The sequence below is a fragment of the Mytilus edulis genome, chromosome 3, assembly GCF_963676685.1.
Source record: "Mytilus edulis chromosome 3, xbMytEdul2.2, whole genome shotgun sequence".
NCBI classification, from domain to species: domain Eukaryota; kingdom Metazoa; phylum Mollusca; class Bivalvia; order Mytilida; family Mytilidae; genus Mytilus; species Mytilus edulis.
Genome location: NC_092346.1, coordinates 102,670,076 through 102,943,604, shown reverse-complemented (window position 1 = coordinate 102,943,604; position 273,529 = coordinate 102,670,076). Strand labels below are relative to the sequence as shown.

The following is a 273,529-nucleotide window of genomic DNA, read 5'->3' as shown; positions in this document are numbered from 1 at the left end:
AAATGTCTATTGCAGTAAATTTTAGCAGTTAATTTTGAACATTGTCTTCAAAGCTTTAATAAAAAGAGACAAACATAGCAAACAAGCTCTAAATAACAAAAATCTTCATTCGACTCGTTTTGACTTTTCTCGTTTTTTTGTATTTTCGCTATTTTCTTGAAATCTGAAAGGCATAATACCAGGTCAAGAAGATATACTAAGAAATAAAAAAAATGTTGAGTATATACATTGTCAAAAATGACTAGTTTTGCGGTATTAATGTCTGTCATTATATAATTATAGTCAATTGAGAGAGAATATTAACGCATAACGAGTGCTGATTTCTGAGCTGATGATACGTATGAGGACTGATAGTGCACATGGTATCCGATAAGATCTACAAATAAGTTGAAAAAACGAAAATGTCATTCAAATCCCTTGTATGAATTATTTGCATATTTGGGTGAAGATTGCATGAAATGCAATCAAAACCCTATGGACTGACTTGCTATCTATATATCTTCCAAGGCTGATCACTACTTTTGAGATACACTATCTGTAGTGTATTGATTATAATATTCTAAACATCCTATCCATGGACATTTCCAGATATTTTATAAATGAAATATATGCTTATATAATCAAGTCATAAAATGATGCTAAACTTGTCATGAAAATTACATAACTTGTGCAAGGTGCATGAATCTGTTATCTGCTCTAAAAATATTATTGATGTCATTGTAAAAGTTATCTTTAAAATTAGAGTTATCTATCTTTGTTCATAATTCTAGTCAACTACAACAAAGTTTAATATAAAGAAAAGTTTGAGTTTACAAAAACTTTTAATTTTTTAACCAAGTACATGACCATTCCCCATGTGAAATTTTAATTTTTTCCTGTGTGACGTTTACATTTTCTGACGTCAAACACGCGAAGCAATGAATGTGGTTTTTAAATTTGATAGATGCTTTTTGTGCTTCTTTGTTAAATATTTGTTTGTTTTGAGATTGTGACACAGTGATTACTGCTGTACCCATATTTTGACAATTTTACCTATTATGTCTGTTTTGTTGTAAATATAATGGAATTTGATGCGACTCTCATACAAGTGAGAGGTTTCGTGCTATAAAACCAGGTTCAGTCCACCATTTTTACTACATTTGAAAGTGCCTGCACCAAGTCAGGAATTTTTCGCTACATTGAAGACCTGTTGGTGACCCTCTGCTGTTGTTTTTTTATTTGGTCGGGTTGTTGTCTCTTTGACAGATTCCCCATTTCCATTCTCAATTTTATTTGTCATTTGATTTTCAAGTTGCCATTTGATTATGGATTTTCCGTTTTGAATTTTCCTCGGAGTTCAGTATTTTTGTGATTTAATATTTTCCCACTGATAAATTAAAGCAATAGTTACCCTTCAGTGCTAACATGCGCTTCGATTATACATTTTTATTAGGGTGGGTTTTTTTTGCGATTTTCTTAAGAAATGTAATAAAAAGAGGGAAACTGTAATGATAAATGTTATGTCTGTTTGATTTGTTCACACTTTGTTGTCAATATAATGGAATTTCATGCGACTGCCTCATTTTAGAGCTTTAGCTAGCTATAAAATCAAAGGTTTAATCCACTACTTTTCTACATAAGGAAATGTCTGTACCAAGCCAGGAATATCAAAGTTGTTATCTATTCGTTTTATGTGTTTGAGCTTTTGATTTTGCCATTTTACAAACACTTTCTGATTTGAATTTTCCTTGGATTTCTGTATTTTTGTTATTTTACTTTTAATACTTTCAACTTCGTGAAATAAAATGTATGGAGATATCTTTTTTGTTCAATATTTAATTAACTGTCTAATAGTATCGGTTCAAATCTATCAATAACAACATGTCCTACTATAAAAAAAAAAGTTCAACTTTCTGTTCGTTTCAAGTTTATTTCCATTTGATTTTTGTTTGTTTATTTCAAAAAGAGTTGTTTTCTCCAGAAATGTATTTATATTTTTTAAGCTAATTACTTCATATAGCATAGATCAATAGTTTCTCTGAGAAAAAAGGATTTTACCATAGATCTGATTGAATCTTGACAAACATGACCAGTCTCACTAAGTGTTTAAAGGATAGCTGTCACCGTTGATAATGAAAGTGTCTAGTTTACTATTCAAAGTATTTACGACGACACTACAGTTTTAACCAAGAATTTCATTGTTAATTTTTGAGTTGTCTCTCCTGTATTATCTGTGCACACTCAGTACCATTCAACTGTTATCGAGTCATTCATAAAAACCCACCATTGCACTTATGTTTTTAGAATTTCTACATGTGCTCGCTGTCCTCCTTAGACCTGAGGATATCAATGCAGTCGTCTGATCTGTACCGATTGTGTTTATTTTCCGGATTGTGAAATTTAGATTGAATGCGAATTCACATGGCCGAGTGATGCATATAGTAGAAGACCTTACCGTTGTCACATAATGGAATTTTATGTGACTGTCATACAAGGGATAGGTTTAGCAAGCTATAGAACCAGGTTCAATTCACCATTTTCTACATAATAAAATGCCTGTACCAAGTCAGGAATATGACGATCCGTTTTGAATTTTCGTCGAAGTTCAGTTTTTTTTGTGTGATTTTAATCTTTATTTACCCTGTCGAAACTCCAGTATCTCTCCTTTTAGAGTTTCTGGTGTATAACGTCAGCAAACACGCTGAAATCAAGATATTTGTAAGTGCCGAAAATCATTCGACAACGACTAATGTTATAAAAGGTTATTGAAATCACATTCTTTTGGAAACATGTTTTCAAGGAGTTTCTAATTTTAAATAGAGCGTTTGATGAGTTTTTATACAACCACTTTGTCGATGCCAGTGCTGGTGGATGCGAACTCCCCGATCGACCATAATCGGATAGAACCAGCAGGATTGGTATAATGTTGCTGATCTATTTAATTGCTGAGTTACCTTAAGTGCAATAAGTTCTGTTAGCCAGCATCCACACATAGTTAGGCCTATAAAGAATGTCGTAGATTCGGGACCGCTAGAGGTAAACATTCTACAATAATATTGGAGCATAGACGTACTTCTACAGACTCTTGAAAAGAAATAACATGTGCCTATGCGGGAAATAGATATAAAATTGTATTACTTAAAAAACGGTATTTGTAGTTGCCAAAATTACATTTTAAAGTTCAATTGATTTACAGAGTCTCAGAATTGATGATGAATCAGTGACAATTAAAAAATAAAGGTATATAATAACTTCCGTCAGACATCACTCGGCAAAACAAATCACACAGATATAGATAATAACATTAACGGTACCAATTTCCCTGCACCAGATGCGCATTTCGACAATATATGTCTCCTCAGTGATGCTCGTGGCCAAAATATTTGAAATCCAAATCTTATATAAAAGATGAAGAGCTATAATCCAAAAGGTCCAAAAAGTATAGCCAAATCCGTGAAAGGAATCAGAGCTTTGCATGAGGGAGATACATTCCTTAATTTATGATAATTTCTAACATTTTGTATCAGCAAATTTTAATAACACAAAAACATCCGTATTACTTTACCCGTATTTTGTGTACCTTTCCGGAGCACCTGAGATCACCCCTAGTTTTTGGTGGGGTTCGTGTTGCTTATTTTTTCGTTTTCTATTTTGTATCATGTGAACTATTGTTTTTCTGTTTGTCTTTTTCATTTTTAGCCATTGCGTTGTCAGTTTATTTTCGATTTATGAGTTTGACTGTCCCTCTGGTATCTTTCGCCCCTCTTTTATACTTGTTTGGCTTTCTAACTATTTTGATCTGAGCATCACTGATGAGTCTTATGAAGACAAATCGCGCGTTTGGAGTATCAATTTATATACTTTTATGTTATTTTCGATGAGTGTAGAATTTAATTCCGGGTAGAAGTATTGTTTTACTGTATTTACTGTAAGAGAAGGAAATTAATCTACCGACTTTTTGTCTGAATTCAACACTGCCTTATAATAAAGGATATATTCTAATTACAAATATGTAATTTTCACTGCAAGGTATGATTAATATTATTAATATAATCAATCGTGATAAAAATGGAATGATTTGTTCCTAAATTGAGATTTTTAATTAAAGTGTTTTACCTTCCAGTGAGGTTTCTGACACCATCCTCACATTTAATTTTCTTTTTGATTATGAGTATTTGAAAGAGTACGTACACTACAAAATTATATCTGATTATATACCAATGTACCTGTATGTAAGACAAGTAAGGTTATAGTCATCTGAACTAGGGTATATTCTAGATCATCTTCAGGTCTGTGATGCAAACCATGTAACGCTAGTTATATTCTAATTACATAAACACATGTTCATATGGTAGGTAAAACATTAATATTAAAAATCTCAACTTGCCGTTCCAATAAAGTAGAAGACAAATGAAATTTGAACATGGGGACATAAAAAGTCAAAATCAACCTGCAATAACTAAGCAAGGAACAATATTTGAGACTGTTGATACGTAAAGAGAACAATATTTGAGACTGTTGATACGTAAAGAGAACAATATTTGAGACTGTTGATACGTAAAGAGAACAATCTTTGAGACTGTTGATACGTAAAGAGAACAATATTTGAGACTGTTGATACGTAAAGAGAACAATATTTGAGACTGTTGATACGTAAAGAGAACAATATTTGAGACTGTTGATACGTAAAGAGAACAATATTTGAGACTGTTGATACGTAAAGAGAACAATATTTGAGACTGTTGATACGTAAAGAGAACAATATTTGAGACTGTTGATACGTAAAGAGAACAATCTTTGAGACTGTTGATACGTAAAGAGAACAATCTTTGAGACTGTTGATACGTAAAGAGAACAATATTTGAGACTGTTGATACGTAAAGAGAACAATATTTGAGACTGTTGATACGTAAAGAGAACAATATTTGAGACTGTTGATACGTAAAGAGAAGCAGAAGACACCAAAGTGATAAGACAAACTGCATAGAGTCATGACAACAAACATGTCTAGAAAACACAGCAAAAAAACTACACACTTAGTAACACGAATCCCACAAACAACCGGGGAGATCTAAGGTGCTGCTAAGGATAAGCAGATCATGCTACACATTAAACATTATTTCGTATTGATAATGTAAGTATACCTTTTGATTAGTCTAATTCCGAAGGCCAAGAGGACGGCATACAGGTTACAACAATTAGAATACATCTGTCGTTATGTGAGCAACAGATATTAAAAAATGGTCAACCATATCTTGATGGCGACCGTAAAATTATCGAAGAGATGACTTAAGCTTCCACTCTTAATTTAATAGCTTAATAAGCGATCTTTTATTAAGGAAATCGTGATAGGAAAGGCAAGCTCTGGAATATCAAAATAACAGAGAGTTAATAATAATTACTGATTGATTAAGACTAGAAAGAGGTGGAGAGGTTCAACAAATTTCACGGTACCCTAACTCTAACAAGACAAATCCATTCAACTACTAAGTACTCGTATACAATAAGTATACACTATGTGAAATATATACAATACGGGAAATTTCCCATGTTGTATTTTTGGATAAACACATTTTATGACTTATACTATTGTATATTCACAATATGAGACCATAGTAACCGTTTTATTTTGTTTTTCTTGAAACTGTGCACCGGGGAATATCTTGACTCTGCTTCTATGTATTACAGTATAATTTAATTTTAACGCATCTTCGAAGGAATTGCTCAACCAATTCATTAATTTTCCATGACCCAAAAACAGGGAATGTGTATCTATATTTCCTACCCAAAACTCGAATTGAATATGGATGAAAATAAATCCAGTGAAATGACACAGCTACTTTTTTACCATCAGATTTGATAATATCTTGATATGAACGGGTGCGAATCGCATGTATTTTTTTTTTTTATCTTACTTTTATTCAGCATTGGCTTGTAATTCTTTTTATTGCATTAAAAAATCATTTTGATTTTGATCGGCTTATTAACATTTTTAAACAATATGTTCTATCAAAATAAATGAAAAAGCAGCTTACCATACTTTATTTACAGACATCAAACGTTCATTATCTCTTTATTCAGAAAAAACACATTGGTAACAAAGCATATAAATACTAGACTATAGCTATTGGTCAAATATAAAATCTATCTCTAGTCTGTGTATTTGCTTTGCTGTAAAGACAAACTTAAGAAGTATGATTGAAATGCATAATTATTTTCCAATTTAATTTTGTTTCACGTTTTAGTTGAACTTTCATGATGATGTCTAAATAATTCCTATATAAATATTTTGATTTTACGGAAAAGAGTTATCTGTCGTTGGTTACAGAATTAAATACTAAAAGTAACTTAGTCATAGAGTTCAAACGAATACTGCATATAATTTTCTTTTACAAAAAAAAAAACGTTTTTATTTTTTGCAGATAGCAGAAAACACACAATGTTACTTACCACAACATATATCTTTATAAGCAAATCATTGAAGTTTATTTAGAGGTATTAAGACGAAGCATCATGCTTTGTGAAATAGGCATTTTATTGTTATACACTTTTCAATATTTGATTTAAAAAATATCGTTGCAGCCAGATTGGGACAAATAGTGTTCATCATAACCTGTTCCAAATATTTAAAGATATATTTGTGTTTTTTTTATGTTTGTTTTTTTGCTGAAATGTGTTTTGGGTCAAATTTTTTAAATGCCATTTTTGAATGCCATCTTTAAAATTTCTGCTTATGGAATGTAATTTAGAGAATAAAATTAATGGGAGAAAAAGTTGTACACTTTGACTTAAGGTTATATGTATACAGTATGTTTATACACTGTCAATAATATATGAAATTTGAAATAAGTTTGGACAGTTTGCCTTTCATGTTAACCCTGCATTCTATGCCAATTAACTATTCATTCATTATCATGTATATCACATCACACATATTCATTATCAAGTGTGCAATGATCATGAATGATGAATACTATTCACCAACGATGTATTTTTTAACGCATGCAGCATCACATTGTTCAATGAACCTGTTGGTGAATTTGTGGTCTTGCTTGATAAACCACAAGAACTCTGCTCCAGACTGTATACAGTGACTGGTTCTACATCTTTCTACTGTTTCTGATCGGAATCCAGTATCACAGTCTTGTTGAGTTAATCCTACAGTTGCTCCCTAGGAAATAAACATTTTAGTTTATAAAGCAGCATTATACTTGTAATACATAGCATTCCAAATATCTTTTACATTTTGTCTTGCCTACCTTTTATAGCTATCTATATGGTATGAATTTTACTCAGCTAATTCTCGAAGGCCGTACGGTGATCATTGACATTTTACTTTGGACTCTATGGGTAGTTTTTAAATTGGCAATCGTGTCACATTTTATTCTTTTTTGTTTTATTATATTTTCTCAAGTCTTCATAATAAACTAGTCTTACCGACAAAAACTCAGAAAAAGGTAAGAACAAAACTATAAATTTGATGAAGTAATGTACATTTTATTATTTGATTAACATGATTTTGGTAGTCTTTCGAATCATACGCACGACTGTATCAAAAAAATCAAATCAAATCATATAAAATTAGATGTGCTACAAAACGATAACCTTAAACGTTCGGATCGTCAGTCAGAAATGCGTTCTTAATCGTTGTCGTCTTCCTTAGTTAAAAGCTTTCATTGTTGAGAACGCAAATTTTTTATGATAGCAATATCATGTGAACGATAATTTTCAATGACGATGTTTGTAGAAATGACTATAAGACTATCAAATGGGTTAACAATATAAAAAAAACCCACCAATACCATGAATATGACGAATCAAGTTCCACATTAAAAATGGCTTATAAACATTTTCGAAATCATTTCCTTATTTGCTAATGGTGAATTAAACCTGATTTTATAGCTAGGTAAACCCTCACTGTATGACAGTCGCATAAACATCCATTACATTAGCACCATATGTGAACAAAACAAACAGACATAATAAGTAACAATGTCAAAAATTTGGGTACAGCAGTCAACATTGTGTAAAAATCTTGATATGTATGAAAACGAACAACTACGTCACTAATAATAACAAAACGGCACACATACAGTCTAAAGACAAAGTGCATAAGCAAAAATGAATGAAAATAATCCAAGAGAATAAGGAGAAAAATACCAGAGGGACATTAAATTTGAAGTCGAAAATAGACCGACAACGCCATGGCTAAAAAAGAATAAGACGATCAGGTAAACATGAGTTACTCGAACCCCACCAGTAAAATGAACATAGCAAAATAATAAAATGACAGGATGTAAACTTAAAATAATGTAGAAAACCTTTTGGTGTTAATGTTTGTCAACTTGTTCAACAATTAATGTAAATAAAAACAATAAGACATTATTGCAGTTCTTTTCGAATAGCAAAAAGCATTAATAGATTTTCCGTGATCATCAAATGTATTGAAACTCAATTTATCGCATACTTCCTGAACGTAATAATGTGTTACACGATATGATAAAATAAGGTGAATCCTCTGATAAATACATCGCGTCATCCATAATCCTGTATCAGGAAGTTAGAAATTTACGATTATTCCATTTAATAACTGAACTAATGGAATCTTTAAAGGTCGAGTAGACAAAGATGTAAACTTTAAGTTTGTCGGAAGGTACACAACCTTGTTGTGAAATATTCCGTGTAAACTTTAATAAATAATACACTACTGTCTTGAAGACAAGTATAGATTCTGGGTATTGACGTTGTTTATCATCTTGATAACGTGATATAGTATTCTTTTATTTGTCTTTATGAATATTACTTTAACTGTTTAGTCTGTTTTTCGTGATATCCGTTTGACGTGACTTTGTACTTATACATCCTCTAATTGTGTTATTGTTCAATGTTTTTTTTTGTATTCTTGTCTTTCATTTTTGCGAATGTGCTATATGCATTTTTGTGCTTCTTTGTCACATATATGTTTGTCTTTATAGAATTTAAGATTATAACACAATGTTGTCTGCTGCACCCCTATTTTTGACATTTTTGACTATTATGTCTGTTTGTTTTATTCACACATTTTTGTCAATATAATGGACTTTACGACTCTCATACAAGTAAGAGGTTTAACTAGCTATAAAACCAGGTTTTATCCACTATTTTCAGAAAATGCCTGAAACACATCAAACGAATGGATAACAACTGTCATATTCCTGGCTTCGTATAGGCATTTTCTGAAAATAGTGGATAAAACCTGGTTTTATAGCTAGTTAAACTGACCTCCGAGGAAAATTCCCTCATCAAATGATTTTGTCGGAGGTCAGTTTTTTTGTAATTTTACTTTTCAACATATCACACCATGGAAAATATGAAAATATACAGCATTTTTATTTTCCTTGGAATCTATAAACATTGATTTTTTAAAGTCTCTGAAACTGATTTTAAATTTATTTCTATATAAAAGTCTTAAACCAGGAACAAAGTAAAACACAAAACAAAAACCAAAAAAACGAACTGCAAGGGAAATTCAAAACGGAAAGTCCTTTATAAAATGGCAAAAACAAAAGCTCAATGACATCTTACGAATGGAAAACAACTGCTATATTCCTGATTTGATAACAAGGGTGAGTTAAGCCTGGTTTTATAGCTAGCTAGATCTCTGATTTGAATTACAGTCGCATTAAATTCCATTATATTAACAAATATAAGTGAGCAAAAGCAAACAGACATATATAATAGGTAAACACGTCAAGAATTTGGGGTACAGAAGTCAACATTGTAATATAATCTTAATCGCTATAAAACAAATGACTGTTTCAAAAAAGTAACACAAAATGCCATATAAACAAAGAACAAAGCGAAAATGAAAGATGATTATTCAAAAGTGACCATAACACAATAACACCATGGCTGGATGTAAGTACCTAGCAACGTCTTATGTATATAATCAAAAATATTATGAGCCTATGTTGTCGTTGGTTAATGTCTGTCATTTTTGTTTTTATATTTGCTATTTTATGAACTTTTTTGTCTTTCTTTTTATACCATTGCTTTGTCTGTTTCTCGTCGATGAAGATCGTTACACACACGTTTACATACACCTATATTTTCATAGAACGAATTAGGTCGAAAGAAACTAATCTATGTATCAGCTGTAATGAAGAAGAGGACATAGAAACGATAGAACATTATTTTCGTTATTTTTATTCAACCTACATATTTTGGTTGTCATTTTTTAAAAAGAATATCAAACTATAAGATGATCAAATCAGCATCAGTAAGAAAGAGATTTTGTAAGGATAATAAATAAAAGATTTTTTTTTTTAAATTTGTCAATTTAAGAATATTGATTTTACGGTTTTAATCAGATGGAAACAAAAAAAGGTAAGTTTCTATTATTAAACTTATTATTTTGTTTTTTTTTAACTTTGGGAACCAGTCATTTGGATACCGTGCACAAGTAGCCATTAAGATAAAAATCTAGGGAATTTTGAACAATACTTGCCTTTCTGCAATACTATGTTATTAGTTTACTTACACAGATATAACAAACTTCATGTCTGTTACACAAATCTCTTGCCTCATCGTCAATATCAAGTAAAGAAGCAACCTCACAGTTTGAGGTTAAAAGGTCAAGCTGTGGACAGATATCTACAAAAATAATTCTTTGTTAAAATTTATCACAAACACAAAACAACGTGTAATATTTCCTAAGCCCCCCCCCCCCCCCAAAAAAAAAAAAAACCAACCCCAACAACATTAAAAGACACTATGATTTAACATAATAAATAAGAATTTATCATTTCTATCGATCATCCCGCTGGGAAGTCGTCAAGAACACAGTATTATTTTATTCTGGGGGATCACTCGATACACGCAAATTTTTTCAAACAACAATATTTCCTCAAAAAGTAAAGTTGATATAGTTGATTACTTCAAATAAGCTTTAACAGTTTCTTTTGATGAAAACAGTTGTGTGAAGTTGAAGTTATACACACAGAAACGAGTTATCGAATATCCCATAAAAGAGAGGCAAAGAATACTAAAAGGACATTCAAACTTATAAGTCGAAAATAAACTGACAACGCCATGGCCAAAAAGGAAAAGAGAACAAAAACACAAATAACAGTACACAATACAAAAAAGAAAACCAAACACTGAGCATTTTAAACCCCACCAAAACTGATCTCAGGTGCTTTGGAAGGGTCAACAGATCATGCTCCACATGTGACACCCGTCATGTTGCTCATGTAAGATGATATGTCTAAGTCGGTCAAAGATGGTAGTTACGACACAAGGAACAGATCTGCTATCATCTGTAAAACGGATATTCCAAAACAGTCAACCAACTCGTCCGTAAAGTATAAATATACGTCCCTCAAATTCATATTAACACTTTACACATATTGCATACAGACATGTTTCTTGTACTTGTTTAACAAATGATTCACTAACAAAACTGTTTGCCTTTGTAAATAAACAATTGCCGTATGAGATTGTCTTTTATTGGTAGAATTGGAGAAACTGATAATGGTCCCAAGACGCATGCGTTCTTTCTTCGATTTGTAAAATATATCTTACCCTCTGTAGTCGGGATGACTGGAACAGGCATGTTTTCGGGAACAATGTTTTCATCTTCAACATCTGAAATACAAACAGAATCGTGCATTTAGAAGATACAAAATATATAAGTTGTCATATAGGAAGGCTGAGATAAAGAGACATGGGCACACTAACATTTCCGTCACTAGTTTGCATGTGTCCAGACTGTTATGTTGGATCCACAAATACTCAACTAATTCCGAACGGTATATGGAAATTAATATAATATAAAAATTAGAGGCTCTAAAGAGTCTGTGTCGCTTACCTTGGTCTATGTGCATATTAAACAAAGGACACAGATGGATTCCTGACAAAATTGTGCTTTAATGATGTTGATGTGTTTGTAGATATTACTTTACTGAACACTCTTGCTTTTAACAATATATCTATCTATAATACACTTTCCCAGTAGTTACAGAGAAAAACATTTTGTAAAAATATACCCAAATTTACAAAATTTATGAAAATTATTAAAAATTGTCTATAACGGACAATAACTCCTTAAAGGGTCAATTGACCATTTTGCTCATCATAACTTATTTGTAGGTCTTACTTTGCTGTACATTGTTGTTGTTTACAGTTCATTTCTATCTATAATAATATTCAAGCTACTAACCAAAAGCGGCAACATTTCCTTAAAATTACCAATTCAGGGGCAGCAACTCAACAACCAGTTGTCCAATTCATTTGAAAATTGCAGGGCAGATAGATTTTAACTTTATTATCTATTTGGCCCCGTGTCAGATTTGCTCTAAATGCTTTGATTTCAGAGTTATAAGCCAAAATCTACATTTTACCCCTATGTTCTATTTTTAGCCATGGCGGTCATCTTGGTTGGCTGGCCGGGTCACCGGACAAATTTTTTTAAAACTATATACCCCAATGATGATTGTGGCCAAGTTTGGTTAAATTTGGCCTAGTAGTTTCAGAGATTTTTGTAAAAAAGTCAAGTGATGAGTCGCCAAGTGATGAGAAAAGCTCACTTGGCCCTTTGGGCCAGGTGAGCTAAAAAAGGAAGAATAATAATCCAATATTTTATTCTAGTTAAAGATTTTCAGAGCCTCTCTAATTCAAATCAAAGTATATTCTTGTATTTTCATTGTCAGAAGTTCTTAATTGTGACTAACCCACAATATTCAAGTTGATGAATTTTAAAAAGTACAATCATAAAAATATTGAACGCCGATAAAATTTCAAATCGGAAAGTCACTTATCAAATGGCCAAATCAAAAGCTGAAACACAGCAATGAAATGGATAACAACTGTCATATTCCTGACTTGGTACAGGCATTTTCTTGATTGGAAAATGGTCGATTAAACCTGATTTCATAGCTAGAAGAGGGGAGAAAGACACCAGAGGGACATTCGAACTCATGGATCGAAAATCAACTGACAACTTCATGGCTAAAAAAGAAAAAGACAATCAGACAAACAATGGTACACAAAAGACTACATAAAAAACACAAGACTAAGCAACACGAACTCCACCAAAAAGTGGGGCTGAACTTATTTGCTCCGGAAGGGTAAGCAGATCCTGCTCCACAATTGTCAACTGTCGTGTTGCTCATGTTATTACAAACCCTCAAATAGTCTAATTCGGTAGGTCTCATTCGAGAAGGGAACGGGATTGTAGTATCCGATATCATCTGTGAAATGGATATACCGTAACAGTCAACCAACTCGTGATGGCGTCCGTAAAATTTTCGAAGGGTTAATTTCACCATTCGGAACTCTTGGTTTAATAGTTTTCTTGTCAGCAGCAACCCTCTATCAAGAAAATCATGATAAGAAATACAAGCCCGAGAATATCGTTTCAATTAGGAGATTTATTCTTCGTAAGAGAGCGCTGCATAGAGTTGGAAAGTTCACAATTGGGAAGTTAAACCTCTCCCTTGAATGACACTCTTTTAAAATTCCATTATATTGACAACGATGTGTGAACAAAACAATCAGACATAATAGGCAACAATGTCAAAATAAGGGATACAGCAGTCAATATTGTGTTATCATCTTGACTGTCCCTTTGGTACTTTTCGTCCCTCTTTTAATCCCTATGAAAACAAAAAAATATGAAACAAAGAAGCACAAAATGCATATAGACAAAGCACATTAGCACAAATGACAAGAAAATAAAAAATACCATAGCACAGTAACGCAATAACGGGATAAGTAAGTACCGAGCCACGACATTTATCAAATAAACACAAAAGGAATATAGACAAACCACATCATCAACATGACAAATGAATATCATCAAAACAGAGTTAACAATGAAAATGTAATATTCAAAACATAAATCCCGACTTAAAGCAATTAAAGGATATGTGTATAGTGAATGTGCATGAACAATTAAAACATACAAGAAAACAAAAAAATTAAGTGCAGCTTTTAAAATATCCCGTGATTTTTTCGGAATTACCTTCAGCCCCAACGATCAACGACAAAAATTGTATAAAAAACTAAAAAAGTGGGGAGCTATATGACCAAAGGGTGCGTGAATAGATTAACGTTAGCAATCGAAGATATGCCATCAAATGACTGAGGCACTTAGATATTTTGAAACTTAGAAATAAAGTCTCAATTCTGTTACAGTTTCAATAGCCCACAATCCATGGACATTTTTTACCTATCGAATGATACATTCTATATAGCTTTAAACTACATTCAGTATAAAAACAAGTGGTACATATTGTTTCATGGTCTATTGGTTAAAGATAGCAAACTTCTCGCACACATTAACCGCCTGTTAAAAGGAATATATTGGTGTATAAACTGGGCCTAGTCACTCCTACTTGTCCAGTTTATACACCTTCAAATTCTTTAATAAAACCGTTTAATCATTAAATTTCTTAAAAATGTAGATAAGAAATTTTTATATTTCCCACTTCTTTCACACGTAATTTGTATATTTGTGTCATTGAATAGGCCTGTAGAATGAATATGTGTTTTTTTGTTAATGCAAAAAACAAGAGTGAAAACGCTGAAATGTCTCGCCTTCTTTACCAATTATTGATATTATGTTCATAATCCTTAATATTAAGCTTTATTACAACGGTCACTTAAACTTAACATTAACCAAGAATACTAAACACTGACCAATGAACCAAAACAAAATGAGGTCAAGGTCAGATAAACCATGCCAGGCAAACATGTACAGCTAACAATTCAACATACAACAAATATAGTAGACCTGTTGCTTATAGTTGTTTAAGAAAAACAGACCAAAACACAAAAACTTGTGGACTTGACCACCAAAACTTAACCTTGTTCACTGATCCATGAAATGAGATCGAGGTCAAGTAAAACTGTCTGACGGGGATGAGGACCTTGCACAGAAACCTCGTAACATAAGGCATCTATATAAAAAGTATGAAGCATGCAGGTCTTCCGACTTCTAAAATATAAAGCTTTTGAGAAGTTATCTTACGCCGCCGCCGACGCCGGATTACTATCCCTATGTCGAGCTTTCTGTGACAAAAGTTGCGGGCTCGACTTAAAACCGTACTCCATGAAATTTGCTTTAGTATCTTATTTTCATTCAAATGAATGTATTGTGTTTATTATTTAACTTAACGATGAACGCAAAATGAAAATTAATATTTTAACGTCGCCCCTGTTTTGTTATTTTGTCGCCATTCGTTTGAATTGGTTGTAGATAGTAGTTCGGTCAACGTCGTCTATCGAAATATAAATAACGTTAATAATTGAATCATTTAAAAAAATATTGAGGAATATTACGCGCATGTAAGAACCAAAAAAACATTTGCAGGAAAGTCGTGTCACAAATACAAATATCGTGGTTTACTTTTTAGAGTGTGTGTGCATGTAACTTCGCTCACTGTATTTTCGGGTCCAAAAACTATACAAAAATGACCAAATTATATTTTTCAAGAAAACGAGAAGAAGGGCATTTTTCCGGACAGTTATCGTTACTACAAAAAAAATGTTTTTAATTTTTTATTCACCTCATCTTTAAAAAAGATATATATAGAAGTCTTAAGTTAATCTTTTAAATTTCAGTAAAACGCAAGATCAAATACGGTTCGTTATCGCACCTTGTCCTTTATCTGAAATATGGATATATGTGCTGGCTAGTTAGTGCTACTGATACTACAGGAACTGACGGTACCGAACCAGCAGTTTTAATAAATTGACATCGATAAATAATGAAAACCTTCATTCGGTAAGCTTGGAACCCAAATGGGCGTCAAAATAAAATTGGCATAAATAGTTCAATCGAAATCATGTACTGTCAACAATGCTTAGGTTAGTTATGTATTTTCAAATTACTGAAAAAGTTTAATCCAACATTTTAATATATGATTCCTACCATTTTCATTTTCGTCTTCAACATCATATCTTTGTCTGTATTGCTTCACAAAGTCCTCTAACTTCTGCTGAGCATCTCCTGTGAACAATTCAATAATACAAGTCAACATCCTGTGAAAGTATTCATTAAAATGTCTCGGATTGTAATCGAATTGTCTTTTCCTTTATTTACGCTGGGATAAAACATATTGATACAGAGCAAGTTAAAGTTGTAAAATTAGGAATTCAATCGTTTTAGCGTTAATGAATGAAATGCTCTATAATCAAAATAAAATTATGCATTCTTGCTAGCCTACTTAATAAACATACGAAGATGCAATATAAATCAAATTGTGTATCAGGGCAGAGACAGACATATGACAATAGATTTTTTTTTAAAAGTGGGTTAGGCAACTCGAATCCTGAAGAAAATGCCCATAATAAACAGCCCTCAATCGACAAAAAATGAAGAAAAAAAAATCTTTGATTATGAAAGATATAAAAATTTCAAATCGTGTTCTTAAAGAACTACTCAGTATGGTTAATGACAATTAAACTGAGTCGTTTTCAGTATCGAGTTATCAACTAAGAAATAATGACCATATTATTGCTTCGACAATTCCAGCATATATATTTTGATACTAGTATTCAGTACGGCCAATTAAGTCCGTCAATTTAACCTGCTTGAATATTGATACAAAAAAAAATGTTTTTTTTAAAATGGTTAGTGTATGAAAATCAAATACACCACTTTCAAATGATTCTATCATTTGCAAGATAATATTTTAAAAAGCAATTCACATCTCTATATGAATAGTAAAATGAAATAAACCTTGCAATTAAGTACAAGACGATTGATTTTGTTAAGGATGTTCGCTGCTAAGTTTCAAAATAAATAACTTTTCATAAAACTAGTATGTATTGATAAGGAATAAATTCAGGAATCAAAAAAGCAAAAAGAATATAGGGGTCAATGTGCTTGTTTTCGAGATATTAGCTATTGGAATTTTGGCGGGAAAATGTTCTCTCTTGATTTTTCATAGCTTTATCATTGACCAGTTAAAGTTCTCAAATACTATTAAAAAATAAATAAAATTTTATAAGAATTTTACAAATGATTTATATTTATACATGTAAAAGATTTATAAAAAGAAAAATGGGGGTTCATGGGGAATTTTTTTTAGGCATTCTAATGGATAAAACCAGAGGATTACGAAAATCTGACAAAAATTCTAAAACATGACAAGCAGACATCCTTACGTCTAATCTCACAACAGCATAACTATTGTTTGAAGAAATATAAGAAATGATGTCTATATTATTTGGTATTGAGACATATGAATGTTTAGTCAGTTAAGTTGTATGTCTGTGATGTAAGTTTACATTGTTTAGAGAGCTTGATCAAAATAAATGTCACGTTAACCTATTATGTACATCGTGTAAATAAAACGCAACTATAAACAACTGTCATACAAATTGGAGCCTAAGCTACATTATAGCTGTAAATTAGGTCGTACCCAACATATTCTTCGAAAAATGTCAGTTATTTTCGATTGTTCTGATGGTTTATTGCGTTTGATTTTGTTAGTTTTACGGACTTCCCCTTTGACTTTGAGTCCGAGTTCTTCCCCTTTGACTTTGAGTCCGAGTTCAGTATTTCTATTTTGATATTTTACCATACATAATGTTATAACGATAGTTATCAAAGGTACCAGGATTATAATTTAGTACGCCAGACGCGCGTTTCGTCTACATAAGACTCATCAGTGACGCTCATATCAAAATATTTATAAAGCCAAACAAGTACAAAGTTGAAGAGCACTGAGGATCCAAAATACCAAAAAATTGTGCCAAATACGGCTAAGGTAATCTATTCCTGGGATAAGAAAATCCTTAGTTTTTCGAAAAATTCAAAGTTTTGTAAACAGTTAATTTATAAAAATGACCACATTATTGATATTCATGTTAACACCGAAGTGTTGACTACTGGGCTGGTGATACCCTCGGGGACGAAACGTCCACCAGCAGTGGTATCGACCCAGTAGTGTAAATAGTTATCAAAGGTACCAGGATTATAATTTAGTACGCCAGACGCGGGTTTCGTCTACATAAGACTCATCAGTGACGCTCATATCAAAATATTTATAAAGCCAAACAATTCCTTACAACCATTTCCAAGTTTACAATTTAGACCCTATTCATTTTAGCCATGTCTATATACTTATTTTAAATACCTTGTTCTTGGCCAGGAACAGGTTCATCATACCACACACCTAGGTTGTCTTCAAAAGGCGGCTGACTACGTTTTTCAGTAACTTCTTGAACTGGTTCCTCTTCGTCTTCCTCTGAGCCTTCAGTTGCTTCTTTAATAGCTTGAAGGGTCTCTTCTATGTCGAGAGCTTTCTGAATATCCCCGTATTCATCTTCAAGATATGGTTCAGCTTTTCCTAGTTGAGCTAGTGTAGCTGCTTTTAAAGCAGAAGCTAAATAATCATTCTCTTTGTCTTCAAGATATTCTACAAGCTGTAGTTTAGCAACCTTTCCACGTAGTTCTTGTACTTCCTGGACAAGATTTAAAAGCATTTCATCTTTTGTCTCTTCTTCTTTTTCTGAGTTGTTATCTCGCTTTGCCATACGTTTCTTCTTTTTTTGTAAAGAAATGCCTTGATTATTATTAACGTATTCTTGACTGATTGATCCGACGTTTGCGTTCCCCCGACCGTCTTGTTGTTCCTGAGTTTTTGTGTCTTTAAAGACATCTTTCAGCTCGTCAGGTGAAACTGGTTCTGGCGTATTTCCTTTGCTTTTGTCATCTACTGACGATTTTGTATTATCAGTGGGAACTTTTGCTGCTTCAGATAAGAGTTCATCCATTTGTTGTTGTGAAATTTTATCACTTTTCTTATCAGATTTTGAATCTGAGCGTTCAACTTTATCCTTTGCGTCATTTTTATCAATCTCATCAAACATCTCTTTAATTTCCTCAATTGTTGGTGTTTCCGTTTCACTTGACTGATCTTGTGTATTAGTATTATCGGTGTCATCTCTATATTGGTCTTGATATGAATTGAGGATTTTAGCAAGTTGATACTGATCTGCTAGATCTTCTTTTTCAACATCATCTTCGTTATATCCACCTGGAACATATTCATCATAAGGCAAATACTGACTTGCTAAATCTCCATACATTGTTCGTATATTAGAATCATCAATCCGTCTCCGTTTTCTTCTCAACACTTCTAAAGCATTATCTAAATCTGAATTTGACTTTGTGTGTCGTTTTTGAACAGAAAATGATTGACTCTGTCTAAATTGTAGGAATGTAAGAATAACCGGTAATAACAAAAATTCTCTCATTCTGGCAAATTACCTACAATTAGTAAAATAAAACCATTAGAAATGCAAACAAATACAAAATACAGATTTAATCTGATAAAATGCAAGGTGTAACCATATTGGTCATCATTTTTAATTTTGGATATTTTTGGTTTACCACCATTTTTCAGTTTTGTGTGCATGGAACGTGTTTGAAGCGTATTGAATCAAACAGATTTTTAAAACCATTGGGTCAATGCCACTGCTGATGGACGATTCGTCCCCGAGAGAATCACTAGCCTATTAGTAAGTGATCATGTCCTGACAATAAATATTAACGATGCAGTTTCTACAACCAAAGCTAGATTTGCACAACTTTTTGAAATTGTAATTATGTGCACTTCAACATTATAACGTATTTTGACCAACCAACTATTTAAATATGAACATCGCATATGGGTCTTTTGCAGTCAAAACACGCGTCTGACGTATTGAATTATAAGCCTGGTATCTTTGGCGAGTTTTAAAACTCTAAACATACGACATGTTCTTGCATATCTATTTCTCTTTCAGGTTTAACTGGATTAAATGTATCTAATTGATAAAAGGAGATGGGGAATATCCGTCGAAGAGACAATAGCAAAAGTACAAAAATAACTAAAAGATATTCATATATTTGTAATTTTGAAAACAGAATCATTTTTGTTTCACACAATCTATTTAGATATGAGAAGGTAATAATAAATATTACTGTGTAGTGAACTTTGTTTAAAATGTTAAACGTGGCGGTTCCTTTTTTGTTTTATCTTTACAACAAAAGAGGAAACCTGATTTGAAACTTGTCAAATTACTTAGAACGGAGAGTAACTATCAAATTCCATATTTTTACGTAATTAAAAAAGATTTGCACAAGCTTTTGCGAAGATGAGCTCCAAGAATAAAATTATCTTTCAAAAATATATATATATATATGTTCCAGACCATATGAGTATTTGGACCGTACGCGTACGGTCCGGACCGTATACGTATACTCGTACGGTCCGACCATACGCGTACGGTCGGACCGTATGAGTATACGCGTATGGTCCAGTACGAGATAACCATTTATCACAATCTTTATTTTAGTTTTATAAATTGTTATCATTACAATTAATTTTAGATGGATAAAATGAACAATTGAACAATTGACATTAAATATTTGTTTAATTGTATATCTGAATACTATTTTGGTACTCTCGCCCAAGGTGACACTTACTACCACAATTAATGATATATTTTTTACATTTACATGTTTGCGGTTCATTCATGTTCCTTTGCATTTGCATTTTTTTGTAAAGTTTCTAATATTCTAAAATTGTCGTCCCACATCATGTTAACTTCCGATATCGTAAATTTCTATGATCATAATTCAATTAATGTATTACTGATCGACATACTAAATACAAGATATTAATAGATTTAATAAGCGTGAATTTTTTTATTAGTTAACAAATAAAGCTTTTATTCCAATTACAATTGAACTTTTCCATATAAATTTGAGAGTTAAGTTATGTTGATCTGTACATGAACTTTACATGCATTTGTAACTTATAAACTTAAGCAACTTCTTAATGATATTAATCAGACCGTACGCGTACGGTCCGACCGTATGAGTATTTTTAAAAAGTACGCATACGGTCCAGACCGTACGCGTACGGTCCAAATACTCATACGGTCCGGAACATATATATTGCACAAATGTGTGAACTATGTATAAATTTGGTACATTGTCACATTTTGTATTTACAAGGTTTCAATTGAGTCCTACCTAGAGAAATTACACACACTGAAGTAGAGTCAATAGGTTTATCTCTACACTAAAAGCAGGTTATTGGTGGCACTGTTAAATATGGATTGAACATAGATTATATGCAACATAAAAATCTGACCATATCATTCTAAAACAAACTGTTGTCTCCTATTATTATTATTATTATAATAGTCGAAATATTGAATCAATCGAATATGCATATATTAACTGTCCTTCTTTTTGTATAATTATTTTCTATTGACTAGGGCTTATGTTGTGCAATTGACACGTTTGATTAATTGAATGATGTCTTGTCACAGTTCAGATTAATTACTAGGAACTACACGGACAAACACCGCAGTATGAAGATCAATCACAGGAACTTGGTACCGATCACAGCAGATGTTTTCAACAGAAATCCAAATAGCTTAGTGTGATATTGATTCTGGTAAAACTCTTAATTAAACACTGAATTCATTTCAGACTACAAGCTAATAGTATAAATCAATTTGTTATAGATAAGCTTTAATAGCAGACAATAAGCTTCCAAACAAGTATATTAATGTATATTTACTGAACATCTGTATAAAAGTTTGATGCATAATTTATATCTTTAACATTCATTCTGTACAATATAAACAAAACTATCCTTGTTTTGAAATTTCCATGCAATGCATGATATTTTAAGAATAACTCATAGACTTAGGTCAAATAGAACAGAAAATGTATTACAAATACAATGTTAAGAACAATCTTTTCAAATAAAGGAAACAGTAGTATAGGTGGCATAGTAGTATTTCTTTCCGGGATTTAGGTTGCTCTTTTGTTCACCCTTCTTATGTCAATGTATCTTAACAGTGTGATTGGACAAAAATATAGTATCAACTGAACATACCTTCCCAAACTGAGGGACTAATCAGGTGTAGAAAAATATGAATCATACAGATAAAAATATTTTTTTTGAAAATTGTTTAAAATTTGTTTATTCAACTTCATGATAAAAGACCTAAAAGCACTAGTGGCCTTAGATTTAAATGTTAAAAAGATGACAAGTAAAAGGTCATAATACATATCCAAATTCATTTTTGGCAGTGTTTTAAAGTGGTGTAAATCATAAAAATGCAACCATTATCTCTTATGGCTCAGGAAATACTACTATACCACCTGTTCAAAATTCATAATTTGTTTGAGAGAAAACAAATCCGGGTAACAAACTAAAACCGAGGGAAACACATCAACTATAAGAGGAAAACAACGAACAGATGTGCAACAAAAAATGAACGATAATGCATCATACATAGAAACGAACTATAAGATAATAACTGCCATATTCCTGACGAGGTACAGGACGTTTTAAGGAAAACATCGTGGATTGAACCTAGTTTTGTGGCTACCCAAACCTCGCGCAAAAAATATCTGAAACACTTAACCACTATTTTTTCCGAAATTCCGGCATTATAATACAAAAGAATGCCAGAGATATCACCGTATAGTTCTATTTAATAATAATGGAAGAGCGCAGGACTGTCTTATCAAGCATATTTATCTTTATATTTTTATTTAATGAGGACAATGACAGACTTATACGACGATAAAGTGTCTTTTAAAATTTGTGCTTTGGATCTTTGTACCATTGTTGTATACCAAATCACCTCCTTTTATTCAAACATGGATGATATTTTGTTTTATATCAAACCGACTTTGTTAAATCAATGACTGCCTGGGATGATGGAAATGAAAGATGAATTGGTTCATGAAACAAATTCCCTTAATACACTAGACGAGACTAAAAGTAAATAAACTCCAGCTTTGCTCTTAATATCAAATTGTTGTTTACTGACTTTAGTAACAATGTATTAGTTTGAATTTTTGTCCTTCAATCGGGGATGTTCATGATTTTATTGATTACAGAATAAGTTCGGCATCTTATATGTTTTGTTTTAAAATCAAAATTTCATTTTTTATTAAATGCATGTGAAGGTTAAGTTTAAAGCACCCTTTTTCCATCAACTTTGCTAGGTTAACACGGTATTCTAAAAAAGTGAAATGTATTAACATAGCCTACTGTTTTTGAAAAAGTGATTGCAAAACTTGATATATTTGTATGGTAAATTGAGTAAAATAAGGATTTGATATAATCAATCACGTAATTGTTTTGCACAAACTTCTCTTCATTCTTAACCATGTTAATATCCTATAATCATTAAAACCAAGAAATGCGACACATTTTAAACTAATTTCCGCTATTATTGTGTTTTGAAAATTGAAAATCTTTATAGACAACAGAATAAATTAATCTTGTATTATTTAATACACTATAGCATATTGATTAAGTCCGGATTTCTAATAGATGTAAAGATACCTTTTAACAAATATATGCGAGGAAAAAAGACAATAAAACTGGAAGGGATACCGGCTCCGTCAAATGAACATATTTGTGATAAGCTGTGAAACAAATATTCCATAACAGTCGAACAAATACTGATTGCATCCGTAAAACTTATAATGAATACTAAAACTAAGGTTGAATGGTCGAAGCAAAAGATTCTGCACTTTTTTGCAATTACCACAACAACCTGCCCACAATTTGGTATTTCTGTCTCTTTATGTCAAATAAATGTCGATAACAGTGAAGTTATAAGGTAGGCCATCATATAGATGGGATTGGTCGTCAAATCAGTGGGTTTTATTATTCATGATGGATGCATTTGATTTTTTTGTGCAAACATAAAAATCGCCATTGTACCAAACATGGAATTGGCAAAACAATAGAAATCAATAGTTAAATCATCAAACATGGTCATAATAAAACAATACCATAGTATTGATATGAAAAGAAATGGGATTAATAAGAAACGATATAACATGCGTCCTACGTCATGACCACGTCATTACAACAAAGGTCAAAGTTCATTTGATCAATAGGATTGATAATCTCATAATCCCATCATGTATATCTTAGATAATGAAGAGCAAATAATAATCTAAATTAGTTTTTCAATGTTTTCACTTTCAGGTATGAAACATGAGATATTTGATAATATTACGTACTTCGTCGTATGAATAACATGTAATGAAAAATTTCATATAAGACAAAACAAACAACACAAGTAAGAAAAACTTGAAGACTATTATTGCTATATTTTCTACGGTATTTGATGGAAGAAACAATTTTTTTAAGAAATCATCCCCAAAATTTTCAAATAACAATACAATCAGATGATGGATATCTGTATATATTACTCTTGGCCAGTGATATAGTCAAAACATAACCGTTAAAATAAACAATTACAAAATTTGCGCTGATTTTGAAGAAAGAAAAACTGTATCATCAAGGTATTTCTATGGAAAACGATAACTGTAACATGCGTGGAAGTTTCTCATTTGAAACGCGCGTCTGGCGTATATACAAAATTTAGTCCTGGTATCTATGATGAGTTTATTTATACAAACGGTGCTCTAAAGAATGTACTCGCATTTAATGTATAAAATGACCATTGGTTATAAGAATGAAAATATAATTTCATAAGTTGCATATGTCCGAAGAGTTTTCTCAGTTTATAGTTAACCTTCATCAAAGCCGAATATTTTAAAGCCAAAAAGGTATAAGAACCGAAAGAGTTGACGAGCTGTATGAACAAAAATTACATAAAATGATAACCAAATTCATACAATGTCAACATTGAATGATAGTTGTTCAATAATTTATAAATTTATAAGCAGACAATTTAAGAAAGGTTTATAATAAATCATGTCAGTACTGAAGTGATGACTACCGAGCTGAAATTACATTTTATATACATCTGCAACCGAGTTAAACAAGTTATATTGAAAAGTAAACACTAGAGGCCGAACAATTCCTCTCGCCTTAAAGTTAGTTATACGCATACATTAGTTTTTGATTTCTGGGTGTCGCTGAGATGAAAATGGTTAAAAAGCCAAACAAGTTTAAAAGTTGATTCCAATATAGGTCTTGTTAGACTTTTACGAAAAGAAGAAAAAAAATTTTTGAGAAAACAGAAAATACCCGTATGAAACCCTGAACCTATCCAACGAAGAAAGGTGTCACCTTACTAACAGAAGTTATGCTTTCATAGAACCTAGTTGATCGAGTTTCAGGAGTCGTAGTATTCAATCGTTGTTGATGGTTATGGCTTCGGTTCAAATCCAACTAAGAGAACTATATAAATTTGCAAGTACAAAACATTTTACACTCAATCCTAATGGATGTATAGGACATTCATTCCCTGTCAGTATAATGTAACACTATTTCCACCATAACACCATCGATAACACAAAGACATACATTTAAAGATGGGCGAGGTAAATATATAATTGTATCAATATATATAATACAGCTTTGTTGTTCAGTTTAGAACTTATTCCCAATTATATGGATAAAATGTGTTTGGATGTGACTTCATCACCTGGGATACTATCCAGTTAGAGATATCTTAAACAGTAAATGGGATATGTAAATAACTTTTGATACATTTTTGGCTCGTGGAAATCTAAAGATTTCTTGTTTGGAATATTATTAAGTGGACGTTAGCTGTATTTGGAAAAACATTTAGGATTTTTTGGTCCCCAATGCTTTTCAAATCGTTCTTTAATTGGCATTTTTAAATTTTTTTTATTCGGGAGTCATTGATGAGTCTATTGAAGACGAAACTCGCGTCTGGCGCAATATAAAATTTCAATCCTGTTAAATCTAAGATGAGTTTATTTCTATCAAATATAAAAAAGAAGATGTGGTATGATTGACAATGAGACAACTCTCCAAAAGAGACAAAAATGACACAGAAATTAACAACTTTAGGTCACCGTACGGCCTTCAACAACGAGCAAAACCCAAAGCAGGTTTGCACTTGAATAGAAAGTAAACAAAATCCATGAAAAGCGTTTTAAAATTTGTAATAAAATAATAAAATCTTTAAAACCAATGCATAGATTTCTTTTAAATTAATATGTTGTCGATAAATGAATTTCCGCTTTAATCAAGTAAAATAATTGTTTCTGTTAATGGTGAAGTCCCATCCAAGCACTTTAATTCATCTCTTCATATAATTGGAAATAACGTCTAAACTGAACAGCATAACTGTAAGGGGATATGACGTTTCATTAGTTTTTCAAAAAATAAAAAAATTAACGCATTTATGTTTTCGATTAATCGTTCGAAGTTGAATATACCGCAGCCTTAATCCAAATTTAGTAAATAAATCTTTGATATATGACCCTTTACTGTACTATAACTTTAACCAAAGGTTTAAGGCGTGACATCACAACCTGCAGAACATGCACTTAAGCTGTATGAATTATAACCGGGCTTTGAATAATGTCACATGCCATCCATACCACACACACATGCTCTTAAGAAGTAAGGAAGTTATGTAATTCAGGAAATATTCGGCTAATTGTATCGTAAATCTTCTTACTTAAATGGAAAGCCAAGAAAAATCAACACGTTTGAGTATTAAATTGATCTCTACCAGACCAGACACCGTCTATCTTCGTGCATACATAACACCATCACTATTTTCTTTGCTTTGATCAAAGCATTAACACCTACTGAATCTATTTAGCATTGTCTCACGGGAAATTTGTTCACCGCAACATTACATCAATGTGGGACGTGTCTGTTTAATTATTGCATTTTCAAAGAATTTCTATTTTAACTTATTCTATTAATATTTTCACTCTAAAACATCTTTTTTGCCTGTCCTCTGTTTTTAACTGTTTATCACGTTTTAGGGTAATGAAAGTCCTGGTAGAAGTGAGATATTTAAAAGGAGTTCCTTTACTTTTTGTAGCTATTTCTTGCATTAATATGAATGAATTTACAAACATAATGGTCAACATCATCATAAACATGTTGAATGTGAGCAGTATATGGAGGGAATTAAAGAAATTTAAATCTGCATGCACTTTATCATAAACAAACATAAAGTATCATTATAAATCATTCGGAGCGGAAAATTCAAAACGGAAAGTCCCTATTCAAATGGCAAAATCAAAGGATAAAACACATCAAACAAATTGATAACAACTGTCTTATTCCTAATAATAATTCCATAATAACACATTGTTTCAGTAAAAAAAATCCAAATTAGAAAAAAAAACCAAAAAACAACTTAAAGTATTCGCCAAACGCCTATGGTTTTTGTCAGGTTATTTTGGTAAGTTAAAAAGCGTAACGCGCATTAACTGCCAGATTTAATCCATCATTTTCTACATAAGGAAATGCATGTACAGAGTCAGAAATATGATAGTTGTTTTCCTTTCGTTTGAGCTTTTGTGTTTGTCATTTGATACCGTTATGAATTTTCCTTGTATGTATAAACCTGGAGTAAATAGAAACTTCTCAATATGCCAAATTCTCAATGATCTGGGTATTATTCTTCAACTACACAAAAACAATAGAATGGGTTACCAATTGATCAGGTAAGAGTACCCAGGGTATTTTCTCACGATACCTAGGTCGACAATGAACTGTTAACTATGCTCTATAATAACCCACCAAACTTTCCTTCGTCAGAGCGTTTCACGGGTAGAATACACCACATATTATGTTTGCGGTGGACACAGAAAGTTTTCAACAAAGCTTTTGTATCATTTAGCTTATTTAGATTTGAATTAAGATGAAATATTTTCAAAAAGATCCATAGTTCAATAATTTCGAAGTAAGAATTTTATGCATGGCTAATATTCTTTAAAATGATTATAAAGAAGATAAACACAATGACATAATCTGCTTGTTAAATTCAAACAGATTATTTTTGAAATTTGAAAGTTTTATGTCTCGTGCATACAATAAAGTCATGAAGAAACATGTGCCGTGCGCACACATTACGTTACGAAAGAGAAAAAAAAAATTTTACGTAATCTTCAATAGTTATCATTGGAACTCCATCATCTCTCTGTGTCATATCATTCCGTAATTTTCTATTCCTTAATCATAAATAAATGGGGATTTAACATGCAATTCTGTCATATATATCAAATATTGATGTTTTATTGTGTCGAAGTGCTAAATAGCATTACTCCCATGAGAATTATGCGCTAACATCATTAAAGGTCAATCAAATTGATTTTTCTAATCTTTGGATTCAGCATGTCCTTATGAGTAAATAAAGGCAACAGTAGTATACCGCTGTTCAAAACTCATAAATCCATGGACAAAAAACAAAATCGGGGTAACAAACTAAAACCGAGGGAAACGCATTAAATATAAGAGGAGAACAACGACACAACACCGAAACGCAACACACACAGAAACGGACCAAGCAACAGACAAAACACCACGAGAATAACAAATATAACATCAAAACCAAATACATGAATTTGGGATAGACAAGTACCGTGCCACGTCTTATCTCAAAAATAAGAGAAAACACAAACGACTCAACGTTAAAATGCAACACACACAGAAACGAACAAACTTTTGAGTAAACTTTTGTAAACACGCCTGTCAAAGAAAGAAAACCTTCATTTTGCGTTGCTGAATTTTTAAGTCATCAATTTCTCCAATGACAATTGTTTAATTCAGATAGGAAACTTTTCTACTAATACTTAAGAAGGTGGACTCATTCTACGACAAAGTCGGAATCGTCTTTTTTCAGGAAGCAGGAAGCGACTACATCTTTAAACAAAAATCCATAGTTGTGCATCTCATAAAGTGACAATAAAAAGCAATGTTTATTTAGTTATTCTTTAATCGATACGATTGTTTCACATTTATTACAGTCATAATAAAACTATTGTCATAAGACTTGATAAAATGTTACTTGTATACGCAATAACGCATAAAAGATAGGGACAAGTAAGTAACATAAAAGAGTGCTCATGGTTATAATTTATTATGGGCTTTCAGTTTTACTTTAATAACAGAAATAATGGAAAATTCGCTGAACACATCAACTGAACAGTAAAGACAAGTTTTAGATTTTTTTTTTCACATTTCCTGTGCGAACTACTTAAAAAGAGATTTGCAGAAAGAAAGTCGAAAAATTACAAGTTGGAAATTTGACATTCGTGACCAAGAATGTCGTGAAGAAAGGCGGTTTTGAGTTTGTTTCCTTTTGTTTTGTTTTTTTTTGCTCCTGTTTTATCTTTCATCATCCAAGTTTAATAAGACTGACAAGCAGAAAGCAATAATTGATTTCACGTTCATTACTTATTACTGGTTGTTTGCCTGAGACCATTGAGTCGAACGATTAAATCTTGTCTGAATGTTAATCAGAACTGAGTATCAATACTAAAATGTAAATGTCAAATGCATTTATTCCTCGGAACGTCAAGATGTAATATAAAAAAAAAAAACAAATGTGTTCTGAATTTTCAATATTGACCTCATTGTGGTAATAGCAAGAAAATGATTTACCTAAACCAATTTCCAGAATATTTTTATTTCATGTATGAACCATATGTATCTTGATTAAGCCAAAGTAATAAAAGACTTTGCTGTATCTTAAACTTTTTTATTTGTAGAATTTCAACGACAGAATCTTACTGAAAGGAAACTGCATTTGTTAACGTCATATGAAACGAGATTCTCGTAATTGTAATGTTCAGAAAATAATTTGACCCGTATAATAACAAAAAAACAAAAACAATAAAAAGAAAACCTTTCACTTGAACCGGTAGCTTTATTGAATGGTTGACGTTTCAGTAGGTCTCACCAGACTATTTCCTTTTTATATATAAAATGCATATGAGTTACTCAAAACGCATTAATCTCAAAACATTTCGGGTTCGTGATTTGTACTTTCTTTCCTTTTTCCATCGATGCTTGAAACGAAAGTAAACTGAAGTAACTGTTATCTCCACCAATTTTATAATTATACCCACAGTAATAAAACACTAGCTTAAATGTGCTTAAAAAACTCAGTTTAAATGATATTGACGTCATTGTCAAAATATAAATATGAAGACAGCAATTAATGTCGAACCAAAACGACTTTAATAGTTTCCATTCGAAATCCGTAAAAATTTTTAAACGACAGCAATGAATGTTGTTCCGAATTCGCTTTTACTATCAAAATCAAATTGGTAAAGAATCAAAGAAAGTTGTCATAACGTGTTCACCGTGTAATCAGATTAGTAGAACAATACATATTGCAATTTATTGCTCTCGAAATTGAATTAAACACTTTCCACATGTAGACAGGGAGTACATTATGAGTAATATGGAACAGAGTACTTTATTTTATAAACGTTATGTGTAGAGTAAAAAGTAAAATCACAACAATACTGAACATCGAGTTAAAATCAAAATGGAAAGTTCCTAATCAAATGGAAAGTTCCTAATCAAATGGCAAAATCAAACATTATTTTCACGATTAAAAAAAAGAAGTCAAACACATATACTCAATTATTGAGATACTGAAAATAAACCTCAATAAAACAGATTTTCTGCGTAGCTTTAATTCATTGTCATTGATCATTGTTTTTCGTTCACACCTACGTCCTGTCAGATTGTCTACAAAATTGGTATACCACAAAAAGTTCTAAGAGTTATATTTAACATTCAACATACACTTTCAAAAATATAAAACAACACGTTTAATCAAGCCAGCATAAGACTTAACCAACATTAGGCCTTAAAACTCCGTTTGATGACAGTGCACAAACACTTGTCTTTTATTGGAGTCTTGATACGAACTGACACTTGTCTTTTATTGGAGTCTTGTTACGTACTGATACTTGTCTTTCAAAGTTGAAGAGCATTGAGGATCCAAAATTCCAAAAAGTTGTGCCAAATACGGCTAAGGTAATCTATGCCTCGGATAAGAAAATCCGTAGTTTTTCAATTCAAAGATTTGTAACAGGAAATTTATTAAAATGACCACATTATTGATATTCATGTCAACACCGAAGTGTTGGCTACTGTGCTGGTGATACCCTCGGGGACGAAACGTCCACCAGCAGTGGCATCGACCCAGTGATGTAAATAGTTATCAAAGGTACAAGGATTATAATTTAGTACGCCAGACGCGCGTTTCGTCTTCATAAGACTCATCAGTGACCCTCATATCAAAATATTTATAAAGCCAAACAAATACAAAGTTGAAGAGCATTGAGGATCCAAAATTCCAAAAAGTTGTGCCAAATACGGCTAAGGTAATCAATGCCTCGGATAAGAAAATCCTTAGTTTTTCAATTCAAAGATTTGTAACAGGAAATTTATTAAAATGACCACATTATTGATATTCATGTCAACACCGAAGTGTTGACGACTGGGGTGGTGATACCCTCGGGGACGAAACGTTCACCAAAAGTGGCATCGACCCAGTGGTGTAAATGGTTATCAAAGGTACAAGGATTATAATTTAGTACGCCAGACGCGCGTTTCGTCTTCATAAGACTCATCGAAATAGACAACGCGATTTATATTTATATATGGTAATGTTGAAATACACCACTCTTCTTTTTTCTAGTTAAACTTAGCTTTTCAGCAAATAAGAAACTGCTTTTTATTTAATACAAGGTTACTATCAGTGTTGTATTGGAAATCAATACGTCTCTTAGTCAACTCAAAAACTAATTCTTATAAGAGTGAATAAAATGAGACGTGATTTATACTCCAGTAGGACAGAAACATAACGACACAAAACATATCGATAGTTGCATATTTTTACGTTCATATTAGAATAAGTATTTTATAAGGAAGACACCAAATTCAAGTCTAGAAATTAAAAGTTTCTAATAAATATTCAATCTTCCAGAGACTACATTTACGAATGTGTTTCTGATTTCCAGTTGAAATAATAAAATGAAACGTTTCTCTAATTTGGGATTCTTGTACTTTTAAATATATAAAGAAAACGAATGTTTACATTCAAATAAAACTAATCATGGTATAAAAAAAACTTGCTTTAAAACGAAGCAATTTCACCGCTTCATTTGAAGCATATGTATTCCCATTATGCTTTCCTTTAATTAACTTTAAATATCAGACAAAATTCTTGACACATATTATTTGTGAACATATTGCCTAAGTCCACACAATGTATGTCTGTTTTGTTCACTCGTCATAGTCAATATAATTGAATTTGAAGCGACTGTCATACAAGAGAGAGGTAAAGCTAGCTTTACAATCAGGTTTAATCAATCATTTACTACATAAGAAAATGTCTATACCAAGTCAGGAATATAATAATTGTTATTCATTAGTTTGATGTGATTGAATATTTAATTTTGCCATTTGATTACATAGTTTGCGCTTTGAATTTTCCTCGCAGATCAGTAATTTAAGTGATTTTACTTTTCCATTAATTTTCTTAGGTCCTAAAAAGATCATTTTTAAAAGTAAAAGTTGTTGATATTTTGAAAGGTTCTGCATATCATGCTAAGGGGAGTTAGAAATATCCTATATTATACTGATGGCAGCAAGATATCAGAACTGGAAACAAAGATAAAGACAACACCCTTCACCTGACTTAGGAATTGGAGATTAGGTAAGATCTTGATTAAATAGTTATCAAAGGTACCAGGATAATAATTTAATACGCCAGACGCGCGTTTCGTCTACATGAGACTCATCAGTGACGCTCAGATCAAAATAGTTGTAAAGCCAAAGAATTACAAAGTTGAAGACTTCAAAAACTTCAAAAACATCACAGTAAAACTTAGAGATTGGAGATGACGTAAGATCTTGACTAAAACATCACAGTAAAGAGTGATAAAAAGTCACGGGAAATATTACAAAGGTATTCTTATTACATTATTTGTTAATTACTTATATAGCTACTTTGAAAATTTCGTGTTTTTTGCAGATTTTACAGTGTTTTTGTTTTAAAAATATATTCACTGTCTCTCGACGAGGAAGATTTAGAGCTAAAAAGACGAAATATACCAGAAGGACAGTCAAACTCATAAACCGAAAATAAACTGACAACGCCATGGCTAAAAATGAAAAGGACTAACAGACAAACAATAGTACACATGATACAACATAGAACACTAAAGAATAAACAACACGAATCCCACCAAAAACTAGGGGTGATCTCAGATGCTCCGGAAGGGTGAGCAGATCCTGCTCCACATGTGGCTTCTGTCGTGTTGCCTTAGTTATAACAAATCCGATAAATAGCCTAATTCGGTAGGTCACATTCATGAAAGGGAAGGGGATTGTAGCTACGACGTAAGGAACATATCCGATATCATTTGTGAAACGGTTATTCCATAACGGTCAACCAACCAGTGATGGCGTCCGTAAAATTTACGAAGAGATGATTTCAACTTCATCATTTGGAACTCTTGACTTTATAGCTTCCTTGTGAGCTAAATATAGTGTACAGACACATAACCATTGTTGATTAAGTGTTAAACTTACCCCCAGATGACTATCAATTATTTGCGTTGTTTGCTTGCTGTCAATTATTAACCTTACATCCAAAATGTGTAAATTAAGATTGATTTCAAAACGAAGATATAATAAACAGACATAACAAAATGGAGGGAAAATAACGTCAAAGATTGATACGATTTCAGGATATAAACGAGTATTGTGAATAGTCGACTCATTATTTTCCTGACAGACTTCACTACAGGCACTTGTCTCACTAAAAAAACCCACCTATATACCTTTATATAACCCAAGGTACCTAACTCTATGTGTTTGAGAGAAAGTACACTCGATCGCAAACGTTCCTTATATTTCGATTCCGCGATTATCATCTTCGCCACTGAAACTTATTATGTCATAAAATTAATCGACATTAAATTATCGGTCTCTCAAAAATCCGATTTTGGTACCTTTCGTTATATAGGGTTATTTTTCACAGACAGGTTCTTGTTGACTTCACTTTTATACATTTATTTTTACATTTCATGTTTCCCTAGTTTTAATCGATTTCTTCTTGACAATTTTATGACTTTAATGATTCTGATTATCACATTTATTACATTTCGCTTTCTATCGACACAAAACCTCCAATTACGATTATACCATACTTCAATAAACACTAGCTGTTTGTGTAAACATGAGTCTTCATATCAAAGACCCTATAAAAAACAACATATGCAGTATGGTGGGAGTGTAATTTTCGCACACTCCTCTTTCTTGTAATTTGGTTAATAATTGAACTATAATTTACTTAGAAACTTGTAAACAACTTGATGAATACCACAATTTTTCACACTTGTTTGATTATTTTGGGTTAATTGGTTCTATTGATTGGATCACGTAACGGCAATCCTACATAATAATGACTAGACAATGTTGTCTGTGATTGATCTGTTCGATGGATTAACAAAAAATAACCAATAACAGATAAAAAAAACTATTGAAAATCTTACAGACGTCACTGAGTTATTTTAAGTGTGGATACTTACTTCAATGGCTTTAACGCCTATACTTTCTGTTATATTTTATTGCGACAGTTTAGTATAAATAAATTCGCTTCCCATTTTAAAGCACATTCATATAGTCATATATTCGAGCAAATAAAATACAGTTAAAGTTGAAAATATTCTATATTTATAGATCATTTATGTATCGTCTAAATATACTACCGAAATTTACCAAAGTCTGTTTTGTTGATATACATTTGACGTGACTCTGTACTTATACTTCCCTTCATTGTGTTATTGTGTTATGGTAAAATATTTGTACTCCAGTCTTACATTTTTGTCAATGTGTTTTGTCTATCATTTGTTTATTAGACTTTTTGTGTTTTTTTTTGTGTTACATATGAAAGAGGGACGAAAGATACCAAAGGGACAGTCAAACTCATAAATCTAAAACAAACTGACAACTCCATGGCTAAAAATGAAAAAGACAAACAGAAAAACAATAGTACACACGACACAACATAGAAAACTAAAGAATAAACAACACGAACCCCACCAAAAACTAGGGGTGATCTCAGGTGCTCCGGAAGGGTAAGCAGATCCTGCTCCACATGTGGCACCCGTCGTGTTGCTTATGTGATTACAAATCCGGTAAATAGTCTATGCTCTGTACTTGTACATCTTGTCATTTATGTTGTTGTGTTGTGGTGGGGTTTTGTATTCGTGTCTTTCGTTTTTGCTAATGTGCTTTGTCCATATGTCTTTTGTGTTTCTTTTTTTACATATGACGTTGCTCTGTACTTGTACATCCCGTCATTATGTTATTTATGCTGTGTTGGTTGGTTTTTTTTTTGTATTCTTGTCGTTCATTTTTGCTACTGTACTCTGTCTGCATGTCTCTTTGTGTTTCTTTGTTTATTATTTTTTTTTAGTGATTAAGATTATAGCACAATGTTGACTGTGGTACCCCTAATATTGACATTTTACCGATTATTTTGTTTGTTTTGTTCACAGATGTTGTCAATATAATAGAATTTATGCGACTGTCATACAAGTGAGAGGTTTAGCTAGCTATACAACCAGGTCTAATCCACCATTTTCTACATACGAAAATGCCTGTACCAAGTGAGGAATATGAAAATTGTTATCCATTCGTTTGATGTGTTCGAACTTTTGATTTGGCCATTTGCCTATGGACTTTCCGTTTTGAATTTTCCTCGGAGTTTAGTTTTTTTGTAATTTTATTTTTATGTGTTTATGCGCCATTTATAGTCATTATGTTTTTCGGTCTGTGCGTCTGTTCGTTCTTTCGTTCTTTCGTTCGTCCGTCCATCTGACCTGCTTCATGTTATAGTTTTTGGTTATCGTTTTTGGTCAAGGTAGTTTTTGATAAAGTTGAAGTCCAATCATCTTGAAACTTAGTACACATATTCCCTATGATATTCTTTCTAATATTAATGCCAAATAAGTGTTTTCACCCAAATTTTACAGTCCACTGAACAAAATACAATGATGACTGTTGTACCCCTACATGTATTTTGACATTTTCACCTCTTATTTGTTTGTTTTGTTCACACTTTGTTGTCAATATAATGGACTTTTATGCCACTGTCATACGGGTGAGAGGTTTGGCTAGCTATGAAACCAGGTTTAAGCTAGGTACCTTTGATAACTAATTAATCCCCCATTTTCTACATAAGAAATTGGCTGTACCAAGTCAGGAATATAGCAGTTGTTATTAATTTGTTTGATGTGTTTGAGCTTATCACATTTAAAGTCTAAAAAGACAATAATACATAAAAATGGCGATAGTTTTTTTCTTCAAAAGCAGCCAGTGTGTGTATAAAAAGAATGAGAAGTGGTATGATTTCCAATGAGAAAAATATCTACAATCCAAAATAAAGTTTGACTCGTTAGACCTACAATATGCACAAAAATGATTAACATACGATAGAAAGTATTAGCTAATCCAAAAAGCTAGTTCAACTGATACTTTAGTGTTGACTGCATGCTGATCCAGAAAGCTAGTCCAACTGATACTTTAGTGGTGACTGCATTTGGTTTATTCAAATTTGTGTTTCTATTAATTTTGTTCCTTATGTGACCTCCATCAAGCTACACATATGTGTAGGAAAACGTCAATGAAAGAGAATCTGTCCAGACTCCATAAATTGCACAAATCCGTAGCATTAATCGTAAATCCACATACTAACTATTATATATATCTGCATATGTGTCCACATACTAACTATTATATATATCTTCATATGTGGTCAGTTTAAAAAGAGGGAGAATATACCAACGGCGTAATCCATTTTTTTCAGTACTGAATGACATTTGCTTTTTAATTTTGTAGAGCAGATTTTGAATTTGTGTTTTGAGCTAGCAATTTTTACAGATATTCTTTCTGCAATGCTTAATATTTAAAACTGATTATCTTTTGTTTATGTCATACAAAATAACTGCAGGATAAAAATAGCAGTATGTATTACAATGATTTTTATTCTTTGACAGTAGCCGAAGAAAATGTCTAATTATTTATTCTAGCTTCACAAAGTGACCTTTGACATTTATAAATATCTTTTTTTTATCACGTATGAAGTAATCAGAAACCTTCCCATCACCAGAATTATGTTTGATAAGGTCAAATTCATCTGTATTTCACAGATATGGTATATGTGGTTCGTACAAAGACCACTAATAGGAAATACGACTCGAGGGAGCAGCGACAAACTGTAATTTAAATACAAATTAGGTCTATTGGATCTGAATAATTTTACACAAATAATCTTCTTACATATACCAAACAGAATATACCAGGATATTCATTATTTGGTGTTGTGTAAGTTAATACATAGGTGATTATAATCAATCCTAATAGTTACTTCAGTATAAACATCAATAATGATAATTACACTCCAATAACGACATAGGTTCTATAATTAACAATGTAATGCCATCCTGATCCTAAACGGGATTCGTTATTCCAGAAAGTCGCACTCGTTAATATTATTTTTCGAAAAAAGACTTACTGAAACCAGGAAGTTCCTTGTAATATATACTTATACAATATTAGATATCCCCTTGTATTCAAAATTCAAGGAGGCTAGTTTTAAAAAATATATGAGAAACTCTTTCATTAGACAGCAATCCATTCAAACAATAAAACCAGGAATACATTCAGATATAAGCACTAAGTCCTCAATAACACATTAAATTCAAATATACTTCAATTGAGATAAAAAAAAATCCTTCTTAAATTTTTTAAATGGGCCATTATTTTAGAAAACTAATTAGACCTTAACGCCGTTGTGTTTTTTTTTTTTTTTCAATCTATAATTATTTTAATGGAAAAGAAAGGATGTGGTTTATAATCTTATGACACAAAGTCCGCACACGTACAACAAAGCATTAATTGCTTCTATTCATCGGAGAATCAAAACGAGGCATTCAACACAGAGTAAAGGAACACTGCCAGGTCTAGAGTTCCATAGCCAAGCAGCACCTTGACTGGAATTCCTAGTTTTTCAAAGTTAGACATTGAAGCACACAGATGCGGCGTGATATCGACTCGTTACACTAGACAATAACTGGCACAGAAATATAATACTGCCATTCACAATCTCATTGAAAAGCAGACACAATACAAATATTTTAACAACCCAGTTGCACATTAAGATAATTGTTAAAAATAACTTAGCAGTAAATGATATGTGACATGGGTAGATAATAACGGAGGACTGCATTACAAACTTATTAACCCCAACGAAACCGTAGTTCTAAAATCGATATAAATATATAAATATGTAAGGACTAAAGATTAAGTCTGCTTGGATTAACTAATGATTTCCATGTTTGTAACATTATATGTATAATGTCTTATTGATTGACCAAATTGAAAGTAATATAAGATAGCTAAATCGTCATTATATAGTTCAAATATGTCTTCTAACAAAAGGACTTTTTTAGGCAGTTTCTATTTGTCCGGCTAGCCGGACGAATAGTACCAGGACTATTTGTTCGTGCAATACAATGCGCATGTCACTATTTGTGTATGCGTGTAATCAGGTAATATTATCTTCAGCAGCACCAGGGGATAGCACATTTTTGTAATCTTTATACACCTTATCGCTATTTTTCCGCCATTACTGGATATCACACAGGTTCCCGTAAAATTTTGACGTCACAATACAAAATATCTGACGCCACAATGGAAAAATGATTGTTGTATGTGTCAAAAGTTCAAGCGGCAGGGTCAGCCGGGATTAGCGATAAGGTGTATTGTAAGGGCCTAATCTTGTTACTGGTAATTGAAATTGTTAATTGTTGTTTTGTTCATACTAGTATCTAATAATCAGAAAACAATCATATATATCCGGGTTCGACGACTTTCAGAAAAGAGCGACGATTTACAGAAAAGAACCGAAAAGGACCGAAAAGGACCAAAAAGAACCGAAAAGGACCGAAAAGAACCGAAAAGGATATCGATTTTTTTTTGTAATCGAAGGTAATAAAGCGACCCCTAGATAATCCAGAGTTTATTGTGGCTTTGTTTGTAACGCAATTTGTTCTGTCCTACTTGAATTGTTTAACGAAATATCTTCAAAATAAAGATTGTGATATGGTTCTTGCATATGACGATGCAGCTAATAAATACATTAAAGACCTTAAGACAGTTGAAGTTTATTCCCCAGATCTGCCAGATGTAAATACATGGGAACAAGAAGTGACAAAGTGACGATTATCGTGATTAAATCACATGCAACAAATGTATATTTGACATTTAACATCCCAGAGGAAATGGTGATGCTGACATGTATATTTTTTATATTACCATACCCAATGCCACCGGGCAATATGCTGACATCTTAAATATAAACAAATGAAATATATTTTTTTTAAATGTAAGGAAAAACTTTTGTAGTACGATAATATTTGCTTTTCATTTTTTTTTACTGCGTATTATTAAAAACATGTAATATGCTAATTAAAACGTTTAAACCTGCTGCATTTATATTTGCACCTGTCCTAATTTAGGAACCTGATGTTTAGTGCATGGTTGTCGTTTGTTGAAGTGGTTTGTGTTTCTTGTTTCTCGTTTTCATTTTTATTTTGACCTATAATTGTTTACTTGTACAAATTATGACTTTGATTGTGAGTTGTCACACCTTCTTATATCTATAAAAACAAATATTTAAATAATAAGATTAAAATCCTTGATGAATAATAAATGATAATTAAATACATATATTAAAAAAATATTACTAAAAAAAACCAAGTTATATTGTTTCTCTTTTGTTAATTCACATACCCCTATAAATGCACAATCTAAATTTTGAATTATGCATTCCATTTTATTATTACGAAGAATTGTTAACAATATAAAAAAAAATTTAACTTTAATAAATATATGCATTTTTTTCGGTCCTTTTCGGTTCTTTTTGGTCCTTTTCGGTTCTTTTCGGTTCTTTTCTGTAAATCGTCGCTCTTTCAGTCTGTAAATCGTTGGACCGATATATCCGGCCATATTTTTTACATAAAAAGAGAGAAGAAATTATTTGTAAAACAAACTTGGGTAGTGTATGACTCGTGCATTTTAAGTTAACGTAGAGGATTTTGTCTACCTGAAAAAGTTACAAAATTATTATGTCTGTAGCTGTCAAAGAGAAGTATAGACCCCTTGACCTAAAGTTATCCATATTTTGAGCGAGAAAGAGGTGGAAGATTTTTCTATAATGTCCCCCACCCAACCCCCAAAAAAGTTAACATGACTGTTAAAATCTTATTCAGAAATTCTAGGGGGGATTTGATTTTATTTGCGCGAGGGGTTCAGGGTGACACGGTGTGCTCCTTTGCCCAAATTCCTCTTTCCTTTTTTTCTCCTGATCATGATCCCATCTTTGATGTCCCGTGTATTATATTACCCCACTTTTCATAATCCTATATCAAACATCCCCACTTCAAGTTTGGAACCTCTATCCCCGCCTATATACCACTTTAAGGGCTACTTGCAAGATTCATTTTCGGAATATAACTAAGCTAATTTTTATTCAGTTAGACATGCAATTGTAAAAGCCTTTCTATAGTTCTCCGATCAATTATCTTTATTTCCTATTTTCTTTGTGATTTAAATTTTTTTAGTGCCTTTTATAAGATTATATCATTCTTTGAAGTACATACATTGTACTATCGTGTTCCATTGTCAAATTCCGAAAACTGCAAAATTTATCACAAATATTGATATCGCCGTTTCAAGCAATGATCTTAACATTGGAAATCAGTGATCGGATTACACGCGATCCCCTGGTGCTACTGACGATAATATAACACGCACTTCCGAACACACATTATATGACATGCGTATTGCACTGGCCGGATACATATCCCTGGCACTGTTCGTCCGGCTAGCCGGACAAATAGCCACTCCGTTTTTTATAACCTTGAATGAAAAGTGAATAACTTACAACAATTATTCTCACCGGCAACTCAAGATGTAAAAGTAACATGTCCGAAAGGACTGATCCGAATGTCTAACAGGGAATAATCTGAAAGGACTGACAGGGTATAATCCGAATGGCATGACAGGGTATAATCCGAAAGGACTGACAGGGTAAAATAATGACAGGACATAATCCGTAAAGACTGACAGAGTATGATCCGAAAGGACTGACAGGGTAAAATCCGAAAGGACTGATAGGGTATAATCCACTAGGACTGACATGTGTTCAAAATGTGTTCAGAAGGACTGATCCGAATGTCTGACAGAGTATTATCCGATATGACTGACAGGATATTATTCAATAGGACTAACATGGTATTATTCGAAAGGACTGACAAGGTAAAATTCAAAAGGAATGGCAAGGTATAATCCGACAGGACTTACATGGTATAATCTGATATGACTGACAGGATTTAATCCAATAATCAGAAAGGACAAACAGATAAAATCAAAAATGACTGAGAGAGTATAATTTGAAAGGATTGGCAGAGTATAATCCAAAAGTACTGAAATGGTAAAATTCAAAAGGACTGACTATGAACAATCCGAAAGGACTGACCGGGTATAAACCGAAGTATTGACGATGTGTAATCAATCATTTTGCTATTTTAACTCAATCCAAAGTGTTAACATAGCAATTCTTGGAAAAATAAAATTTGGGAACATAAGATTGTGTTTAATCAGAATATTCACAAATTCAAAAAAAACAAACCCACTCAAGTTATCTGTTCTAAAATTTTTGAATTAGTGGTAGAAGAATATACTGATAGATGCTGCTATACAAATTATTGCGAGGCCGATACATAAGCTAAAAAATAACATGTTTAGGCTTCACTGACAACATTTAGCATTTCAAAATGTATATTATGTATCGTATATTATAAAGGATTTTTTTTATAAGGTTTAACTTCTCTTTTAGTTTATGTTTTTGATCCAAGCAGTGGATGATTCTTTATACGACGAGAAAATGTCATCACTGCTCAGGTTTTCCATGTACATTAGTGACGGATCAATAGTGTGATCGATAAAACTATGTCTAAATCAGTTAGTGGTAAATTTATGTCGTAACGGTACCATGTAATACATACTAAATATATCTCTTGCTATAATTAATATCGTTTTCCGATTCAGAATGAATATGTAGTTATCAATTCTAAATTGCAATGGCACTTCACTTTTGTTCATGGTGAAAATAAATTACCCTATCTGCCAGTTCTTTGAAGCTTCATAGATCGAAATGACGATATCTTTCAAAATGAAGCTATTTGATATTAGCTATAAATGTTTCAGTATTTGCATCATAAGTGGTCTGTTCTTCGTATTATTGACCATGTATTATTCATACACGAAATATATTTTTGTTTTTGTGATATTGATGTCACCTGATGTTTTCCATCAATAGAAAAGAAAGAGAATTTAAATAGATAAAATATAGAACTTATTGTTAACTGTTATTGGAAATGTTAAAAGCCAATAACAATCCTATGCTATATAGAAAAGACATAGTGGCTTTCAGAACTTTCATGGTTTAAAGGCATGCTAATGTGAAGCTAGTATGAATAATGTATAAGATTTGTTGTGGTTTTTGCCGATTCATCGACTGAAACTGTACAGCAAAATCCTACTGTGTAACTTCACTGGCTTCTATGAACACAAAGAAGTACTGAGGAAAATGTTCATAAAATCATTTCTTTATTAGGTTTTAAAATTTGTTATGAATTTTTTTAGACACTTGATTTTGAATTGGAACTCACGAACTCAAATCGAGACCAAGCGGTTACCAGATAAATAGACTTCAATTGGCTTAAAATTTTAAAACAAAGGACTAGTTTGAATTGGTATACATATAGAAACTCGTGTATTTGATTACCCAAAGGCAATGAAAATTTGCCAAAAAAGGAAAATTCTTTAATCCTGAAATAAGCAATTTTAATCTTACATACTCTCCACACAATATCAGCTACTTCCCAATTCAGGAGCCCTTGGCTAATGTTTATTTATATGTTTCTGAGTTAAGTGCGACGTTCATTTTCGATGAACTAGTACAAACAGGGGCCAGTGGTATAGCCCGCGTCCGGGTGCGGGATTTCCTCTTCATGTTGAAGACCCAATGGTGGCCTTCAGCTGTTTTCTGCTATTTGGCCGGGTTGTGGTCTCTTTGATACATTCCCCGTTTTCATTCTCATTTTTTATGTTTCACTAAAAACAAATTGAGTCAAATTCATGCTCAATTAAAGAAATCAAATGTACTCTTTGACTCTATGAAGAAACAACTATCGAAAGCGGGCATAACAATAAGTGAATTCAGCCAACAAATACCTGTACTCATAGCTTTTAAAAAAACTCTCATCTACGAATTAAAATAAACTCTAATAGACCTGCTATCATGCTAAAACATGCTAAAACATAATACACTTGTGTAAATCAAATACAAAAAAGATCCTATGGGTTTGGACTCAGATTACTACTTTGTTCTAAAAATATAGTTAAAATTATAAATTGCATTTAGCATCGAATACATGCTACGTAAAACTGTAGTTCATGTTATTGGTTTGACGTCAAGCACACCAGCAGAGCAGAGGAACAGTGTTTAGAAAAACGAATAAGCAATTTAAAGTACAATGACATTTTCTAAATCATACTTTAGTTTTTTTTAATTTAGCTATAAAACGAATATCAACTTTAATAGAACATACGGTTATTTATTTAATTCACTGATTTTGGTGTCTCATATTAATGTTTTTTTGCTAAAATTGGCATTCTTTCCAACACAAAAGACTTGCGCTATCCAATCTTTTACATTATGTAAATTTCTTCAGTTAATGGCAGATATATTCAGCACACACACAATCACCATGAATAATGATGTAGATGTGATGTACAGGTACAGGTACTCAACGTTCTGACCAAGAACAGTTGCAACATGCAAAGAAAGAGATAATAAGAACATACTCCATACATAGGTAATTGATACTAACATGGTAATATATTTCAAATAGAATTGAGAATGGAAATGGGGAATATGTCAAAGACTCAATAACCCTACCAAAGAGCAAACAACAGTCGAATACCACCAATGAGTTTTCATCGCAGTAAGAAAATCCCGCACCCGGAGGTGGGCCTCAGCTGGCCCCTAGATATATATTAGTTCAGTGAAAATAAAGAATTTCAAACATTGTATATGTGTTTGTTCCCCCATACTTTGTGCTTTTGATTTGGAAGTGTCCACGCGTGCATGTTTCACCTTTGTTTGTCATTAAAGTAGTATAATGCGAAATATCTTGCTTAACTATGAAGTTGAACCGCGAATACAGGACAAGTTTTTGAAGGAAATTGTGAAGAAAAATAAAAAAATAGTTTTACATTTTACTCAGTCATACTTAATAAAGACATCATATATCACACAATAAATAATGATTTTAATTACTCTTAAACCGAACTGTACATCCTTTTCTAGACTTACAACAAACATGTAAGAACAGTTACAAAATCTCTGGACTAACTACCCCTATCCTACAAATTTACTTTTAGTTCCAATATTTTTATATTTTTTCAATTTTTTTTTATATTCACTTTAAAGTCCCATTTGGTATATTAATACGAAAACAAATACATTAATTATATATCTATTAAATCATACATCTAAAAAATAAATTGTTGTATGGTTGTAAAAACCATTAAAAATTTTGTGTAAAAATTTAGACGTAATAAGTCGAATAAATATATACAATGGAAACCATATTGAAACAACACAAAAGACAACACTTTGATTTAGGCATAACAAAACGACTTACCTTTTAGTAAATATCCACTCTGAAGAAAATAAACTAAAACCTTAAATGTTCTGTCTATCTGCCAATCGCGACAGAAAGTACAGAATAGTACGTCCGTTGTTTACAAGGACACATGAATCAAAGATAATTCAAAAACCCCATCTACAATTCCATTTTTCTGCAAACCCTCGCAGACGATCGATCTGATTTTAACCAATCACATTTGAGCTTTTCATCAGTATTGATTGATGTGAAAATAATTGTCTGTATCGAGAGAGTACAGAGACCATATAGCGAAGATTTCCTATTGATCAGGTCCTTAATGCGTTGCAGGTACGAACAGTTAATTAAGAGAATACATCGATTTCAATAACACCTAAGCGCAATTAATATTTGAAATATATACTTGGGTTTTGGAAAGCAACAATAAATCTAATGTGCCATGAGTCTAAGGGCCTTATTCCCAACAAGACAATGGGGTTCAAACTTCCTTTAGTGGAATTAACTAAGAGTTTCTGTATCGGAACATTTGCCTTTAAAAATGAAGTATAATCTGACAGACATGTTTTTGTGTTCGTTTTTAAGAATGACTTCTTTTACATTGGGGTTTGATACTTGATTATATTTAAGAATGAGAACAAGTTATGATATGAAAGTAGAAAATACAGAAACGTATCTATAATAGGGTATGCATTAGTATAACTTTCACTGAGAATAAATGTGTATCAGATACTCTCATAAATAGTATTGCAAAACATATCAGTGCAGGGAGATCCGTTTTAGTTGGTTCATAACATGCATTTCATTTTCCCAAAAAATACTTTCTCCCCATGCACAATTATCTTACGTCCGGATTCTGAAAGTCACATTACCAGCCATAGATAACTAAGATATCATTGAGGTTAAAAAATATAGGCATCTTGAGCATCGTCATCGTACACCAGGTCCGCTATATTCATTATTTTACTTTGCAGAACATATCTGATGTTAACGTTTGACGCCGAAAGCGACACTTTGACGTAAACCGGTCAAAATTAGAGAGAAGATACCAAGGAACAATAAAACCTTTCATTAGGGAACAATGATGTAAATATAAAAAAAGAAGATGTGATATGATTGCCAATGACACAACTGTCCACAAGAGACCAAAATGAGAAAACTAACGGCCTAATTTATGTACAAAAAATGAACGAAAAACAAACATGTAACACATAAACAAACGACAACCACTGAATTACAGGTTCCTGACTTGGGACAGGCACATACATACAGAATGTGGTCGGGTTAAACATGTTAGCGGGATCCCAATCCTCCCCTAACCTGGGACAGTACAACATTAGAACGAACTATAAAAATCAGTTGTAAAAAGGCTTTACTCATCAGTTCGTTGCCAACACAGTTTAAAACCATACTTTGTATCACATGCGTTCACTCGTGCATATAACACAGTTGTAATAGCACATCTAAATTTGTATGTTGTCCCAAAAGATTAAAACAGTGTAATGCTATATCGTTTTTCAGTCAAAATATAAGTTCACACGTATAACAGTATTTGTTGTGTCATCATAGACTGTTCCCTCGAATTGACAAACGTGGCGACCATGAATTAAAGTATTTTTCTAAAATTAAAACACAGTATTAGTGTTATAAAAAAGAAGATGTGGTATGATTGCCAATGAGACAACTATCCACAAAAGACCAAAATGACACAGACATTAAACAACTATAGGTCACCGTACGGCCTTCAACAATGATCAAAGCCCATACCACATAGTCAGCTATAAAAGGCCCCGATAAGACAATGTAAAACAATTCAAACGAGAAAACTAACGGCCTTATTTATGTAAAAAAAAGAGAAGTTTTTATTGATTTTTTTAGTATTTGTAAAAACTCTTCTGTTCCCTACTATTTTTTGCTAATATATAGTCACTTATATTAGGTATTGATAATTCAATTGGAAACTCAACATTTACTCTCACGACACTTACCAAAGAGGAAATCCTGGATAATCATAGGTCTGTTCTATGTTCCTTTGGAATTTCAACCAAAGATGAAGAATATTGGATACCTAAACTACATAAGTGTCCTTACAAATAACGGTATATTGCTGGGTCTTCCAAGTGCTCCACGAAACCTCTTTCTAAATTATTAACATCTATTTTATCAGCAATAAAAGACGGGCTTATTGCGAAACTGCCTATTCTAGAGGTGGCGTGAATCACATGTTGATACTTCAAAATTCCAAAGATCTTTTAGAGTATATACTATCTAACTTTCTTTGAGTGTGAATTCACATTACTATAAGACGTGTCACGGTACTTATCTATCCCAAATTCATGTATTTGGCTTTGATATTATATTTGTTATTCTCATAGGGTTTTGTCTAATGCTAAGTCCGTTTCTGTGTGTGTGTGTGTTACATTTTAATATTGTGTCGTTGTTCTCCTCTTATATTTAATGCGTTTCTCTCAGTTTTAGTTTGTTACCCCGATTTTGTTTTTTTTGTCCATGGATTTATGAGTTTTGAACAGCGGTATACTACTGTTGCCTTTATTCATCTTGTAATAGTATTAAAACATTTGACTTGTCTACACTTTACACGAGTATTCCCCATTCCAAACTAAAAGACAAATTGAAAGAGTTGGTATTGCTTTGTTTCATAAAAAAGAATGGCCAACGTAGAAACAAGTATCTTGTATTATGGAGGGATAAATCCTACTTTGTAAAGGATCACTCTGATTCTAACAAAATTCTCTAAAACTGACATTATCAAGATGCTTGATTTCTTGATTGACAGCATATTTGTAACGTTCGGAGGACGTGTTTTTCAATAGACTGTCGACATTCCAATGGGAACAAATTGTGCCCTTCTTCTTGCCGACTTGTTTCTTTATTATTATGAGGCTGACTTCATACAGGAAATCCTTAGGGAGAAAGATAAGAAGTTAGCGATATCCTTTAACTCTACTTTCCGCTATATAGATGATGTTCTTTCACTAAATAATTCAAAATTTGGTAACTATGTGGAACGCATCTATCCCATCGAACTAGAGATAAGGGATACTACAGATACAGTTCAGTCGGCCTCCTATCTTGACTTACATATAGAAATTGACAATGAGGGTCGGTTGAAAACAAATCTTTACGACAAAAGAGATGATTTCAGCTTTCCAATTGTGAACTTTCCATTTCTAAGTAGCAACATTCCAGCAGCACCTGCATACGGGGTAAATATCTCCCAATTGATACGATATTCCCGTGCTTGCATTTCCTATTATGATTTTCTTTATAGAGGAGGTTTGCTACTCACAAGGAAGCTATTAAACCAAGAGTTCCAAATGGTGAAGTTGAAATCATCCCTTCGTAAATTTTACGGACGTCATCACGAGTTGGTTGACCGTTATGTAATAACCGTTTCACAAATGATATCGGATATGTTCCTTACGTCGTAACTACAATCCCCTTCCCTTTCATGAATGTGACCTACCATATTAGACTATTTACCGGATTTGGTATAACTTAAGCAACACGACGGGTGCCACATGTGGGGCAGGATCTGCTTTCCCTTCCGGAGCACTTGATATCACCCCTAGTTTTTGATGGGGTTCGTGTTGCTTATTCTTTAGTTTTCTATGTTGTGTCGAGTGTACTTATATGCGTCTGTTTGTCTTTTTTTTTAGCCATGGCGTTGTCAGTTTATTTTCGATCTATGAGTTGGAAAGTCCCTCTGGTATCTCTCGCCCCCTATTTATTAAATGCGAAAGCCGGCAGGACCATAATACGAATGATCCTCTAATTCGGTTTCAATGATTTATCCGAAATAGCTTCAGTGAAGCAAGCTATGTTTCATCTTTAAAAGGTTTTGTCATTATATAAAAAATTGACATTTAAAAAGTTGTTTTATATTTGGGATTGTAAGGAAATGTAACTACTGTAAATTCAGAAAATAGTGCGATGTATTTATTATTGCAAAAATGCGACGGTGTTATTATAATGGCATACCGGGAAATCCAAACTAGCATTTCAATTTTTTTTTTAAATGAATTAAACAGGATTTTTCTCAATACCGCAAAGATTAAAATGGAATGTTAGTCCAAATGACAAAATGACAATAATTAGTGCACGAGAAGTTAAATAAAGGCAACAATAATATACAGGTGTTTAAAAGTCATAAACCGATTGAGAGAAAACAATTCTGGGTTACAAACTAAAACCGAGAAAACAAATCAACTATAAGAGGAAAACAAACGAACAACAGGAACAGCGTAGTGAGAAAAAAAACCACTTGAATATAAACAAACATTTTGAAAAGAACTGCCATATTTCTGACTTGGTACATAACATTTCAATAAATAGGGGGTTCGAACCTGGTTTGATGGCTAGTCAAACCTCCCGTGTTATGACAATGTTAAAAAAAAATCGCTCAAATGACAACACTACGTGACAGAAATACAACACACGCAAATAATATAATGTTCGACACAACATGCAAACTTCAGAACATTAACGAACATATTCCATCAATGAAGAAACCTCACAGGCTTTAAAAAACTGAGACTTACGTAATTAATATGCAATCTCGAAAAAAACCAATAATGCTATGGAAAGGCAATTTTATAATTATTTGGACCACAAACGATAAGACATAACAGAAACATCAAACACGAACGTTGGACGTACAAAATACCGAGACCTGTTGTATAACAATGAAAATTCACACTCGGTATGACATTCATATTCGGGAATAGGTCACGATTGGTAATAAGCAGTCATACGACATAGATGTTAAACCACAATCTAAGACGTGGTAAAATGTCATAGGTTAGTTAAGACATATCGTATATATCAACTAATTCGTGATGGTGTCCATAACAGTTACGGAGTGTCATTTTAAATCGTATTAAATAATAATCCTGGTACCTTTAATAACTATTTCCTTCTCATAACTTCTGCTTAAGGAGCACACTCCTGAATATGGAGTGAGTATAGTATGAATGTGCATAACGTATCAATTGAGATATGTAAATACAATACGACAGAGTAGAGGGTATGTTATTGCTGAGAAATAGGAAGTTGAAATCATCCCATGTGTCATAGATTTTAGTGTGAAGTCGTCCATCTGTGTCAATATTGAGGAAAAGATCAAAGTATGAAGCATTCCTTCTTGTATCAGTAGTATCCTTGAATTCGAATTCACTGGGATATATGAGATGCAAGTACTGCCTGAAATATGGGGTTTTCAGTAATAGAAGATCATCAATATATCTGATAGTAAAATTGAAGAATTTTGCAAGCGACTTTTTCTTTTTGTCTTTAAGGATTTGAATGCATTATGCCCTCGTACGAGTTCAAAAACAAGTCGGCCAAAAGTGGTGCACAATTAGAAGCCATTGGAATATCGACTGTCTGTTGAAATATTAATCCTCCAACCTCAACAAACATATTGTCGATTAAAAAGTCAAGCATTTTGGTAATAACATCTTTACTGTATTTTCTGATAGAATCTGTGTGGTTTTTTTTTCACAATATAAGAATTATTGTAACACAAAACGAGAAATTTATATCTACGATTCCCATTTTTATAGAAAATGCATTGTTTAATGAGATGGTGAAGTCGATCTTTCAATTGAGCATGGGAAAAAGTAGTGTAAAGAGTAGAAAAAAGGTCTAAATGTTGCTTCAAAATTGCAGAGATTTTGATCTGAGAATAAACAGTAGACCTGTAGAATTTTGAGAATCCACATCTGATTGACACTGCTGGTTGAATATATATCATCACATTTTTGTTGAAGGCCATATTTTTCTATAGAAAGAACAGTAGTCAACACTTTAGAAAGATGTTTAGTCGACATCTTTGAGGTTAAGGGCTCTAAAACTCTGTTATTTTTGAAAATCTTAGATAGTTTTTTTACAAAAGACTTGGTGTATGTATATGAAATTACAAGTGTAGCTTTATTTTTTTAAGTAATCAGCTATAGCTTTTTGTACAGATTTCTGGTGGAAATATTGCTAATATTGATAGCATCTAAACCTATATTGGCGAATTCTACATGAACAAATTAATTTTTTCCCCTCATTTTTGTCTATGTTTAGCAATGTCCATGATGATAGAAACTAATCTATTCAAAACAAAATTAGAATCAATGATGGAAGTGTTTTGGGCCTCTTGAGATAATAAATAAAGTTTAGATAATGGAACGGAGTATAATTTAGTTCTGAAATGATGAATGCCTAAAGGTATTTGAACAGACGATAACAGACTATCAATTGTCACAGTGTGAACAGCAGGTGGTGTACTATTTCTGTGACCATGACTTCTATTTCGCCGAGCAGAAGTGTTAAATGATTGTAATTTATTGCAAGTACTACACCTGGGACTAGACAAAATACCTACACCACCAATTTTGTCAATTCCTCCATAGGGAATGGTTGTTCTTAACTCTTTTATCCAAAAGTCTTCTCTTTATATAGAGAACACAATATGGAGGCATTTTTACATTGTCGTTTGGTTTTTTGTTGCACTTTAGTGTCTGTTGTTTAGTTGTTTTCCCCTCATAGTTAATGTGTTTCCCTCTTTTTTAGTTTGAAACCCGGATTTGTTTTCTCTCAATCGATTTAGGACTTTAGAACAGCGGCATACCCCTGTTGCTTAATTTATTTGAATGATATACTTTGTCTTAATCCTAACTTTTATTAAAACATTAGATTGATCTGGCTGATTAAAATGTTTATAGAGAAGTTTGTTGTAAATGGGATCATTAACATAAGACCGATGTTCATTCTTCTAAAATTAACCTTACTCGATCAACATGTCTGATCTTTGTTGACCATTCAGCAGAATTAGAGGGAGAGGTTTAGCGCTATAAAACCAGGTTTAATCCACCACTTTCTACATTTGCCAAATTGGAAATGCCTGTACCAAGTCAGGAATATGACAGTTCTTGTCCATTCGTTTTTAATGTATTTGTCATTTGATTTTGCCATGTGATTATGGACTTTCCGATTGGATTTTCCTCTGAGTTCAGTATTTTTGTGATTTTACTTTTTAGAGCTTTAATATAGAAACTTTATTTATTGGTCTAATATTAATGAAATATTTACTTTTTTCTCCCATGTTATGTTAAAGTAAAAATAAAAGTGGCGAGATTTGAGCTGATCATAACATTTTAATAAATTCAAATAAATAATGATGGCAGATAATAAAGTTTAGAACATGATTATGAATTTATTGAAAAATACTTGAAGTAAAATGTCTGATACAAAACAACACGGAATAAAACCAAATACTGGAAAAACTTGTGTATAATTTCTTGACGTATAATGTTAATACTAGCATGACATGATTTAAAATGCTACATAATCGTACCGATGTTCAAAAACAAATACGAAAAAAACATTCTAAAAATATACACATTACCGATCTAACTAAGAGTCTTCGTAGTTACTGAAACCTAGCCCAATTTCAACTAATGTATAAAGGGGTCTATCGACCATGTTATTCCAGTGGCGGATCCAGAACTTTTCCTAAAGGGGGGGGGGGGGGGGCTGACTGACCTAAGGGGGGGGGGGGCGCTCCAGTCATGCTTCAATGATTCCCTATATAATCAACCAAATTTTTCCTACGAAAGGGGGGGCCAGGCCTCCCAGCCCCCCCCCCTGGATCCGCCTATGTATTCTATATCTAAATGTACATAAAAATATTATCTTTTATGGGATATACATTCCTAAAATCATTCGGTATTCAAGAGCTTGCAGCTGGTACTCAGACTTAATAAAACGTTACTAGTGTCTAGGCAGAAAGTTGATTAACCAAGGTTATGTCAAAGAACGTCTAGTCCTTTTTCATAAAACCGTTCATCGGATGAACCAAGACCTTGTAGATAAATATTCTTAATCATGTTTTTTCGTGTTCATTTGTTTGTCTTTGTATATTATTAACCTTTACTGTTTTGTCCAATTTCGTGAATATCCTTTTGGCATTGCTCGGTATTTATACATCTACTAATATGTTATTGACTTTTATTTTTTGCTTTCGTCCTTTGTCTTTAGAAAAAAGTAAAATCACAAAAATACTGAACTCCGAGGAAAATTCAATCAGAAAGTCCCTAATCACATTGCAAATTCAAATCATTATGCTATTTTGATTTTTCTTACTTTTTATTTAGATTACAATTATAATACAATGTTGACTGCTGTAACCTAATTTTGACATTTTATCTATTTTGTCTGTTTGTTTTGTTTACGCATTGTTGCCAATATAATGGAAGTTTACTCGACTGTCACACAGCTATAATACCAGGTTTAATAAACTATTTTCTACACGAGGAAATGCCTGTTACAAGTCAGTTGTTATCCATTCGTTTAATGTGTTTGACCTTTTAATTTTTCCATATGTTAGGGACTTTCTGTTTTGAATTTTCCTTGAAGTTCGGTATTTTTGTTATTTTCTTTTTGACACATTTATTGACCACCTTAATTTTTTGGTATGATATGTATTTTATTCTTTATGTGCCTGTAGTTCAGATGTTGTCATTGGTTCATATTTGTTATATTTGCTATTCGTAATTGATTAGTTTTAAATAAGGCAGTGAGTGTTCTCAATTGAATTGTTGCATATTTTTTTATGTCAAGACTTTTTATTGCCAACTATAAGGTATAGGTTTTCTCATTATTGAAGGCCGACTGTATTTAACTGTCCTGAGTGTTCTGCGTTTATTTGTACTGAATATCTGTCATGTAATGTAGTCATTTTAGCGGCATTTTGAACATTGCCATATAAGCGGTAGGTTTGGATAGCAATAAAACAAGGTTTAACACACCTTTTTTATTTTTAAAATGTCCAATACAAAGTCAGGATTATGTCCGTTTCTATGTATGTTAGAGTTTGTCTTTTTTTTTTTTTTATCATTTCAGTGTTTCTGTTTCCTGTTGATTTCCTCTTATAGTTGACGTGTTTCTGTCGGTTTTGGTTTGTGACCTGGATTTATTTTCGCTTAATCAATTTATAACTATTGAACAACAGAATACTACTGTTGCCTATATATACCACATTTTTACATTAGTAACAAAATCAAGGTCAATGAGTCTCGGCTGAAGGTGCAGGGCCGAATAATGCCAATGAAAATAAGAATTAAATCCGCCAATTTTAACGAAACTTAGTACCTGTAGTCGGTTTCATAGAAAGTCTGTTTATGAAAAATTCGGTACATTTACGGTTAACTTTAAATGTAAGTATTTTTATGAAATCGACTCTATAATCATAGGGTCTTAGCAATATTAATTCTCCATAAACTAATTGTTGACGTCGAAGTCACCAGCTCCTTAATTTTGATGAGGCAGACACAAACGTTGTTTCATAATTTACCTGATAATGCGAGGTTGACACAACGAGAAATCTGAAAAATTACTATAAATCAACAACAAAATAATTTTCTACAAAAAATATTTATTATGCAAAACTGGCACTTCATCATTTAAAAATGTACATAAAGTAATGAAATATAACACTAAAATAAATAGAAATATTGTATATGCAATATCTTTAAACAACTAAAATTTATGATACATAAAACTTTACAAATATATATCATTCATACAGTTGATGTATATGTTACTGCCATAAAAATAGGTCCAAAGATATCTATAAAAATATTTATAAATATATCCTTAAGTTTTGTAGATGTCATATTTCTAAAGATGCTGTACACTGATAATATCAATGAATGTTCCACGAACCCTGGATCCACTCTTGACAGATAACATCATATTGGTTTGATGACATTAAAGATGTCTTTTCAATGTCATATAAGTTTCCCGTTTTTTTAATAATCAATTACAAAACAAACATGATAAATATGAACATTATTTGAAATTTTGGCTATTGTGAATTGTATCGTCCATCTTCGCACCTTTAATTTGTTATAAACTATAGTGTAATTGACTGATAACCATATCTGTAATTGATATATGTTAATGAGGTGCCAATTGATGATCCTTATTGGAAAATAATAAATGATAAAAACGGACCCCTGCTCAAAAAAATATAAAATATTCTCCGTGTATATTTTATAAAAAAAAAACCCATTTGGACTAACTATTGAATAAATAAAAGCAAGGTTTTACTTCAATTGACAAACACTGGTTTAGAAAGAATTCATCACAGTTGTAGACGTACTTTAGATAGACACTACAGTGGTATATTATCATTTCTAGCACAGTATAGTACTGAAATGCAAATCTTATCACGTGCACTTTAGAGTACTATAATGCTATAGTTTTGTTTCTAGCACTGTATAGTTCCATCGTTTATATCACATGCATTCTTCAGTGCATAGAAAACCGTTGTACCAGCACATCTAAATTTGTATGTTGTCCCAAAAGAACATACATAGAAACTATTACAATCTCCAGGAACAGCAAAATACTCGTTGTGTTTATCAGGCTTGCAAGGATCCGTAGGCGCTGACGTTGTTGTAGTGACTGGCTCTGTTGGAAAGGCTATAAAACGAAAAAATAGAAGGTTAGAAAAAAGCATCGTTTAAAAGGTAGTATGTTATTTTTATTACATTTGTTGATGTTAATGTTCAGGTACTACGGGTATTTATTCTCTATTTTAAAAAGCTGGACAGATAAGTTAAACATTTTTGAGAGCACTCGACCCTCCCTGTAAGTTGTAAGCTGTTTACTTTCTTTTCTTGATTTAATTTTACGCAAAACAGTGTCTGCTGTATCAACCCTCTATGTTATGTATCAGTTAAATTTATAGGAAGCAAAACGCTATCAACGATAACAGGCTTATAATTGGGTGTGCTGGACGCACGTTTTGTCTACAAAAGACTCATCGCTGAGGACCAATAAAATACGAAGTTGGGGAGCATTATAAACCGACAATTCCACAACTTGTTACACCTAGAGGTAGAAACACCGCAGTATTTCAAATAATAGGTACTGACCACCGGGTTGATTATATCCTCGGGGACGAAAGGATCACCCACTGTTGCCTCAATCCAGTGGTTGTATACTTCATGTAAATGTTAATAAATGAGCTCATCTTATATCAACTACCTAAACAAAAACCTATAACACAGGCTGGAGTACTAAATAATTCGTTTGAAAAACTTGTGGCTCTAAAGAGTCTGTGTCGCTCACCTTGGTCTATGTGCATATTAAACAAAGGACACAGATGGATTCATGACAAAATTATGTTTTGGGGATGTTGATGTGTTTGAAGATCATACTATACTAAACATGTCAACAAACAGTTGTCCAATTCATCTGAAAATTTCAGGGCAGATAGATATTGACTTGATAAACAATTCAACCTCTTGTCAGATTTGCTTTAAATGCTTTGGTTTCAGAGTTATAAGCCAAAATCTACATTTTACCCCTATGTTCTATTTTTAGCCATGGCGGCCATCTTGCTTGGTTTGCTGGGTCACTGCACACATTTGTTTATACTAGTTACCCTTATAATGATTGTGGCTAAGTTTGGTTAAATTTGGCCCAATAGTTTCAGGAGAAGATTTTTGTAAAACATTACAAAAATTTACGAAAAATTGGTAAAAAATGACTATAAAGGGCAATTACTCCTTAAGGGGTCAACTGACCATTTTGGTCATGTTGAATTATTTGTAGATCTTACTTTGCTGAACATTATTGCTGTTTACAGTTTATCTCTATCTATAATAATATTCAAGATAATAACCAAAACCGGCAAAATTTTCTTAAAATGACTAGTTCAGGGGCAGCAACCCAACAACCGGTTGTCCGATTCATTTGAAAATTCCAGGGCAGATAAATCTTGACCTGATAAACAATTTCATGCCTGTCAGATTTGCTCTAAATGCTTTGGTTTCAGAGTCATAATCCAAAATCTACATTTTATCCCTATGTTCTATTTTTAGCCATGGCGGCCATCTTGGTTGGTTGGCCGGGTCACCGGACACATTTTTTAAACTAGATACCCTAGTAATGATTGTGGCCAAGTTTGGTTAAATTTGGTCCAGTAGTTTCAGAGGAGAAGATTTTTGTAAAAGTTAACGACGACGGGCGATGGACGCCAAGTGATGGAAAAAGCTCACTTGAACCTGTGGGCCAGGTGAGTAAAAAACTGGTTTTTAACTGAAAGTCTAAATTTTCCCGTAACATAAGTCGCTTTTACTGATAAATACAAACTGTTTACGACCTAAAATTAAGAACATTAAATTCAAATACTTGATGAAAAAAGCCAATGTATCAATAAGATCCATTTTAGTTTAGTACACTTATCACCCCGGTTTTTGCATAAAATTATAATCCTGGTACTTTTGATAACTATTTGCACTTATTTGGCACAAAGTTTTGGATTTTGGGTCCTCAATGCTCTTCAACTTTGTACTTGCTTGGCTTTATAAATATTTTGATGTAAGCGTCAGTGATGAGTCTTATGTAGTCGAAACGAGCGTCTGGCGTATTTAATTGTTATAGCCTGGTACCTTTGATAACTAATTGACATTTTTACCTAACATGTTTGTTTGTTTTGTTCACGCATCGTTGTCAATAAAATGGAATTTGATGCGACTGTCATACAAGTGAGAGGTTTAACTAGCTATAAAACCAGGTTCAATCCATCATTTTCTACATAAGACTGTACCAAGTCAGGAATATGAGAGTTGTTATCAAACTAATGGACAACAAAAGAGGGACGAAAGATATCAGAGGGACAGTCAAACTCATAAATCGAAAATAAATTGACAACGCCATGGCTAAAAATGAAAAAGACAAACAGACAAACAATAGTACACATGACACAACATAGAAAACTAAAGAATAAACAACACGAACCCCACCAAAACATAGTGGTGATCTCATGTGCTCCGGAAGGGTGGGCAAATCTTGCTCAACATGTGGCACCCGTCGTGTTGCTTATGTGAATACAAATCCGGTTAATAGTCTAATTCGGAAGGTCACATTCATGAAAGGAAAGGAGATTGTTGTTACGACGTAAGGAACATATCCGATATCATTTGTGAAACGGTTATTCCATAACGGTCTACCTACTCGTGATGGTGTCCGTAAAATTTACGAAGTGATGATTTCAACTTCACCATTTGGAACTCTTGGTTTAATAGCTTCCTTGTGAGCAGCAGCCCTCTATTAATAAATCATGATAGAAAATGCAAGCCCGGGAATATTGTATCAATTGGGAGATACATACACCGTATGCAGGTGCTGCTGGAATGTTGCTACTTGGAAATGGAAAGTTCACAATTGGAAAGCTGAATTCATCTCTTTTGTCGTAAAGTTTTGTTTTCAACCGACCCTCATTGTTAATTTCTAGATGTAAGATGTAGAACATCATCTATATAGCGGAAAGTAGAGTTAAAGGATATCGCTAACTTCTTTTCTTTCTTCCTAAGAAGTTCCTGTATGAAGTCAACCTCATAATAATAGAGAAACAAGTTGGCAAGAAGAGGGGCACAATTTGTTCCCAATTGGAATGCCGAGTCTGTTGAAAAACACGTCCTCCGAACGTAACAAATATGTTGTCAATCAAGAAATCAAGCATCTTGATAATGTCAGTTTCAGAGAATTTTTTGTTAGAATCAGAGTGATCCTTTACAAAGTAGGATTTATCCCTCCCTAAGACAAGATATCTACGTTGGCCATTCTTTTTTATGAAACAAAGCAATACCAACTCATTCAATTTGTCTTTTAGTTTGGAATGTGGAATACTTGTGTAAAGAGTAGAAAAGTCAAATGTTTTAATACTATTACAAGATGAAAGAGAGTCAGATTGTATGTACTCTAAAAGATCGTAGGAATTATTAAGTATCCACATCTTATTCACGCCACCTCTAGAATAGGCAGTTTCGCAATAACTTTGAAGCCCTTCTTTTATTGCTGATAAAATAGATGTTAACAATTAAGAAAGAGGTTTCGTGGAACACTTGGAAGACCCAGCAATATACCGTTGTTTGTAAGGACACTTATGAAGTTTAGGTATCCAATAAAGTGATTGAAGATCCAGTTCTTCATCTTTGGTTGAAACTCCAAAGGAACATAGAACAGACCTATGATTATCCAGGATTTCCTCTTTGGTAAGTGTCGTGTGGGTATATGTTGAGTTTCCAAGTGAATTGTCAGTACCTAATTCGTTTATCAAGCAGTTAATGTAATGAGTTTTACACACAAAAACGATGTTGTTTGGGGCTTTATCTGCGGGGACAACAACATATTTGTCATGAAGGTAGGATAAGTGTTTTGCAACATTTGGGTCTTTAAAGATTTACAAAGCATAGGCATTGATAGATCCATTTAGTTTCTTAATTCTGATTTGTATCAACAGGTACCTCACTGCCTTAATCCATTCGTAAATAGTGTCTACGTCTTAGCTTAGCCCATTGCCTGGCATAATCCTCGACTGAATCCATCAAAATATTAAAGTTGTATTTCCAATTGATGGATTTAGGCTCACGATATTTCGGACCACTCGAGAACACATCTCGTAGGGAAGTGTTATTAACAATGTTGAGGTCACCGGTAATAACGTGGCCAGCCGAATTATATGTGAATTGGAAACTAGCACAAGTGCAATCAGGAGGTTTAGACTTGAAGTCGTCAATACTGAGATCCTGGAAAACGTGTTTGTAATTGAAAATTTTAGTTGCAATAGGTTTGGTATAGGTATAAGAAATGATTGGTACAGACTGGTCTTTGAAATAAGGAGGTATTTTTGATTGAACAATTTATGATGAAGGATATTGCCTAAGTTGACGCCATCGAGATCTTTGTTGGCAAATTAAATATTAAGGAAATATCTTTCCCCTTTTTCATCTTTTCCAATGCGGACTTGCTTGAAAAGTCTGTGACTTGCAATATCCGAAATTATAGCTGCCATATTCAACACTTGTAACAGGCATTTTATTATGTAGAAAATGGTGGATTAAACCTGGTTTTTTAGACAGCTGAACCTCTCACTTGTAAGACAGTCTCATTCAATCTCATTGTATTGACAACGAACGCGTTTCAACTTCTTACTTTATTAGGCCCATCAACTTTTTTTTATTTGAGCGTTACTGAAGAGTAATTGTAAACGAAACGTGAGCCTGATGTACACAATTGTTAGTCTGGTATCATTGACGAGTAGTTTCTATCTATTATAATCACTATAACACATTATATAATATTATTCATAGTTCATAATGAAGACATAATGTGCAACAAGCAAACAAGAATAAGTTATAGATCGTACGGCCGTAGTGTATGCCTGCTAGAAGCTTATTATGTCACAATTCCTGATCATATAGGCATCGTATACCATGGCATTATTTATTCCAGGCTTAACTCAAACCTTATAGTATTATGTAGCTATAACTGTGAATGGGACACAAATATGTCATTCGGTTCAACTGTTGCTTTTGGAGTTTATGCAACTCAATTGTGGACTTTTGATTGTCTGTTCTTTCCCTTTTTGTCAAGACATTGTCCGTCTTAAGCCGACTTGTGGGTTTTGATTGTGGTCTTAGGAATTAATTTTTTCAATTTGTTGAATGTATATTGTTAAACTAAGTAATTTGAGTTGTTTGTATGAGTGTATAACAAACTATGTGACGTGTTATTGCTCTATGGAACAGTACTTGCCTCCAACAAGTTATGTGTTTTGTAGTGATTAATTGCTCATTAATTGCTAACAATCAGTACTGTTGAATAGTTTTGTCTTTAATTCAATTTTCAAATACTTTCTTTGTCGTAATAACCATTTACTATTTTTCAATTTCTTTGTTCAAACTATTTTCTGAATGCAAATGCACTCGTCATAATTACCAGCTTTACTGTGTGACGTCATCAGATGACAATGCGAATACTTTAACTGTAATAATATTGACGTTCTATTTCAAATCAGTCACGGACCGGCGATGTTGTAGAAGTGTTTTACTTTCAACATACATGCGTATGCTTTACAATTGCAAATTTGAAGACAATTCTTTATCGTGAAATCTTCGGATTACATTATGTAAGAATAATATCGTTTCAAAAGAATCCATATACCAAAAAGTCATAGTCATGTCGTACAAACTAAATAAATTTTTAAACCAGGATCACAGAAGTATAAAAAATGGTCAAGGTTAGACGAACATTCTGGATATGCCTTAAAATAAACAGCATTAAAATTGAGTTTCAATTATAAATGCTGTTTATCACAAGAACATCTATATTGGAGCATACTGATTAAAATATATTGGTTTCTGTCAACACTGACTATTATTAACATTGTACTACATGTCACAAGTCATTTTTCTCCCAGATTTGTTTTCCTGTTATTTAATATATGACACTTTGTAGTGAAATGATTTTGCCATTTGATTAGGGACTTTCCGTTTTGAAATTTCCTCGGGAGTTTTTTGTGATCTTACTTTTTTGTATTTCGCCTTTTTGAATATCTTTCTTGATATACCCGATATGATTACATGCAAATATATATGTTAGTGTTTGCATTTCTGTTTATTTGGCTTTATTCTAAAATACTATTTAGGTGAGAATGGTGTTATATTGTATCATTATGAACACGTCTTGAAGAATTAAATCCTTCCTTTAACAATTATGTATAGTGTGTAAACTACGGACCTTAAAGGCCTACAATATGTTTCATTTTTTGTTACCTACTAAAAACTCTTTTGCAATACGAATTTTACAGACTTAACAATTATGTATACTGCGTTCATCATACCTATGTCCTACGCTCTCGTTCTCATTAATGTTGAATATTGTTTGATCAACATACATACGTAAATAAATACAGCTTCTGCCCATCTTTCATAGTTAAATGTTTTCGGCTTCTGCCCATCTTTCATAGTTAAATGTTTTCGGAGGTCTAAGATCTTTAGTTAACAGTAAAAAAATGTGATCTGCAATTTAACTAACTTTGTCCTATTTTGATTGTGCCATAGTAAATTTACATTACCAGTGATAAACAAAGAAAACGCCTATACCCTGTCTCTCGACACACCCGACCTCTGTTTTTTTTGTTTAATAATTGGTTCCTTGGTTGTCTCTTTTTACTCGAACTATGAGATTGAACACCAGTAAACTACTGTTCCCTTAATTTTATATATAGTAAAAAGAGATAGTAAAATAACGAAAATACTGAACTAAGGAAAATTCAAAACGGAAATTTCTGTATCAAATGGATAACTCTAAAGCTTGACAATTTGAAGTAAGAAAACATCATCTATTTTAACCTAGATTTTAACGGGACGGTTTATCCTTCTCTGCTTTGCCTTCAAATATTTAAAAGACCAGCCTTCCGTAGTTTACAATACTTCCATGTTTAGTCCTCTTCTGGTTAATTAATTTGGTCCCTAAGTAAAATTTCATTGTTTATGAAGAAGCCTAATTTATTCTCTTTCTACATCAGTCCACGGTGTACTTATCTGGTCTCACTCATCCCGCCTTACGTATGTTATCTTCATTTTATCAGAGGGCATCAGTACTATACGACGGTCATTTGCATATCTTTCAAATAAAAGAAAATTCTGCATTTCTGATAACAATACAGCATGGTTCGAGCTTTGACACATTCAGTGGGATATTTCCAACGGCATGCCACATTATTTAATTGAGTTATTTTCTTATTATCAAGGTGACATTGTCAATAGTATGCGGTTTGAAAATGAACGTGGGTTGCATGATGTACGAGAGGTACATTATATCAAATAAAATTCTTGTTAAAATGGTAAAACATATTGCTTATGCACCACATTTTAAATCGATTTGTGACAATATTTTTCAACAGGATATAAGATTACATAACTTGATTTATAGGAAGTACCACGTCATGTTAAAAGATAAATTTATCCCCCATGGAATGGAAGTAATTTTCCTAACCTAATATCACCCAAATGTATCAAGATTACATAATTTCTTGTATTTTATTCAGAATAAACCTAACAACAAGAGCTTCTGGGTTAATCAGCTTTCCTTTCAATATCAGTGGACCCTACATTTCGTTTCCGAGTCTTATTTTCATTTATTAATGAAGTATTGAATTTTTCTTTTCTCACTCATTAGGTAATTCAACAATCACATACACCACTAACAAACAGCGCAGTGTAGCAATATACTGATACTATTTTGATAATCTTAAAAATAGTTACTCGTAGAAAGATTTAATAATAATAATTGCAAACTATTAGTTCAAGCATTTTTATTTAATCTGCGTTAATAATTTTAAATTATTTGTTTCCAAGCAGTTCACTGGGTTCATAATTTGATACGCCAGACGTTTGTTTATATAAAATCCACCAGTGGCGCTCAAATCAAACCAGCTGGAAAGCAACAGAAGAGTGTTACAACTGGAAATTAATCCTACTGTTTCAAATAAATCACTGAACAAAAAAATAATTTACGAAAAGAGCAAATCAAGACATTTCACGTCACCCTATACTAGCTAACAATTTGGCTTGTGATACTTTCGAGGCGTACAGAAGAAGTGTCAATAAACTGATAAATCACCAAAAGAAATAGTTGTACTTCTGAAAGTTTTGAAGAACTTACACGATGAAAGCAATGTTACAGAACTTTCCCTGATAAGATCAAATATTACCGTTATACACTAATATCTATCTAAAAAATAATAGTGGTACAATTATTACCTGAAACGATTGAATAGAATATCTATTCAGAATAAATTTAATCAATTTAGTCATAAACATATCATTATAACTACGATTGCATATTTTGAAAAGAGCCTCTGATAAATAATTATTTAACTAATATATTTTCCGACTATCTTCTTTTTAAAAGCAAACTGGTAGACACAAATATATGCATACTAGTGTAGTGGTAAATATATGTCATTAAGATTTCTAGACAAGTATAACTAGCCAATTATTTCTAAGGCAAATACATTTATCTTTACATTATAGATAAGTATACAAAGAATTATCTCAGCTGATATCCAAGAATTCATTATAGTATATGGTATAGGAGTCTTTCTAAAAATAATCTTATGATATAGCACTTCATTTCAAAACCAATGGAAATATTGTAAAGGGATGGATACTCTGAAGTGTTACGCAAATGATACCAAAGGTTGAGATACTCTGAAATTGACGTCATGACAAAATGAAACCTTCTCATATTCTTACAATAATCTCATATCACAAATATTGTCAAACCATCTGTATATACTTTTCAGATATTTATAGATTATCGTTTATCATCTCAACGAGATTGATTTTCTCGCTTGAGCCGGTACGGAGAAAACGAAAAAAAAAACCAATCGAGTAGAGATGACCAAAGACAATCTGTTTATCGCTATTTTACCTATGACGACGTTGTCAATTTCATGTCAATTTCATTAGAAACGCCTTAGATTCTAGCGATAATTTTCCATCTCAATCGAGTAGCATGATATAAAAAATTATCACAAAAAAAGATCAAAGGAAAAATGCACAAAATAGCAATAAACTGCCCTATTTAAAAGCTAAATCATGAATACATGAGTTCGAAAAGTATGTCTAGATAAGATGTTTAGAATAGGTGTCAACCGACAATATAGTTTTGAAAGAACAGTGTGGTTAATAAGACAGAACTATAACATACGTTCCAAAGAGGAAAACAAATTCTGTAAAATGTCAACTGGTACAACATTTACAGTTTTTTGTTCTTTACAGAATGAAGAGTATAGAATATGTTTTCCATCAGTTATAGATACTACGGCATTGTTTATAAGAAAATGTCCAAGTGATCTTTTGTTGGGTACAATAAATATATATTGACAAGATAAAAGAGGGGTGAAAGATACCAGAGGACATTCAAACTCAAAGATCGAAAATAAACTGACAACACCATGGCTAAAAATGAAAAAGACAAACAGACAAATAATAGTTCAAATGACACAACATAAAAAACTAAAGACTAAGCAACACGAACCCCACCAAAAACTGAGGGTGATCTCACTAATAATGATAATACTACTACTAATATACTTTGACAGGGTAACAATCCTGCACAGTCAAACAGATGCCCCTTTACAGCAAGGGCTTTACTGCAGGATAGATGATCATATTTCTATACCCCCTGTCAACTCCCAGTATATGTTGTTAAGAACTGGTGTAAGGTTGGAAATACATTTGTAACAACAAATCAGAGTATTAATTAATGCTGATCTATCACAGAAAGTAGTTCAGGAACAGACCTTATTTAAAACAAACTGCATCTGATGACTGATCGTAAAAAGGGAATGGTTAAATAACATATGTTCCAATGCATATATGATTATAATAAGAAATGCACACATTGAATAGTGTATTTACAATAAGCAGTTTTTGAGTAATAAAATTTTTAATTTTGTTTCAAATCAAGTCCATCCCATCAGCTTAAACGTTAAGAAAATGAGTGAGGGGTACAAGAAATGATTTTACTAAAAACATGTCCTGCCATATCATTTTTTCTTCTTTTCAAATTCTATCATGCATAACAGAAAAGTTGAAATAATATGCTTTTTGTTCTAAAAAAAAAAATTGACACAATTGACAGCATGGTTATTTGACATGAAAAAGCAACTTTCTTATATAAACACTTAACTATAGTTTTATTCAAGTTAAACTTATTAAGATTGGTTTATTCCATCTTTGTTGAAAGTATGAAAAAAGTTTAATTGTGAAACTATGATTATTTATATGAAAATAGCCCAAAATTGGTAAAAAATTATTAAAAATAAGAAAATCTTCAAATTGAGTACTTTCAAATGGCTGTAGCAAAAAAGATTTTTTTTTACAGTCATATAAATCCAAAAATCTGGTTAATTCTATAAATTTTTGGCTCCTCAAAAGTGTACATCCTTTATAAATTTGGCAGTTTCCGAAATTTGCCTGAATAAGAGTACTTTTAATAGCTTCAAATTTTAAAAACAAAGGATACATAAATATCTGAATACAACTGATGCTATTTCACTATAAAAGACCAAATAGAACAGTGCAGAACAATTGAAGACAACTTTTCCTGAGAATAAATAGTCCGTCAGAAGCAATTTCATCAGGAATGTTCTAATCCAAAACATGAATGCCAAGATTGTATAAATACTTGTCTTTGTGAGAAGATATGTGACCAAAAGCAACCTTTATGTCAACGTTGCCTGTGAGAGTTGAAATCTTAGTTCACTGACTTATGAGCTGATGATACCATTTGTAATATGAGCAAGTGGAATAATCTCTTCAAAAATTTCAATGGAGTTTGCAACCATAATTACCCATTAAAATACATCATCAAAGTCTTAGATAGATAATTTAAAAGCAGTGTACACTGCTTTTAAATTGTCTATTAACGAGGAAACCCCTGTTTTCCCCTCAAAATGTTGCGGTCGTATAAAAATTTGTTATAATTATAAATGTTGTTGTCATAAACACCTGTCAGTTGTTTCTATGCTATGTATCATGTGAGTTCATCATTGTAGATCATGTGTTGAGATTTAGTTGAAGGTTTTAATTAAATATAATGGGATATTGCCTCCAACACATGTACTGTTTCTACATTCTGTCATGTGTCAAAGTGGGTTTCTTGCCAACTATTTGACTCAATAATTCTAGACAAAAAAAATCTGTATATGAGTTGACAAAATATGTATTGCCTTCTAAGTTCATTTGCAAGTGGTAACAGCAGGTACAGTGAGTAGAGTTGACAATAATGTATTACTAGCAAATACAGAAAGAGAAGATAAAATACAAATTATTCTATGTGCACTACAAGACATTAAAATAAATAAAGTCACAACTGGTTTGTATATAATTAACTTTATTTGCATTGTATTTAGAAAATGCTGAAATGGATAATTAGTTAAACAACAGTATTCAGCAATATTAAATTCTCCTAAAAGTCAAAAGAAGTCCTTTTTTAAGTTTCTTTAACTGCTTGACCTTCAAATGGTAATTTAAGAATCTGAGAATAAGTACAAATCTCTAAGGCATGAAACATCCTTTTCTATGTCCCATGTTTCTTTTGTTGTTTTTGTTTGTTTTCTTACTGCTAATTCTCTGTCAACAAACATTTTCAAAACTCTTTTATTTTTGCAAAAAGTATATGAGCTGCATCGGACAGTAATCGACCGTATGCAAATGAAAATCAATACCTCTGTTAACCTATTTTGTGTTGAAATAACTTCTATGGAAAGTCTGTTATTGTTCCAAAAGTATGTTTTCATAAGAAGACAACCCTTCAAAACGGACCCAAATGCATCTTTTATATCTTAATTATTCCAAAATTGAACAAAGCCTCATACATGTATCTGTGTACATGAACTTGCATAAGGTCGATTTCTATCAAACGCAGCTCATATTATAGTGTCTTTTCATTGAAGTTGCATTATGAAAATAATCAATTGACCTGTTTCTATCTTCGACATTTATTTGACAATTTCTATAATTTAGTGGTGTCCAGATGGTCCATATAATCTGAGAATATGCATAAAACAATAATATACGCCGTCATTATCCTCTGGCAAGCCTATGGCACAGTATTTCGTCATTGTTTTCACTATTTACAACTTGCATCAGGAACGCAATTCTTTTTTGTTTGATCAAATTTGTATGCTGCTGGGCATGAGTAACTCATTGGCGTCTCTTGTGAACAAAATATAAATGCTCGACAATTATTTGGATCCGAAAAGTAAACTTCCCCAACAGTTTTTACTCCTTTGCATGATGCTGCTGGAAGTGTAAAAAACATCTTTCCATTAATAAGTCACACATTCGATTAGAGTTATCCATGCAACTGTCATCAGCTTACTGAGTACCATGCAGTCGCCATCAGCTTATCTAGAGTTATCCATGCAACTGTCAACATTTAACATGTACTCAACTGTCCATGCCTTGGTATCTGCTTCATGCTTGCATCATTTTCATGCAATGTTGAATTTTAGACACAAGCAATCACTGTTTTCATTGATTTTGTGTCTGCATCAAACAAACAAAACACATGCTGCTGTTTACAAGCTTATCTGACAAAAAATTAAACATGCATTTCTTCTTGTTTTGTTTTTGTCATTCTCCATTAAAATCAGACATACATGCAGACATCTCCTTTGTATGGAAAGCCATTTATTTATTTTTCGTTAGTACTGACGGCAATGTCTGTTGGTTTTCTCATAGCATTACATGCAAACATCAATAACAATAATGCACATACACTTGTTCTATCATGCCTCATCAAATTAAGGTTAGTTACATACATGCTTTATGTCATTTCGATTCTATATTCAAACATTTAACGAGGTTTTACTTTCAAGACATGACTCAGGTGTCACATTTGTTTTTGTTAAATGACACAACTTTAAAAACAATTTATAAATCTGCAAGTAAAGAAGACCCCCAACTATAAATGACTCAAATAGTGTCATTGATTTTACAGATACAGGTTTTTTAAATTTAATATGCTTTAAGTTACATATAACTATTTCAGACAATCAATTTAAATCATAATCATTCTTTTGATATTTTGGGAGCCTCTATAACTAATATCCAAGTAAATAATTCAAAGCAACATAGTAAAACTCCAAGTGAATAAATTGTAAAATATAGGTCAAAGTGAGCTACTTTTCATGGGAGATTGTCACCAAAGGCATCATTACACAAAGTATCTTTTTATTAATTGTCTTGCAATCAAAAGTATGAAAAAGCTGTAACAAACAAGTGAAAAAGTCTACATAGCAAACCTTAAATGACCATATATAACATAAAAGCACTGCCCGTATTTTTTCTCTGTTAATATATCTATTGTGAACAGACAGAAAAATCCAACATCAAGATAAACTTTTCACACAGAAACCTGAGACAGTATCATATACATGTATTATTATACTTATACAACTGTTAACCTTGTATGGTTGTATAACTAGGGACCAAATGAGAGGTCTAAGTTCAATGGTAAAATATATAAACCATTTCCTATCATTGGCTTCTACCATACTGTAAGTAGTATGTGTAACAAACCTTTAAAACAAATTCAATGAGCATAAAAAAAATATGCAATAAAATTGGTGGAAGAAATTTTAATAAATATTCATAAATCTGTACACATGCATAAAATATAAAACTGAAATTAAAAGCTACTAACTATGGCCATTTTTGAGATTTTTCCCTAATATGCTTTGGATTTCATCATAAAAGAGGGACTCACATTAGGGAAAGAAATGTCAAGCATTTGTTTTGTCTCATTTAAAAATGTATTCATTAAATTTTGCATGAAATAGTTTAAAAGGAAAGTCCTTGGTAAATTTTGTTTAAAACAGTATTAACACATAAAGTCCAAAAAATATTAAAATTAATCACAGCGTTATCAGTAGAGAAGTATAAATCTTTATAAACTGATAAAATACTTATATAGTATGTTTCATTTATAAAATGAGTTTTTATTTGATATGATTTTGAAGATATTTTTTCACTATTAATCAATAAGTTGACATTTTTCTTGATCCAAAAAAAAAATTTATCTTGAATTTGCAATGTAGCAAACAATAACATTTTAAACAATCCATATAAAAATATGTTTTTCAAGAATTTCAATAGCAGTATGTTTATGGACAAGTTACATCAAATTTGCAAGATGAAGTTCCTAAGTCAAATGAATAATCAGGTGAGCAGGTGAGTTTGTACGGTGGCATTCCAGGATAACATATCAGGTAAGCTCTACAATCAGTCGGATCATTGAAGTAAGCCACACCAGAAACACCTTCACACGGATCTGTAATCACAAAATACCTGCTCAGTATTTGACTTTAGTGTGCAAAGTGCTGAGAGACATATAGGTCCGGTGAGGTGTGATAATAGTCTGTACACCTAATCCTATGTAGTATTGCTTAAATCTTTATAAAGTGAAATAGGTATTTACTAGTTTGATATATTAAGTGCTTCTTAATCAAAATGTTTACAAGCATGTGATAGATATATTATATATATTCTGTGCAGGTCAATACTCATTTATCAGCCCTTGAAAGATTATTTTATAATAAGGTTATATTTCCCAATTTCAGGACACACATACAGTGAGACATATTCTACACTTAACAAGTTGATTGCAATGGCTTTAAACTAAAATTTTCACATCAAATATCAAACATTTATAGTATAAAAAAAAGTATATCCTCCATTTAAAATTTCCTAGTATTAAAAATTAAAGATCTCAACAAGTCAACATAAAAAATAAATAATGAGCACAAAGTCTGTAAAACATCCCTGATACTTCAAGTACAAGAAGAATCAACTTGACATCCTTTTGTTGCTATGTTGAATGATGTGCCAGAGGGACAAGTTCCAGTTATTGGATCCAGTCCAGGATAACAGTATATGTAACCACGGCAATTGTTTGGATCTATGTAATATGCTTCAGTAGTAAGTCCATAACAGGGATCTGGAAAATCACAATCCATCGTTACCATGGTAACTGATTGTTGTTAGTCCAGTTTGATTAAATGCAGAAGATTTTGAAAATTTGAAGAATCTAACTAAGGAAATATTACTGAAGATTTTGAAGTATCCAAATATATAAAATTTACATTGGTAAAGTATGGCAGTAAAGATTGGAAGCATTATTAAGTCTGATAAAGTAAAGAGAAATCTAACTAGGTCAAATGTTAAGAAGAGAAGTAAATATTTTCTACTCTAGACAAGAAAATAAATATGCTGAGAAGTTTAAGAAAGTATTATATTATCAAAATGGGATAACTATGACATAAATTATTCAGTTTATGGGACAGATAATTTATATCAACTTGAACAGAGAAGCTTTCCTACTACTTTCTTTAAAAAAGTCATTTAAGGTAGCACAATGCAAAGATTTTTTCACTCCCAATCAGACAACTTTAAACTGATGTAATTCATTTCATCCTTCTTTATATTTTATAAATGAGGTACCAAAAGAAAGAAGAAAGATTAGTCTTTCAAATTGTGATAATTTCATTATGACATAATTATTACATAATTAATTATTATGTAATTAGTCGCTATATTGTGATGTCCACACTTGAATGAATTTAGCGTCTTTGTTTTTCATAGCATCTCAAAATATTTTATAGATTCTTGTACAACACAGCTTGACCTCCAAAACTGTGTCTCAGATTTCCAAAAACATCAATAGAACAAATTTTATACCCAATTGAACTTAGTGGTCTCTAATGAATTGATGTTGCAAACTTCATTGAAGATTTATAAGAGAATGAAATACAATAGGAAAAATCTGAGACACAGTTTTGGAGATCAAACTGTGTTGTGCAAGAATCTATAAGTATTTTGGGATGCTATGAAGAACAAAGAAGCTAAATTCATTCAAGTATGGACATCACAGAATGGCAACTAATTACATTACAATTAATTATGTAATAATTATGTCATAATTAAATTATCACAATTTGAAAGATTAATCCTTCTCCTTTCTTTTGGTACCTCATTTATAAAATTTGAAGAAAGATGAGTGGAATTACATCAGTTTAAAGATGTCTGATTGGGGATGAAAAATCTTTGTATTGTGCTACCTTAAATAAGCAAAATAATCTTTTTCTCAGAAGTAAACTTTTTCCTGATATACTTAATACCATTTCAAACAAATTCAATGCATATTTTACAGATTTACTCAATTTTCTTATTCCAATCAGTGTCAAATAAACAGGGACAAAAGTGCTTTATATAAGTTCTTTTCTTGTAAAGAATTGTTGACATATCATAAATTTTTGCTATAACAACTAACTAGGGTTTAAGATGTTGATCTCCACTCAAGGTATAAGCCTCAGATCATTCCTCATTATGATTTTTTTAATCTCTCAATTATTTCAACATTTGCAGAAAATTACTGCCACCAAAAGATGTAATTTCTACAATCATCTTTTATCCATTTAGTTTTCAAAGAGTTTGTCCTTAGAAATAAGAGAAGCTGTCAAGTATTATACAATCCCATCAATAAGATGCATTTCAGTGCAATTAACATAGAAAAACACTGCGTCAAAGTCAACACTAATCTTCTTACTATTTTGTATCAATAATTCAGTTAAATGGGATTAACAGGATTGGGATTTTGTAATCAATGTTCCAACTGGAGTCAACCAATAATGGGAACAGCTTATTTATAGATGGTTTCCAATATTAATTGGTGCAAAACAGCAGTGTGCTGGTATCAAACGCCTCTATTACTGTAAATTCAGAAATTATTGCAAGGTTTTTATAAATGTGAAATAACGCCTCTAGGTGAGTTTGGCATAATAGAAACCCACATTCTGATAACTGATACATATATCTGTATGCAGCTTCTTCTTCAGAACAATTTTGTTCATTCTTCAAAAACCGCATAAATAAATGTATGCAACAATTTCTCAATTTACAGCAATAAGAGGATGATAAGGTCATGCCTTTCAAATAATTCAGATAATTATAAACATCAGTTGATACATGATTGTCCATGCAGAATTATTTTGTTTTCCATTCCCAAGTTTTCATATAGAATACACATTATATATTCATTCCACAGATTTTGAATATGACATGCTATTTATATTTGCAGTATGAACAGTAAGTGTATAAAGCAGTGTTTTAGTAACAAATAATCACAAAACAAAAATACAAAACAAATAAAAACGGCATAACTAAAAGCAAATTAAATCAATAATTTAGAACTAAAATCTATACTTTGTAAAAATGTTTTTCTCATTTCTTTATTTTATTCTATTGATTTTACTTCATTTGATTCCTTTATTATTTAATCTTATATTTAAAAAAAAAAACCAAAAAACATTGAATGAAACATCAGTTTATATAAATATTGGTGAAAATCTCAGATGTCTTGGAAATCTAACTCTTCACTTTCAAATAGATTTCATGTCTTTACTACGAATATTTTCCACTATGTATATAAAATGCTGACTTACTTTGTGGAACTGTAGCAGTGGGACCGGTTGAACCTGAACCTGGACTTGTGGCAGACACAGTAGCCTGTTCAATAGCTAAGTCACTCTCAAACACATACAGTCCACCAACATGCAGTGTGATTTGACCATTGACTGTTTCTCTGGGAGCATTCTCTATCAACAATCCCTTTATCAAGGTCACTAAGGTTGAATCTTGTTCACCACTGAAGGTCAGGATGAAATTGACCTTGTCAACTCCAGATGAATCTCTCCTGCAGATGAATATCATACATAAAGTTATCTCCCTTTACTTCAAGCTGTTCTTTAAAAATGAATTAGGTATTTATCTTTTAGTACATTGTTGATGAACTCCAAATAAGAAAGAAAACTTACATTAATTAAACTTAATTTTTTGTCAAACAATATTTTTTCACCTTTTACCTTGAATGTTTCACATGACTTTTATAACCCTTTACAAAAGACAAAACATTAATCAATTAACAGCTCTTGCACTTCTAATATCTTTGCTTACGTAAATGCTTTGACTTCACAGTTTTCATAATCTTTAAAAGATTCTCTAGGAACCAGTCTCCCTGATGCATCAGTTACTGGCCCATATGTTTCATTTAACTGAAAAAGATAAAATCATATTTGACATATCTATCCTATCTTCACGAGACAACTTAACCTGATATTAATAAAAGACACAGTCTATTTTCAAAAGATAAAATATATGAATAAGTCAGTTATATTTTTGAACCTTACCAAATTGTACTATAATAAGCTCCTTAAAATTTATTAATTAATAAAAGAGGATATGAGCTAAGCTTGATTTTTTTTGTCAAAATGTGGATCAAAATTATATCTAAATCCCTTGAGTACAAAAACTTACTGCTTTACAGAATCTGTTTGCCAGCATTTGGAATTGAGCTGAGTTAGGATTGGCCAGCTGAGAGTTGTAATCAAAGTTCAGCAACACAAAAGACATGTTATAAACTGTCTTCACTGAAATCAAAATATAATTCGGTTATTAAAACACAACACAAAAAGTCTCTGGTCATTTGTGTTTCAATCAAAAACTTTCTGGCACATCTTTATTATCTAATACTTAAACCTTAATATTTTCTGTTTGTCAATAGTCTGAAATTCAATAAAACTCAAAATTATTGAAGCTATAATATTATTTGAGAATTTGCATCCATTTTAGCTATTACTCACCTGGACTAGGTGTGGGTCCTACAGGTCCAAGGAGATAATCCGATATATTGATGGCAATGTTATCAAATCCACCTCCAGAGTAGACGAGGTTGTTTCCAATAAACATCATGTCTCTGTTCTGTATGGGGTAAGTGTCTGCCTGACTGGTTATTGCATTGGTAACCAGTTCTTGTTGGATTTCATCTGTACCATTGAATACCAGACTGAAGGTCAGTGTATAGTCTGGGCTGCCTGGACTAAATACGGATAAAAAATGAATTAATTAAGGTTCAGTTATTACACAAAAGACTATGGTTAAACTCAATTCATTATGATATTATTTCCAAGTAATCAATATACAAATTTGAATTATTAGATATGAAATATATTAAAATGAAAATAATTAAACAAATACATTTTTTCTTTCTTTCTAGAACTAGAAAGATGATGATATTAATTGCTTGAGACAGTTACCAATGCCCTCTATAAGAAAATTTAATTGTTAGCCTAATGAATGCATTGAAAGAACCCCATAGATATTGTATTACACTGCATTTTACACCAAATTATGAACCAACAAGCAACAAATGTCTTTTAACAAGTAAAAAGTTTGCAAACTATAAATCTTAAAAAAACCCAATGAATCTGTGAAAGCTTCATCTTAAATTACCTCCTTCCAAATATTCAAACAGTAATAAAAAAGATGAAACTTTTATACACACTACACATGTAACATACTAGATAAATCATGGCATGATCATTTACACAATGTATTAACAAGGACTAGTATCATACTCACGCTATGTGATCAAAGAAACATCGGTAATATCTCTGTTGCAACACACTGTTTTTGAAAAAGTTATTAATCTAAAAAATAAAACATCCAATCAAAATGCAATCTATAGTCAATAATATTCTTTTGGATTTGAATTTTTTACCAGTTCATTTTTTTCAGATTTGCAACTTTCAGAAAATAGATGGGACATGAAAATATTAGTTATACAAACTAAAGTTTTTATCTTTTATTAGATGTCACCAACGTATTCAAATTCCATAACATTTTGTTACCATAACAGTGAAAACCAGATGTCCATAACCACTACACTATTTCTGAGTCGTAGAAGGTAAAATAAATGTTGGTTTTGGAGATTAAATCTTTTGACAGTCACAATGCATATGCCACACATTCACATGAGAATACAACTATAGGACTTACATCATTACAGAAATTTGTCTCAAATTCTTTGAATTCTGAGGAGTCCTTGTTGAGATGTTGTTCAGCCTGTGGGAGACTGTATACATAGTAGGTGATGTTGGACAACCAGGCATCTAAAAAAATAAAACCATAATGTTTATATATTTCCAGAATTATTTTCTTTCTGCAATATATTCTTTCATGCAGCAATTGAATGCTACTTTTTATATGATCACAGCCAGGAACATTTCTATTATTAGGGCTTTTCCACTAAAATGTATGTGGGAGGGTAGGAAGGAAAGTTGAATTATTGAATGTGGGTCGCAGGTCTTTTTTCATCATGCGTCTATAATGTCTATTACCAATATGCAAAATTATTAAAAAAAATGGTTCTTGGTTATAGGAATATTTGAAAGTCCCTTCCTACCCACCCACATATATTTTTAATGGAAAAGCCCTTAAATGCAACTTCAATTTTTCACTTTAAATATGTTGAACTTTCTTGATATTTTTCCCACTAGTTTAATGATACTTCAACTGTTGTAAAATTAAGTACATAAAACATTTAGAACTTGGTCATATATCTTACCATGCAGGATATACTCCCATGTATCATAGAAGACAATTAGATCTCCTACAAGATGACCAATACTGTTCATGTAGCGATATCGAGGGAAGTCTTCAAACATCATGCCAGCAACATTCTGTTGTAACTGTTGTACGTTCTTATTGGAACCACCAAACTGTAGTTCCATGGTTATGGTTACTGGGTTATTGCTAAAAAAAACAAATTACCTGTGTTATAATGGACTCATCTAGATGTAGTGAAAAAATATGTGAATTGCTGTGAAAGTCTACAAAGTAGTTAAACTGATTAATTATCCCATACTATTGTTAACAACTAAATTCTATGACAAACAAGTCTTACGAAATCTCCTAATAAAGAATGAACTGAAGTGAAAAGGGTTTTACTCACCCAAACTCTTTTATTGAGCAGCTTTCGTAGTCAGGGAATAGTGATGGATGTCTCTTCAATAAATTGTCAACCTGCAAAATAATATTTAACATAAGTCTTGTCAAATCTAGTCATTCTAAGTATTTCTTAAGTATATTTGTAAAACCGGTAGCAGTTTTATATGCCAGCCGATATGAAGAGAATTAGTTTAGTAATTTATATTTGAAAAAAAAGAGTAAAATTCTGCAATCTTTTCAAAATTCTTTTTTTTAAATTAACTGAATGATAAAATCTGGATATTTCAGAGCAGACATGTCAGTTTTAATAACACAATGATAAAGATGTGGAAATTAACAAATATTTAACCTAATAGGGTAATTCTACACATAGTCTCAGTTTTACTAAATAGACATATATTATCAGATATACAAGACTCTTCGTGCCTCCATTGGCAATACATAATCCCCTGTGCAAAGGCACTCTAAAACAAAATCTTAAAAAACAAGAATGTGTCCATAGTACACAGATGCCCCACTCGCACTATCATTTTCTATGTTCAGTGGACCGTGAAATTGGGGTCAAACTTATAATTTGGAATTATAATTACAAAGATCATATCATAGGGAACATGTGTACTAAGTTTCAAGTTGATGTAACTTTAACTTTATCAAAAACTACCTTGACCAAAAACATTAACCTGAACTTTGCACTTTCATTTTCTATGTTCAGTGGACCATGAAATTGGGGTCAAAACTATAATTTGGCATTTAAATTAGAAAGATCATATCATGGGGAACATGTGTACAAAGTTTCAAGTTGATTGGACTTCAATTTCTTCAAAAACTACCTTGACAAAAAACTTTAACCTGAAGAGAACGGACGCACAGACGGATGCACAGAAGGACGGACGAACGAAGGAACAAACGAACGGAGGCACAGACCAGAAAACATAATGCCCCTCTACTATCGTAGGTGGGGCATAAGGGGAACATGTGTACTAAGTTTCAAGTTGATTGGACTTCAACTTCTTCAAAAACTACCTTGACCAAAAACTTTAACCTGAAGCGAACGGACGCACAGACGTACGAACGAACGAACGGAGGCACAGACCAGAAAACATAATGCCCCTCTACTATCATAGGTGGGGCATAAGAGGAACATGTGTACTAAGTTTCAAGTTGATTGGACTTCAACTTCTTCAAAAACTACCTTGACCAAAAACTTTAACCTGAAGCCAACGGACGGACGAACGAACGAACGAATGAACGGAGGCACAGACCAGAAAACATAATGCCCCTCTACTATCGTAGGTGGGGCATAAAAATTGATCGTAAATTAAGCTGAAAAGTTCATGACTTAATTAGTATTTTACTAAGTTTTTTTTCATGAAATTGATTGTGCAGGCACATTGATAGCGTACTATTGATAGGAAGGTATTCTATAACCCCATAATTGATTTCATAAGAAACTGCACAACTCACATCTGCACAGAACAGTTTGGCATGACCTTGGAACATTCCAGAATTTTTGTTTAGAAGTTGTTGGTCCCATGTTAAGTTGAGTACTCTGAAGGTCAAGGGCACTGCAGTAAAATCTGTGAAGAAGTCTTTGAAGAACAATAGATTTCCAAGGACGTATCCAAGGAAATTCTGGTAACGAACTTCAGGAAGTTGAGTTTTAAACAAGTTCATAATTCTGTCTTGAAGGTTGAAATGTTGACCTTCAAACGTCAGATCAATCGATGCTGTAGTTGGATTATTTCTGTGGAATACAAATGGTTTATAGATAACAACTAACCCTTTTTGATATAGGAAATTACAGAAATACAAGAAATATTGGAATGTATCATTACATGAACATTAAAGTAATGATAGAAAAACTAGAGATTTGGAATTTATAATTACATGAAAATCATTTTAACAATAATTTCCTTTAATTTTTTTATCCTAAAAGATTTTAACATGGAATTTGGATGAGGTTTAATTTCAAAAATGCATATTTTTGGTATGGAAATTTTCCTAATGAAATCATTTTATTCATCCCTCGAAATGTAAAATAAATATAAACAAACCCAAATGCTGTGACTCTGCATCCAGTGTAACCTGGAAACTGGCCTTTGAATTGCTGCATGAGTCGATCAATCTGTAAAATATCAGGAAAGATGTTAACTATAAAAGCATTGTTAAAAAGACATCCTATTCAAGGCTCCATAATAAAGATCATACAAAATGGTTCATATTGAATAGCTTTGAAGTTGCTTCATGTTTCAAATTTACAAGGAAGTAAAAACAGTCACAAAGGTTCTGATAAGTAACTGTGTATTCTTTAAAGTATTACATCTTCATTTATTGAATCATAAGGTATGACATTGTCAAACAGAAGCTGATACCATGCTACATGACCTGAACATATTTTTCACACAACCCCTCCCTTGTTGTCCCATCTCTAAATTCAAATTCAAATTAAAAGTTTTATTTAGAGTCGATATTCAATAAACTACATAAACACAAGCTCTAGCGAGTTTTTCTAATCAACCACTCTATTGACAAGCTGATAATTAAAATTATTTTATGATTTGGCATGTCAAAGCAGGATATTTTCATGTCAGTCATATATGTCCAAATTAATTTCAGGCCCTCTAAAACACATAACATTTTGTTCGAAATGCTTCAATAAACCATAATATACAAATAGTATATTATCACTTACAGAACTTAATATTTTCAGGAAGATAAAAAAATGCAGTTTTATGACACAATATCATAAATTGGAAATGCACTTTAACTGTTTAGCATAACAACAATAGGTGGCCTTTCAAGATAAACAAATGGTCTTGCAGTTATAATCCAGTGAGGTGGCCTTTCCAGATAAACAAATGATCTACAAGTTATAACCCAGCAGGTTGGCCACCTATTCCTATGTGATTTATACTACTTACATCAGCACAAATAGCTTGTGAGTAGGACTTGAAATAAAATGAGTTTGGATTCAACAAATCATTCATCCAAGTCAAGTTTAATGCCTGTAGGTCAAGTTGTGCTCTAGTTGTCTCATAGTCCATAAGGTAAATCAACATGTTTCCTATTCTTATAGCTTTAGAATTGCCCCATATTTCTTGAGGTAGTTCACTAAACAGGGTGTCCTTGAGTGTTTGTGATAGTCCTTGATTCTGGTCTCCTGTGAAAACGGCCTCCCAGTTTACACTACCAACGTTCCCAGTCTGAACATCTCGTCTAAAAATATAACAAATCAGTAGAATATTGATGTGTGCTTGATAATACCATGTTTTACATTCTTTAAAATAAAATTACTGTCTAAAATTTAAACAAATTTTAATTTCTAAAAAATAATCTAAATAAGTATAATTGTAAAAATGACATGTCTATTCAATGCAAGATGTAAATTTAAGTAACTGTAAATGCAGAAATTTTTGTGGGTTTTAAAAAATAATGTGAATAATGTGACTGAGTAAGTATCGCAATAATAAGAACTTGCATTCTTATATCTAATACATACATCTGTATGAAGATTTTCCTGACATTGCAATTATTTTGCCTATTTTTCAAAAATCGCAATAACAAATGCATGAAATTATTTCTGAATTAACAGTGTTATCTTTTAACTTTATCCTACTAAAAAATAAGCATTTGCCATAAATGGTGGTAAGGATATACTGTATGTTTCTTAAATGACTGATGCAAAGACTATATGTAATACAATAAGTATATGAGGTTTACTTACATGAACTCAGTTACTTTGCACTCTTTGAAATTAGGGAACAAATTGGGATACTGACGAATAATTCTGTTAACCTAAAAAAAACAAAGAAACTTTGCACATGATTTTTGAATCACGTTTTAAGATGCAGCAATTTAAATCACTGTACAGTAATTTGGTTTGAAGTTCCTTGTGTTCTGATATTTTAAATTTTAAGAGTTTATCTTACTAAATATAAGCAACATTAACTGTTTGGTATCTTTTTCTTTATGATTTTATAAGCTAGCACAGTGAGATGTACATCTATACTTAATTGAATATTTCAATGTAATTTTATACAATAAAACAATCTGAAATGATCTATAAATCTATTCTTACATCTGCACAGAAAGCTCCAGCTTGCATGATATACTCTGAACTTCTGTTGTTCATCAATTGTGGGGTCCATGACGTATTTAAAACCTTGAAGTTGTATTGGAAACCTGTCAATATATCTGAAAAAGAATTCAACAATGTTTCAAAAAGGACTGAAATAAAATAAATTTGTAAATTGTAAATCTTTGTTTTGTTTAAAATTTTGCCATATGTTTTCAAATTGTAATAAATAAACAAGAAATCAAAAAATATTGTTTTAAATGATGTATTTGATTATTAGTTATGGTGAATGTATGCTGTGGATTCATGCTCTGCATTATAAAGAATTACAAGTAAACATTATCTAATTAGAAAATGCTTGTACCAAATCAGGAATATGACAGTTGTTATCCATACATTTGATGTGTTTTAGCTATTGATTTTGCCATTTAGTTAGGGACTTTCCGTTTTGAATTTTCCTCAGAGTTCAGTATTTTTGAGAATTTACTTCTTTCTAATAAGATACACTGTACACTCATAAAGATTCTAACAGCTATAATCATTCCTTTATAAACATCCCTCAATACTTACTGATTTCACAGTTAGGTCCAGTGTAGTCTGGTGGACATATACACTGATAAGATCCTAAGTTGTTTACACAAGTACCTCCATTCAAGCAGGGGTTGTTAAAACACTCATTTATATCTACAAATATTAATAAATATCTTAGTTGAAATTACAACATAATGGAGAAACCTATCAAATCTTTTTTCTTTTGTTTATTGAAACCTCATTAGAATACCAAATACATTAAGAGGAGTATAAATCAATAACAATTCTCTGAAAGTCTCAAATGAAAAGAGTCACTAGTTCTAAGGAATTTAAGACACCACAAACTGTTAATTAACAATACTTTTCCATTCTTCTCTGTGCAGGAGGTCTGAGGAGTTTTAGATACAAAGTGCAAACTAGAAATCACAATCTTTCCAAGCTTCACTATGTCATAGGTATATTGTTAGTACAGTGTAACCTGTCTAATCCGACACCTGAGTATTCCAACATCCTGCTTTAACTGACAAATTTTCATGGTCCCAAAATATGCCTATCTTTGCAGGAAAAACCTGAGTATTCCGACACTCTGCTTAATCCAACATTTTTTTCTGGTCCCCCAGTGTGGATAAGAATCTTACCTATATCACAGTTTGGACCAGTCCATCCTGCTGGACAAGAACATGTGTATGACCCAAGTGTGTTGGTACACTGAGCTCCGTTCTGACATGGACTGAACCTTATACATTCATCTATATCTGAAAATCAAAAGAAAATGTCAAAGAAAATGGCAAGAATTATCGTCTTCATATTCTTAAACTAATTCTGACAAGTAACGTATTTAATAAACTATTCTCTATTCATTTTTACCAATGTTATATTATGATCTTTCTAAGTTAGAACTCTCATCGTTAATATAATGACAAACGATCCTTTAAACTAACTTACCAACTGTGCACTCTGGACCTTCCCAGCCTGGAGCGCAGATACATGAAAAGGATCCTACATTATCAAAACAGGTTCCACCATTTTTACAAGGGAAGGTTAAACATTCATTCACATCTGGAAAAAAGTGATAAAAAAGGAATATACAAACATAAATGAAATCTATTTCAATTTCATGAATTAAAACTATTCATTAAATAAATTAAAAAAAGAGGCTCCAAGGTGTCCAAAATGGCTCATTTGGGACCTATGTATAGGAAATATGACAACTAAGTTCTGTTTACAATGTCACATATCTATCTTTATTCAAAATTTATCCAATATAACCCTATGAATACTTATTGCATTCACACCTGGTTCCAGTAAAGCCTAGAAGACAGATACATTTATAATCAGTATTGAACAACTACCAACAAACCAGCTGTGTAACATCTATACAAAAAATCTACAGTGGCAACCACTAGCCGAGAGGAAGGCCAAAGTTCTGCAAAGCAGTCATGATGTACAGAATAGTGCATGGCCTCGTAGCAATACCAACGCTAGAGCTACATACTACATCAGCCGTAGCTAGAGGACACACAACACCATTTCATGTACCGTATGCCAGAACTTCAACATGCAGGCATTACTTCTTTCCAGACAGCATACGGATATAGCCTTCCACAACCTTTGGTGGACAGTACCTCACTAAATGCTTTCAAGCAGGGGGTACTGAGCTGCAGTATCCCTTAATCACACCATCAGACTGTTTTTAACTTGCACTATGTAAATATTTTCTTGCACCTTTGTTGTCACACCCAGCATGGGCAATAGTGCGATAATACTTAACTAAAGGACTGCAATGTATTGGAAGAAGGAGAAGTTGACATCTGTACCATCTAAAGGTCTGACCTATAACCCAATGTTTACTTACTTCCTTCACATCTGGTTCCAGTATAACCTTTAGGACAGATACATCTGTATGATCCTTCCAAGTTCTCACAGGTTCCTCCATTGAAACATGGGTTAGATACACACTCATCAGTATCTACAATACACACAATATCAAAACAACATATAACTATCATAGGTGTATGTTTTTGCATGTATGAAGTAAAGTATATACAAATGGAATTTGAAACTATAAAATTTAATCATACTTAATGTAAAGCAGACATGAGACCTTTGTGAACAAAGATTAACGCTGATATGAATAATCAATTCAAATTCATTTGTATAATTACATATTCTCTTATAAACATCAAGTCTACCTTGTGCAAGTTTGTTCCTGATTAAAAGAGAATAAGAAGATTTGTTTACTCTAAAAATGGCACATTTCCCTCAGTATTTCATTTCCCTGTGTGAACAATCTTCACATCTACCTGTGTGAACAATCTTCACATCTACCAAAGTCAAGCGAAATAAATGTATGGCATACATACATTAAACCCAGCATTACTTGAACTGATTTGATTTGATTGAATTTCTGTTTTTTAAATCCACTTTTAAGCACCACAGCGGCTATTCCGTGGAGGTCAGATTTTATTGATGGAGGAAGCCAGAGTGCCCAGAGAAAACCACTGACCATAGATAGGAAAACTGACAATCCTAGTCAATAAAGATTAATGTCAAGTGCATCCACATGAGAGGGGTTCCAACTCACAACCTCAGTGTTGATTGGCTAGCGAATACAGTAGTTACTACTTAGACCAATCTTACTTGAACTGTATAACATACCATTTTTACAGTTGAGGCCTCCTCTGCCAGGTGGACACTGACAAACATAGGATCCAATAGTATCTATACAGGTACCTCCAAACAAACAGGGGTTAAGCAGGCATTCGTTGATGTCTGAAATGTCAACATAATTGTTACAAGCATGTGGTCCAATTTATATCACATATCTTCATTTTCATGTTTTATTCAAAATGCTTACCAAACATATATTTTTATTGTAAATAATAAAGAAAACTTTGCTGAGGTCTTAAAATGTTTTACAAGATCTTTATCGAGAATGACATAACTTAAATTAAATTTATGGACAAAATGTATTGTCTGATAATACCAATTTCATGTTTATTTAAATAAAGAAAGGAAACAATATAGATTGATAGTTTGATTAATGTCAACTGCCAAATATTGCAATGCTTATTCTAGCTAGAAATGTAAAATTGATTGATTGATTGATTACTGTTTGCACCATAGTCCAGTTTGACATATTCAGATCAATTGAAATGTAAGAAAAAACTTACTTATTCCGCAATTAGGTCCTGTGAACCCTGGAGGGCATTGGCATTGGTATGACCCTGGTGTATTGGTACAGATAGCCAGATTCAGACATGGCGTCTGTAAACACTCATCAATATCTAAAATAAACAAACATTAAACTTATCATAAAACAGAGTTCATATGGTCAAGTGTCATTCCACAATAATAAGCAAATATATATTATACTTAAAAACATTTAGGCTGGATGAAATTTTAAATACCAATGATTTTATTGAAATTTTTCTTATAAATTTGTTATAAGCATGAGGCTAGTGCTATAAGAAAAAGAAATTATGTTAAACAAATGTATATATGGTTTCTCAAAACAACTGATCTATGTTTAAGGAACTGGTTGACCTTGACACATGGTTACACCCTTTTTTTATTGTTGAAATTCATATTGACAGAGCTTCTGTTCTCAAAGTTATTTGATTGTAAACATTTGTTCCTGCAATAGACCTTTCAGGAAAAGTTACATCAATATTTGTAAGTCTAACATCACAGTCTAAGATATACTTACCGATTGAACAGGTAGGGCCTGTCCATCCGGGAGCACATTGACACTGGTAGGATCCCTGTGTGTTCATACAGAAACCACCATTCAAACAAATATTGGTATCTATACACTCATTTATATCTGAAGAGGGAAAAAAATGAAAATGATTTTTTTTATTTTCAAAGAGACATTGCTTTTCATATTATGATACAACCTTTCAGTAATGAGCCTAAAACCTTAACTCTTGTTTTTACCTCACAAAATAATAACGAAACTTTAACATGATTAAAACATTATTATTAAAATATCAAACAAATAGAACAAAGGAATGGTTAATATCTTCCTAAAAAATATTTGTATTGAAATCCTTACCCAGTTGACACTTTTGACCTGTCCATCCCGGTGCACATAGACATTCGTACAGCCCTGGTGTATTACTACAAGTAGCTCCATTTAGACAAGGGTTGGCAATCAAACATTCATCAATATCTAAAAAGATATGTTATACATATATATCTAATAAACTAACAGTATTGATAATAATAACATGACACAGTAAAACAATACAATCAGACATAACTATTGAAAGAAAAATTTGAATGTCATGAAACTTATCTCAAAAGCTTTCAATTGCATGTAAATTTAACTTACCCACTGTACAGTTAGTTCCTTGGCAGCCTAGAGGACATTGACATCTATAACTTACCCACTGTACAGTTAGTTCCTTGCCAGCCTAGAGGACATTGACATCTATAACTTACCCACTGTACAGTTAGTTCCTTGCCAGCCTAGAGGACATTGACATCTATAACTTACCCACTGTACAGTTAGTTCCTCGCCAGCCTAGAGGACATTGATATCTTTAACTTACCCACTGTACAGTTAGTTCCTTGCCAGCCTAGAGGACATTGACATCTATAACTTACCCACTGTACAGTTAGTTCCTTGCCAGCCTAGAGGACATTGACATCTATAACTTACCCACTGTACAGTTAGTTCCTTGCCAGCCTAGAGGACATTGACATCTATAACTTACCCACTGTACAGTTAGTTCCTTGCCAGCCTAGAGGACATTGACATCTTTAACTTACCCACTGTACAGTTAGTTCCTTGCCAGCCTAGAGGACATTGACATCTATAACTTACCCACTGTACAGTTAGTTCCTTGCCAGCCTAGAGGACATTGACATCTATAACTTCCAATTGTGTTGACACACTGTCCACCATTTTGACAAATTCCAATAAACTCATTGCATTCATTGACATCTAATAAAAAAAAATAATCACAAATTACAAACCTTAAATATATTGTGTACAATAAAAGATGGTTAATTTACAGGAAATCAAACTACAGTCATAAAAACGTTCATTTCAACTCTGTCACCTAATTAGAAATATTTCATTACTATGAATGTAGCATATACTAAAATAAAAGAAGAATGTGTCAATGGGACACAGATACTACAGCTAAAGCAGCAATTATCCATACAGTAAATAAAGGGACATAACTTAAGTACAATGAAAGTGATTCCACTTAAATTCAAGTTTGATCTGTATTTGGTAGTTAGTAATGTGTATAAGTTTCATAACATTTGGAGGAGACATAGTAAAGTTAGATTGAGGACATGGCAAATTTAATAATTTTTCCATTTATAAAGGGACATAACTCGAGACAAGTAAATGACACAACCAATGAGATCTGAATTTGGTGATAATAAGCATTGTGAATAATTTTCATAGCAATTGGCTGTGGCACACAAAAGTTGGTGAACGGAAACTAATTTTGTGACATACAGGTGTATGGATAGACAGTTTGTGACATACACGTGTATGGATAGACAGAAGTACAAATGGATAAGGGTAAAACTATATTCTCCCTGTGCTGCAACAGGGCACAAAAAGGCTTACAGTCAAATTGCTTACTTATGTGTTCTACTCATTAATTACAAATCATTCAATTGCAAGTTAAAAATAAAATTAAGAGTACAGTTGATTACATTGAAACTTATGTGTAATACAATATTTTATGAAACTTATGTGTAACACAATATTTTACCAAATGTACAATCGGATTTATAGCATGGGTGATAATATTGAACTTACCAAATGTACATCCTGTTCCAGTAAAACCAGGTGGGCAAACACATTCATAACCTCCTGGTTTGTTCACACATGTGGCACCATTCATACAAACATTCTGTAGACACTCGTCAAGATCTGAATACAAAATTGACAATAGTATTCTCAGGTATGCATAACATTAAATAGAATATTTCAATTCAATATATTAAAGATATGTTGATATTTCAAAACAAGAGGCTCCCAAGAGCCTGAATCGCTCACCTGGTAAACAATGCCTTTGGCCATGTTTTTTGACGAAATAGAAAATAAAACACAAACTTTATTTTATACACCCTACTGATCATTCAGTTGAAGTTTGGTTGAATTTGGTTGAGTAGTTTTAGAGGAGAAGATTTTTTAAAGTTAGCAAATATGATGAACAAATTGTGAAAAAATTGTCATTAAAGGACATTTACCACTTAAGGGGTCAATTGACAATTTTGGTCATATTTAACTTATTTGTAGATCTTACTTTGCTGATCATTTTTGCTGTTTACAGTTTATCTTTATCTATAATGATATTTAAGATAATGACCAAAAACTGAAAAATTTCCTTAAAATTACCAATTAAGTGGCAGCAACCCAACAATGGTTTGTTTGATTCGTCTGAAATTTCAGTGCTGATAGATCTTAACCTAATGAACATTTTCACCCCAAGTCAGATTTGCTCTAAATGCTTCCGTTTTTGAGATATAAGCCAAAAACTGCATTTGACCCCTATGTTCTATTTAAAGTAAGGGCGGCCATGTTTTTTGACGGATCAAAAATCGAAGCACACACTTTGTGCAGGATAATCTAAGGAACTATCATGCTAAGTTTCACCCAAATCCATTCAGTAGTTTCAGAGGAGAAGATTTTTTAAAGTTAGCAAATATGATGAACAAATTGTGAAAAATGTCATTCAAGGACATTTACCCCTAAAGGGGTCAATTGACAATTTTGGTCATATTAACCTATTTGTAGATCTTACTTTGCTGATCATTTTTGCTGTTTACAGTTTATCTTCATCTATAATAATATTCAAGATAATGACCAAAAACTGCAAAATTTCCTTAAAATTACCAATTAAGTGGCAGCAACCAAACAATGGTTTGTTTGATTCATCTGAAAATTTCTGGGCTGATAGATCTTGACCTAATGAACATTTTTACCCCATGTCAGATTTGCTCTAAATGCTTCCGTTTTTGAGATATAAGCCAAAAACTGCATTTGACCCCTATGTTCTATTTTAAGTTACGGCGGCCATGTTTTTTGACGGATCAAAAATCGAAGCACACACTTTGTGCAGGATAATCTAAGGAACAATCATTTTAAGTTTCATTCAAATCCATTCAGTAGTTTCAGAGGAGAAGATGTTTGAAAAATTGTTAACGACGACGACGACGACGACGGACGCCAAGTGATGAGAAAAGCTCACATGGCCTTTTAGGCCAGGTGAGCTAATAATTTAATTTTCTGATTGGCTGATGTCGTTTTGTCTATCAGCTCATAGACATAATTTTGTCATGTGACCGTGACTTCATCAACGTTTTTTCATGATTTACTCCGGTTTAAAATGGAATTAAGAATTAAATTATAAGAAATGACTGTTATATTTTTTCTGTCTATTCTAAATAACATAAAAATGTGGTGCACACTTTAAATAATCCAGTGTGCTCCACATTTTTTATGCTATTTCTTCATAGACAGAATAAATATTACAGTCATTCCTTAAGTGTGATAACTGGTGTCTAGAAGCCCTCTTCATACAAACAAATTCTTTTAATGAAAACTGTATTTGAAATTAATTACCACCTTATAAAATCTACTATCTGTGTTATTATATGTCAACCTCTTCATAAAAATAAATTCTTTTAATGAAAACTGTATTTGAAATTAGTTACCACCTTTTAAAATTGTTATATGTTTATAATAACATCAACCTAATGGTATTCAACAGCCTTTTTCACAATTAAATCTACGAATGATATTTTCATTATCTACCTATTTCACAGAAGTCTCCTTTCCATCCTAAGCCACATAAACACTGGAATGACCCTGCTGTATTTATACATGAGCCACTATTTAAACAGGTTACTTCTAAACATTCATCAATATCTGAAACGAAAAAATAATAATCAATAAGACAGATTTTATCGAAATCACCACAAACAAAAAGGCTGTTTGGTTTTACATTCACTGGCATTTCTTTCTATTTTACATAATTTTATTAAATTATTTTTTACACTCCTAGTCCATGGCAACAATATGGTAAAAATATAAATATGTATATATATAAAAAAATAACCTGATGTTCAGGTGTTGTCCTTTGTTGATACGGTTCATAAGTGTTTCTAATTTTTAATATAGATTAGACAGTAGTTTTCCTGTTTGAATTGACATTTTTAGAGCCCTTTAGAGCTTGTTGTTCAATGTGAGCTAATACTCCGTGTTGAATACCATACTTTGACCTATAATGGTTTACATTTCATTCAATTGTGACTTGGAAGGGGAGTTATCTCATTGGCACTAATACCACATCTTTTTATATCTATTGTGGTTATCATATTGAAATTTTTTCTATCATTTTTCTTTCTATGATACTTTGGTGATTTCTGATTTCTTTCAGACATCTTATTACTCTTTTAATTCTTCAATCCTTCTTCCCTTTGTATTCAAGGAAACAGCTAAACATGTATTTCCTAGACAATTTTCTCAATCATACTGATATTATAATGTTACCACTTTTGGTGAACTTGTTTTATACTTACCAGTAATGCAGTTCTTCCCTGTATACCCAGGAAGACAGGTACATGTGTAACTGCCAGGAATATTATTACATGTACCTCCACTCTGGCACGGGAAACTCACACATTCATTGATATCTGAAATATTAGAAAAATGGCATATTTCATCTTATCAATTTTTGTCACTTTTATGCATTAACTAAAATAAGATGATAAGTAATAAGTACAAGGGCGGATCCAGCCATTTATAAATGGGGGGTTTCAACTATATTTCCCCATTTATTTGCATTGATCGTCAGAAAAAAGGGGGGTCCAACCCCAGGAACCCTCCCCCTGGATCTGCCACTAAAGTAATACAACTGGTATCATGTACCTGAAGCTTTATATAAACCTTACCTATAGTACAGAGAGGGCCACTCCAGCCCGTTGGACATTGACAAGAGAAAGATCCAGCACTGTTGATACAAGTAGCACCATTGGAACATGGACTCTGCAGACACTCCTTCACGTCTGTTAAAAAAATATAATAATATTTTGTATTCCAAGGATATTGGTAACAAACTCAGTCCTAAGTGAGTTATTATATTTTGATGCCATACATTTTTTTTATGCTTCCACATTATTTTAAGCAAACACATTTTTGACATGAACATTTCATATTAGGAAAACAGAAAATATGCTTTAATATAAGAATCTTTAAACACATTTTTAGGAGCTCGAAACTTTTCATACCATGTAGGCACTGCTCAATTGTTAAAGGTTGTACAGTAAGTCATACATTACAAGAGCTGAAACCCATTTCTCCCATGATTCCATGCCCTCCTTCTAGATACTCTTAACTTAAAAAATCTTTGTGTACTATTGTATACATATATTTCATGCCTAAGTCTAGTCAGACAAGCACATTTTTTATGTTTCTTGAATTATATTTTACTTACCTATTTCACACATTGGACCAGTCCAGCCAGCCAGACATGCACATGTGTAGGATCCTTGTGTGTTTGTACATGTGCCTCCATTTTGGCATGGTCGAGTAAAACATTCATTTATATCTATAAAAAAAATACAATTTACGAGACTTGTTACAACAGGTATATCTAAATAGACATAATTTTCTGAGATATAAAACAAAAGGTTTATCAAATCATTATTTTTTCGGTTTATAAATTATACGTAAGGGATTTGTTTGCAAAAAAATATATCTTATTAAAATTGTGCAGTAAATAATTTTCACACACCAAATGCACACAAAAATTGCTATTCATTTATTTGGGATCTGTTGGAATCGCAGCAACATCTGTAGGTATAAATTTCTTGGAAACTTTACATATCAAACATCATGTTTGAATAGTCACTTCTTTTAATCATTTCTGGTAAAAAGAAGTTAAATTGATAAGAATTTTTCTCATATAATTTCCTTTATCAGATCCAAAGAAACAAGCATTTGTTGTTTAGAATGTACGTACCAACATCACAATTTGTTCCTGTCCACCCTGGGAGACACTGACACATGTAAGATCCTTCTGTATTGATGCAATTACCTCCATTCAAACAAGGGTTACCACTCAAAGACATACATTCATCAATTTCTACAATATATTCAACAAGGAAACATTTAAAAAGTATACTTTTCTTTTACTAAATCATTCTCCTTTAGAATCCATAAGTTTTAAAATACAATTCTTATTCACAGAAATTTGATGTAATTTCTAATACTTAAAAATTAAATCTTTAGTCACTATCAAACCCAATAAAAACAAGAATGTGTCCATAGTACACAGATGGCCCATTTGCACTATCATTTTCTATGTTCAGTGGACTGAAATTGGGATAAAAACTCTATTTTGGCATTAAAATAAGAAAGATAATATCATAGTGAACATGTATACTAAGTTTCAAGTTGATAGGATATCAACTTCATCAAAAACTACCTTGACCAAAAACTTTAACCTGAGGTGGGACAGACGGATGAACGGGGGGACGAACAACAGACGTACAGATCAGAAAACATAACGTCCCTTCACTATGGTAGGTGGGGCATAAAAATGAATATAGAGACTTGTTCTTCCATATTTAGTTTACCTTTTCATTCCCATCATCAAATGTATAGCTTTGCAGATTAGAGCCTTACATACTTACATGTTCACACTAATAAATTCCCCCACCTTTTAGAAGACAGATAGGTAAAAGTTCATTTCCTGCACTGCATTTCTAATATACTGGAGTGTAAAATGGAGATTGAAAAAAGGAATGTGTCAAAGACACAACAGCCAAAGGCCACCAATTGGTCTTCAATGCAGCGAGACTATATTTGTATTAAACCATTTTTTATATCTTCAAAAATTTTTCAGGATTCTTCTTTTTAAAACTCATAATACATTTCCACAAAGACAGTCAATTATTAATACGTATAGACCGGCATGCACCAAACGTAAAGAGTAAATTGACAAAGTCAGTATACGTTATTTGCACGCCAGAGAAAGGCTAAGCAATTGTTAAACGCTTGTTGCATAAGTTTGAAGTATGTTGAAATACAAAGGTATACGCTTGGCGTCCAAGATACGACCGAAAGCGTCTCAAATACGTTCAAGAAACTTTTTTCCTTCGTAGCGTGCATTCCATCTACGTTAAACAAACACCAGGCATACGCCAACATACATTTCTTGAATGCCCGATAAACGCTTGGGTACGCTTCTCATAGGCCCAATACACACTTAAAGCTCGTTTTGCACACGTAACAGATATGATTGACAGGTTGATTGCATCCAAAATTACTAGCGTGTTGGCAGCGTACATGATTTTTTAACATGCCCAACGTACGGCGGAGCTATACGCTGATGTGTGACGCCGGTATAACTTTTTACAAATTGTGACTTGGATGGAGAGTTGTCTCATTTGGCACTCATACCACATCTTCTTATACCTATTTTATGATTTCCTCTTGAAAATCTCTACCCAAAACAGTAAAATGATGAATATGTATACTAACCCACTTCGCATCTATGTCCAGTGAATCCTGGTGCACATTGACATGTAAAGTTTCCAGACAGATTTATACAGAATCCACCGTTCATACAAACGTTTATCTTCTCTACACATTCATTTACATCTACAACAGAAACACATATTTGTATTCATTTCCAATGAAAAATATTTTATCATTCAGAGCTGTGAAGTTTGCACTGTTCATTTTTGAGACTATAGTTATTTTTATCTTTAGGAAAATCTATATTCCTGCAACCCTGAAACAAAATTTACATAGAATCTTTGCTGAATTGAATAAATTTTAAAATAAAAAAAAAAATTAAACTTGATATATTGATAAACAACAGAAAACTGTTTATTTGGAATAGTTTGTTTTTTTTAAATTTTATTTTTGAAGATGAAACATGTGAAATTACATAATACAGTATTAGACACAAGTATAAAAAGTTAAATAACACTTGTAAGGTCAATTAAATCATAATGGTATAATAAGATATAAATATTACAATTGATTTTGTTAATTTAATGCTGCTTCTAACAATTGCCACTTCTGATCCAATTTTATTTTTTGTGTAGGGGTTAAGAAACATACAGAGTATTTTTCTATTTTGATCCAATACTTTAGATATTCTATCCCACCATATTTTGTGGGCAATACGCTCTTACATCTACATTTGTATATATAGTATTTAAGTAACAACAAAATATTATTAACTGTTTTACTGTTGACAAAATCCTCAGACACACCTAAAATGACCTCTTTTGCACTAAAAGGCAAGAAGATGTCATAATTTCTAATCCAATCTATAATGGAAAACCAGAAGTTTTTTGTTACAAGAAACAAGATGGCGGCAGGTGTAGGCGGTGTCTTAACAGCTCTCACAATTTTTACCATTTTCAACCGTCTTCTGGCATCACCACCTGAGCCAGTAAACACCAACATTGAATATAATATAGAAGATTTGGGTTTTTATGCAGCAAGGTCGATTCAAACATACCTTCATAGAGAACTTTTAATAGATCTACTGCACCCCAGAGTACAAATCAAACAGACCCGTAATACGTGTAACAAAAATAAAGAACTGAATACGAACTGTAAATATACAACGTCTATTTGTATAAGATTACTCTTACTATCAGGAGATGTTTCTTTAAATCCTGGGCCAGTAAAATTTCCGTGTGGGACATGCGAGAAGGAAGTCAGAAAGAACCAACGGGCAATCCAGTGCGATGATTGTAACGTGTGGTTCCACCTAAAATGTATAGACCTACCCCTAAACGAATATGAACTACTTGGAAGTACAACTGACAGCTGGTTCTGTAAAATATGTTATCTACCAGATTTTAGCGATTCTTATTTTATTGATTTTAACGAGGAATCAAACGCACCAAATGACAGTCTATCGTCTAACTCTACTTCCGGTGTAAACAAACTTTTATTTCAAGACTTGAGAGAGACCAGACGTCTGCATCCAAAGAACTTTATTGCGGCATATGTTAATATTAACAGTCTCAGATACAAATTTGATGAGGTAAAAGATCTACTCACAGATAATATAGTTGACTTACTAATGATTGCCGAATCAAAATTGGACAATACCTTTCAAGACAACCTATTTCAAGTTGAAGGTTATAAATTACAAAGGCGTGACAGAAATCAGTACGGGGGTGGCTTACTTACCCTGATTAAATCAGACTTTCCATCAAGTAGAAAACAATGTTTCGAATCTGATATACTTGAAAATATTTGCTATGAAATTTATATAAATGATGCCAAATGGCTTATTATGGGAGCATACAAGCCTCCGTCCATGAAAAATGATGACTTTATTGAAAATTTTACAAAATCACTAGATAAATGTTTTGTGTCATATGACAATATTATTATTTTTGGTGACCTAAATTTTGACATGTTGTCTGCTGAAAAATCTCAAACTCTACATGATATATGTGATATTTTCAACTTGTCCCAACTGGTTAAAGGCCCAACATGTTTTAAAAAGGGATGTAATCCATCCCTTGTAGATGTTATTATTACAAATAAAAAGAATTTGTGTTTTAAAACAATAAATAGTCCAAATGGTGTTAGTGACTGTCATAATATTATTTCAACAGTTGTGAAAGGAAATTTACCTGCACAAAAACGCAGGGATGTAACATATAGAAGTTACAAAACTTTTGATATTGATGAATTTACAAATGATTTACAGAAAATAAAGATTTCAGAAAATTGTAATGAAAAAGATTTAAATAGAATATATGATGATTATGAAGAAGATTTTAAAAACATATTAAATAAACATGCACCTGTAAAATCTAGGGGTCAAAGAAAAAAACCACTTCCATGTATGAATAAAGAACTGAGAGGGGCCATATATAGAAAACAAATGCTTTATTCACAATATACTAAAAACCGGAGTGACAAAAATTGGGAGAAATTTAGAAAACAAAGAAATTTGGTAACAAAGATAAAGAGAAAATCAATAAAAGTATACTTTTTAGAACGTTGCTCCGGTGGGTCAAAATCTTGCGATTTTTGGAAAACAGTCAAACCATTTTTCTCAAAAAAGGGGAACTGTGGAGAGCAAAAAATTTTATTATGTGAAAATGACAAAATTGTAAATTGTTCAAATGAAGTTTCAAATGTTTTTAATAATTTTTTCTCCACAGTAGCAGACAAAATTGGAGCAGATGTTGTATATGACCCCTCAAATCACCCTAGTATAAAAGAAATTTTGGATAACAGAAAACATAATTCTGATTTTGAATTTTAAAAAGTATCAAATGAAAATGTTGAAAAAATTTTGAATAAAATAAACATAAAGAAGGCTACAGGAGCTGATGGTATTCCAGCAAAAATAGTGAAAAATTGTAAATCTTATATTGCACCACAGCTGACAACTCTTGTAAATTTGTCAATTGATAATAATTGTTTCCCCGATAAACTTAAAGAAGCCCAAGTGACCCCCCTTCATAAAAAAAGTGACCCATTATTAAAAACAAATTATAGACCAGTTAGTGTCTTACCCATATTTTCTAAAATCTTTGAAAAAATATATGAAATTCAATTAACTGATTATTTTGATAAAATATTTAATCCATTTTTGTGTGCATTTAGACGTGGACATGGATGTCAGACCACACTTCTCAGAGTGTTAGAAGACTGGCGAGAAGCTCTTGATAAAAACCAGTACATTGCAGCAGTATTAATGGATCTTTCTAAGGCTTTTGACTGCCTGCCTCACAATATTATGCTAGATAAATTATCAGCATATGGTTTAACCCCCAATGCAGTTGCTCTTTTAAAGTCCTATTTATCTAATCGAAAACAGCAAATTAAAGTCAACAATGTTCTGAGTGGTTGGGCTGACATCCATAAAGGCGTACCACAGGGTTCGATACTAGGGCCATTGTTGTTTAATATATTTATAAATGATATTTTTCTTTTTGTTAAAAATGGTAGTTTATATAACTATGCAGATGACAATACTTTATCTTTTTGTACTCCAGATTTCGATTTATTAATTTCAACTTTGGAATATGATTCAAAAATACTTATTGAGTGGTTCAGGGTAAATAAAATGCAAGCAAATCCTGACAAATTTCAAGTTTTGGCTGTTGGCAAAAAGACCTTTGAAAAGAACCCATCTATACATATTCAAAATTCGAACCTCACATGTGAAAAAACAGTAAAATTATTAGGCATTGAAATAGACTACCAGCTAAATTTTGATGTTCATGTCAGCTCAATCTGTAGGAAGGCATCACAGCAATTAAATGTTTTAAAACGTTTAGGCTAATTTTTGGATAGACTTAGTAAACTTACTATATTTCATACTTTTATTCTTAGTAATTTTAATTTTTGCCCTTTGGCATGGCATTTTTGCACTGAGAAAAATTCCAAAAAACTAGAAAAGGTGCAGGAAAGAGCACTCCGTTTTGTTTATGAGGATTTTACCAGCTCCTACGAGGACCTCTTACTTAAAGCTAAGGTGCCTTCCTTGCAGATCAGACGGATAAGAACAATGGCTCTAGAAACTTTTAAAATTATAAACAACATCGCTCCTGTGTGCTTACAAAATTTGGTGAATGTCAAAAAATCTAAATATTCTTTCAGGTATGTAAATATTCTTGAAATTCCACAGGTAAAGTCAACCCGTTACGGTAAAAAATCGTTCAAATTTGCTGCTGCTACTTTATGGAACAGTCTTCCAAACCATTTCAGGACTGAAAACAGTTTTTCACATTTTAAAAGTCTTGTTCAGTCCTGGAACGGTTTGGAATGTCACTGTTCTGCTTGCAGATAATTCTTAAACTGTTTTATTATTTATGCTGCTTTTGGTTGCTCTGGTCAAGCATGTTTTTACTTCATTCTAAATTTGTTGATTATTTTTATTGCATGCTATGTATGTGAGATTCAACTTTGTATTACAGGTTGTTTTATATGTCAAAATGCACTGTTTTTATTTTATTTATATGTTTTATATTCGGTCAAAAGCTCCTTAGAGCTTGTGTTGCTTATTTGTACTCATGCCGAATCAAAATAAAGTTTTCTTATCTTATCTTATCTTACATTACATTCCCAAAAAATGTGAAAAATATTTTCTCTAACTTCTGAACAAAATGTACAAAGTTCAGTTTCTTTTAATTTACATTTATATAAAAAGGAATTACATGGTAAAATTCTATGAACAATCTTAAATTGAAAATTTTGTAAAAACAAATTTCTTGTTATAATGAAGGGCATGGAATAAATAGCATTCCAATCTTCAATCTGTATATTTAAGTCTATTTCCCATTTGTTACGGGAAGATAGTGATAATACTTTATTATCCTCCAGAAATAAATTATAGAAAAATTTACAAGATTTTGGTTATTTGGAATAGTTAACGTTGCAAAAAGGGAACAATAAAGACAAATATTTGTTTAATGATCATTTATAAATAACAGTATACAAATGAGACAAACATTATTTTAAAGAAAAGGAGCTAACTATGAAGATTAATACCAGCAAAAGTTCTCCCTTCTACAGAAGCAAATATATGATTCCGCAATTTGCGTACTTGTGGTATATTTACCACCTTCCAGTATTCCACTAAGAGGAGATAACCACTATCTACACATACACTGGTACCTACCTATAGTACATTCTGCTCCTTTCCAGTACTCTGTACACTGACAACTATAGGATCCCATGGTATTGGTACATACTCCTTCATGCTGACATGGACTCGTTAGGCATTCATCCACATCTATCAAAATAAATATCACTATTTAGATAAACACGATTTATCAATGGTGGTCCATTTAAATACTTTTACATGTTTTGATTAATTAAATTCTCACATAGATATTTTCAAATAAATTTCTTTTTATAACATTACAAATGATTGGTGTAAAACTAAAAAAAATAAAGGAGACTTTTTTATGTTATTTCAATAAATCAAATATGAATGCAAAGAGATGTTGAGTAACATCAATTTTAGCAGATATGCTTGTTTCTGAATCCTTAATATTTATTTCATTTGTATAATATAGTTTAATGTTGATTTATCTGAATAAATATTGTTTAAACTAATGTGTTAGCATCTGAACAATTAATATCTTACCAATGCCACAGGTTGGACCAGTCCTTCCAAGAAGACACTGACATACATAAGAACCTGGTGTGTTTATACACGAGCCTTCATTCAAACATGGATTTAGGAGACATTCATTCTTATCTAAAATAGAAAAAAATACTGAAAATCAAAATTTGCTTTTTTATTCTTACAAATGTAATTGTACAAAGACATCAGAAATATTTTTTCTCATTCTGACCCAAAATGTTGTTTCTCAGCTCTTTAAAAAACAGTATCAAATTTTAATTAGAAATTGTTGGCCTACCACATAAGGTAAGGAAACTTGACACATAACAATTCCTCACTGATAATCTGCTTACTAAATTCTTATTGTTCAATTTTATCTGTAGATCTGAATAAAGAACAAATTATTTAATAGTAAAATTCAAATAAAAAATTCTATTACTAACATACTGCACATAATATCTGCCAATATATTATTTATGTATTTTTGACTCATGCTTTACAGATATAAGCTAATCTTGATGTATAATAATTTACCAATCAGGCATCGGTCTCCTTCAAACCCAGTACCAGTGCAGTCACAGTAGAAACCACCGTCTGTGTTCTTACATAAACCATTGTTAGAACAAGGATTGTTTCCAATGGCCAAACATTCATTTATATCTGTAAAAATAAAGTAGCAATCATTCAATTCTACCAACCAATTAGTGACATATAAAATGAATGACAAAGTTGATACAGTCAGGTTCAGGTTGTTTTTTACATATATTGAATTTGCTCAAATTAATCCCCGGTAAAGAAATAGCAAAGTTTGTGGAATAACTGGGAACATTGCAGCTTGAATTATTTAGCTTGTCAGGTTGACAAGGGGAACAATTTAAACAAAATAAATGACAGATGGTGATTAAGGTAACTCCCCTGCTTAAACTTCAGACAGAACAAAGATCAAGACAATGAAGCAACTACAATTTATAATCCAAATCATCTGATATTATCCACAGAAATTCTATCAATAATTCATTAAGAAATAAAGATGTTTAAAAGAGTACTACCAAGAAACTTTCTATGTTAATTATGTTTCAAAGGGGCAATAACTCCTATAAAAATGAGCCGGCAGAACCTATTTTCAAACTCAACTGTGAGATTTTGCCAATGTACACTTTTCATAGAAAAATATTGCTTTGTATTTAATAATGCAGACTTGAATAACCTTACAAGATAATTTTCTAAATAATTATATTTCTTATTTTCATAATGAATATTAAGTAAACTGGTAATTTTACTGTTGCAAATATGTGTTTACATGTCTCTGCTACGTGTAACCAAGTAAACTCAATTTGTGACAGTCAAACTACCAATGGACATCCACAAAGCATCAAACACAATACTGTTATCTCTTAAACTACCAATGGACATCCACAAAGCATCAAACACAATACTGTTATCTCTTAAACTACCAATGGACATCCACAAAGCCTCAAACACAATACTGTTATCTCTCAAACTACCAATGGACATCCACAAAGCCTCAAACACAATACTGTTATCTCTTAAACTACCAATGGACATCCACAAAGCATCAAACACAATACTGTTATCTCTCAAACTACCAATGGACATCCACAAAGCATCAAACACAATACTGTTATCTCTCAAACTACCAATGGACATCCACAAAGCCTCAAACACAATACTGTTATCTCTTAAACTACCAATGGACATCCACAAAGCATCAAACACAATACTGTTATCTCTCAAACTACCAATGGACATCCACAAAGCCTCAAACACAATACTGTTATCTCTTAAACTACCAATGGACATCCACAAAGCCTCAAACACAATACTGTTATCTCTTAAACTACCAATGGACATCCACAAAGCATCAAACACAATACTGTTATCTCTTAAACTACCAATGGACATCCACAAAGCCTCAAACACAATACTGTTATCTCTTAAACTACCAATGGACATCCACAGAGCCTCAAACACAATACTGTTATCTCTTAAACTACCAATGGACATCGACAGAGCATCAAATACAATACTGTTATCTCTTAAACTACCAATGGACATCCACAAAGCATCAAACACAATACTGTTATCTCTTAAACTACCAATGGACATCCACAAAGCCTCAAACACAATACTGTTATCTCTTAAACTACCAATGGACATCCACAAAGCATCAAACACAATACTGTTATCTCTCAAACTACCAATGGACATCCACAAAGCATCAAACACAATACTGTTATCTCTTAAATGAAAGAAATTGTTAACAATGTTTTAAAGCTATAAACTGTGTTAAAAAAAACACTTTTTAATGACTGAATAAAATACATACCAACATCACAGTATGGTCCTTTCCAAAATTGATTACAAAGGCATGTAAAAGATCCATCATTGTTGATACATGTACCACTATTCCTGCAGGGACTAGGAACACTGTCACATTCATTACGATCTATAATTAGAATAGTATACAAAACACTTTAATTAGGAAATAATAATGTAATAAGAACACCAATCAAATGGATACATCAAATGCACACTTTTATTTATTCACATGAAATACACACTTATTGTCCTTAAAGTAAGTAATCTTGAATTAAATTCCATCCATTAAAATATGTTGAAGATATTACAGTAACATGACAGAAACACAGATTTTCAGTACTTAAAATTCCTTTTAAAATAATTGTTGATTTAAAAAATGCCTACAAAAACTTACCTAGTTCACAGTCATTGCCATACCACCCCTGGGGACACTGACATCTGTATGAGCCCATTAAATTAAAACATGAGCCACCATTCATGCAAGGTCGTAATGTAACACATTCATCCACATCTGAAAATAAATTAAAATCATATCCAGTGAAATATTTTCATTTTAGAATAAATATAAATACATGTTAATTCTATAAAATATGTCCAAGTTTGTACAAGATCCACCATTGTACCATGTTATCTATATCTATCTAATTCACAGAATTCTCCAGTGTTTTTCCCAGCAGGACAGTTAAATTTATAAGAACTGTCTTAGTTAAGACAAGTTTCGCCATTGTAACAATATTCTATATTTACCTAATTCACAGAATTCTCCAGTGTTTTTCCCAGCAGGACAGTTAAATTTATAAGAACTGTCTTAGTTAAGACAAGTTCCGCCATTGTAACAATTATCTATATTTACCTAATTCACAGAATTCTCCAGTGTTTTTCCCAGCAGGACAGTTAAATTTATAAGAACTGTCTTAGTTAAGACAAGTTCCGCCATTGTAACAATTATCTATATTTACCTAATTCACAGAATTCTCCTGTGTATTTCCCAGCAGGACAGTTACATTTATAAGAACCATCCAAGTTTGTACAAGTTCCGCCATTGTAACATGTTATTTGTAAACATTCATTCAAATCTGAAATAAAATAAAAATGCATTTAAGAATTGAATGCTTCTTTTTGTAAATTTATTGGGGTGTAAAAGCGTTGACCGAAGTACATTTTGTATGAAGCGCGGAAGCGCTTCATTCTAAAAATGTACGCACGGTCAACGCTTTTACAACCCTATAAAGTTACAAAAAGAAGCATTCAATACTTATAATTACATTTTTTAGCTATGATCATAAAAACACGAATTTTATATATTTTATTATTTAATTCACCTGTGCACTTTATTGTTGGAGCACGTGTTATCATGAGTGAAAAGTTGTATTGAGCAATGCAACTGCTTACGGAATAACACGTGATGTGCAGTTAGCCAATCAGAATAAAATATTATAATGAAACATACATCTAATGTAATTATTACAATTTAAACCTGAATAAAATAAACTGGACTCTTATAAGGACTTCAAAATAATCAGGCAACATGTTTGATATCAACTAAGGAAAGTACTAACTAAAACAAAAAGATAATGAAACAATAAAATGTACAGCAATAAAATGTACAGCATTAAAATGAAAGTTATTGAAAAGAAAGGTACTTGGGTAAAAAAGCATGATTAGTGTGTAGTACATACCTGCTTCACAATTTTTACCAGTCCATTGTGTTGTACATATACATTCATAGGTACCCATTAAGTTACGACAGGTGCCTCCATGTAAACAGGGATTGGCTATACACTCATTGATATCTGAGAAGAAAAAAGAGATTTTATCATAGTTTTTAGAGCATATATGATTTTATGATACCATATAGGAAAAGTTTATTTTATGAAACTTTGGAGCAAAGATGATTACTAGATTATACTGTTGGTTTTATGCAATATCATTTCATATCTTGTGATTTTTTGCCAGTAACTAAATAGAAATAAATTTGAAGTTACATTAAAACCAGTGGTGTACCTTAGTGTTGTAAAAAATAAAGATAGGGTCACTGAAAGTTGTGTTCTTTGTGAAAAAATCCAACAAAGCGTCGAAATAATCGTAACATCATCGTGTTGCAGGCCGTACAACGTTGATTTTTAAGGTTTTTCACTACCAACAAGGTAACATATTGATCAGTAGACAAAAAACCAAGTTGGTGACCAGATGATTATATCATTAAAACAGAAATTCATGTGTCAACAACATTTTAAAGTTTTTTAAGCAAAATCTATGGAGTAGAACTAGAGATTTGATGATTTTGAGAAAATCTTAGAAGGTTATTCACCGATTTTATGTGCTTTGTATACAAATATCAACCCATATTGAAAGAAATCAATCTGTAAAATTTCAGATAATAAAAGAGATAAATGCACTATTTTTTCGATTTTCAGTTGTAGTTCCACGAGCCAAGGTTGTATGCAAAATTTTAGCAAATTCTGCGACATAACCCATTTAATGTCCCTTGACCTTAAAGAAAGTTGTCAGTTTACTGTTCTTTCCATCAGTTTAGCAACTTCAAGAGGATATGTGCAAATTAAATCCCAATTCTGATCTCTTAAAAATTCTTTTCATTTTTATTGTGTCAAAGAAATTCTTGAATACATACCAACATCACAATTTTGACCTGTCCAGCCTGGTGCACACTGACACATGTAAGATCCTATAAGATTACTACAGGTGCCTGCATTTTTACATGGATTACGGGAACATTCATTGAAATCTACAACAAATCATATACAACATGTCAATCAGAATGTCATTACTTGTGTGTTACCATAGCTTTTAAAAGTCCTTATGATATTATTTTATTAATTGCGGACTGCAAACGTTGAAAAAATATGATAAGGACCTAAGCACTACAGTTCTGCAGCTAACTTGTGTATAGGGAGAAGAATGTACCTTTTCATTCAGATATAATCATTGAAGTTTTATAAATTTAGAAAATTGAACTTTAACTGTCAATAAGTATAGATTATAACATGTCGAGGGCTGATATGGACAGAGGGATGATACCAGGGCCAATATGGAAAAGACAAGTTATTATCTATTTATCACATATTTAAGTTCTGCAGAAAAGAGAGAAAAAAATCAATTATAACTATTTAATGAAACATAACAAGTAAAATCTTAAACATTTTATCACAAAAGTGTTGTTAAGGATGCAATGATGTCACATCATTTGGAACCAGGGGCACAATAACCCCGGGCAATTTTGAGGTTATTACACATGCAAAACCCGACGTATTCGTAACAAATATGTGATAAATACTTCTATAACTATAGTGCAGAGTTCAATGATCAACATAAATACTGATAGGTTAGCATATTTCAATTCTTTCTACACAGATACAAGAAACAGCAAATTACTTCTCTTAAATCCATAATTACAAGAGTTTAAACTAAAACATAAGATTCAGTTTTTTCAAAACTTTCCCCTTTCTGTATAAAAATTCATAAGTACAAAACTGGAGTACCCATCATTAACAAGATTTTAATAAAAAAACATTGTCTGTCCAAATTTAAGTCTGAAGATTGAGAGAATCATCATATGATATCAATTTATCCTAATGACTACCAGAGAAACCTACCTGTTCCACACTTGGGTCCTGTCCAACCGTCGCGACAGTTACAGGTAAATCCTCCGTTGGTGTTCACACAGGTGCCAAGGTTCAAACATGGGTTAGCGCGGCACTCATCCGTATCTGTTAATAAATATTAACAAAATCATTAAAACTTATGATTCAGGAGTCAAATCTCACTCACTTCCTGTATTAGTACAAAAAACAAATCGTAGTGAACTGTAGTAACCTTTTTCCTTTTACATTGAAAACTTGAGTTGAAATTAAATAAAAAACTTACATTCAACAATTGTTTAAGTTATTACCTTATCTAAGTATCTCTCAAATCTATTTTTTATATGTCATTATCAACTTTGTAAACATTTCCCACTTTCCTGAAAACATTTTAGTCTATTTATAGGTATTATGTCATTGAACTTTGATGTGTTTACCTAAAAATCAATAGGATTTTCTTATCATCATGCAACCATATACTGTTAAAGCAAGGATGCAATTTGATATGTAGTATATAATTTAGCATCCAGAAACTACACTGCACAATTACAGTAGAGATTAAGAAACTATGGCCTTGAACTTGACCTTGGACTTGTAAAAAAGAACACTCTTTTGGATGATTTGAGGAGAAGTGTCTAACAATGAATAACATGATATACTGATTGGATGGAGACATATTTTTGACAGTTTAGTTGCCAAGATTTAAAATGCTCTGCAAGCTTCTTGTTTCAAATCTTTTAACAATGAACTGGATGCAGTAGTACATTGCAACCTTTAAATAACTCTTACCATTATTACAGTTTGGTCCGGCCCATTCATTTGGACAGATACATTCATAGAAGCCTTGTGCTGGAGGTAGATCCACACATGTTCCCCCGTTCATACAGGGATATGTGCCTTCTCTACACTCATCAATGTCTGCAAAATATATGTAGAAAAATCAATAAAATTACAGTATCTTATCCATATTTTTTTGCAACTGATCAGGACAATTTAAATTCTGTCAATAATTGAAATCAAAATGTCTGAGGTGAAACATCTTAATTTATAAGAGTTAAGGGGGTCTAAATCAATTTTTTTTCATAATATAGGATTTCGCTATATTTTTCTATAAATGAACTTTATCTTAGAAAAATAAAACAAAAAAATGTGGTCACCATTCATTTACGCTCACTATCTGCCTTTGAAAGAAGCATACATTTTTGTAAAGGTACTTTTTTCTCTGTTGATCTAATAGGAGAAATCGAGGTAATATCGAAATAAAAAAAAAATAATAAATCACAGAAATGTCAAAATTTTACAATAGTTTAGTTTGAGTACAGTTTATTTGAAAATAATAATAAAAAAACATAGGTCACTGATGAGTTAAAAAAGATATTTCAATTTTAATGCAAAAAAATGGCATGTTTGCACCAAAGGGAGATAATTTGGAGCTTTTTCAATGATATATAAACTTTAAAAGTCATCTGGGGCCAAAACAAATTGATTTTTTTGAATGATTTTTGTACCATATGATAAAGTAACAACTAATAAAGTTATAAAGTTTGTAATGAAAAATAAAATGTGTGAATTTTTTATACCCGCAAGCCTCCTTAAGACTGTACAAATTTCTTTTCAACAACCATCAGCTTTTAACTTCCATTAAAATAGAAATTTAAATGGATATTTCAGATGTGACTGCTTAAAAGAATATGAACATGATGAATACAACAAGTTATTAATATCTTGATTTGGTCTATACTTACATCCCTCACAGTTTGGACCTTTGTAACCCTGTGCACATTTACACTCGTACGACCCTGGTAAATCTTTACATATACCTCCAAATTGACAAACAGCAGGAAGCTGGAGACATTCATTTATATCTGAAAATTAACAGTATTTTTTTTTTATATATACGGTAATTGTTTTTGGTTTTTTTCATATCAAGCTTTGTAAATCTGTTTAAACATGGTTATTACTTGTAAATCAGTTGTGTATACATAACAATAATGGTCAAGCTGACCTTCCTTCAGAACATAAAAATATAGGTAAACTTCCTTCCGAAAATGAAGTACATGTAAACCTATCAAATATGATTCTCATTTCTTGACTAAGTTAATGAAGTACATGTAAACCTATCAAATATGATTCACATTTCTTGACTAAGTAAACCTATCAAATATGATTCACATTTCTGGACTAAGTTAATATAGTACATGTAAACATATCAAATAGGATTCACATTTCTTGACTAAGTTAATGAAGTACATGTAAACCTATCAAATATGATTCACATTTCTGGACTAAGTTAATGAAGTACATGTAAACCTATCAAATATGATTCACATTTCTTGACTAAGTAAACATATCAAATATGATTCACATTTCTTGACTAAGTTAATGAAGTACATGTAAACCTATCAAATATGATTCACATTTCTGGACTAAGTTAATGAAGTACATGTAAACCTATCAAATATGATTCACATTTCTGGACTAAGTTAATATAGTACATGTAAACATATCAAATAGGATTCACATTTCTTGACTAAGTTAATGAAGTACATGTAAACCTATCAAATATGATTCACATTTCTGGACTAAGTTAATGAAGTACATGTAAACAAATCAAATATGATTCACATTTCTTGACTAAATTAATGAAGTACATGTAAACATATCAAATATGATTCACATTTCTGGACTAAGTTAATGAAGTACATGTAAACATATCAAATATGATTCACATTTCTGGACTAATTTAATGAAGTACATGTAACCCTATCAAATATGATTCACAATGAAGTACATGTAAACCTATCAAATATGATTCACATTTCTGGACTAAGTAAACATATCAAATATGATTCACATTTCTTGACTAAGTTTGATTAAATTATTACTTATCTGTAAAAAGTAGCAAAATTGCCTAAATATTTTTGTCAGAACTTTCCCAAGATGCATCAGCTGACTTACTTGTACCACAGAATTGACCAGTCCATCCAGTTAAACACACACAACTATAAGATCCAAGTCTTTCAGAACAATTTCCTCCATTCAAACAGGTTATAGATTTACACATGTCCACATCTACAAACAGAAAACACTCAACTCATTAAATCAATTGGCCAATATAATCGTTTATCCACAGTTGGAATTGTTTCTCATTGACAGCTTGCAAAATAGTTATTAGAATGATCAACCAATCTGATACATATGTTATTTTAAATTAAAACAAAACTAATATACTAATATATTAGAAAAAAATCAAAGTTTTGTTTAAATTTAATGAAATTGGAATAGTTCTAATTACATGAAAATTTACAAAATATTCCCTTGAAATATGAATTTCTAAATTACTAGAAATGATGAATTCAAAGGCAAAGTTCTGTAGCCTGTTTATGTCAGTACTACAGAAGCTTATATCGGAGGAACTATGACTGGTACCTACCTAGTTCACAATGTTTCCCTGTCCAGCCAGTACCACATTGACATGTATAGGATCCAGCAGTATTTAGACAAGTGGCGTCGTTAACACATGGATTCTGTAAGCATTCATCTTTGTCTGAAAACAACAAAATGATCACATGAAAAAGACATTTCCATTTACAAGGTAAAAAGTCTGCTGCAACACACATCACCCTTTCAAAACCCATTATTATAATTCAAAATTGTACAGATTCCCCTTGCATTCCATTGAAATGTGCATAAGAAAGGAGCAGTAATCAATAATTTATTCTTGTATCATATATTTTTGTTCCGATGCAAAATCAAACCATTCAGAAAACACAACAATAATATATGTAGCTTGTATCTTGCAAGTGATGTGTGTAAATTTAAACCAGGTGCTCTGCAGGACGCAGCTTTATACGACCGCAGAGGTTGAACCCTGAACAGTTGGGGCAAGTATGGACACATCATTCAAGCTTGATACAGCTCTGAATTTGGATTGTGATCAAATTCTTGACAAAATATGAGTTTCTGACACAAAACAAATGACAAGATCTTACAAATCTATTATGCAATATTGTGTAATTAAAGATTTCTACGTCAAACTTTTCAAAAATTTCGAATTTGAGAAATTTGGGAAAAAAAATTGAAAACTACTACCACCCCCCCTTTTTTTTGCAATAAGTCCAAAACGAGACATTTCTTTATACATTATTTACAATTAATGTAAGGGAGGTAAATCTGAATATACAAAACAGTGAATGTTAACTGTTTTTGAATTACCTCCCTTACACTGCTTTTAAATTGTCTCAATTGTCCATTGACCAGTAATACCTAGTTTTTCCCCTTTTTTTGCCCCTAATTCCAAAAAATATTGAGCCATAACCCCCCAAAGTCATTACTTACCATCCCTTAATGGTATGGAAACTTGTGGTATAATTTCAGAGATTCATCCACTTAAACACAAGTTATTGTTTGAAAACAACAAAAATGCTTATTTCGGGCCCCCTTTTTGGCCCCTTATCCCTAAACTATTGGGACCATAACCCCCAAAATCAATCCCAACCTTCCTTAAGAGGTATTGAACCCTCTGGTAAAAATTAATAGAGATCCATTCACTAAATCTAAGGTTATAGTCCTGAAAATCTAGTTTTTCCCCTTTTTTTGCCCCTAATTTCGCCTTTTTTAGCTTCTTATTCCAAACCATTTTGAGCCATAACCCCCCAAAGACATTAATAACCATCCCTTCATGGTATGGAATCTTGTGGTATAATTTCAGATAAATTCATACACAAGTGATTGTTTGAAAACTACAAAAATGCTTATTTTAGGCACACTTTTTGGCCCCTAATTCCTAAACTATTGGGACCATAACCCTCAAAATCAATCCCAACCTTCCTTTAGTGGTATTAAACCTTCAGGTAAAAATTTATATAGATCCATTCACTAAATCTAGTTATTGTCCGGAAACTAAATGTGTTTTCGGACGACGACGCAGACGACATGATACCATTATACGATGCAAACAATTTTTTGCGGTCGTATAAAAACATATTAATTACTTCAATAATTTTGCTTAAGACTTCTGACTTTCCAGGGAATATATACTTATGATTTCAAAACACTAGAATGCTGATATTTTTTTCTCACAATTTTAGAGTTGAACATATGCTTTCATCAAACTTTTCATTAATTGTAGGTAGAAATTATGGGATGACACTTTTTATGTGTTTATTCCTAACCAAGATGTTTTGTAGAATTCAGTATTTATTCAAAGAAAAGATGACTTAATAACACTCTTTTTATTTTCAGTAGATCTCTGGCAATGAACTCACCTTTGCCACAATGATCTCCAAACCAGCCTGGATCACAGTCACACTTGTAGGAACCAGCTAGATCTGTACAGTTACCATGGAAATTACATATCTCTATTTGTATCAGGCATTCTTGGATATCTGGAAAGAAATCAAAATTGTAATTGTACAGGTGAAGATTCAGTCTTTCAGGGCTGAGTACTATCTTTACAAAGTAAAAAGTCAAACAATCACATGTCAGATGACCTTTGGAACATTTAAATTTGACGATTTTATCAAAGAAGATCCAAGAAAGAAATATTGATGATCTGTATAAATTGTATTACCTATCTGAACTTTAATGAATTGTGTGCGTCACCAGTAAATTGTATTACCTATCTGAACTTTAATGAATTGTGTGCGTCACCAGTAAATTGTATTACCTATCTGAACTTTAATGAATTGTGTGCGTCACCAGTAAATTGTATTACCTATCTGAACTTTAATGAATTGTGTGCGTCACCAGTAAATTGTATTACCTATCTGAACTTTAATGAATTGTGTGAGTCACCAGTAAATTGTATTACCTATCTGAACTTTAATGAATTGTGTGCATCACCAGTAAATTGTATTACCTATCTGAACTTTAATGAATTGTGTGCGTCACCAGTAAATTGTATTACCTATCTGAACTTTAATGAATTGTGTGCGTCACCAGTAAATTGTATTACCTATCTGAACTTTAATGAATTGTGTGCGTCACCAGTAAATTGTATTACCTATCTGAACTTTAATGAATTGTGTGCGTCACCAGTAAATTGTATTACCTATCTGAACTTTAATGAATTGTGTGCGTCACCAGTAAATTGTATTACCTATCTGAACTTTAATGAATTGTGTGCATCACCAGTAAATTGTATTACCTATCTGAACTTTAATGAATTGTGTGCGTCACCAGTAAATTGTATTACCTATCTGAACTTTAATGAATTGTGTGCGTCACCAGTAAATTGTATTACCTATCTGAACTTTAATGAATTGTGTGCGTCACCAGTAAATTGTATTACCTATCTGAACTTTAATGAATTGTGTGCGTCACCAGTAAATTGTATTACCTATCTGAACTTTAATGAATTGTGTGCGTCACCAGTAAATTGTATTACCTATCTGAACTTTAATGAATTGTGTGCGTCACCAGTAAATTGTATTACCTATCTGAACTTTAATGAATTGTGTGCGTCACCAGTAAATTGTATTACCTATCTGAACTTTAATGAATTGTGTGTGTCACCAGTAAATTGTATGGCAGTACTATACTCTCACGTCCTCCTACACAAAATTGTGTAAATGAACAGACAGCATTCTCAAGAGTCAACCTATGACAGCCAACAGTAAAAAATATACAAATACACCATACCTATGTCACATCTAGTTCCTTGCCAGCCTTGTCTACAAATACATTCATAATATCCTGGATGGTCAACACACTGGGCTCCATTCAAACAAGGGTAGGAACTACACTCGTCATATTCTGAAAAAGTAAATGATTTTTTTTAACTTCAATGAAAATAAATCAATTGCCATGACTTTAACATTTATTACTTTTTTACACTTATAATTCATGATCAACACATTGTGATACAAACATCTATCTGAAACAAAATTTAAAATTTTGTAAATAAATTTCATGTTATTCTGAAAATGCCTTTTTTTTATAAAATTCGTGTATCTAAGAAAGGCACTATAAATTTATCCATTCAAATGAAGCATACCAATAAAAGCTGATAGGTTGCTGTCTCTTTGAAAATTGTAGAAATTATTGACTCACACAGGCATTATATTTTTTTCTATTCATATTTTTGAAAGAAACAGGACACTTCCAATCAATAAAAAGAAAAAGAAAAACATACAAGAACTTCAATCAAGTGACTTACCACTTTGACAATTCTTGTCATAAAATCCAGCAGCACAATTACAAACATATCCCCCAGGGGTGTTAGTGCAAGTAGCTCCATTTAAACAAGGCCTATCTAGGAAACATTCATCACGATCTGAAAACAGATAGTAACAAATATATGTCTATAAAAACATTAACAATATGATTACATTTAAAATGAAATTGAAATGGTCTGGTTATATAACAAGGAAATATTTGTTGGCATTCGGTCATTAGATCTAACAGCTTTCTCAGGAATTCCATTGCCTTTTACCCAATTCCTTCTAAAACATATACTACACTTCACACTAGCAATTGTTACCTGCAAACATATTCTACACTTCACTTCACACTAGCAATTGTTACCTGCAAACATATACTACACTTCACACTAACAATGGTTACCTGTAAACACACACTACACTTCACTTCACACTAGCAAACATATACTACACTTTACACTAGCATTTGTTACCAGTTAATAGTCAACAGTGCATTAAAATGTGCAAGAATAATTTTTGTTCATGTCTTATGAACCCCCCTTATCAACTTTTTTGTTATTATGACTTGTCTATTTCACACTTACCAAACTGACAGCTATCTCCTGTCCAACCATCAGCACATTTACAGATATAAGATCCGTTTGTATTCATGCACATTCCATTGTTACTTACCAAACTGACAGCTATCTCCTGTCCAACCGTCAGCACATTTACAGATATAAGATCCGTTTGTATTCATGCACATTCCATTGTTACTTACCAAACTGACAGCTATCTCCTGTCCAACCGTCAGCACATTTACAGATATAAGATCCGTTGGTATTCCTGCACATTCCATTGTTTAGACATGTGATCAGCTTGCATTCATCATCATCTACAACAGAAATAATGGAATTACTTATTTCCATAGCAATAAAATTTTGTGGCTTTGTCTTTTACTTCAATTTCATGGGTATTACTTTTTAGTGTATTGAGGTATGTAAAAGTAATATTCTTTGTAGGTTATAAACTTTATTGACTTTTTGTGTCTATCATGGGGATTAACTTATGTGTATTCAGGTACATGAAAGTAATATTCTTTGTATGTTGAAAATTTAGCCACTTTTGGGCCAGGTGAGCTAAACAGTAGCAAATTAAACTAATAGAATTTTGAGAGCACAAAATCAATGATTAATATAAACTTTGTGTAGAAATAATTCAATGAAATAACCAACTGATTTATCTGATTAACATCTGACTTACCAGTAATACAATGTTGACCCGTCCACCCTTTAGAACAGTCACACCTATAGGAACCTTCCATTTCTATACAATTTCCACCATTCTTACAGATATTTGGGAATAAAATACATTCCTTCTTATCTAAAAACAATAGAAAAAACATTTATTGTATGTCCATATCTATCTTATACTATGACAATATTCAATACTAATTCCAGCTCTTTAATAAGTAAGTTTACCAACATATGCTTTCTGTAAATTTTTATACCAACAATTTAAACGCATGTTTTTTTCTAGTTGTCAAATGAAAGATGATTTCTTGTAGATATTCACATCTACATATTATGTTCTTATTATCTACAAAATTTCATAAAATTCTTTTTTGTAGTTTCAGAGAAATTGAGATGACAATTTGTTGCAGTAGTATATTGAGGTCAAAATTCTAAGTTCAAAGGGTCATAACTTCTAGACAAACAACTGAATCATAATTTCCTGTCAATATTCACATCTATCATCATTATGCACATCTACAAAGTAAATGGTTACCAACTACAAAGTTTCACCAAATTATTTTGTGTGGTTTCAGAGGAGTTGCAATGATAAGAACAGGACTGACCAACAGACAGGACTGACAGATTGGCAGACGGTCAAATATATTTAAGAAGACAGAACAAAGTTCCATTGGGTATAACAATAACAAATATTCTTTTGTATAATAGCTTATTTCATAATCATGATATAATTGCTTCATGATATTCACTTATTACACTTATTTTATGTGTCACCCCAAAGACGGATGTACTTTTTATCCTTCATTATAGTATACAAGTTTTTTTCAAAATTATCCATACAGAACTTGTCATAAACATTTTCACATTTATCTAAATGCTCTTACCTGTAGTGCAAAATGCTCCTTCCCATCCTTCTGTACAGAAACATGTGTAACTTCCCATATTGTTAACGCAGGATCCTCCATTAAAACATGGGTTGGTTGCAGCGAAACACTCATTTACATCTAGGACAAAACAGAATATCTTTTTTAATCTGAACAGAACAGTCCTTTTGTGTCTTTAAGGTAAAAACAATGTGAGGGTTAGAAAATCCATGAAAGAAAATAAAAATTTACAATGTGAAAAACATATACAAATAAACAGCTGAAGCAGTAGTGCATGATCTGCTCATTTTCTCCATACAGCCATTTATTGCTCAATAGTTGATTTTTTTACTGACTTAAGTCCAATGACAAAATTTGAACATCAAAATAGAAAAAAAATCTCCTTGAAATTCAAGATTGTGTAAAACTTTAGTAAATATTATATCCATTTTTAAACTAAAACTGGAGGATGGACTCATAAACAATAATTTACCAAAACTGGTCCATCCCAAACATTTGTATGAAATTTTTTTTATAATACAAATAAATGTCTCATTAAATATTAAAACATATTTCATATATTCCTTTTGAGAGTTAATCTTACCTATTTGACAATTAACTCCTGACCATCCAGGTGCACATCGACACTGATAGGATCCAGCAAGATTTAGGCATTGAGCTCCGTTCATACATGGTTTGTATAAACTACATTCATTTTGATCTGAAACAGGAATTGTTTACTATATAAGTATTATATACAACAGTTCTGAATAATCAAATACATGTACACAGATCTCTTCTTGCTTGGAAGAGCGACTAAATAACAGCTGTAATCAAACAACAATTTTACTTATTAATTAGAAAGCAATTGAAATGCAACAATACATATAGTGATATCTACGGAATTCTCTATCTGAATTAACTAAGGACATTCTTCACATACATGCATTGCACAAGGTCACGTTTTTCTCTGACTGTTAATGATGTATTTACACTAAATCCATTGGATGGATGTTGGATATGTGCTAATTGATACTTTAGTCTTAGATGCATGATTTTTTTAGTTGTTATGGGCTTTGATCTATCTGTCAGTAACTGCATTGTTTTTATACCAATCGGGCCGTCAGTTTTCTGGTTTGAATTGTTTTACATTTGTCATTTAAGGGCCTTTATAGCTGACTATGCAGTATGAATTTTGCTTATTGTTGAAGGCATTATGGTGACCTTTAGTTGTTTATTTCTGTGTCATTTGATCTCAGGTGGAGAGTTGTCTCATTGGCAATAAGACCACATCTTCCTTTTTTAATATGTGCAAGGTACAAGTATACAGATTTCTTAGGGTTTGTTTTTTGTTTTGTTTTTTTGTTTGCTTTTTTTTTGGGGGGGGGGGGGGGGTGTCAGATAAATTTCTTACCCATCAAACAGTTGTCTCCTGTCCATCCACTGGGACACCTACAGTAGTAAGCTCCATAACTGTTTATACAGGTTCCATTGTTCATACAAGGGTTTATCAAACATTCATCAATATCTGAAGTAGAACATTAGAACATTATATATATTGTAATACTATGACTGACTGAAGTAGAACATTAGAACATTATATATATTGTAATACTATGACTGACTGAAGTAGAACGTTATCTATGTTGTAATACTATGACTGACTGAAGTAGAACATTATCTATGTTGTAATACTATGACTGACTGAAGTAGAACATTATATATATTGTAATACTATGACTGACTGAAGTAGAACATTATCTATGTTGTAATACTATGACTGACTGAAGTAGAACGTTATCTATGTTGTAATACTATGACTGACTGAAGTAGAACATTATATATATTGTAATACTATGACTGACTGAAGTAGAACATTATATATATTGTAATACTATGACTGACTGAAGTAGAACATTATATATATTGTAATACTATGACTGACTGAAGTAGAACATTATATATATTGTAATACTATGACTGACTGAAGTAGAACGTTATCTATGTTGTAATACTATGACTGACTGAAGTAGAACATTATCTATGTTGTAATACTATGACTGACTGAAGTAGAACATTATATATATTGTAATACTATGACTGACTGAAGTAGAACGTTATCTATGTTGTAATACTATGACTGACTGAAGTAGAACATTATATATATTGTAATACTATGACTGACTGAAGTAGAACATTATATATATTGTAATACTATGACTGACTGAAGTAGAACATTATATATATTGTAATACTATGACTGACTGAAGTAGAACGTTATCTATGTTGTAATACTATGACTGACTGAAGTAGAACATTATATATATTGTAATACTATGACTGACTGAAGTAGAACATTATATATATTGTAATACTATGACTGACTGAAGTAGAACGTTATCTATGTTGTAATACTATGACTGACTGAAGTAGAACATTATATATATTGTAATACTATGACTGACTGAAGTAGAACATTATATATATTGTAATACTATGACTGACTGAAGTAGAACGTTATCTATGTTGTAATACTATGACTGACTGAAGTAGAACATTATCTATGTTGTAATACTATGACTGACTGAAGTAGAACATTATATATATTGTAATACTATGACTGACTGAAGTAGAACGTTATCTATGTTGTAATACTATGACTGACTGAAGTAGAACATTATATATATTGTAATACTATGACTGACTGGAGTAGAACATTATATATATTGTAATACTATGACTGACTGAAGTAGAACATTATATATATTGTAATACTATGACTGACTGAAGTAGAACATTATATATATTGTAATACTATGACTGACTGAAGTAGAACGTTATCTATGTTGTAATACTATGACTGACTGAAGTAGAACATTATCTATGTTGTAATACTATGACTGACTGAAGTAGAACATTATATATATTGTAATACTATGACTGACTGAAGTAGAACATTATCTATGTTGTAATACTATGACTGACTGAAGTAGAACATTATCTATGTTGTAATACTATGACTGACTGAAGTAGAACGTTATCTATGTTGTAATACTATGACTGACTGAAGTAGAACATTATATATATTGTAATACTATGACTGACTGAAGTAGAACATTATCTATGTTGTAATACTATGACTGACTGAAGTAGAACATTATCTATGTTGTAATACTATGACTGACTGAAGTAGAACATTATATATATTGTAATACTATGACTGACTGAAGTAGAACGTTATCTATGTTGTAATACTATGACTGACTGAAGTAGAACATTATCTATGTTGTAATACTATGACTGACTGAAGTAGAACATTATATATATTGTAATACTATGACTGACTGAAGTAGAACATTATCTATGTTGTAATACTATGACTGACTGAAGTAGAACATTATATATATTGTTATACTATGACTGACTGACTCAAAATAGGTGCTTTCCTTAATCGATAGTTAATGCAATAACTACTTGTCAGGGGTTGTAAAATAAAAATGATAAAATCTTAATCTACAAGATAAATTCTACAACATTAAGGATGAAAGGTGAAATTACATAAATCAAGAATCTAAAATTGAAACTATTAGCCGGAAAAGCATTGGTTGAGAATCAAAATAAGCTAAAAATATTTACAGGTCATGGGGCTCCTTTTCGAGATATTTGTTATTTAAAATATGGCGGGAAAAGGCTGACTCGGACTTTTACCTTAAATTTGCATTGGTATTATTTGGGTCTCAAATCAAAAGAAAGAAAATCAACAATGTGCTATAATTTTGGAAAATGACCTTTTATGAGTTATTAAATCTTGTGTGAACAAATAAATGGGTGTTATGGGGCAAAATATTTTACCTTGTATTGTATGGAAAAACACCAAGGAGTTCGAACATTTGACTCAAATGCTAAAACCTCACCTAAGTACATCCTTAAAGTAAAGCTGTACACATTGTATGTCATTCAGGGAATTTCTTTGAAGTTACTAAATTAAATCCTACTCTCCCTTATAACATTAACTTCAAAAATGTGAGCAACTGCACCTACATCTGCCCTATAGATTTATCTTTCTGTAATATTAAATATAATCATGGACAATACGCTTCATCAAATAATAATAAACACAGCTACCAAGTATGAAATCATACTGACCTACATCACACCTTGGACCAGTCCATCCTGGTTTACAGAAACACTGGTACCCTCCAAGTGTATTCAAGCAGGTACCCTCATGAAGACAGGGATTAAATACACAGTCATCAACATCTAAAAGAAATATATGCAAGGTTTAAAATGAATTTTATTTAAAATTTTGATAAATAAAAATAACTGTTATTCTAAATGTGGCAATTTCTAATTAATAATTAGCACACACTACTAGAAAACTGTCTAATCAACAAGAGAATTTTTTATCTTTAGCATCACTTGCAACACCAGAGTGGCTCAAGCATGGAATAGGCAAATTTATCATCAAATAAAAGAAGTAACTAATTCTATTTTTCATTGTGAGTAACAATATTTCTCCTCTCTTGACCATTATTTTTTTTCCATTTAAAGCCTGCTGCGGCAGCTAAGTAGTTAAAATAAACATTTAACATCCTGGAGTGGAGTAAATCTTGGTTAATGGAAGAAGATTATATACCATATTCATAATAATACCTACCAATCATACATGTATTTCCTGTCCATCCTTGCGGACAGATACACTGAAATGACCCTCTGGTATTAAGACATGTTCCTCCATTCATGCATGGGGCATTTAATTGTGTGCATTCGTTCAGATCTGAAAATATCAATTATTAAAATAAGAAATTCATTCAATGACAATTTCAAGCATGTTAAGGATTGAAATTGTGTCTTGCATTATTGAAACAGTCAAGCTCTACCATTGTCCTTTATCATTCTGATGGTCTTTAGAGAGTCCTTTCTTACAAACATTTCTGTTCTTACCACACAAAAAGTTACAAGACTAAGAGAGGGGGTTGGACCTGCGTAGCTTTGTACAATTGATTGAAATTTCAAATTTTGGCACACAGGAATTAGTTGTACAAAAGATCCTAAAATTGCTTACATGTTACAATTCAACAGTATCAAGCTGCAGAGCAAATACAAAAACACTCCATAAATATTAACAAAAGTTTTAACTAGAAGGGTTCCTACACCCAATTTGGCTATTTGCCAACCAGCTATTACTTCATCTTGATTAATTAAATGGAAACAAATAACACAAGTGCAAGTGTCTTTTTAAGTTATGAGAGTTTATGCATCTTATAAATTGCATACTAAATTATGAAATTTAAAAACTAAATTGTTTACCACTTCACTTTTCTAAAAATTTATTTTCTGAAGTAGATGAGACATGAAGTGATGGTTATTGAAAGTTCAATTTTGTTTTTAATGCCATTAAGGAGGCTTGAGGGTAGAAAAATTTCAGAAAAAAATTAAACATTTGTTTTTCATTACAAATTTTATTTATTACCTTTTGTAGTTGTTACTTTATCATATGGTACAAAAAAGATTCAAAACAATTAGTTCGTGTTTGCCCCAGATGACTTTTAAAATGTAAACATTATTGAAAAAGTTCCAAATTATCTCCCTTTGGTGGAAAAATGCCATTTTTTGGCTTTAAAATTGAAATATCTCTTTTAACTCATCGGTGACCTATATTTTTCAATATCATTTCAATATATGCTGTACTTAAACTAAATTATTGTAAAGTTTGAGCGATTTCTGTAATAAATTTCTTTTTTTTATTTTGATATTACCTTTATTTCTCCTATTAGTTCAACAGAAAAAAAACACTTTTACAAAGATGTATGCTTCTTTCGAAGGCAGATTGTGAGCTCAAATGAACGGTGACCCCATTTTTTTATTTTATTTTTCTATTAACTATAAGATAAAGTTCATTTATAGAAAAATATAGAGAAATCCTATATAAATGATTTAGACCCGCGAACCCCCTTAATCTCAATGACATCCAAATAGGAAATGCATGTGATGTGTCCAACCTTACAATGTAGCCATGAAGTGATGGTTATTTTATTCCAACCTTACCATGTAGCCATGCAGTGATTTCACATACCTGTTTCACAGTCTTTTCCTGTCCAGCCAGGTGGACACATACAAACATAAGACCCCTCAATATTATTACAGGTTCCCCCATTTCTACATGGTCTGTATAGTGAACACTCATTAGTATCTGAAATCAAAATTTGATACCAGTTATTGCATTCATTAATGTTACAATAACTAATCTTACTTGCATCATTTAAGAGTTTATTAACACAAAAATGCCAAGAATTTAGCATATTATGGAATATATACCATACAGCATTACAGACCTATGGCTACATGCTATTTTAAAAATAACTATTCTTCCAGTGATAGTGATTGTTTGTTGTGATGTTACATTATTATTTCAGGTTTGTGTGAAGGTTGGCACCTGTTAAAGCGTTTAAACAAGCTGCATTTGTTTGCACCTGTCCCAAGTCAGGAACCTGTTGTTAAGTGGTAGTCGTTTGTTGATGTGGTTCATAAATGTTTCTTGTTTTTTATATAGATTAGACCATTGGTTTTCCTGTTTGAATGATTTTACATTAGTCATTTTTGGGGCCCTTTATAATTTGCTGTTCGCTGTGAGCCAAGGCTCTGTGTTGAAGTCTGTATTTTAACCTGTAATGGTTTACCTTTTACAAATTGTGACTTGGATGGAGTGTTGTCTAATTGGCCCCCATACCACATCTTCTGATATATAGTGTAGGAATAAATTTACTTTTTATTATAAGTTATAAAATGAATTTTAGAAACATTTTACTAACCAGTTTCACAACTATCTCCTTTCCATGCTATTGGACACTGACATACATAAGATCCATCTGTGTTAATACAAGTTCCATTATGTAAACATACGCTGACCGCCAAAGAACACTCGTCAATGTCTAAAATGAAAATTTCAATTATCATACAATGTCTAAAAAAAACATTTTACATTTAATACAATGTCTAAAAATAAACATCTTACTTATCACACAACTTTCTAAATATAAACATCTTACTTGTGACACAATTTCTAAAAATAAACATCTTAATTATCACACAACTTTCTAAAAATAAACATCTTAATTATCACATCAATTTCTAAAAATAAACATCTTACTTATAACTTACCATCAGCACAGATTGGACCCTGGTAACCTTTCTTACATTGACAGTTGTATGAGCCAAGGGTGTTGTAACAGGTTCCTCCATGAAGACAAGGGATAGTTATAGCCTTACATTCATCTACATCTAAAATCAAATAAATATTTTTTTATATTAGTGAACAACATCCAGTAAAAGATATCAGAACTACAAATTGTGTTCTGTGGTTTTATTTCCATTATAATTTGTTGCTGAAATATTTAATATACAATTTTTGCTGAAAGGAACCTTATTCTGTGTATTATTCTTTTTTCTAAACACATCTTTCTGCAATATTTCTAATACTTTTCTTCAAATATTAAAGATGCAGAGAAAATTAATTTTCAACAAACATTTAGAAATTTATTGAGTCTGACAATACCAACCTATGTTGCAGTTTTTACCATTCCAAGCCAATGGACATTGACAGAAATAAGAACCAACTCTATTGATACACACAGCTCCGTTCATGCAGGGATTGACATTGGACTGACATTCGTTGATATCAAACTGGCAGAAGTTTCCAGTGACACCTTGTGGACAGATACAATTGAATCCGACATCAGTATCAACACATGTTCCTCCATTAACACATGGTCTTGTCAAACATTCGTCAATACCTGTAATTAGAGTAGCAAGAGTGTAACAATTAACATACTGTATAATTTTGAACTGTATAATTCAAATTTTGGCATTTACATTAAATCAAATTTGTAATCTGTAAAACAGTTAAAATTGAACAAGATGATAATGAGCGCCTACCAATTTCACAATTGTTTCCTGTTCTCCCTGGTGGACAATCACAGTAATAACTTCCAAAAGTCTCCGTACACTTGCCACCGTACTCACAGATAGGAGTCACATCCTTACATTCAAGATAATCTAAAAATAGGAATAGTACATGTATTACTTAAATATCTCGGTAAAATTGTAAACCTGTATAAAGCAAGTTAAGAGTAAATGCATTTTATCAATACAATGAATAATTATATAACCTTATTGTCCTGAAAATGCTTGAAAATTGACCTCTGGACATTAAGCAAACAACAATCAATCATATTAAGGAATTCAAGAATATTGTGCATGTAATTTGTTCTTACTTTATTGGTCAGAAATATGTTCTTTTTAAACATGTTCAAGATACAGCAACTTCCTTGCCACTGTTTATTCTCCTATATAATTTTGCTTACAGCTCAAATTAAATCTAAACTTGAACATATTAAAATTCTTAGGATACAATGTATTATGAATGAGAAATAAATGAATTTATCCAAGTATCAAGATACTGTAAGATCATGATTCTTTGAGCTTTTACAATTACAGGACAGTGCCTTATATACAAGTCATTTGTTCCATCACTGAATATATCTTCCAATTTCTGTCTGACAGAGAGAGAAAGTACAGTGTTGATAACAACAGTGTAACAGCTTGATTTAACTTAGCCAGTAATGGCTCAGAATCTTACCAGCAGAACAGGTAACTCCTGTAAAACCTGGAGCACATTCACACCTGAATGATCCATTGACGTTTATACAGGTAGCTCCATTGGTACATGGGTTGTTGGAACCACATTCATTGAAATCTGGAATTAAAACATCAATTTAGATATCTTAACATATATTTCAACAGCTCATGTAAAACAAAGGGACAACTTCATAGGGTAACACAACTTTTTAAACAATTTAAACAATATCAACTGATAATAAAAACAAAAAGTCCTTAAATAAAAAAGTTGTTATAAAAACTTTTATAGCTATTCATTTCAAATGTATTTAAGATTGGGATAAAGATTGTAATTGACTACACACCAGTTTTACAGTATGTCCCTGTCCAACCCTGAGCACAGTTACATGTAAACGACCCTGGATGGTTCAGGCATGTTCCTCCATTTTCACATATAATGCCAGTCTCACACTCATTCACATCTGAAAATTGTAAATAAAACATTATTCCAAAGTAAACATTTAATTGGTGGAACTAAATATTGGAACATCATACAAATAACTTAAATCATCACAGCGTGTCTTATCCTCTAAGCATATATTTATATAAGAAAATTCAATAAAAAAAAATTCTTTGGTAACACAAAGGACTAGGGGACAGAACTGTAGAACAACCCCTGGAAAAGCTACCATTTTGGTCTACTTACAAAACTAGAACTAGCAACTAGTTTAATGTACCATAGATACCCATAGATAACAACAATAGTATTGGTGTTATAATAAAAGAAAAAGATAACATACCTCTATTACATTGTGGACCCTTCCATCCAGGGGGACACGAGCACAGGAAGGATCCAAATGTATTGGTACAAGTCCCTCCATTATAACACACAGGGGTTATACCTAGACATTCATTATCATCTGTGGAATAAGTATAATATTAGTTTCATTTTTTAATATATAGTTAGTAAATTCATTTAGCATGTTACATGTTTCTCTTCATATTCTAGCCATTTTGTTTTACATATAAGAGAACACTTGGGGAGTATGAATTGATCATGAATTACTTGAACTTTTGGTGGAACAGGTGTTCATTTAGAAGTTCAAGTTCACATTTCAATAATGATTAGCAAAATCCTTGTAAAGTTCTGAATATGAATGGTACTTGACATGTTATCACCTGACCTTAATGTCTTCTGTCATAGCTGTTAAGTGATGGATACTTTGCAAGAAATTGTGTGGAAATTTAGCATAAAAACATTAATTATAAATAAAACAAGAGCAACAATAAATTTTCCTACATGCAACAAACTTTTGAATCATTTTTTAGCACAATGAACAATAAAACTATTGTGAAAAAAATATGTATTAAATGGAAGCTGTGAATGCAACTCTGGAAAAATATTGTCCTACCAGCACTTTAGTCATCATGGCAAGATAAAACCCAATACCTGCTTTAAAACTTAAGTTAGTATCATCATTTTTTAGTATGAAGCAGGGTAAAATATTTTGTCCTATAATACCCATTTTTCTTTTCATACAAGACTTCAATAGCTCATTAAAGTTCATTTACAAAAATTCATTCAAATTCTAGATTTCTTTTTTTTCCATTTGAGACCCCAATACAAATGCAAATGTATTGCAAGATAAAAGTCAAAGTCAGCCATTTCCCGCCATTTAAAAAAAAAAATATCTAGAAAAGGGCTCCATAACCTATCAATACCTATCAATATTTCTAGATTATTTTGTTCCTTAACTATAAATGCTCTTCTGTCCTATAGTATAAATTTTCAATTCTTGATGAATTTTAATTTCACTTAAGTACATCCTTCAAGGAGGGTGGTAAAGGGTTATTTTCATGCAATGTGTTTGTCCATTTTTATTTCACTTGCAGCCGTGAAAAAGGTTTGTTACTCACCGTAAATCGTAAAATCGGTAAACAGATCAATGTGCAAGACATTTTTAATTGATCGTTCATTGTGAAATGTCAATTTTATTTTAGTCTACCGTGCAGACACCCCTGCTTTACAACCCTGTTAAAGGTTGATCTACTAAAGATACCTACCTCCCGAACAATCTTGTCCAGTCCAGCCTGGGAGACAGATAAAGATACCTACCTCCTGAACAATCTTGTCCAGCCCAGCCTGGGAGACAGATAAAGATACCTACCTCCCGAACAATCTTGTCCCGCCCAGCCTGGGAGACAGATAAAGATACCTACCTCCTGAACAATCTTGTCCCGCCCAGCCTGGGAGACAGATAAAGATACCTACCTCCTGAACAATCTTGTCCCGCCCAGCCTGGGAGACAGATAAAGATACCTACCTCCTGAACAATCTTGTCCCGCCCAGCCTGGGAGACAGATAAAGATACCTACCTCCCGAACAATCTTGTCCCGCCCAGCCTGGGAGACAGATAAAGATACCTACCTCCTGAACAATCTTGTCCCGCCCAGCCTGGGAGACAGATAAAGATACCTACCTCCCGAACAATCTTGTCCCGCCCAGCCTGGGAGACAGATAAAGATACCTACCTCCTGAACAATCTTGTCCCTCCCAGCCTGGGAGACAGATAAAGATACCTACCTCCTGAACAATCTTGTCCCGCCCAGCCTGGGAGACAGATAAAGATACCTACCTCCCGAACAATCTTGTCCAGCCCAGCTTGGGAGACAGATAAAGATACCTACCTCCTGAACAATCTTGTCCCGCCCAGCCTGGGAGACAGATAAAGATACCTACCTCCCGAACAATCTTGTCCAGCCCAGCCTGGGAGACAGATAAAGATACCTACCTCCCGAACAATCTTGTCCAGCCCAGCCTGGGAGACAGATACAGGTATAAGATACCTACCTCCCGAACAATCTTGTCCCGCCCAGCCTGGGAGACAGATAAAGATACCTACCTCCTGAACAATCTTGTCCCGCCCAGCCTGGGAGACAGATAAAGATACCTACCTCCCGAACAATCTTGTCCCGCCCAGCCTGGGAGACAGATAAAGATACCTACCTCCTGAACAATCTTGTCCCGCCCAGCCTGGGAGACAGATACAGGTATAAGAACCATCAGTATTGATACAGGAACCATTGTTTATACATGGATTGGTCACACATTCATTTCGATCTGTAAAATACGTAAAAAATACATCTAAGAATAAACATAGTTCCTTTATTTAATTCCATGTTTCTTTTGGGAAGAATTGAGAGTTCTTAAAACAGAGAAATTTCAAAATGCATTCAATAGTCATCATGCTTATATTATTTATATACATATAGATTTCTTTAAGCTTGAGTTTAATTACTTAGGTTGATAAAACATTATATAACATATAACATCTGTTCAAAGTTCATTATTGTTTTTGTTTTTTTTGGATTTAAATTCTATTGACGATTTACAAAAGAGTACATGTATTTACATAAAACATGTAATTACTGCTCTGTTATAAATGACTTGTACACCTTTAACAAACCATATCATTACATTACTGACTGGAAACTGGATTTTGTGTATAGATATTTTCACATTGACTGAATATTTAGTGTGGAGTATTATCTAAAAAAACAGTGTCATTTTAAGTATGTGAACTAAATTGATGAGTACCACTCAGTCCATAAATACTATCTCCACAAAATGCATCACAGGGACAACTATCATTGTATGGTATAAGGCTTAACAAGAAAATTGCCAAAAAATGAACTTATATGTTCCAGGAAATAACACAACTGCGTCCCTTAAAGTGTTACTAAACTTACCATCTCCACAGATTGGACCAGTCCTTCCTGGAGGACACATACAATCGTATCCTCCCATAGTGTCCACACAAGTTCCACCAAACAAACATGGAGTTGTTAAGACAGCACATTCATCAGTATCTGTAATGATTAAAATACAAGCATACATATAGAAACTTGATTAAAAGCTGGGGTGAAATTTTCACTTAAAGTAGATTAACTGTATACCGCCATCTTGGATTGTAAAATAGCAGTACACAATCAATCCAATGCTTTACTTAAGGATGTACTTAGGTGAGGTTAGGTGAAAATTAATAAATTAAGAAGTTAAAAATGATACGATAAGCTGGTAGAGCATCAATTAAGGATTAAAATAAGCTAAAAATATTGATAGGTCATGGACCTCCTTTTCGAGATATTTGAGATTTGGAATATGACGGGAAAAGACTGACTCGGACTTTTACCTTACATTTGCATTGGTATTATTGGGTCTCAAAATCAAAGAAAGAAAATCAAGAATCTTCTAAAATTTTGGGTAAATGACCATTCATGAGCTATTAAGTCTTATATGAAAAAATAAATGGGTGTTATGGGGCAATATATTTTACATTGTATTGTATGGAAAAATACCAAGAAGTCCGAACATTTGACACAGATTCCAAAACCTCACCTAAGTACATCCTTAAGTCTGCAAATTAAGAGACAAACCAGAAATTAATGTGTACGACTGTTCATTTAAAAAAAAAAAATTAAATGATTTATTGCATAATTTAGACTGTTTTATCAAATACCAAATATATATTTTTGTTCTAATCAGTTTTCAATTATGAATCCATGACCTATTGCATTCTATCTATGAAACCAAGACACTCCCCCTTTTATACTGTTGATCAGTTCGGCCATGAAATCTATTAAGGAAATCAAAACACCCTCTCGTTCCTTCTTAAATGCTTTAGTATTTCCAATCCAATAGCATGTTGTCAATTACTTATTGTGCAGTTTTGTCCATGCCATCCCTCGTTACAAAGACAGACTTACTTATTGTGCAGTTTTGTCCATGCCATCCCTCGTAACAAAGACAGACTTACTTATTGTGCAGTTTTGTCCATGCCATCCCTCGTTACAAAGACAGACTAACTTATTGTGCAGTTTTGTCCATGCCATTACTCGTTACAAAGACAGACTTACTTATTGTGCAGTTTTGTCCATGCCATCCCTCTTTACAAAGACAGACTTACTTATTGTGCAGTTTTGTCCATGCCATCCCTCTTTACAAAGACAGACTTACTTATTGTGCAGTTTTGTCCATGCCATCCCTCGTTACAAAGACAGACTTACTTATTGTGCAGTTTTGTCCATGCCATCCCTCTTTACAAAGACAGACTTACTTATTGTGCAGTTTTGTCAATGCCATCCCTCGTTACAAAGACAGACTTACTTATTGTGCAGTTTTGTCAATGCCATCCCTCGATACAAAGACAGACTTACTTATTGTGCAGTTTGGTCCATGCCATCCCTCGTTACAAAGACAGGTATATGATCCGGGTGTGTTGTAACACTTTGCACCATTTTTACATGGATTGTTGGAACATTCGTCACGTTCTAAAAATAGAAATAAAGTATAAATTTTAGCAACATTCTATTGACATATGGTCATTTAGCATGGAGAAATTGTTTAATTTAAAAAAAACAGTTAACTGCAGAATAAATTACATATTAGAAGTTAACAAAATTAATGGACTTTTTTCAACATTTTTTTAAGGGTATTCCTATGTAAATAAACAAATATAACAAGTACAACTCTATTCATGAAAAATATTTTACCATATGAAATGATTTATATGTGAAATGACTAGCTTACCAATTTCACAATTGTTGCCATAGTAACCTGGTCTACACAAACATTCATAGAACCCGGGTCTGTTGATACAAGAAGCTCCATTTTGACATGGCATACTTGAACATTCATTGTAATCTAAACAAAAAAATAATACAACAAATACAAAATCAATTATCTGTGTTGTTAACAATATCATTAAATATTTAACGACTTTTTTTGTATGGTTCCAAATGCATCATATACTACTACTACTACTACTACTATTACTATTACTATTACTTTCGCTCTCATTTCATAGTTGACACTTCATCAAAACATAATTTAGACTCCATGATATTTGTAGCTCAACAAATTGTATAAATAATTGCCTGCTTTGTTGACGACCCTATGTTGACCTCTAGATGTTCCTTAGTTTTTTTGTGTTGATTGCTGCCTCATTGACACATACCCAAATCTACTTTTAATTATACAAATGGAAATATCACTCTATTTTTTATGTAGAAGTGAAATGACCAAATTCCATAATATATGGAACATTACATTTACACAGAAAATATCTTCAAAAATACATGATTATTAACTTTCAAAAATTAGAAACAATTTTAAATCAATGGTTGGACAGTTTAAGCTTTTTCTAAAGACGGATAAATAAATCAAATCAACCTTTGTTACATTTTACAAAAATATGTGGTGAAAGGACATTGTTATCCCCTGTCAGTATTAAATGAGTTTGTTCACCAACCCTTATTTTGCATACATATCAAACATTCCACTTCATAATGAAAATGTGAATCACATTATATGTGGATGTGACAACACCCTACCTTAAGTCAAAACTTGAACTTGATACAAGACAATTGGATGGACTTACTGACTTACTGACACACAAACATAATGCCCTTCTATCTATGGCATAATCTAGACTAATACTAACCTACGTTACACCTAACACCGGTCCATCCTGGAGGACAGATACACATGTATGACCCTGGTGTGTTGCTGCAATTGGCATTATTCTCGCATGGATTTGTCAGACATTCATTCACATCTAAAAATAAAGAAGGAAACCCACTAATGTTATAAAACTCTGCAATGTCACTAATTCAGACATGGTGTTTATATACATATATTTTTTTAAATTGAGACTGAGACCTTAAATTCTAAAAAAAACACTAATAGTTACCTTCATTGTCTTAAGAAAAAATATTTAAATGATAGGTGTGCAATAGCTTTTAGTATGAAAAAGAAAAGAATAAGAAACTGAGAATAGTTTCATTACAGTACGAATGCTCCAAGGGGCCTTATTGGCCAAGTGGTCTAAGAAGTTCAACAGCTGTATCCCTAGTCTGTCAACACTAAGATTCTCAGTTCTAACCCCGCATGTGGTAGGTGCTTATGACTCTAAGATTCTCAGTTCTAACCCTGCATGTTGTAGGTCCTTATGACTACAATATTAACTGACTAGGATTGCAGCTTTTCCTGCCAAAGGTTGTGCTTCTCATACATCACTTGCCACCATGATATAGACAATAGTGTTGAAAGTTGTATTATACACCAATGATTAATCAATCAATCTTTTGGATACTAAAAACTTTTCTTGATCAAGGAGTTGAAATAAGGTCCTACTGCGAATTTCGGTCACACTGGATTGATCCATCATCTTAAATATCATATGCACTGCATGCTACAGTTTAATATAAAAAGATGATTTTACCTTCTTTACAGAATGGTCCGCTCCTACCATTGGGACAACTACAAACAAAACTTCCGAGTGTGTTGACACAAGTGGCATTGATTCCACATACATTAGCAAAGCATTCATCTTTGTCTGTAAAATTTAAATATATACAATCATATAAAACATTTCAAAATTGTTACTAAATCTATTCAATCTTTACATCTCATGTTAAATGTATATTTCTCACAAGGAAAATTGAAATAAATAGCGGATACACCCTTGATTTATCCTGTAAGTTAGTATTTATTTAAGAATTGAATGCTCTTTTTTGTAACTTTATTGGGGTGTAAAAGCGTTGACCGAAGTACATTTTGTATGAAGCTATGAAGCGCGGAAGCGCTTCATACTAAAAATGTGCGCACGGTCAACGCTTTTACAACCCTATAAAGTTACAAAAAAAAGCATTCAATACTTATAATTACATTTTTACCTATAGGATCCTGAAAACACGCCTTTTATCAAGTTTTTATTTCATTTACCTGTGCACTTTATTGTGGGACCTCGTGTCATCATGAATGAAAAGTTTTATTGTGTGATACAACTGCTTAAGGAATAAAACGTGATGTACAGTTAGCCAATCAGAATAACGTATTATAGTGAAACATACATTTAATGTAATTATTGACAACTGAAGTTTTTTTTAGAAATAAAGAGATTTTAAATGAGACTTTATTCAAATTCATATTCCCATCATAGGGCAAATTTCTATGTTAAACCAAACATTTACCCTGAACTCACCTATCTGACAGTTAACTCCCTCCCAACCAGGAGGACATACACATTGGTAAGAACCAACTAAGTCATTACATTGGGCACCATTCTGACAAGGCTGACGTTCAACACACACTGAGGAAGCTGAAATTTTAAAAGTGTTCATATAACATCAACTGAATTGCTTCAAAATGAATTAACATAGTACAAAATAAATCTTGCTTGAGTGATAACAACAATTTTTCCTGTCACTTAGAAGTAATAAATATGAGAAATTAACATATTCTACCTATAATTTTACAAATTATATATATATGTATTAAGCCTTACCCATAAAGGTATATATAAAATATCTGGTAACTTTGCAACTTTCATCATAGGTGAGATGAAATTTAAAAAAACAACTATAATCATTTTATTTCCTATTGTTATTGCAGTAAAACATAATTATTCTAGAGATTTTCTACATTTCAAAAAAATAATTTCACTTTTCTTCAATAAGTTATCATCTATTTTTATTTGTTATAAAAAAAGAGAAAAGGTACATTAAATTACATTTCTTATTGGTTTTAATAATTAATTCCTTGAGAACAAGAACAGATTTGAAGATACTACATTTACTGATTCCCTTTATAATTATTTCAATCAGTTATGAGCATATAGTAAATGTACATTACTTACTGGTTCCACACAGTGTTCCTTTGAAACCAGGAGTACAGGTACAATAGAAGCTACCAAACACATTGTTACAAGTAGCACTATTTAGACAGGGGTTAGCTAAGCATTCGTTTTTGTCTACAAAGAAAAAAAGGTTTGTCAGTCTAAAACATGACGTGTAGAACACAATTAATGACATATGTTTTTGACTGTTTCACATGTTAATCCTTGAACTGCTAAAACTTACTCAATGTGTTTGAACTATAAGTATTTTTCAAATTTTTGTAAATCAATGATTTTTTTTTTGTTTATTGTTCAGAAGTGGTTGTAACTGTTTGAGGTCCTTTTAGTTTCTAAGCTATCAAACATTTTATATTTTTGTCTTTCCACAGTTAACTTCAAAATTTTGATTTCAACATCTAATAATCTTTATAAAGCTTTTGAAACCTTCAAAATGGACCTGACCATTATAAGATATGTTTTATTCTGTAAGAGAAACATTTTTTACATTTTTATGTATAATTACCTAAATTACAGTTTGGCCCTTCAAAGCCATCAGGACATGTACAGTAATATGATCCCAAGGTCTCGTAACAAGACCCACCATTCAAACAGGGGATCATCAAACATTCCTTCTTGTCTGAAACAAAATTATATATTATATTAACATAGTATCTGGATATAGCATCAGCTTAAATAATTATTACTGGCAAAAGCTTAAATTATTCTATACTGAATAAATATTACGTTTTATTATTTTGCTTTTATGATACAGGTGGTTGCTCACACAGGTTAAAAGACTTTAAAAAATTTACTGCATAAGTTCTTATGGTTTCTACTTGATTTTTTGTGTGTGATAATTTTTCATATCATGCTTGCTACTCAAGTGATATAGGTTTTATCAGTCCAGTGGAAAGGGCATCATGAGCCTTATTGATGTTGCCTAAGAAATCAGTGATAAACAGATAATGTTTCTTGTTGATAAATCAATATTGACAATGTACTTCTTACCTTCTTGGCAATGAACTCCATCAAAGCCAGGTAGACACATACAGTCATAATATCCTGGATTATCTACACAACTTCCACCGTTCAAACACGGATTATTCACACAATCAGGGATATCTGGTAAAAAAAAAATAGAATATTTGACACCAAGTCATGTTTCATTTGTTAATACATGTGTATAGTTTAAGTAATCCATAAATTTCAAAATACCTACTTTTGATATTGCCAAAACAGAAACGTGTTCTCTTCAATTTCATTTTTTTTTCACAATGAATTTAAGCTTAGATTTCCGTCTTCTTATAACATTTAAAAATATGATAAATGTTGTCAAACTATTTTAGTTTTAATTATGTTGAATTGATAAGGCTCATTAATAATCATTTAAATGCACTTTTTCAGTAGATGAATTTAATATGTTGAATAATTTCTGACATTAAAAGATGTCATTAAGACTAGGAATTCCCAAACTAGCAAGTGACTTTTTGTATGACTTACCTACAGAACAGTTGACCCCAGTCCATCCATTATTACAAATACACTGGTATGATCCCACTGTATTGATACACTGACCATGTTTATGACAAATATCAACAAATTCAGCACATTCGTTTATCTCTGCAAAAAAACAATAAAATATAGACGTTACCATGGTGCTTCAAGAAAATCTGAATTTATTGGTGTATCTGTATGATATTATATTCTATTATCATTATAGAATCAGGCTAGTTAAAGGGTCAGTATTTGCCATTAAAGAACAATGAGCAATGAGCAAGTCTCTATGTTACCTTAATTGTGCAGTAGAAGTAATGAAAAATATTTAAATCTTTTTAAATGATGTATTGAAAAGGAACTGTTACATCTTACATTATTTTTTTCCGATCAAATGTTTATTTGTGTGGCTTATGTATCTAAAAGTTACTCTCTGTACCAATAACTTGGCTGCAAATGTAACTTTGATATACACATAACAGTTTTTTGGCATAATTAAAGTATTTTGTTTTGTCTGAAGAAAACTGAAATTGATGTAGTAAAGCATAGCATGCGACTGACAATGTCTTTTTGGTTTTAAAAAGTCTAAATCATTGACTAGACAATTATTGTTTATTTTGAAAGTAAGTCAAAACACAGTAGCCCATGATCTATAACTTACCTAGTCCACAATTCTTGCCCTTATACCCAGGTGGGCAAGTACATTTATAGTCGCCCAATAACTCTTTACAAATACCACCATTAAGGCAAGGTTCTATAGCACAACAATGATAGTCGTCCCTGATCAATAACTAACCTAGTCCACAATTCTTACCCTTATACCCAGGTGGGCAAGTACATTTATAGTCGCCCAATAACTCTTTACAAATACCACCATTAAGGCAAGGTTCTATAGCACAACAATGATAGTCGTCCCTGATCAATAACTTACCTAGTCCACAATTCTTACCCTTATACCCAGGTGGGCAAGTACATTTATAGTCGCCCTATAACTCTTTACAAATACCACCATTAAGGCAAGGTTCTATAGCACAACAATGATAGTCGTCCCTGATCAACAACTTACCTAGTCCACAATTCTTACCCTTATACCCAGGTGGGCAAGTACATTTATAGTCGCCCAATAACTCTTTACAAATACCACCATTAAGGCAAGGTTCTATAGCACAACAATGATAGTAGTCCCTGATCAATAACTTACCTAGTCCACAATTCTTGCCCTTATACCCAGGTGGGCAAGTACATTTATAGTCGCCCAGTAACTCCTTACAAATACCACCATTCAGGCAAGGTTCTATAGCACACTCCATTACATCTAAAAATAAAGTACATAGATGTATTGATTAGAATCATATTACTACTATAAAAACATCTATTGTCAACTTTGTGTATCAATACAGAATTGTGTTATACATGATATGGAGATTTTTTTTGTATAAGAAAATCTAATCTCATAAATACTACATTTGTACATGTCTTATTTTTTGCAGAATTTCATTCAGTACAATACTGTAAAGCTTCTAGACTATTTCAATAATAGTATTGTATCATGGATGATTAAAACTTTACACAATTCCAACGTACATTAGTTTCAAACAAAGTGATACTTCTAATGATCAACATAAGTTAAAATTAACCTCCTTTGGGAAACCTACCTGTAGTACAGTTCTGACCCATCCATCCCTGAACACATCGACAATCATAACTGCCTTGTAGATTAAAACAAGATCCTTCATTAGAACATATATCAGGGTATTCCACACATTCCATTATATCTATAATATAAATAAAACACATAACAATTCATATATCAGGGAATTCCTAACACTCCATTATATTTATAATATAAATAAAACACATTACAATACATATATCAGTGAATTCCAAAGCTTTATTATATCTATAATTTTTACAGAACAATTACACTTACTCATTGTGAACATTAAGTACTATAGATTGCCTTTTTCTTCTACATTTAAAAGAAAAAGTTAAATCATTTGGCTCATCATGGTATTATTTTAATGAGTGCTTCAAAAAGTTATCTGTCAAGTTCCATTTCAGTTATTGGTACAATTCTGTTTAACACCTTATGACAAAATGCCTACCTCGCTCACAGTACTGTCCAGTCCAACCAGGAGGACATTGACATTTGAATGACCCAAGAGTATTCATACAGGAACCTCCATGTTGGCAGATATTCACCTTGCATTCATTCAAATCTAAAGTACAAGAAATATTTTAATTAATACATATCTTATTTTGCATGGAATATATCTTTATTTTTATTTTGCTGAAATTGACAATTTATATACTTTTTTATGGGAAATTGTTTTTCTTACCTGCTGCCTTTTAGTAAACAAACATTAAAAGTCCAACAAATAATCAGGGACATGCAAATTGAAGTTTGGTATTTAAATCTGTTTCAAAAAAATTTCTAAAAAACTCTCAGCATTTCTTCCATTAAGACAGTGTCCAACATGCATCCTTCAACTATTTAAATGAGAAAATTCTGATGCATTTGGCGTTGCCTAAACTATTTTCTTTGTCAATAAAAGAAAGGAGTAGGTTCAGTAAGACCCCTTTTTGGCCCCAAAATATAGCAGTTTTACAAAATTGTTAAAATGTAAACCTTTAGTTATTTATTGGACAGTAGAATGCTTCTGCTACATAAATATGGGCTGTTTTTGACAATACAATGCACATATATCCGGTACTAGCACCATTAAGTCATGCTAGATTACTGAAATCCTCATAATTCTAGCATTTTAGTTAAATTTTAGACGGTTTTCGTGTAAAACGAAAGTGGCCGCATTCGTGTTCATCCTTAATATTGAAATGTAAGTTGTATTTTATGATAATACATAACATATATAAAGGTTGAGGATGAACACAGATGCGGCCACTTTCATTTTTACCAAAAACCATCTGAAAAGTGACATTTTTCGGCATATTAGGTAGATTTTTCATATTTGAGCTTGAATCGGATCGTTTTTAATGACTAAATCTGTTAAAATCTTTCACATAAACTAATTAATTCAAATAAAATAGACACTTAAGTGTTTAAAAAGTGGTCAAAATCTTTCGTCAGATGAACCTGAAATTTGAGGCCAAAATAGGTCCTTACCGGACCTATTCCTTTGGAGATGCAATGTTAAAATAATGTTCATAATTGGAAATCTTTCATGCCATTTAAAAATTTTGTGCTCTAAAGTGGCATTTTATATAATGTAGTAAAATAAATTGGGAAATCTTGAATTACCAGCACCTGAGATCACCTCCATTTTTTATTGGAGTTCCTTAGTCTTTAGTTTTCTGTGTTGTATTTTGTGTACTTTTTGTCTGTTGGTATTATTCGTTTGTAGCCATGATGTTGTCAGTTTATTTTTCTACTAATGAATTTGAATGTCCCTTTGGTTATTTTAGACCTTTTTGCATGCTTTATTGACCATGATTAAAATTTATATTGAGAGTTTTGCACCTGTCAATCATTCCATGCAGCAACTATAGTTGATCTATTGCTTATAGTATCTGTGGTTATGACTAGTAGAATGCATCCTTATTAAAACTTACCAATGTTACACAGAGTGCCTGTCCATCCTGGTTTACATGAGCAGAAGAAATCACCAGGTCTGTTTACACACGCACCTTCATTCTGACAGATTCCAAATTGTAAACATTCATTTATATCTGTTGAAAGTAAAAATTCATCAAAATTTATATAAATGAACAATTAAACATGGAACATTACTGGATATTTAAAAAATATGAATGAACATCTTTTCTGTAATGAGAAACACAAATAGAGTTAAACAAATTATTTGTTAACAAATCAAGGGACACAAAGCCATCTTTTCCTAAAGTGCTACCATGCTCTTTGATTTTTAACTATGCATAACAAAAATATCTGTTTACTTGTTTACTCATCTTTACAAACTTATCTTACACTTCTGCATGAGCTTATATACTAACATAATTCATACTATTCCCTGTAGTCCTACAAACATAATAATGTCCTATATACTGACCTAATTCACAATTGGTTCCAGATCTGCCCATGACACACATACATAAGTATGACCCTGGTGTGTTTACACATGTTCCTCCGTAGAGACATTGGTTAGGATTCTGGCATTCGTTGAAATCTGAAAATAAAAAGATTCAAATGAGAGATATATAGAAAACCATCATTCAAAGTGGAAAAGATGTGAAAAAATTAACAATTGAAGAATAAATGTGGGACAGGTATCTATTAATTTATTTGTACATTAAAAAGGTCCAGTTGACTAAAAGTGGTGTTTGGTATCCATTCAATCTCTGTGTGTTAACTGTCATTTGTAAATTTATATTACCAAATTGAAGTTTCAAAGAAAAAATCTTTAAATTGTTGAGGATTGTCCTTTAAAACAGTGCGTTTGTATTTTATAATCATTGAACCTACTCCCAAACCTTTAAGGTAATGGTTTATAATGGTATTAAACAAGGACCAACAACTAGACTGACTTTGTTTGAACCTACCAATATCACAATGAGATCCTGACCACCCAGTTGGACATTTACAATAGTATCCTCCAAATGTGTTCACACAAGATCCTCCATTCTGACACAAGTTGACAACACACTCATTTACATCTAGAATACACATAACACATATCTTATAAAACATTTACACAAATCATTTACATCTGGAATACACATTAGACATATTTTATAAAAAATTTATACAACTCATTTACATCTGGAATACACATTAGACATATCTTATTAAAGGTTTACAGAAATCAATTTATTCACATCCAGTGAGAGGTTTAGCTAGCTATAAAACCAGGTTTAATCCACAATTTTCTACATAAGAAAATGCCTGCATCAAGTCAGGAATATGACAGTTGTTATCTGTTTGTTTGAGCTTCGCTTTTGCCATTTGATTAGGGACTTTCAGTTTTGAATATTCCTTTGCATTCAATATATATATCTTTGGGATTTTTAAAATCCACATGTACATAAATTGTAATAAACCGTGAGTGTCTCTTTTCATATGATGAAATAATTGACATTATTCCATATTGATAAAATTTTAGTATGATTTTCTATATGAATGGGATTATGAATAAATAAGCATATTAACCTGCGGAAAAAGTATATATGCATATACATGCATAATTTTTGTAAAAAACGTTTGGTGTCCAATTGGTTTTGGTAATAAATTGCCATTACATACATTTCCCATTGGCCTCAGTGAATATCAGTTTTTCAAAAGTCAATAAAACTACATATTTACCTCATCAAAAGACAGTAATTGTATATTATTAAAAACATATAATACAATATTGATTACAAAGCTGAATTCATTTTTTTTTATTCATTTCATATCAGCAAATCTTCTATCTTCTGTACCTGCTTGGTTTAACATTAACTTAATTATCATAAACCTTATATGTTTGGTATCTCTGACTCTCTTTATCATTTTGGTGAGTGCATATCAACAAAGAAGGGATGCATGTCCTAACATTTTTTCACATAGACATAGTTCAATATAAAAAAATGTGATTTTCTGATTGATAGACCACATATATATCATGTATTATTTGTTACCTTCTTGACAGTTGGTTCCTGTAAATCCTATTGGACATTGGCATATGTATCCTCCCACACTGTTACCCATACAAATACCACCATTGGCACATGGGTTGGCCATACAAGGAACCAGTGCTGAAATACATTCCAATGATTGCTAAAAGACCCATATAACTTATATAGTACTTTAGTTCTTTTAAATAAATGCCATACTTAGTTCATCTTCAGCTTTGAACTACCCAAAACTAGGTAAAATTTTGTAACAAATTATTAGTACAACATATTTGTAATTTTTAAGTTCATAATCAATTTCAACTTCTACTTTGTCCATGATCTACACACAACATTTTTAAACATAAATAGCATTATTCACAGTATTTTTTTTGTTCGAAAGAGCAGCATCTATTCCCTCAACAGAAATTAATATATCCCTATACTTTATGCTTTTTTCACTGTTGTATACAAAGAAATTAGTATTAATTTCTGTGCATAGTAAGTTTGACAACTTCTTATGCCAATCAGTATGACATTTTTTTATTTGAATGTTTTATTCATATATTACTAGAAATAAATTTGACAGTTATGAATTAGTACAAATATTTGTTATTTGTGTGTTAAATCTTACTGTATGAGGTTGTAGGTCCAGCAGTAGCTGTAATGGATGGCCCAATAGTCTTGGAATATTCAAATGTATAATTGCTAGCATGGACTGTAATCTGACAGGTTCCTGTTCCAAGTAATAGGTTCCCTAATCGGAAATAATTATCTCCTTCTAGATAGGCTTTAGGAGCTTTGTTCTGTAGTGATTCCAAAACTAATTGAGCATAGTTTTGACTCAAAGCAGCTGCATGGTATGTGCTGAATTTAATTGTCTTAGGTACTGCGAATCTGAAAAAGTAAATACATAGGTACTGCATGGTATGGGCTGAATCTAACACTATTTCAATTTTGTAAATGCATGCATATAGGATAAGTTATGGAATTAGCTTTAACTGATTTTGAACAGCAACAAGTTTCAAGTAACTTTTTGTTTTTTATTGTCTTATTTGATCAGTTTTGGTGCAAGATCCAACTTAACTTATTTAGGGAAATGTAACAAAATGGTAAAAAATACATTATTTCTTATGAAAAAAATAATCTTGCGATTTCGTTGGTTAACTACCTGAAAGAAAAAGAACTTTCTGACTAGATTTGCTGTAAGTTCTATCAACTTATTGCAACAAAATAAACATGTTTTGCTTCTAATGGTATAATTGAAGAAAAAAAAGCAAACAGAGAAAAAAATAACCGACATGTTTTAAATATGATAAAATTAGACAACTCACCCGAAATCATTCAGCTCACATTTTAAATATTCTGACTGGAATGCAGTCTGATTAAACAGACGGACCACCTAGGAAAATATCACAAAGTATCAATTACTATACCATATTACTTGTTTCAAAAACAAAAGAAAAATTTCTTCTCTAGAAAATACATGTTCACCATTAAAACAAAATAATTTAACTTTATATTTATGCAACTGTTGTTTTTTCTAAACAAAATTACTTGGTCTTTCTGTGATTTGTGTATTCAGAATTTCAGATCTAATTGTTGAGGCAGTCTACGCCAAGAAATTGTGTATTTTCAAGTACAATATACATACTAGTTTGAGTTCTACTTACATCTTTACACATGTTTTCTTGTTGTTGATTAAACATGTAGGTAGTAGGGTCTGAGTATTCTTGTGGCAAGGTTTTGTTGTATAGGTGACATATGTATTCATGTCGTGTAGCAGCTAAAATACAAATATATTGAACATTTGATAAAAAAAGGTTTCTATAAAATATAAAGATTATATTAGAATAGGATCTAAAGTACAAACAAATTACACAAATAATAATGGACAAAACAGCTTCACAATTAAATCGATATATCTATTGCAAAGTCAGATTCTGACATCCTTTCACATGGTATTTTTTTCAATAAATATGGCTCACTTCTCTATGATTCGTGGTAAAATACAATTTTCATTAAAACATTATGAACATTCAAACCTTTTTTCTTATTTTTTAGGTATAAAATGTGTTGAAGTATATAGTGGTTACTTACAGTAAGGTATAACTGGAGGTGATGTGGTTACCCATGGTGGTATGGTGGCTGTTGCAGACATGGTATAGTTTGTAGGAATTATGAACGAATCACCTCGACCCCATATCAGTTTGAGATCACCAACATCAATCAGATCAAAGCTTCCCTTCCTGTTATGGGGAGCTATATCTCGTAATACCTGAGTTAAATTGTCCTTCAGGTATTGACCGTATGGAGTGTCGAAAATGAGGTGAAAGTTCACATTGGTCGGAAATTTACTACAAAATATGAAAAAGGAAATACACACTATGCTTTATAGAAATACAGACTGGGCTAAATAGAATTGGAACAAAAAATAACATGATATACAAAATAACATTTAATTATAGTACTTGTAGGTTTCAACAATAATTCATCATACTTTCTGGTATATTTGATGAGTTTTTTACATGTTAAAGATCACAAATTAAATGTTTACCCTATTCCCTTGGTGATTGATTAGAAATAATACTAGGGTTAAGGTGGCTCGGGCCTTTTCGAATTTTCTATCAGAAGTGCCGTATTTTTGGTTATCTTATTCTTTAAAGAAAATGAATCAAATTGGTTGAAAAAAAATAGGGGGTCACGGACCATTTAAGCTCAAAATTTTGCTTTTAAACAGGTATGTAAAAGGGACCATTTTTCAATGAAATGATAGGGAAAATACAGGTGTTGACATATTTTTTTCGGAATATCAAAAAAACGTTCCATGACAATTTCTCCAAAACTGTAATATGAAAAGCTGGAATATAGCTTCAAAGAATGAGCCAATAAAAAACATAGGTCACCGATAAGGAAAAAAAATATTTTGCTTTTAAACCCAAATTTTGGCGGGAAAATGGAGAAAATGGGTGAAATGTCATTTTGACCCTTTAAAAAATACAGATAATAACGAAAATATCCTATTAGTCACATAACTACAATGATTTAACATTTCTAATCAATCAAAATATTTAAAAATAATACGGAATTTATGACAAATACTTTTGTAATTCATGCGTAAAGTTATGCGCAGTCGAATAGTCCCGAGCCACTTTAACTGTAAAATGTTTACCCTATTCTCCTGGTGATTGATAAGTGAATTAAGTAAATGTGTTGGGTACCACCTTGAGATACAAATAAGATATTTACCCTATTCTCCTGGTGATTGATAAGAAATAATACTAGGGTTAACTGTAAAATAAATCATTTCATACTCACTTGAAGTTATCTATCATACATTCTTTAAGATGACCTTGGAGGTTGGATACACTAAAATATGTCTGCAACTGAAATTCAAAAATAATCACGTAAATATTTGTTTCCCTAGTAACAGAAAATGTGTCAGAAATGGCAAGAAACAACAAAGTATTGCATGTTTAGATTGACTGGTTAAAATATTGAATAGTCTAATGGTGGACATAAGGTGTCATGGATTCTGTGGTTTATAATACATTTGTCTGTCTCCATCATGACAATTTTATTTTCATTTAGTATGGTAAATTCTTTTATATTTACCAAAGTAATTATTACACCTTAGGTTGTAATAGTCAGATGATTTAGGATAAAATTGAGATTAAATCAACTATATATAAATTGGAATGTTAAAGAATTAAAGTAGTATTTTCTTTCTTTTTCTATCAAAATACAATGAATATTTGAATTTTTTATGATTACAGAATATAAAATCAGAAGCTATTAACAGACATTCAAAACTATTATACTTAAAATAGTTCAAATCAGAATCATTCATCAATTCCTTCTGCTCACTAATTTTAGTTTTCTTCTCTCTAATCTTTTTTCCAAATGATTACAAATGGAGAAAAGATTCTAAAAAGGTGATTGGTCCTTAAATAATTACATTAGATGCTTACATTTTTAGAATGAATACAAAATGTACTACAGTCAAGGCTTTTACACTCCAATGAATTTACAAAAAGAAGCATTCAATTCTTAAATAAAGTGTCACTTACATCATCACAAAAGTCCCTTTGAAGATTAGCAAACTGATAAGAAGTTTTGTCCATAAGATCTGGTGTCCACTGGAAATCATACAACCCATAGGTCAGATTGGCATGTGTAGAATCTGCAAACATAGGAATAGGAATTGCTAGTGAGTGTTTTTGTCTTATCTTAATGTACTGTTATGGCCATTAGGTAATTAGGTGTTTATAATGGTAAATTTTTATTCATTTAGTATTTCTTAAATGTATCTTTTAAGAACCAAGAAGATTAATATCTTGAAATAGAAAACTTGGCTATTGTTGAGGACTGTAAGTTAACCTTTAAATATCTTTTTGTGATGTTTGGTTATCTTATTGTAACATACCAACATCAAGTTTATATACAAGATTGCAATGTTGATATATTGTCATAAATTTTTGTGAAATAAACTTAACAGTAAAGAAATAAATTCTAAGAAAATATCATTATAATTTACTAACTACAGTATGTTTTTTTGTGGTACATTCAAATCACAACATTTAACATCCAATGAAACTATCGTAATTTATGTTGTTCCAGGTGTAAAGACTGTAAATTTACAAACCAATAAAACCATTAAATATTCATCACAAAACTACTAACAACAAATATAGTAAGTTCACTAGTTAAAATTGATTTACATTTGTCAGTTCAAGGTCAAACATGATTGCATGCACATTTTTTTATTTTATTTTGCACAATAAAACAAGATATATAAATGTCAATAAAATTCATTGTGCATAAACACAAGAGGTAACAAACTTAAAAACTGATTCAGAAATGTTGCAAGAGTTTTTACTACCACAGCCAAATAAGTCTTCTCTAAAAAGTCTCCAGTGGTCTCGTTAGCCCAAAATAGAAGGGCGCCGCGCCCTGGGTGCCCTCAGCCGCGCCCTGTGTGCCCTCAGTCGCGCCCTTCTGCCCTGACGCCGTTTTCCAAAAAACCCTTGTGCCGTTTTGGTAAAATTGCCTTTGTTTCATCGATTTCTTATCAGAAGTTAAATTACAAATATGACACCTGGTGATTGCCCCCAGGTAATGAGGTTTATCATGTCATTACAATCAATTATTGTGGATAAGACTTCAGAGGTGTTAATTACTAGGTAATTTAATTAAGACAATGTACCTTTTTGTCATAAATAAGATGAATGTGTCGGCATTTTCGTCACAATGAAAGAGTTTGCGAATGACGACTTTCATGAATTTAGAATTGAATTGAAGTAATTAAAATAAAACTATGCCTTCTGACACAGAAACATCGTACATCTCAACTTGTGAGCGACAAGCAGACGTAAACATGGAAATTAATTTTGGAGTTATTTCCCCTGAAAATGCTTATTACAAAATTGTGCTCCTAAAATATTATCTAGCACTAAAAATAGGAAAAAATAACCAATTGAATACAAAATTATATAAGAATGTTACCTTAAGGATATTAACTGTCTTTGAACATACAAAAAAAAATATATTGCAATTTATTTTTGATAATCATACTTTTGGCAATCCATGTTTTATACATTCTCAATAAAGAAATATGATACTTTAATGTGATGTAATGATGTCCAACCTGTCATCTTACTAAAATCGAAGTGTGCAGTAATACTCTCATCACAAATCAACTTGATGAAGCTACACTAAATAATATATTCTTAAACACGAACAATGAAAACAGGTTGTGAGGGCCCAGCTCTAGATGACATTTTGAAATACAACTACTCTGTCATGTACATGTATGGTAAACTATGAGATGTTTAGTTTATGTTCTTTCTTTTGGAAACAGAGGGGGAAGGGAGAATAGTAAGTTTATTTTGCCTCTTTTGGTTAATAGTATGAATGTGTATTGCCATGTATTATGAACATGATATAGTATGAATGACTTTTCTTATGCAAATTTTATAGAATAAATAATCAAAACAACAACTTTATAAATGCATCTTTATTAACAATATATACAGTAAAAAAATATGTGAACTCGTGATACACGCAGGGACGTAGACAAAAAAAAATGAGCAGTGCCTTCTCCTATCATAAAAAAGTGCCCTGCCCTCCACTGGCACCCTGCCCCTTTTGAATTCTAGCTAGAGCACTGGTCTCTAATAATATAATGTAATACCAACCATAGAGAACATAGACTGTAGTTGTTCCTCCAACTGTGGCTGGTGGCAGTGATGGTGTCCCTTGACCTACATATACTGTAGACGTTACAATACTTCCTGTTATCAATGGACTAGCAGTGGTGTGTGGCATGATTGTAACACTAGTGGTCAAGTCCACCGCTGTCTGGACACCTTCTAATATGACCAATAAGTCCCCTACAAGCCAAGTGCCTAGGTTCTGTCCTGAGGCATCTAGATCAGGTTTCATATAAGGACCTGGTGCATTGGTCTTGATTAATGACACAACTTTATCAGCTGTAAATGTGTATGGGTAGGAGTACTGCAACTGAAACCTAGCTTTGGTGTAACTTTTGCTTGGGTCTGGTGATCTGCAAATCAAAATCAATGAAGATTACTATTTTCAGATTGCAATAGATATATCAAAGGTTTCACTAATATTTCTTATAAGGAACATGCATGAAGTTCAACATGAACCATTCAGTCTAACAATAAGATTGAATAAATCTGCCTAGCATAAATTCAATAGAACCAATAAAAGAACTTTCTTATAACACCACTGATCTAGTTAAAAAGAGAAACGATAAAAGTTTCAAATCAAATACTGTTTTGCATTTAATCCAATGTATAACTTAATAATCAAATGTAATAACTTATGTATAACTTTGAATCAAATATAATAACTTAACTATATTCAATTTTCAAAGGTGTCCATATAGAAACTTAGATCTCAATTTCATAAAATATTTACACACATAAACTTACATGAACTGTAACATTTTGCATCCTTTGTATGCAGGATCATTTATGTGAAATCTTTCCATCTGTAATAAATAAAGGAAATTAAAGTTACAGCAAAAAATGTTTTTCAAACCCTTTGCAATGATATAAAAATTGTTCTAATAGAAATATTATTTGCTCTGATTTAAACAAATTTCTACTGATATGCAATGGTTAAACAACTAATATACAAAACTATCACAAAGGTTAGCATATTGATCATTTGACCATAATGATACAAGTAAGGCTGAGCAATACTATTTTTAAAGAATACATTTGTGTTTAAATCTGATAAAAAGTATCTTTTACCTCCAATCATAAGATAATTTTAAAGAAAACCGCCAAGCTGAATCCAGCTTTAAAATTAATATATATAAAGAATGATAAATTGAGAATGTAAAGAATAAGAATTCCAGATCAAGACTTACATCTTTACAGAATCTAAATGCTAGACTGAATGCAGGTGAACCTGGTGAAATAGACTTCAGGCCTTCATTCCATGTCAGGTTATATATGTAAACTGTTACTTCAGCTAACAACATACGTGTGTCTGAAATAGAACAATTTGTTTGTGTGTTTCAATAATATTACGTATACAAGCTTCCTAATTACAGTAAACCAGCTTGTTTTGGTGCATACTTCATTATGAGTCATGTTTTTTTAGGAATCTTTGCAGCCATTTTTTTTCCGCTATCTTCTCATTTTCATGATGTAGATGCAAGTTATACACTTTCAAAAAATGAATTTCACATTATTTTTCTACCCACATATGTTGTGCAAATGAATAAGTCGATGATAGATCTAGGTCAAATGTACCATTTATTATATATATATTAATGTCAATAAGTTTTCAGTTTTTCTTACCTGGAGGAAGACTTGGTGTTGGTCTTACAGGTGGGGTCGGTGATGGATCTAGGTCAATTGTACCATTTATTATATCTAATGAAGCACTAACAGGTTCTATCAGAAGGGTTCCTATCATTCGTAACTCCTTTTGATTTACCATAATTCTTTTAGCTCTGTCTTTTATAATATTTAAAACTAGTTCTTTCATTCCTGGAGATGACAATCCTTGGAACCTGAGTTGTACCCTGACATAATTGTGTGGATCATTCCTATAAATAGATTACATATAGATAACATGGCCTTGAACCCTGACATAATTGTGTGGATCATTCCTATAAATAGATAACATATAGATAACATAGCCTTGTACCCTGACATAATTGTGTGGATCATTCCTATAAATAGATAACATATAGATAACGTGGCCTTGTACCCTGACATAATTGTGTGGAACGTTCCTGTAAATAGATAACATAAAGATAATGTGGCCTTGTACCCTGACATAATCGTGTGGATCATTTCTGTAAATATAAAACATAGATAACGTGGCCTTGTAACCTGACATAATTGTGTGGATCAATGAACTATAAAAAGGGGATAAAGTCAGAAGACATGAGTCATATTACTTGATTTTACTGGCACAAATTGAATTTACCTAGTGCCACAAAGTAGAATTATTCCTGATAACATTTGACCTAATCAAAGAGAATGGTTTGTATAATGTTGATTGGTGTATGTTTGACTTACCTGAACTGAATAACCCGACAACTGTAATACTTGTCTTTAAGTACACTGTCTTTAAATATGGCATCAAGCTGTAAAAGAGTAAGAAGAATATAAATGGTCATCATACAATCCGTATAAACAGCTTGCTTTACATTGGGTTTTTCTGTGTGTCAACTGACATAGTTGCAGTATTTTTTGGAAGATTAGTTTCATAAATAAGAATGGCATTTTAATTTTTAATAAACAATGTAGTAATAATTGTTTTGAACAGTACAAATACTTTGACTATAATATATGCCAGTGCACAGGCAGTTTTCATATAAAAAAATGGAATCTGCTTCTTACTCTCAAATAATGGAATAAACAATAAAATTGAGAATGGAAACGGGGAAAGTGTCAAAGAGACAACAACCCAATCATAGAGCAGACAACAGCCGAATGCCACCAATGGGTCTTCAATGTAGGGAGAAACTCCCACACCCGGAGGCATCCCTAAGCTGGCCCCTATAACAAATATATAATGTTTAAATGATAAACAGACAGACAAAGCACATTGCCCTCAATTTATTTGTTCAAGAAGGTTCATGGAGGTTAAAATTGTCATCTGACATGATTGATCATTGGTTCAGATATAAACATTTATCTATGATTGATCATTGGTTCAGATATAAATGTTTATCTATTGGCTATCCATCTATTTTAGAACCAAACTCACATCTGCACAAAAAGGTTCAGCATGGCGTAAAAAGTCATAGGTTGTATTATCTGTCAACTCTTGAACCCAGGTCAGGTTGAACACCTTCACGTCTAAATTTGCTATGGTTGCATCTGAAAAAAAGTCATAGTATTCAAACGTCAAATAAATGATTTAAAATTTTGCTCAAATATTATCAATTTTGCTGAGGTTTTAAGCTTTTTGTTTTAACTTTTGATAGTGTTAAGTGCTGAAATGCAGTAATATGTTTAATGTCAATGCTGACTACCAAAACTATCCTAAACATGGGCTGCATTACATCTGATTTGTTAGCTGCCTATGATCTCTCTAATAATGTTTCACAGCACAAAAAGATGACAAGTGAAAGAGTGAGGACATCATTAGCTTACCCCAATCGAAATTAAATGTATTGGAAACACAGGAAATTGGTGTCTGACAGATCTTAAACATGCACACACATTACAACTGATCAATGTTGATTTGCTGACCAATTATGATGTCGTTCTGTAAACTTGTATTGGAGAAATGTGTGATGAAAATTTAACAAGTTGTGTCAACATGTTGAAAAATTCAAAGTATCAGCAAATTAAAAGTACCGGTAGTTACTTAATAGATCTGAATAATGCTCATATGTGTTAACATATCAATGTGTAGCTGCTGACTATATATAAAGTCACTCTGTCAATAAATATGTATTGAACAAAATAATAGATTCAGAAGGTTGTGGCAATATAGTCTCCACTCCAAACGAGGGGGGTATCAAAATTAACATTAACTTGTTTACATTTAAACAGGTTACTTAATCTTTAAACAACTGAAAATATTTTCATTAAATTAAAAAACTATGAAATTACCTATTATTCCATAGTCAGGAATTTTTGTTGTTGTTTCTGTTTTAGTTTTCACATTAACCAAAAAGTCTTTAATATATGACAGCTCAAATCCATCTTTAATGTGTTTCTGGGCTTTTTCTCTGATGATGGCCAAGATTTCCTCATCTGAGACATCCCCAACAAATCCAAGATCAAACTTGACATTGATGGACTTCCCAGAAGATAAATTGATGAGGCCTGAACACTTGCAGTTGATCGGTTGTGTATTAGCTCTACAAACACAATTCGTTAAATGTTCAAAAAGTCAGGAATTAATGTTGGCAATGTAAATCTATGAACAAACAGAAAGCATAAAGGTATAGACTGATATATTGCTTATTACATTAATTTCATTCAAGAATAACCAATACTATTGTCATTTTTGGGGAAATGAAACGGAGTTCAAGTCTTTGTTTTTAATCTACTTGTTAAATACACTTATTTTCATATCCCACAAAATTTTGTACAATTTCTCATGAAATTTGTACCTTCACAACACCAAAGCGTAAGTTAACATGTAGCATATTTTTCTTTATAATGTATAAACCTTTTCTGACAAGTATAATATTTTTAAGTTGTCCTAAACAGTTGACAAACATTCTGGACCGTCATGAGAGTTCTGTGTTTGTCTTATATAAAACAAAGTAACTCACGTAATTTCTTTAACAACACATCTTTTGTATCGTTCCCCCAACACACTTTTCTGAAAATACCCATTAACCTGAAAAATAAGGACAAAATAAGATAAGTTCAATTTATTCATTTGAAAATATATGTCATTAACAAAATTGTTGACCAAAAATTCTAAAAATAACGTTCTTGGCAACTTAAATTTTTTACCTTTATTGCTGTACAACCAAATCTCAGAATTTACTTATAAATGCTAACAAAATAGACTCACAAAGTCAGTTAAATGAAAAGCTCTACAAAATTATCAAAATGTAGAAAAAATACAATTCAAGATATGTCATGTATGTTTATCTTTGGAACAATCTGTCGTGTTTTACTAAAGATGTACATTTACCTCATTACAAAATGGAAGAGCAATTCTTTTAAAGTCTGCTGATGATGAATTGCTCATAGAAGATAAATATGTCTCATTATAAACTGGAACTGATACACTGGCTGAATTGGGATCTGTTTGTGCTGTAAACATAAATATAACAAGCATTCAGATATGAATTAAATAATGTGTTTGAACGCTAACTCAATAAGGTCTCTTTAATTTTCTTGATATGAAATTTACTTAGGGTTAATGTTTTTAGTTTATGTAACCTCACTTCCATGGGTTCCTACTCATTATATAGTTGCTTTACATCTGTAATTACAAAAGTCATTTATAAAGCTTTTTGTAGGTTGACCTCTACCTACATGTGTAACATATTTTGTATTGTAGGTTTGCTGTCACTTTAAAACATACCTCAAATCTGCTTCATTCATATCAAAAGATGTTGTATAAAATTATCACTGCAGTTACATAGTAGACCACCATTTCTTTCAAACATCTTACTCTACAGTGCATATGTAAAAACAGAAAACACCAATTCCAACTCCTCTTTAGGATTGAGTAACACCACAAACTACATGTTTCTTAATTCCTATTTTCAAATCAGTGTAGATTCTGGAATGTTTCACCAAGGATTTGTATCGTAAGAAGAATCCTTGGTTTCATTATCAAGTAATTCTTATGAAAATAAGTTTATGTGACATCTATTTTCACTGAACTAGTACACATCTGTGCCAGCTGAAGACCGTCTGAGTGCATGATTTTCTCGCTGTGTTGAAAATCCATTGACTTTGACATATTCCCCATTGCCATTCTCAATTTTATTACATATACAACAAGAGGCTGTCACAACGACAGCAAACCGGATTTATTAATATTTATTTGTGTCCTGGCAATATCACAAGAACCATTACTGATGAATGGTGAAAGTGAAAATCGTCAATATCAAATTTGACCTCCATTTTGTCATCAGTATCAACATCTTAAAATTTGAAAAGCTTAGATTGAATGGTTCATGAGTAAATGCAACAACGTGAATGGAAACGCCATTTCACAATCTTTCAAGAACCATAACTCCTGAACGGTAAAAGTCAAAATCGTCATTATTGAACTTGACCTCTAATTTGCCATCAGTAACAACATATAAAAATTTCAAAAGCTTTGGTTGAATGGTTCATGAGAAAATGCACGGACACGACTGGAAACACCATTTTTCAATCTTTCAAGAACCATAACTCCTGAACGGTAAAAGTCAAAATCGTCATTATTGAACTTGACCTCTATTTTGTCATCAGTAACAACATATTAAAATTTGGGAAGCTTTGGTAAAACAGTTCATGCGTAAATGCACGAACACGACTGGAAACACCATTTTTCAATCTTTCAAGAACCATAACTCCTGAACGGTAAAAGTCAAAATCGTCATTATTAAACTTGACCTCCATTTTGTCATCAGTAACAACATATTAAAATTTGGGAAGCTTAGGTAGAACAGTTCATGCGTAAATGCACGGACACGACTGGAAACTCCATTTTTCAATCTTTCAAGAACCATAACTCCTGAACGGTAAAAGTCAAAATCGCCATTATTGGACTTGATCTCCATTTTGTCATCAGTAACAACATATTAAAATTTGGAAAGCTTAGGAAGAACAGTTCATGCGTAAATGCAGGGACACGACTGGAAACTCCATTTTTCAATCTTTCAAGAACCATAACTCCTGAACGGTAAAAGTCAAAATCGCCATTAGGGACTGTGCAATATTTATCTGAGGGTGGGACCGGTGCAAACATGGACGGGGCACATACTTTTTTCATGCAATTAATGAGCGGGGCGCAAAGTTTTTTGTAACAAACCTTTGGCGGGGCGCACACTTTTTTAAAAACCCTTCGTGTGTGCATAAAAAAATTAAATCAGAGTATAACAGATTAAAACTATTTGTGATTTCTGTGGAAAAAAGTAACTTGATAGAAAAAGAACAATTGAATCTAAAACAAAATAACCTAATACAGTGCTTCAATATATTTTTGTGTGTTTATGCTTTTAATAATCATTTATAAAAAAAAAATGAAATTCTGATCAAAATTCTGGAAAACTATAAACAATGTTTTGAAAATTAAACATATGACATAACATATGGTAATAAATGCTTAAACATAAAACAACTTCAATTGTATTTTAAATAAATCTTTAACATGACAAAATTAAATTCTTAAACATTAAAAGAATTACAACTTAATCTATGAAAAAGCTGAATTATGTCCCTTGGGAGTATTAATTTCCAACAAAAGTCCTTGCAAACAGTAGAAAATGAAAAATTATGTATGCCTGATATAATTAAAGATATAAACTACAAAATCAAACACTATTGAAATATTTTCTGCATGAATTGCCAAGAATGTGAACAAATTCTTTACACAGGAGAATATAAATTCTATCTAAATTTGGCCTCAAGTGGGCCTCTTTTTTTCTTAGATGGACAATTTTAACGCTGAAAATGCTTCTAGTATGATTAAATATTGCCTTACTCCATAAACAGTACAAACTTAACCAGAACATTTCCAATTTTAATAGCTAGAGAAATACCCAAGTGATACATTAGGGAATTACACAGCAAAGAAGGCAAATATCTAAGTTAAAAACATTTGTCGCGTCTTGAATTCTGGTGTTTCCAATTGAACTATTTATTGCGAAAGGTGAAAAGAAATACAAAAGAACTATAGTTTTGTGCATTTTATACAATATAGTTAATATTGAACTCCCAGAATAAAGTTTTATATCAGTACCCATCAATTTGACTTATTATGATGAATCAGCACTTTTCTCAACACAGTATTGTTCTCAGTGAATAATTTTTATTCTTTGTGATAAAAATCAAATGTACTTATAAAAAGCTTCAAAATAGTATAAAATAACTGAAGTCTGATGCCCACTATCATTTTACACCAAATTTATGAAATTTTGGAAGTCTTTTCAAATAATTGTCTAGAAAATATTTCAATAGGTTATCAAATTTATTTTGTAAATATACACACTGCAATTATTCATAGATAAATACAAAAAAATATTTTGTACCCTTACATTCAATCACAGCGCTCCTAAGTTGACTTCCTTCAAAAATAAAATCTTTATAATATTGAATTAAATGCATTTGAGTTGAAATATCAACTCTGATATACATGTATTATTGAATGTTGTGCATTTTAGTTAAAAAATATCATGTTTCCATATATGTGTTTCATTTTTTTTCCAGCGGGGCAAGGACTTTTTTTTTCATTAATTGAAGCGGGGCAAGAACTTTTTTTATAATAAATATTGGCGGGGCATACAGTTTTGTTTTTTTTTTAATATTTGCTGTACACCGGCCCCACCCTCAGATAAATATTGCACAGTCCCTTATTGAACTTGGCCTTCATTTAGTTGTCAGTAACAACATATTAAAATTTTAAAAGCTTTGGTTGAACAGTTCATTAGTTAATGCACGGACAACATTTGATTCCCGCCCGACCGCCCGCCCGCCCGACCGCCCGCCCGCCCGCCCGCCGTACATCCCCAAATCAATAACCGACATTTTTGTCACAAAAATCCGGTTAAAAATTAAGAATGCATATGTATATGCATCATTTACATTGTCCAAACAACTACACAAAAAAGATCCAATAGATACCAGATGACATTCAAGATTCATAAGATTCATAAGTCAAAGAAAACCTGTGCCATAACAACAAACAAAGGACTAAGAAAAGACAAGCAGGTTCACAAAACAATACATTGAAAATAAATTAATAAACAACACACAAATTGATTATGTACATACCTGAAGTTGTAATACCTGCCGCTGAAAAAGAAAACTTAAAATTTTAATTTCTATTGCATATAAATAAAGGCAACAGTAGTAAATTGTATACCGCTGTTCAAACTCATAAATCCATGGACAAAAAACAAAATCGGGGTAACAAACTAAAACTGACGGAAAGGCATAAATATAAGAGGAGAACAACGACACAACACTACAATGTAACTAACACACACAGAAACGGACCAAGCATCAGACAAAATCCCACGAGAATAACAAATATAACATCAAAACCAAATACATGAATTTGGGATAGACAAGTACCGTGACACGTCTTATCGCAATGTCAATTTACACTCAAAAATAAGAGAAAACAAACGACGCAACGTTAAATTGTAACACACACAGAAACGAACTATAATATAATAATGGCCATATTCCTGACTTGGTACAGGACATTTTTAACTGAAAAATGGTGGGTTGAACCTGGTTTTGTGGCATGCCAAACCTCACACTTTAATGGCAATGTTAAATATAACATAGAAATGACAACATAATATTACAGGACTACAATACAAATAAATAGGAAAACGTATTAGACAAAGAAACACATGATTAATGAATAACAAAAAGCATCAGGTTTAAAATTTAATACGCCAAAAACGCGCCTCATCCACACAAGACTCACAAGTGACGCCAAGATATAAAAGATCGAAAGCGAAAAAAAGTACAAAGTTGTACAGCGCTGAAGATCAAAAGTTGAAAAAGGTTGTGTCAAATACGGCTAAGTTTGTATGCTTGGGATAAGAACATCCTAATTATTTAGAACAATTAATGCTATAACATATAAAATCTTCCTTGTACAAGGTTCTTTCCAAGCTTAATTATGAAGTTATTGATAATGTCTTTGTACAAATGTTGGTACATTTGTAGATATCTTAATTTTCATCAGTCCCTGATATTGATTGTGGTAATACAATGTAATATGAACATATGAATAAATATATAAAGCAGAATGATTATTCGTGTTACTTTTCTAACGGTAATGATATCAATTTACAAAGAGAGGTCAATTCAGAGCAGACCCATGATAAGTTTTCAAATAAACGTTAACTATAATAATGTCATGTTGACCTTGTGATTTAAGCTTGTTCATATTCCTCAAGATTTTCACCTTAAGGTTCATTATAATATTTATTAAAGGTACCAGGATCAGGGATGGGGTAATCGTAATCTGTAATCGTAATCGATTGTAATTGATTACATTTTTTCAAGTAATCGACAGTAATCTGGTCCAGGATTATAATTTAGTACGCCGGACACACGTTTCCTCTACATAAGACTTGTCTGTGACGCTCAGATCAAAATTGTTATAACATTTATAAAGCCAAACAAGTACAAAGTTGAAGAGCATTGAAAACCCAAAATTCCCAAAAATGGTGCTAAATAAGGCTAAGTAATCTATTCCTGGGATAAGAAAATCCTTAGTTTTAGAAAAATTCTAAAGTTTTGTAACAGGAAATTTATGTTTCAGAATATTATAAACTTTTCTGAATTTTGCAATTCAATATTTTTCGTTCCTGCAGAAGGTGTCAAAGTATCACTTTTGTCTTCATCAAATAAAATAAGCCTGGTTTTTAAACCTCTCAGCTATTGGTGGTCATTTTAACATGTACCTCATTTCGACAATTCTATCTGATTTAACATGTTTGTGACACTACTCATCATGCTCATTGATCATGTGATTGTAGACATAGTTATAGTTGTTATTTGCCTAATGAGTCAGTCGTCTCTGTACCTTTTCTAGTTTTATCTGTTGGTATCAGACACTACAACTATATTCTAGTTTGAGTTTTTACTAGTACCTGATATGCTCTTGATTTTATTTCGATGTTTTTAACTTTTAAATTTCGTTTTGGGAGTGAACGGACCCAATACAGAGTAACCTATATAGAAGCAATTTGAATGAATACGTTGCAGGGCCAGTATATGAGTCGAGCATGCCGATGAGAGCGGACGTGAAAATTTTTGCAGAGACAATCCATCAACATCATTGAAATTGTTTTGTCAAATTGATTTCATGGATAAATATTATTATCCTTACATCGTATATTTTATGATTTGGATTATATTTTTTTGTTGAGAAAGGTTTCTGCAGATATTTTCAGGTTTGTTTGAGACATGTAGTCAGATGGGATCCATTAGTAGTTTCCATGTGGGAAACTATCAGACCAATCTATTTGATGTCTGAGGGTTTTAGCTGTTCCCCTAATGGATCTGTAGTTTCTTTCCGAGATCCTTTATCATAGGATTTTCGGCTTTCCTCTACCAGGAATACAGCTGGGCATTTAGCGGTATCGGTTTGGATTCCAAGTATGTCCTCTCCGGTTTCCCGTTCGTTGTCTAGGCATTTGTGCGGCATCCGGGGTGACCTTATCCCTTATTTTGTATATAATGTTTTTTTATATTATGCATTTTTTATATTTTTGAGGATGAGCGAGTCAGGTGAGTGGGTGTGTTCGTATGCTTTATTACATTGTAGCTTATTGTTTTGGGGAAGGTTAACTTTCTGGTTGTAAGACCCGTCACGGCCAGGCTGGGAGACTGGATAGGCAAATGCTCACATTAAATCTGTACCGATACAGTGTGTTAAATGTCTTCCTTTTTACACCATAACCCATGGTGGTGCTCCTACTAAAGGAGGGAGATACGGAACATACATACATATGGCATCGACATCAATGACAACAGGAGAGAGGCCCTGGAAAATTAGTCCAACGCTGTGAGAGCAACCAAAGTCTTAAAGCTCTCAATTGTGTTAGCATGCACGAGAATGTATGGTCGTCTATTCCAATCGGATATTGTTCTTACAAAGAATGACTGTTTGTAATGATCGGAATTGCTAGGTGGAATTTTGACAACCTTCAGATGACTGCGTGGGCTTACACTTGTGGAACTTTTAAACCATTGTTTGCTGTCGTATTAAATGTAACGAATATACTAGTAGTATGAAAGATATGTATCTTACGACAGAGTTAGACAATACAGTTCCCCAAATATATTTTTTTTTCTTCTCTTCTAAAAGTTTGAAGTTGCCGCGGAAGTTTCCTGAATACAATAATAGTTAAAACAATGTAGGGACTCATCTGTTTCCGAAATGTATAAGCTGGTTCTCAGTTGACTATCTATATAAAGTGAATCGTAATACATTAGTACCTGTATCCAAGGATTTATATAGTGAGGTATATGTTTATTACATATTTGAATTGCTTAGATGAAAACTATCTTGTTTTCACATTTTTTTTTAATAAATCATCATGGGATCGAAACTGAATCGTATGCGGGCCCTAATGGTTTCATCAGGATTTGTATAGTGAGATCTCTATACAAATCCTTGCTGTAACCATTAGGGCATACGATTAGTTTCGATCCCATGATAATTTATTTTTTTACAAATCCTTGGATAGACACACCTAACTTTTTTGTTTCACTAGATAAACACACCCGGATTTTTGAAAAAAAAACCATTATGAAAATCTTCTTTTATTAAATATCATCTCTTTTTAATATTTAAAGTTACAAGATTTAAGGAAAAAACGGCTTTTTCTAGGTATATTTATCAAATTTTAAAAACTTGAATCCATGTTGACTTTTATGCATCTAGATCGGTCTTGTATAACTGAGTTTATGTAATATCAACCGAATTGACGAGTTTCAGTTAATCATGCACTACTCAGTCTGGTACTAATGAGGTTCAACATGTTACATGTGGGAAGGTTATGGAAGAAAGCCGACTCAGTATACGATATCAATTCCTGTAAAAACCTTCTGAGTTCGAAAGAAGTAAACAAATTGCTAATAATAAAGGCTAAAGGAAACATTTTATTCATGTGCTTAATATTTCATGAATACAAATTTTCTCGTTAAGATGTTAACAACTAAAATTATCTCTTTTCTTTTTGCCTTTTATTTTTATGCCCAATTACCCAAAAATAAATTATATATAATCAGTATAAGTTAATACAAATGCGGATTTCGAAGGGGACCAACCTCCCTCACCCGTAAGGAGCTACACATAACCTTTGACGACACGTCCCACTCCTGACGATTCTTTGGTGGCACCCTTTTTCGACTGACTCTGGATCCACAACCGATCACGTATTTTTAATGTATCTCGTTTCGACAATTCTTTCTAACCTGTAAGCTAGATGATTTATTTGTAATTGTTTAACAAATACATCAAGCGTCAAGTGAGTTAATGTATTTAGTATACTTTTAATATGCAGTCTGCTGATTAACCATCCAGTATACAAAGTTCGTCCATTGTCAGTAAGGTGAAACTTTAGTGCATTCCTTTTGTTCCACTTAAAGTAAAACACTTCATCCTTCGCATACTTTTCTCGATAGTCATTTTGTTTCCCGCGGGAATATGACAAAGTCTAAAAAGGCGTTCACTCAACCTTTGTTAATCAACCCGTGAACAATATGACACATTCATTTAACAATACATATCTTAATACATTCTATGTAATAAAGACATATTACTTATTGCCAAACTGCATCAAAAAGTATGTTATGACACTCCCCAGGTGTTGATGGAGATGAAAGAGACAAAATCGTGTATTCACTGAATATTATCATGTTTAATTCAATATTTTTAGGTATCTTGTTTCAGGGTATGTTTTAAAATTCAATTAAACTAAAAAAATATTTCTTTCGAATGCATTCGTGTGTGCATGAATAAGAAAAACTCTATTTAATTTCAAGTTAGTTTCTTAATCAAATCAAAATTTGTTCCTCTGGCAATACGTAAATCATGATACTAAACATAGCAATACATTTGGCTACATGTCATTGTGGTCATTAGAGCTAATTTTCTAGAGCAAGACTTTGGTAACTGGCTTGCTTTGTTTGTATATTACATATACATGTTTATGTAATATAAACAGGTTTACAATGGTTATATAAATTGTTTGAAGATGTCAATCTTAATTACAAATCTTCGTTAAACGTTTATACATATAAAGCAAGTAAACCAACCAAAGTTTTACTCTACGAGCACTATAGGAAATTAGTTCCAAAAGGTTAAACATTTATGTTTATGGCTCACCTAGTTACACATGAATTACAACGACTGACCTTGGATATTGTCAACAGACAATAATCTGTCTTTAATATTGGTTCTAGCTTTGCATGTTTGACACGTTGTTTGAATGACATATCAGACTAATACAAAAGAAATTGGCACTGCTTCTTTGGTATCAATAGATATTACTAATCTCTAAAGTTAGCCATGGTAATCCTCTTTCTTATAAAAGCAAAAACAAAACAATAGCTTGTATTATCAAAGAAAAAATACAAAATCTTCGTAGATTGAAATAAGATTTTGTTGAAGAACGATATAGTCGCAAAGTTGTATGTGCGTTGCAATATGTTGATACCGATAGGACGAATCCGGTATGCACATATTTTGTATTTAAGCTAACTTGTTATTAAACATTCAATAATTAGTATAACAACATTTTATAAAACAAAATATACTTACAATCTAGTAATAAGAAATACACTAAGAGTCCAATCCCGAAAGCAACTAACAAAGCACCTAATAATAATAAAATAACTAATCCACATTTTCTCTGTCTCTTTTTATCAGAGCCACGTAAGGATTTCCGACTGTTCAATGTGGAATTACTTGTAGAATTTCCGTAACCATCGACCCCGTCACCGTCGACGGCACGGCTACTATTGTGATGAGAATGATGATGTCTTTTTTCATGTCTGTGTCCTCCTCCTCCTCCCCCTCCTCCTCCTCCTCCACCTCCTCCCCCAAATGCATGATCATACTGGTTTTCTTGGTACCGCGTTGGCGTCTAGAATGCAAAAATATGTGATATATTAGTGACAGTTAAATTTTACATCACCAAATTTCAGATGGAAACAAATGTTAACAATCTCAAACATAATGCAAGATTATTATTTTTTTATTTCTGAGGTTATATCATAGCTTATAAATATTAATACATTAAACGCACATATTTCATCGACTCGCAGAAACCAATATTATTTTCAAATAGAGTGGAGCTGGTTGACCGAGATTTTTAAACAAGTTTTCAGCACTGCTGACTCTTTGAGTCGTATGCCAGTTGGTATCATATTCTATGGTGTGTCATTATTGGTATCAGACTCTTGGGGTATGAGATTGTGGACACCAGACTCTGATGGAAATTTCAAATGACCTTGGGTATCAGACATTAAGGCAAATAAAAGTGAAATTAGGCGAAAACGCACATTATAAAATTGAGAAAGGAAATGGTGAATATGTCAAAGCGACAACCACCCGACCATAGAGCAAACAACAGCCGAAGGCAACCAATGGGTCTTCAATGTAGCGAGAATTCCCGCACCCGTAGGTGTCCTTCAGCTGGCCCCTAAAATATGCATAATAGTACAGTGATAATGGACGTCATACTAAACTCCGAATTATACACAAGAAACTAAAATTTAAAATCATACAAGACTAACAAAGGCCAGAGGCTCCTGACTTGGGACAGGCGCAAAATTGCGGCGGGGTTAAACATGTTTATGAGATCTCAACCCTCCCCCTATACCTCTAGCCAATGTAGAAAAGCAAAAGAATAACAATACGCACATTAAAATTCAGTTCAAGAGAAGTCCGAGTCTGGTGTCAAAAGATGTAACAAAAGAAAATAAATAAAATGACAATAATACATAAATAACAACAGACTACTAGCAGTTAACTGACATGCCAGCTCCAGACCTCAATTAAACTGATTGAAAGATTATGTCTTCATCATATGAATATCAGGTACAATCCCTCCCGTTAGGGGTTTAGTATCATACTATCATAAAATATATGAGAAGAACATAACCCGTGTCATGCCAACAACTGTTTTTTAAAGAAATAAATGTGTTTAGTTCCGATGCAAAGACCCTATCAGTGAATCAATGTTAAAGCCAAAATATGCAATCTTTAATGACCTGACAACAGTATCGTAACTATATCCCCTTTTAATAAGTCTATTTAAAGGTTTTGTTAGTTTCTGAGGAGAATACTGACATTTTTGTGCTTTATAAAGAATATTTCCATAAAATTTTGGATGTGAAATACCTGAACGTATAAGATGTCTGCATGTTGAGTTATATTTACGAATTATTTCCTTATACCGGTGATAAAATTTAGTAAATGTTTTGACCAGTTTGTGATATCGAAAACCCTGGTGTAATAATTTTTCAGTAATACATAAATTTCTCTCGCTAAAATCTAATACATTGTTACATACACGAGCGAATCGTACAAGTTGAGATATATAAACACCATAAGATGGTGACAAGGGAACGTCACCATCTAAAAATGGATAATTAACAATAGGAAATGAAAAATCATCTCTTTTATCATAAATTTTTGTATTAAGCTTCCCGTTTATGATAAAGATATCAAGATCGAGGAAAGGGCAGTGGTTTGCATCTATTGGCGTCAGCTGAGTTAGGTGACCTATGGTTGCATATTTCTACGTCATTTGGATTCTGCAGAACATTTGTGTCATTGACAATCCTACAACTCATTTTGCCTTCGGCTTCATTAATGTGAAAAATATCAAATAAGTCACCACAATATATAACACAAAGAGGTCAAATTCTACAATGGAGTGCGAAAAGAGGCCGGATAATTGATAGGCCTACATTTTTTTGTATTTTTTAACCCGTCTTCGTGAACAAGCTTTTTGCCAATTCGTTTTTAACAATTACGGATCACAAGCGTATTTTTATTATAGACCTAAAAATTTCATAGTCAATCGTTTTCTGCTTCCATTTTTAATTACTGGTGTACTTCATATTTATTTGTTCTTGTAGAAATAACGTTTGCAAAAATATGTTTATATTAATTCAAAATAAATAGTTTTAAGTAGATCAAAGTTTTATATTTATGTACAAAGTCATTTGTAATATTCCTGGAGGCAGCTTCACTGGTCATCTACATGAAGTCAGGCAATTTCAAAAAGTTTATTTACGATTCCAACAGATGATAACAGTATCAAAAAAGTTTAAATGGTCATTTTATCTACCGATAAAATCATCCACCAGAATATTCCCCTCCAGACACGAAGCTTTATATCAGTATAAACAATAATATAGACCATGTTATAACTTAGGTTCGGAATGGACTTATATAAACAAACAAAGTATGGTCCTTTCCGTTTCGTTTTATTGTCTCCATATTAATTGCTCCAGCGAGATCTACGTTTGAGTAGTTTAATCATAAAATACTTTCAAAGAAAAAAAGAATCAACATTACTATGAAAGTCGTAAATATTACTGATGAAGTGCAAGCAACTGATCATTAGATTTTTTCCCTTATTTGACATATATTTCCTTTTATATCATTCTATTGAAAAGAAGTAGAAACTTGATTAACTGTTAAAAAACGGGTTGAAGATGCAAAAAAAATGCAAGCATATGTACCAGGATGATATATTATTACGATAAGTACACTCTTTGTCTACATACTCATTAACGACACTCGAATCAAAACAATTGAAAGCTTGAATAAAATACAAAGTATAGTAAACAAAAAATATTCATATATCAAGCACGTTAATAAAGGAACTATACATTCGTTTAGGAGATTTTGATTTTGACAATTGTTAATGGACTTTCCGTTTTTGGAGCTTTTGATTTTGTCAATTGTTAATGGACTTTCCATTTTGGAGCTTTTGATTTTGTCAATTGTTAATGGACTTTCCATTTTGGAGCTTTTGATTTTGTCAATTGTTAATGGACTTTCCATTTTGGAGCTTTTGATTTTGTCAATTGTTAATGGACTTTCCATTTTGGAGCTTTTGATTTTGTCAATTGTTAATGGACTTTCCATTTTGGAGCTTTTGATTTTGTCAATTGTTAATGGACTTTCCATTTTGGAGCTTTTGATTTTGTCAATTGTTAATGGACTTTCCATTTTGGGATTTGATTTTACCAATTGTTAATGGACTTTCCATTTTGGAGCTTTTGATTTTGTCAATTGTTAATAGACTTTCCGTTTTGGAGATTTTGATTTTGTCAATTGTTAATGGACTTTCCATTTTGGGATTTGATTTTACCAATTGTTAATGAACTTTCAGTTTTGGAGCTTTTTATTTTGCCAATTATTTGTTATGGGGTTGTCTGTTTTGGAGCTTTTGATTTTGGACCAAATTTTAAGGGACTTTTCGTTTTGAATTTTCCTTGGAATTCTGTAATTTTGTAGTTTTACTTTTTTGCTGAACATGAGATTACAATAAACGTAACTCTTATCGTGTTGTTTGAATGGTGTGAGTCAAAACTGACAATACTTGAAAACGCGACGTTCTTATGGATATATGCATACAACTATTCTCTAAAAAAAAAAACTACAAGAAAAAGGTACCAGTTTGGTAATTATGAAACTCTATACGACTGCAAATGGCGATAAGGTCAACAGAACGTTTAAAAAGTCGACAAGAAGTCAATGGCTGCTTTTCGATACTTAATTATTTGGAATGGCAAGCTAATTATTTTGGAATACGATATCAGTAGCGTTTTCTCCTTATGAAGAAGACAAAACCAACATCAAATAAAAAAATCTAATTATTGACTCCTACCCTATATAAAGAAATATTATTTTCTTTAATAACATTCATTTTTCTAAAAACACCTTTCACCCCTTTACATATTCGTTTGCTATTCAGCATGTATTCAAAGCTTGTAATCTTATTTTGGAATTTAGGGAGACGTATTTATATAAGATCACTGTTTCTAATCCCAGTTATTAAATCTTTTGTATATTTCGTATTTATGTCTTTATCCTTGTAGCTATATATATAACGTTTTCTTGAATAAAATATGTTTACAGTAAAATATGTGGCTTTATATAAATAAAAAAAAATAGATATCGATACAAATCCAATTCCATCGATAAGTTGGTGAAAAGACAATAGTGACATTCTTTTCTGGAATAAATATCCTATTATTTTTTAATTGTATGCACGAACAGTTAATGTCTTTGCAAGAAAAAGTAATGCAGCAAAAGTGCGATTCGTTTGCCTCAATGTTAAAGTCCAAAATCAAAATACTTTTAAAAAACTTACAGTTCTGGTGTTTTGATTATATCTCAATGGGACATTAGTTTCTTCAGTTTCATCTTCGTTTTCCTCAAATATTACTTCTATATCCATTTCAATTGAAAAATCGTAATTGTCAATAAGCTGTTTTAACACTTCGAAAAAAAAAAGGTGTGTGGTATGCGTCAGTGCAGGTTTTTTTTATCTGTTAATTTTGACACAACTAAATGATGGACTTTAATCAGATATATGGGTAGAATTGTGGTTTTTACCCAAAGGCATATTCAAATTGTTCAATACAGTACCCGGTCTCCATTCCCAGTTAAAATTCTTGCTAATCTACTCATCAAAAAATATTAAGCCCTGAAGATGTACAATTTTAAATGTTCAAATTTTTATACAATTATAATTACATCATAATTCAAAAATAATGTCGAAATATTTAAACTAGTAAATTGGACAGACAAGAACAACACTTTTTGACACCATCGATGATATCAGGCTTGTAACTCGTAAAAAATATTTAGTAAGATTTAAAGATATCTACAGCGGGGATTTCAAAGACAAAAATACAAAGCAATATGATCATCAAACGATTATGATGAAATCAACAGTTTTTGAGAGATAAGACACATAACTACGCCTTTATTAGACTTAATATGACACAAAACATCATAATACATTTTTGTAAGAAGCAAGAGCATGCAGATTTTTAGTCGTAACATTGTCTTTGTCCGTTGGTTCAGACGAACGTTTTTGAATGATTAGAGGAGGTAACAAAACGTTTTATTTTGGTTCGTCATGGGGAAAACAGCAGGTCAAAAGAGATTAAGAATAAAATTGATATTGGGAATCACTAAACATAGTCGACAGCACAACTGACCTAGCTAACTTTAGACTCCTTAAAAAAAATATAGACAAACAAAAAAATGAGCAACCAATAGTCACGTTAGCTCGCCAAGAAGTAGTACAGATATAAAATGTTTCAAAGGCTATCGCTTTCTTATATATTCTGCTTATTCCAGGAAAACGTTATGTAAACTTGGTGATCAAATGTTCTATCAGCGTAAACCAATAATAATAAACAATATACAGACAGGCGTTGTTTGGTCAAATGCTGTATAATGATGATAAACGGATACATCTTTCTACCTGAGATAAAAGTAATTAATTATAATGTAGGACTACTACCTATCCTTTGATCTGAGACGTCAGGTAACAAGAGATCAACGTTGGTGCAGTACATCAATTTATACATTTTATATATAAGTGAATACAAACCAAAATAAAGTTTAGTTTTATTTATGTTGTTGTGTAGATATGTGGTTGAGACGGTCAGCAATCGTACCTCCCAAGTTATATATGTTATGTTTTTTCAAAGTTTGGGTTTCGGTCCTGGTATTTTATTACAGAATCATGCGTAACGCAAACAAAAATTGTTTTTGAAATACACTTAAAGTCCTCGCCAATTCATAGCACATTATAGTTTATTTTAATCATCATTGCTTAACCTTCCCTAATTGAACATACCAATGTATTGTTGTTAAAGCAAGTTGGGAATCTAAAAAAATAAAGGCAACCTTGGATTAAAAACATTTTGGAACGGATAAATATAAGAAATGCAAACTTGATTACATGTAAGTTCAACAATACAGCACCCTTCTTATTCTGTATTATTGCAAAATTCGTTTTAGCAATTCGAGTAAACTTGGGAACATATGTGTCAAAAGAATTGTCAGTTAATTGATGATATAGTTTTACTAAAATTTGTGTTATATGGATGGTTAATTAGTAAAAGAAATTAGTTTTAATAAAACTCTTTTTGACTTAGAAAAAAAAATGACATTACTTCAATTGCAAATTGTTGTTTTCTATTTTTAATATTCCCCCCTTTTTTTCACGTTCACATGCACCACAACTCCAAAATTTGAATGGCAATTTTCCACAATGTGACACGATTGTCAGATAAAGACCGTTAACAGACCAGCAGACTTTTTGTGTGGTTGTGCTCCTGTCTTATTCATGCATTCAAAATTTCAATTTTTTTATCTTGATTTTATTTAGATCCAATGAAAAAAAATTTGAAAATTCAATCATTGATTTAATCCACTACCCACATTATACCATAGGAAATGAAGAAAGTCATCGATGAATAGTATGTACCATCATTCGTTAGTCTTCGTTATGAAGGATGACGCTATAGATCAAAAGTTCCAATCTATTAGTCACATTTAATCCCATTTACTTTTAAAGATTCAAAATGATAACTGGCATAACTATTAATATAATTAAAGTATTTGGTTTATTGGTTTTGGTTGATGACACTTTGGGTATAAATCAGTTGAACGCTGAAGAATTGGAAGCAATATCTAATGACTAATTTACGATTATGTGAACATTGGAACATTAATTTTATTACTTTGAAAAATATTATATTTATATAACCATAATGATATCGTTAAAAAGGTGATTAATATAGGTAAAAAGAACATGTTAATGTAACAGTCCCAAGTCAGAAACCTCGTCTGTGATTGTCTTAGGTCATATCATAGTGGTTTGTTTTTTTTGATTTAGAGTTTGACACTTTATATAGACATGTTTTGGTCTTAACCATTTAAACATCTCAAAATAAACAGAAAATGACAGTTGTTTCTTTTATTAAAGAGTCATTATAATTGAGGAAAGGAGACCAATAACTGGTTTTAACATGTTTTCTATTATTGTCGTGTTTTCTTATGTTTGTTTTGTCTATATATTTGCTATGACCAAAATTGGTTTTCGTTTGTTTCGCAAATAAATCATCTTCGCTAGCCAAGGGTTACGATCCACTCCCGCTCTCTTCAACGGGAGTGGATCGTAACCCTTGCCTAGCGAAGATGCAAATAAATAAATTATAATGTATTGTTTTCTAATATAAGAAAAAGAAATATTTAGAGAGAGGAGAAGATAAAGCAAGGCCATATCTATTGTTGAATCCTTTAAGTTGACCTCTGGATAGTAATTTTTCTTATTTAGTGGCTGCCATATTGACATATACCAATATACACTTTTATCCATGGTAAATCTAAACTATAACAGTGTTGGAAGAAAAGTTTGTGTTTGTACGTGGTTACAGCGACTATATTCAAATATGAATTTTGAAGACATGTATTGGTCTAAACCATTTAAACCACTCAAAATAACAACTGAACCGAATATGACATGTACTATTTTCTTATTTAAGAGAAAGAAATAATTCTAAAAAGGAGAAAATAAAATAAGGCCAAGTGTTGATTCTTTGAATTCGAAAATCAAAAGGTGAAATCTATCAAGGATAGAAGATCCCGGTATGAGTTTAAATTTGAAGACCATACAGTGACCCGTAACTGTTCACATGGTCTCATTGGCAATAAGAACAAATCTCCTTATTTTGAAACAAAAAACCAAAAGCTATGTGTAAAATGGCAAATTTAGTGAGAGTATATTAATTCCGTCACCAAAGCAACATTATAACTGACATTGTTGCACTTCAGTGTCAAGATTTAATCCCCTTATTTTTTTATCAACAAAAATAACAATATTTCTTTGCTTGATTCATGTGATAACAAGAATGTGTCCCCAGTACACGAATGCCCCATCCGCACTATCATTTTCTATGTTCAGTGGACCGTGAAAATGGGGAGAAATCTCAAATTTGGCATTAAAAGTAGTAAGATCATAGCATAGGGAACATATGTACTACGTTTCAAGTTGATTGGACTTCAACTTCATCAAAAACCAGCTCGACCAAAAACTTCAACCTGAAGCAGGACAGACGGACGGACGGACGGACGAACGAACAGACCGTTACGCACAAACCAGAAAACATAATGCCCATAAATGGGGCATAAAAAGTGCATTTATAGATAACTTCCATATAGTCTTGCAACAGCCTTTATTATATCTATAACAGACTAGTTCGAAAATATTGATCTTATTTTGCCATTTCCTGGTTTAATACCATTGACTAAGACATCAACAACAACAAAAAAACACGAATAAGATGTTCCTTTATAATAGGATGCATGATATCAAGGTGATGAATTGTACATGATAATATGTTGACTATCTATTTACCCAAGAAAAAGGATATTAAAGTTTAGGTCATTTTGCAATTCTTATAAAAATAAAGAGATGTGGTAAGATTGCCAAAATGAGACAACTACCCACCAATGTTTAAATGAAGTTGATGGAAGCAATCGTAGGCAACTGTATGTAGCAAACAATAAGAAAAACCCATACTGTATAATCGACTGTAAAAGTCCCTTCCCCGGACATGAAAAATACCCAGGGAATCAATTCAATTGATAAAGTTGTTGCTTATAATGAAACTAGTTCTTTCTTCAATGATCCTTTTAAAAGCTTACTGACCTGCCACAAATACTGCCCATTTAAGTTGAATCATACGACGAGCCTTAATGAAACCTTACAAGTAATATTTTGGATTTGGTTTCTGGATTTTATTCCCGTGTAGCAGTATTTCACCATCAGGGCTTTGTGACTACCTTAGCTACACGTTGACCTTATTTTGAAATAATATGCCTTCTTGTGTACGTAAGTGGTTATCCATTGGAAGCTACACGGTGCTTTTTTTAATGTTTATTTTACTTTTTCAATATAGTTTTTATGGTCTGGTCTCTTATGTCTCTAATGTATCAGAATTGTAAATATTTCATAGTATTTCGAAGTCAACATGTTTTTTTTTTTCGTTACCTTTTTTTAAGCACAAGAGTGAAAGCACTTTTTATCGTAATGACCAATGAATTATTACCAATATCCTGACAGGACATAAAAAGGAAAACATTATTATTTTATGATGATAACACAATACACATCATAAGAATGCTGTTACTGTCGAAAATACAATTATTACACGGAAATTATAATGACAAATAACATCTTAAGGTTAACGTCACATGAATAAAAAGGTTAAAGCAGTATTCGTTCTCTTGTTCAGAATTAAATATTACATAAGAGATCATAAGAAGGACGAACCACTTAGAAATAGTGTAGTTTAAATTAAAATAACACATTTATTAAAAAAAAAATGATTGATAAATGTAAGCGTTTGCACTTAATTTTGATAAGTAATTTCATAAAATTGAGAATGGAAATGGGGAATGTGTCAAAGAGACAACAACCCGACCAAATAAAAAACAACAGCAGAGGGTCACCAACAGGTCTTCAATGTAGCGAGAAATTCCCGCACCCGGAGGCGTCCTTCAGCTGGCCCCTAAACAAATATATACTAGTCCAGTGATAATGAACGCCCGTCTAGTTATAGATACAAATTTTTTTTTTTTACATTTAACCAATACATGAAAAATTTCTTCCGTTCTTAGTTCATTGACAAATGAAACCTTTATAAGGTAACTAATAGTTTGCAGTGAGTTTCTATTTTTGCAACAACAAAACAATCTCTTCACTATAGCGTTAGATTGATGAAATGGCAGGAAAAACTAAATTCAGATTAACTTCTCAAAAAGGAGACAACTCTTTAAATTCCATTAATTGGCAGCTCTGGAGTTACAAACATACAGAAGACGAAATGTTTATATATTACAAAGCCAATGTAATGAAATGATGAAGTTTCAGAAAAGAATGTCACATTGTGTATTGAAATTGACGGAAGTCTCTGACATGGTAAAATACAATATGACTCATATATTTGTATTCGGTCCTGTAATTTAACAAAATCGAAATTGTTTCTGACATTTTACATGACAAGAAATAACAACAACGAAAGGGACAAAGAAATTTAACAATTTTTGACAAATCTTAAGGGTAAACCTCAGTTTTGGGATTTCTCAAAGTGATGTAAGAATATGAAAAGTAGTTTTATAGTGCTTTTAAGATGTTTAACTTTATAAGATTTTTCTGTCTATTGTAGTCCAGTATGTTTATATGAATAAAATCTCACCGAAGATGATCTCCAGTAATCGTCATCAGTGTGTGCTCTTGGAAGTGTGTCACTCCTGAAACGATCTATCCATTCTGGACGTTGATCCATTGTTCATAAATCCAAAAAGAAACTTATTTTCACAAGATTTATCTTTTCATTTCACTCTTCCAAGATGTAGTAATGTAATTCTTAATTTGTATGCTCCTTTTTGTCAATTAAATACTTTTACACCAGAATCCCACTTTAAAGCGACTATGAAGCTGTATGTGTACTATCCTCTCGACTAGGGTGTATATGAAACTTTGTATGTTCTAATGAGGTGAAATATTGCTAACTGAATATATTTATCACTTTCATCTTTCAAAATCGGCCCCAAGGACAGTGTACCTTAACTTTTCGCTGTCTCCGAAACCACTGAACCATACATCACTGTATTGTTTTAGCCCAGAGGATGGGCATATCTCCTCTGAATAGTGAAGTAATCATAGATCTTGACTTTACCTTACAGGTGTACATTAAAACACCAATCATAATAGCGTCATGTATGTTTTGAAGGCAAAGTAAGATCACAACGGTTTATTGCTAGTTTCCTATAAAGATTTTGTGTAATGGCCTCGTGACAGGAGGTAGTATTATACGCAGTTTATGTTTCGTTATATATGCTAGGTGGTTAAACATTATGAAACACGTTTAACTCCTACTCAGTGGATTCATTTTCCACATTAGAATTGGCAACCGTCGAAATTTCGTATTGTGTATATAATGTATACAATTCTAAAATCAGGATCTTAATTATGCGCTATTCACTTGCGAATTAAGGTTTACAGCCAAAACCTGTTCTGAGACCCCCTATACCCCCCCCCCCCCCCCAAAAAAAAAATTGTTACCTTTACCTCCACCTACCTCGATTCTGCAGTATATATTACTAGTAGACAAATATAAGCAAATACAATTTTGGAGATTGTACACCAGGGTAAATCTTTCTCTTTGACTTTGGTTATCTTAGACTCAGATAAAAAAAAGTAGTAACTTGACAATGAACTATTTTTAGTGGCTATTCCAATAATCATATAAAAAGGAGTAACTTTACCAAAAGTCTCTTTGACCATCTGTATACTCAAATAAAAAAAAAGGAACGTTACAATGAACTCTTTCTCTATGAGTAACGGAAAACTCATATACAAAGAAGTAACCTAAGATTAACATATCTTTCCCTTTGACTAACTAAATACTCAGATAAAAAGAAGTAACTTCGCTACATCTCTGATTCTGAACTTATCAATTGACTAAAGCGGAAATGTTTGACGTTCAAAATACATGTGTGTTCTCTTTTCGAACAGCTATATTATTATATTCTGATAACAGAAGCCGTGGTGGCGAACATGTGGGTGACATAACATTTTCATATTCTAAGTATTCATGTATTGACTTAAATCTGATACACATCTGATGCTAACCTGGTCAAATCCACCATTTTCTACATAAGAAAAAGCCTGTACCAAGTCAGGAATATGACAGTTGTTGTCCATTCGTTTGATGTGTTTGAGCTTTGGATTCTGCCTTTGATTAGGGACTTCCGTTTTTAATTTTCCTCGGAGTTCGTTATTTTTGTTATTTTACTTTTTAGAGGTATCACGTATACACTAAAGTATAACATTGTTTAACATCGTTAGATAATAGAGGCATGATATTCAAAGTTATATATATATATATATATGTGTGTGTGTGTGTGTGTGTGTATCTTGATCGTTATACTAAAAGACAGCGATCAGGTAGGCCTTATAAGTGGTTATGTTCATGTACATAATTAAATGTTAATTGTCAATCATGTACTACAGATACCTTATTTTTATTATGTGAAAAACCTGTAAATTATAACATGCATGTTATCTTTCTCGTAACAAGAAACGTTTGTAGAAACACCATGGAATACAAAGAAAAGCATGTCTGTCTGACAGGTAAATTTATGTTAAACAATAAGTAAACTGAGTTGGACATTTGAAAGCCGCTGGCATATCGTTGTCATGTTCTATTGCATTTCCGTGCCACTCTAATTGATTTTGACAGAATATATTTCCGTGCCACTCTAATTGATTTTGACAGAATATAGATGTTTTCATTGATATTAATCATATTATATCAATATGGGGTTGAGACAATTAAAATAATAGAATTTCTACCCGGTTATCTGATTAAGGATATGACTTGCACTACTCTTAATGCACTATTCGATCGATTTTATATTACATAACATCAATGATTACATTTTCATTTGAAAATTTCATTTCTAGCTATTTTGTAATCTAAGATAACTGAAAAATGTCTCTGTAATTTTTTCCGTTTTATAAAAAACAAAGCCCGGCCACGTCCACTTGTATTTTCGCCTCTGGTGAGTTAAGCCTTTTTCAACTGATTTTTATAGTTCGTACTTATGTTGTACTGTTATACCACTGTCCCATGTTAGGGGAAGGGTTGGGATCCCGCTAACATGTATAACCCCGTCACATTATTTATGTATGTGCCTGTCCCAAGTCAGAAGCCTGTAATTCAGTGGTTGTCGTTTGTTTATGTGTTACATTTTTGTTTTTCGTTCATTCTTTTATATAAATAAGGCCGTTAGTTTTCTCGTTTGAATTGTTTTACATTGTCATATCGGGGCCTTTTATAGCTGACTATGCGGTATGGGCTTAGCTCATTGTTGAAGGCCGGACGGTGACCTACAGTTGTTAATATCTGTGTCATTTTGGTCTCTTGTGGACAGTTGTCTCATTGGCAATCATACCATATCTTCTTTTTTATATGATGGCAAGAAAATGTTAGTATAAATCTTTCTTAAATTGCTTGTAATTTTTAACTGCAAAAAAACGAAGGTGTTAACTCACAAAGGCATAGTTAGATGGATTTAGCTTCTTTAAAGTTTTTAAAGGTTCAATAGCTCTTCAACTATTTCGTTTCTTAAACATCATTGCTTACTTGCTTAATCATGTTGCCCCTTGGTGGAGCATAGGCCACTAACGACATTTCTCCACCTTGTTCTGTTCTTTGCTAGCCTCTCCAGATCGTGCCACTTGTACCTACATCATAGGTTTTAAATATTCGACTCTAAGTGTTGATGATGACGGTTGCCCCAGAAAAGTGCATCTTACACATTTTCGATCCATTTTGGTAAAAAAAAACTCAACTGTTTTCGGTTCTTATACATCTTTTGTTTTAAATATTCGGCTTTGAACGTTAATGTTGAAGGTAAATCCATGAAAGTGACATTTATAATGTGTTGTATTTATTATTTACAGCACTGAGTCGACACCTTTGTTGGTAGAAACCTAATTTATAACATTTCCATATTTCAATGGTACACTATCAAGAATTTACCCACGTCTTTTTGGAACAATTCTACACTCTTACAAATCACCTGCCTCATCCGAAGACGCAACCGGACGTTAGGCAAAGAGAAACCAATCAAACACCTTTTAATATTTTCGTATGAAAATATATACAATCTGCTTCTACATCTTAACTAACAAATACTCCAACAAGATAAAGAGAACGAACGAATGAAGTAATTATATTACAGGTTTGTGGCCACCATCGTGCATTGGCTGATTGTTGTTGTGTCTCGGAGTCTAAACTGCGCTGTATCATATCAATCCTCCCTGTGTTCCCCATCTGGCGTTGTTGATGACAAACAAAAAGGCAACAATATGTCATAACAGACAAACCAAGAGAAAAGCAATAGATTTACAGACAAACCAAAAGTGAAGAAGTAGACTTAAAACAAACCAAAAACAAGGACATGGATTTAATTAAAATACAAGGTATAAAACCGAACAAAAAGTAAAGAAAAAGATTTACAGAATAGACAAAGGCAAGGAGTTAGATTTGCAGAAAATCAACAGCAAAGAGAAAGATTTTACAGAAAAAAAAATCAACAGCAAAGAGAAAGGTTAACAGAAAATCAAAAGCACACAGATTTTTTTTTACAGAAAAGTCAACAGCAACTCGAAAAATTATCAGAAAATCAAAATCACCGAGAAAGATTTACAAAAAAGTCAACAACAAAGAGAATGATTTACAGAAAAAAAATCGAAAGCACAGAGAAAGATTCACAGAAAAATCAACAGGAACAGGAAAGATAAAAAAAAAAAAAAAAAACCAAAAGCAACGAGAAAGATATACCTACAGAAAAATCAACAGCAACGGGAATTTATTTTTTATAGACGAGATATATTTACAGACAAACTAAAAGCAACGAGATAGATTAAATGACAAACTTAGGGTTACGAATCAGATTAACTGACACACTTCATTAGAGCTATGAATTAAATTAACTGGCAAATCAAAAACAACGAAATAAGATTACAATCAACTCTAAAGCAAAGAGATAGATTTACATACAAACCAAAACCGACAAGATAGATTTAAAAATATACCAAAAGCAACGAGATAGATTTACAAACGAACCTACAGTAAATATTTTTGTGATTTTACATTTTAACAAACAAACCAGAAGTAACGAGATAGTTTACAGACAAACCAAAATATGATTACCAGGTCTGTCTATTGTTGAAATTTGAATTGTTCCTCCCTAGATATCTGTCATCATAGATAGCATGATTAAATTTTGTATTTACACTAGACGCGCGTTTCGCCCACAAAAGACTCTTCAATGACGCTCGAATAAAAAAAAAAGTTTAAAAGGCCAAATAAAGTACGAAGTTGAAGAGCATTGTGGATGATGATACCCATCGGGGAATTAAAACTCCACAAGCAGTGGCATCGACCTAACTGGGATATGTTATAAAAAGTTAAATAACAAAAGTACCAAACTCCAAGAGAAATTTCAAACAGATAGTCCTTTTTTAAATAGAAAATTCAAATACTCCAACACATCAAATGTATATAAAACAACTGTTATATTACGAATTTAGTACAGATATTTCCTTATGTAGAAAATGGTAGATTAAACCTTATTTTGTAGCTAGCTAAACCTCTTACCTCTATGACAGTCGCATATGTTTTAATTATATAAACAACAACGTGTTAGCAAAACAAACAGACATACTATATATAGGTTAAAAACGTTAATAAGATTCTCCTGAAACGTGAGTATGTTCCGGACCATATGAGTATTTGGACCATACGCGTATGGTCTTGACCATATGCGTATACTCATATGGTCCGACCATACGCGTATGGTCGGACCATATGAGTATATACTCGTTTGGTTATAAACGGGCCGGACCATATGAGTATTTGGACCATATAGGTATATTTTTCAATAATATACACGAGAAAACTTTATAAAATAACAATGATTGCTACATGAAATTGTATTATTAACAATTCAAAAACATTAGATAGTGATGCCAAAGTTAGTTTTCATCGCTAATTGTATTCTTCCATGGATGCGTAGGGTGACATTTACGTCCACACGGTACCATAGCTTTTCTTGGATCCTGGGTCATTCCGATGTGTCTGCGATGAAAAAGCTCTAGATCTCCAATATCGTAACATGACTGAAGTACATCACATCACCAGATATTTTTAAAAAAATAAACAAGTGTCCTTGCCGGTGACGTCATTCATTTTTTTTTTAAATAAAACACGTATAAGTATAAAAAATTATGAATATTGCACTGCTAATGCTAATTATATTAATTTTCAAAAGTAAGCAATTTATTAGACTCTTTTTCCTGTCGACCTTTAGGTCAGGTTATAGCAAAACAGTTAACTTCTTGTGTAACAGTTCATTAAGATATTTTTGGAAGTTATCTTCCCAGGTCGACATTTTGCCATTCACTCGTAATAACATATCGGTAATGAAAAAAAAATGTGTTTAATATAGTTTTGACTAGTGATGAAATTTACTGTGTGAAACTGCTTATTTTATTTGGATAATCTTGTTATTACTAATTTTTTTATGAAAAAATTACCTTTGGTAGTGTTTTTTTAATGACGTGACAGCTAGAAGGGTTATATAAAGAGGTAATCATAAATGTACCTCTTAATTACCCCGACCATACACGTATGGTCGGACCATATGAGTATGTACCCATATGGTCATGACCATACGCGTATGGTCCAAATACGCATATGGTCCGGAACAAGTATACCCTTCTATGCATGAGCCGCATTGTTAGGTGACAACATGGTCTAGTGGTCAAGTACAATGTTTATCCAATGAATAGACACACAATTGGTCAGTGTTGTCAACTTGTCAAAGCCAGCATTACCAGTATTCGAAGCCATCTTTTTTTGGTGACCAAAGTCTACCTTGCAAAGTGATCTAAGCATTTATCAGTGGTCAAAGGTAATATTTTCTAGTGTTCAAAGCTAACATCTTTAAAAAGATAAAGTCAGTATTCCTTTAGATGTTTTATCCAGCATTATACAGTGGCATTGCATTGTTGAATAGTCGAGATTCTCCTGAAAGTTCAATATATCTTTCTATCTGGGTCAGGATCCCTAATAGACCTTGAGATGAGGAACTCAGATGACGTAATTAAAAAAAAATATTAGTCCGCCATACAATTGTGGATGCTGTGATTTTAAAAATGGACATAAATGAACAATAAGAACTGTTTTATAGAGCTGATGTGATGAGAAAAGAAAGATGTAGATTTGACCTGAAATAAATTATTAGAAAGGACAATTTTTTTATTGAATTTTATGATCAGAATTTTGGGATTATTTCACGAGGAGAGTGTCATTTTTCACCATCTTCCGGGGTCCAGCAATTTGCGAAAAAAGTAATCTCACTTGCCACCCCGAAAATTTAACCAGACATGTATAAATGTATCAGCTTCGATATGAGCCATCATACATGTTCAAGTAAACGATATGGACTGAGCAACGGAGGAAAACGTTACCATTACGGCCTATGGAGAATTAATTGTAAATGTATACCCATCTAATATGTATGCGTCATATCATTAAGTGGTAAAAAGTAAATTCACAAAAATACTGAACTCCGAGGAAAATTCAAAACGGAAAGTCCCTGATCAAATAGCAAAGTTAAAAGTTCAAACACATCAAACGAATAGCAACTGTAAGGTCTATAATATCTTACCAATTTGGAGCTATATATATATATATGGTGCTGCTGGAATATTACTACAACATATTCACTTGTCGTATAGTTTTGTTTTAAACCGAATCTCATTGCAATGTCTAATGGTGAGTCAGACGTAACTGTAACTTGTATCATCTTTTTAAACTTTGATTAGAAAGATGCGCTCAACATATACACCACATTTTTAATTATTTAGTGAGAACTGTATTCATAGCAGAACTGAAGTTAGAGGATAATGATAGCTTCTTTGTATGTTTTTCGTGTTAAGAAGCACCTGTATGAATAAAGGAACATATCGGCGTTAAGTGAGGAGTAGTTGTGTCCCATAAACATGTCAATTGTTTGTTGAAAAACACGTTCTTTAAATGTAACAAATATAAAAAAAATCAAACATCTTGATAAAATTAGTTTTAGAGCAATTTTGTTTGAATCAGATTGATTTTTCTTTTACAAAGTACGACTTATTTCACCACAAGAAATTATAAGTGTATCTACATATGATTTGTTTATCATACGAAACAGTTCCAATTCGTTCACCATCCTTTTACTATGAGTTTAGAATGAGGAATACTTGTGTTAAGAGTAGAAATGTTTTAAACCTATAGGAATACTAGTATATGGCATTTATCTTAGCTGATCGTTGGAATTATATAATCCACGCGGCCATTATAGTAGATATTTTCACAATAACTTTGAGGCCTGGCCGAGTTTGTTCGCTACATACGACGTGGCTCTGTACTTATACATCCTATTACTGTTCTATAGTAAATTTTTGTATCATTTTCCTTCATTTTTGTTTATGTACTGTTTCTATATGACTTTTTGTGCTTCTTTGTTACACATCTTTTTTTTTATAGAGATTAAGATTATAACACAATGTTGACTGCTGTCCCTATATTTTTGACTTTTTTAACTCATCATGTCTGTTTGTTTTGTTTTGTTTTGTTCACACATAGTTGTCAATATAATGAAATTTCATATGACTATCATACAGTTGATAGATTTAGCTAGCTGTAAAAATCAGGTTAAATCCACTATTTTCTACATTAGAAAAATGCCTCTACCAAGTCAAGAATATGACAGTTGTAATTCATTTGTTTGATGTGTTTGTGTTTTTGATTTGGCCATTTGAATAGGGACTTTCCCTTTTGACTTTTCCTCGGATTTCAGTATTTTTGTGATTTTACTTTTTGCCTGTTGATTACATTGATGTTGATGATTTAGAAAAAGGTTTAGAAAAGCACTTTGAATACACAGTTATATAATATAACAATAAGGAGATGTGGTATGAGATGATGTATAGTTGGCTATTAAAGGCCCCGACATGAAAAATATGTAACAGTTCAATTCACAAAACTAACAGCCTAATTTAAAACAAAACCATTTCCGAAATACAAATATGACAGACATGAACCAACGACGACCACAGGCTCCTGATTAAGGACAGACACAAACATAATGTTGCGGTCTAAAACATGTTTGTGAGCGCTAAATCCGCCGTAAACTGCAAATGGGATATAACAGCACAAAGCTATAAACTCAGTTGAAAAAGATTTAACTCATGAGATGGATACAAAACAGAAAAAAACATCAAACAAATTAAACGACCTGTTAAGGCAGGGTATCAATGCATCCCTCATCCATAACAACAAAAAAGACACTGAGAGTACTCGCATTTACTGACACATAGTTCAGAGCCAGGCAACAGTGGTCATTATTACATTTAGAGCCAGGCAACAGTGGTCATTATTACATTTAGAGCCAGGCAACAGTGGTCATTATCACATTTAGAGCCAGGCAACAGTGGTCATTATTACATTTAGAGCCAGACAACAGCGGTCATTATTACATTTAGAGCCAGGCAACAGCGGTCATTATTACATTTAGAGCCAGGCAACAGCGGTCATTATTACATTTAGAGCCAGGCAACAACGGTCATTATTACATTAAGAGCCAGGCAACAGCGGTCATTATTACATTTAGAGCCAGGCAACAGCGGTCATTATTACATTTAGAGCCAGGCAACAGCGGTCATTATTACATTTAGAGCCAGGCAACAGCGGTCATTATTACATTTAGAGCCAGGCAACAGCGGTCATTATTACATTTAGGTATCCAATAAAGCAATTCAACAAGATCCAGTCACCCATCTGAGGTTGAAATTCGATAACGTAAGCAGACTTCAATCCTGTCTGTTGTCATTTCTTCAACAAAAACATTTCAACGAATTGAATCACGAATCTTGATTCCATTGATTCAACCCGATTCTAAACAAATCTTTGAAACCCACACTTTTCATAGTAATTTAACATTTCATATATAAGAATCCGATTAAACAACCTTTTTAGTTCCGAATGGCATTATATTTGGCGTAAAAATAAGTACAACATATTTGGGATAAAAATCATATTTTCATTCAATATAACGATGAAAAAGTAAAATTTGTAATGATTAAATAACAATAAATAACATGATATTGGGTGAAGATATGTATGAATGTTAAAAATCACAATTGTTTGAGTTGATACAAAGTAAATGTTTAACAATTCATTAAAGATAGCAAAAATACAATAGATATGGAATGTGCATTATATACAAAGGACACAATGTTTTCTAAAATAAGCGTAAACAATCTTTATTTTAAAAAATACAATAAAAGATAGACTAATTATTATTGTTCGGACTATAGTCAGAATCCTCGCAATATGCCGAACAAGTAATATAGAGTCTTATTCTGTTAAATTCATTAGGAAAAAAAAGGATAATTTTATGAAAAAACGTTTACTTTATTTCAGTAGTAGTAAAGCTGTTTTCGAATCAAACAGAAAAGAAGTATAGCAAAGCATGCACTGAAATGAGTGAGTACAGATATGCTTATAGCAACGTAATTCAAATATTCCATTGAAATCAAATGTAAATGTAAGATTAAAATTTATGATATTTGTTGAATGAATAAAAAAGTTAATAAGCAGCGATAAAACTTATGGCTCTTTTAAAACAATATTAGATATTGCGACATCTTTGCCGTATTGTTCAATTACGTTGTGTACATTTCATTCTCTCTATCAAAGTAACTATCGCATTAATTTTAGCGCAGTCAACTTATTTAAATACCAATATTTGGGAACATGTTTGTTTTAGGTGCAAAGATATAGACACATAGGAACGAGTGGTATTTTTTGGGAAGAGCAAGTGACCTTATCATTTAACCCAAAAGGGAAATGAAAACACTGCAAAGTGAACAATTTTGTAATCATGGTGACGCAAGCATACTATTAAGTGGAATACACACAATTACAAACTATCGCTATCATCACATTTTAAAGAAACTTTGTTCAACTCTTTCCAAATACTGTCTTATTTTAAAATCGTCCAAAAACCAGACTAGAAATGTCATTTTCGACATAAAGATGACATTATCAGGTTGTGTATTTAGGAGTTCTGTTCACAAGTTGAAATGCTGGATTATTGTCTGTGCATATTATGTGTGCTAAAGCATTTTATTGTTTTAGAAATTTACGTCAGAAGATCAACCGTCATGATGCATGATTTTTATTTAAAATATTTCTATTTGTTTTAAAATTTCCACTGTTATATACGAATAGTGTTGTGTCAATCAATATAATAATACAGTTTGCCATGTTATTCTTTGCATATTTGCTACATTTATTTTATCTAATGAAAATAAACAGAGTTGAATCAGCACGAGCTACATGCCTTGTTTTGTTCAAAGTCCACTGCACCACGCAAACATATCATTCTTTTTTCATATTTTGTGACAATTGCATATAATACTATTTAAAATTGCTTCGTCCGAAGCGCTGTTCTGGATTTAACTATCTTCAAACCCAAATATTTAAAATCCATGGAAGTAAAAATACGTAGACCCGCAAAGAAAAAAAATCGGTTAGGCTTTAGCCTTAGGGAGTTTGAACCTTTTTGTATTGTTGTAATTTCCTAATTGATCAAACTTCACTGGCATTGGTATCGACCCAGTGCCAGTACAGCGGTTCATAAAGCCGTCCTTATGTAACAAGTGAATACTTACATATCAAGATTAATCCATTTTCATTTTGAGATTCCTTTGTGATATATTTTTATAACGACCTTCAAAACAAGACATCTTAAATACATGTTACTGTACATAACTCATTAAACATTTTAAGATACTAAAACATATCAGAATATTTCGCTCCTCTAAGGCGTTCAAAATGCCATTAGTTCCCTGGGTAACTTTGATAATTGTAATAGAAAACAAATGACACTGATTTCATTGATTTTCATATCATAAATTCTAGAACATAGAAAATTTTAATTTTCGTACCTATTTTTACCTGTATCATATATTTTCAAATAAGTAAAAGATAAACTTTCTTTGAAAATTCCTTTGATTTAGTATAGAACATGGTTACTATAAACACGTCATAATACATATCTGTAGTACATGGGCTTACTTTCTTTATTCTTGTGAATTTATTATGAACTATGTTGCATTATATTCTGGGTGTGATTTTTTGTTATCTAATGTTGTAAACAAAACAATTGAAAAAAAATTTGGGTTATTCCCAGATAAATATTTTGTGCTGACTTTTATTCTTTAGATCACAAACACAAATGCCAAAATCATGGATTTATATTTTTTACGAGCGATAAAAAAAAAAGCTGGAAGAATAGTGCTATACTGTTTTAAATCTGGTGAGGTGACTACCTTCTATTTTTTACTTAATAAATTTATGACGAAAGAGTAAGAATAAGATAAACAAGAAAAATTACTACGATAACAATAAACCATATGTGTACGCATTAATCGTCTCATTGCGAACACAAAAGTATCAGAAACTTTAGATATTATGGTATTCATATTCAAAATTTCAGTTCAACGCATACGTAATGTCAGTCAATAACTCGTCAATAGTCGAGACAAACACATTGCTATTGAAACTATCCTGATTCCAAATTTAACATTGACGTATTTGTCAATCGTTAATCAAACAACTCCTTTAATGTACTTTGTATGTAAAACTCTTTCTTTCTAAAATAATAACAAACTCTATTGCAACAATCAATAATCTATCTATGAAAGCCCTCAAGAAAGTCGATCAAACTCTGTCTATAAAATATCCAAGTCTCTATCTTTTATATGACTGCCATCGTCATCACTAGATAAATGATATGATTTTAAAATGTCTGTATGTGGCGAGTTTCTATTGCTATCGGTGTCTTTATTTCTAGTCTGCTGCTGCTGCTGGTGTGCATTGCTTATAAAATTTGAGCTATATTTAAGCTGTTGTCCCGGTTTTGTTCGAGATCTTTTTGGACTTATTTTTGAAAGTTTTGAATGGATATTTAGTTTCAAGACATCGTCGGCCATTGTTGCTATACTTGAACTCTGATCAGAAGTACCACACGATGTATCACCATCACGTGACTCGGCCTGTTCAGATTCATGCGCATGTAATGTTGATAATGGAGACGAAGCACCGGAAGTAGACCTTGATCGTGCAGTATCTAAATTAAGATAAGGTTCTTGTGATAATTGAATTATGGACTTACGGCCAAAGGATGACCTAGATGGACTGCCCGAAGAATCTGATTGTTTTTCCGGCACAGAAGCTACAGATGATTTAGAAGACTGAGGACCGGTTGATGAATCAATGGACGTTTTCTCAGTTTTGGGAACTATAACGTTACGTTTCGGTGAGGATTCGGCAGACAATTGATCAATACTATGCGTTGAAGTATTTTTCGGGGAAGTTGTTTTAGAATCTGGATATACCGAACTATGTGAATAAGGTGTTGAACGTGGAGAAAAAAGTCTTATTATTTCCGCTAATTGATCGTCTATTCTTGATATTTTATTGTGTAGAAACTCCATTTCTTCTTTCAAGTCTAATTGAATATCATAAAGTGATGTCAATACTTGTCTCTCACCAACAGATAAGTTGCCTATAGAGTCTCTCTGAGAAGGAATTGCATCATTGCTATCATGATAAATTGTATCTATTCTTAAATTACTACGAGCTACACCACTATCGCCTGAAGCCGATTTTTGTAATTGTTTTTTCTCGTGTTTCTTTTCTTTATCGTCATCTTCCTCTGGAATTGAATCATTTCCCCTCTTCAATAGTAGCTTGCCAAATTTTGACAATGGTTTTACTGTAGCTTTAGGTGCCTCTGAGGGTGTTTTCATACCATCTTCCTTATCCTTGTCTTTATCTCTATCAATCTGTGTTGCCACTATATTTTGATTATCATCGGATGTTAACTCAAGTGGCCCACCATTTAGAAATTTCCCCCATTTGGAAGCACCCCCTCCTAACTTAGCAGGCGGGGCTGTTTCAGTTGATCCCTCTGTTACATTTATTAACCGAGTGAACCCTCTAGGTTTGTCAGAGTTGTCAGGTGTCTCTTTTCCCCTTTCAAGGTCAGACAAAACTTGCATTCCCTTTGTATCACTTATTTTTCTAAATCTAGAAATCAATTTTCTAACCGGATGATCACTTGATAACTCTAGGGGAGGATCATTCTTTCGCTTTTCAGCAAGTTCCTTTTCTTTCCTCACATCGGCAACTTTTCTGAATATTAACTGTAAAAACAAATATCAGAAAGTTAGCATTAATTCTATATAATTATTATATGTATGTTTCATTATAATACGTTATTTTGATTGGCTAGCATCAATCTCGAATCATTCTGAAATTAACGTTCATTTGTGACATTCATGATGACACAATAAAGTGCACAGGTGAATCACAGATAAACTTGATTGTAATCGTGTTTTCATGATCATAGCGAAAAAATGTAATCATAAGTATTGAATGCTTCTTTTAGTAAGTTTGTAGGGTTTTAAAAGCGTTGACCGTGCGTACATTTTAAGAATGATGCGCTGAATTTACAAATAGAAGCATTCAGTTCTTAAATGATGCCCTTTTTAGACCTTGTCATTAGAATTCTCATATTAAAATTCATTTCAAAATATAAGATAAAAAGGGTGAATATTCCTTTCTAACTAATAACTTTTCTTTTTGGTGGTGATTTTCATGCGACTCTTTCTCATCTGATATTTCAATTAGTTAAATATATGGGTAATTGGAGGGATTCACGGATTTCAATAAATGTAATTTTTTGTATTGCTCAAAAAATTTCCACTACCGTTACTGGTATCATACATGCCATGTGGTCAAAACTTAAACAAATGCAATCAAAAATACAAATAATCACTGCATCTGATATTAGTTTTAGGAAAAATTCAAATGACTAATTTATATATTGAAGCAAACTGAATGGTTCTATTTGGTTTTCTCTTGCTCTGGAATTCTTTACAGTGCGCTCGGAGCATTGCATGATGTTACTGTATGAAAAACTTCTATAAAATACACCCACTTGTGTAAGAAGGCAGGACGACAAAATTAACTGGTAAAGTATTTTAAGCTTGTCCACTGTAAATGTGAGCATTATTTTATATGGTATACGTATATATACAATTGTTTGTTTTTGTTTTGTTAGTAAGTTATTATTCCGTTTAGAGTTAACTGTTTTTCCATTTTTATGCATCTTTTGTAAGTTTTCTAAATGATTTTAAAAAAGGAAAGATAAAGATCTAAATAAATTTACTGTAACCGAACCACATCAGTGTGTGCCTGTCCCGTTTCAGCAACCTCATCATGGATATGTAATTAATAAAAACCAAATTGTTATTTTCAAATCATCAACATTTAGTTTTTATGTTCCTATTGCTAATTGCATAATAAAATGCTATCAAAAACGATATTTTCGTTTTTATCCAATGATTTTAAAGAATATGCGAGAAATTATAAATCATATAATAAAATTTGCATTTGAATATGAATATGTGCTGTTATTCAACTTAACATAAAAAAGACAACTATTAGCGCATTTTAATCAATTAGAGTTTGTCACTGAGTGAAATATTTCTAAAGTCCCCACGCTAATACAATATATTGCTAGATCATCGTATGTACTCTTCTATTGTTAATTTGTAGCACAATTTTACCTGATTTTGCCTATAGCAGTGTACTCACCCTATGTCTTAAATTATATGTAAGGGTTAAATTCCGTGCAAAAGAATTGGCAAACGCATGATAAAACTCCAAAACTTCTAATAAGCGCCCTCGTTTAATGGTGTGGAGGTCACAATATGTCAGTGCACGAACATTAGCTGTTGACTGTCCAATAGATTGTTCCTTCCAGAAATTGTCCCCGAATACATCACCTTTGCCTGCAATATAAAGTTCATATCATTTAGTCTAACTCCTTTAATGTTTAATCCAGTGTACACATTCATTGCAAATAATATCACAACAATATATCATTTTCTGTTATGTATAAGAATATGCTCAAACATCTAACTAATACAGTACTTAATTTACGTCGATTGATAATGTAAGTAATTTTCCGCTGTTGTTTTACTTTTGAACATGTAGGGAAACTGTGTTATTCATGATTACTTATTTTATTTTGAACATGCTTCATAGTCATTCTGTATGCAGAATAATCATAAATTATTCCTTGTCAAAGAGGACTTCTTCAAAAGGTCGATATTTACAGTGTATTTTCAATGGGCAAAGCATATATTTGTATATCTTTTGAAATACAGTCTAGAAGTAGTAACTGAAAGCACTGAATGAACAACATTAATACTTTACAAACTATCTGATTATATCTACACAACAATGTATCTAAACTGGACATTTTTACATTCCAAGTAATGGTTAATACACTTTATTGTCTTTTCATTTCAAAGATAATACTTTGGGATTAAAAGGAAGTCCCACTTACTTAATATAGCAACTACTTCATCGTCTTGAATCACTTCTAATGACCCGGACACAACAAAACATAGGGCATCCAGGCTTTCTCCTTGATGGAAAATTAAATCTCCGGGTGCACTATGGGTCATATTAAAGTGCATAGCTAGAGCTCTTAAACACCCGTCACTTGCCAGTCTAAACCCTGGATGCTCTAGAAACACCTTTCGATTGAGATGCACACATAAATCAGCCTTCATATCTTTAGGACAATAATTCAAAACCTATGAAAATAAAGACAAAGTTATATGATTATTACTCAATGTTAAACTGTACTATTGAAATCATGCCACAGTCAATGTACTCTTGGAAAATAATATCTTAAGGATCATAAGATCTTTAATCAGTATTTCATTTTTTTCTAATTATTAATAAGTATTGTTGCTTTTTATTGTCTTGCTGTTACTTTTGATTTCATCGGTCGTATAAAATCTTCTAAAATCCCGATATCTCCATGATAGTTTTCAATTCAACCATTTGATATTGTTCATATTTCTCTCGATCTGTTTTTGTTAGTCCAAGGTACTCATATTTGTCTTGCCATGTGGCACTTCTCTACGTAAATATTTGCATACTCATCATTACTTGTTTGTCCATTCTATTTGTCTTTACGGAAAAATATAATTTGTCCATGAATATTGTGTCCAAGGTCGTGTCTGGTAATGTCTTATTGTGTCTGATCTTTACCATCTACTTTCTGCTGTATTGATCCATCGCAACATCCGTTCCCTTATACTTATGTATTAGCCTATCTTGCCCACATACATTGTGTATTTTCCCATGGTCTTGTTTATTCTCATGCTTTGTTTTTTTTTTTATATTCTTTTTAAAATTTCTATATTTCCATCAATTGCTTGTTCATTGTCTACAGATTGTGTCCTCATGCATTGTTCAGTTTTCATGGTCTTGTTAATTCACATGTCATTGGTCAGTTCCTTTTTTTATCCAGATGTCTTTGTGTATTTTATCATGGTAGTTTTATCCACATGTTTTTGTGCATTTGTCCATAGAAGTTTTATCCACATGTAATTTTGTATTCGTCCTTTGTCTTGTTTATCCACATTGTGTATTTGTCAATAGTATTCAGGTTTTCCACATGTATTTATTCGAGGACTTTTTCTCCACAAGTGATGGTGTACTTATATGTACATGACCTTGTTTGTCTTGGAAATAACACCATCATGATGCTTGATTTTTTGTTGAGAAATGTATAAGTACCCGTGTATGTTCACTCTGATTTTTGTTAGATGTATGTCTATTGATATCCATCTGACAAGTTGAACCTTTTACAGCCAGTTGTTTTTTAGTTTGTTTTTAATTTGTTCTGTAACATTAATTCCCAAGTTGGGGAGAGGGTTGAGCGTTTCATACACAATCCTTTTTGCCTCGATTGTGACACCAATGAATGCAACTTATTACAGGAATTGACCTGAATTTAAGGTTGTTGAGTGGAAACTCATTCAAGGTGTTTGATGGTGTTCGTGCTGCGTTTCTTAGAGTAGAGTTCTATTTATCGTGTTGTTGACTTATTCGGTTTTTTTTCATGGCGGTATCAGTTTTTCTTTGAACTATGAGTTTTGAACGTCCCCATGGTACCTTGTACTTCTCTTCTTCTTTTTAGATAGAAAATTGGGCGCTTATATTTAAAAAAAAAAAGTGAATTGAAATTAATGTTTTGGTGTGTAAACTACTGAAATATTGTATTATAGTAGTATTACTTATGTATTGTATATATTTGCCGGATACTATGTCTACTTTACTTACAAACAAAGTACCATCATTATAGATAAATATGCAAAACAATGTTTATTGATAACTTATTATTGAAAGATAATATCACACTCACCTTAGTAGCATCAATTCCTTTTGTGATGGCCCAGGTAGATACAATATAATCCATCACACGCTCACTTAAGGCTTTAGGAACATCGTGTAGCTTCATGAACTCTCGGACACTATTGAGCATGTCATGATAACGAGCAAAGTTTGCGTAGAACTGTTGAAATATTGTTGTTACGTTTGAGAAAATGGTTGCATAGAGCAAGGCTACAATAAAAAAAAATAGCAGTTACGTACTTTGTAATAGATTCTTATGATATTTTACAGATATTTTTATTGTTAACACTTTGCATTATTACCATGTATCAGAAAAAGATAATGAACAGAGATGCATGACGGACCGTCCTTTATATATAAGCTATAAATATAGATATAGTCGTACAACAGAGTTCTGTTTCGTTTTATTGAGTAATTTGCTAAGTTCCATTTTGTATTCTGGCCACTCATAATGTTTTATATTTTACTAATTTAATTATAAATGCAGTTATTTTAACTGAACTAATTTAATCAAATGTCGACAAAAGGAGCTTGAAGCACATTGAAATAAAAAATTATATGTCACGATGTACTATAAAGTTGCGAGGATTGTCTGAATTGACCACAATCACATGCAGTGAGTAATATTCGCGCCTAAAGATATGTAATTAAATTATAAGTGCATATTCTATTACATGCATTGTAATATCTCAATTCATTGAAAAGTAAATAAATCGGTCAGCCAAAACTAGAATATGTATGAGATTGCTACCAGCAAGGCAACACTTTATTACTCATAGTGTTTGTCAAGATATATTGCAGTCTTGTATTTTACACACTAGGTCAGATTTCTATAACCATGTTTATATGTCGTGTACAAGTTGTGATTCTGTACATGTTACAACATGTACAAAAATATTGTTCATGTTATAAAATGCCCAATGCAAAAATACAAGTTATAACTCGTACAAAAGTACCTCGTTGTTATACTCATAGTGCTTGATTATTGTTTTGTGACCTATATGTTTTATTATTGTTTTCAAATAAACTATACATAAACTAAATTATTGTAAAATTTGAGCAATTTCTGTAATAAAGTTCTTTTTTTTTTATTTCGATATTACCTCTTTTTCTCCTATTAGTTCAACAGAAAAATGGACCTTTACAAAAATGTATGCTCCTTTCGAAGGCAGATTGTGGGCGTAATGATCGGTGACCCTTCTTTTCAGTAGCAACTATTTAATAGAATATATATAAAAGCTGTTTGTTGTTTCCTTGTAACGAACATGTACTCTTACTGTCTCGTAGACGTATACGTCATATCTTGTTTAATTCCTTTATAAAAAACCTTGTTTTCTAGTATGTAGAAACCCTGCTTACCTCCAATTATCATCATGAAAATTGAGAACAGCTTTTCGTTTTCTGTTGCAGCATTTACGTTCCCGAATCCTACACCAGTCATGCATGATAGAGTAAAATACAAGGCAGTAAGATATCGCATTGTTTTTGAAGGCCCACCACCGAACTCAGTTGTTGCTGACGTATTTGACTGTATAAATGGTTGATTTGTGACGGTGCTAAGTGTTGTCAACCATCCATATTCTATACCATCACCAAGTTCCCCTAGACCAATTGAATACCAAATACAAGCAAACCAGTGAGCAAACAAAATGAAAACGAGGATGAGCAAAACTAACATAGCAGCTCCATATTCAAGATAATGGTCCAGTTTTCTCACAACTCTTCCCAAACGCAGGAGACGGACTACTTTTAATGCACTGAACAATGTACTGATACGCTGTAATAAAAAGTATAAAGGAATATATGAAAGAAATACGGAGTTAAACTGGAAAGTTTGGATATTAGGAAGCTTCAACCCGATGACATTTGAAATGTATAAACATTTATGAATTAGATATATACTAAGTAAGGTTCATATACATTGTAACAGTTCAACAGATCTGATTTTGAATGCAACTTTGGCATGTTAAACAAGGAACCGAAACATTAGTGTACACCTTTGTTATTTTCTATATAATAGAGGCACATGGTATATGGATAACATTCATAGAGCTGTCATATATCCATGAAAAAATATATTTGTTTTTATTCGATGAATTTTGGTCAAATTTATGTTTAATGATTAGAGAATTATCGACGTCGAACATATATATTGAATTAATTATTCCGTTAAGGCTTTTGTAAGGAAAAAAGAAAACAAATTTCGTGTTACGGCTTTTACAGCGCTACAAGGTTATAGAAGCAAAGTATCTTTGGTGAGTTTAACAGTGTCATTCAACAACCCAAAGGTGCATTGTACGTAATTAAGAATGTACACATGCCAACACACTAGTCAGCGACAGTTTAAAAACTTTGATTTACGAACTAAATGTGTTTAATTTTTGTTTAATTTGGTATGAAAAGGCATTTCTTAATCCATCATACACGTTTATGAAGTAAGACATTGTATCCCAGGTTATTCGATCTTTTGTGGAAAATCTCCATGAAAAGTGTACGTAAATCGCAATAAATTTGCAAACTAACCAAAAGGCAAATTTGTAATTTTTATAGATAAACATTTTTTCAAAACTTTTTAATCAAGGTTCTTATGCATATTGATACTTAATTTCTTAATCAAATTAAATGTTTATTTTGTTAAAATGATTTAAAAATTTAACTCTATATTTGTATTAGATATGTAATTGCACTTACTTCATCTACGTATTCGAATGCGTTAAATACGTCATAGGGTAAACACGAGAGGAGATCAATGACAAACCAGCTTCTAAGATAATTCATACGAATAATTTTTGGATCGGATATAACTTCTCCACTGGGGCCTACGAATGTGGTATGGAAATTTAAAATGATATCGACAAAGAATACAACGTCGACGATGCTGTCAACAACCAGCAACGGTACTTGGTCCATTGTTTTGTTTCGGTAGGCTGCATTATACGGTACTGTCACTGCGGTATAAAACGTCAACAAGAGAATCATCCAATCCCATATTGTCTTAAATAAACAGTAATGAAGAATGATATGTGGTGGCGTCTTAGGAGCCTCTAGTCGATACTGTGGTAAAACATCAGCATTTAAGTTCATCATCTAAAACATAAAAAAAAATGTTGTACTTTGGGGAGGGTTAACAATTGTTTAAATATCTACTAGTTTCGTAATTTGCATGCTGAAGATGAATGTGTAACTGCTACTATAAAAATCTAATACAATTGGATAGGATTTTGTATCGGACAACATAATGAAAGAACACAATGGTAGATATTGAAAGAATAAAATAATATACAACAATTTATTTTGTATGATATTCTTTAAATCGATATGGTGGCAGGTTTAATACCCCCATTGTTGTTCCCCTTTTAGTATTTGTTAAATTTGTACCTTTCAAAAAATTGTGTAGAATTTATCTTTTTTTCAAAACAAGAAATATTTGGCATCAGTTATTTTTCATCCTGTCCAGTACTATGGACGAAATTTCAAAGGAAATTTTATTGCATATCAGAAAATAAAGGAATATTTTTCTACCCTCTTTCGTAAGTGTGTAACCGGATGTGACGTACTGTGATTTGGTGGTACTATATAGCTGGCAGAGGAGAACCTGTAGAAAGCTAGACATCACTACCATGGTACAAGAACTTATCATTATTAAAATCAAATATATGGATAATATCGAGGAAGCAAACATTATTAGAAACTTTTAAAAAATCACATGCTATTGCGTATTTTTTTTAATATACATACTATTCTATATACTCTAGCACATTAGGGAAACTGCTTTTTAGATTGCTTATTACGTCAATCAATAAATGGCTTTACGACCATTTTCTGCATTAGTTAATGCCTGTACCAATCCCGGAATATGACATTTGTTTTCCATTTGTTTGATGTGTTTGAGCTTTTGATTTTTCCATTGATAAGGGACTTTCCATTTTGAATATTCCTTGGAATTCGGTATTTTTATGACTTTTAATGACGTGATTCATTATAACACATTTACCTGTCTAGTTTTTCTTTTATCAAAGGAGAGGAAAAATCATTATGAACTGCAGTCCTTGAGTATTTGTCTTAAAACTGGCATAAATAGCTTTAATGGTGTTGCATCCGTTTTCAATCATCAGGGTTTAGGTTTGGTTATGGTAATGACACTTTTGTATTAATTGGTCGATTTGACATGCATGCGATTCACGTGTACTAAAAGGTGTAAAATGAGACAACAACAAACTGCGACTTCTATGAAAGACGCACTTTCTCTAAATATTTTTTATGTAAAATGCACTTCTTAATAATTTAAATGTAAGCAGATATCAAGACATAATGACAATAATTGACTACTTTTGTTTGTCGCTATAGGATAACAATTAATTTGGAATCGTTTAGACGGCGAGCACAAAGCTGAGTCCACAAACGTAGTTCGTCTTCAAATTACTTGAACCATTTACGACGTCGCCATTTCCCCTCAGAAAACAAGCGCGTAACAAAAACACTGGACACTTAGGTTATCACATAACTTTAAATATTTACGTTCAACATATTTCTTTTTTCTTTCGAACAAAAAAGTGCAGCAAATGCACATTCTGGAAATATAAATAAATATATGCTAAGAGCAGTGAAATGGAAATGAATAGCGACTATGTCGTGGACCCTTTTCAGATTATATCGTTAAAACGTCATTTCTTTAGATTGTAACATAATAGCTGGACATTTACAAAATTCGGGTGTTCAGTCTGTACTATCGAATCATTCATATTTTAAAGATTATTTTTAACTTCTGGTTATCCACATTTGGAATACCAAGTTATTTTGAAAATAAAAAGATTGCAATTACATATTTTTTCTTGCCGATTCTTCTATTTCGATTATTAGTCCTTCCAAATTAATACTTCTTACACATAACAAAGATCATTCCAAACTTTTCTACCATGATCGATTTTGATTTTTTTGCGATGGCATTCGTGTGATATCCGAGTCCGAATCCAAACAATTTTATTATACGAAAATATGTTGTATAAGGTTTAGGTCAAACAGTTGTATAAAACTATTTAAAAAGCTCATTTTACAGTTGCCGTCAACTTTGTGCACGCCGTCTAAATGTTTGATCTTTTGATTTTGCCATTTGATAACAGACTTTCTGTTTTAAATTTTCTTCGGAGTTTAGAATTATTGTTAATTTTTACTTTTAGGGTACATCCCTTGCATTGTTTTTATTGTTTTTCTGGAAAAATAACCCTGATTAACGTGACGTTATAGCTATAATCAATTTGAATATGTTTATGCGTGTATCTTAGTGTGACAAATGTAACGTTAAACACCTACATTGGCTACTTCAGACGGTCTAGAGTTATCAAACTTCGTGTTTGGCGTGTATCTTAGTGTGACATATGTAACGTTATACAGGTACATTGGCTATTTGAGATGGTCTAGAGTCTTAGTGTGACAAATGTAACGTTATACACCTACATTGGCTATTTGAGATGGTCTAGAGTTATCAAACTTCGTGTATCTTAGTGTGACAAATGTAACTTTATACAACTACATTGGCTATTTGAGATGGTCTAGAGTCTAAGTGTGACAAATGTAACTTTATACACCTACATTGGCTATTTGAGATGGTCTCGAGTTATCAAGCGTGTATCTTAGTGTGACAAAAGTAACTTTATACACCTACATTGGCTATTTGAGATGGTCTCGAGTTATCAAACTTCGTGTTTGGCATGTGGGATGAAAACTGTAATAATGTAGAACGGTTTCTAGTTACTGATCTGGCTAACCGAGCAAATTTGCTAAGTCCTACAAATAATTAAAAAAATATAATTATTTTCATAATAATCATCATCATCATTATATGATATTGATTAAGTTCAATATTAATAATAACACACACTCTGTAAACACTTACTAAAATAAACAACTAAAATGTCATGTATTCAAATTTACTGATATGTAATTAGATATGATACAAAAACACTTTCTTGTTGTGTTTTTGTTTTAACGATTTATTCGAGACGTGGACATTGTAAAATAACTTAAATGTCTATCAATGGTGAAAAATACTACAAAATAACATGTCTCTTTATTTCATTTCAAAACTTTTCCAAAACATTGTTTACAAACTTTAAACAGTAACTTAACTAATAGTAGGTGTAAACTTAGTAATTTCACTTTTTCTTTTGTTGCAACATTAATAACAAATCGAACTATGAAAGCTTGATGAGTATCACGTGATCAGTATCGTACCTTTTGCTCCGTCTTCATCTATTGGCTGTTTAAGAGCCGTAATATCTTTGAATGTACACAGGAATAAAACTATCTGGTCTTTTTCGTTCTTAATTGGTGCAATATGAAGTAGCAACCACAATGGAGTTCCTGAAAATAACATATATATGGTATTTCATTTCATTTGATTGTATAGTTTAGCGCATTTTAACTGATCTAATACTTTTCAATAAGTAATGTTTACTCTCGATTAGCTTGTTATTGCTTCTTTGTTTACAAGATCAAATTATTCTAGGTGATTGTTGTAATTTATTAACTGAAATAAAAAAAAGATGCACGAATACACATTTATGCTACTGTAATGAATAAATCATGTTAACCAAATAATGTTTTATGTCTTTGTTGCACTTCAGTGTTTCTTTTGTTCCGTTGTTTTCTTCTTATAGTTGATGTGTTTTCCTTGGTTTTATTTTGTAACCCAGATTTTTTTCTCACTTAATTGATTTATGACTATTGAACAGCGGTAGTCTACTGTTGTCTTTATTATGTCTTTAAATGATTACGGTCAGCAGAATTTAAAAAAATATTTTAAAAACAGATTGTCTTTACTGGAACTAAACACCTTTTAAATGTTTGAGTCCGAATCGTTTTCTTTTTATAACCTAGGAACGCTCAAACAAAACAAATGGCAGTCAAGGATGTATAAGTACTTGGATTTGTTTTGATCTGTATTACCGTATACCAATACTGATCGGAGGTCAAATTTGCCTGAGGAAGTTTGAGGCTAAGTTTCCTTATAATTTCTTATTTGATCAACGGATCAGGCCGGCGTTTCGTTTACAAAAGACTCATCATAGACGTTCGAAACAAATAAAAATTAAAAGGTCAAATAAAGTACAAATTGAGGAGCAGCAATAAGTGCCAAAATAACGAAATGTTAAGAAGGAGTTTATTGAAAGGAGCAATAAGTTATATAATCTAATCTTAATCTTAAGAAAAATGGCCATTGTTACATTATAGTTCGTTTCTGTGTGTGTTACATTTCGGTGTTGTTTCTCTGTTGTGTCGTAGTTCTCTTATATTTGATACGTTTCCCTCAGTTTTAGTTTTGTAACCGATTTTTTATTTCTCTTCGATTTATAAATTTTGGACAGCGGTATACTACTGTTGCCTTTATTAAGCCTCTCCGCAAAAATAAAAGATGGAATATCACATTTTTTTCAGATGCAGTTCAATTCTCAAACCAGTTTATATTTATTAAAAAAAATAGTACATGTTTAAAATAATTTGTGTAAACGAAATTCCTGACTTATACACAGCTGACATTCATTGCATAACCAAATGATTTGAAGATGCATATTCGTTTTTTGATAAGCCAAGTGCTTCTTTTCTCCTGACATTTGAGTTCATTTCCTCTTGTTTTATTACATATTGACTGTTTATGGATGACATCGTTGTCACAACAACGTCCCAGTAGGAATCTTGTAATTACATCGTGAATGCTGCCAGATTAAACAACATCGCAGTATAAACACGATATAATGTCAATAACGTAGTAAATTATTTTGAAAGATCATCTCATTCGATTTTAAAATGTCGATTAGATCCAAATAAAATCAAATGTACACATTAAGTAAGTTTTTTCGATATCATTTTGGTTTTCAAATGTTTGGGTCAACAAGTGAACAGACGCAGGCAATTGCAAAATATCTGGTAAAAATAGAAATTGCATTTGGAAATAACATATTTTTTGTCAATCTCCATTTCGAAAGTAATATTAACCCATAGGTCAATTGTGTATGCATTTGACAAAAATTCTTTGCCCCAATAATAACTTTATTTGATCATTTGTGGTAATGAATTTCAAAAGCATCTGCGTGACAACAAAGACGTGCTTCACTGGTTTTTGAATATTTGTATCATATACAGGCTATTTATGGGAAATGATGATTTGTTTCCATGATATTTAGTTTCTTACTATCATCAGACAACCAATATATTACATTTATCACTTACTATTTTTCTTGTAAAGGAGAACTTCGACTTGTGTTTGTTCCAACTCCTCAAACGATTCTTCAATTTTAATGACTGTATCTTTATCCGTGAGTTCACCATACATAAAACTGCATGTGCTACTTTTCTGCATGACTTCTGCTCTACTATAACCAGCCAGTTTACAGAATCCGTCGTTACAGTACACAATAGGATAGTCCATGATCCTTGCATTTGCCAAAATAAAACTGCTGTCTGTAAATACCAAATAAATGCTTTTTTACGTATGTTAATAAAAGCTTGTACCGTGGATTCATTTATTTTCGTGGATATCAATTTCTGGTGGATTGAAAAAACTTAACATTTTCGTGAATAATGGATTTTTCGGAGCTACCATGGTCTGCATACAAGCCTATTAAAAACTAGTAATTCGTTGAACATTTAAATTCGTGGTTCTGTTTTACTATGGTTTGTATACAAGCCAATAAAAAAACTAGTAATTCGTTGAACATTTGAATTCGTGGTTATTTGTAACAACGAGATCTCACGAGAATTGGTATCAAACGGATAATAAGGAATCAACAACAACTATAAAGTTCTCTACAAATACATAAATAAATGCGTAAATGAATAAAAAAGGTAATTTAATATCAAAATAATAATTACTAAATACACAAGACAGACACATATCTTATCATTTTTAGAAATAAATGAAATTTATTGTTGGAACAAAAACAGAAATGAAAAGCACTTGAAATAAAACAAGAGATTTGCAATAATGACCATTGAGACAAAAGGTGTGAACAATTGAGGGTCAATGTACGGTCGTCAACGATTTGCAAAAGCAAATTTGATTAAATATTCAGATCTATCGCTTGCTCCGTCGAAACATGAGAGAATAACGAAATCAGAGAAATTATTATTTAAATAAAAGTGGAGAAAACCTACACCGTTATGAATTATTCCGAAGACAAAACAAAATTACGAAACAAGTCAAAGGGAGAAATTTGTACTTCAATGAAAGGAAAATAAATATAGCTGACGAGAATAAAGAACAACTAGTGGATTACAGATATGGATTTAGACAGGTGGTTGAGAATCCTCTAATCTGTAGCAAGCAACTATCAAAAATCAATCGGAAGGTGCTTTACTCGTCGCATTGGTATTTACAACAAAACAAATAGCAAAAGCTACCGATTCACGAGAACTCGTAGTTAATAAAAGTTAGTTTCTAACCCACAAAAATAAAAGATTGGATATCACATTTGTTATATATGCAGTCAAAGTTCCAAACCCGTTTATATTTCTTAGAAAATTTAGTAAATGTTTAACATAATGTGGGGTAACGAAATTCCTGACTTATGTTTTCGTATTGTATGAGAAATGAAGATTATTTTTAACATATAAATTCAAACTCAATATAATTTTATTCTTTAATGTGCATATACTTTTTTTTTCTAACTCATACATTAAATACAAATTAAAAAATATTATATTATAGTATTGTCATACTCTTCACTGAATTCACAAAATCAGGAATTAACTGTTAATTTTCGTGTAACTTTCCCGTTTCATTCCCGATCATATGACAGTTTATTATAAAATTGGTTGCAGGTACGTGTATCCTACGAAGGCCAATATTTTGGCTACACGTCCAAGCATGCGGGAATGCGTAGACACTGCCTTTGAAAAAGATTTCGATCTTTATACTTGAGTGTACAGTTTCACAGCTATTGGTACAAATAAACAAACATTAAAAGCACGTGTATGTTGTTTTTGTCTTGTTTGGAAGGCCGTTACACTACTTATTCTTACCCCATCAGGTAATCAACACTTCAAAAAATAAAATAACATAGAGACCTAATGGGAAACTTTTTTAATTATTGACCCAAAATTATGAAATTAATAGTCAGAGTTCGTACATATCATATATTAACATACATCAAGGAAAAAAATATTAATTTATAAAAATGAATTTTTAAGAATTTTTTTCTGCAAATATATAGAAGTCAAATGGACAATACCAGCATCATGGCTTTTTCCGAACTAGTCAAAAGTATAGATTAATCTGGCATTACATTCTGGGTTAGTAATATTAGGTTTTGCACGTTAACATTTTTTAATGCTTAACCGAGGCTTTAAGGTGTGACCGACGCTTTAGTATGTGCTGTCGACGTCCTTCATCCTTTATTTTAACCTATTATACTTTTAGTTATATGACAAAGGATACTGCTACTTGAAAAGGGAAAATGCACTACTTGGAAACTAAAACCCTTATATCTCATATTATAATGTATTAAAGGTTACTGGTATAATTGATTGGCTAAATGAAATTTCACATGATTTATTTTATTCAGACTTAAATATGCTTCTTTTCAAATTTTTTCATGTAGTTCCCCCCTCTTTTAATAATTTTATTCCAAAAGTCCTCAATGTAGCAGCCGAGTGGTCGTTGTAGTATAAGATTGATCGAAATATTAATAGACTATTTGTTCATTAAAAATGTTTGATTTTGAAGACTCCTAAAAATTTCATGACATTTAAACAAGCTTAATTCAGAATAAAAATGACGCATTATACAACATTTAAAACTCCAAGAAAATCGAAAACTGTTTTCTACTTTCAGCTCTTTCTTGTGTCTGAGAGGTTTTTAATCGATGGTCTACAATCATTCATTACTTTATTTGTAGGTATATAATCAGGACACCTATGAATGAAGAAAAACATATTACTTTCATTATCCTGAAATGTAAAAGCGAGTTCAAAATCAATGCTTTTACTTTTCGTTATAGATATGCTTAGAAAATTAGAAGTTAAGTTGCTTTAGGATTTATTTAAATATCTATCGAGAATTAAATCTTACGGAAATACCTGAACCTTCAAAGGAAAATCTTTAATTGACGTCAGAATTCACCTGAATTATTTTTCAAATCAATTTTTACTTACTCTATAGTTCATCATTGAATCGATATACTTAACGACTTAAACCCATGCTTCAATGTAGGAAAAGAAAACAATATTTTCATAAAAAAGTATTAAGTCGTTTTCATTTAATAAGTATCTTTTGCCTTTTGAATATTTGTTATTGATACACGTATCCTTCATCGAATCTTGGCAATTCCATATGCGTACGTCAAATGCGTTCGAAAAACTTGATAACCTTTGGTTGCACATGTTATTTAGATGTATGCTGAAAATTGGTTAGAATACAAATAACTCAAAATATTTTAAAGCTAAAGCAAATGTTTAACATGAAATAATATAAATATAAAACAAATTAAAGTACTTTTGAAAAAATTGTTTTAAAAGATATAGAGATAGTTGGATAAACCTATCGAATGCATATTTTATGTGTAAAAACAAGATATTAATCTTTAATATCTCCATTTTCATTTTTCTCTGTAAACTTTGCCACCTGAAATTGTCTAGTGGTGAGTTTTATTTAATTTTGTTATCAAAACACCATAACCCAGTATAATATTTCTCAATATCCTAATTAAAAAAATAACAATTATATCTAGAACCATCTTATAAAAATGTAAAAAGATAAGTTCTTATTTCACAATGATCTAGTGAAAAAAGGAAACGAAAAACAGCACATGAATTATACTTCTTTATTAAATATCTTTCTATTTCTTCTTTTTCTTTCTGAATTTATGAACTAAATTATTGATGAATTGATAATTACATGGCATTTCACATACCGACCGTTGTCTCAATCCTCGATCCGTACCGAAACTTGGTCCAATATAGTGTCTTATACTGCTACTAGGGCAGATATAGAAATGGAATGATCCAGGAAATTAACCAAAAAAGCTTTGGCAAATTAGACCCATGTAAACAGCATTGATATTAAATTCATTTTCCCCGAGCTATGAGGAAATACGTGTCTTATTCCTAATTGTGACATTCCGACTGAGTATAGATATGCATGCTGGGGTTGGCACATGCAAATATGATTGTTAATCTACTGTTGTCTAAATTTACCCTGTGGATACACCTGGTCTTGCCTCTGTTGGCATAAATGAGATCCCCTCGAGTTTTTTGTTTAACCTTGATTATCATTTTATATTTGGAGCTTTGGACATACAAACTAAACTACTGCTTCTCATTTTCCTAATCATATTGATCAGCATATTCTTTGGAATACAATTGGGAATATTCGCTTTTTAATTCCATGTATAACTGACAATCTCCTCTGTACTACTAAAGGTTAACTTATTTAAATGACAGGCTAATATTGTTGTTTATATGGTAGACTTTAAAATACATCGTTTATAGATATGATTCTGAAATCTGTATGATCTTAACAACGATAACAACTTTGACATTTGTCTAAAATCGGTATAATTGAAAAAATGAACACATTGGCGATACATAAGTCTCGTTTATATAAGTCTACAATCTGTGTGATCAGTAAACACATTTTTGATATTACCTCTAACATCTTTTCAAAAAAAAATAAAAAAAGACGCCTCTTTTGGGGAGATATATATATAAAAAGTGAAATCATAAAAAAACTGAACTCCAAGAAAAAGTCAGCCTGTAGTAAATGGTGGATTAAACCTGGTTTTAAAGCTAGATAAACCTTTCACTTGTATGACAGTCGTATCAAATAATATACATAGATATGATCTCTATGTTTCATACGATACATAACTTGGATCAACAGTATATATCCACTTGGTTACGGGGAATTTTGAATTTGGAGGGTCACCAAAAGTGAAGGCAGTACAGAATTTAAGTATAAGTTTAAACTCTTAGAAGTTCAAGGCATATTCATGTTGAAAATATGTCGCACAGCCCTATGTTTTTACCCTATAATAAAATAGTAGTGCCATTCTAGGATATAGTTTTTCCCGAAACTTTATAGTAAAAGTGGCACCGTTTTGAGCCGTAAAGAGAGTTGCATGGTCTTTTTTTTATTTCTTACAGAAACGTTATATTTAGCAATGGCAATCTAATTAATACTAGTCTCAAATATATATCTCAGAAACAAACATATCATTGAAATTTATTGCAACAGAAATTTATCCTGTTGAACTTATTTTAAATAAAGCTAATACTAACAATGACCACTGCCCTTTACTCGATTTTGATATCTATATTATAAACGGGAAGCTTTATACAAAAATTTATGATAAAGAGATGATTTTTCATTTACTATCGTTAATTATCCATTTTTAGTTGGTGACGTTCCCTTGTCACCATCTTTTGGTGTTTATATATCTTAACTTGTATGATTCGCTCGTGTATGTAACAACGTATTAGATTTTAGCGAGAGAAATTTATGTATTACTGAAAAATTATTACACCAGGGTTTTCGATATCACAAACTATAGTCAAAACATTTACTAAAGTTTATCATCGGTATAAGGAAATAATTCGTATATAAAACTCAACATGCAGACATCTTATACGTTCAGGTATTTCACATTCAATCTTTTATGGTAATATTCTTTACAAAGCACAAAAAAAAGGTCAGTATTCACCTCAAAAGCTTACAAAACCTTTAAACAGACTTATTAAAAAGGGATGTAGTTACGATACTGTTGTCAAAATCATTGAAGATTGTATATTTTGGCTTTAATATGATTCACCTATAAGGTCTTTGCATAGGAACTAAACACATTTAATTAAAAAAAAACAGTTGTTGTCATGACGCGGGTTATGTTCTTCTCATATATTTTATGATAGTATGATACTAAACCCTTAACGGGAAGGATTGTGCCTGATATTCATATGATGAAGACCTAATCTTTCAATCAGTTTAATTGAGGCCTAGAGCTGGTATGTCAGTTAACAGCCAATAGTCTGTTGTTATTTATGTATTATTGTCATTTTATTTATTTTCTTTTGTTATATCTTCTGACATCGGACTCGGACTTCTCTAGAACTGAATTTTAATGTGCGTATTGTTATGCGTTTACTTTTCTTCATTGGTTAGATGTATAGGGGGAGGGTTTAGATCTTATAAACATGTTTAACCCATCCGCAAGTTTGCGCCTGTCCCAAGTCAGGAGCCTCTGGCCTTTGTTAGTCTTGTATGATTTTTAATTTTAGTTTCTTGTGTATAATTTGTAGTTTAGTATGACGTCCATTATCATTGTACTAGTATACATATTTTTTAAGGGGCCAGCTGAAGGACACCTACGGGTGCGGAAGATTCTCGCTACATTGAAGACCCATTGGTGGCCTTCGGCTGTTGTCTGCTCTATGGTCGGGTTGTTGTCGCTTTGACACATTCCCCATTTCTTTTCTCAATTTTATATCATTGATATTAGTATACAATCTGTGTGATCTAAGCAATGAACACATAATTAATATCAGTCTAAAATGTGTGTGATCTAAGCAATGAACACATCATTGATACTAGTCTCAAATACATGATCTAAGCAATGAACACATCATTGATATTATTCTAATATTTGTGTGATCTTGGCAATGAACACAACATTGATATTAGTCTCAAATCTGTGTGATCTAGGCAATGAACACAACATTGATATTAGTCTCAAATCTGTGTGATCTAAGCAATGAACACATCATTGATATTAGTCTCAAATCTGTGTGATCTAGGCAATGAACACAACATTGCTATTAGTCTCAAATCTGTGTGATCTAAGCAATGAACACATCATTGATATTAGTCTCAAATCTGTGTGATCTAAGCAATGAACACATCATTGATATTCGTCTCAAATCTGTGTGATCTAGGCAATGAACACAACATTGATATTAGTCTCAAATCTGTGTGATCTAAGCAATGAACACATCATTGATATTAGTCTCAAATCTGTGTGATCAAGCAATGAACACATCATTGATATTAGTCTCAAATCTGTGTGATCTAAGCAATGAACACATCATTGATATTAGTCTCAAATCTGTGTGATCTAGGCAATGAACACAACATTGATATTAGTCTCAAATCTGTGTGATCTAAGCAATGAACACATTATTGATATTAGTCTCAAATCTGTGTGATCTAAGCAAGCAATGAACACATCATTGATATTAGTCTAAACTCTATAAGATCTAAGCAACTAACGAGCTATTAATCTAATTGACACAAAATGTATGTTAATCTGATAAATTCTATATTATTTATGCAAAAAGAGTAATAATTCTGGGGGATTTTGTCAAAGAACGGAACATTAATATATGACGGAAATATATATGATCTAAGTAATTCAGTTACCATTATTTCTTGCACTGAAATCTTATTTCACAACTGGCCAGAATGGATTGTACAATAAAAACTTAATATGGCAAATATTATTAAGTTTTGGAGTATTTGTAAATATTTCCTAAGCCAATATAGACGGCATATACAAACAAGCTTTGATAGACTTGTTCCAATTAAACTCGTGGTTTCTTATCTTTAAAAAATACGGCTGTTGAAAAGAACAAAAATAAGTTGAAGTAATGCATCTTAAGCCTCATTGTGGAGCCTCGATCATATTTTATCTTCCGTCTCAAGCAAATAATATGAAGAGTGTTCATTTGTTCAGGAGGTTTTCTACTTCAAAATCAAAAGGTACAACCCTTTATCATTATTCATTTAGCAAATATAGAAAGATCTAACAGAAAGATATTAATTTATTGTTTGAAATTATTTTTGTATATAGAAATGGGTCAAGAAAAAAATCCAAACAATATTTCAAAAAGGCGTAATCTAGATAAAATTCCTTGTTAATATTTGCTACACATATGTTCTTTTTATTTTTGTTACTCTACACGCATTTTGTTTAATTCGAACCAATAATAGTCTATTCAAAATACTTGATAAAGCAATGATAAAACGCTGAATCACTCGGGATATGTCCTTGCAAAGAAAAGTATATTTCATATTTTATGATAAATTCGAGCTTAAACTGGTGTCTCGTTACTTTGTTAACTAGTATTTTTCTTAACGTAAAAACTGATATCTAATAAAAAAAATTCATAAAGGTGAAGGATTATTTGGGGAACTACTGTCCAGCACCCTTAAAATCAAAATCATATTTTGTAATATAGAGCAAAGGCGTTGAATTGCAAATTATACTTGACAATTCAATTCAACTTGTCAATTTGTTGTGTACTGAACATCAAATGTCTTAGCTTACGAAATAAACTTCAAATCAGTTGCACGCACTGACAATTTTAATGCTCATGAAAGCTATATGGATATTTCATTAATAAGGATTATTTCTATTAAAATTTCCCGACTTATTTTTGTTTTTTGTTTTAAAATCTTTCAGTGAATTTGTGTTTTATTCAGTAAAGGCTTATGTTTGCCTATCTGAATGTGTGGTGTGGAAGTATAAACCTACAGCAAATAGACAGGAGATCAAAATGGATTATATTTACAAAAACCAAAACTGAACGAAACTACTTTATATGAAGGAATACTCAGTCAATCTATTTCTATCTTTATCACGTTTGCTATCTTTACATTTGATGTGTGATATATAAAGGGAAAAATCAACTTGCATTCACTTACGTTTAAGTTTTATTCTGAATAATGTATTTAAGATAAGACAAGATAAGACAAGATAAGAAAATTTATTTTAAGTCGGGTTACATGAAATACTACAAATATAAGCTCTGTAGAGCTTTTTGCCGACATTAATAACAATAATAACACTTACAATATTAAGACATATAGGACATTAACAGCACACACAATAGACAATATGAAGACAGCTATATTGCATAAGTATAAGAAAAGTTCATATATATAAAAGCAAGCACAAGCAATTAAAACACTAAACTATATTAAAAGCACATGCAAAGCAGACAAATAAATAAGCTAAACTAGTTCTAATCTAGTATTTCATGATATAGTTTGAGTAAACAACTTTAAACATTACCAATTTTAAAATGTATGCTTATTTGATAATTTTGAATGTCTCAACGATGCCCATGGCAAAATATTTGAAAAATCCAGAACGAAACGCAAACTTTGAAGCGTTGAAATAAAAGGATCAAACGTACAGTTAAACCTAGACAAGGAATCAAATATATTTATGGAGGATATGTGTACATTTCTTACTTCCAAATGATTTCCTTAGTTGTATTACAGCAAATGCTTTCGAATCATAACCGTATGTGCATGCCAGTACAGCAGTATTAAACAAATGGACTGGTGATACCATCAGGACTTACCAACATAAAGCTTAGACCACTTGGAAGTAACAACTTCAAACCGTATCAATTTTACTGCAACTGATTCGTTTTTCAACAAGCAGTGATGATGATGTTCAATATACTTTAAAATGCTCATACAAATGTTTAAAATGTCATCGAAAGAGGCTTAAAGTATAGTTAAACACGCGGAAAAGGGCATAAAGTATAGCTAAACACGTCGTGTGCTTTTAAGTATGAATCAATAGGAAAAATACAATAATTCAACTTTATAAAACTTTAATATTGAATAATGCCCTATCATTGAAATGTGATTTTTGTTCATCGGCACCAGTCGTATAAGACTGAGACATCCGTTCTTTGGTACTCTTTAATGTAGTGATGCTATATTTTACTACCATATTGACTTTTTAAAAAAACAATTCTTTAATTTAATACCCATAAAACAGAAAATCTACTTTGTCCTGTTCTAATATAGATTAAATATTGTGTTGAGGAAAGGTTTACTGCGATATAACGTAATCATTCCTCTCCGATCAATCGTATATCTCTCCAGTGTAATTATCAATCTCACATAAACCAGTCCTGGGGGTTACAATCGATACCATAAAATGGAAACTCAAATCTTAAATTATCGGGAATTTTGGCAATAAATGAATAGCAAAGAAAAATAAAGGAACAACATGGTAAATAACAATGAAGAAAAGTTTGAAGGTGCCATGTGAACAGGCCGGTCCGGGATGGATGTGTGATTCGTACTTTATGCAGCACACGCATTTTGTTATGGAAAATATATCTTTATACAAGTTTACATATTTTTTAATTTTTGAAATACTAAGGCTTTTCTTCCTCAGGCATAGATTATCTTAGCTGGATTGGGAAAACTTTTAGGAATTTTGGTCCTCAATGCTCTTAAACTTCGTACTTTATTTGGCCTTTTTAACTTTATTGGATTCGAGCGTCACTGATGAGTCTTTTGAAAACGAAACGCGCGTCTGGCGAATATAAAAAAATTAGTCCTGGTATCTATGATGAGTTTATTCACAGAGATACAATGCAAAAGCAACAACAACAAAATAGAAATACAAATTTCTTTCAGATAAAAAAAAAAAACCTGTCAATTCAGAATGCTTGTTTTTTGTTACATGAATAATAATACAGTTCAAAAATCAGAATGGTTAAACATATCTTTAAACGACTAAAATAGATATGTACCAGCCTGTTGTTTTATTGCTAGGCAAGTTAATAATGTTTGTATTAACAATAGTTACACAATATGCTATTAATAAGTCAAAATATTCATTATTTATAATCGCAAAAAAGCGAAGTATTGTTTAATGACCTATCTGTTTTTATAAATAAATATCATCGAATTGATAAAGCAATTGACAACCAGGAGCATATTACTGAATACTTTATTAGACGTGAAAGGAATCGTTTCAGGCATTGTAATATGAACTGAAATTTTATCATCTTCTATAAATAATAGATTGATAAGGCTGTCTCTTGTGGATCAATGTTAATTCAAGTGAAAATACAGTTGTAGATCAGACTATGAAATATTTTGAAAACAAAGATAAATATAAAAAAGAAGATATTTTTTCATAAAAAAACAGGCGAAAACCCTGGAAACCTTATCCAACCACAGGGTGGCTTATATCAGCAATCTAACCCAACTATAATTTTACACAGGGGGAAATGTAATATTCATTTGAGATTACAAATATAATCATGAGAGCAGCAGGAGATTTCTGAAAGTTTTATTAAGCGCCGAATAGTTTCAGGGATATTTAATATGTATGTATGATGTTGCCATGAAATTGCTAACGTTCTCTCTTTTAGGAAATGACTACAATGATTCAAATCAAACAATGAAAATCGATTTAAGAAAATTTCCATAATGCAACAGAACTTAGGTAGTAGTTAATTAGCTTTTATTCCTGATATTGAAAATTATGTTTTATGTATAGTTTAAATTACCCGAGCCGTATCCAGAAATAGAACTTCAAAACTTTTCCATTATCGTTTTTGATGAAACAAAATAAAAGAGCAGTAGAAATAAAGAAAAACCCCACATAATTCGCATCAAAGTTAAATGAATATAACCCTTCCAATTTTTACATCAAAGATCGAATATGACGAAGATAATTTGTATAACACCATTCCATCTATCGTCTGGAATTTTTCGCTTGCTTCGTCTACCAAGTATAAGTTTAGCAACAAATGCTTTTAAGAGAACTGAAGTTTACTGCATAAGGCTACTTTGTCAGTGAAAGAACATTTGTGTTATGTTAAGGTTCTATGCATTTTACTAATCTCTACTTGGCTTGGTTCATTCTATATCATATGAATTTTTCATATCTTTATTTCTCTTAATTAATTATATATCAAAGTCACAATGTGGAAGAGGTAAATGTACAATATATGTACATTGTCGGAAAATATAAAAAATATTTGTATGAGCTTTAGAAACATGACGAAAAGCGAGGCTTGCCGAGCTTTTCTCCTGTTTCGCAGCGAGTACAAATGAATTTCATATTCCCCTGTATGTACATTTATTGGTTTTATCCTGAAATTTACTCCCAACACATAAAGTTTTAGTTATTAAATTCTTAATCATGGTCTCTAATGTTTCAAAGATATCGTCAAAGTTTAAACGCGACCCCGAAGAGGGCCCCCAAATGAACTGGCATCGAAAAAGAAATGTCCACATTATCTTTTGCTCAACATGGCAGCGGGGTAACAGGAGACTTTATTTGTACAAGTACAAATAAAGCAAAAATTTGTTTATGTACCTGTTAATTGTACAATACAAGGCTGATTGCAGGGTAAACCATTATAGGTCAAAGTACGGCATTCAATAAAGGCAACAGTAGCATATCGATGTTCAAAAATCATAAATCGCTCGAGAGAAAACATCTCCGGGTTACAAACTCAAACCGAGGGAACACACATTAAACGACTGTCATATTTATCACAGAGTCTTGTCTCATAACGAACAGCTAGCTATAAAGGGTCCCAAAATGACACGTGTAAAACAATTCAAACAGGAAAAGCAACGGTCTTATTTATATAAAAAACGAGAAACGAGAAACTCTTATGAACTACATCAACAACGAAAACCACTGAACAACAGGTGCCAAATGTAGTTTACAAATCCCTGTTTCTTATTCCTTATATATCATACCAATATTACTAAAAAGCTTATTAATACTATAAAACCGTTAAGTAGATAAAAAGTCAAGAATTTTATATTTCACCATGCTTATTTTCTTTATTATTTATTGTTTTGTAAATAAAACACCAGTATCCTATTTGTTGCTAAGCATTACATTCTCTTGGGATGTTTTCTATTGTAAGGGAATGTATTTTTTCTGCTACATTTATCTTGAACTTCAAGTGCTGTCGAAATCCATAGAAAATATAAAAGTGGAAATATTTCTTCGAATCGATTTTGGTTTATTTATGATGAGTTTATTTAAGTACAATACTATAAAAGTAAATAACTGTATATATTATCAATATTTTTGAAACATCTCTTAAAATAAAAACATTACTGAATTGGATGTCTTTGTGGAAATGAAAATATAGAAGAATGAATGCAATTCGAAATTTGAGACCATATCGTAAAATGTAACTTATTAGGTATTCCCTTTAAACTACATACTCTTATTAGCATAGAATGTAAATTAATTTTCCATTGGATAGTGTTTAGGCCTTGACGGCGTGCACACCTCAAATTACTCAGAACTTAAAACACATCCAGTCTCTCTTTTTGCGCCTGTTCCAAGTCAGTAGCCTCTGGCCTTTGTAAGTCTTGTATTTTCTTGTGTTCAATTTGGAGTATTGGAGAATTTTAGTATGGTGTCTATTATCACTAAACCAGTATATATTTGTTTAGGGGCCAGCTGAAGGACGCCTCTGAGTGCTAGAATTTCTCGTTGCATTGAACACCTGTTGATGACCTTCTGCTGTTGTCTGCTTTATAGTCGGGTTGTTGTCTCTTTGGCACATTCCCCATTTCCATTCTCAATTTGATCTTGTATGACAAACACAATCAATTATTTCCCTATTTGAAACAATTAGAATCATAGCATTACTGAGACACATTAGCAGATATGTTTTTGTATTAAGTAATACAGTATTTTGACATTTGTAAGAATACTAATATACTGATGTCTTGATTTGTACAAGTCACCTGTACCAAGTCAGGAATAAATAAGTTGCTATCCATTCGTTGCCTCTTAATCTTAAGTTTTGTCACGATATCCTTCCGTAACAGATAAGGCAACAGTAGTATACCGCTGTTCAAAACTCATAAATCCATGGACAAAAAACAAAATCGGGATAACAAACTAAAACCGAGGGAAACGCATTAAATATAAGAGGAAAACAACGACATAACACTAAAATGTAACACACATAGACAAAATCCCACGAGAATAATATATATAACATCAAACCCAAATACATGAATTTGGGATAGACAAGTACCGTGACACGTCTTATCGCAATGTGAATTTACACTCAAAAATAAGAGAAAACATACTTTCTTTTTTTCAACAATCTTTTAAAAGCTATTATTTCAATCGGGATTTTCATGATGATGAATCGGCGATTTGATTTTTCATGATGATGAAATGGTCGATTTGACTTTTCATGGTGAGAAATAGTCGATTTGACCTTTCATGGTGATGAAATGGTCGATTTGACTTTTCATGGTGATGAAATCGTCGATTTGATTTTTCATGGTGATGGAAAAAGAGGGACGAAATATACCAAAGGGACAGTCAAACTCATAAATCTAAAACAAACTGACAACGCCATGGCTAAAAATGAAAAAGACAAACAGAAAAACAATAGTACACATGACACAACATAGAAAACTAAAGAATAAACAACACGAACCCAACCAAAAACTAGGGGTGATCTCAGGTGCTCCGGAAGGGTAAGCAGATCCTGCTCCACATGTGGCACCCGTCGTGTTGATTATGTGATTACAAATCCGGTAAATAGTCTAATTCTGTAGGACACATTCATGAAAGGGAAGGGGATTGTAGTTACGACGTAAGGAACATATCCGATATCATTTGTGAAACGGTTATTCCATAACGGTCAACCAACTCGTGATGGCGTCCGTAAAATTAAAATCGGAAATCGTCGATTTGACTTTTCATGGTGATGAAATGGTCGATTTTAATTTTCGGAATGATGGAGTCGGCTATTTTACTTTTCAGGATGATGGAATCGTCGACTTGACTATTTTGTGTTTTCAAAGTTCTACGTTTTGCTTTTTAAAACATCCAATGCATTTGGGATTTGCTGACTTATTATTCTGGCGACTAACATATCAGGATATTATTAAAGCCTGGCTTGACAAATACGTGTGTTGTTCGTTGCTTTTAATTCTGTGTTTGTGTGTCTGTTTTATTCTGGAGTAGTTGGTGGCTGGTGTGGTGGTATGTTTTACTGTATATTGTTTTGTTTTTGGTTATTACTGTTATCCCTTTTAACGTATCATTTATAAAAAGAAATGTTTTCACTCAGTCCTTCTTTAGATTTTCCTTTCATTTTTGCAAGCCCTTTGACACATGTTTTTTGTTTTTGTTGTTGTTGCTTTGACTAAACCATCATTTTACAGTTGTAATTCAACATCTGTATAGAAACTTATTTTTTTTTTAGATATAATGGCAATGGATATTGGAGAAATTTTTAAAATATGTCTTTACAGAACCAATATGTTGAGGTTTTCCTGATTTTTGACAATTTTATATTAAATGACTATTCTAATTATGATCACTATGGTCGTTGCCAGTTTTTTTTCAAATTAAGAGATTTCAAGTCCTTCAAAAAATAGACACTAATGTGTATAAAACTTTAAATATCAAACTCTTTCAGTAATGGTAATGTGCTAACATGATATGTATAAATAGAATAACAAGTAACACTTAATCGCAGCTCAATGAATGTCAATTGTTAAAATATACAAATAGCAGTATTCCCTATTATCATTGCTATCATTATTTAATGCCTTTCATACTTGTCCATATTATCAATGTAAGAGTTATAAGATAATTAGAAAATTGTGAGTTTTAGATAAACATCAGTCCTGACAATTCTACTATGCAACATTCGTCATACAAAATTGTAATCTTGACACAAAGAATGAGCGAGTATGATCAAATATACCAGGTATAATCTGAACTAAAATAATCATAGTTCTTATACATTGCCGTTATTTATATGGTTCCTGCTTTTTGCTTTATTGAGATCAGGTCGATTCAAATTCAAGGTATTTACAGTCCAAGACGTTCTTTTAGTTGCAACTATTTGAGAAAAAAAGTACATACAATGGTTGCTACCTTAATAATTTTAGACGTGAAAGAAAATTATGTATCCATATCAAAAAGTAAATGGCTGATTGATTCTCTTCAATTATTTGAAATGTTCTGGAACATCGTTCAAAAAAGATATGACAAATTAACTTGCAAATTGCATAAAAGTTGCTTTGCAACCTATAAATAATTAATTTTCTATTTTCTATTTGGTCTAATAATTATTTTATTTAATACATTTCAGGTTGTATCATGTAATGTGATCGATATGATAGGTATTATTCTTTATGTCAGAATATGGAAAAGCCAATGTGCTAAACTAAAATGTATGAATAAAAGAACATGTTGTGTCTGCTACTGTGAGAGAGCAGCATTACTGGAAAACAACATGAAACAACTCCTGAACTAAAACGTCAGATTAAAAGGATAAGTTGTGTCTACTGCAATGAAAGAGAAGCATTACGTAAAAAAACTATAAAACAAGGTATGATTAAACGGATATGTAATGTCGATTTCAATAGTAGAGCAGCATTGTGAAGGTAAAAAACAACTAAAAGACATTATAGCGGTCTCTTGACGGGACGTGATTGTGCATGAATGTAAAATGCGCATGCGAACAAAATCCTTTTAGAAAAGACTAGTACTATCGGACATAGAAAGCAAACCAGCAATTAACAATATCTGACAAATCTGATTGCACGTACCAACTGTTAGGAAAAAGTAGAATTTCAAAAATACTGAACTCCAAGGAAAATTCAAAACGAAAAGTCTCTTAAAAACGGCAAATTCAAAAACTAATAAAAATAAAACGAATTGAAAAAAACTGTCATATTCCTGACTTGGTACACAGGTAGTTCCTAATGTAGAATAGTATAAAGTGTAAAGCTAGCTAAATCTCTAACTTATAATTTGTTGGCTGATCTGCCCCAATTTGTGACATTTTTATCTATTGTGTCTGTTTGTTTTGTTCACACATCGTTGCCGATATAATAGAATTTGATGCGACTGTCATACAAGTGAGAGGTTTAGCTAGCTATATATAAAACCAGGTTTAATCCACCATTTTCTACATTAGAAATGCCTGTACAAAGTCAGGAAAAGAATAAGAATATTTATTAAATCCAATCAAAGGCCCCGTTTCCGAGCATATACATATATATATATAATATTGATTATACAGACATTTAAAAGATACATTACATTAATATAAATGATTAAATAACTGTACTTCATACTAGATGGTGTTTGAAAATAAATAAAATAGAATATTTTGTCTCTATAATACATAAAAAAAATAAAAAAAAAAAATTACACTACATCAGTGCTATGTATATTTAATTTTTGGAATGCAAATGTTTTCATATTTCAAAACAAGTACTTATAGCTAGAATATGACAGTTGTTATCCGTTCGTTTGATGTGTTTCTTCAGCTTTTGATTTTATCATTTGATAATTTTCCTCGGAGATCGACATTTTTTGTGAATTTACTATGTATGACAGTTGCGTAAAATTCAATTATATTGACAACAATATATTAGGAAAAAACCGACATAATAGGTGAATAAGTTTTAAAAAACGGTCAACAGCTGTAAACATTGTGTTATTATTTCAATCACTATGAAACTAACATCTATGTCAACTAAGAAAAAAAATGGCGTGTAGACAATCTCAAGACAGGAACAAAAGCAAAAAAAATGAAAGACAAGAATACAAAAACGACCATATCATAATAACACAATGACATGATGTATAAAAACCGAGCCACAAAAACGACCATATCATAATAACACAGTGACATGATGTATAAAAACCGAGCCACAAAAACGACCATATCATAATAACACAGTGACATGGTGTATAAAAACCGAGCCACAAAAACGAGCATATCATAATAACACAGTGACATGATGTATAAAAACCGAGCCACAAAAACGACCATATCATAATAACACAGTGACATGATGTATAAAAACCGAGCCACAAAAACGACCATATCATAATAACACAGTGACATGATGTATAAAAACCGAGCCACAAAAACGACCATATCATAATAACACAGTGACATGATGTATAAAACCGAGCCACAAAAACGACCATATCATAATAACACAGTGACATGATGTATAAAAACCGAGCCACAAAAACGAGCATATCATAATAACACAGTGACATGATGTATAAAAACCGAGCCACAAAAACGACCATATCATAATAACACAGTGACATGATGTATAAAAACCGAGCCACAAAAACGACCATATCATAATAACACAGTGACATGATGTATAAAAACCGAGCCACAAAAACGACCATATCATAATAACACCAAAAACGACCATATCATAATAACACAGTGACATGATGTATAAAAACCGAGCCACAAAAACGAGCATATCATAATAACACAGTGACATGATGTATAAAAACCGAGCCACAAAAACGACCATATCATAATAACACAGTAACATGATGTATAAAAACCGAGCCACAAAAACGACCATATCATAATAACACAGTGACATGATGTATAAAAACCGAGCCACAAAAACGAGCATATCATAATAACACACTGACATGATGTATAAAAACCGAGCCACAAAAACGAGCATATCATAATAACACAGTGACATGATGTATAAAAACCGAGCCACAAAAACGACCATATCATAATAACACAGTGACATGATGTATAAAAACCGAGCCACACCAAAAGGATATTACCCCTAAAAATGGACTAACCAGTAAAAGTTAAAAATAGAGAAAGACAAATAAAAGAACACTCCATCACATAATTATGTTGATTAACAACATCAGTACATAGAATCTATGAATATGTCATTTTTTAAGCGTTCTACGTTTTCACAACAAACGTGAATGCTACACCTGATGAAGGTATAAGCCATCAAATATGAGTACTAAAAATATTTCATGTTTATTGAAGCAAGTTGCAAAGGCAATCTACGGGAGGAACCATCACCATGATATACTTGGTATGTTTGTCTCTTATCCTTTTTACTTAACCAAACACAATAACAAGCAAACAAAACAAAAGATAAGATGGGAATAAAATGTGGGAAAACAAATCAGCTGTTAACCAAAAATCATTATAGTTTTCTGAGATTTTATCATATTCAGCACTTTTTAATCTTTTTCGTTAAAGGGATTTGTTCTAGGTATTAAAGCTTTTCATAAGTTATTTCTGGAACACTTAATCATTATATCATACACCAAGAAATTCTCATGAGAAAGATTTTAAAGATCAAACTTCTAGAGAATTAATTAAGATGTAATAGTCTTAAATGAAACCATGCTGCACTGTAGATGGAAACCTTGTAAATAGATAAAACAATAACTACATAGAAATAGTAATGTCTAATATATATGCAACGTTTCCATTAGTGCATTGTATTGTTTACAGGATAAAGGACATTGTGAAATAATATTTCCTGTTTCAAATCGATTTTCTCAGGGAATGTCATAGCTGATATAAGGCTTTCATTTTTACCATTTTTTTGTCCTTTAACATGATTTTATACTCTAGTACATTTGGTATGATTGTTGTGGTTAAAACTACTCATCATAATAATTCGTGAAATGAAATGAAGTCAGATTAGTACTGCATTTTCAACTATGGCCACCTTTAAGTAAAAATCATCGTTAAACAAGGATTAGAACATAGTAAAGTGCTTTCGACCAATGAAATGCAAGGATTTTCACCCTCTTAATAGTGAAGAATGACACAAAACATGTTCTTATTTAGTGATTATCTTATTGTTATGCTCTGAATTACAAAGGGCCAATTAGTGTTGCCAATATTGCCTAGAGGCAATTCGCAAGGACAGTGTACTGAAAAAATAGTTATGACCCCAGGCTTTTTAATCAAGATTAACGCTCGTACTTAACCATGAAGAAGAGGATTATCATGTTCTTACATATACTAACTATATAAAGATTCAACTGACAATTCCAATAATGTTCACGTATTTACAGATCTCATCCTTTTGATAATATCTCATTTTTAAAGTTGTCATTTTTTATTATAGTTTTCAAGAGAAAAGAAAAAAGGACAAAATAAAAAGATGGTAAAAATTATCATTAGAGGCAAATAATTCCAATTACGAGTGTACTCTTAGAAGTTCTGGGCATATACCTGCACAGTCTTATTTTTTTTTACCTTTGAATAAAATAGTAGTGTATATCAACTTTCCGTTCTGGGATTTATATTTTTCACGATACTTCTTAGTAAAAGTTTCACAGTTTTTGCGGCAAAGGGAGGTTGCATTGTCTATAATTACAGAATTGCAACCTTAAAAAATATTTATAAAAATGTGTAAATCGTCATTAAATGGCAATAACTTTGAACAGGAATAAGCAATCCATTTCGGTCATGCTGACTTGTGAGTAAATCTTGTCTTGCTAATCATTTTGAATTTTAAAGTTTCTATCAATCTGCTATAGTTTTGAAGGAAGTAGACAAAAATGCAAAAAACGTGACAAATGTTCATCAAAGTGTAATTATTCCAATGAGGTGTCTATTGGCGGTTTCAATCATGTTGACTTATGTAGATCTTGTCTTGATGATAATTTTTGCTATTTTAACGTTTTTATCTTTCTGTTATAATTTTTCAGAAAAAAAAAAGATAAAAAATGAAAAAAAATGTGATTTAACTTAGAACAACTCATATAAGAAGTGGTCTGATATTTATGATGTTAACATACCTCATTTAAATCTCATAATTCTGAAATTTGTCGCCACTGTTAGATTTTCTCTATTTTAAAATTATCATAGTTGTTTCATGCAAATAGACAAAAGTTGTAATTTACCCCCATGTTTTTATTCTTAGCCATGTTGGTCATGTTTGTAGGCAGATGGGTCATCAGACACATATTTTAAAATCGATACCCGTATGATGATTGTGGCCATGTTTGTTTAATTTGGTCCAGCAGTTTCAGTGTAGATGATATTTGTAAATGTTAAACGGACGTCGGACGCAAAACGATGGTAAAAGCTTACACTGACCCTTTCGGGCAGGTGTGCTTAAAACTTATATTTTATTTTCAATCTAGTGAAAATAAATGAATAATGACAAGGAAAATGGAGTACCTACACAGTTCTCGTTTAATTCTTAAAATATACAATAAAATCAAATATGTTGTTTGCCCTCGTTATGAGCTCCTTATACGCTTATTGTTTCTTTTAGCGTATTACTTTTATATCAGTTTGTCCCTAATGAATCATATGCTAGTATCTTTATGCAACTATAAAATATATCTTTACCTTTTTCTGTTAATTAAAGGTTTGAGATATCCGTACAAGGAAGGGATGAGTACCCCTAGACTCATAAATTTTATAATCACGTGATACTCTTAGGAACTTTGTATTGACCGCGGAACTTCAGTAACTTTACAACTTGACCCGGCTTTAGTACTTATATAAACTCTTTTTCTACTTTTCCGATAGTTTATTGGCCTATCTTTGAACAGAATACCTAGCAGAGAGCTAAATATCACAAATGCATGGGAACTATCACACATACAACAGTGTGACCTTAAGACTATGGAGTGAAGAATACCATCGATACAAAACAAAAGCGTAATTATCAGTAGCTTCTGGGAATTGCATGAGAACATTGATTAAGTGTCCTAATGTTTTATCAAATGATTGAAAGCATACTATCTGTGTAATCTAGTCGATAAATCGATTCACAGTACGGCAAGTTAAGAAAAGATCAATCGAACCCTCTTTGATGTAGCACGAATATTACACGTCATTGTTTCTATTTTATGATGACGTATTCCGTATCTTGCTTTACATTAGGCCATATCTTCAGGCTTACTTTGCTGAACAAATAGATTAAAAGTCTAGAATTCAATATGTACACTAAAAATGACGTTTTTACCATGGCACGATAACAAATAAAACGTGAACCAGGTGTATTATCTTCATTATGTCTTTAGCAATTCATTGTTTGATATAGTTTCGTCAATTAGGTAAACGCTTTTAAAAAAATTACAAAGTAAATATAACGTGTTGATGCATAACGAATTATAGTACATATAACCACCATCCCCATTAACTTGTTAAACATTGTACAGTGAATTTTGTCACAAAAGCAGGGAATTTTGCTTAAAGCAGACATTTTTTTCTGACTCAAAGGCAAACAATTTCTAGTAAAAAGGGCAAACCGTGTTTTACTATGTAAGTATACTCCTATATAAATACATATATAGATAGGGTATACGCACAACAGGGACGCGTTCAATATCGTAGTTGCTACGTAATGCTACGTAGATTTTGACTATTGAACGTGTAGCTATACTCTATAGACTAGCTGCTACATAGATATTGATAGCTTGGTTGAGTTCAATATCGTAGCAGCTACGTAGCGGCTATGTAGCTTCTATCAATATCTATGTAGCAACTAGTCTATAGCTACGTTCAATAGTCAAAATCTACGTAGCTGCTACGATATTGAACTCAACCCAGCTACGTAGCCGAAACTATACCGTATGTTAACGAGTTTGTTCAAAACTATACCGTATGTTAACGAGTCTGTCCAAAACTATACCGTATGTTAACGAGTCAGTCATAAACCATATAGATGTTAACGAGTCTGTCCAAAACTATACTGTATGTCAACGAGTCAGTCCTAAACCCTATAGATGTTAACGAGTCTGTCCAAAACTATACCGTATGTTAACGAGTTTGTCCAAAACTATACCGTATGTCAACGAGTCAGTTCTAAACCCTATAGATGTTAACGAGTCTGTCCAAAACTATAGCGTATGTTAACGAGTCAGTCCTAAACCCTATCTTATGTTAACGAGAATGTTCAAAGCTATACCGTATGTTAACGAGTCTGTCCAAAACTATATCTTATGTTAACGAGTCTCTCTTAAACTCTACCATATGTTAATGGGCCTGTTCTAAACTTCGTCACATTATTCATAAGTTTGTACAAATGCAGTTTAGCTTTGATCGCAGTTTCTTTGTAGTCAGTTGAATTCATTCACAACTTTTCTAGACACAGGACAATTTGTGGTATACCCTGTGTCTAGAAAAATTAGGACAATTTGTGGTATTAACACTTGTCCATCATTTGTTTCTTTCGGCAATTTCTTTTCTAAGATCGTCATAGTTATTGTATTAAATTTGTTTGATTCATTCAAGAAATCTTCTTTTTTCGGCCATCTAGTAAAAAGAAAACGTATGGCATTTCTTAAATGCAGCTATTATTCTCTTACTGAAAAAAAGAAGTTTTTTTAACATGCCATATACAAAACGTGAAACACAGAACGTATAAACATTTATTAATAAAAATTCATAATATTCCAAAAATACTTTACTCGTTCAACCATCCAATTGCCTTCCGTACAGGTACAATTTACTAGACATTTGAAAAACCCTAACTAAAAGAGGCTGAGCGAACACGTGTATTTTCATAACAGGATATTTTTATTTTTAAATTACGTCATTAATGTATTTTAAAAAGAAGAAGAAAATGATCTCAGTCAAGCTTCCTATGTACTTTTGAACTTTATATTTCAATTGATATCATGCTCACATATATTAAACATTAAACAAACAAATTTGTTTCATTAAATAAACTAATTTCTTTAATTAGATTAATTTAACCATTCTTTTTTACAGTTTACCTTAGATACCCTGATATAAGCAAAATAAAGATTTACAGATTTCCTATAGACAATCGACAGGTTCCGTGTTCGACATTTTTAAGTCTGTGTGGTTAACCATAGCTGAATGCGACAGAGGCAATAAACATCGATACTCCATTTGTGTTAATATAAAGCTATTTTGATCTATTACAAATAGTATATAATACTACAGTCTATTAATATAAATTCATTGTACAAAAATTTATCTTCATTTTTATAAATAAAATCTGTAGAATTTACCTTTAACACGTTTGTAAGCTATTTTTACAAGACCCTAATAGGAACTAAAAAGATCAGATAATATGAAGAAAAACAAACTGAAAAAGATATAAACTCTAAAAAAGGTGCAATATTTTAATTGTCGACATACTTGAGCACTGGGCAAAAATGCATGTGTCCAAACTCCACAGTCCCAATCAACAAAGTAGTTTAACAGAAAAAAGATAGTAAGTGCAAAACTAAGGAGTAGAATAAAAGAAAGGATAGTTAAGTTCCAAACAAAGAACAAAAAATAAAAGAAAGGATATAGGTACAAAACGGAACGGAAAACACCGGATATGGAGTACCAAAACAATATCAATACACGCACACCACAAAACAAAAGTAAAGAAACATAGTTTTAATTACTGTTCTTCATCTCAAAGTCACACACGATGCCTACAAAATACAAACAAAAACTTTCAACAAACTGTATGTCCAAGATTTGTATGACCTGTATCAGCTGTATATGAGTTCAAGACTTTCCTAAAATCAGCTGTATGTACAAGACTTTCACGAAATCTATCAGCTGGTTGATCGGAATTCTTTTCAAATAATTATTGTTATATACATTGACAAAAAGTCAAGGAAGGTTTGTTTTCCACTAACAAATCCCAGGTTGGTGTGACAAAAAGCCTACATATCTTTTCTTTTCATGAACAAAACACATATGTATGTGCTATACATTAACAAAAAAGTCAAGGTATGTTTGCCTTTCAAGAACCAGATCAATGTTGGTGTGCTATACTTGGACAAAAAAGTTAAGGTATGTTTTCTTTTCATGAACAAGACACACTGATTGATATGCTATACATTGACAAAAAGTCAATTACTACAAGTTATAGAACAGATGTTCTTATTCGTAACAGTATTTATCTTCAAATTTAAAACCAAAACCTAAAATGCATAACTAGGTTTTGTATCGTAGTATTCCAATGATACTATACAAGATAGTTTCATGGGAATTGTTATCACGCATTTTTCTGGTTCTGATCTATTTCTGCAATATTAACACGCATATTTCTGGTTATAGTATATTTCTGCAATGTTAACACGCATATTTCTGGATCTGGTATATTTTCCAAATGTTAACACGTATATTTCTGTTCTAAATTTCAGAAAGGAAATGGGGAATGTGTCAAAGCGACAACAACCCGACCATAGAGCAGACAACAGCAGTAGGCAACCAATGGGTCTTCAATGTAGCGAGAAACTCCAGCAACCGTAGGTGTCCTTCAGCTGGCCCCTTAAAAAATATGTATACTATTACAGTGATAATGGACGTCATACTAAACTCCGAATTATACACAAGAAACTAAATTAAAAATCATACAAGACTAACAAAGGCCAGAGGCTCCTGACTTGGGACAGGCGCAAAATTGCGGTCTAGTATGATTCATTATATAATATTTTAAATTGTTTTTAAAGAGAATGATTATTTTACTTTGTTTCCCATTCAGAAAATGAATGAGTTAAATGTATTATTGTTTGTTTTTTTTTTAATTTCGGCTTTAGGAGTAAGTTAAATGCAAATATTTTTCGAAATCTGTGACATATTCCATTTACTGTAACTTGATCTTCGGGAAGCAACAGTATTGATACTTTGTACTAGATAATATCCCGATTTAGACGGAAATATGAAGAAAAATGAGTGTCTATACTATTCTGTACCCATGCCACAAAACTATTTGTGAATAATATGTTAGAATGCCTAATATAACATGACATCCAACACCTATTTCCTAATCCAGGGACCGTAATCGGAGTTCTGATGCATTCAATGCCTGTATTCTGTTCTGTTTCAATTAACACGAAAAGTTAATTTTAGATCTTTTGCCAACTGACTTTACATCATTAATTTATGAAAACAAATTAAAAGTCGCCTTGGTACCATCTAAAAATCAATGGTATCGTAATACATCTAATATTACCAGTTTTAATCCAAAATGTCGGTAAACGCAGTAGTGCCTACGCAAAGCTCGTGTAATCATTGTTATTTCTTGTTTGTTTTTGTCAAAGTTGCAAAAATTAGGAGTTTCTGGATTAAATTGAAATTGTTGAATAATTCTAAAGTGTGTGACAATTATCATGTTTAATGATTAGGTCTCATTTTTTTGGTTCATCCATTATAAAATGTGGGGGGGAAACATATTGGGGAGATTTAAACGTTCATACATATATACATTATTCAAATGAGGATGTTTATATGTTATATATTTATAAATTGTTGTCTGCTGAATTTATTATACTTTTTGTTAATGTTTATTACCACATGTTTGCCTAAATACATGGCGATTTAACAAAACAAAACCTTCCTTGCCAAGTATATTGAGCTTTTACAAAATAAAACCATCATTGCGAAGTATATTGCGCTTTTACGAAACAAAACCATTCTTGCCAAGTATATAGAGCTTTTAAAAAAACAAATCATTCTTGCCAAGAATATTGTGCTTTTACAAAACAGAACCTTCCCTGCAAAGTTTATTGCGCTTTTATAATAACAAAACCATTATTAACAACTAAATTGCGATTTTACAAAACAAAATCAGTATTGCCAAGTATAATGAGCTTTTATAAAACAAAACCATCGTTGCCAAGTAAATGGCGTTTTTATAATTCAAAACCACTGTTGCCAATTATATCGCGCTTTTGCAAAACCAAACCATTCTTGCCAATGAAATTGCGCTTTTACAAAACTAAACAATTCTTGCCAAGTATATTGAATGCTGTACTTGAGACATATTTTTATGGGAATATTAAATTTGCTTTTGCCAACATTTAAAGTTTCTATGGGTTGGTTTTTTTTTATTTCTTTTTCTCGTTACCTATTCCTTCTACAAAACAATAAGTAATTCTGTATTAGAATATTGAAACATCGATTTTTTTTTATAGAAAAGAAGTGTTCTTGCATAGGAGAAGCACTTGATATCACGTTCAGTGATTTATACTACATAACCTCGCACCCAGGGGTCGAATTTAAGCTGTTTATTGTACTGGCCAGCCGGACCAGTGGACTGAAAAATCTACTGGTCCTGCAAAAATGAAATTCATTTGTCAAACACTAATATAAAGGATAGATGTTTACTTTAATTTCATGCTTTCTTTAACATATGTAAGACAAGTAAAAGAGAGAGTCTTGATCCTGATTTTGATAAAGGCTTTGATAATCTCAATGATTTTCTTTATCAAAATCAGGATCAAGGACAGAAAAAATGTCAACATTGTCGTCCACATCATCACAATCCTCACGACGACCATAGGGTGCCTTTCTGGTTCGTCTGGAGCGCTGTCCAGAAATGTTCCACATTTCAATAGCCGCGAGTCGCACCCCAGACAAAGTGGCTCAAACAAGACCATAAAGGTGGCTAAAATGTAAAACCAAATAGGATTGAGAATGGAACCTGGGAATTTGTCAAAGAGACAACAACCCGACAATAGAGCAGACAACAGCCGATGGCCACCAATGGGTCTTCAATGCAGCGAGCAAGGTATGTGTTCCAGTGATTGGTTGTTTTGTTTCACATTGTGTTATTCAGTGCCGTTATACGGGGTGACTGAGGTGTTATTTAGTGCCGTTATACGGGGTGACTGAGGTGTTATTTAGTGCCGTTATACGGGGTGACTGAGGTGTTATTCAGTGCCGTTATACGGGGTGACTGAGGTGTTATTCAGTGCCGTTATACGGGGTGACTGAGGTGTGATTCAGTGCCGTTATACGGGGTGACTGAGGTGTTATTTAGTGCCGTTATACGGGGTGACTGAGGTGTTATTTAGTGCCGTTATACGGGGTGACTGAGGTGTTATTCAGTGCCGTTATACGGGGTGACTGAGGTGTTATTTAGTGCCGTTATACGGGGTGACTGAGGTGTTATTCAGTGCCGTTATACGGGGTGACTGAGGTGTTATTCAGTGTCGTTATACGGGGTGACTGAGGTGTTATTCAGTGCCGTTATACGGGGTGACTGAGGTGTTATTCAGTGCCGTTATACGGGGTGACTGAGGTGCGGTGCTTGCTTGTTGTAGAAAGTAGTACCATGAAGTTGTTAACATCCTCGTTTTGTTGTCTTCGTGTGGATATTTGGTTCATTGGAAATGATACCACATTTTCTATCATTTCCAAATCGATACACCATAAACATCTGACGGCTTCCTGGTTCATCTGGGTTGCGTTCAATATCGTAGCGGCTACTTAAGGCTACGTAGATTTATGACTATTGAACGTGTAGCTAGCCTAGCTGCTACATAGATATTGATAGCAGCTAGGCTAGCTACTTGTTCAGTAGACAACAATCTAAGTAGCACTACGTAGCCGCTACGATATTGAACGCAACCCAGCGTTTGGGAAAAAGCCGATATTTCCACCTGTCATAATTCGATTTATCGTAACAAATTGATTATTGATTGAATACTCATGGCTTTAATTACCCTACATTATTAAACGACAAAACATTCGAGTGACATCAAATTAATACATAAAATTGAGAATGGAAATGGGGAATGTGTCAAAGAGACAACAACCCGCCCAAATAAAAAACAACAGCAGAGGGTCACCAACAGGTCTTCAATGTAGCGAGAAATTCCCGCACATGTTTGTTTCTGTTCAGATATTTTGAAACTCAGTGCATTCCTTAAACATAATGTTCAGTGTAGCTCAGCCTTTATAGAAGATCGAATCCCCTTGTAGACAAAAGAGGGACGAAAGATACCAAAGGGACAGTCAAACTCATAAATCTAAAACAAACTGACAACGCCATGGCTAAAAATGAAAAAGACAAACAGAAAAACAATAGTACACACGACACAACATAGAAAACTAAAGAATAAACAACACGAACCCCACCAAAAACTAGGGGTGATCTCAGGTGCTCCGGAAGGGTAAGCAGATCCTGCTCCACATGTGGCACCCGTCGTGTTGCTTATGTGATTACAAATCCGGTAAATAGTCTAATTCGGTAGGTCATATTCATGAAAGGGAAGGGGATTGTAGTTACGACGTAAGGAACATATCCGATATCATTTGTGAAACTGTTATTCCATAACGGTCAACCAACTCGTGATGGCGTCCGTAAAATTTACGAAGGGATGATTTCAACTTCTCCATTTGGAACTCTTGGTTTAATAGCTTCCTTGTGAGCAGCAAACCTCTATCAAGAAAATCATGATAGGAAATGCAAGCACGGGAATATCGTATCAATTGGGCGATATATACCCCGTATGCAGGTGCTGCTGGAATGTTGCTACTTAGAAATGGAAAGTTCACAATTGGAAAGCTGAAATCATCTCTTTTGACAACAATCCCAGAAAATTCAAGGTCAAAATCCTACATTAAAATTGTTAAAGAAAACTGAAGATGTTTTAATGATTTTGTGCATCGCTTTAACATTAGACATGTGAAGTCTGTCAATTTTCTTGTATAATTCATTTTATATTATAAAAAAGATCAACGACGTTGGTAACTAAAAGGAAATGGTAATTAGCTTAACATATGATCGAAATTTTCGGGCCATTTTTATTTATATTTTGTTTCGTTTTGGTAGCTACCCAAACTTTATCAAATCTATCAAATTTTGTATAGCCATTGTATTGACATTTATAATTTGGTAAATAGAACAAAGTGATTGCCAATGAGGCAACTATTCACCGAAGTTCATATGAAGCGAATGTAAGCAACTATTAGAAATGCACATTTATATTGCCGGTTTATAGACACTCTAGTACACAGATGAGGCTATGACAGAAAAATCAAAATATTAATGGTGCTTATTAAGCTCTGTAACTATTGTTCAATACCTGAGATGTTTGGTATTCTGCGGAGAGCTTACAAGAATCAAATTAGATCCAAAAAATGATATGAATACATTTGGTTATTTTTCTCCGTCATTTCCTTTCGTGGTTGCTATATCATCCTATAATTAATTAATTTTTAAATCTCTAGAGGGATATTAACTTGCAATTTCATGTCCTTATCTGTTAAAATGTTAAGAAGACTTCCGTGATGGAAACTTTAAAACTAGCATTAAGCCAAAAAATGACATTTTTATTCCAAGTCTTCACTTCTGTTCTTTTGTATTTTAATTGCATTAAATACATAAAGATATACTTTGATCCCATTAACAAATGTCATCTAATTCCAGGTCCACACAGGTGTACTTAGAATCAATATTATGGAATGTCTATATGCAAATGGATATCACAATCAAAATTTACTTCTAGTGGAGACACCAAAGCTAATATTACATTTGGTACAAGGTTTCATAATTAATGATAAGAGATATGTCAGCTTATCTGAAGTTTAATATTTCGAACGACATCATTTAAATATCATTACGCTGTTATCTACGTCACAAGTACTATCACAGCAATAAACTGGAGCTTTATTTCCGGTAATCTTCGACTTAATACGGTAATCATCGTCAATGTTCTTGGAGTATAGTTATGTCAGAGATTCAAAGATATGTTTGTATTGGCAGACAGTACAATGTGTTTTGGATACTAAACCTTTAATATCAAATTTATTGATTGTCGTTGTGTTATAATTCTACAAGCTTTTGGGCATTCGGCGGGGGCATACAGAATCTACTTGTGAAAATTGGGATTCTTGTCTTTCGTTTTTGTTAATTTGCTTTGTCTATATGCCTTTTTGTTTTTCTTTGTAGACGTATTTGTTTGTTCTTATAGTTATATAGATTATTACACAATGTTGACTGTGTAGATAGAATTTTATAATACTTTGCCAAAATAAAGATTTTAATATGGTTTTTTTTCTTCAAAAATATAATCAAAAGTATGGATCACCGTGCTATTTTCCAAGCTATGAGTCGTTGAAAATTGCCTAAATTTGGTTAGATTGTTCATGTAAAAACAAATTTGTGTGCATACAAAAAAATTTATGAGATAGAATTTTGAAATAAATTGTGAGAATATAGGTTTTATAATATGTTTTAAGAAAATAAAAATAAAAATGGTGTCACCGAACTTGATTGCTTGCTACAAGTAAGAATTAAAAAATGGCTTATTTCAACAAATTGATTCTAAAAACACAAATTTGATATGTGTTTAAATATTTTGTACAATACAGTAAATCATCAAGTTTTCCATATATAAACAAACAAACTGTCCATTAAATTCCAAATCTGTCTCTAAAGCAGATTTGTGCAAATAACTAGACCGATTTTGTACTGCGATAATTGTACAATCCAAGATTGTGGTGTACCATGAATCTACCTTATTAAGTTGTTCTTCTTCATCAAGACGTGTATGTGTCGCTAGGATGATTGACATAAAACCGAAATCTCATTTTATTTAGGGAGCTTTTAGATTTTGAGTTTGTGTACGTCATCTGTTGAAATAAACGCTTGGAAATTATCTCGTGTCTGCCTATTTGCACATAATTAACAACGGACGCTTTTAAAAATCCATTCATAAACTTCCTTGCATTGGTCCATCTTATCAGTAAAACTTGACAATTAATTTAACATTTAAAAGAGACTGTCGCCAGTAATACAACTATTGAGAAACTCTTCCTGAGATAAAAGCAAATGTAAGCCATAAGACTCTTTTACTTCTGTTATCACACTGATTCAAAAAAAGGGAAGGGGGGGGGGGGGGGGGGGGCGACACATCGGGGGAAATAAAAACCAAAAGCGGAACTAAAACATACATGAGAGTTAAATGTTTATTTCGAAACCACAATCGTCGGTATAAAAAAAAGATATTTAAAAATACACATTTCAATAAATATTATCTTGCATTCGTTCTGCTTTGAGAAAATGCATTTGAAGCTTGCCAAAATTTAAATGCTGTTTCAATACAATTTTCTTAGTGCTTTTGATTTTTCTAAGCATAATGGTGGGAGTTTTTAACGACCTTGAATGGCTATACAGCTCTCCCACGGTCAGAGAGCATGATGCATTTTCTGAAATCTGCAAATTTCCAACAATTAACAATGAAGTCTTCGTACACAACGGTTTTCACATTGTCATGGAAACTTTCAAACTTTGCCTTATTGCGAATATTTAACTTAAAAAGGAGATGTGATAATATTGCTAATAAAACAACCTTCAAACAGTGAACAAAGGAAGAGACCAATAGGTCACCGTATGGCCTTCAACAATGAACAGACCAAATACCGTGTAGTAAGCTTAACAAAAAGAGCCAGACACTCATGTGAAAAATATGCATGTTTAGGTTAAAAATACTGAAGTAACATATTTTTCTTTAAAAATATGATTGTCCGTTTATAAATCAACTATTTCTAACATGTTTTAACTGAGTTTGAAACTGATTATTTTTGAAAGATAAATATGCCACTGTCAGCTTTTCTTCATTTTTTGTTAAAACTAAAGTTATCTGATAATGTCTAATTTTCTATGCTATGAATCACCTTTTTTGTCTATCTTTGTCTTTATTGTTTTTAATTCCTTATTGTTTATTTGTTGTTTTTAAGTGTGATGTACATTATTGTGTAGTTCAGCCATGATCATGACAGTTCTTAAGGTTTAAACAAGGGACAAACATTGGTTATCAAACTAAGTATACAGATGAAGAAGCCTTAACATTACACTCAGAAATGTTATTCACTTTAATTATAAAGTGGCGTACTCTCGAGAGAAACAACACTACAATATACACTTGATCACATTTCTAAGGAAACACGGAACTATGAAGAAGTAATGATGTTTTAATCCTCGTTTTATTCCATGGTTGTAATTATAGCCATGCAACCTTTATTTTTCAGTATCCCACTTTTTAACTATAAGTATCTTTTTGCTTTTTAATGATTTCATATTAATAAAACTAATGAAATGAAAATGTAGTAAATTAGTTTAATCGTAATGTTAAAAGCATGGTTAAAATTCCAAAGTAATTTTTCTCGAAATTCATTTTCATACAGTACCAAAGTACCGTCAATTCAACATAACGTGAGCTATATGCAATCATAAAAACCGGTTGTTCAATTACAAGTATATTCACAAACCAATGAAGTAATGACATATTTTTCCATAAATAGTAGTTTTATTTTTTGTACTGCAGGTGCGGATTTTGAATTTTGGAAAGGAAAAAAAGGGGGTTGGGTGGAGTATAACCTAGCTTTTTTTGTGGCAGAGTTTATAGATAGTTGACAAGACAAATAGTTGATATCACAGGATTTAGAGGGGAAGAGAGCGATGGATAACAAGACAACCCGTTTATATCACAGGATTCAGAAGGGGAAAGAGTGATGGATAACAAGACAAACAATTGATATCGCAGGATTGAAAGGGGAAGAGAGAACTTATGGCAAGACAAACAGTTGATACCACAGGATTGAGAGGAGAAGATAGAGATGGATAACAAGACAAACAGTTGATATCGCTCTTTCTTTTTTATGAGAATGGGAAAAGTATGGCACTCACACCACATCTTCCTATATCTATTATAGATTTAAATGTATTATGCTATTGGAAATGTACGCATGATATACCTAACCACTAGACACCAAATTACAAGTTAGGTTGAGGCAAAATATAACATTCATTATTAAGGTAAAGTTACAAATTGTTTGCAGTTTGGGTTCGTTATTCATCTGCATACTGAAATATTGACATACGTATCGAGTGAAGGATCACACGGGACTAATAATTAACAAGTAGTGACACCTAGCGGTAGTCATCAAATGTTCAATTCCATTATCAAATGAATATCTTATCTATAACCGGTATTAATGTATAGTGTGCTTCATAAATTTCATTTTTTTTCAAACCACATGGAGTATTTAACGATACTACATATTCATATGTTCTGGAACACATTGGTGTTGATAAGGAACCAATTCAATCAAAGGTGATAAAATCTAAATATTTCGAAATCTACTCATTCTTTGAATTGTTTTGTCCGTCCTGGATATATTTTTCTCTGGTGTAACCACTAAGGTACCGTATTTTACGATGACGACAAACTATGTGTGACACAATAGGACTTTGGTTTAACCTACCAACAGCGTAATTTACTCTCTTGTGGACTAATGTATAAGGGTTGCCAGAGGTATGCATTATTGGTGTCAGCCTCTTCAATAGGGTACTACATCTATTTCACAATCCCTTTATTAATATTCTCGATTCATCTATGTACCAATGTTGTCGTTAGCTAAACTTATATCCAACAATTGTAGTATAGTTGATGACTTATTTCAAAACAACAGGTTTTTTATCCCCTATTTATGGGCATTATGTTTTCTGATCTGTGCGGCCATTCGTCCGTCGTACCGTCCGTCCGTCTGTCCATTCGTCTCTCACGCTTCAGGTTTAAGTTTTTGGTCGAGGTAGTCTTTGATGAAGTTGAAGTCCAATCAACTTGAAACTTAGTACACATGTTCCCTATGATATATTCTTTTAAATCTAATGCCAAATTGCCAAATTAGAGTTTTTATCCCATTTTCACGGTCCACTGATCATATTAGATGATAGTGCGGATGAGGCATCCGTGTACTTGGGACACATTCTTGTTACTGTTCATTATAATGTTGCTTGAGTTGGAAAAACAAAATATGAAATTTCTTCCTTAATCCGATGTCAGTCTGATGTAAACGAGAACTACTTAACCCGCTCTCTTGATATGTTATCATTTTGCCAGATGATAAGCATGAAACATTGAAATAGAACAAAAGCAATGAAAATGTCGGTATGAGAAGGAAATAGATACAGATAATGAGGAAACATTGCATGTTATTACGTTCTATGCCATTTGGTCTCTAATAGAGAGTTGTCTCATTGGCACTCGTACCACATCTTATTTTTATATGGACCCTATTATCTTACCTAAATACATGTATTTTTATGTTTGTTGCTTTCCAGTGGGAAATAGTTCATTCATATTCAGTACAACCATAATTTTAGAAGTATCCATATTGATGTGCAGAAAAAATATTTTTAACGAGGAAAACAAACCGTCCTCAACTATCCTGGTAAAGTGCATACCTGCCAACATTTCAAAATGACCATTGGGGGTTTTACGAGCAAGATGGCTGTCATAGTCCAACAAAACATTTAAAGGGGCCTTCAAATAAGTTTTAATGTTGTTCATTTGCTTCTTCATATTTTTACAATCCTTTAGCCATGTTAAAATTGATTGTTTTGTTTTAAAATGTGTTCATAATTTTTCTTTTGAAATTTCCAATTGGGAGCCTCCTTCGGGGAAATCCCCCGAAAAAAATACATTTGGCAGGTACAAAATTGAGACGCAATATTATGCGTAACGTCAAAGCTAGTGACAAAGGATAATAAAAGTCTGATATTATTGACTTCTCCATCTCGTTAGGTTTGAAATGATTAGTTGATGATATGGACATGATTTTTTTAATCTTCTCCGACGAGTTTCAAAGTCAGTCAAGGACATGAGAACTAATGAAGCAAGTTTGGTCATCTGTTAGATATTAACCGTGTGTGTTGAAGCAATGGGTTATGGAGTCAAATTAAAAAGGGCACTGTACAGTAGAAAAGACAATCGTTACAACTAAGAAGACGTTATGACATTTTGCAAATTTGAACAGTATGTGTGATCTGAAACTATCGTTTAATAATTATAAAATCTGGAATGTCATTTGGACTAATTGAACAAGCTATTGGTTTGCCTTTTCTCCTCAAATTGTATAACTTTAAAAAAAATCGATATCAATAAACAATACGTGACGAGGTTAAAGGTTAAAGGCAATTTCCTAGACATTAAAATCAACTAAGTGATAATTAAGTTTTCAGATCATTATTGATAATCTTTCTCGTAGTTAACTTTTATTCATTCATTTCAGATTAGTATCGAATATATAAATATGTGAACACGCTAAAACCAACTGTCAAAACTAAACGATATACCAGTACATGCTTAATCAACTGTCAAAACTAAACGATATACCAGTACATGCTAAAACCAACTGTCAAAACTAAACGATATATACCAGTACATGCTAAATCAACTGTCAAAACTAAACGATATACCAGTACATGCTAAATCAACTGTCAAAACTAAACGATATACCAGTACATGCTAAAACCAACTGTCAAAACTAAACGATATATACCAGTACATGCTAAATAAACTGTCAAAACTAAACGATATACCAGTACATGCTAAGTCAACTGTCAAAACTAAACGATATACCAGTACATGCTAAATCAACTGTCAAAACTAAACGATATACCAGTACATGCTAAATCAACTGTCAAAACTAAACGATATATACCAGTACATGCTAAATCAACTGTCAAAACTAAACGATATACCAGTACATGTTAAAACCAACTGTCAAAACTAAACGATATACCAGTACATGCTAAATCAACTGTCAAAACTAAACGATATACCAGTACATGCTAAATCAACTGTCAAAACTAAACGATATACCAGTACATGTTAAAACCAACTGTCAAAACTAAACGATATACCAGTACATGCTAAATCAACTGTCAAAACTAAACGATATACCAGTACATGCTAAATCAACTGTCAAAACTAAACGATATACCAGTACATGTTAAAACCAACTGTCAAAACTAAACGATATACCAGTACATGCTAAATCAACTGTCAAAACTAAACGATATACCAGTACATGCTAAATCAACTGTCAAAACTAAACGATATATACCAGTACATGCTAAATCAACTGTCAAAACTAAACAATATACCAGTACATGCTAAATCAACTGTCAAAACTAAACGATATACCAGTACATGTTAAAACCAACTGTCAAAACTAAACGATATACCAGTACATGCTAAATCAACTGTCAAAACTAAACGATATACCAGTACATGCTAAATCAACTGTCAAAACTAAACGATATACCAGTACATGTTAAAACCAACTGTCAAAACTAAACGATATACCAGTACATGCTAAATCAACTGTCAAAACTAAACGATATACCAGTACATGCTAAATCAACTGTCAAAACTAAACGATATACCAGTACATGTTAAAACCAACTGTCAAAACTAAACGATATACCAGTACATGCTAAATCAACTGTCAAAACTAAACGATATACCAGTACATGCTAAATCAACTGTCAAAACTAAACAATATACCAGTACATGCTAAATCAACTGTCAAAACTAAACGATATTCCAGTACATGTTAAAACCAACTGTCAAAACTAAACGATATTCCAGTACATGCTAAATCAACTGTCAAAACTAAACGATATACCAGTACATGCTAAATCAACTGTCAAAACTAAACGATATACCAGTACATGTTAAAATCAACTGTCAAAACTAAACGATATACCAGTACATGCTAAATCAACTGTCAAAACTAAACGATATACCAGTACATGCTAAATCAACTGTCAAAACTAAACGATATACCAGTACACGTTAAATCAACTGTCAAATCTAAACGATATACCAGTACATGCTAAATCAACTGTCAAAACTAAACGATATACCAGTACATGCTAAATCAACTGTCAAAACTAAACGATATACCAGTACATGCTAAATAAACTGTCAAAACTAAACGATATACCAGTACATGCTAAATCAACTGTCAAAACTAAACGATATACCAGTACATGCTAAATCAACTGTCAAAACTAAACGATATTCCAGTACATGCTAAATCAACTGTCAAAACTAAACGATATACCAGTACATGCTAAATCAACTGTCAAAACTAAACGATATACCAGTACATGCTAAATCAACTGTCAAAACTAAAAGATATATAATAGACGTTTCTTTTTATAAGGCTAGGTCTCAGAAGAGTAGATTGACAATATAAGGTATAAATTGTAATGTAGGGACACTGTCCTAGCTTTAGATTACCATGTTAGACGCTTCGTTAGTGGTGGTCAGTTTTATCTTAGGGGCACTGCCCTAGCTTAAGATTGCCATGATGGGCGTTTCGTTAGAGGTTGTCAGTTTTATCTTAGGGACACTGCCCTAGCTTAAGATTGCCATGCTAGATTCTTCATCAGAGGTGGTCAGTTTTATCTCAATAAAGGACGAGGAATATGGTTATGACGACTGAGGATTTCTTTGTTAAATTAGTGGCTTGTCTTGACTTAGGAAAGGAATAAAAAGAAAAGTGAGGAGTAAGTTAATGAGCGTGCAACCTTACGAGACAAAATAAACAAATATATTTAGAATCCAAAATATAAATAAACTGAGAAAGTAGGTATACTTTGCCGCTTTTGATATTTTTCGTTTTTTCATCCCAAATATCTTATATGGTATGAATTCCACTTTTTCGAAGTTAGCGAAGAAAATAGTTTTTTTGTTGTATTGAATGTTTATGTTTCCAAATAATTGTTGGTTTAGGATAAAAAAAAATTGTTGGACTTTGTATACTTAAAAATTTAGACCACGTTTTAATTAAATCAAGATAGTATTTTGGAAAATTTTCCATTTGTAATCCACGTAAATCCACAATTATATTTGATATCAAACTTCTGTAACCACCATTCAGTTATCTGTTTTGATCTTAAAATCTTTTGTATACTTTTGATTTGTTTTGATTTAATGAACGAGTCTATATTGATCATAGTACTTCAACGAGAGATCAACCAAACTATACATGAAACAATTAAATGATATTTAGAGGTCAATAGACAGTTTCAACATTAGACCAACGCAAAAAAAGACTAATCTCTAAACAACTAAGAGTCTGAAAAAGCTGTGCGACACCCAAAGATCTGCAATCAATACCGAATCCTTAAAATACAAAATATCAATATATATGACTAGGGACAATAAATAAGGGTTACTAACTATGATCCTGAAAAAAGCACATAGCAGAGGGGTCAACATAGCATTTGTTTAGCTCTTAATCCTCACCTTTTAACCTTTATGATCGAAATATTAAGTCACATAGTATAATGTACAATATAACTCATCCAAGGAAAAAGAGTCTTGCAATAAAAAAAAAACCCGGCATACCTTCAAAGATATTTTCATATGTGGCTGTATCATTGACCTCTTTTTCATAAGGCTAGCTATTAGAGGCGGACTAACAGAATGGTTATTGTGAACTGTTTTTGCAATGAAACTACTTATGTTTCTTTATCTGGTTCGAAGAAAAAACTGTAGCTGGAATTATACGTATACGGTTCAAGTACTTTTAAATATAAACCATGTGTGTATGTGTGTTAATGTTGTTGTACATTTCATAATCTACACATTAAAGGAAAACTAATGCTAGCCTAAAACTTCATGATCTAGAACCAGGTCTGTATACTACTAGTATGTGATATTGTTATTGTTTTGTCTATTTACATTTTAATTAACTATCTGTATAGACCGACAAGTTCGATTTCTAGAACATCAAATTGTACAATTTCCATTGAGTCTTCTAAGAATCAATGTATTTGTTTGGAAACGTGACAAGGGAATGTTTATTGAGTTCTCAACCTTGCCTTAATCTCATTACCATGTAGTTTAATTTCCCAGGAATATATCATATTTGATTGAGACTAATGGTTCAAAGTAAATTATATATATATTGATCTAGCATTGTAGGACAAAATTTCATATCAACTAAATTGGTGACACAAATTTTTTATCTGAGTTGACATTCAATTTGCCAGCATCCTGAAGTGAGTTACAAATTAAATGAGGAAAAGTTTTATTCGTCGATAGAAAGCTTACTTTTTATATATTCTAACTGACCGAGTGGTCAAAGGTGTTGGACATTGTTGCTAAGATGCCATAGAAGCATAGGTTCAAAAAATCCTGAGGAAGACCTCAAAGGAGTAGATCCAGTAAGACCAATTTTGGGCCCCAAAATTTAGCAATTTTACAAAATTGTTAAATTGTAAACTTTTAGCTATTTATTGGAAAGTAAAATGCTAATTATGGTGACACAAATTTCTGATCTGAGTTGACATTGAATTTGCCAGCATCCTGAAGTGAGTTACAAATTAGATGATGAAAAGGTTTTACTCGTCCATAGAAAGCTTTCTTTTTATATATTCTTACTGACTGAGTGGTCTGAGATGTTGGACATTGTTACTACGATGCCACTAAAGCAAAGGTTCAAATAATCCTATGGAAAGGTCTCAAATTTGCAGATCTAATATTTTTTAGTTAATAAAAATGTGAGGCAATATTTATATATAAATACATCCATCAAATAGTACTACTAATCAATAAAAAAAACATCCTTTTCTTTCTGTTAATGTTATCTTGATGAAGGACATTACTAGCATTTATTAAAAAATCTTTGCCGGTCCCCCCGCTGAGTATCACTCTCAGTGATTGTTCATTTTTAATCAGTAGAACTGTCATATCGAGATATGATCCGACTAGCTTGTTGGCAGATCCGGATTCTTATTTACAGGACTCTTCTTTCCATTGAGGCGAATTTAGAGTGGCTGATTTGACCAGGTTAATGGTCAATAAATTTGATGTGTTTTGCTTAACGTCCAGTGGCAAATATTTCACACATGTTCACGACGAGAACAGGTTAACAATAGATACGTAAGGTTTGTACTGTAATGATGGACATTTTATTTTTGATAAATTTTGGTGGCATTACTGATGCTTGTTGAGAGATAATTCAAACAGCATATACCATGTTTTAAATCAAAACATACACTAAACGAATAAATGTTATCTATGACACTAAAAAAAGAGCTAGTTTATAAGATACGATTTTAGATCCCTTTTCGGAACAAACCTTAACGATTATGATTGGCGTTTCAAACAGTATGAAATGAGAGGAAGACGTTAAAAACCAACGATTATGGTTGATGATTTAAACAGTATGAAATGAGAGAAAGAAGGGAAACCCAACCATTATTGTTGATGATTTGAACAGCATGAAATGAGAGAAAGAAGGAAACCCTACGATTATGGTTGATGATTTAAACCGTATGAAAGGAGAGAAAGAAGGGAAACCCAACGATTATGGTTGATGATTTAAACCGTATGAAAGAAGAGAAAGAAGGGAAACCCAACGATTATGGTTGATGATTTAAACAGTATGAAAGGAGAGAAAGAAGGGAAACCCAACGATTATGGTTGATGATTTAAACAGTATGAAAGGAGAGAAGGAAGGAAACCCAACGATTATGGTTGATGGTTTAAACAGTATGAAAGGAGAGAAAGAAGGGAAACCCAACGATTATGGTTGATGATTTAAACAGTATGAAAGGAGAGAAAGAAGGGAAACCCTACGATTATGGTTGATGATTTAAACCGTATGAAAGGAGAGAAAGAAGGGAAATTCAACGATTATAGTTGATGGTTTAAACAGTATGAAAGGAGAGAAAGAAGGAAACCCAACGATTATGGTTGATGGTTTAAACAGTATGAAAGGAGAGAAAGAAGGAAAACCCCAACGATTATGGTTGATGATTTAAACAGTATGAAAGGAGAGAAAGAATGGAAACCCTACGATTATGGTTAATGATTTAAACAGTATGAAATGAGAGAAAGAAGGAAAACCCAACGATTATGGTTGATGATTTAAACAGCATGAAATGAGAGAAAGAAGGAAACCCAACGATTATTGTTGATGATTTAAACAGTATGAAATGAGAGAAAGAAGGGAAACCCAACGATTATGGTTGATGATTTAAACAGTATGAAAGGAGAGAAAGAAGGGAAACCCAACGATTATAGTTGATGATTTAAACCGTATGAAATGAGAGAAAGAAGGGAAACCCAACGATTATGGTTGATGATTTAAACAGTATGAAAGGAGAGAAAGAAGGGAAACCCAACGATTATAGTTGATGATTTAAACATCATGAAAGGAGAGAAAGAAGGAAACCCAACGATTATGGTTGATGATTTAAACAGTATGAAATGAGAGAAAGAAGGGAACCTAACGATTATGGTTGATGGTTTAAACAGCATGAAAGGAGAGAAAGAAGGAAACCCAACGATTATGGTTGATGATTTAAACAGCATGAAAGGAGAGAAAGAAGGTAAACCTAACGATTATGGTTGATGGTTTAAACAGCATGAAAGGAGAGAAAGAAGGAAACCCAACGATTATGGTTGATGATTTAAACAGCATGAAAGGAGAGAAGGAAGGGAAAGAACAGGGATTATGATTGATGGTTTAAACCGTATGAGAGAAAGAAATAAGACGGTTATCACATGTATACTTCTAGATAACAGTAGGTTCGGTTGTGTTGTCTTTAGAATTGTAATAAGTTAAATCTTCAAGTATTGTTTTACTTAAATATCGATTAATGGAAATGGGGAATGTGTCAAAGAGACAACAACCCGACCATAGAACAGACAACAGCAGAAGGTCACCAACAGGTAAAACATACTTGTAAAACTTTAAAGTCGACATTATAAACACTTTTTGAAACATTATTCCTACAAATTTTCATTAGGAAATTGTGTTGTGCTGTATGACTTACTGGTCATATTGGTATTGCAGTATACATTTATGAAACTTTTTTTTCAAAATTCCCTCTTTCTCTCGTTACTTTTTTCTTCTTTACTAATTATTAAGCCAATCGTTTACAATCTAAAGATAATTTCGAATTCGATAGATGTTTGTACTTTTTACTTGAAACACTTTCTTAAGGTTCAATTTCATTCGGAATATCTTTATCCGTCTATTTCGATGAAATCAGCTATTTGAAAATGAACATGCTCTAACCAGAAATATATGTCTCCGCTTCAAATGTATGTACTGTTTCATTATTTATCAGATTCACATGTGTGTTCTTCGTTACAGAAAATATATTATAAAAAATATATCTCAAGTCAATTTGAATCACTTAAATTATTTTAATTTTAACTAAATATTTGACAACATTTTTATTACCAAATAAAAGCCGACAGACACGGTATCTTTATCCAAAGTGTGTTATGTTGTCTCCCTCAAATGAAAACGGATCGTGATGTTTAAAGGTTCTATCTGCTCCTTTTCAATTCCGTATACACGTGTCCAGAAGAACAGTAAATAACGTCAATGGAATAAATACAAATATACCAAAAAAAGGTCTTAATAAACAACAAAGATCACAACAACTAGATACAATATAATTGAAAAGAGAAAAACACCAAAAGAAAGACAGACTACGTGTGTTTTTTAACTTACGCTGTCCATTGGATCGCCGAATAATGTTTTCCAAAAACGTATTTTGTGGAGCCACAAGGCCCCTCCTTGCACCTGGCATTTTTATGGATAATGAAGAAAACAATGAACAATAGAAAATTTTGTACACAAATTAACCCATAATTCCATATTTGTCAACTGTTAATAAAATTTCCGTTTTCAGTTGGTTCAAAAGAACATTCTGGTCCAAAAAACATTTTTTCCTAACATGTCTAAGTCATGTTTATTTTAATTTTCGATATTATGTACATGGTCAAATCGGTTTAATAATTAATAACCATTTTGTTATTATTGCGCATGTGTCGCACAGGTGACGAAGCACCTGACAAGTTCGTTTGATACTGCTAATTCGCAGCCATTCTACAATAATATGATGTTAGTTGTTATGGTAACGTCGCCTATATTGTTATTGTCGCACACCCGTAACCGTTTCTGATAAAAGTCTAGGCAATTTTTATCAATTCTTTCAATCAATGCAAAATTTAGATGTAAAGGGAGTTTTAAAAATATGATTTTAAAATATTTGCATGATTGAATCAATTATTATTGGAGACTGCAAAACGATCATTTGCGCGAGATTGTTTAATCGATTTACAGAAGCTATATTCAATTATTTATTCATGAAGGTAAAGGTGTATGTTAGACTTGCTTTGTTTGGTTAACTATTGATTTACTAATTTGTATGATTTAACTGGTTCATTTAAATTGCACCATTCGTTTTTTGTAGAACATATAATTTGTCTTTTTAAATAGCAGTTTGCTCGGAAAATTCAATATTAATCAAATGTAGAAGTTGTTTTTACTTGAATTTTTCAGTATATTTTTCTATGAATCCAGTTCCAAAAAATAAGTTATCCCTATTCACTTTAACAGGAAACACTAAACACGATAACAATACTGAATAAAATTATGACCATCAATCAAGATGCAATTTCCTTTCTATTGCTTATTACAACTGTTTAATTTATGAAGTTAAATTTTCAAATGATTTTATGTAACGTCATAAAAGGATAAAAAAATAACACTTCCCTATATATCTTGGCATTGAAACTGTGTACAAAAAGGGCGCCTTTTCACCAAAGTCCCACTGTACAATTAGTTTATTTTAAAAATAGAGGATTGCCAATATGTATCTTTCTTGTTAATTCTGATGAGCTTTTATCGGATCTTTCCTGTTAATATGGAAAAGTTTCCATCCTATTTTCTTGTTTATTTGGATGAGCTTGCTTGCTATCTTTTTTGTAATTTCAGATGAGCTTCCATCTTATTTACTTGTTAATTCGGATGAGCTGTCATCCAGCTTTCTTGTTAATATGGTTGAGTTTCCATCCTATTTTCTTGTTAATTTCGATGAGCTTCCATCTTATCTTTCTGGTTTTTTTTCTTCAGATGAGCTTTCATCTTATCTTTCTTGTTTATTCAGATGTGCTTCTATCCTATCTTTATTGTTAATATGGATGAGTTTCGTTTTCTTATTAGATGAAAAATAATAACACGCTTTTACCTATTACAAGTACGTACGGGGCGCCGAATGGGACTCTTGTGGTTTTGTACAAAATTCAATTCTGTCATAACAAAATCATTTTTGTCTTACAAAACTATGTGCTACAGACTTGTTTTGTGAGAACTTCAATTTTGTGATGACAAAATTCATTTGTGTAGACAAAATTCATTTTTGTCATGACAAAATTCATTTTTGTAGACAAAATTCATATTTGTCATGACAAAAGTCAATTTTGTCTAAAAGGTATGCAAATATAAACATATTTGCATACAAAATTGACTTTTGTTACCTGATATGGAAATTAAATCACAAAAGTCAATTGTGTGAGGTAAGATTCAATTTTGTGAGACAAAATTGACTTTTGTGAGACAAAATTAACTTTTGTGAGACAAAATTAACTTTTGTGAGACAAAATTAACTTTTGTGAGACAAAATTGACTTTTGTGAGACAAAATTGACTTTTGTGAGACAAAATTCAATTTTGTCAATTTTGTTGAGATAAAAGTCAATTTTGTTAATTTTGTTGAGACAAAAGTCAATTCTGTCAATTTTGTTGAGACAAAAATCAATTTTGTTGAGACAAAAGTCAATTTTGTTAATTTTGTTGAGACAAAAGTGAATTTTGTTAATTTTGTTGAGACAAAAGTCAATTTTGTTAATTTTGTTGAGACAAAAGTCAATTTTGTCAATTTTGTTGAGACAAAAGTCAATTTTGTGACGACAAAATTCATTTTTGTGACGACAAAATTCAATTTTGTAACAACAAAATTGACTTTTATGTGACAAAATTGACTTTCGTGAGACAAAAATCAATTTTGTTGAGACAAAAGTCAATTTTGTCAATTTTGTTGAGACAAAAGTCAATTTTGTCAATTTTGTTGAGACAAAAGTCAATTTTGTCAATTTTGTTGAGACAAAAGTCAATTTTGTCAATTTTGTTGAGACAAAAGTCAATTTTGTCAATTTTGTCTCACAAAAGTCAATTTTGTCAATTTTGTTGAGACAAAAGTCAATTTTGTCAATTTTGTTGAGACAAAAGTCAATTTTGTCAATTTTGTTGAGACAAAAGTCAATTTTGTCAATTTTGTTGAGACAAAATTCAATTTTGTCAATTTTGTTGAGACAAAAGTCAATTTTGTCAATTTTGTTGAGACAAAATTCATTTTTGTCAATTTTGTGTAACAAAAGTCGATTTTGTATGCAAATTAGTTCACAGAAACCAAACTAAACTAATTTGAATACAAAATTGACTTTTGTCACCCAATTTTCAAATTAGGTAACAAAATTCAAGTCTGTGTAACAAAAATGAATTTTGTCATGACAAAAGTGACTTTTGTCCGCTGATAGATAATTTTGTATGACAAAATTTTAAATTTGTAGTATGATACAAATTTTGTTAAACTGAACTTATTTTTGTTGAACAAAAGTCACTTTTGTCCGTACAAAATTGAATTTTGAGTACAAAACCACAAGAGTCCCATTCGGCGCCCCGTAGTACGTGTATGTCTATTGGTAAAAGAAATGTTGTTTTCTGATTATTGAGTCAGGTCACGCATCGTTAAGCTTTTTCAAAAATAATATGAACCTTTTTGCTAAGTAATAATATAGTTCTATTTAACTTGACTTTCTGAAACACATTGAATATTATTTTTCACCTTTCAAATATATCATTATATATTGAAATGCGACCATTTTAGATCCAAAACGTGATATTTTCTTAATGATTCTTACAGGATTGTATGTCATCTTGTGTTATCTTAAACAAGTACTGCAACTTGTCTTTAACTTATTGCGCAGTATTATTAAGCAAGTTAAATCGTTTTGACAGACTTTTTTTTCTGATTTCTTCCAGCTTTTGAAAATACAGCACTTTTTTCACAGAAGCAGAAATAACACGATCCAATACCAGATCTTTCACGATTCAATTGCAATGCTTTACCACCATTAGTTATCCTTTCACGATAAATTTTATCGATAAACCTTATGACACCGGTGTCATCCGAACTAACAAATGAACGTCCACCAGAATAAACAAAACTGATAGTGTGGAAGCACATCCGAATTTACCAAAAAGATAAAATGGAAGCACATCCGAAGTTACTAGATAGATAGGGTGAAAGCTTATCTAAATTAACAAGACAGATAGAATCGAAGCTGGTCTGAATAAATAAGAAAGACAGGAAGGAAGGAAAAACATCCGAATAAACAAATACAGATAAGATGAAAGCTTATCCGAATTTAAAATAAAGATCAAATGAAAGTAAATCAGAATTATAAAAAAAAAGTCACAAGAAAGCTCATCAAAATTGACAATAAAGATAGGACGAAAGCTCATCTGGATTAACAATAAAGATAGTTTGAAAAATCATCTGAATTTATAAGAAAGATATGTTGAAAACTCATCCGAATTAACAATAAAGATAGGTTCAAAGCTCATTTTAATTTCTTTAAAAAAAATGGGATGGAGGCACAACATAATTGATAATAACGATAGGAGGGAAGTTCATCCGAATTAACAATAAAGATAGGTTGGAAGCTCCTCTGGATTAACAATAAAATAGGTTGAAAACTCATCTGAATTAACATGAAAGATAAGTTTAAAACTCATCCGCATTAACAATAATGATGAGATGGAAACTCATCCGCATTAACAATAATGATGAGATGGAAACTCATCCGCATTAACAATAATGATGAGATGGAAACTCATCCGCATTAACAATAATGATGAGATGGAAACTCATCCGAATTAACAATAATGATGAGATGGAAGTCAATCAGAATCCACAAAAAAAAAAGATCAAGGGTCCAATTTAACAAGAAATTAGGATGGAAGTTATCTTAATAAACAATAATGATAGGATGAAAACTCATCAGGATAAAAAAAATGAAAATAGGATGGAATCTGAATTAACAAGAAAGATAGAATGGAAGCTCATCAAAATTAATAAGACAGATGGGACGGGAGCTCCTCCGAATTAATAAGAAAGATAGGATGGAAGTTCATCGGAATTTACAAGAAAGATAGGATGGAAGTTTATCTGAATTACCAAGAAAATAGGATGTAAGCTGATCAGAATTATTAATAAAGATAGTATTGAAGCACATCAGTACCAGTCGGTACTTGGACATAATCAAATTCTTTTTAAAAATGAAGCAAAAGCATTAAGATAATTCCACCAATCTGTAAGATTTTTAAGTAAATCATTAAAACTTTTTGCTTAAATGTTTAAGAAGTTATTCGTTGATACCATGCTTTTACGTAAGTTTAAACATGGGACAATATTTGTCAATATCTTTATACCTTGTGTCATTGTTGTACTTTAACTGAAATTTGATATGTGCATATTCCCAAAAAACTGTCCTATATGTTCTCCCATTTATTTAAAAAGTAGTCCTGTCATGTAATTTTGTCATTTTAATGTTATATTTAACACTGCCATAAAAGCGCGAGGTTTGGCTAGCCACAAACCCAGGTTCAACCCATTTTCTTTTCTCTTAAAATGTTCTGTATCAAGTCAGGAAAATGGCAGTTGTTATCTTATTGTTCGTTTCTGTGTGTGTATTGCATTGTCGTTTTTTGTTGTTGTTGCACTTCAGTGTTTCTGTTGTTTCGTTGTTTTCTACTTATAGTTGATGTGTTTACCTCTGTTTTAGTTTGTAATCCGGATTTGTTTTCTCGATTTATGACTTTAAAACAGCGATATACTACTATTGTCTTTATTTGGTTACTGCCACAATGGCTATTATCCACATCTCCCTTTGAAATTCATAAAACCTGAACAAGAAAAACGAAAGTTAAAGATTGACAATCCATCGTTTTAACGATTCAACATTATATTCATTAAAACATTAGAGGTGTGAAATAAATCCAAATACTTTATGAAAGAAATATATTGTCACGCAAAAATATTGAAATTGATAGTCAAAAATAGAATCTTTTGCGTCAAGAAATTCTTCAATGAACACTTTGAATATTATTGGGATGTGCTGGTGTGATATCAACTAATGATTGATCGTATATTGTTACACCCAACAACAGGAAAATAAAAGTTCAAAGTCGATAGACCGTAAGATGTTATGTAAAAAGTAAAATCACAAAAATACTGAATTCGGAAAGTCCATAATCACATGGCAAAATCAAATAACAAAACGCATCAAAAACGAATGGATAAGAACGGTCATATTCCTGACATATGTTTTCTCTAAAGATTAATTTAATAACACAATTTAGTGGCTATTCTTTTGATATGACATTGCGAACGGTACTGGAACACTTGTTGATATGACACTGCGCAAGGTGTAGGTATTATGCAATGACGTGCATGATGTTTGTACACTGTAATGACGTTGTGCACGCATGGTATTTGTTCACTGAAAATACGTTGTGCACGGTGTTGGTATACTGATATGACGTTGTGCACGGGGTTTGTACAATAAAATAACTTTGTGCACGGTGTTGGTACACTGATATGACGTTGTGCACGGGGTTTGAACACTGAAATAACGTTGTGCACGATGTTGGTACACTAAATTTACACTGAGCACGGTGATGGTATAATGTAATGACGTTACGCACGGTGTTGGTACGCTGAAATGACGTTGCGGGCAGTATTGGTTGATTGGTATGACATTGCACACAGTGTTGGTACACTAATTGAAATGACATTTTTGTTTATTATTTATTCCGGTTTAAAATAGAATTTATAAGAAATGACTGTAATATTTTTTTTCTGTCTATTCGAATTAATATAAAAAATGTGGTGCACACTTTAAAATAACCCGCTACCCGGGTTATTCAGTGTGCACCACATTTTGTGCACCACATTTTTAATGTTATTTCTTCATAGACATAAAAAAAATATTACAGTCATTCCTTAAATAACGTTGTGCACAAATTTGGTACACTTATATAACACTGAGCACGGTGTTGGTGTAATGTAATGACGTTGCGCAAGGTGTTGGTACACTGAAATGACGTTGCACGCGGTGTTGGTAGATTGATATTTAATATATTTAAAATTAAGATTAAACATTTTAAATTCTCAAAATTATAAATATATATATATATTTTTAACTTATGAACGTCCACGGTTGACGTTCGGTATATTGAGAAAACTTATCGTGAAAAAATCTTTAAGCCAAAAAAATTCGATAAATTTGATTAAGGTCTGGAGCTGTTATATAAATGTCAGTAACTTCAGTAGTACTTTTGTTCATTTGTAATGAAGTGCTTTTCACCATTCATTTACAAATTAGTTAAAATATTGTTATTATACTCTTATGTATATGATTAAATGAACATTGTTCTGTAACAACCATAAAAGTGGTGATGCATGTTGCCTCTTGTTACATATGTATATGAGTCTAATATGTTTCAAAATAAAGTGTTGTTGTTGCTATTATTATTAATTCATAATTAGTTTCTTCTGTTACCTGTTCTAACATTTGACTCGGAGATCTTTGAAACTGAGTTTTAATGTGCGTATGGCTGTGTGTTTGTTTTATCCCAGATTGAGGTATAGGAGAGTAATAAGATTCCACACAACGTCGCATGTATGTACATATCCAAAATCAGAAACCTCTGGCCTTTTTAAGTTTTGTGTTTTTATTAAGTTTAAGTTCATATATATGTTGATTCTGGCGTACACAAGTATATATCATTAAGGGGCCAGCTGAAGCCCGTCTTCGGGTACGGGATTTTCGCATTGCATGCGTTTTAAGTCCCGTTAGTGGACTTTAACTGTTTTCTTCTCTTTTTGTTGATTTGTTCTGTACTTATTCATTCCCTCATTGTGTTTTTTTTTGTGTCTTTCATTTTTGTTAATGTGCTTTCTCTTTATGCCTTTTTTGTGTTACTTTGTTTGTGTTATGGTGATTAAGATTATTATTGACTGGTGTCCCTTATTTTTGACATTTTTACCTATTGTGTCTTTGTTTTGTTCACACATCGTTTTTATGCGACCGTCATACTAATTAGAGGTTTAGCTAGCTATATAACAAGGTTTAATCCACAATTTTCTACATAGGAAAATGCCTGTATCAAGTCAGGAATATGACAGTTGATATCCATTCGATTGATGTGTCTGGGCTTTTGATATTGCCTTTTAATAGCGGACTTTCTGTTTTGAAATTTCCTCGAGTTCTTTCTGAATTCTTTGTAAGTGAAACGAGCGAAGGTCTGGTGGTCTTCCATTTCTTACTATGTCCGTTTTTGATTTCGGAAGGTTTAGACCAAATAAGCTATATCATTTATTTAAAAAAAAAGTTTCTTGAAAAAAAAAGTAAAATCACAAAAATACTGAACTCAGAGGAAAATCAATTCGGAAAGTCTATAATCACATGTCAAAATCAAATAACAAAACGCATAAAAAACGAATGGACAAGAACTGTCATATTCCTGGCTTGGTACAGGCATTTTCAAATGTAGAAAATGGTGTATTGAACCTGGTTTTATAGCTAGCTAAACCTCTCACTTGTATGACAGTCGCATCAAATTCCATTATATTGTCACCTATGCGTGAACAAAACAAATAGACACAATAGGTAAAAAGGTAAAAAAAAAAATAGGGGTACAGCAGTCAACATTGTGTTATCATCTAAATCACTATAAAAACAATAAATGTAACGAAGAAGTACAAAAAGGCATACATCAAATTAAACATCCTCATTTTGTTTATATTATACGATTTAATTTATCTATGTAAAATGCACCCATAAAGGATGGAGGGTTTTAAGTACTGGTGTAAAATTGCGCGTTTGAAATTCGCACAGGTAGACATGAAATAATTTTGTAGTTCAAAGTTATCTATAGTTTTGGACTCGAGATTACATACATCACATATACGAGCTTCCCTTTTCAGACATATACCATAAACTTGACTACATCGGTCACATAAATACCAGAGTATGTCAAACGGGATAAAACCTTAGAATATAAAAAAAACACTCACTAAAACAGCAGTTTACCAACTACATTCTCGTATGGAATATTTCATATTTATCAATTCACACGATGTTCAGAAGATTGCAGATGATACTCAGTATATTAAGTCATCACATTCTGAGCAAAAAAAAATACTGAGCTAGGATTTTGTGAAAGTGTCAAGACCTAATTAATACAGGATGGTCTATAGTTTTATAATCTACGTGAAAACTCTGTGAAGAATTTCATCTACTTTACAGTTTTACCTTTATTTGTCTTTGAACTGTTATGTTTTATTTGACTCTAGACGTGGTTAAGTATATGTACATCCCGGTTTCTGGTTGTTTGCTTTTGGTGTTCCTTATTTATGAGGGTGATTCCAGATATGCGATTCGAAGGCATAATAATTGTATTGAGTTGTTTTCGTTTTGAATACCGTTTTATTTTTATTTTACTTATTTTGTATTTTATCTCGAAAGTGTATAATTATGGTATTATGCTTCACTATACCGACTGTATTATCAACTACTAAAACGTTTTTAGCGTCTTTATATAGATTTTGCGAGTTTTAGCGATTTTTTTCGGAATGGAACAGGGAAGACAAACCTAAGGGTAGTCATACTATGCTTTACTATACTCTGAACACACAGAAAGACATGAATATGAGTAGCATTAATTATATCCAAAACTTACAGAATTGACCGCTCATGCAATGACAGCCCATAAATGAAAGAATAAAAAGCTCGATTTTATTCAAGGCATATAACGTTGACTATTATACTGGTTATGGTCCAAGGGACGAAGCTACAGAGGAAGTAAAAAAGAGATGTGCTACCAAGTCTTGAGTGATGTAACAGCAAAAAAAAAGTACCTTACGTGATATGCTAATAGCAATGGGTGATAAATACAAAGATATGATCAGATAACGTTATATATGAAAATGTGGTGGAGAAGTATGGGTATGGTGTTATCTATGAGAATGTAAAATGATCATATTGTCAGACTAACAACCTTATTATTGGCTTCAGCATATTTCAATACTGAGATATTCATAAATACACATGGTCTTCGAAGGATAGAAACATCAAGAATCTGATTGAACCACATCACGATTGATATAATCCTGGTACCTTTGATAACTATTAGAAGGTATCTAGAATATGTAAGATCATACCGAGTGGTGCTAATGTTGGTAGTGATCATAAATTAGTTATTTTTAAAGTAAAGTTAAAGCTTTGTCTTAAGAGAATAAATAAAAACAGAAGAAAAGACAAGAAAAGTATATATAAGTTACAGATACCGAAAGTTGCGCAGGAGTTCAACCTCAGGTTAAGGAACGGAGTTCATGTATTTGGAGAAACAGCAGGCATGAAAGAACAGTGTATAGATATCAAAAAGCAATATATGAGGTTGGTAGTCAAACACTGGTTTTAAAAGACGGGAAACAACCAGAATGTATCACTGCCAACAGTATTCAGTATCCACAAAATTCATGATCGAAAGCAGATAAAATAAAAAAAAAATCGGTGCACCAGATCGCAATGACAGAAAAAGACAAAATTTTGTACAATTATGATAAAAGGTAATGTATAGATAATACAACAAAAGCGTGCAGACGATATAGGAAACAAGGGAGAGCAAAACAAGTTAAATATGCTGATCAAGAAAATGTCAATCAGTGTCATGAGAGGAAGTATGCCTGAAAAGTCAAGAGAGACACGTAATAACCAACGAGAAGGTACAGATAGAGAGATGGAAAGAACATTTTGAAGAGATTATTTTTATTTTGTAACATCCACCAGTGCTAGTAAATATGGAGATATTGTTGGTATGAACAGTGAACCACCATTCAACAAATATATTATAAAAAGTATAAGGACACTCAAAAATGGTTAGGCATCAGATATAGACACATTCAAGCTAGAGGATTGAAAGCTGAAATAGACACACTAGCAAAAGTCTTTTGCCACCTATTTAAAAAAAGATTTGGAACAAGGCAGAAACACCAACCGACTGGCAAAAGGAAATTATAATCAAACTCTCAAAATAATGAAATTTAGAAGACTGTGACATTTTGAGAGCAATAACATTACAATCTATACATGGGAAAGTCTTCTGTAGAAATATCATCAACCAAATTTTAGATTCTATTGACAACATTCTACGGAAAGAACAAGCTGGGTTCCTAAAAGGTCGATGATGTATCAACCAAATATTCACCCTGAAAAATATAGTAGAACAGTGCACTGAATGGGACATTCACCTATTAATAACTGTATTGGCTTATTCTTAATGGTGTTTGATACTATTCATCGAGAAATTTTGATAAATATCAAGGCAAACTAAGATATCCTAGGTTAAATAATCAGGGGATTGTTCCATTCAATGAACAAAAGATTTCTGCAACAAGTCAACTGACATCGAAATAAACAAGAGTTAAAGTAAAATCATGTGTGTAAAGGTTAACAAAATCCAGACTATTAGCTTTGGACAACGAAGAAATAGAGATGGTAGACAATTTCACATACCTCGGAGCTGTTACAGATACCAGTGACACTGCAACAGCAGAAAGAACAAATAGAATACCGGTACTTCAATCGAAGAAAAATATCGACATCAAACCCATACGTACGTTAAGAACACCAAATTGGAAATTTATAAAATCAATGTAATATCAGTGTTGTTATATGGAGAAGAATGTTGGCAAATAAGCAAAAGGGTAAATAACGAAAGTACCGAACACAAAGGAAAATTCAAAACAGAAAGTCCCTTCACAAATAGCAAAATCAAAAGCTCCAACATATCAAACATATCATAAATGGAAAACCACAGAATTCTGACTCGGTACAAACATTTCTTTATGTAGAAGATGGTGGATCAAACCAGGTTATATGGCTAAACCTCTCACACAGTCGCAAAGAATTCCATTATATTGGCAACAATGTGTGAACATAACAAACATTCATAAAAGGTAAAAATGTCAAACATTGGTGTACAGTATTCGGTAATGAGTTTTGTGTTATAATCTTAATTAATCAACTTTGGGCTAAACTTTATTTAAATCAAATAGTTGCTGATAAAAATGCAGTGTGTGTGTGTGTGTGTGTGTGTGTTGGTGTGTGTGTGTGTGTGTGTTGGTGTGTGTGTGTGTGTGTGTGTGTGTGTGATTTTTTTTTACCTGGAATAGACGGTTTTCATCAGAAAACAATACTATAAGAACTCCATACATAGACATTGGACCTATGGGCCTTTTTTAAAGACTAGTTTATATATTAACGATCGAATGTCTTTTGATTATTTTTGTATTGCTGGGTTGCAGTATCGTTGACGAAGATCTTAAAGCTATTTTTTTTTATCCTCCCTCAATGGAAACAAATGAAACCAAAAGTTTGGGAGTCAAATAAATATAACAATATCATTGTAAATTGAACAAGTTGTAATTAAAATTTAACAAAGGTTGTCTACAGAGAAGACAAACATGCTAGAAGAAAAGATGCGAGAGACAAAGAACATCCCAAAATCTTGAAATCCAACATTAGAAATCCCAAAATGAATCCCTTTCTATTGGTGCAATGTTTGCTTCATCAGCAGATCTTGGAGATTCTGGAGGAGCCTCGATATCGATGATTAGTTCTATAGTATCATCGTCATCATCAGTGTCTGTAAATATTTGAGAATTAGGTATCCATCCCCAACTAGGCTTTGGTCGACTTGGTGCTGAAAAAAATATGGGTTTATTGTCATTAATACGATAGAATTAACCTGAGTAGCGGACACCATGTTGGATGAAGAATTTTTGGTATGGGGGGCAAACTTTAAATTTGTTTGGAGGTAAAATTATCGAAATATTCTTCTACCATTGGTGCAATGTAGACATCTCGCTGAGAACAACCCATGCTTGTACATTTAAGGGGGCGCAAATTAAAACAAGCACAACATTGCAAGTAAGAGCTACATGTATATGTAACAATTAACTATCTCAATTACATATCTAAGAAAAAATATCAACTAAATTCAAACATAAAATTCGATAATGTTATTTTAATGTCCTTACTTTTAACCGGAGATGTACAACGTTCTTCTTGGAAGATATCCATAACTGTGTTCGGTCTGGATCCCTCTGGGGATATTTTACTCTGGTCTGTCGGTGATTCGTTGTCTTCAGAGATTAATTTCTCTTTAGAATGACACCCAGTCGCTTCATTCCCATTTTGAATTTCTTCTGACCTTTCACCGTTTCGACAAGTAGCAGATGGAAGAACTAATTTCATAAACGACATTTCTCTTGGAACAAGCTGTAGATGTCTGAAAGACTTTTTCTTCTTCTTATGAGTTGGTTTGTCTTTCTTTTTCTGTTTTTCTGTAGTTATTGTTTGTAGTAAGTGTTCCCATTCATCGTTATTCCCATCATCGTCTGATTCCTCTGTAATATATAATACATTTTACTAGTGAAAAGCTCATTAGAGCTTATGTATGATATGTGTAAAAAATAACAAATACTAAAGAGCATCTTTTCCCCCAGGGAATAAGTATAAGAAACAAGAACAAAATTGGGAAAGGAAATGGGAAATGTGTAAAAGCGACAACAACCCGACCATAGAGCAGACAACAGCCGAAGGCCACCAATGTGTCTTCAATGTAGCGAGAAACTCCCGCACCTGGAGGCGTCCTTCAGCTGGCCCCTTAAAAATATGTATACTAGTTCAGTGATAGTGGACGTCATACTAAACTCCGAATTATACACTAGAAACTTAAATTAAAAATCATACAAGACTAACAAAGGCCAGAGGCTCCTGACTTGGGACAGGCGCAAAATTGCGGCGGGGTTAAACATGTTTATTAGATCTCAACCCTCCCCCTATACCTCTAGCCAATGTAGAAAAGTAAACGCATAACAGTACGCACATTAAAATTCAGTTCAAGAGAAGTCCGAGTCTGATGTCAGAAGATGTAACAAAAGAAAATAAACAAAATGACAATAATACATAAATAACAACAGACTACTAGCAGTTAACTGACATGCCAGCTCCGGAACTTCAATTAAACTGATTGCAAGATTATGTCTTCATCATATGAATATCAGGCACAATCCCTCCCGTTAGGGATTAAGTATCATACTATCATAAAATATATGAGAAGAACATAACCCGTGTCATGCCAACAAATGTTTTTTTTTAAATAAATGTGTTTAGTTCCGATGCAAAGACCCTATAAGTGAATCAATATTAAAGCCAAAATATGCAATCTTTAATGACCTGACAACAGTATCGTAACTATATCCCTTCTTATTAAGTCTGTTTAAAGGTTTTGTAAGTTTTTGAGGTGAGTACTGACATTTTTGTGCTTTGTAAAGAATATTACCATAAAAGATTGGATGTGAAATACCTGAACGTATAAGATGTCTGCATGTAGAGTAAAATTTACAAATTATTTCCTTATACCGATGATAAAATTTAGTAAATGTTTTGACTAGTTTGTGATATCGAAACCCTGGTGTAATAATTTTTCAGTAATACATAAATTTCTATCGCTAAAATCTAATACGTTATTACAAACACGAGCGAATCGTACAAGTTGAGATATATAAACACCATAAGATGGTGACAAGGGAACGTCACCATCTAAAAATGGATAATTAACGATAGGAAATGAAAAATCATCTCTTTTATCATAAATTTTTGTACTAAGCTTCCTGTTAATGATATAGATATCAAGATCGAGGAAAGGGCAGTAGTCATTGCTAGTACTAGCTTTATTTAAAGTAAGTTCAACAGGATAAACTTCTTTAGTATACATACTGAAGTCGTCATTATTGAGAGCCAATATATCATCCAAATATCTAAAAGTATTATTAAATTTTTGTATCAAATGTTGTTTCGATGGGTCTTAGCTAATTTTAGTCATAAATTGTAACTCATAGCAATACAAAAACAAGTCCGCAATAAGTGGTGCACAGTTAGTCCCCATTGGAATTCCAATAACTTGACGATATACGGAATCTCCGAAACGAACAAAAAGCGCAAATATAGTATCAAAGCATTTCCAATTGACATAATTCTTTTGTGTATTGCTACTAAAAAATGACATAAAAGAGTTTGAACATATGCACTCACATTCTGACTTTTTAAATGCCCAGTTAATTAGTGAAGTGATTATTTTCTTAATAAGAATATGAGGCAAAGAGGTATATAAGGTAGAAAAATCAAAACTTTGAACAGATTCAAAATCACCAATATATGCATGCAATTTATCAAGTACTTCCAACGAGTTTTTGACACTCCAAAAGTAATTAATTCCACTATTTTCAAAGGCCTTATTTGAAATTTTTTTATCAGGTTTTTTATTGTACCAAGTGTACTAGTAAGTAGAATAGACAATTTAGTAGTAGAACAATGGCTTGAAAATGAAATAAATCAATATTTGTAAGGTTTTTTGTGAAGCTTCGGAAGCCAGTACATAGTTGGGACTTTCCTTGTATTTGGTTCTGCTTGTAAAGAAGTAGATAAAAGTTTGTGTTTGTTACATATGTCGTTTTCTGAAAATGAAGTCAGTTGGTGAATTCGTGATTTTCTTTTGCAGAACCTCAATATAAAATTTGCGTCAAACATTAATTATATTATTAGCAGCTTTATCAGCCGGGACAAACACAAATTCCTTTGCTAGTTCTTTTAGTTTATGTTTGATACGCGAAATAGGGGTTTTATGGTTGTTGTTAAGAGTAAAATGTTCGTTAAAATGTTGTATACGAATATCAACTATCTTCATTACTGAATTAAAAAAAGAGTCCAAAGATTTTTTGTCAGCTTTTTCCCGTTTTACCCATTTCAAACAGTAAGTACGGAGTGAGTCATGGATGATATTACGACACTCATTCCAATTAATAATTGACGGGGGACGATATTAAGGTCCTTTACTGAGGAATGATTTTAACTCTCGGTTGCGAACGATGTTAAGGTCTCCTGTTATGACATGTGAAATGGGGCCATAAGTGTATTCGGAATTACTGCAATTACATGACATAGGTGTATTTTCACTGATATTTACATCTTTACATAATTAAACACATATTTCCTGGTAGATTTCTTGTAAATATAACAAATAAGAGGGAGTTCAGTATTATCAAAATATCCAGGAATTTGGTCTTTAACAGAATGGTCGTTAAAAATACCGGCAATATTTACAAAATCAAAACCTTTATTGACATACCTTATTTTAATACTTAATACTTAGGACTGCAATATGAAATTTTGTTTTCAATCCTCTAAAATTTTATTTTATTTATTTATAGGTAAAGAACAGAGCTTGGTTAACAGTTAATGTCTGCCGTTGTTTTTTGAAATAGAAATTAGGTCCGAAATATTTGTATGGCTGGTCCGAAATTTTCTTTGATTGCGATTTTTTCTACGTCCATGAGAACGATTTTTACGAACAGTTTTAGAAACTATATCCAAAATGTTAACAGAATCGGTTCTTGATATATTACCAATTCCCATGATATTATCATTAAGACCGAGAGGGTAGACTGTCTGTAATTTTTTAATCCAATTTAATTCAATTATTTTCCGTACAAAAAAGACTGTCAGAAAATGAATTATCTTCTTCAGGAATGATAAGATAGACTTGTGTAGTATGGAAAAGAACACAGTCCATCCTTTCTCTCTCTATCCAAACACAACAAAAGGAAATTTAAAGGTAATGTGTTTTTTAGTTAAGTAGTTTCCTGAGCCAACGATCACTAAATATAAATGTCTATTATCAAAACACAACTAAGCCACAAAACAGATTCCTGTTGCGAACTGTATTATTCACAATAACAATAACAACATGTAAGCGTCCTAAACAAAACTATTATCTAAAATCATAATTAGTTTCATGCAATACAAAAAATAAACGAAAGGAATGAAAATATGATTAAACCAAAGCATGGTCTTTTTTTTATAATTTTGTTTCTGTGCATTGTATTGAGGAGTTATGTCATTTCCAGTTGGTAGGTAAGGCGGGGAATTCGGCATCCGCAAACAATTTTCACCTCGTTGCCTGTCCTAAGTCGGTAGTCTGTAATTCAGTGGTTGTCGCGTTTGCTGTTTGACATATTTGAGTTGTGTTTGTTCTTTAGTTATGCTGCCGCAACACTGTCCAAGGTTATAGGAGGATTACAAATAAATTAATAATAAATAAGCCTTATTTAGAGTCGGCATAGAAACAAACAAGGATATAACATCTATTAACTTTTAACCGACACATTGGGCTGGTGCACTTAGAATGTAACTGTCTCCCGAATTTCTACATTTTAATTAGTTAAAAAAAGGGAAGAAAAATATAAATCAGATTATAAAAAAGAGAGGTCATAGATACCGAAAGTAAATGCTCACCCTCTAAGTTATCTTTGTCGAATGTTATAAAACTTCCATCGTCAAGGCTCACGTTCACATCCTTTTGCTTTTCACAACCTCCTGTTTCTCTTCCAAGAAAGTTATCTACATTCTTCAAATTATCTTCTGTAATTTGTTGTAATCTTTCTGAACAAGCTCGACACTGAAAGTCCTTTCTCTGAAATTTTGGGGAGAAATCATTACATGTTCTGCAGTAAAAATGTCTTTTGCAATTCAAAGGTTTAACTTTAACATTCCTCTGTTTGCAGAAATCGCAGTTGCCGCTTTCATAGGACGTCTGCATTATTGGAATACTGTTGAAGGCCATCTTGACAGTTGAAGGTTCTGGTAAAATATCCATGGGCACACGCTTTGTGACGTTATGTTGGACGTCAAAGGCATTACACATAATTAGAAATAAGAAAATGTGGTATGAGTGTCAATGAGACAATTCTTCATCCAAGACACAATTTGTAAAAGTAACACCATTATAGGTCAAAGCATCGCCTTTAAGACAGAGCATTAGCTGACACCGAACAACAAGCTATAAAGGGCCCCAAAATATAACTAGTGTAAAACCATTCAAATAGGAATAACAACATTCTAATCTATATTAAAAAAACCTGATCTGTAAATTGTGTAATTACTATTTCTAATGACAATTGAAAAAAGGTAAAGCCATGCATACTGAAGATACTAAAATAACTGCTTCTTTGTTGTCCACAGACAAACATTTATTTAAAAGATTTCTTTAATTCAATTTATATTAGAAATCTAAATTTTCAAAATCTCGATTTTACCCCAAAAAATGAACTAGCTATACATAATACCGAGAACTGTTTAAAAAGTTACCATTTTCTTTCTTTATTTTTGAGGGTTTTGTATCCTTAATCCCATGTTAAGGGGGCTCTCACATACATATTAAACCCCGTAACATTATTTATTTGTCAGTCCCAAGTTAAGGGAGCTCACATACATATTAAACCCCGTAACATTATTTATTTGTCAATCCCATGTTAAGGGGGCTCTCACATACATATTAAACCCCGTAACATTATTTGTCAGTCCCCAAGTTGTTGTCTGTCCTAATTTTCTTTGTTCGTATACTGGCATCTTGCTTCACTTGAAACTTGGTACACATGTTCCCTATGAATAATGTCAAATGAGATTTTACCACTTTACCTCATTTTCACGGTCCACTGAACATAGAAAATGATAGTGGGGATTGGGCATTCGTGTAATATGGACACATTCTTGTTTTAAATTGTTTTACCTTTAATTGTTTTACCTTCTCGTTTTTTAGCTTTCTATATATATGCAGAGACTTTCTATACTAAGTATAGACTGTCGCTGCTATATGGTATACGTTTTACAATTATATATATTTGGTACAATGTTGTATATATTTGGTACAATTATATATTTTTGGTACAATGTTATATACATCCTCATCCAGTTTGATCTTATAGTTGTCTCATTGGCAATCATACCAAACCTCCTTATTTCTACATAAATCAACTACATGTATATGCACAACAACAACAACAACAACACAACAATTTGTTTTTGTCAAGTCAACACGCCCCGGTGGTGATTTTTTTTTATTGCGTGAACTATTTGAAAGGAGTAGGTTCAGTAAGACCCCTTTTTGGCCCCAAAATATAGCAGTTTTACAAAATTGTGAAATTGTAATCTTTTGGTTATTTATTGGAAAGTAGAATGCTTCTGCTACATAAATATAGGCTGTTTTTTGACAATACAATGTACATATATCGGGTTCTGGCATCATTAAGTCATGCTAAATTACTGAAATCTGCACAATTTGTGAATTTTAGTTAAATTTTAGACGGTTTCCGTCTAAAATGAAAGTGGCCGCATTCGTGTTCATTCATAATATTAAAATGTAAGTTGTATTTGACGATAATACATAACATATATAAAGGTTGAGGATGAACACGAATGCGGCCACTTTCATTTTTGACAAAAACCAACTGAAAAGTGACGTTATTTGGCATATTTGATAGATTTTCCATATTTAAGCTTGAATCGGAGCGTTTTTAATGACTCAATCAGTTAAAATCTTTCCCAAAAATTAATCAAATCAATTGAAATAGACACTTAAGTGTTTAAAAAGTGTCCAAAATCTTTCGTTAGATGAACCTGAAATTTGAGGCCAAAATCGGTCCTTACCGGACCTACTCCTTACAATAAAATGTCCATGAAATTGCCTGTTGCAATTCCCAAACATTAAGGAATGACGGTATCTCCCTCATGCAAAGCTCTGATTCCTTGTCCTGCCTTATAATTACACTTTTTTGTATTTTTTGGTTTATAGCTTTTCATTCTTTTTAACTTAAGCCGTGGATTTTCAAATATATATTTAAGCCTCCAGCATCACTGAAGAGACATTTATCGTCAAAATGCACATCTGGTACAGAAACTGATTTGGTACCGTTTATGTTATCATCTCATTATGCACAAGTTCAAGTTGAAGTAAAAAGAAAACAAGAAAAGTTGTACCTAGATTTTTAACATATTTGATAGGAATACCCATGAATATTTCAGTGCTGTAAAATTGCTGTAAAAATACCAAATCACACATTCTTGCATAATAATAATAATAATAATAATAATAATAATAATAATAATAATAATAATAATAATAATAATAATAATAATAATAATAAAAATAATAATAATAAATAATAATAATAATAATAATAATAATATTAATAATAATAATAATAATAATAATAATAATAATAATAATAATAATAATAATAATAATAATAATAATAATAATAATAATAATAATAATAATGTAAGGCATTGGAAGTACTTGTTATGATATTATAAATTCAGAAAAAGGAAATATTATTCTTTTAAACATAACGGTTGTGTTCTTACGCATAGTAACTTGGCTCGCACGAGCAAGTAAAACATTTTTTTAATCAAAGATATGGCATTAATTTACTATTTTTATGTATGGATTTCACAGGCCAAAGTTTCATTTTGTTGTTTACCAAATATAAAGGGGGGAAGCATTTCATTAGCTAAAACATAGTTTTACAAGTTAGGTGTGTACATATGTTAGTACTAGGGTGATAATTATCAAGTTTATCAAATTTTTAATGTGTAAAACACTGGAAGTGAAATGAATTTTTCATTTGTTTACATTTTTTGTTGTACAAGTGTTACGGCAGGGAATGTATGTAATTACTCATGGCTTACCTTCTACATGCTATATATCATGTAATTCCCGTATTAAGGATCATTTCTTGTAACCAAATATTCATATTTAAACGTCTAATATGCCTGATATACATAGGGAAATACTTCAATCGAATTGTTTATTTACGGAGACTTTGTCGTCTGCCATTTTGTGGGGACCGAAACATGTGTTTTGATATCTTTAAATACCAATTCGTCCCCTGGACATTTGATCTAATATTGTATTTTTAATACCACAGATAAGATTTTTAATAAGTATACCCTGCCGGACACAAATATATTGTAAATATTTAGATGGTTGAAATGAACTATGTTGTATGTTATTTACGTATTATGTAATAACGCAGATCGTCTGCTAAATCAATGCGCGCGCAGTGGTGTCCGATTGTTTATTTCAAGCTTCTTTATCGATATTTTAGATGCTATAGCTTTGTTTTGATATTTTATGTATAAGGACAATGTTCGGACAACTTAAGATGATATGTATATTATGTTTTTCATTATCTGAAATTTTTATAGTTCCGGCTTCCCGGAAAGGACAAGTTTCCATTGGATTAGTATGTCACGTGACAATAAGCCCTTTCACGATAAATCCCGAGCATGCGCATAAACGCTTCCGGACGGCAACTTGTTTACACTAGATACCAACATGGCGACCCGGGAAAGTTTAAATAAGTTAAATCTCAGTTCTTTAAAGATTCTTGCCGCGGAGCATAATATTGAAGTGGAAAAGAAGAAAAAGGAAAGGATAATTTCGGATATACTGACAGAACAAGTTCCTTCATCTACCTTAACACCGATTATCAAGCAGGCAGTCCTAGTAGGTGATGTGACGATTCCCAGTGAACAAAATGAAAACCTCCCGCCCTTCAATAGAGTGACTTACACCATCTGTGACCAAACCAAATTTCCAATAATCAAATTTGCAGATATTTATGATTTTATGGTAACAAGACCTACGTATTCAGTATATAAACGCGCGAGCACTCAGCAATGGCAGATAGCCCAAAGTTTTGCTGGCGGCAAGTTCAAACCTTGGAAAACAAATAAAGTAACTATAACCTTTAGGTGAGAATAAGGATAACATAATGAAGTTTAATGATATGTAATTAGCCGTCTTTTGTACAGTAAGCTATCTCCCACCACGTCGGACACCACAAATATGTATTTAAGGATTTATGATTCAGTACACTTGAACGCAACTGTTTATTTATATAGTTTTACGATGTTATAATGTTACATACTTTTAACAGTGAACAAATAAAAACTGTTAACATTGGAAAGATAACTTTATTTTATTGAACTTGGACACATACAAAAAGCACATGAATTTACACTGATGAAAACAATAGATGTTGGAGGACGCTCGTTCAAACATAAAAACTATGGAAAGCCGTTAGGAACAAAATTAGCTCAGTAACACTCGAATACAAGGGATTGCTCAATACATACATATTAAACATTCCGAAGACCATACCTGACAAGTAATTTGGGAAGTTTAATACAAATGTAGAGTTGCTACATGAGTCACACACTGTATTTAAGTGTTATTAAAGTAAACTACCGAGTATAGGACAGGATGCTCTCGGGTGGCTTACAATAATAATAATAATAAATTCTTTATTTCAAGACGGTAAGTCTAATTTTCATTAAGGCCCTCAAACAAAATACATGCATACACTTAAAATTCATACATTAAAATACAATATAAATTACAATATATATTACTAGTATATACACAATTCAATCATTCAAATATACAAATGGTAATAAATGGCAATACTTGATAAAGTCTTGTTAAAGGAAAACAAATTATTTGACTTGCATATAATTGTCAAGAAAATGATTTATAACAATGTTTCTTGAATAATTCCACATTACGACATTTTTTTTATTTCGAGTGGTAAATTATTCCATACTTTGGTTGCAGAATAATGAAAAGATTTTTTTATAAAAATTTGTATTTGGTCTTGGAACAAAAAGATCATTATTAGTAACAGATAGAAAACTCAGGGTTAGAATTTATAGAACAAAAAAGGGGCAGTGGCAAATATTTCATGTATATTTTGAACACAGAGAGAATTACGACGGCACGCTTTGCCAAAAAAAAACCCTTCTTTTTCTTATATGTGCCTTCGAACTTTATGTTTTGAATTGTATTTTCACTTTCCATATTCGGTATTTATTCTAATGTAAGCTCGACGTGGTAAAAATCACGTGTTGCAGTATCTTTGGGTTAGGCTATTTCTTTCTTTTTGGGCGTATACTCCAAGCAAACAACATGCATGTGTATATTAAACGGCACTGTAGATTTTCGTATTAAATAAAGAAAGTTGCCGGTCCGGTACATGAACAGATTGGTTAGAAAGCAAGGTTTTAATTTTAATTAGATTGGAAAGCTTAATTCGAGGGTTGAAATTAGAGGGCACAAAAAAAAAGGGGGGGCCACAGGGAATATTTTTATCTGATTAACTCTACATATGAAAGGTTTATTATTATTTTTATTTAATTAAAAGACAAAAACGAATGTAAAACAAATTGTGAATGGTCTTTCTACCTTTCTCCGGAGACAGATCCGTCATCGTAAGTTGTGGTGTTGCACATCATCAATATTTAGCATTGCTAAGTAATCAGGTGTTAGTCTATTTACAATTTTATACATTAGAATTGATTGTTGGTATTTTTTAATATTCTTTTGGTAAAAGATAGCCATTTTAAAGATGGAAACATGAAATTAGATGGAATAGAAATATCGCATTCCAGTATATTTCTTGCTACTCTTTTTTGAAGTTTTATGATTCTATCTGAATCTTTTTGTAAAAAATTTCCCCAAACTGAACTACAATAGTCTATATATGGTAGAATATATGCATTATAAAATAGTTGCCTTGTGTGTATTGGCAAATATACTTTAATTTTATATAAAAGTGATATTTTAGATGAGATAATTTTACATATATACGATCAACATGATCTTCCCAGCTTAAATTTTCATCAATGTCAATTCCAAGTAATTTGAAAGAATGGAAATTCTCAATGCATGTTTCGTTGACGGTAATACATAATTCTGATAGTTGTGTAAGTTTTTGTTTTGAACCTAAATTTATACGCTTTGTTTTTTGTGCATTGATTTTCATACTGTTATTGTTACACCAAGATTGTATAGCATTTAAATCATTTTGCAATATGCTGTTTATTTTTTCAATGTTTTTATCATGAAAATGCAATGTTGAATCATCAGCATATAAATTCATGTTGGATTGTATAACATGAAGTGGTAAGTCATTTATATATATCAAAAATAACAGCGGACCTAAAATAGAACCTTGACGCACTCCATACTTTACAAACGATTTATCAGATTTAATGTTGGCGTATTAGACTTGTTGTTGTCTTTCAGACAAATATGATTTTATTCAATCTATCATGTATTCTCCGATATGATAAAATTTTAACTTTTCTAAAAGTATGGCATGGGTAATAAGGTCAAAAGCCTTACTAAAATCTAAAAACACTGTACCAACTATTCCTCCATTATCTAAATATTTTAACCATTCGTCAATTAGTTTAGTTAGCGCTGTTCCTCAACAAATGTACATATATGCAATGTTATGTAAACTAATGTGTTTTTCTGTATACTACCTTTGTCCAACTTAGGTGATACCAGAACAAAATGATATATATGGCACGAATGACCTTGTCTGAAACCTGACTGGGCGATATGTAACAATTTTGTATTGTTTAGGAATTCATATAACTGTGTGAAACATGTCTCTCGAAAATTTTAGATATGGTATTTAAAATAGAAATTGGACGATAATTTGAGGGAATATCTCTTGGTCCTCCTTTATGTATAGCAGTTACTCTGGCAAGTTTTAATTTTTGCGGAAAACGATTTGAAGTTATACTTTTGTTTATTAAAAAAGTTAATGATGGCGATATTATTTCTGCACATAGCTTTAAAAAAATTGGGACCAATTCCATTTAAACCTGTGGATTTATTAATATTAAGATGTTTTAGTTGAGAACACACCTCTCCAACAGACATGAGTTTTAAAAAAATTTCAGTTTTCTTTAATTTTTTACCAGTAAAATTTTGTAGCATAGAAAAATCAATATCTGAAGTATTATTTCCAATAAGTTTTTCAGCTACGGATGAAAAATAAACATTAAGGATGTACTTAGGTGAGGTTAGGTGAAAATTAATAAATTGAGAAGTTAAAATTGATACTATAAGCTGGTAGAGCATCAATTAAGGATAAAAATAAGCTAAACATATTGATAGGTCATGGACCTCCTTTACGAAATATTTGAGATTTAAAATATGGCGGGAAAAGGCTGACTCGGGCTTTTACCTTATATTTGCATTGGTATTATTAGGTCTCAAAGCAAAAGAAAGAAAATTAAGAATCTTCTGAAATTTGGTAAATGACCTTTCATGAGCTATTAAGTCTTAAATGAAAAAATAAATGGGTGTTATGGGGCAAAATATTTTACATTGTATTGTATGGAAAAACACCAAGGGGTCCGAACATTTGACACAAATTCCAAAACCTCACCTAAGTACATCTATAATACTAAAATTACGAGGTCCAATTTGTCAGCCGTCATCACGTAAAAACGACGAATCACAGAATTCAACTTTATATATAACTAATATAGTACAAAGGTGTAGGTTAAAAATTTTGTTTTCCACGTATTAAATTAATATTGCCAATAATGAAGAAGTTCCGGGTCGAGTCCGCTACCGATACCAATAGTATATTCACCTGTTACCTATTACCTTATCTGTACGTTCCGCATCTGACAGGCGCACCACCAAACGTTGTATTCAGGATTAATATGCTATATACACGGGTCATAACCACAGGGTTGACACTACTAAATTGTCAAATTGTTACCTATTGTTGTATTTTAATCAGTTAGACTTTCTAAGATAACAATACGAATACTAAAAATCTGGACTAAAAATAAGGCGTATCAGTAGGTACAGTTTTCAATTTGTTAGTGGGCATGACGTAAAACAGCGAGGCAAAGAATTCAACTTTACTTAAAACTTATATAGGACAATGCTGTTGATTAAAAAATACTCCATTCCAGGACCTTTTGTTTTCCAAATAATTAATATTACCAATAATTGATAAGTTCCAGTTCGACGGGTTCAAACAGATAGACTTGAAAGCAGAGAAAAACTGTGTATCTTATAATCGGCACGACTTTAACAGATGACAATAATAATACTAAAATAAGGCTTGCGCATAGTTATATACTTTAATTCAATCACGGACCCGTGATATCACGGGTGTGTTCTAGTCCTTATAAAGAGTATTTACAATATCTTGGTTTTTATAAACAGTTTGATTTTCATACTGCATTTTAGTTGGAAAAAATATTATCCTCTTTTGGATTTTACTCTTTAATATGATTCCAAAGTTCTTTACTATTTTTGGAACTAGTTATAGTTTTGGTAATATTCCTTTTTTGCATTAAAGAGGGGGGCAAGGGGGGTCCCCATAACAGCAAAACAGTGAATTGATTTGGTGAAAAACAGATAACAAGGAATTGAAAAGGGATAATAACAGATAACAGTAAATGAAATATGAAAATAAATCTGCCCAGGACCAATCCAGTAGATGACTCGTAGATCTTAGTATATAACTTGTGGTATGGACCTAGAAAATTGTAATTTGTGTAAACAAGACGTTTCGGCCGTTGAGGCAGTTCTGCCTTGGTTGATTTTTTCCGTAACTTGTACAATAAGTTATAGTATGATTGTTGAATTTTTCTAAACGAAATTACTAGTTTCTGTTTTTGATATAGGGAAATTTTTAATCTAGGGCATTTTTGGGATCAATTGTTAATGATTTAGGTTTTTTTATTTAATTTTTGAAAATAGTGCAGCCAGTGACACTTTATTATCAAATTGATTTTTAGATTTTTTTTCTTCTGAAAAGCAATATACATACTTTACAAGTAATAAAAAAAACCATTGATGCACAATATATTTTTTTTATTTAATGACCTCATGATAAAACTTACTTATAAAATACAAAAATACCCAGATCAGTTGAGACAGGACATGTAACTGAAACACGCATGCCAGTTATGGTTCTTCTGATAATAGAAATTGCCTCAAGTGACAATTCTGATAGGATAATAGAATTTGGACCGAGTGAAAATTTGGATGACACCAAGTGAAACACCAATCATGCATCTTATGTGAAATTATAGAATATGGAAAATTTGGGTACAGCATTGGAGAAGCTGTAGGATTTTTAAAAGGGTATTTGTTGAAAAATTAAACTGAAGACACATCTTTATTTGCATCAATGGTTTCAGAGCTTCAATTTTCGCCATGTGAAGCAGTTAAAAAGCTTTTAAAAATATGGTGGTCAGGGTTCTCTTTCATGTAAATGAAAATAGGGGGGAGTAGCACTTATAATATAAATGCTAAAAGAAAAAGATGTTGTATAATTTCAAAAGTCATAATTCAAACCCATACCACTTAGTAATATAAAACAATTCAAAGGAGAAAACTAACTGCCTAATTTATCCACAAAATAGTGAACGAGAAACTTAGTATACAGTAACAATCTACAATCACTGAATCCAGGATCCTGACTTGAAAGTAGGCACATACAGAATGTGATTGCGTCAACGTTAGCATGCTAGTTGGTGTCCAATCCTCCCCTAATCAGGAACAGTGTTGAAACAGTACAACATAAACATTATTATGTGGTCATTGAATAAAAAAAATCTATAGGGTGTTGGGTGTTCCAATGCTTTTTTTATAACAAAATCCATACTATAAGTTAATGTACAAGTAATAATTAAGTGAATTATAATTTGTACAAAATGCTACATGTTCACAGACAATGGAATTTATTACAAAGTATAATAATAATATATACTGGAATGGTCCTGGGTCCAATTGATTTTAATATGTTTATGTGATGTCAATCTAATTAAAAACCGATCTCTCATCGCTCCTGTTTCTGTTATGTCGCGTCCCACGCGACATATCAGAAACAGGAGCGATGAGAGATCGGTTTTTAATAAGATTGATGTGATGTATGTTACTGAAATTCTTCTGCAAATACAGGGCCACCCGATATTACCAGTAGAAAGACCCCAACAGATATACATTGTAAGAAGGTGTGGTAAGCGTGCCAATGAGATTATTATCCATTCAAATTACAATTTTCAATTATCTTCAAATTCTACGGAAGATTGGCTGTCAAAATGCTAACATTCCAATTTTCAATAACAGTTAACAGCAAATACATTCTCACAATAACAGATAACAAAATAGATAATAGTCCTATAACAGCTAACAAAGAATAAGACAATAACAGCTAACAGTAAATATATTTTCAGAATAACAGATAACAAAGAATTAAAATGCCCCATAACAGCATAACAGTTAAACCCCTTGCCCCCCTCATTAAATCAAGGACGTATATTAAGTTGTATATATACGTCCTTGATTAAATATTAACGACGTTGTTTTATTACTCCACTTTTTAAAGTTTACCCAATCTTTTTTTGAATGATACATATTCCTATATTGAATAGAATTTTTAATTTCTTCATTGAACCATTCGGCTTGTTTAAATGTTTTTATTCTTTTAGTTTTCATTGGTGCATGCTTGTTAATAACTTGATTAAAAAGTTCATACCATTTGTCAACAGCAATATCAATATCATCTTCCATTTCAACAATATGAAAAGGGGTTTGATGTAAGTCTGTACAAAAGGCATCTTCATTAAATTTTTTGAAACACCTATACTTTATTTCGACACGATTTTCTTTCTTTATCTTTATATTGATTTTTCTATTCAAGCATACAGGATATGGTCATATGAAGGAACATGACAATGGGCAATATTTTCAGGATTAGTAGTGTAAATCTGATCAATTAGAGTTTCCGATTTGTCACCGTGAAATACGTGTTGCAGTGCAAATTTGTTGTTGAAGATTAAAATTGTTTATGAAATTCATCCATTTTTTATTCTCAATTTTTATCAAGTCAATATTAAAGTCCCCCATTAAATTTATCTCTTTGTTTTCTGAAAGAGCTGCATTAAATTCCTCCTCAAAAAGATCTATCCAGGACTGAGGGGAATTTGGTGGTCTATAAATACTGAGTACAAATGAAGAAAGGTTTAGATTTTTGAAATTCTACCTCTAACCATAAAGTTTCTAATGTATTAATGGATAAATCAGCTCTATTTTTAACTGCAATAAAATCTTTGACATAAACCAAATGGCCACCAACATCCTTACTCTGGCGATCTTTTCTGAAATTTTTTATCCTGGCACTTTATATTGTTCAATGTTAATATTAACTCGAATAATTCAAGCCCTTTCCGTGTCCGATTTTCTCCGACACATGTAGCCTTCGTAGATTTTAAGAATGTATCAACTAAGGGAGCTACCATTTGATTTTTAGGGGGGGGGGGGGGGGGCTAGGATGAAATTTGAAAAAAATAGGCAGGACAGGAGTTTTGAGTTAAAAAAAAAGGCAGGATGAGACACTTTGCAAAAAAAAAAAGGCAGGATGACCATTTAGGTAAAAAAAAGTCAGGATAAACTAATAAGAAAAAAATGCAGGACCGAATAGAGTGAAAAATAAAAAGGCAGGACAGAGATTACAACTAAAAAAAATGCAGGACAAAATTTTTCATCCTAGCCCAACCCCATAAAAATCAAATGGTAGCTCCCTAACCCAAATAAATCTAGATATTTGTTGTTTATAGTAATTATATTTTTTAACTCGTCAAATTTAGATAGAATATGTCTAACATTAAGGCATACAGCATTGAAACCTTTACATTTTATTAAGACAGTTTGTTTGATAATGTTTGTTTCTATAACTTTTAGGTTTTGAGCTGAAGCTATTAGCACATATACCATTTCCTGATTTATGACAATTTTCTCTAGAACTTTTGCATCAGGCCTTACCTTCATAAATATATTTGAAACAGCAGCTTTCATACAAACATTCATCAACCTCTAATTGTGGTAGTTTGGGTATGCTTACGGTACATCGATGTCCTTCCATTAGGTTTCTCTTTAAGGGAAATAACTCAAATAACTCATGTGCACAATTGACTGGTTTATGATGAAAACTGAAACCAGACCACAAAGTGTGGAAACGTTGTCGTTGGAAACTTTTACTTTATTTTTTCTGTAACCTGTTAGCTAAATTATGTACAAAAGAAAACTCTTAGCTTTAGATTATCCTCAACCAGAGACGTTTAATCCCGAAGGTAGGGTATTGTATAGGGCTTAGAACAGTTTGTTTTTATAAGATGCAGCACCGATGAGACCGGTGCCCAGCCGTGTTTCTCTCCGTGTACTTCGGCTTCCTCCTCCATAATATCAATGTCCTGTATCATTACACCCCCTGGTAATTGGGTAACGGATTGTCCGTGGTGGTGAATTGTGTATAAGTTCCTGAAGTTAGTGATACACCTTAATTAATCCTTAAATCAATATCAATGCCAAAATGGGGAGTGTACACAGATTCTACTGTACCCAATGTTCGACCATACTTGTTTAGACAATACCATTGCTATCGTCTACTGTACTGTCATTTGGGCCACACTTTGTTAAGTCGTTTCAACCATGGGTTTTGTATCGCCTGCTTTGAAAGTCCCAGAATACAAGATACACAATTACAATCTGGCAGAGGTAACCACAACTGCGTAAATTATGTGTCATAAAAGCTTTATACTTCAGAAGTAAGAAACTATCCATAAACTATTTTAATGCCCCTGCGGTAGCAGAGGGGGCATTAAGTTTTACCCTTGTCCATCTGTGCGTCCATCCATCAGTCCATACATTCCTAAATTGGTTTGCGTTTTCTAACTTAAATAGTTTGTCTCAACCAAATGTATTGAAACTTATACACATTGTCTCAACCAAATGTATTGAAACTTATACACATTGCTTATTACCAAAAAAACACAGGTCAAGACTAAATTTTGGTGGTGTCACTTATACAGTTCAAGAGTTATGTCCTTTTAGAAAATCAAAATGTCTGTTCTGAAAATATAAAAGTTCATTTTTAAAATATCTTTGAAAATTGGAGTTATCTTTCTTTGTCCAGAATGGTAGTTAAATCAACCAATGGTCCGTGACCACAATTATTTCGTAGTGCATTTCTTTTAGAACATAAATGAAAAATTAAAAAATCCCACCTGCGCTTTCTCAATGAAAATTTTAAAGTGTGTTGTACTACTTTTGGGATAAATTATATTAAAATTACAGAAAACTTCATCGACTCTAACTCAAAATATGGACAATTTTATGTTTAGGGCGTCTTGAAATCTTTTGACAGCTTCTGAAGTGCTTATTTTAAACCTTTTTTAACTGGACCAAATCACTACTTTCCTTTAAAATTCTGGACCCAAATTTTTACCCCCCTACTTGCAATTTGAGGTATTAAACATGGAGAAATAAATTTTTAAGGAGTATAAAAATTAATGGCAAGTAACCCACTGTCAACACTATGGACTATATTTGTGGACAACGAAAATCAAGGGACGACAATTGTGGTCTTGGACCCAATGCTTTATTCATTTTTACTTCCAACTGATAAATTAAAGCAATCTTTACAAATCAGTGCTTACTGTTGTCAGGTCATTAAAGATTGCATATTTTGGCGTTAATATTGATTCACTTATAGGGTCTTTGCATCGGAACTAAACACATTTATTAAAAAACCATTTGTTGGCATGACACGGGTTATGTTCTTCTCATATATGTTATGATGGTATGATACTAAACCCCTAACGGGAAGGATTGTGCCTGATGTTCATATGATGAAATCATAATCTTTCAGTCAGTTTAATTGAAGTCTGGAGCTGGCATGTCAGTTAACTGCTAGTAGTCTGTTGTTATTTATGTATAATTGTCATTTTGTTTATTTTCTTTGGTTACATCTTATGACATCAGACTCGGACTTCTCTTGAACTGAATTTTAATGTGCGTATTGTTATGCGTTTACTTTTCTACATTGGCTAGAGGTATAGGGGGAGGGTTGAGATCTCACAAACATGTTTAACCCTGCCGCATTTTTGCACCTGTCCCAAGTCAGGAGCCTCTGGCCTTTGTTAGTCTTGTATTATTTTAATTTTAGTTTCTTGTGTACAATTTGGAAATTAGTATGGCGTTCATTATCACTGAACTAGTATATATTTGTTTAGGGGCCAGCTGAAGGACGCCTCCGGTGCGGGAATTTTTCGCTACATTGAAGACCTGTTGGTGACCTTCTGCTGTTGGTTTTTTTCTATGGTCAGGTTGTTGTCTCTTTGGCACATTCCCCATTTCCATTCTCAATTTTATTACAAGCACTTTGATTACCATTCAAGGGTTATGCCCCTTTACAAATGGAAAAATTACTAAATTTTTTCATTTCCATTCTCTCACTTTAAAAGTTTGTCTCAACTAAATTTACTGAAATGTATATACATGTATAATGCTTATTACCACTAAACTCAGTTTAAGTTCAAATTTTGGCAGCTTCACTTTTACAGTTCATGAGTTATGTCCCTTTATAATGTTAAACGCTAGTGGGGGCATCATCTGTGTCCCTATGGACACATTCCCCATTTATTTTGTACTTCAGAGATTCTACAAATGTTTTTGTATACTTCGTCCTGAAGATGCTGATCTAATGCTGATCTAATCGGGGTAGCATGTTGATCGATAAAAGATGCGGTTTTCTTAAGTGCTGCTGTCAATTTTGATAGCAGTATTTATGATATTTATTTCACAGTGGTTGGATACAAGAATTTTTTGGATGAAAAATGAACCTTGAAATAGATAGTTAGGAATGGAAATGCAAAGACTCAAATCAAGCAAAAGCTTTATACATAAATGTATTTGGCATGTCACATAACAATAACATAAGTTCTTTGGGGTGTTATAATCAACTATCTATTATGACTGTTTTAAGTCATACAGGTAACTGTACACTCTCAATGATTTACTTGTAAAAAAAACCCAGAAAACAGTAGTCTACAAAATACAACAAAGAAAAATAAAGACTGAGCAATACAAAAACCTGGGTAGATCGCATGTGCTCCTAAAGGAAAATTGGAACGCATCCTTCTGTGAAACAAGTCGTAAATTATGTTTTAATATTATGTTTGCACACAATACATTGTACATGTTCATGTACATTTCTTCTGTAGCTTCCCCTTGCAGACATTTTCCTAAATATAATGATAAAATTTTTAAATGACAAGTCTTAGAATTGTACTTGAAATTTGAATAGATCCTGGGGTACATTTGTACATGTAGTTGTTAGCTCCTAATACTAAAAGTTACATTGGCAATAGACAGTAATATAATATATTACTTAAAATTAATATTTTTCAGATGAGAACTACTTTAGAAATTTTATTGTTTGGTTGGAAGACCAGAAAATCCGACATTATAAGATTGAAGATAGGACAGGGCTACGTAACATGCCTAGCAGTGATTGGACAAAACATTTTCAGCAGTATTTAGAGGATTTAGGATGTCCTTACCAACCATCCCAAAGATCTTTATTAATTGATTGGATATTAGGATATTCAGTCAGATTAGAATATGGTGATAATGGTAAGAAATACAGATATAGATTGGAATTAGAATATTGGCCAAGTTGGGAGAATGGTACTAAGTAATGGCAATTTCTGAGAAAAGTCTCTGGCTGGAAGAAAAGTGTATTTATATTAATTTGAATAATCTTTCCTGGCATTGACATAAAAATACCATTTTACACACTCTATATTTTCCCGACAAATTGGATATGTGCAACAAACAGCCTTACAGAAATACCCACAAAGAATATATTTTCCATACATATGTAAATACATTCTGTTTATACCAAAATAACTTTTTATGCCCCACCTACGTTAGTAGAGGGGCATTATGTTTTCTGGTCTGGACGTCTGTTCATCCGTCTGTCTGTTTGTTCGTCCGTTCGTCCCGCTTCAGGTTAAAGTTTTTGGTCAAGGTAGTTTTTGATGAAGTTGAAGTCCAATCAACTTGAAACTTAGTACACATGTTCCTTATGATATGATCTTTCTAATTTTAATGCCAAATAAGAGTTTTGACCCCAATTTCACGGTCAACTGAACATAGAAAATGATAGTGCAAGTGGGACATCCGTGTACTGGGGACACATTCTTGTTGGGTAAAGCTTTTGCTCATATTTAAATATTTGAAAGATAAGATCTCAAAATGAGGCTATTTTGGTAGTTATGTTATTGATTGATGGATACTTGACAGTTTATGCATTTTTGCACAAATTTCAAGAAGAATTAACTGAAAAAATATTAAAGATGACTCATAACTGTAAATGTTGATGGGCAATGGAGAAAGTATAAGGTCTCTTTTTTGCTTCTTGAATCAAAAATAAAAAAAAGTATCACAAATCTACCAGATAACATATACAATTACAATGTCTTAATGAGGGGAAACTAGAACATTATAATAATGAGAAAACGTGGTATGATTTTTAATACAAGACAACTATCCACCAAAGTTAAATATGTTCAAATGGTGTGGATGCATTTATTCAAAAAAAATAAAATAAATGTTTTAAATCTAATCTCACCTATCTATACTATTAAACGAGAAGACCTCATTTTTGGTGTCGCTTCTCTCCTTTCCACAATAAATTAATCAACACGCCTCTGTGTCCTATAGGTACAGTGCATAGTCGCATTTGTCATCCATTCATATGATTATTCAGATTGAGTTATTTTGGGAGAAAAACGAGAAAAAAGGCATCCGGATATTGTCCCGTCATTGGACAAAATTTTAAGTCAGATAAGACTTCCGGTTTGCGTTTTTCTGTATACTTTGAACATACATAACCGTACATACATATACAAAGAATAAAGTGTATTTTCAGAATTCTATTTGCTATCATTTTCAAGTTTACTATCCACGGCGGTCACAGAGTTTCTTAAATAGAGAGGGTCTGTATACTATATCAATGACCACCATGGATCGATATTGAAAGTAAATACACTATATTTTTAGAGTAATGACTCGATGATGTTCATAATATACAGATAAGCGCTAAAAATATTCATGTGAACTTTTGATACCTTTTCTGAAATTCTCCAGTCATTAAATCTTTTACAAAATTCATTGATTACAAAAAAAAGAAGATGTGGTATGATTGCCATGTTGAGACAACTCTCCACAAGAGACCAATATGACACAGAAATTAACAACTACAGGTCACCGTACGACCTTCAAAAACGAGCAAAGCCCATACCGCATACTCAGCTTCAAAGGCCCCGAACTGACAATGTAAAACAATTCAAACCAGAAAACTAGCGGCCTTATTTATGTACAAAAAGTGAACGAAAAACAAATATGTAACACATAAACAAACGACTGAATTACAGGCTCCTTACTTAAATGTTCATTACATACTAAATGAAAGAGGGACGAAAGATACCAAAGGGACAGTCAAACTCATAAATCTAAATGAAAACTATGTTCATATTGAAATTGATAGAAAACCAAAAATTGGGAATTTTGGAAATAAAGGAGGAGGGATGAAAAATAAAAAGCATTTTCCTGTCCCAAATAACCTATATATGACTTATGATACTTTTGCTGAAATTCTCCAGTCATTCAATATTTTACAAAATTCTTCCAACAACACTTTACATACTTTAAACTACGCTCTAAATGCCCGCGATTTCGCGGGTGTGTTCTAGTAGAATTTAAAGAGAAAAGAACTTAAAATATCTTGATCATGTTGATGAAAAATTATGAAATATTTAATTTTTTGAAAACTGAAATGTATGTCATAAATGTATTTTATTTCAGTTGACCAGTATAAAACAGTTACACCAGAGAAAGTTACACAAAGTAAAGCACCCCCTGGGGTCTCTTCAAATCCATTAGATAATTTAGATTGTAAGTATCAGTAGGTTTTGTAGGAATTACATGTATAATTCATTTAATCGGTATTGAAGACTGTGACAGGCAATATCATCACAGTTCCTTTAGTTTGCCTCAAATGTTATGAAACTAATACACAATGCTTATTACCACAATACTCATATCAAGTATACATTTGGGTAGCGTTGAATTTACTGTTCTTAAGTTATGTCCCTTTATAACAATATTGTCTTATCATCAGTCAATCTGGAAACGTTAAAAGAAATCGTTTCTTTAAAGCAACGAGGCCAAATAATAGTGAAGTCTCGTACTGTTTTCTAATGTTCCTCTAGAATAAACATCATGGTTACTGTTGCTGAAAATAAAACATAAATTTTGTACCTTCCTTTTATATTATTCAGCTTTTTTATGGAAGAATGATTTGATATTTGGTCTGGGACTTTATCTTTTTGAGTTTTAGTGTCTTTCAATGATTATTTTACTCACAGTGTTTGAAAATTTCCTTGATTATTACTCATTAAGGTTTTCTGTGTTAAAGATTTTTAAGAACTTTAATGCAGCTATTTCCTGTTTGTCAGTTCTTTTAAGTTTTATTATTTCTACTTACAAAAATGTAGCATGAAATTTTTGCTGAAAAGACAACTATCCAACTGAGTCCAAATGAGGCTGATACAACTATAGGTCATGTGGCAATCAGTAACATATCTCTAAATAAGCAACAGTTTCTGATTTTTGGTATACAATTGCTTTTAAGCAATCTGTAGACTTATACCATTGACTCAGGGCCATGCCCTCACATCAACCGTTTTATTCTAAACATCAAGGAACATCTCAGATTCTTGAGATTGTCTTGCTTTAAATGGTATAAAAAAACAGAAGGATTGAATTTAAACAACTGTCCTATAATGTTCTTCTCATAATCTTCATGTGCGGGTATTTCCCTTGACTTGTATGTGTGTTTTTAACAACACGGAAAATCAGAATTAAGCACTATTTATATTTAGTGTTTTTTATAAATTTAGAAACAGGTCAGAGGGAATTCCCCATTTTTAGCTCACCTGGCCCGAAGGGCCAAGTGAGCTTTTCCCATCACTTTGCGTCCGGCTTCGTCCGGTGTCGTTTACTTTTACAAAAATCTTCTCCTCTGAAACTACTGGGCCAAATTGAACCAAACTTGGCCACAATCAACATTGGGGTATCTAGTTTAAAAAATGTGTGGCGTGACCCGGCCAACCAACCAAGATGGCCGCCATGGCTAAAAATAGAACATAGGGGTAAAATGGGGTTTTTGGCTTATAACTCAAAAACCAAAGCATTTAGAGCAAATCCGACAGGGGTAAAATTGTTTATCAGGTCAAGATCTATCTGCCCTCTAATTTTCAGATGAATCGAACAACCCGTTGTTGGGTTGCTGCCCCTGAATTGATAATTTTAAGGAAATTTTGCTGTTTTTGGTTATTATCTTGAATATTATTATAGATAGAGATAAACTGTAAACAGCAATAATGTTCAGCAAAGTAAGATTTACAAATAAGTCAACGTGACCGAAATGGTCAGTTGACCCCTTTAGGAGTTATTGCCCTTTTTAGTCCATTTTTAACCATTTTTCGTAAATCTTAGTTATCGTTTACAAAAATCTTCTCCTCTGAAACTGCTGGGCTAAATTTAACCAAACTTGGCCACAATCATCTTTGGGGTATCTAGTTTAAAAAATGTGTCTGGTGACCCGGCCATCTTGATTTGCCACGGCTAAAAATAGAACATAGGGGTAAAATGCAGTTTTTGGCTTATAACTCAAAAACCAAAGCATTAAGAGCAAATCTGACATGGGGTAAAATTGTTTATCAGGTCAAGATCTATCTGCCCTGAAATTTTCAGATGAATCACACAACCCGTTATTGGGTTACTGCCCCTGAATCAGTAATTTTAAGGAAATTTTGCTGTTTTTGGTTATTATCTTGAATATTATTATAGATAGAGATAAACTGTAAACAGCAATAATGTTCACAGCAAAGTAAGATTTACAAATAAGTTTACTTGACCGAAATGGTCAGTTGACCCCTTTAGGAGTTATTGCCCTTTATAGTCATTTTTTAACCATTTTTCGTAAATCTTAGTTATCTTTGACAGAAATCTTCTCCTCTGAAACTACTGGGCCAAATTAATCCAAACTTGGCCACAATCATCTTTGG

The 273,529-nt window shown here is 32.1% G+C and overlaps 5 protein-coding genes across 7 annotated transcripts in view; 1 reads left to right on the top strand and 4 right to left on the bottom strand.

The window, feature by feature from the left end:
• Nucleotides 1-6,036: 6,036 nt before the first annotated feature.
• On the bottom strand, nt 6,037-44,834 carry LOC139518053 (probable inactive protein kinase DDB_G0270444). The gene is made up of 6 exons (XM_071309704.1): nt 44,561-44,834; nt 18,105-19,240; nt 15,893-15,970; nt 11,542-11,604; nt 10,499-10,611; nt 6,037-7,150 (listed from the first exon to the last, which is right to left on the bottom strand). Exons 2-6 carry the CDS (start codon nt 19,225-19,227, stop codon nt 6,953-6,955), a joined length of 1,575 nt encoding a protein of 524 aa, XP_071165805.1. The 5' UTR covers nt 19,228-19,240; nt 44,561-44,834; the 3' UTR covers nt 6,037-6,952.
• Nucleotides 44,835-53,967: 9,133 nt separating this feature from the next.
• LOC139518052 (protein eyes shut homolog) lies at nt 53,968-168,285 on the bottom strand. 2 transcript variants are annotated; one of them, XM_071309702.1, is made up of 97 exons: nt 167,995-168,285; nt 157,508-157,832; nt 151,984-152,004; nt 148,184-148,305; nt 147,813-147,880; nt 147,142-147,392; nt 146,288-146,400; nt 145,594-145,661; nt 144,865-145,115; nt 144,429-144,550; nt 143,986-144,044; nt 143,224-143,591; nt 141,097-141,209; nt 140,345-140,412; nt 139,127-139,383; nt 138,700-138,812; nt 138,361-138,428; nt 137,661-137,923; nt 137,054-137,170; nt 135,980-136,093; nt 135,490-135,606; nt 135,035-135,151; nt 133,570-133,683; nt 133,120-133,239; nt 132,666-132,779; nt 131,471-131,590; nt 130,979-131,092; nt 130,494-130,607; nt 129,992-130,105; nt 129,338-129,454; nt 128,576-128,689; nt 127,796-127,909; nt 126,883-126,996; nt 126,510-126,623; nt 125,043-125,162; nt 124,300-124,413; nt 122,093-122,212; nt 121,658-121,774; nt 121,315-121,431; nt 120,612-120,731; nt 120,236-120,469; nt 119,838-119,957; nt 119,489-119,608; nt 118,753-118,869; nt 117,334-117,453; nt 116,823-116,936; nt 114,091-114,204; nt 113,281-113,397; nt 112,698-112,817; nt 111,824-111,943; nt 111,342-111,455; nt 110,578-110,694; nt 110,061-110,174; nt 108,686-108,805; nt 106,852-106,965; nt 106,377-106,490; nt 105,164-105,283; nt 104,208-104,336; nt 103,434-103,547; nt 102,452-102,565; nt 101,499-101,612; nt 100,779-100,895; nt 100,214-100,330; nt 99,827-99,946; nt 98,014-98,139; nt 97,501-97,614; nt 97,030-97,143; nt 91,896-92,015; nt 90,373-90,495; nt 89,845-89,958; nt 89,303-89,416; nt 88,931-89,044; nt 88,164-88,277; nt 86,163-86,276; nt 85,206-85,325; nt 84,432-84,548; nt 84,084-84,200; nt 83,548-83,661; nt 83,033-83,146; nt 82,230-82,343; nt 81,320-81,433; nt 81,013-81,129; nt 80,414-80,527; nt 79,847-79,962; nt 79,493-79,563; nt 78,690-78,984; nt 77,823-77,893; nt 77,233-77,512; nt 75,773-75,843; nt 75,386-75,573; nt 74,818-74,930; nt 74,401-74,468; nt 73,623-73,858; nt 73,297-73,409; nt 72,937-73,034; nt 72,426-72,676; nt 68,550-69,256 (listed from the first exon to the last, which is right to left on the bottom strand). In XM_071309702.1, exons 1-97 carry the CDS (start codon nt 168,082-168,084, stop codon nt 69,090-69,092), a joined length of 12,576 nt encoding a protein of 4,191 aa, XP_071165803.1. In that variant the 5' UTR covers nt 168,085-168,285; the 3' UTR covers nt 68,550-69,089. The 2 variants fall into 2 exon arrangements, with proteins under 2 accessions (XP_071165804.1, XP_071165803.1); XM_071309703.1 differs by lacking the exons at nt 68,550-69,256; nt 157,508-157,832; nt 167,995-168,285 and adding exons at nt 53,968-55,036; nt 154,991-155,072.
• Nucleotides 168,286-177,439: 9,154 nt separating this feature from the next.
• LOC139518051 (voltage-gated delayed rectifier potassium channel KCNH1-like) lies at nt 177,440-236,751 on the bottom strand. The gene is made up of 10 exons (XM_071309701.1): nt 236,362-236,751; nt 193,939-194,169; nt 191,944-192,072; nt 191,375-191,496; nt 188,404-188,799; nt 187,072-187,489; nt 185,723-185,922; nt 183,848-184,100; nt 183,091-183,287; nt 177,440-181,634 (listed from the first exon to the last, which is right to left on the bottom strand). Exons 1-10 carry the CDS (start codon nt 236,438-236,440, stop codon nt 180,159-180,161), a joined length of 3,501 nt encoding a protein of 1,166 aa, XP_071165802.1. The 5' UTR covers nt 236,441-236,751; the 3' UTR covers nt 177,440-180,158.
• An 11,475-nt stretch (nt 236,752-248,226) lies between these two features.
• Nucleotides 248,227-253,556, bottom strand: LOC139514693 (uncharacterized). Its single transcript, XM_071304199.1, has 3 exons — nt 253,181-253,556; nt 248,863-249,231; nt 248,227-248,525 (listed from the first exon to the last, which is right to left on the bottom strand). Exons 1-3 carry the CDS (start codon nt 253,539-253,541, stop codon nt 248,344-248,346), a joined length of 912 nt encoding a protein of 303 aa, XP_071160300.1. The 5' UTR covers nt 253,542-253,556; the 3' UTR covers nt 248,227-248,343.
• Nucleotides 253,557-265,512: 11,956 nt separating this feature from the next.
• The window catches only part of LOC139518048 (RNA transcription, translation and transport factor protein-like), a 15,361-nt gene continuing 7,344 nt past the window's right edge, over nt 265,513-273,529 (top strand). For both annotated transcript variants that reach the window (XR_011663275.1, XM_071309696.1), the window contains exons 1-3: nt 265,513-265,684; nt 268,803-269,027; nt 271,263-271,352. Coding sequence is in view for 1 of the 2 variants with exons in the window: in XM_071309696.1 (XP_071165797.1) it covers nt 265,624-265,684; nt 268,803-269,027; nt 271,263-271,352 (376 nt within the window). In the remaining variant the exon portion in view is untranslated. The remainder of the gene's footprint in view (nt 265,685-268,802; nt 269,028-271,262; nt 271,353-273,529) is intronic.

Coding starts and splice junctions, on each gene's coding strand:
- LOC139518053 (XM_071309704.1), bottom strand. CDS start 19,227: ATGAGAGAATTTTTGTTATTACCGGTTATTCTTACATTCCTACAATTT. Junction 15,971..18,104: donor TGTTCCTGGCCAAGAACAAG/GTATTTAAAATA, acceptor AATTGTTCACAG/GAGATGCTCAGCAGAAGTTA. Junction 11,605..15,892: donor TGAAGACGAAAATGAAAATG/GTAGGAATCATA, acceptor TTTGTATTTCAG/ATGTTGAAGATGAAAACATT.
- LOC139518052 (XM_071309702.1), bottom strand. CDS start 168,084: ATGGATCAACGTCCAGAATGGATAGATCGTTTCAGGAGTGACACACTT. Junction 106,491..106,851: donor AGGGAAACATTGTGAACTAG/GTAGGTACCAGT, acceptor TTCTGTTTGTAG/ATGTGGACATGTGTAAATCT. Junction 97,144..97,500: donor TGGTCCAACCTGTGGCATTG/GTAAGATATTAA, acceptor TTATTTTGATAG/ATGTGGATGAATGCCTAACG.
- LOC139518051 (XM_071309701.1), bottom strand. CDS start 236,440: ATGCCAGGTGCAAGGAGGGGCCTTGTGGCTCCACAAAATACGTTTTTG. Junction 192,073..193,938: donor TCTCCTTTACAAGAAAAATA/GTAAGTGATAAA, acceptor TGTTATTTTCAG/GAACTCCATTGTGGTTGCTA. Junction 191,497..191,943: donor AGATGAAGACGGAGCAAAAG/GTACGATACTGA, acceptor AATTATTTGTAG/GACTTAGCAAATTTGCTCGG.
- LOC139514693 (XM_071304199.1), bottom strand. CDS start 253,541: ATGGATATTTTACCAGAACCTTCAACTGTCAAGATGGCCTTCAACAGT. Junction 249,232..253,180: donor CGACAAAGATAACTTAGAGG/GTGAGCATTTAC, acceptor TATATATTACAG/AGGAATCAGACGATGATGGG. Junction 248,526..248,862: donor TTGTACATCTCCGGTTAAAA/GTAAGGACATTA, acceptor TATTTTTTTCAG/CACCAAGTCGACCAAAGCCT.